The following is a 288,358-nucleotide window of genomic DNA, read 5'->3' as shown; positions in this document are numbered from 1 at the left end:
GAATCTGCTATATTTCTTGGCATAACTCTAGATTCCAAATTACAATGGGGCCCCCATGTTGAAGGATTGGCGAACAGACTTAGTTCTGCAGCATACGCGGTTAAAAAGATTAGACAATTAACTGACATAGATACGGCGCGACTTGTATACTTTAGTTATTTCCATAGTATTATGTCCTATGGTATAATGCTATGGGGCAACGCTGCCGATATTAATACAATATTTGTGCTGCAGAAGAGGGCTATTCGCGCTATTTATAACCTAGGTCCTAGAGAATCATTGAGAGCAAAATTCAAAGAAATTAACATCTTGACTGTTGCTTCTCAATATATTCTTGATAATGTAATGTATATAGGCACATAAGTGAATTTGCCAGAAACTGTCATAACCATAATGTTAACACCAGGAACAGACATAAACTGATGATGCCTACTACTCGGCTAAGTCGAGTTAGTAAGTCTTTTGTGGGGCGATGTATATGCTTTACAACAAGATCTCAGAAAATGTTCAAAACAAAAGTATTACGTTATTCAAAAGAATTGTTAAAAAACGTTTGTGTGGTAAAGGTTACTATAACATAAATGACTTTCTTAATGATACCACAGATTGGGAATGGAGCGACCTAGACATAGCGATCAGGCTATTAAATAATAAGTTTAATTGTACAATGTTACTTTGTAAATGTACCTTTAATTGTAAAACATATTTTTGATGAAAAAAAAAGTCCGCTGAGTTTGTTGCGCCCATTCTTCTCAGGCCTGAGGCATTCATTATGGTATGGGTGGTAGTTTTTTGACTATCAATAAGTGATTTCACATCCTATTTTGAATAAAAATATTTGAATTTGAATATTGTTCAATCAATAATTTGTATCGTATGTCTATGCTAAATTACTGTCTGCTAAAATATAATGTGGATATATATCGAATCTTTTAAAGATTAGATATATATCCACTTACCTACTGATTTTAGTGTTAACAAATGATAATAATCATTATGGATCTTCTTTTGAATTATTACTGTATTACTGATTTGAGTAGGTATAGAGTTTGATGTCGGAACATCCACATAAAAAATGACTGTCATGTCAAAAAAATGTCAATTTCAAATGTCAATAGCGCAAAACGTTCGGATAGTGCAAGATGTTCAGTCTCTAAGACTGAGCGTTTGGCGATTAAATAAAACAACTGCTTGACTGTGTGGAATACGTGGAAGATATGATTTATTAAAAGGTTACACGATATATATACAAAATTCTTAAAACTAGTTACCCAATTACAATCGTTACTTAAAAAATATTTACAAGTTCAGAAAATACACACCAATACTAAAGCTTACATTTTAACCAATAGTAAAACGTTTCATTCAATAAGAATTGCGAATAATATTATGTGTTCTATCTCGCTCTAAAACTAATGCTATCGCAGTTTGTGTAAACTCGCGTCGAACCTCGATCATACGATGTCAATGAGCATTCCGCACCTACGTTGTTGCTCATTGATTAAAATTGCATGAATAGCGATCGAGTCCCGACGCTTCACTCGTCAGTCGAGTCCGCTCGGCCTTGCTGTGCGGTTGTGTAACGCGGAGCATATGACTGATCACGTGAGTATATCTGCGGTCGTCAAGAGAAAGTACGATGCTTGAAACTTCACTGAGATGACTACTGGTGATCTGTATGATTCTATGAGTTGATGTACAGCATTATGAAATGGTTCTTATCAGAGCTAATATTACGTTATATAAAATAAAATGTTCTTGTCAGAACGAATCTTTCGGCATACGCTTATTACAGTTATTATGCACGATTACTACTTCTACGATCTATAATGCTACGTTACAAGTTAGATATTCGACATTTGTGTTAATTGATATTATTGGTTGTAGGTACAGCTACAAAGTCTTATTTTTTAATAAATTATAATTATTTATTTCTTTTGACCTTCATATCTTAGCGCGTTAATATTTTTTGTGTAAACATCGTATAAACTTAAGTTTGCAATTAATATAAACTTGTACGATGCTTCCTTAATTTTTAAATTATGTCCATTCTGGTACCATGTACACATATACATCGGTACTCCAGTTCATAATCATAATAATAATAAATTCTTTATTGCCATACAAAACATTACAAATATAAAATGAATAATTAGGCTACGCGATGAAACAATAGGCAAAAGGAAAAGGCTCAGCTTCACCTGACATGGAATCATGGATTTATGTTTCCATGCAGCGCTGTTTTTCAGCCATCCCCTTCTCCCTAAGGTGTTGAGTGGGAGTGGATGTACTTGTATTGTGGCTCCCCGATTACCTACTTAAGCTATATTTTTTTTATAAAATGTAATATTAAAAGTGTTCCGATTACCCTTGCCAGTGTATGTAAGTGTGTGTGTGTGTTTGCGTGTGTGCGTGACTGTGAGCGTGTGTTTATGTCTCTACACAAAAAAAAAACTTTTAGAGAAAGGAATTTCCAGTGGAGGTGGTTCAATTTCTCCGCAGCAAGTTGCTTTTTAGTAGAGCAAAACGGTATTTTTTTTAAAGCACCCGATACTTATTTGTTTCTTTAGAGGTACCTGCTCCTCTACTAGTCATTCCATATTTTTGCTGCAGAGAATCTGAACGATCCCCTAAACCGAGCTGTTTTGTGCTTAGGGATTATCAGGCCGAGTTGGCTGTTTGCACGCAAGATGTGTTGTACGATGAAATCTTTAACCCAACGGAGCTCTTCAAATAAATATTCAGGCTTCTTGTTCCAAATAACCTTTTGAGTTAAACAAGCATAGTGAAGCTGTCTTCTTGCACTCATGTTCAGGATGCCCTTGCAATTACTTATTTCAAGTAGGGAGTTATATATGCTTTCCTGGGTATGTTGAAACAAAAGCGTACATATGGGTTTGCACTCTCTGCGCTAGCGGTCAACATCAACCCATAGACGGAGCTACACTGCCGTCTTAACGAAAAAGGGCACAACTAACATTCTCCTCGAAATTGAGTTATATACATATTTGGAATCAGGAAAAAAAGGCCTATCTGCCAATATTTTTTTTATAATTTTACAGACACAGTAAACAAAAATACCATAAGCTCAAAGGGCACAACTGAGCTATTTTTGCTATGGTACGGAAAAAGAGCACATCTAACTTACAGTACGTCAAAAGGTCACAAATGAATAGATGTGGCTTTTATCTTTTCTTATAATTTCTGATTTAATTCATTGAAAAGGCATATTTGACATACTTCAAATAGTAAAGGCTTATGTGTCAATTGTGCCCTTTAATGCAATAATTTACCGATAAAGATTTCATCGTACAACACATCTTGCGTGCAAACAGCCAACTCGGCCTGATAATCCCTAAGCACAAAACAGCTCGGTTTAGGGGATCTTTCAGATTCTCTGCAGAAAAAATATGGAATGACTAGTAGAGGAGCAGGTACCTCTAAAGAAACAAATGAGTATCGGGTGCTTTAAAAAAAATACCGTTTTGCTCTACTAAAAAGCAACTTGCATCTTATCATTTCATTTAAAAGAAAGGTCATAACTGGCAATTATGCCTTTGCTACCAAACATCTTTGAATAGAGGTGAGGTGACAGGGTTGAGGTACCAAGCGAGTCACGTTAGTTGTGCCTCACGTATCTGCGTTCCGCTGGTAACAATAATTGTTTTTTTTTACTTATTTGCATGCCGTTATTATAATTTGTGATACAGTTAATTATTATTAATGTATTTTGTTGGCTTTTATTTATATTTTTTGACTTTTATTTGAGGGGTTGTTGTTAGTACTATTACATACCCTAGTGACGATACCTGTTGTAGATTTTGATATCGTCAGCAAAGCACAATATACAACGAACAATAGAGGGCCAAGCAAGGAACCCTGAGGAGCGCCACTCGATATGGGTACCCACCCTGAGATATAATTACTGACAACAACAGCTTGAGAACGATTATGAATATAGGAGGAAAACCATCTTAACAAATCACCGCTGATACCAATATTATAGAGCTTAATGAGAAGGATGTCATGACGTATTCGGTCGAATGCCTTACTGAGTAGGTGTAAATTACATCAGCTTAGACACCTTGGTGCATTGTTACAGTTAGATAATTATTAAGAGTGCAAGATTAGAGACAGACGAGCGACCTCTAAGCCATGGTGACTGGGGCTAAAGGCTTGCTTTAGTCCAGGATAAATCTGAATATAATTGATTTTCTCAAAAACCTTACATGTAATGCAAAGCTTAGAAATTGGACGGTAATTTGATATATTAGTCTAAGCCCCCTTTTATGCACTGGAGTAATAATATCCATTATCCATATCTGGTATTACACCCATTTGTTGAATAAAATTGTAATGGGTACACTATATATGGAATCAGAACATTTCACTGAAAATATTCCAGGTAGGTAGATGATCCGGACCATCAGATTTTGATGTATCAATACCATGGAGTAGTTTCTTTACATCAATAACATCTACATGTATTTGCTAAATATCACACACTGGTTATGATGATATAGAGATGACATTTTTATTGACCGGGGGATCTTCAAAATTATTACGAAAAAATCAGAAAAGGCATTACAAATAGTGGTGCCAGTATTGAAGGTTTTGTCAGCAAGGTGTATGCAACTAGGCATAGAGTTCAGATTTTGTTTAGACTTCATATATGACCAAAAGTAGGTATTTTGGATTCAGTTTTTTAAGAATTTTCAACAGTCCGTAAGTATATAATTATCGTAACACGATTTTTCAAGATTGCTTATTCTTGCACGTATCCTTTTATAAGAAACCATATACAGTTTTGTACTTATGTATACATACACGTATATGTACATTTTGCTTTAATAGCTTTTTTAAGATGGATAGAACACCACACTGGTTGTACCTAATATCGGTTGTCCTTTTTATTAGTAATGAAGTTACCAACGCTACTTCAGCTGTAGTGTTAATATTCTAAGCCTGTAGCCCTATGTTCGTAACAAAACGAGAATATGATCGAAGCGATCTAATATCAAAAAGTAAAATATTGTAAAAAAAAAAAATAAACGGAAAAGGGCACACCAAAACAATTTATTATTATTTTCACATTAAGTACTTACATATTTAGGAATATTTACAGTATATGCAATGATGTTTGGTAGAACAACATTTTAAGTGTAAGAACCTTAATCGTTTATGATAACCCACAAAAAGGGTTCAAATAATAAAACCTAGAAGTTACTTCTTGCTACATACATGAAAATAATCATATTAATTGAGGACGTTCAGCTGATGGTAATTGATACGCCCTGCCCATTACAATTAAGTGCCCCTCAGGATTCTTGAAAAACCCAAAAATTCAGAGCGGCACTACAATAATTGCGCTCGTCACCTTGAGACATACGATGTTAAGTCTCATTTGCCCAATAATTTCACTTGCTACGGCGCCCTTCAGACCGAAACATAATAATATTGACACGTTACTGCTTCACGGCAGAAATAGGCGCTGAATTATTTTTCCCGTTTACGTTTCCGGTAAGGGTTACAAAAAATAAGTTTTCATGTCTGTATATTATATACCTATTACATACATTGCGAAATAAGATTATAAACACCCAATTGTATTAAATTACAAATTCATTTATACAGTATGTACGAAAACCACACTGACATAGGTACTTTTAAACAAATTATCTTATCCCAAACTAGGCATAGCCTGTGCCATAGTACACTATGGTGCAAGACAACGATATATTTAGTACAATACCTATACTTACTTTAACATACATAAATACTCATAAACATCCATGACTCCGGAACAAACATACAAATTAATCATAATATGTTTGCACCTACAGGGATTACAATCCGGGAGCACTATGTCAGTAGGTATGGTCACTAACCACAGGGCTATATGCATATTATAATCTAATCCGTTAAATCGATCAATCAATCAAAAATATTTTATTTCCTAGGTAAATTGCATTACACTTGAAATATGTAATTTTTTTAAACAGTTTATTGTTTGGAAGGCAGATTTCCTTGGAGAAGAACGAGCGAGAAACTCTAAGGTTACTCTCTTTTTAAAACAGAAAGATATTTTCTTATATTCAATAAAATTTTTCAAATGGTTCAATAGCAAGCAAAGTGATGCAACGAAATACGCAAACATCAATTACTAAATGCCTTAAATAAAGGCATTATGCGAGCATTTTACTAGCTATATATAGCGTTATGGTAGATACTCCTTTTCTAGATTATCATCTCACATTATTTAATTCATCGATATTAAAATGCGTTCAAGGTATTTATTGAGAGAAAAGTTTAATGAAATTAATATTATGACAGTACACTGCTAGTACATATACGAAAAGTAAAGACTACGATTGTTGGTGGAAAAGGTCTTGCGGAATTTGGCTAAGGAATCAGCAAATATGTCAATATCTACACTATAAGAATTTAAATTTTCACATAACCGTGGGACTGAGGAATTGGCACCTAGTATTGTTCTACGAAGTAAAGGACAAAGTGGCTAATCAGTGTAAAACCAACTTCAAAAACACTATTCCAAAACAATAGATATAATATGCACTAAAAAGTCTATTTAATTTTTTCAATCAATTTTAATTCAATCTAATTAATAAGTCTAATCGAGTCAGTTGTTTTTTGTTAAAAAGTTTTTTAAAGGCCTAGTAAACAATGATTAGCAATAATGTATTTTGTGTAATGTAAATGGCTTACAATACGTGAACAATTACATACTAGTGCTATTCACATGTTATCACAGAAGCATCGTTTACCTGTGATAATTGATAGATGCTTATTTACATTGCAAATATGTAAAAGCTAATATTTTTCAGCTTCCCCATACACCAGATAATGATAGAGAATTGGCACCAGTTGGTAGCAAGAGAGAGATGTGTAGAAATTTAAAAACCAAATAAGCATATTTATATTTTACCACTAAAGGATTTGAGTGTTTTTGGATTTAACCAAATTTAAAATTTGACAAAAGCTGTCATACAAAATATATATGTTGATATCCACTTACACTACATAATACATCAAAAAAGATACCCTGAAAAAGATGTCTAAGTTTAAAAGAGAAATTTTATTTAATTCAAGGAAATAAACATTTAAATAACCAGTTTAACTAATTATTTTATGTAAATAAAAATATTATATTTGAGTGTTAGTTTTCTCATTAAAGGTTACTTTAATTTATTAAAGCCAAATTCCTTTAGAACGTAAAGAGGTAACAGATATAAACATACAATAAATAAACATACAAACTTTCACCTGTATAATATAACTGTGATTTTTGATTAAAATCATCTATAACCTCCGACTGAACAGATCTTGATCGGAAAATAGGGACAGACTGATGAATGTAAAACTTATAGCAACCCTCTTTTTCGACTGGGTTTGAAAAAATACCTAACTGCTACTCCATTGATGTCATTGTCCAAATCGAGTTCTAAATTGAAAATACACAACTGAAACTGAAATAGTGTTTACATTGCTGCCTATTGACCAATAAAATTTTATAAACTGGAGTAAACACAGAAATGTATAGACATAGCAGTTGAAGTTGATTATGGTGTCATTTGTGGCATGTGCCATATCATGTGTCGGCTCTGATTTTGTATCAGGTGCATCGTCTGTATGTATAGAACATCATTGCTTCCCCTATTTAAAAAAGAATTCAGCACTGGGATTGAAAAATAAAATTAATTATCATACCTTCAACTTGCAGAACACCATTGTCTGCTGATTTGCTAAACACCTGAACTTTATATTTTGTAGTTTCAGACAAGGTTTTCTTATCAGCACTTGTTGGCAAAATGCCCCTGTAACCCACACTTAAAGCATGTAATTTCTTAACAAGACAGTTGTCTCACAGCAGCATCAGGTACTGTTTCACTTTCCTTAAGTTTAAATGAGATAATAGGCTCAAAATAGTCTTGCATTAACAATGGCTTTGAAAGTTTAGCAATCAATAGTGATTTCACAATTTCCCAAGTGAAATGATCAGAAAAGATTTGTCTTAGGCAAGAAGCAGCTCGCCCGCGTAATGCTTGTGTTAAGGATGACAGTAAATCGGTACCTTTGAGATCCCTATCCTTTACTATATTATCGACGATCTTACACCAGCTCTCGATATCGGTGTGGGTTTCATCTGGGTCATATTTCACAAGTGCCGTTTGGTGTTGAACATTGTCATAAACACTATTTCTGTCGTCACTTGGTTTATCACTCGCCGATTGTGCCAACGGCTGCTCTTCGTTTGAGTTTTCAATTCCTATGTGGTTGTGATATTCTATTGGCACGTCTAATGTATGAGAATAACCTAGGGAATCTTCTTTTAGATCAGACATTTTAAATTTATTAAGTGATCAAGTGATAATACAAATTTACAACAAGACTGAAAAATAAACTATTTATCAGATTAATACAAAATGCAAAATTAATAGTCATAGAATAATAGTATAACTTCATTTACACCGACACGAAAATAGAAATTTGTAAACACTAAGCACCAAAGGGAATTTAAGCACTACGCTCCTAGCGGCATGCTATGATGGCCGTTTTGACATATAATAGTGATGTGAAATGTAAATTTATTCTCGATAAAAATATTATCAAATCTATTAGTTTTTGTTGCAAGTAGTACCTGATAAAAAGGTTTAATAAAGCAAAAATAAAAATGTTTACTTATTATATTTGAACGAACTGAATATTGGAATGAAAATGATTATATATACTTTATATGCACATAAGAAACATATGAATACAAAAAGAGACCAAAAAAAGGTGTAACAAAAGGCTAGATTTAATCAGATTCGTCCATACTGCTATTTTCACTGTCGTCACTGCTATCATCACCTGCATTAATTATTAGTTCGTTTTCTAAAATATTATCTATTTTCACATCTCTTTCATAATCTTCCCTTATTAATTTAACAGTACTATTCACAACCTTTTCCCAGTCTCCTTTAGTCACATTTTCACAAGCTTCTTCTAATATTTTTACCATTTTTGTTGTGGTAAATGGGGATTATGTATTGCGTCTTGCAGAATATTTATTAATTTGAGCCCACATCAACTCAATTGCATTATATTCACAATGGTAAGGCGGTAACCGTATAACTTTGTGCCCATGTTCTAACGCTACTTCGTCAAAGACGGTATCGGATCATGGTTGGTTTGTTGTTTTTTTTTGTTCTTTCAAAAGACGTACCTACTAATTCCGCTTTTAACATATTTATGTTTAAATCTACGGCATTTTTTGAAGCCATGCGACGATGTTTTGTGTGACAGCTTTCTATTGGGATTGGACAGGTGGCCTGTCAATTTGCATCGAATGGTATAGGGCGTTGTCCATTATTATAATAGATGGATAGATTCAGGGAGATTGAGGTAAATAATACTTCCTTTATTAACGAGCAAGGGTCAACAGTGATGCAGTATCAATATCCGAAATCCAAAGACAGGTCAAAACTATATCACAATCGCAGTGCACTCACAATTTGTACTTTTCGAAGAAATATCAAGTCGAAACTGCTTTGTTTTGCATTGAGCATTGACGCAAGTTTGCCGGAGGATGTAGTTGTGCTGGCCAGCGATTCTATGTGACGATCGTAATAGATTTCATTTTTAAAAATTTTGAATTTCGAATAACAACTGCCGTGTTTTGTCGTAAATAAGTAACCAATAATTAGAATCTTATAAATTTCGCACCATTGAACCCAACGGTTACTGTCGCTAGGCTGGAGTTAAATGCAATTGCACTGCTTGCTCGGTTAGTAAATTCAGTGTAGGTACTACACGTTATCTTCCCGAATAAAAATAAACAAAGTTGTGTCACTCACTTAAAAATCTATTTTGATTTGGAGGAAAACACTGAACCAACGTTTAATAACGCATAAATACAGTCCACTTGAAATATTATCAGAATATGGTAATTAAAAACATCAAATTATTAATAAATAAATAAAAAAAAATTAATCACCAAAGACACATCAAATTATTGATAAAAAGATTCTTATTGAATTAAAAATAATATTCTTAACCGGAAATTTATATTTGCTATTCAAACGCGACACTTTTGCGCGGGGTTCCTGTGACGTCAGAGTCTATATCAAGAATCTATATTGTATATTGTACTTATACATGTATGGCGGGTTTTTTCTTTCGCTTATAATGCGAAAACTAGTGAACCGATCGCAATATTTCTTATATTAGATGCAGCGTGTTTCGGAGAACGTTTTAGTAGATATATGATATGTGGATGATTACTTATCTGAAACCTATATTTTTTTGACTTCGAAATATTTATAATACATGTATATTCGCAATACATCTAATTCAGTCAATGACATTTCATTACATAATATTACGATAATTCATACAAAAAGCGGGCGCGGTGTATTGCCGGGTCAGCACTTGTCTTGTATTAAAACAAAATAACTATTCTGGTGAACTGTATTCAATTTAATTACATTTTGTGATTTATAAAATAATTGACCAAAAGCAAAAACTTACTTAAAAGTATTTTCTGGTGCCAATAATACTTCGATAATTGCACTAGATAAAGTATTTTTTCTAGTTTCAAGAGAATCAATGATCCGAGCAAAGTGGTGTACACAGCAACCATTTCACCGCGTGCAACGCAGAGCTGCTCGAATTGTCGAGGACCCGGTGCTCTGTGAACCGCTAGATAACTTGGCGTTGCGTAGGGACGTCGCTTAATTGTTCCGAAGAGCTGTTTGATTGTGGCACATTCGTGTGGCATTACTCCACAGTTTGGTTTTCAAGGAACTTCCTTCCACGTACAACAAAGCTTTGGAATGAACTTATTTCACGGACGATACGACATGGGTACCTTCAAAAAATGCGCGTACACTTTTTTAAAGGGCCGGCAACGCTCTTGCGATTCCTCTGGTATTGTAGGAGAATGCGGGTGACCTTGATCACATAAACGTATTATTACTGTAATATAATCAGTTGGTCATTTTAAATGCCAGTTAAGGCGCGGACTGACTAGGATTGTCAACGCTACAACCAACCCTACATTATTTGTGTTGGTCATGTGGCTAAGCTAAGCAATTGGGCATTTATTTTACTGGTTTTATTTTGTTTATTCAAAAGTTACATAATAAATTGAAAAATTGTTGGGTTTAAGTTTTAGGAAAGTACTAATACTATTCAATTCTTTAAAAAAAGAATATTGTTATCGCTTAAAATTCGGAGATTTTTGACTCCAAAGTTTATTTTTGGGAAGCAACTTCCATATTTTTTATTGGATATTTCAAATTATATATAAATATTCTATTCGGTTAAAAATTATCATTAAATCCTTCTTTGTGCACTGTATTTTTTGCGTCGGAATATTTTCATTGCGTTATGTTGTAATCGACTCCCTAAGAAACCAATTTTTGTTGATATTGAGGTATGACCGCGCCTTAATATTAATTTTGACTCTTCTGTAGAGTGATAGTGTTCAGGCTTTCCGGGAAAATACGCTTCTAAAATTATTGCATCACTTCCTACGAACTCTTTCCTTTTCTAGATCTTGTATAATTATTTTCCAGTCTTGCAACACAAGTCTTAACAAAGACAGTAGTGGGTGCTTCGAGCAATAGATACAGTGGTAGAGCCATTGCGAACGATACCGTTAATATTCCCAAGGTGTACGTCATCTGAAAATAAGGTGCTATGTTAGAATAAGATCATGTTATATGTGGAGGAAATACTAGGGATAACCTGTGCACAAAAATACCTAACTACGTCACCTGTAAAAGAAAACATATTAAATTTCTATTCTGACTGTACCTAACTTATTCATACTCCCTCATCATACGCTTACTTGTGTACAATTTATTTAGAATATTTACTAGGTAGGTATATATATCTTATATCTTTAAACGAGCAATTATTGTATATACATGTATGTCGGAGAATTAAAATATAAAAGTAATATGGCCTGTATGATTATATTCTACTCTGTGTATTGGGCTTAACTGATGGCGAACGTCATCTTTCAAAGTGTGTTTGAAGTTGTCACTGTGTACGTCACTGTCGGTGACGTGATTGAAGTTAGTTATTATTGTCCACCAGTAGAGCGCTCATTGAGAAGTCGCAGTCGTCTTCAAGCTAGCGCCCGCGCCGGTTGTGCGCACTGATCGACTTAAAACAACATGGAGGATACCAACACCGTGCCGAACGATCTTAAATCCAAATAAATCTCCGAGAGCAGCGGTGGGATCGCCTTCGCAAACATTCGACTTGTTTTCTGGGACGTCTGCTATACGATACCAGGGATATTTGACGTCCGGGAACACATTTACAACCATGCTGAAGTTGCGTGATTTTGAAGATGGGAAGGTTTTCACGTGAGGCCTTGAGCAGTATTCTCATGACACAGCGATGCTTATGTCGTGATGGACAGTGGACAGTGTCTGTGCAGTGGGAATGTGTGTTGGAGACGTATTATTTTCATGTGTAATGGATCCTAGATATCTGTGTGTCACTGGCTAGTGCTGCCACTAACTGCTACCTGCATTATTAGCTTTACCAAGTGTTACGTGCAACAGTTACGGAAAAGTGTGGTGCGTCGCCGTGAGCTGATATTTCCATGCACGGTTTTACTCACGTTTTATCGGTGTGGGCACCGAATAGTTTCGGACCATTCGGAGGTCTTTCATCAGAGTGAGTGTAGTGGGTTCGCGATAATCGATATATATAATGATAACTTCCATTATTATATTATATAATAATAATAATATATATAATATAATAATGGAAGTTTGATCATTGATCATACGGTCAGGATAAGTTCGTGCTCAGATGGTAAGTATGCCGTAGTTGACGGATGCTCTTCCAAGTGACGGAGGGTTCCCTAGAAATACGTAATTGATAATTTCATAGAATTCTGCTATTTAACAGCTGCTAAGGACTTAACTACGCGATCCGCTAGCATTACGAATTTTCGATTACATATTCGGTACACACAAGCACATTATCTCTGACCAAGGAACTTCTTTCACGAGTCGAGAGTTCCAATTTCCGAGTTGTACGGAGTGGTACATTGAATTCCATGAAATAGCTAGTGGAGCCTGTCGGGGTACCGATCCTGCCCGTCAGAACGGATAATGCCGGTTTTAACTTGTAATCTGTTCTAGTTGAGGTTCAACTTGCCTTAAATTGCAAAATGTCCACAAGTACTGGTAAGAGATCGATCCAGTTGCTAATTGGCTGTAATAGGAGTCCACCTAGATAAAACTGATCCTACTCACTAGCAACTTCGTAAAGATTTGTATCTAAAATTATACGGCGCCTCTATCGGTCAACTGGAGAATTCATTTTGGTAGTATGAGTCATAACGTAAAAGACCTATCGAAATTTTATTTCAAGCGAATAATGTTCTGCAGCGGTTTTTATAGAAAATTGATACCATGAGTAACTTATTATGCCAGATGCTCTCGAGAAATACTGTTTCAAAATAATATCGGGCAGAAGTTATTTAGCTTGGAATATGTTAACGGTGGAAACAAATGAAGACGAAAAGCGTCAGCAAGGAAGGTTCCAAGGTTTACTTGTCATCGACTGCAGTAAGTGAACGCACGATTCGATTGCTAGCTCATGGTAGAGCAAGAGGATTTAATAGAAATGTGACGAGAATTAAAACATAGTATGGACGAGCTGGTAAAAAGAGATAAAGTACGATACGATGCCGATAAGGCCTTAATACATCCGTTGCGGTAGGCAACTTAGTTAGTACTTACTTAGTACAAAGTTATCCTCGCATAATTAATAAATATGGTTTTCTTTATTGATAATTTTGTAGCATTGGAGATTGAAAGCTTCTACGCTTTGTCATATTAGGATTGAAAGCTTCTACGCTTTGTCATATTACGATTGAAAGCTTCTACGCTTTGTCATATTAGGATTGAAAGCCTGTCGCTTTGTCCAAGTTTACTTCTTAGAGCTCCACGTTTGTGGTGGGGTGAAGGATTGAAAGCCTGTCGCTTTGTCCAAGTTTACTTCTAAGAGTGCTACACCTATGGTGGGATGAAGGATTGAAAGCCTCTCGCTTTGTCCACGTTTACTTCTAAGAGCGCTACACCTATGGTGGCGTGTAGGATTGAAAGCCTGTCGCTTTGTCCAAGTTAACTTCTAAGAGCGTCACGCTTGTGGTGGGGTGTGGATTGAAAGCCTTATTGCTTTGTCCTAATGTCCTGCTGAAAGCTTTGCAGTAATGTTGGGCTCATCTGTCTTGACCCAAGGTTGATGCTGAAAGCTGCAACGCTTTGCAGCGTGTTTTAAGTGCTGCCTCTGAGCAATGCTGAAAGCCCCAACGCTTTGCTATACGCCAGGGCTATGACGTGCTGAAAGCTTTAACACTTTGCTTTGTGGGAGGTTGAAAGCTGTTTGTAAACGCTTTACTTGTGTGCTATGCGCTGTGGCGTCTAGGCTGGACTTGACATCGATAAATCAACGCGAGAGCGCGTTGGCTTGCAGAATGGCCGTGTCGGAGAATTAAAATATAAAAGTAATATGGCCTGTATGATTATATTCTACTCTGTGTATTGGGCTTAACTGATGGCGAACGTCATCTTTCAAGGTGTGTTTGAAGTTGTCACTGTGTACGTCACTGTCGGTGACGTGATTGAAGTTAGTTATTATTGTCCATCAGTAGAGCGCTCATTGAGAAGTCGCAGTCAGGGGGGTGCAACTTTCCTACATTGGCACATGAAAACAATTTTCATTGAAAGTGCTGCCACCTATTCTATTAGGTACGCTGCTACTTCACCACGATGGCGATAATTTAACATACATGATAGATGGATAGATGGAGTTAGTAATAGCAAAAAACTCACTTAACTTACTTATTAAAGACTTGACTATGGTGTTGTATTCATTGAATGGCTTTCCTTTTTTTAAGGTGACTGCTGAACTTAATAAATGAATAATAATTTCCACCAACACAAAACAAACATCAATATGCATTCAATACGGTCTACTACAATAGTAAAAACTATAAACATAATTAGCGCCATCTAGCGACGGTAGTAGTACGCTAACAGCGTAAAAATAACGCACCGCCATCTCTTGGCTTGGGTACACTGATTTTACAAAATAAAAACATGAGTTGCACATCTATCTCTAGCATATAGTGTATTATCTATGGTCGCAGTCAAAGAGTATAATAATATATAGGGAAAAGAGAGCCCTCTCTACGCATTATGAGCTGTCTATTTGAAAACTAGCGTCATCCCGAAAATAACTATATATATTATAAGCTCGAAATTATAAATGTCATTTTTAATGTCGTGACGCAATTAAATAACTAACTCTACTTTTTAATGTAGATATTGCAATTTTTTATCATGTTGAAATTGTGCGTAGAGTTAGTTATTTAATTTTGCCACAACATAGAACATAAAGGTTAGATTTAATAGTGTAAATATGCAAAATGGAACACGAGAGCTACATACATGCGTAAACGCTAGAAGTAGCTGCCATTTTATGACCAGTGGGCAGTGACACAAATGAAGAAAAGTTGAAAGGTTTCAAAGCGAGTGACAGCTGACAAAGCTTTCATTTTTGGGCCAACTAACAGATGGCACTACAGTCTTTTGAAAACGTCACTTTAAGGCGTCTGTCACACCCCTGGTTGCAGTCGTCTTCAAGCTAGCGCCCGCGCCGGTTGTGCCCACTGATCGGCTTAAAACAACATGGAGGATACCAACACCGATTTTAAATCCAAATTAATCTTCGAGATGTATATTCTGAAACTTTACTACGTTTAACTTAAGTAAAATGTTTAAATTAAGTACAGCTACAAGAAATAATAAAGAAACTGGGATCACATATCATCAGTAAGTATTTTGTATTCTATTTATTTTAATGTAAAATAACACGAAGCGTACCTATGTTACAAAATTTGAAAGATGCCATTGAGCGTCAAGTGCACACAAGCAAAAAAAAGCTATTGTTCTTAGGTAGTGCGGTATCTAGTTGGAGCGCAGCGGAGACCAATCCTTGATCTAAGAGATAGGTATTACATTCACAATACTGACCCTAATATTATGATATTGACATAGTCTATACTTACACCAAGTAGGTGAGGTGGCTCAAAACCAGCCAGCCATCCTACTCTACAATAACACACTAACAGAATATACACATTCTGATGCCGAGTAGATTGTGTGATATTGATATGTAAACTATACTATGAATGCCATGAAAATTAGGCGGCTCAGAAAAAGCAAGCTCTTCTACTCCGCAGTGAACTCTTTATTTTACAGAAAAAATGTATCCGTGTGCTTGCAAATATTAAACAAAGAGAAAGCTGCAAACCTCATTTTCAAAAACTAAATATTCTTACATTACCGTGCACATATTTATTCGAAATATGTAAGTTTGTAAAAAAACACCCAAATCTATACACTAAAATCATAGACATGCCCCGGCACAACACACCTCGCTATAAAAATAATCTTATGCAAACTAGCTCTAAAATAACATTACACAGTTCCGGTCCCTACCCAATGTCAGTTAAAATTTATAATAAGTTACCAGAACACTTAAAAGGCGAAACCAATATTAAAAATTTCATAAGCTGTTTCAAAAAGTTACTTTTGGAAAAATGTTACTATTCTATTAATGAATACCTAGAGGAAAAATATATTTGAATGTCTGCCCCTCTGTCGTTCATTGCTATGCCTTATTACGAGGTGCATGTGATAATTATTTAGTACTACAATTTTGAATGACCAGGCGGCGCAATACTCACGTTCTTAAAGAGTGACCCATGTTCGAGCTGAGTTTTGATGCCAAGCAGATACTGTGTGATGCTAACATGGACTATGTACACCATGAAGGTGAGGCGGCTCGGAACCAGCCAGCCGCTCCATTCCATGATTCTGCTAAAAGTGTCTGAAAAAGTTCAATCAGTTCAAGCAAACTACTTCAGCAGTCTTTTTTACTTATTTGTCATTGTTATTCAAAGACCGCTTTATTCGTCTAATCTATTTAGTATGGATAAAATAAAATGGCATTGTCAAATCATACAAATTATTTAAGTTTTCTTTAGTGTTCATTCCGCCAATATTTGTTTTTAAAACAATTCGATACGTGTTTTGCCTCTACACGAGGCATCCTCAGGACGTGTTGTCTCGCCAAAATCTGGCACGAGACTGTCTCGTCTCTAATATTGGCGGAATTAACACTAAAGAAAACTTAAATAATTTGTAAAATTATGGATTTCCGCAAAGTAACGCCTAATTCAACAATATGTCAAATCATCTCATGTGAAGTGATCACTGCCGCCCATATTTCAACACCAGATGAATCACAGGAGCGTTGCCAGCGTTTTAGAAAGGTGTACGCACTTTTTTTGAAGGTACCCATGTCGTGTCCTGGACACACTGCACAAGAAAGCTTATTCCACAGCTTGGTAATACGTGGAAGAAAGTTTCTTGAAAACCGCAATATTTAAAAAACAACTAAATTCAAATAACGTACATTCATTCAGGTAATGGACAGAAAGCCTTCTTTAATCCAATAATAAATAAGTTTAATATCTTTTCATTTTTCATACTCGGAAAGTTTTGTTGTTCTGATTATTGGGTAGAAAATGTTGCTCCCCCCAACGAAAAGGGAAAACTCATAAAAATTACTGCCCATCCCAAGGGCCGGAATGAACTTTAAAAATAGAACTGCTAGATAGAACAAAATAGAAAACTAATAAAAAAAAATGCTGCGGCCATGTGACTTTCTAAACAGCCAGTGTGAACTTAGCACAAACTTGTTTGAGCGGAATAAGCCGCAACAATTACGCGGTGAGTTCCATATTTAAAATTAAAAAAGTCGACATAAATTGTCCTAATTTGACAATTAATTTTAAATAGGTACCTACTACTAATATTATTACATATTATTTATGAATAGGTTAGACTTTAGATAAGCAAATAGTTTTATTTTCCTCATATTCGAAATGAAAAGTAGAGTGTTTAACACGGGTAAAAAAATCAATTCCTACTCGGGCTAAAACCTCGGGAATTGATTCTTTCGATCCTCGGTTAACAATCTACTATTCATTGCACTAGAGCTAGAAATTTGACTTTTCATGCACATTTACAGCAATGTTAGATCGGAGGCTGGTGATGAGTTAAATGAGTTTATCGTGAAAGTCTATCAGCTAGCTATGTCTGACATGTACCCCGAGCAATTGGATATAATAATTAATTAAGTATTTAATAATACTAAATTTTCGTTGTTTACACACCGTCCTCCGGCCTCTAGCGCGCCCCAGGTAATAACATAAATGAAATGGGTACACGCCCATGGGCGGGGAAAAATGAAAATGGCCGCAGGGAGGGATGTCCAAACTTTTATAATTGGGTACGTTATTACTTTTAATAAATATTGTTTTCCTGATCGATATTTAAGTATTTGTACTTACTAAATAGTGAGTTATCAAGTGATAAAAAAGATTTAGTACAGGATTTTTTTAACACAGTCACATAATCATTTCCATAATAATAATTTACTACACACCAAACAGCTTGGTTTTACACAGGGGCGATCATCAACAGAATATTGAATGTGATGTTGACTTTAATTTATAATATATTTGTGAACTGAGAAGACCCTCCAGGATTTAGCCAAGGCTTTTGATTATGTTGGACACGACACATGAGCCCGAAAACTTGACCGTTACGGAATGAAAGATAACCTTAAACCTTCAACATTATGATTTCTGAAACTATCGGCTATAAAAGATATAGGTAAAAGGAAAGTGGTCTTTTGGATCAAATATTTTAATGGGAGTTCCGCAGGGTACTAAAATCGCCTCATCATTGGAAGTGGTTGTAGTGCAGCTGGCACCGGCAGTGTGCTCAATGCTGACACCACCAGGTACGTATATCGGCAGCAAACACCCAAGACAGTATTATTTTGTGAAATAAATACAAGAAGCGAGTCAATATGAAGGAAATATACGTTCACAGAGTAAGTAGTAGATGTAGTAGCAGAAAAAAGGGTTTAAAACTTACTTAACTGTGGTAAGATACACGTGTTTTATATAATATTATACGTGATAACCTATTTCAAATAATATGATTACTTGCCATTTAGTTTAAAAACAAGACTGAGCAGCAGAAATCCGAAAACTACTGCAAGCAGAGGTCGCTGTGTACTTGCGAACAGGAGTCGTATTAGCAGGGAAGTGCTCTCTGTGCCCTCGAAAAAGTATTTGCCAGACAAGTTAAATATCAATACCAAAATTGGTGGTGACATCCACGTCAATGCTGATAAAATCTGAAAAGAAATTGCTATTGTTGAAATAAAATATTAAAAAAGATTACATAATAATGATAGAACAATCTCGGACGTTTATACTTCTCCCGGTTGCTGTGGACTGGCCGGCACTGCTTAGAGGGCGTCACTTGGATAAGTTTAACAGGGTAATTTAGGAACATGAGACAATATACTCAAGACTTACAACTATTATATTAAGGCTGCAGCACCATTTATAAAATGGATGTGAGACCATTTGATCAAGGAAGATAAGCTATATGTAGCTTTACGGCTTATGAGCGGCGTGGGATAACGGCAGGAGTAGTAGTAACGTCACAGAGATCAGCAATCCCGCTCCGCAGACCTAGCTAATAAAACTTAATACTTCTGGAAACTAAAAGTCGTGTCCAGATCATTTTTACCTATTTATTTTGAATATATAATTTATAATAGAGCTTACTGTATAGTAAAAGAGAAATAGCGATAAAAAGTGGGATTATCCTTTGCCTAGGATGCCGGCTAGATTATCGGTATCGGCGCCAATTTCTGCCGTGATACAGTAATGTGTACCTAAGTATTAGGCAAGTAAGTATGTCTTTATTTGGAACAAACACTACAAATACACGTGAACATTTACAAAATATAATAACAAATAATATGAAAAAACTTATGTAAAAATTACTATAATATGTCTAATCTAATTAAATCTAACATACATTAAGGACTAAAGAAAAAACTAAAGTAAGGCTTATTCTATATCAACATAATAAGGTGGTGTTTGCAGTGTTTTGTCCCAAAAAGGTTTGCTACTCAGCATATTAGTTGGGTATCACCCAACACTGATTTTCAGTAGCTACCTTCAATAAGGCGGCCGTCGCGATTACAGCCACAAGTGCTTCATTATTAAATACAATATTTATGTAAAAAATAATTAATAAATAAATGATAGTACTCAAAACATAAGGTAAAAAATAATATTATAGTAGACGGCTAGGTCGTAACAATTATTAATTAGATATATATTGATTATATAATATAAAAAATTCTCGTGTCCCGGTGTTTGTTACCAACTTCCTCCGAAACGGCTGCGCCAATTTGTATGAAATTTTGTGTGCATATCGGTTTTTTTAAAATATTTTTTTTTTACTTTATATGCCAAAATAAAGTTTGTGGGGTCAGTTAATAGATATATACATATACAAATAAATGAATAATTAACAGAATTTTTATTGTGTTTCGGTCTGAACGGCGCCTTAGCTAGTGAAAATTCTGGGCAAATGAGACCTAACATTTTATGTGTCAAGGTGACGAGCGCAATTGTTAGAATTTTTGGGAGTTTCAAGAATCCCGAGCGGCACTACATTGTAATTTGCAGGGCGTATTGCAGTGAGAAAGATTTGCAGTCATCTGTACCTTGCTCTTGCGAAGTTTGTGGGCAGCGGGAGGAGCGTAGTAGATGTATTCCCCGAGGAATATGCCCGTTACAAACGGCACCAGGTAATTGTGGGTGTACAGATGTAAGATGCGGAAATCGGGGCTGTCTAACGTGCGAAATAATCTGGAACGTGATAAACAAGACACAAAAAGTATTTAATATGCGTTTATTTGTTTTCACACAGTTACTTGAACTCGTTATGATACTTAGGTATAAACCATTAAACAACCCAAATAACCGAACCTGAACTCTATTGGTAAAATACAAATTTCTACCACGTTATAATAAGATTCTTGGTGTTCTTTGTAATTTTATCTACATTTTACACCCATGCTTTAAATACTCTATTAAAGATTCTGAAACCGTTAGCTTATTGCCAATATTAAAACACCCAATGTCCTAATAACCATTACATCATCCAAACGAGTGTTGTAATGTTGTACTGAATTTCATAACAACACTCCTTTGATTTAATCGATCCCTTCATGCCCTAAGAGTTTCAACAGACACCACAAGCATTTCCAAAAAAGAACATTTTCGTTTGAGCGCGTTTCACACTACCAGAACGTCGCGCGCTGTGATAAAAAGTAAGTTATTCGAATCCCCGACATTTTTTTTTTGATATTTTTATTGTTTTCTTAAAAAAAATGAGTGATTCAAGTTTTGATTTAAGTTTTATTTGTATTAAATCAGTAATGGATGATATTAGGTTGCTACTAGGACTGGCTGTTTTAATAGCACAGTAAGCTAACTGTTTCAGAATCTTTTAGAGGATTCACATTATGGGTGTAGATGAAGTCTTGTATTCAACTGTTGGTAATTAGGTATTAAAACACTCATGTGATACTATTATCACACTCGGCTTCGCCACGTGTTAACCCACGTTCGTGTTTTAATACCCCTTATTACACAACAGTTGCATAAGTAACTATCAAGGGTAGTTGGGTGCAAGGGTGACTCCTTAAACAATTCTACCAAATACCATACTTATTTTGGTAGACAATATATTTGTTGCTTATTTCAATTTGCAATACATAGCAATTAACTAAGACTATAACTGCCAAGTTCCCTTGCTTTTCATTCATTTCCATTCGTCTTAACTCGGGTGTAATTGGAGGTGCGAGTGCGGTCGCCACTCGCCAGTCACCAAGCCCTCACTCCTCACTTCCTCAGGCATTCAGGGAAGAATCTCGCTCGATGGCGGTTGTGTCGCTCGTGAATGTCGGGAACACCGGTTGTTTGCGTTAAGTGAAACGTTTCTTACTGATTATTATACCGTGTGTTTGTAAGACTGTGTTTTACTTGCTGTCGCGTTCAACGCCCACGACAATGGACAACTACGAAGATCTCCAGGACCTCGCCCCGTCATCTAAATTGTTAAGCATTTGTATATCGTCTTTTTCTGGAATCTCAACAGCTGCTACTCACTCCGGAGAGAGCAGGAGGATGCCATCTAGGTCCTGCAGCCACACGTGCAGTGCGGGGGCTACCAGCCCCACCACCAGCATACCAACAAAGGCCACAGTCCGGCCGCACCGCCGCGTGCTCAAGTAGACCAGTAAGGCGACCACGAACATTTGTATTTCAGCCGTGACGTGCCTGCGAGGAAAAACCCACATAAATAATAATGATACTTACAAGAATATTTGTGGCAGTGTCATGGCGCAGGTCATAGTATCTCTTCTCTTACGGTGAGGGGAGCGATGGCTTGTCCATGCGTCATCCTGTTTTCGCCAACTATTGTTGGTAATAAAGTTTTATCTTATATGTATTATTTTTACTGTAATATCTTATGATTTATTTATTTTCTTGTTTTTTTACTTGTGTTGCATCAGCAGAGGTAGTATAAATATGTTGTAAAGTGTAAATGTTATCCCATTCAATCTCATAAGGCTAGCTTCCGCGAGTCTTATATCTACGGCGTATATAAAAGGCATAAAAGGCATTTATTTTCTCAAAATTGATTCCTTTAGAATTCTTTTTGATGTCATATCTAATATACTAGATACAACTAACGATTCAGAAACAAATGGCGCTCTGAGAGAGAAGAAGCGGCGCAAGAAACTATGTTTGCATTATTTTTTTGCGCTCTTTTTAATAAAAATATGCAATATTGTACTGTCATTGCTATTGCTATAAAATCATTATCTAGTCCCAGGCTGTCTGATCACTTAAATATTCAGTGGAGTAATAGGATTTACTACAGAGCCATTTTTTTAATAAGACATTTGAATTTATGGTTTCTTCAGTGACAATGGCTGGGACCTTATTAAAACATTTACCCTTACAGCTATTATGTATCTTATGAAGCCTACTAGAATTAGTTACAAGCAATCCCTTATCTCTAGTGTGATAAATAATGGAAATCACTATTAAGAGCAAAAAGGTGACGATTTTTGTGAACGTATATTAAGTTATCATAAATGTACTGACAGTTCATAACAGTCATAATATTTATTTCTTTAAAATTTTCTTTGAGAGACTGTCTATAATCAAGCTGATATGTAGCACGAACAGCTCTCTTTTAGCAAACACTATATCAATGTCAGCAGCATGACCCCACACTGAAATACCGTACATGTTATGATGCTGTGAAGTACTCTAATCTAGCTGTCGCATCATTCGTGTACTCTCTAATCTTCCTAACGGCATATGCCGCAGAGCTGAGTCTATATGCTAGTTGGGATATATAAAACAATATCCTGAATTATTTAAATCATATCTATCTTATCGAAACTTGAAAGTCTTAAATGGATATCGATTTGATTTGACTTAAATAGTCAGGTTCCTCAGAGTATCCCTCAGGGTTCACATCTAGGTCCAAACCTTTTCATAGTGATAATTCAAGCTATTGATTGGACTATTAACTGCACAATGAACTAAACAACCTAATTTATTGGTAAAGTTATTTTGATCTTGGCGAATAACGACATTAATGAATATCAATTGTAAAATAAAAATTATGAAATGTTCTTTTTACTGTAGCATTTAATCTAAGGGGTTTTGATTTTTTATTTTATTTTAGTGGTAGTTCTCCGCATTCTTCATATCCATGTCAATTATCGTACAGTGTTTTTTTAACATTGTGTATAGATGCGCCCAATGTAATCGTAGTCTTCTGTGTCTTCGAAAGTAGTAGTAAGCCACAATAGTGTTTTTTTTTTTTATGAAAGGAGGACAAGCAAGCGGGTTATCTGGCTGTTAAATGATCACCGCCGCCCATATTTTCTTGCAACACCAGATGTGGAAGGAAAGGAGTGTTGCCGGCCTTTAAGGAAGGTGTACGCCCTTTTTTTTTAAGGTACCCATGCCATATCTACCCGGAAGCACCGCACAAAGACGCTCATTCCACAACTTGGTTGTACTGGAAGAAAGATCCTTGAAAACCGCACTGTGAAGGAACGGCACACATCCAGATGTTCAGTGCAGAACCAGTTGGACAGAATATCTAAGCCAATAAAATACTCGTATTATTTTACATTTATTAATAGATTGCTTACAACTTTGATGATTTGAGTGAATGTATAAGAAAGCTATTGAAACAAGCTATAAGACCATACAAAATAAACTATCATATAAACCAAATAAGGGTCAGAACTTGGTCAGGGCGTAGTGTGCCGTAAGGCACTTCTGATTTTGGTGTATCTGAAAAATCTAGTGACATATGGAACTTCCCATACCTCGACATTGTAGTTCTGTTGAAACTCACCAGGTTTGAACAGCACAAGCTTTATTTGCCGATAAGTAGTTGTTGAAGAAGAACAGGTGCGACCACCAGTAGCGGCGACAGTCGCTGATCACGCGCCCCACGTGGTAGGGCCAAAGCGGCCCGCCGCCCACGTGCCGGAACCAAGTGCCCGTGAACCAGACCAGCATTATAACCGCCGGCAGTATTCTGGAAAGGATAGCGCCATCACACTTCAAGTTGTTATATCATGTGTCAGTAGTAACCTACCTAACCGCATCTACGTCGTGTACCTTTTGGATATATTTAACAATATCCATATCAGTACAAAATTGTAGTTTCATACTTTTTTTATAACAATAAAGGAAGACTCGGGCAGGACGTTCAGCTGATGGTAATTGATACACCCTGCCCATTACTATGCAGCGCTGCTCAGAATTGTTGAAAAATCCAAAAATTCTGACCGGCGTTACAATTGCGCTCGTCACCTTGAAACATAAGATGTTAAGTCTCATTTGCCCAGTAATTTCACTAACTACGGCGCCCATCAGACACCAATAATGCTTGCACATTCCTGCTTCAAGGTAGAAAAAGGCGTCGTTGTTATACACATAATCTAGCCGGCTTCCTGTGCAAAGAGAGGCTCCAAGATGTTAAGTCTCATTTGCCCAGTAATTTCACAAACTACGGCGCCCTTCACACCGAAACACAATAATGATTGCACATTATTGCTTCACGGCAGAAAAAGGCCCGTTGTGGTATCCATAATCAAGCCGGCATCCTGTGGAAAGGAGCCTCTCTTTTCTGGTAAAACACTAAGCACTGCTGCTCCTGGGACACCTCAACAGTCTAGCTGGTAGACAACAGATAGTAGAAGCACTGAAGCTGCTGGATCATCTCACCTGCCCAGCCGGGAGACCACCGCGGACGGGAACATCATCCACGACACGGCCTGTTGTTCCGCTTCTACTTTGAGGGTGTACATTAGCAGACATCCAGATATTACGAAGTGTAATTGTATGAAGGCCATACCGCTGTATAAAGTTTGGAAAAACGGTCTATCAAATGTCTGAAACAATTCAACTAGCATTATTAAGTGGTCGAGCTAAGCAATCAAAATTCATTATAAATTCTTAAGACGCATTCTGACGCAATACTTTATACAAATTAAATTTTGTAACCAAAGTTTATGAACGATGCTTGGCGATTATGGCGATGTTTTGTCCCAGCGCTCTAACCAACTGAGCCAACCGTTCGAGTGACGCATGGTTCGTAAATCTCGGTTTGTCTTGTTCAACTCTCAGGTTGTGGCTCTATCCACAGGATCTATTTTACAGTTGATAACCTACTCAACCCCAATATTTGAATATTAGGAAATTGACTTCAGATGTCGCCTTTCCAAATCTAAACAATTTGTTATTTTTATATGACGGAACGTGGGAGGTCACGGGTTCGAGTCCCGCATCGGTCATAAATTTTGGTACATAATTTTTTTCTTGTTCAAGATAGTAGGTATGGGCCGCAGCGATCATATACCATCAGATGACCCGAATGTTGCTCGTTTGTCACCTTCTATGAAAAAATGGTATATGTCATCTAACATATAATCTATAAAACTATTCGACCGATCTCAATGAAACCTTTTGTAATAGATTCGTTGAAGCTCAAGGAATTTGTACATATATAGTTTGTCGTGTCACGATCCCACGCACTCACCCACGCATTTACCATATCTCTCGAACCGTTTATTGACAGAACGTCTGTCGGGTCAGCTAGTCTTCTAATATATAAAATTCTTGTGTCCCGGTGTTTGTTACCAAACTCCTCCAAAACTGCCGAATCGATTTGTATGAAATTTTGTGTGCATACGGGGTAGGTCTTAGAATCGGCCATCATCTATTTTTCATACCCCTAAATGATAAGGGTGACCGACCCACCCCTAAATACATTTGTTTTATTTTTTTAACAATTTGTTTTATTTTTATTTTATTATCATTCAGCAGTAAAAAATCCACATATCTTCAAATTTTCACCCCTCTACGATGAACCTCTGTTTTTTAATCGTCATTTTTACATTATTCTGTTACATCCATAGATCCGCAATAGGGTTGCAAGATGGCAATCGAATACAATAAATTTAGTACGATATATTTGGTAGGTCTGAGAATCGATCGTCATCTATTTTTTTAAAAACACGTTTTGCTGGGTCAGCTGGTATATTATAGATATCACAGATATATATGTATATCATATTAAAGTCTATTTAACAGTTCTCTTTTATGTTATCCTGAAGGTCAGCATGTATTTAGTTTTTATTGTATTTACTTAGCTTCACACCTTGAGACTCAAGATTTAATGTCTTATGTGAGTAATTACTACTGCAGATGATAATTTCTTATGCAAAACCTCAGACTAAATTATCGCTTAGCACGCGAACTAGCGCTAACTACACTGCGCGTATTGGACACGCGCAGCGTAGTTGAATTTCCTTTGTCCTCGTGTAAGAGTGAGCGATGAGGCCCGGTATCCACCAAAGCGGAGAGGAGAGAGAGGAGATGTATTTTGATAACCAGTCAGATTTCGTTATTTCCACATCTCTCCGCTTAGCTTCGGTGGAAACGGATCAAGCAGAGAGGAGAGGAGATATCTCATTGTTGTACAGAATTTTGTATCGTGTTGAGCGATCAAGCGACGCGGCAGAGTGGATATGTAGGCGGGCTACCGGATGACGCCTGCGCTCGTGTGTATTTAATATGATTTCTTTCCAGAATCTAAGTTTCCCTCGATAGTTTAATTATTGAAGAATTAATTGTGTTTCTTAAACCTCTATTTCCCCTTACTTAAGTAGTTAATTTAAAATATAACTTTTGTAACGACATGACTAATTTCGAGCTCTCACAGCTCATATCTCCGCTATACACAGCTCACATCTCCTCCCCGCTTTGGTGGAAATAACCTGACTGATCACCGCTTATCTCCTCTCGTATCCTCTCCGCTTTGGTGGATATCGGGCCTGAGTATGGGCAGCTGGCTGTGGTGGGAGAGCTCACCAGTTCGAAGTCTCTCGTGTTGTCGATGAAGGCACAGCCCGTCAGCCAGAGAGCGTGTTGTAGCACCGTGAAGAATATTGCAATTGTTCTGTGAACATCACGACATAGCGTCATTATTAAGTATAATGTTATAGTTATAGTTAATTGTATTTGTTAGATACGATTAAGAATTGTGACAGTAATCACGACCATCATGCTTACAAAGCATCCTTACATAAACAATGAATTCAAGCTCTAAAGGTTGATGCATCCAATATACGATAACTTATATTTATACAGTTTATTCTTTATTACTTTTTATGAAATATTCGATATTATTTAAACACGATTCATATATTAGAGGACTTGTTATGCCTACTACTCGGTTGGGTCGTGTTAGTAAGTCTTTTGTTTGGCGATGCAATGCTTCTACAAAATGATCCCAGAAAATGTACAAAACAAATGTGTTACGAAATTTAAAAGAATTGTTAAAAAACGTTTGTGTGGGAAAGGTTACTAATAGCATAAACGATTTTCTTAATGACACCACGGACTGGGAATACAGCGAACACCTTCAGGCTCATTAATTATAAATATTTATTGTACGATATCACATTGTTATCATTATTTTTAAATATAAAAAAAGCCCGCTGAGTTTCTTGCTCCCCTTCTTCTCAGGTCTGAGGCTTTTGAATGGGTGGTAGTTTTGACGTTCAATGAGTGTTTTTGAATCCTATTTTGAATTTGAATTTTGAATTGGATGCAGTACCTTATAAACTAATTTGTTATGTATATTTAATTGTAAAATACTCTATTTGATTGAAAAGAGTGGCCGTTGAGTTTCTTGTTTGTTCTTCTTACGAGCTCTACTTTTTCCGAAGGTTTTGGTAGCTTTTGGTAGATTCAGTAATTTAGAAGAAGCATTTATAATGCCGATTCAAAAGCGCTTAGTTTAAACCTAATAAAGTTTTTTTGACTTTGACTTTGAATAAAGTATCACTCACGTTGGTACCACAGCCGAGCGGTAGCAAGAAGGTATTCTTCAAGCAGCCCCAAAGAACCACAAAAAACCATCACCAACTGTCACCGACCCTCACCAAGCTGTATACAGGTGAACAAGCGTTCTCTCCTTTTCTTTAGAATTATTTTCTCCTTTCCCGTTATGCCATTGTTCTAAATGATCCTATAAATAAATGCATATAACCTTATTGCATGCACTGCTTTAAACTTGGTAAATCTGCTGTCCTTATGTTCGCTTACTGTCAGCCTGTTCCAACTTTGGAAAATCGAGAAACTGAGTATGTAAGGATTACCTAAAAAACATTATCAGAATAAATGATTCAAATATATATAAATGGCACAAGACTGAAGGACCTGATTTTGGCGAGACAACACGTCCTGAGGATGGCTCGTGTAGAGGCGAAACTAATAATGGATTTCCGCAAAATAACGCCTACTTCAGTAATTTTTTTTTTAGACGCTGTCCTCCCAATAGTTAATGATAAGGATTAATATTGTATTTCTGCAAACGGCTTTTACATTACCGCTATATAATTGCCAATTTTGAAAATATTAAAATGGATATAGAATGTTATCTTTAAGAGATAGACATATGCCTTCCCAGACTTCTATAGCCCTATATAAGATACACAATTCCACCATACATTATTTTGTTATGTCTCAAAGGGTTTTAAGAACAGCGTTTTCGCTCAAAGCTCCCAGACGGCTTATTCTTTTCGACATGTCCAACAAATATCGTTAGTAAAAAAATGAAAACAAAAACTTAACAAATGAAATACTTAAGACTTTCCTCAAGATCCACGCTATTGATTGGAGAAATAACGTGAAGATAGACAGACAGACAGACGCGACGGTGGATATTGTTTTATAATATGTAGTGATGAAGTAGTTGTGACTTTAGTTGCCTGAACGCTTTTTATAGAAAACCGAACTAAAAACTATAGATGAAAATTATATAAATTAGAAAAAATATTTTGTTGCGTCTTGTCTCTTGCCAGATTTTGGCGAGATGTCTTGAGGATGCCTCGTGTAGAGGCGAAACACGTGTCGAATTGTTTAAAGACAAATATTGGCGGAATTAACACTAAATAAAACTCAAGTCATTTGGATAGCAAAAATATTATTTTGCAAATTGAAAAATGGAATAATTTTATCAAATTAATGTATTGTCATCGGACCTCGTTAAATCTACGAAGTTTGTACGAAAACTGGCCGTTTAAAGTGGGTCAAAATCGCGCCCAAATGAGTCGGTTACAAACATACATACAGGTGAAGCTAATAAAACTCGTGTAAAAAGCATAAAAAACACTTAAACTTAAACCAGGTGACCACACTTAACACCAGGTATGCTCGTTTGCCCTCCTTTTTCCATAAAAAAAAATACAGAACAAACTATAATTTTCTAATTTATTGGTTTTAATTTATAAGGCTGTTGTTTTGCACACGATTGCGACGGCACATGTTTGCGTGTGCACATTGTTTTTTTTTTTAAATATGAAAATAAGGGACAAGACGAGCAGGATGTTCAGCTGATTGTTATTGATTCGCCCTGCCTATTCCAATGCAGTGCCGCTCAGGCTTTTTGAAAAACCTAAAATTTCTGAGCGGCACTACAATTGCGCTCGTCACCTTAAGATATAAGAAGTTAAGTCTCATTGACCCAGTAATTTCACTAGCTACGGCGCCCTTCAGACCGAAACACAATAATGTTTACACATTAGTGCTTCAAGGCAGAAAAAGGCGCCGTTTTGGTGCCTATAATCTAGCCGGCCTTCTGTGCAAAGGAGCCTCCCACGGTATTGTTAGAACTTGTCAGCTTATAAATGTATAGAAAAATAATAAAATATCTTACCGATGGCTTTTGTTTTTGATTGCAAATTGAAATCGTAAAATGTTCCAAAAGCATTTAATAGAATTATAAGGAATACTGCGCCTCCAAACAGCCAATCGTCGACGTCCACCTCCACCTCGGTAGTTATGTCCGAACTATGACAGTAATAGACGTTCGTAACTTTTATCTGGACTCCATATTCATGGTGTATTGTTTGGTTGAGGCACGCCTCAAGTACCGCTACAACCGACATCTCGTTGATGTGTCTCTTGCAAGTTCTCGTCACACATAATCCTCGTTCTATGCGTGAGTGGTTAAATTGTATCATTCTGTTTCGTGAAGATTCCTGAAAATAAAAATTAATTCAAAAGGTAGTTGTGTCATTATTAAATTAAGATAAAGCATAAAATGTCGGCGGACAGATGGCCGTTGGGGCAGTAAATTCCTCGAATGGCGACCACGTACCGGAAGACGAAGTGTTGGTAGGCACCAACCCACAAGATGGACCGACGATCTGGTCAAGATCACCGGAATACGTTGGATTAGGGCAGTGCAGGACCGATCGTTGTGGAAATCTTTGGCGGAGGCCTTTGTCCAGCAGTGGACGTCTTCCAGCTGATGATGATGAAAGCATAATATTGGAGTGCGCCATCTGGCTACCTCATCACCCACTATCGTGTCATTTCGCTAATCCTACTCCTTCACTACCATCAGACAAACACGTGACCTGATTATCTGGTCACCACGCCACCAAACCATCCAGCCTCATCACCATCTAACTGCTCGACCACCGGGCCTTCTAGTCACCGAATTCATGACCCCTTCATCAACCAGCTACCTGATCACACAGCCATCTCGCCTATCGCCCCTCCACCATCTGACCACCACCAAATAACTTCCACAGAGCCGAATTACCAACCAACTTCCTCCAAGCCATCCAACTTCCCGACCATCAAGCTTCCAGCCAACACATTACCAACCGGCTTCCTAACCATCCCTCTTGCCCCCGACTATATGCTCACCTACCCAGAGTTCATCCAGTTCCAACCAGTTGATCACCAGACCACCCGTCCAGCATAGTACCAGCCGGCCCCCTAACCATCCATCTTGGTTTTTTTTTAAGGAATAGGAGGACAAGCGAGCGTACCGGTCACCTGTTGTTAAGTGAACACCGCCACCCACAATCTCTTGCAACACCAGAGCGTTGCCGGCCTTTAAGGAAGGTATACGCGCTTTTTTTGAAGGTACCCATGTCGTATCGTCCCGGAAACACCGCACAAGGAAGTTCATTCCACAGCTTTGTAGTACGTGGAAGAAAGCTCCTTGTCAACCGCACTGTGGAGGACCGCCACACATCCAGATGGTGAGGATGATATCCTAACTGACCTAGACAACCCGCCACCCGTTATCCTCTCACCGTTATCAAATCGATGACGTCATTGCCCGGTTCGGGGATGATTTCCGCAGCGAAGACACAGTACTGGCCGGACTCATGTGCCAGGCACTCCTCGTAGTTGTCCATAGCGTACAGTGGGGGCATTCTGTAGTACTCTGTAACTGTAAATCAATTTTGGTTTTAGAGCAGGGAATTTAGACTATAGAAGTCATCGATCCACAAACGATTGAAGGACAGTTCTTATTGCGTTAAGAAGTTTGGACAGAACGCAAGTTACAGCGTGTTGATAGCATAGCAGCGTGTGTTGGTGATGTCATGATTGGCAATGAAAGAAATAATCGTACATGTCGATGATATGAGAAAATTTTGTACTGATGCACTCTGCAACCATGACCATAAGACGAGATAGCATCCCTGAGCAGTGCTGGAATTTTCTTGAACGGTCTTAGCGAGTAATTAGAACGCACGAATTCCTGACAGAAAATGTGCAAGTCTCACGTCGTTCTGCCAATCAACTACAGAGTCAGCAGCGGCATCTGAATCTTCCTGAGAAAAGCAAATCTGTCAAGTGGGATGTAAAACATGATGTCATTCACGACAGAAACATAAAGAGCAGGGCTGTGAACAAGCGTGAAATTTCGGTGATCCGGATCGGGCAGTGGACCGACAACCCTAAAGAAAAGTAAACGAGAGGCCAAACAAGGTGTATCATATATTGCTTCTCTGACTCTTAGTAGATCCGGAGGTAAAACTCTTTGTGAACCGCTGTCATATTTTCTGGAAAGGGGGGGGGGGGAAGGGCTCCGGTCCTCGACACTAACCTATGCGAAACATAGCGACACTAGGCCGCTACGTCACGCCGGTATTCTGTGCGAATGTGGTAATTAACACGGACGAGTCTTACCCGATTATGCTGACGTCATAAGACTGCAGCGTGACTCTCCCACTTCTAAAAAACCCTTTTCATGTTAATTTTTACTTAATAAGTATTTTCATATTAATAAAGATAAAAATTATATTGTTGACTTTCATTGAGAACATATTTTTTTGTGTACAGTAACAAAAATCTTTTATTTATATTCATTTGTGTACTTTATCATACATATATATATATATATATATATATATATATATATATATATATATATATATATATATAACTATTAAATACTGTCATTAAATCGTGGAATCAGAATTTAACAAAATAATATTAAGTACCTTTATTCTTTTTTCTATTTCTTTATTCTTTTTTCTTTTTCTACAAAAATATTATGTTTAATGCCATATTATCATTCTATGAAAAAAATTCTAGTCTGATCCATATTTTTTATACAAATTTGTTAATTACTTATAACACCATTAATAGACACCATTTTCTCAAAATTAAGTCCGTGCAGCTCGTCACTGTTATGCTTATCAGCGTGTTTTCACTCTCTTTTGCTTTTTTTCTTTAAGTCTTTACTTAAATTTTCATTTCATTCAACAATTATTTTATATTATACTAGCTGTTACACGTGACATCACCCGCATTTAATTAGTTTTCCAATGCAAAACAATCGTACCTATATGTCTCTCATCGTTAAAGCAGCGTTCGAAAGTAAACGTCCGACCGTTTTTCTCCGCCGTAAATCCGACTGCTAACAAAAAGTTTTTTTCATATTTCGGGTTAATATATAGCAAATGACAAAAATAAATAATATGGCTTTCTATCGGTAACAGAATTTTCGAAATCTGTTTTCTAGATCCAGAGATTACAACCTCACAATACCTCATTAAAATGTTAGTAAAGTTAGGCAAAATAGCAAAAAACTTTTAATTTCATAACCTGCTTGAAGTAAAGCAGGAAAATTATGTTTACTTCTGTGTGTGTGTTTAGGGAATATAAAAACGTTAGTTTTTTCCCACTAATATCCTTACTAATATTATAAACGTGAATGTAAGTTTGTTTGTTACGCTGTCACGCCTATACCACTCAAACGATTTTTATGAAATTTAGTTTAGAGATACACAAGAGCTTACGCAAGGACATAAGTTACCTTTTATCGTGGATAAAAGGTTTGGCGGGGTTGAAATAGGGGGTGGAAATTTGTATGAAAGTTCGTCATTATCGAAGAAAACATCATGAAAATTTGTATTTAGGAACTTGATAAGAAATAAATAAAGATTTCTTCTAGCATTTTTAAAATTAGACCTGTGTGGGGACGACAAAAGGGGATGAAATTCCTATAGTTGGTAGCTTATAAAATGTATTAACCACAGCAGTTTCTAGTCTTATTTTCAAATTGAGTATATTAAAAAATTAAAATTGTTGCCCAAAGTAACTTTTGTACGCCCAAGAAGTCGCGGGATTAAGCTAGTAAGTAATAAAGTAAGACCTTGCTTACTTTTTTTCTAAGATTTAATAGATTAATTAATATAATTAGAACCCTTGACCGGTTCGTAATTCGCCCTCGATGTTCTAATGACTTGCTTTCCGTTTTAGAATTCATATGAACATTCATAAATTATGAATTCGACGCTTTGTAAGGTCGGCACCCAGAGTACATTTTATTATACGTTATGGTCGGCAACGCTATTGTGATTTGCTCGATTGTGAGCCGAATGTCAGCTCATTTGACCTCTTTTTCCTTAAAAAAAACGATCTTAAGCCTTATTTTTTTTTTAGTATACCTACATATTAAAAAAAATAGTACAGTGAAAACTTAAGACTAAGATGCACCACAGAAACCTGTGTAGGTTTATGCGTGGTTTATTAATTATATTATTTATATATTAATTATAACATCAGTTAACCAACCTTATTAATTCATAAAACATAACGCCCGTCATAATATTCTGGGTAACATTTTATATGACTCTATTCTGAGATTGAGGTTTGGTCTCCGCTGCGTGCCAAATAGATACCGCATTCGTAATCGCAAAGTGCGGCAACTAATACAACGCCCAAGGAGTACTCGAGCCAGTCTCGAACAAAATGTGACGTTGACGTGCCACATGTTCTGTTAAACTTTGCTGATAATTGACACGAAAATGCCGGGTTGCGTAGTAAAACTTTGTAGAATAATACTACAAGAAATAAGAAAGACACTGAGATCACATCATCAGCAATTATTTTGTATTTTATTAATAACAATGAAAAATAACACGAAGCTTAAGTTACAAAATTTGAAAGATGCTATTGTGTGTCAAGATGCCACGCACAAAAGTATCTAATAGCTGCCGTAATAAAAAAGCTATTGTTCTTAGTTAGTGCGGTAACTAGTTGGAGCGCAGCGGAGACCAATCCTTAATCTTAGATTCTATTATTAACTGGACCTTTGTTAAAATGGCCCTCTTATTGCTTTTTGACAAACAAGTTTTGCTTAGACGTTTAATGTAAGTTGTTTTAAAACAGGTTGATATATTTCTGTTTAAAGCTGTTTCCTCTTAAAAATTTATCATCTTTAAGCTTGTCTATTAAAAAATCTTGTTTACTGCAATGATTATAATTATTAATTTATGTAATAGAAAATGTTTTATTGCTTATCTTTTCTAAGAACTTATTTTTTATGAGGATATAAAAAAATATTACTGATTCAGACATACTCCAACGGTATCTGTTCTCGCTTTACCTCAAGATATTAAAAATATAAATGCACATGAAAAGATACCTGCTTAAACCTTCTATTTTTTCATAATATATGTCTACATAGAAAAAATATGTGTGTGTACTTATGTATGCACGCAAGAAGTCATACTTCTTTAGCCTAACGAAGCAAAAATTATTAAAATGATTTCTCGTGCGTAGAATAGCACGTATTCTACGTTTTTAGAAAGAACAATTATTTTTAAAATTTTGCAAAGATGGCATTGACAATTAATTATTAAATAACGAAAACGGCTGTATGGGCTTGAACCCTTTGCCTGTCCTAATCATTATTAGTACAGGCAAAGGGTTAACAACGAAGAAACCAAGAAACAAACGATGAAACCAAAAAAAAAAAAATAACGAATGACGGAAACGTCAGAAAATTTTAGGAACCAACTTCAACTTCAAATTTCATACTCATAATTTTTTCAAAACAACCAAGTTTTCAAATTAAATTCGTCACAAGTTACATATTTCTGTATTTTTATTTCAGAAAAATAAGGTACAAATTAATAAGGTCAAGGTACAATAAGAACCTACATGAGTATTTTATAATTAAATTACTTAAAAATAAAAATCACAATAACACTTGCATACATAGTTTTTTATATTTGCTCACAAAATAATCACTGAGAAGGCGCTATATTAGACAAGTCAAATAAACTTTATTATCATCTATATATATATAAATGAATTGCTGTTCGTTAGTCTCGCTAAAACTCGATAGAGGCTGGACCGATTTGGCTAATTTTGGTCTTGAATTATTTGTGGAAGTCCAGAGAAGGTTTAAAAGGTGAATAAATATGAAAATGTTCGGAATTAAATAAAAACAAAAGTATTGTTATTCCTTTGATGTGTCCCCCGTCGTTCAGAAATCGAATTGAATGAATAGTTTAAAATGAATAACTTATTAGAATCTTTGTATCTTTCTTTCTCAGGAGCTAAAAACCAAACTTAATTTTAGTTACCTATAGTTGGTAGATTAACTACAGTTGTTAACTATGATGGCAATACAACGTTTGCTGGGTCAGCTAGTATTTAATATAAACTATTGAATTACTGTACTTTAAATGTACTGAACAGTACAGTAGAACTCGTGAGAAGAACATACAAGAAACTTAACGGTCACTCTATTTTATGAATAATTATTTTATAATAGCTGTAATACTTAATAACAAATTAGTTTGTAAGTTGCTGCATTCAAATTTAATTTTTTTTTGTTGGTTATTGATAGTGATATTGATTGTGATTTGAAATTAACCTTGTGAGGAAGGTCAAATGGCTATGCTGGGAGTTTCCCAGCGAGATCGAATCAGAAATGAGGAGATCCGCAGGAGAACCAAAGTCACTGACATAGCCCGGTTGCGAAACTGAAGTGGCAGTAGACAAGGCACATAGCTCGACGGACAGCCGTAGGTGCAGTAAGGTCCTCGAATTTCGACCACGTACCAGAAGACGAAGTGTTGGCAGGGCTCCCCACAAGATGGACGATTTGGTCAAGATCGCCAAAATAGGTTGGATGAGGGCAGCGCAGGACCGATCTTCATGGCGATCATTGGGGAGGCCTTTGTCCAGCAGTGGACGTCAGACAACAGAAAGCTGCAAACCTCCTTTTCAAAAAAAATTGAGGATATTGAACCTAACATAACCGTGTTTATATATACCAAAAATAGGTTTGTAGGAAAACACCTAAAGCAGTTCTTTCAGAATACTAGGGGCCCCGGGCCACGTTCTTGTTTTTTTTTCTATGTAAGAGGCTTACGGAATGGCGTGTCGTGTGGCAACCGCCCATGGAAATCCTCAACAACAGGTGTCAAAAGATGCGTTGCCGGACTTTACGGTGGGAGTATGCTCTTTTCTTGAAGGTTCCTCCTATATAGAATAGAATAGAATAAAAATTTATTGATAACAAAAACCACCACCACACAATTATTAAAATGATACAAACCAAAATAAGTAATAATTTCTTGAAACAAATTAAATAATATAATTTATAGCTTAAAACGAAAAAGGTACTGTGCGGCAGTGAATGTCACCAAATGGAGCTAACTCAGTAAAAAGCTGCAATGGCGTGGTGCCAATGTAGCACTGGTTTTCAGTAGCCCCAACATTATTGAGTCTGGGAGTAGCAGCGACTAGTAATTATTAAATTATAATTATGAATATAAGTCTATGAATATAAATTAATAAATGCAGTATAGATCTAATTTTTGAATTTAACTCTTAAAAAAAATACATATATAAATAAAAAAAAAATTGAACGTTAAAAGAAGATCATTTAAATCTTAACGACGGAAAAATCATAAAAAATGAGGTTATTAATAATAAATAAGTTTTAATATATATTATGGTTACTATAAATGTTAATATTATAATATTAAATTTAAAAGAGGTACAAGCAGTTAAACAGGTTTATAAATATCATTAAGTAGGTAATTTTTAGTTTTTATTTTGAAATTTTGAATTGTATTACTTAGTTGAAGTGGAGGTGGCAAATCATTCCAGCACTTGGTGGCTTGATATCTTAAACTTCCCCGAAACGCAGCAGTGGCTAGGAATAGCTAATATACGAAAAGCTGACCTCGTATCCATATTCAAAGCTTTATGCTGTCCAAGCCATTCTAACTTTTGATATAAGTATGCTGGTGTTTTCCAAGCATGCCAAAGAGTAACACAGCAAGGTGTAAATGCCTTCTTCCGTCCATCTTGAGTACTTTTGCCTCTTTGAGATATGGTGTAACGTGACTACGGGGAGGAATATTTCAACAAACTCTAGCGCACGCATTCTGCACTCGCTGTATGGCATTTTTAGTTTTACTCAGTAGTCGTGGGCCATAAACGGTGTCCATATAATTAAATTTAGAAAGGACGAGAGCATCACACATACGTATGCGTGTTTCTAAATTTAAGTATTGTCTTAATTTATAAAACACTTTAAGACGATAAAAACAAATTGAAATTTTCAAGTTTATATATTTTTCGAATCGCAGACTTTCATCCATTATCAGTCCTAAATTTCTTGCTTCATGCACACGTTAAATTTTATAATTATTTATTTTTATATCAAGATTGTATCGCTCAATTGTATTTATACCATTCTGTGTACCGAAAATCATATATTTTGTTTTAGCTGGGTTGAGAATTAATGAGTTTTTCTCTGACCATTTGTAAATTTCGTTTAAATCTGAATTAATTAAATTGATTGCATCAACTATGTCGTGAGGATTGAAAGATAAAAATAGTTGAATGTCATCTGCATACATTTGATACTTTCAGTGCTTTATATTTTGCAATATGTCCGCACTATACAAAATAAATAAAAGAGGGCCTAATATAGAGCCCTGTGGAACTCCTCTTTTCATGTTACTACACTCTGAATAGCGAACTTTACCATCTTCTTCTGCGGTTACAACTTTCTGAGCTCTATGACTGAGGTAACTATGAAACCATTGTATAGCATTTTCACTGAGTCCATAGTAGGCTAATTTTGATAGTAATAGAGTTAAATTTAAGGTGTCAAAAGCACGAGATTAATCAAGCAATACTAAAATGGTTACTTTACCCACATCCTGAGCTGCTAGAATGTTGTCAACTACGTCTAAGAGTGCAGTCATGGTACCTCTTTTCTTTCTGAACCCGGATTGATGTTCTGGTAAAATTTTATAAGTTTCTAAATAATATATTAATTGCTTATAAACAATTTTTTCAATTATTTTAGAAGGACAAGGAAGAACACTAACGGGTCGGAGGTCTTTAAAGTCATCGGGGTTGTCTTTTTTTGGCACAGGACGGATAATAGCATGACGCCATAAGTTTGGAAATGAGTTAGTTTGGAAAGAGACATTTATTCTTATTATATCGTATCGGTTCGAGAAAACAGCAGCCGGTAATTGATTCCACGCAAAACGCGTGGTTGTGGAATGCCAGACGTCACGCCGAGACGCAAAGACGTCATTTGTAGGCCGGGCGTTGGAAAGACCAGCTTATAATTGAATATAAATCACTCGAAATTCCACTAAAATAAACAGTGTTACTTTTTTTTTGAAATATTGTAATAAATAATAAATCAAGGCGACATTTGCAGTGATTTAAATATGGCGTTAATCATGTGTATGACATTTTTTCGTGTCACGTCTAACCGGTATGAGGCTGACAATTGACATATCTATATAACTATTACGTAGTATTTACATCCTCTTTGTATGTATAATATTGTTGTACAACAGCTGTATTGCCAACAACAATTATTCAATGATTGAACTTGAACACGACAAAGTACAGGATAAATATCAAACAAATAGTAGTCGAAGTTTTTTTGCGTAATCTGATGCTATGTCTGGTAAGCTTACAAAGACATGGATTTGATGGCCTATTTTGGAACAACTCCTTTGTAAGCCAATCTACCAATCTAAGCTATATCCTACGTAATCGTAGGTATATAACGAAATTATTATTCATTATTCACGATTACCGATTATCTTCTTACTTCTCTGGAAGCTGGTTATTAGGTGGACGCTGTGTACGACGGACGGAAGGACGCAGGTGTCGACTTCTCTTATGCATTTGATAAAATAAGCCATGAGAGGCTTATTAACAAGCTATTAGAATTCTGTATACACAGCGATCTAGTTCGATATTTGTGTTCTTATGTGGCCAACCGTAGTCAAGCCGTGGCTCTAAAAGGTTATACCTCCAAATTTATTGAAGTGTCTTCCCGCATTCCTGGGTCACACCTCGGTCTTTCTTTATTTACTGTTTATACCTAGGTAACACTGAAAATGTTTAGAAAATGAAAAATGGCTTAATGTAGAAAGTTGCCAACACTTTTATTGTTTCTCGAAGTAATCTTTGTTCCACTCTACACATCGTCGCATTCGATCGAACCACTGCGAAAAGCAGTGGGCTTATTCTTCCTTAGGTGTCTCTACTATGGCATTTTCGTACGCTTTCACCGCATCTTCAGGGCTCGTAAAGCGAATACCTCGAATTTAATCTTTAGTTCTTGGGAATAAATAAAAGTCTCAGGGCGCCAGGTCAGGACTGTATTTCGGATGACTCATATCTCGACACCTGCCGTAGTCAAATATTCAACAGTCCGTTTTGCGGAGTTCGCTGAAGCATTGTCGCGGTGAAGGAGGATCCTGCTTCGAGGGCGCTGCTGTCGAATTTTTTCCAAGACAACAGGCAAACAGTGATTGACATACCAATCTGCAGTAACTGTCCTTCAATCTTCTAGCACAACTGTCGCGAAATTTCTTCCTCTCTTTACCTTAGTTGGCCGATCCTCGAAAGGAAACACCCACTGAGCTGTTTCTCTTTTGGTTTCGGGTTCGTAGCAATATATTCTGCTTTCATCACCTGTGACGATGTCAAATACAGCATTTGAGTTACCGCCGTTGAACATATCTAACATTTGGCGACACCAGTCCATGCGAAGGTGTTTCTGGTCGTCGGTTAAAGTATGGGGAATCCATCTGGTACAAAGCTTCCTGACGCCTAATGTTCGTGTAATATTTTTTGAACTTGGCTCATACCAATGCCTAGGCTTGCCCGTATCTGCTGATAGGTCACTCTCTTATCTTCCTCTATCACGCGTCGCACAGCGCTGATGTTATCTTCAGTAGTCGCTGTTAAAGGACGTCCCTCACGCGGATCATCATTGAGATTGCTACATCCACGCTTAAACTCGTTAAACCGATTGTAAATAGAGGGACGAGATGGGGCTTCATTAAAAATCGCAGCCTATGATAGCTTTGTTGTTGAGTAAGCCCACAACGAAAGTCTAAGTGACTAATGAATGCAATATACTACATTAGGTTACAAAAGAGTTCTAAAATTGAAATTCAAAAAAAGTTTTCATTAGCAATGTTTCTAACTGGCCAGTTCTACACATTTTCAGTGTTACCAATCCATTAAATGCGTCGTTGAACAAACTATTAGCCTTGACGAACGTTAAGTAGCAACGCTTACGGTAACCGATGTCTACACCAGTCAACGTCATTTTCTCTTAACATGATATTATAATAGATCATATTATTGCAGTTTATTTCTGAATGTTTCAAATACTTTGCAGTATGTGTGAACTTGATAGATATTTATTCATTCTTAAAAATATAATATTATTTATTTTAAAAAACTGATTTTATTATTTATGTATTTCTGTTTTTTTATTTAAACAAAGCACTTTTTCTATAAGGGTTTGAAAACGAACTTTCTTGTAGCTTGTAAAGCTAAGAGCTGTTCCATGTTTTAAGTACCTCTTGAAATAAACTACTACTTCATTAGGAAAAAGGAGAATACTTTTACAAATAATATAATATTAACATGATGAGTACATTCCACTGTTTCTCATGTCATATAGAGCCGCAATACACGAGACGACTACGGTGACTCCTGCGTACGTCAATTTTGGAAGGGAATTGAGATTGCCAGCTGATTTACTCTCAGCCTGTCCACTGGATACTCCGAAAAGTATAACGGAATATGTGGATCTTATTTCGTATAAGATGGTTGACATCTATGAGGAAATTAGAAGAACTGGGCTTAAGGTAAGTGAACGGATGAAGACCCGTAAAAGTAGGTACATAGGTAGGCATGATAAACGAAATGTCAATTATCAAAAATAAGAAAATAATATTAATAAAAATAAGTTGACGCAATGGCAGCTATCTCGGTCAACGGATCAGCCAGCTATCCAACGCGGAAATGCTGCCAGTATTCTTGGTATCCTTCCACGTAATGATAGTTTTAATTTTATGTAGTCATAGTATTGTAAATATAGTTATAAGATTTGTTTTGTTTGAATAAATAATCATATTTTATTTAATCGTTTTTTCTTGTCAATTTTGCTGTTAATGGCTCGGCCAAACCACAGTTTTACAATCCATAAATCGATTGTAAAACTGTCACCAAACTATGAATTTGAATCTAAACAAAGTATTGGTTTGTGTTTAAGCTAAATATTCAGCTTCACTTATAATGTTTTTAATTATTTATCGAAATACAACACAAGTATATGATAATCTTATTAATATCTGAAAATGTAATTAATAAAGATTAAGTGTTGATGACATAGCTAATAATATACAAATTTATACATAACATACCGCTAACAACGTTTCGTGCGCCAGCGCAGCAAAGTAGCAGGTTAGACACTAACACTATCACACAGCTCTGAAGAATCATCGTGCTGACTCCTGGGTGTGCAGTCCGCGGCGGCACACTGCTCAAGAGGTAATGGTGGCGTCGGCTCCGCACTGCCTACCTGCCATGACACGTCCTTGTGACGTCAGCCGTCGCAGTCTTCACCTCGCTGACATTTAACATCATTAGTTCCCACGAACCACGCGCGGCTAAGTTATAGTCGTAGCGGTAGCGCGCACATGGACTTCGGAAGGTTTAAGATTTCATGGCCAAAAAAGAAAATAAATAAGTAACAAGATCAAGGCGAGCCGGTCAAACTACACACAGCTGATAGCCCTACGTACTAACACTGTATTTTGTAGCCCATATGCGAGACCCTCATAAACTGTAATTTATCAAAACACGTGAACATGTGCACTTGAGGCTTCTGCAACTACGTAGGTATTTTTTTTTATGAAACGAGACGAGCAGGACGTTCAGTTGATGGTAACCGATACGACTTGCCCATTACAATGCAGAGCTACTCCTGATTCTTGAAAAACCTAAATATTCTGAGCAGCACTACAAATATTGTGTTCGTAGCCTTGAGGCAAGATGTTAAGTCTCATTTGCCCAGTACGGCGCCCTTCAGACCGAAACACAATAATGTTTACACATTACTGCTTCACGGCAGAAATAGGCGCCATACACTTGTTTTGCTGTTCGAGCTTGGAACTTAAATCAAAGATCGAGTTGCCTCTCAATAGCTTTTACAGTGTGACCGGCTGTAAAACGCAATGCGCATGTGTGTGAAGTACATGCAGATTTCGTCCTGTGGTCCTCCTTGATCTAGGGATGCAGTGGGAGGCTCCTTTGCACCGGCTATATTATGGGTACCACAAAGGCGGCTATTTCTGCCATGATGAGGTAATGTGTAAGCATTACTGTCTTTCGGTCTGAAGGGCACCGTAGCTAGTGAAATTACTGTGCAAATGAGACTTGACATCTTATGTCTCAAGGAGACAAGCGCAGTTGAAGTGCTTCTCAGAATTTTTATGTTTTTCAATAATCCTGAGCGGCACTGCATTATAATGGACAAGGCGTATCAATTACCAACAGCTGAAGGTCCTGCTCGTCTCGTCCCTGATTTTCATTAAAAAAAAAGCTATATGAAATGAGTAAGGTACAGTTATGGATCCACTGCCACACATTGTAACGAGTGCCAGCAGTTGGAAATAAGGACAGGAGAGCATGTTTCTAGCTTTGAAATAATAAAATATAATAAAACTATTCGTAATAATAAAATAAATAATCTTTTGGGCTTATATGTTCAGCTGACCTAGCTAGACCTATTATATTAGACTATTGTGAAATTTCTGGTTAAAACTAGTTAGGTACTTGGGTGTAACTTAGCTTAACTTAACTTTACTTAACTTAGGTGTCCTTTAAGTTTCTGAATTCTTATAAATAATGCCAGATATTATTCTTCAAATTCAAATAGTTTATCTCTTAAAATAAGATAACTGCATCACTTTTTGAAGTCACAAGAAAATATACAAATAATAGTTATACTTACTACATACCTACTGCTTATAAATTAAAATAGTAAGCAGACTTTAAAATTATTTACATTGGGATTAACCCATGCACTTTTATCTGTTATTTAATTTTTAATTGTATAATAAGTTTTTTTTTAAAGTTTCTGTTTAACAAATATTTTTAATTGTAGATTGCAAATTTCTTCAGGGTTTTTATTATAAAGACGGACACGTTGTCCACTGAATGATTTGTATATTTTCGTTAGCCTTGTGTGAATCAGAGCATAATCATGTGTATTTCTAGTGTTGCAGTTATGAATGTCACAGTTGTTTTTAAAACGATCTATATTTTTATGCACAAATATTAGGTTTTCAAATATGTATTGACAAGGTACTGTTAATATGTTGATCTCTCTCAATTTATCTCTTAATGAATGGCAACTGGATTGATTGTAGATTGCTCGAACAGCTCTTTTCTACAGCACAAAAATCGTTTGAATATCAGCAACGTGTTCTCCCAGAAATATAGCGTAGGACATAACAGTTTGGAAATAACTAAAATATACGACGCTTATGGATTTGTGTCCGAAAAGAAGAAGCAATCGTTTTGTTAGTAATCTTTTCTTAACTTTCTTCAAAAACAAGAAACCATTCCGCCAACTGGCTTTTTCTTTCAGGTTCAAAGGCCAGTTTTCATCACCAGCGATAATATTATATACAGCCAGTGAATGTTTTCCGTAATATTTTTTATAATTTTCCAGCACCATATTACAAGCAGCGGTTTCTGCTGCTAGCTACTTCATACCTAATACAATACGAATTTACTGACATGAAATTTTTAAATCAGTCTTAATGTTGTAGATACATTATAGAGATCCCGGGTTCGATTCGGAGTTTCATCATCATAATATACCGTCTCTGGAAACATCATAATATATAACACGAATATTTGCTCAAGTTACATTGATTGCACAGCCGCTGCACAATTTTCAAAATGACGGCATAAAAACAAATGACAATCTGACTTAATTTACCCAAAACGTCACAACGCCACAAGAAGATCTACACGACGTTACTCGTAGGTCCTGCGCTACTCTCCTCCAACACATGTTAGAATGGCAATGAGTTCCGTAGCCGAATGGCAAAAACGGAACCCTTATAGATTCGTCATGTCTGTCTGTGTGTCCGTCCGCGGTCATAGCCACTTTTCTCCAAAACTCAAAGAACTGTCGCGTAGCAACGCTTCGACGTACATGGCGAGAGTTGTCAAACTTCAACACATTGATAATTTCAACAGCACCGTCAGCGGTACTGAAAAGTGTTTACTTTAGACGCTGTAGACCCGGGTTCGATACACCTACCAGTGTATGGAATTTCTTGGGTTTAGTAAAGTTCATGGAAATTTCTAGTAAGTTCAAGAGCAAATCGAACAGAGTAAACAGGATGGAAAATGTGTAAGCAGGATAAAAATAGTTAAAAGAAATTTCCAGTACAATTTTGATTTAAAGTTGGGAGAATCATTTTGAAAATAGAACAGATCCGAAGGTATATTATCCGTACTAAGCGTGGCCAACGGCAGTTCTAGTTCTGACTCGAAACTGTAAAGGAAGAAGAAGATAGAAGAGACTTAGTGTTCGGTGCGGTGTGACGCGTTAAAGGTACCGCCGCCCACAAGAGGAATAGCGGCAGACCGGCGAAGTGCAAGTTCAGAAAAGTGAACGAGAGTAAAGACTCGTTCCTTTAAGCGGAGTATTATTTCCAATCCCTGACCCACTCTCGTGTCAGTACTATACTGTTGAAACTTGGTAAGAAGATGTATTCTGTGAATCGCATTAAGATTTTCATACAAAAATAGAAAACGAAAAATAAATTTTCGAAGTTCCCCATTCGTAGAACTGAAACTCAAAAATCTATGGATAGGTCTTCAAAAATGATATTAAGGTTTCTTATATAATTTTTTTCTAATCTTAATAGTTTGCACGAGAGACACTTCCAAAGTGGTAAAATGTGTCCCCCCACTGTAACTTCTAAAATAAGCGAATTATAAAAAAAATATGTGATGTACATTACGATGCCACGAGATCTAGTAGGTTTTTTTTTTCTAATACGTCATAAATCGTATTATTGGAAGAAACTGAAGAACTTTTATACTATGTATCTTTCTGCTACGGAATCCTTCATGGGCTAGTCCAACTCGCACTTGGCAGCTTTTTTTTTCATTTTCGAATTCCAAAATTATTTTTTAAATATTGTATTACAATTTGCCAGTACAGAAACATTAAGAATAGCCCACGCAGCGATATAAACGTCTCATTATTTACGCTTTGCTGCGAAAAATAATAACATTTTATGTTTGACCAAGAACTTAAGGTGCACTATCGCATAAAGTAGAAAGCTAAGCTCAAACTAATTCCTACTTGAATTATTTATGACTAAATTGTTTACTTAAGAGACTAGAGTGAGCCTTTTTGAGTGCTTGCAGAGCTGTAGCACTTACGGAGCTACGATATGGGTATGGATACTAATATTATAAAGAGGAAATAGTTGATTGTTTGTTTGTTTGCATTGAATAGGCTCCGAAACTACTGAACCGATTTAAAAAAATCTTTCACTGTTGGGAAGCTACACTATTGCCTGGTGACATAGGCAATATTATATTTTCAAAAAATTAGGAATCCTTACTTACTTAAAACTCCATTAATGTAACCCAAGGTGTAAAACAATACCTAAAATATTCATTACATCGCGCGCGCTGCGAAAAATATTGATGAGAGAATTAATTAATTTACTTACGACTTTGCAGAACATATTAGTATCTACAAAAAGTGTCGTAACAGCAGAATCATTCAGAAGTGTTCTTTGTTACGTGTTCTATGTTAAGGCGCGGTCATACCTCAATATCCACAAAATTTGGTTTCTTAGAGAGTCGATTACAAGACGCAATGAAAATATTCGGACACAAAAAATACAATTCAAAAAGAAGGACTTTAAGAAAAATTTGAACCGAATAAAATATTTATATATAATTTGAAATATCCAATAAAAAAATTGGAAGTTACTTCCCAAAAATAAACTTTGGAGTTAAAAATCTTTGAATTTTGAGCGATAACAACATTCTTTTTTTAAAGAATATATTAGAATTAGTATTTTTCTAAAACTTAAATCGAACAATTATTCAATTTAATATGTTTATTTTGAATAAACAAAAGAAAACCAGTGAAATAAATGCCCATTTGTAGCTTAGCCCCATGATTAACACAAATATAGTACTATTGGTTGTAGCGTTTACAATTCTAGTCAGTCCGCGCCTTAAAAATTTAAGTGAAATTGCACTACTACGTGGTCGGACCTGTGTGTACGCGGACGAAGTCGCGGGGTATCAGCTAGTTATTATACATAAGAGTCGGATATTGACACTTATGTCAGAAAAACTTAAACTGCGCCAAGAAGAATATTGACGACATCGTCAGTATTAAATTCCCATGAACCATATGTTACTGTATGATTCTCTCGGAGAATTTCAGGATAAAATGTATTATGTGCGAGGGGAACGATAGCTGGTGCGTCAACTCGTGAACGGGTGCTGCTTGTGGTACCAGGTCGACCTGTTAAGTTAATAAATCATTTGTATGTTGGATGTAATTACTAATTGTGACAGTAACCACGACCATCATATTCACGAAGCATCCTTACACAAGCAATGAATTCAATCTTTAACGATTGATGCATCCAATATACGATAATTTATATATAAACAGTTAGTTCTTTAATACTTTCAATGAAATAATTTATATTATTTAAACATGACTCATATATTGGATACAGCACCTTACAAACTAATTTGTTATGTATATTACAGCCATTGTAAAATACTCTTTTTGATTGAAGAGAGTGGCCGTTGAGAATCTTGTGTGTTCTTCTTATGAGCTCAACTTATTACGAACATATGGTAGATTCAGTAATTTAAAAGAAATATTTGTATTGACGATTCAAAAGCGATTAGTTGAATCCTAATTAAATAAAGTTTATTTGACTTATGTATGTCCCATACAGACAATACTATACTCTTTTTAACCCACTTCAAAAAAGGAGAACGTTCTTAATTCGTTGGTATTTTTTTTATGTTTGTTACCTCAGAAGTTTCGACTGGGTGAACCGATTTTGATAATTCTTTTTTTATTTGAAAACTGGTGCTACCCGTGTGGTCCCATTGCAATTTCTAAAATAGTGATGTTTCCAGATCTGACAATGGCATCCATGAGATATCCATAAAAGTCTTAAAAAGTAAAAAAATTAACATAAAAACAACAACAATATAATTAATTAATATAATTCTAGTTACAATTATTGCTTTTCTGGAGTCGGTGTCATCCAAGATAGGTTTGTTACTACATACATAGTTATAGCTGAGATGTGCTTGAGCCGCACGCGTGACGTGTAGACAATAGTGCCTTACAATAATAGATTTGGTCTGGCGGCAGGAAGGCTTTTTGGAGTAATAAATCAAGCCACATCTCCACGCAACTGCAAGCAGTGCACTTCTTCACAGAGTTCGAGCAAATCTGCGTTGCACCCGGTCAAATCGTTACAAACGAGCGTACGGGTGTTAAGTGATCACCGCCGCCCACATTCTCTTGCAACACCAGAGGAATCACAAAAGCGTTGCCGGCCTTTAAGGAAGGTGTACGCGCTTTTTTTGAAGGTACCCATGTCGTATGTACAACACCACACAAGGAAGCTCATTCCACAGCTTTGTAGTACGTGAAAGAAAGCTCCTTGAAAAGCGCACAGTGGAGGACCGCCACACATCCAGATGGTGGGGATGATATCCAAATTTGTGGCGTGTCGTGCGAAGGTGGAATTCGGCGGCAGGAATCAGGTAAAATAGCTCTTCGGAACACTCCCCGTGATAAATGCGGTAGAAGACGCACAATGAAGCGACGTCTCTACGCAACGCCAAGTGAACCAGCCGTTCACAGAGCACTGGGTCCTCAAAATTCGAGCTGCTCTGCGCTGTTGTACGCGGTCAAATGGATCAACATGATACTGGGTTGCACCAGATCAGAAATGACAGCAATACTCTTAACGTGGGCTGGCTTGAAGTATTGCCGTGCTCTATTTATGACGCCCAGCTTCTTCGAAGCTATTGGCTTCGCTATCCAGATGACCACGTAACTGGCAATCGCTCGAGAATTCGAGACCCAGTTTTCCGATACTAGGCGAGGCTTTAGGGAAAGTGTTGTCGAAGAGTGGGATACGACAAATGGGGTTTTGAGGGGTGCGCAAACTTGGGTCTTCTGGGGGTTAAATTGGACGAGGTTCAATTTACCCCGTTTCGTAACCTTCTCAAGAGAGGACTCGATAGAAGACACAAGTTTCTCTCGGCACTGGTCGACGATTTCCTGACAGAGACCTGAATGGCCCGTGTATACGGCATCACTTGTGCTGTCGTCTGCATAGCAATGTATGTTAGAGGTGTCCAACATTTCATTGATATGCAGAAGAAAAAGTGTTGGAGATAGCACACAGCCTTGGGGCACCCCAGCGTTCACGGGCTTCGGGTTCGAGCAATAACCATCGATAACGACTTGTATGCTGCGCCCAGTGAGGAAGCAGGAGTTCCACTTGCGTAAGGTCTCGGGAAGCCCAAATGATGGAAGCTTTGAGAGAAGCGCCTTATGCCATACACGATCAAAGGCCTTCACTATATCCAGGCCAACTGCCAAGCCTTCCCCCTTGCTTTCGATTGCTGCCACCCATCTTCCAACTGATGATGATGAAAACGTTCAAGCATTGATATTTTATGCACAAAATATAAACAGCAAATATATTATGATAATATAATTTAATAAATCAATTTAACTATAAGCAAACATTTGGCCACTTAGCATTTTAATTAAAGTTTTTGAATAATTTATCTTTTCTGTTATAATTTACTGGTCTAATTATAATATTACGCATGTGAAGGATAGAAACGATTGTAAGTAAACATTTGTATCAATTACGCAATTCATTTTTATGTTGGTACGTATCCCTACTAATATTATAAATGTGAATGTAAATTTGTTTGTAAAGCTTTTACGCCGGAGCTATTGAACCGAATTGGATGAAATTTGGTACAGCGATAGACTAGAGCTTGGGAAAGAACATAGGCTACATTTTATCCCGGAAAAATCCATGGTTCCCGCGGGATTAGTGAAAAACTGAAATTCACGTCGATGAGCTATAACTGTACCAATTAGTAGGTTTAGTTTTCCATAGCAATCTTCCTCGAAATAAGATAATTCATATAATATGTTGGGAACGGGAGCGAAAACGAGGACATGAGATAATCTTCAATCCCAAACTTGCTTATTATTTTTAAAAACCTACCTACGCGGCTGAAGTCGCGGGCATCAGATTGTAATAATATAAAGCTGTTGTGGTCTTTACTCGTAAATGTAGAATTGTAGATCAAATTAATAATTTCGGTATTTTATGTACATACTACAAAAGTTTTAGAATCATTGTAAATGGGCATAGATGCAAGCAGGTTGGTCGTAAACTTTAAGTAAGCTGTTGTTACATATTGTAACGATGCAGTTTAGGTAGAGTTTATAGGAGAGACCCAGTTATGTGTAAGCAGCATAATCTTGAACCATTAACATTGAAAAATGATGTGAAAGCGATGTTAAGTAGTGAAGGCGCAACAGAAATTGAGAAATTAATAGTTGAATTAATTATTTCGGAGTGGGTTGTTGGGGCTTATAAGATTATTAATTTTGATTGTGATATTTTCGCATTTTGATGGCTAAGTACAAAAAATATACGGGTTGTACTCCGGGAGTGCATGCAACGTTGTTCATGTTAATTCAAAAATATTTGAAATTAAAAAAAAAAAAATTAAAATAATGAAATTAAATTAAAATTATTTATTGGTCCATAATTTTAACGACTGTCTTACAAATTTACGATCAGGCTATGTGTCCTAACGCGAGTTTAACATTTTATACCTATCCCAAGAAAAGTGCGCGGTAAAGAAGTTTTCATGTCAAGCAACTGGACAAGTGCGAATCGGGCTAGCCCACCGAGGGTCCGTATATATTTTGAGATACCTAACTATACGTTAAAAGGGAAAAGGATTTTTTCATTCTTCGTCCTAAATCGAAAAATTATACATCATAAAAAAAATTAAACTTATGCCAATGAAGCCCTTTCATACGATACCCACATGACATGGTTGACTAATTCAAAATTTGAAGCACCGTTCCTTGGATAAAGACCCTGTTTTTATGATTTAATTACAAATGTATAGTTTCTTCACTTGTTCTATAAGACATTAAAGCATATAAAATTTCATGTTTTAGGTCAACGGCAAATAAATACCTCATAAATTTTTATTCTCTTGAGAGTGTCGAAATGTACGTTTTTTGCGGGATAGACGGCCATACCTTTTTTTACGCTATCTAAGAAGTTTGATATTTACACAGCATCAAAAGACTGTAGAGTTGAATATATCGTTTTAATTTCAATACCTCCACGCGTTCTCGAGATAAGATCTTGACAGACAGACAGACGGACGGACGCACAAAACATTGATCCTATAAGGGTTGCATTTTTCGTTTTGACGTAAGATGGTAAGGTATGCTAAAAAGGATAAATTGAGTATAAAGTTAATATAGTGCGATACCCTCTGCATTCCAATTGGGTCTCATGAGCCGAGTGCAACGAGTATAAGGGAGTGGGTGTAAATGGGATTCTGTCAGTCTTTGCAGTTTGATATGTTTGCGTATAAGCACAACCTCTATTGGTAATTTTTAGTAAATGTCTTTCCGCTGGTTTATTTCTGTCTGCTTTAAAAGAGTCTCATGTTTTACCATTGCTTCAGAGCGTTAACTTATAAAGCTATTTAGTATTTGAGGTTTTGGTTTTTCCATTTCTTCAGGTCACTTAAGGCAAATTATTTATTCTATTCCAAGGGGTTCCTGACGAGATGCTAGAATTAGAGCAGAGTGTGCAGTGGAAGAAAGGTGATCGGAAAGGACGGATTATGTGAGGAAGTATGAAGATCAAACTAGACTTCCCCTCGCATTTATACTATCACGACTTAAAGATAAAGGTTACTCATATTGCTTTACTTTCGGCTCTCAGGTAGTTAATAAGACAAAATATCATTATATTGTTCATTCAGTTTTCTCATTTTGGCGCCAATACATTGTACAATATTTTGCGATATTAAAATGTAGTGGGGTGATAAAGAGAACCGAATCGCTGTGATTGCGTTACAAAAAGTAGGTTTGCCAAATGCAATTTTTAAAACTCTTCATACGCTTGGTATAAGTAAACAGTTTGTGTGTAAAATGTATCGGGCTATTAATACTCGTAGGTACAATGAAACCTCCTCTGTTTGTGACTGAAAAAGATCTGGCCGTCCAAAAAGGTTCTCAAAGCAGTAAGGGAAAGAATTCGAAGAAATCCTGTCCTAAAGCAAAAGATTTTATCTCGGAAGATGAACTTTACCGCCGACCTAAAACCATGTCACGTATTATATATATACTTAGGACTTGCAGCTTGTAAGAGACGGACTGGTCATTTCTTAACTGATAATTTAAAAAGAATAGGGTGGTAAAATCTAAACATCTACTAAAGCAAAGAAAGGGAGGTCATAGAATAATTTTGTTTACGGATGAGATTTTTTTTTTAAATTGAGCAACATTAAAAAAAAACAAAATGACCGTATTTGTGCTCAAAGCTCTAAGGAAGCTTCCCAATTAGGCGACAGAGTGCAACGTGGTCACTATCCGATTTCCGTGATGCTTTTGTGGGGTATTAGCTATGAAGGAGTGACTGAGCCATACTTTTGTGAAAAAGTTATCAAAACATCGGCACAAGTGTATCAAGATACCATTATTGGGAAGGTATTGTTAAGGACAATACCATGTTCAATGACCAAGAATGGTCCTTCCAGCAAGACTCGGCGCCGGGTCATAAAGCTCGGTCTACGCAGTTTTGGTTCATCAGAGCTGAAGACTGGCCATGGCCGCCATGATAATTTGGAGTCGCTAAAACAATCGGTACGATTGGCAGTGAAGAATTTTCCCATGGAAAGAGGGCGTGCTTCTTTTTATAACTGGCCTCAACGTTTAAAGGACTGTATTGCTTTAATATTTTAGATGGTTTTATATTTATGTATTAAACTAACACACTGTAAGAGTAAGAAATGTTATTAACAATATAATTTTTTTTCAATGTTTCAGTATTTATGGTAAGACTAGGTATATTAATTTTTAACACAATCTGAATTAACTTTTATTATTTCCAAAAACTACTTGGGATGACATAACATCATAAAAAATAAATCTATTTTATTAATTGTAACCGATTGTATGGTTAGTCTAGGTATTGTAGTTATACATATAATTAAGTGTGAAAGACATTTATTGTACGTATTTTAAATATAAAAAGAAAATACTTTTAATTAATTATTAAAATTTATATTTTATATACAGCCTTTATTTCTTTTATTACAATATTATACCTACATGGGGAACACTAAGAGTTTTGCACTTCTAAAGTTCTAGCTAATCGGAACTATTTGAATTTCGAATGTTATATTTTTTGAAACGTTGCAACCTTCTTAGTAATAAAAAAACAATTGGCGAGAAATCTTTTGTCGTGTGTTTTTTACCACACATCAACGTACGCAACGAAAATGAAATTAAGTCGAAAAGATTTTAGAATGTTGAATTTTATGATATTAAAATTCACTCTCTCCGCAAGACTGTGCCGCTCGTCTTCAAAAGGTTTTTGGAAGAAAAGCACCTTGCTTGAGCACCGTGAGAAGAATTTCGTGAAGGGCGGTCTTCAACTGCCGTCAACGAAAATAATGTGGCTACTGTTAAGCGGCTTAATGAAGAAAACTCGCGGATTACCTATGAGGCAATTCGAGGACTATTCGGGATTGGTATGAGTCAAATTCAGAAAATTTTACACGAAGAATTGAAAGTTCGGAAACTTTGTTGTCGTTGGATCCCTCATGAACTGACAGCGGAGCAGAAGAGGGCTCGCGTGGAATGGTGCTCACAGGTGCTAATGAAATACGACCACGGACGTTAATGCTATTTATGACATTGTCACAGGAGACGAAACGTGGATTTATTATTTTGAACCCGAAAAAAAACTTCAATCTTGTGAACGGGTGTTTGAAAATGAGAACAGGCCAACAAAAGTGAGGCAGGCGACAAAAGTTGCTTAAAATATGATCGAATTCTTTTTCTCAGCTAAAGCTTTCCCATCTGCACAATTCTACTTGACAATCAAAAGAGTGTTAATGCTTAGTGTATTCTACCATTTGTTTACCCAGAGTGCTAATAAGTTCGCGAAAGTCGACCAAAAAGCCGCGTTCTGCTACATCATGACAACGCTTCTTTTCACACACGGCTAACAAAAGTAAGCCATTTTTAGCTTCCGAAAAAGTACAACTCCTCACCCATCCTGCACTTAGCCCCGACCTAGCAGCCTGTGATTTCTGTATTTTCTATTTTTTGTGAATAAAACCAAAGATTTGATGAGAGGTTCCACTTTAACTAATTCCGAAGAGGCAGTGATAGCGTTCAATCAGCACGTAGAAAACATGCCTTCAGATCTGTGGTCCTCCTGTTTTAAAAAATGGTTCGATCGTATGAAAAAAATTAAGGGGATTATTTAAAATGTAAAGCAATTAACATTATATTTAGGTTATAACATGTTGTTTTTTTAAGTTACGCAAAACTTATAGTGTGACCTACGTACAGTCATTCTGTAGGTATTTACTCTGTGGTATTATTTTTTACTTACGTACCTAACTATAGTCTTTTATATTACTATGCTAAGATGTATTTATCTCAATCTTACTTTATTTTTGAACTCCTAAATTTAATTTTTACTTGGACATCAATAACATTGCCCTGTGGAAAGTGCAGGCAGACAATATTTTCTATTTGGCTTTTCTTTGCTTCATAAATTGATGGATTTCTGAAAGTGAATCAATTTACGAGAAAATATCATTTTTACCTTTTTGATGTTATAATCTATGTATATAAAAGAGAATGTATGTTTGTATGTTCCCTAATAACTCCTAAACTATTCGACCGATCTCAATGAAATCTTTTGTAATAGATTCGTTGAAGCTCAAGGAAGGTTAACATAAATAATTTATATGGCAAAACAACGTTTGCCAGGTCAGCTAGTAAATAAATAAAATGAATATTTTAACCGAATTCTTTGTTTTTTTTTTAGGATGGTTGTTGCTCTTAAATCTATTACATTATCTAATGAAATGTTTAACCTTTGAGATCCAACGAGCGAATATGATAGTAAGTGATAACCTATTATTGGGCGACGCTTTTCTTGAAGGTACCCATGTCGTGTCGTCCAGGAGACACTCTGCAAGGAATTGTCATGATTCACTTAGCATTTTCTATTATTTTTGGGTGATTTTAATGAAATATACATCCTCGATTAATCACGAAATAGGGTAAGCAATCGCTATTCGCTCTTGTGGATTTATATAAGATCCATTTCTGAATGTGGTATCTGAGAGCTTGCACCATTTATTAAGCGTTTGCAGTTTACCGTAATAAAAATCGAAGACTAGTTTTAGTCTAGGCGATAAGTGCCCAATCAGTAATTTATATGAACGATAAGGGTATTTTTGCATAACGATATTTCTGCAGCATAGAATATCATGGACACAATATAAAATTTTATAACTATATGTGTAATTTTATAACAACATGTACGTATTGCCGAGTGATCTCGTTATTTAAGTATCAAAATCACAAGCCACATTGATCTATATTTTTTATGTGCAATGTTTTTAAGATACTTAATTGGATAAGGATTAATGCTGTATTGCTTAAAATCACTTCGTAAATAAGCCATTATTTCTCGTAAAAGGATAAAATATGGTTGTTGTGAGTTATCCCTAACAAAAAGTCATATTTCATCCTGTAGACCTTTTTAAGCTGTACAATACTGTATTACATTATTTTGATCTATCTCGTAGGGTTCAGGCAGCGTTTGCAATGTAAGCGCAAAAAAAATGTGCACATTATCAACATCACCTTACAAACCTCTAAAATTATCAGTGTTTCCCTACTATTTTATACATATGTGTATAAACCTTCCTTTTGAATCACTCTATCTCTAAAAATCCGTATCAAAATCCATTTCGTAGCTTTAAAGATCTAAGCATACACAGGGATAGACAGCGGCAAGCGACTTTGTTTTATACTATGTAGTCAAGAAGAACGTTCAAAACTTTTTAGGCGCTCTATTTCGTAAGGTATAAAGCTAAGCTCATACTAATTCCTCCTTGAATTGATCCCTAAAGTGTACTTCAGACACTAGAGTCAGCCTTTTCGAGTGCTTGCTGAGATCGAGGACTTTGGCAGCTATTATCTGGGTATTGACACCTTAGTGCACACTTTTAAAAATTCTATGGAATGACGTTATCTTGGAATCACATCTTTTATTAATTTAGCTCTAAATTGGGTGTTCTTTATTAAGTTAAGATCCAAGTTAATATAAAACATCTACAAAATAAAGTGCTTAAAGAAGTGAACTATTTCAAAAACAAGTAACTGATATTGATTAATATTAGGAGCATTAAACTATTTTATCATTCAACTTATTAAAATTATACTAGGTTAATCAAATTAAACGTTAATAAGAAGAAGTGGCAGGAAACCGAGTGCCACTCTTTTAAATTAAAATCACAACTAGTAGTATTTTATTTCATATTTATGCATCTTTAAAAGGTGGGGCAACAGAAATACAAAAATGCTTTATTATATTAGAAAAAGTATATAACTAATAAAAACATTAAACAAGTAATTAGAACATTTTGCCGTGTCGGTTAGCAAATATATTATTAAACCTTCGTGAGACAATATTAACTTTATTTATATAAATCGGATTTACACAAGACTCAACGGTGTTGGTACCGACTAGTTTCAGACCATTCAGAGGTCCTTCGTCAGGGTGAGTCTAGTGAGTCCCGTCTTACACTCAGAGAGAGAGTACCATCCAATAGTGATAACATGATCATAAGTAGCGTCCGTTCAAGAGCATTGCTCATGGATTGTATTTGAATTTGACCAGCCATCGTTATCTCTACCATATTACTACTAGAGACAGTAACGATCTTCCCCACGAAGTTCCACTAGAACTCTCAAAATACTCTACGTGCCCACAATTACCCACCATTTTGTTTTAATTCTTCTATATCTAAATATATATTGATTAGTTTTACTCGTAATATGTTTTTTTTCATACAGCTGAATCGGAAGTCAGATTTCCTTTGAGAAAAACGAGCAAGAATCTCTAAGCTCTTTTCAAAACAGTTTAGTTATTACACGTTCTCATTTTCAATGCAATTTAAAAATCATTTCAATTATACAAAGTGATGCAACACAGCTACTCAAACTCAAACGTAAATACTAACAAATAAACTTGATATAAAGTTACAACTGATGATATACGAATAAAATGCAAAATGTTTACAATATCGTTGACAACACTGACAATACAATGATAATCCTGATGTTTTTCTAATGACAAGCTGCCTAGAAAATAAACGCGGGAAACGTTATACGTCAGAAGAAACCATTCGTAAGCAAAATGTCAATTTGTAAACATTTTACATATTCTTGGTTTATGCTTAGTTATAACTTTATGCCAATTTTATTTGTAAGGCCGTAAATGTCTTATACGAGTAAGTAAAAAAAAGTAAATTAATAATTAAAAACCCAAGAGTTATTGAGTAAAGTAGGTGCATCAATCCACACATACCGTAAATAAATAGAGACAAAGCATAAGCGAGCATTTTATTAAATAAAATATATTATAACTTAAATTTTAAAATAATTAAATAACACTTACGTCGTATAATATAATATCTTTAAATTTAAATTTTATAAATATGTATAAATGATTTGAATAGAATTGTGAAATCCGACATGTTTGAGTGTAACAGTACTGTGTTGGTATTTAGACAATTTTATAACATACTAGCTGATCCAGCAAACGTTGTATTGCCGATATTAAAATCGGGATACAAAAGTAACTGTTGATCGTAGATGGGTGAAAATTTGAAGATGTATGTATTTTTTAATGCTGACTCATAATCAAACAATTTAAAAAAAAAATGTCAAAAAAATGAAAAAAAAATGTCAAAAAAATTAAAAAAAAAAAGTCAAAAAAATTAAAAAAAAAACAATTTCGTGTGGACCACCTGAGGGTGAAACTTTTTTTTAGGGAAATTTAGGGGGATGAAAAATAGATGTTGTCCGATTCTCAGACCTACCCAATATGCACTCAAATTTCATGAGTCGGTCAAGCCGTTTCGGAGGAGTTCAATGTTTTTCACACCATGACACGTGAATTTTATATATTAGATTTTGCATGTAAATTGACGAAACGTATTGGATTATCAATAATATTATATTAATATCTTATGTACAATGTTTCTTACAAATAAAATTTCATTTCATTTCAATAGAAATAAAAAAAATATAAAGCAGACCGCAGTCCGGTAACAGGACCATCCAGCCACCACAAGTAGAGCCCGTTCACGAGCATAACGCATTGAGCAGTCATCGCCTCCCTCGACCATATTGTAGGGAAGGGGACGACCCGTCCCACTTCGCCGCCACAAGCAGTGGCATGACGATGCCTCTCACGAGAAATCTACTAATAGTGTATAGGGTTATTCATAACTATGTTTTCTGGCCATTTAAATAATATTTTATACCTATTGGTTCAGAATTTTCTATAAGTTTCCGTTTTATACAAGCTCAAAATTTGTTGAGAGACATCAACTATATGCTTTAGAAAGCTTACTATAAAATTATAATCATAATCAATCACATCTCACCAGTGGGAGGCTCCTCTGCACAGGTTGCCGGCTAGATTATGGGTACCACAACGGCATCTATTTCTGCCGTGAAGCAGTAATGTCTTAGACATTCCTGTGATAATGATTAATGTGTAATGCTTAGGCATTACTGTGTTTCGGTCCGAAGGGCGCCGTAGCTAGTGAAATTACTGGGCAAATGAGACAACATCTTGTCTCAAGGTGACGAGCGCAGTTGTAATGCCGTTCAGAATTTTTGGAGTTTTTCAAGAATCCTGAGCGGCACTGCATTATAATGGGCAGAGCGTATCAATTACCATCAGCTAAACGTCCTGCTCGTCTCGTCTCTTATTTTCACAAAAAATATATCTTTATATATATATTTCTTGTATGCGTGTGTATGTCACTGAACTCCTCCTAGACGGCTGGACCGATTTGGATGAAATTTTTTGTGTGAGTTCAAGGGGATTCGAGGATGGTTTAGATTCACAATTGAACTACCTCCTAAACGGCTGGACCGATTTTGATGATTTTTTTGTTTGTTTCAGTGAATTTGAGATTGGTTTAGATTCTCAATTCCGTCCATATAATATAATTCTCTCCGTCCATATAAATAAGAACTCCTCTTAACGGCTGGACAGATTTTGCAAATTTAAGACGTGTGTACAGGACAACGTCTGTTGGGTCCACTAGTATATGTATAAAATCATACGCAATCACCGATAAATGAACAATCGATTTTATTGTGCCTAAATGTGTTTCAAATATTTTGTTTCTGTCATTAATTGCTGCTTTCTTTCTAGCTTAGGCTGAAGGAGATATTTTTGCACATTTGCGACTCGTTGTCCACAAGTTTGTAACACCAGTGTGACTACGAATATTTTTTACCTCGTCGTCACACCACGGGTTTTACTACATGCTATCATTAATATTAGTGATATTATATCAATTATCAGCATCTCGGCATTCTCGATAGTTTAGATAATTAATGATTATGGACGGAATTTTGGCTCTCCCTTCTAGCGCTGAGATCAGAGGGGCAGGACTTATACTATGTTTCTATCCTTACTAGTCCAACAAAGTTCCGAAGTTAAATTTCCGCTTTCGACCATTCCGTGCACTATCTATATATATCCCTTATAAACTAAATGACGACTAGAGCAGAGCAGCTCGAGCAAATCAGCTCGAACTGTCGGGGACCCAGTGCTCTGTGAACGGCTGGATCACTTGGCGTTGCGTAGAGACGTCGCTTCATTGTGTGTCTTCTACCGCATTTATTACGGGCGTGTTCTGAAGAGTTGTTTTACCTTATTCCTGCCACCGAATTCCACCTTCGCACGACATGCTACAAGTTAGGATGTCATCCCCACCATCTGGATGTGTGGCGGTCCTCCACAGTGCGGTTTTCAAGGAGCTTTCTTCCACGTACTACAAAGCTGTAGAATGAGCTTCCTTGTCCGGTGTTTCCGGGACGATACGACATGGGTACCTTCAAAAAAAGCGCGTACACCTTCTTTAAAGGTAGATAACACTAGAAATAAGGGATTGCTTGTATAGTAGGCTTCAAAAGATACATAATATCTTGCAGGGTAAATGTATACACTTTTATAAAAAAAAGTCCCAGCCACTGTTCAAGCATTATCTATAAATAAGTTTAAATGTTTTATTAAAAATGGCTCTGCCGTAAATATTATTACTCCACAGCTGAATATCTAAGTGATCGGACAGCCTGGGACTTGATTATGATTATTTTATAGCAATAGTAATGACAGTACAATTACAGTATTATTTTTATTAAAAAGAGCGCAAAAAAAGAAAACTGGGAGAGTTTCTTGCGCCGCTTCTTCTCTCTCAGAGTGCCATTTGTTTCGAAGTGGTAGTAGTATCTAGTATATTAGAAATAACATCAAAAATAATTCTAAAGGAATTTTGAGAAAATAAGTGCCTTTTATGCCTTTTAACGCTCCTGTGATTCCTCTGGTGTTGCAAGAGAATATGGGCGGCGGTGATCACTTAACACCAGGTGACCCGAATACTCGTTTGTCCTCCTATTCCATAAAAAAAAAACTGGTGTGAAAAAACCACGGGTCGGGGATGTTTTTGCGTTGTCTTTTCTTGGAATATGAGCAAAGGGAACGATGGCTGGTCCATTCGTAAACGGGTTCTGCTTCTGGTGCCATGTCAAGTTAATATCATTGTATTTGTTGGATGCGATTACTAATTATGACAGTTCTCACGACCATCATGTTTCACGCGCAGCCTTACACTTATTTAAGCTTAATTCTGTAAAATTTTCCATTTGATTTAAAAGAGTAGCCGTTGAGTTTCTTATATGTTCTTCTCACGAGCTCTACTTTTTCCAAACATATAGTAGATCAGTAATTTGAAAGAAATAATCATAGTGACCATTTAAAAGTGCTTAGTTTAAGCCTAATTGAATAAAGTTTAATAATAATAATAATATAAGCCTTTATTCAGATAGTATCATTTACATGTATACTTACAAACTATCCTTAACTAAGTATCTATCACTATCTGGTTGTCTATTGACAAAGGCCTCTTCCAACTTCTTCCACTCTTTTCTATATTTAGCTAACCTATACCATGTTTTGCCTGCTATCGTCCTAAGTTCGTCTGACCATCTCCTGTATTGTCCCCCCGGTTTCCTTTTTAAGTATCTGGGATACCAGACTGTGATACATTTGCTCCATTTGTCTATACCCCGAAGGGTGTGTCCCGTCCAGCGCTATTTAAATTTTCTTATAGCATAAGTGACATTAGTGATTTTTGTTTAAGTCTGTGTTTCGAACTTTATGTGTTTCATTAATATTCAGCATACTCGTCTCCATGGCTCTTTGGCAAGTCTCTAGTTTTTTAATCTGTCTTTGAATTTCAAGAGATGGAGTTTGTCACTACTGGAAGTCCGTACATCTTGCTTTTTCTACAAAATTACGTGTTTAGTTGTTTTGGAAATAAAAGAAAATCCATTAGAGTATTTCTATTGCATCTAGATACTTTTTTTTTCGAGCTGAGGAAAATACACTTACGAAATATTTTGACCCCGAAACGGGCCCAATACGTTGGGCTCACCCACTTTCGTGGACACCCCTATCGACTAAAAAACTCCTCTGTGCTGGTAGCTCGAAAGCTTTTCCGGTCGGTGACTTTAATTCTCCTACGGATCTCCTCATTTCTGATGCTGATTCAATCTTGCAGACAAACTCCGAGCATAGCCAGAGGGCTAGTTTCTCTGCAACGGAGAGCCATTGCCCTCTGAGCGACCATAAGCTTTCTCGTCTTTCTCTGATGAGAAAGTAGACCATCAATTTATGATAATTCATCAGATAATTCGGATAGAGATTAAAAAATGAAATGCTAAGGCTGAACTAGGATGAATCCACCACTGTTTCTTTTTTCTCTTAAAATTTCTTTTCCTTCTTACATACAGCATTAGTGCTATCTCTTCGAGGTCCATCAATACTGTCTCAATGTGGTGTCATGTCTGTATGATATCTAGTTTTGTAGCTTACACGTGGTGTAAAAAAACACCACGGTGGGGCAACCAGTCACCACCATGGTGTTTTTTCAAGACACCAGGGGACAAGACGAGCAGACGTTCAGCTGATGGCATTGAGACGCCCTGCCCATTACAATGCAGTGCCACTCAGGATTCTTGAAAAACCAAAAAATACTGGCACTACAATTGCACTCGTCTCCTTGAGACAGAATGTTAAGTCTCATTTGCCCAGTAATGCCACTAGCTAAAGGCACCGTTGCGGTACATATCTATCCGGCATCCTGTGCAAAGGAGCTTCCCACTGATGAAGTATAATTGCAACCTCCACGGGCCACGTCCTATGTCGTTGGAAAAGCTTTCGAGCTAGCAGCATAAAAGATGTTTTAAGTTGGTACGTGGTGTCTACGAAAGCGGTTGAGCCCGACGTATTGGGCCCGTTTCGGATTCTAAATATTTCGTAAGTGTATTTTCCTCCGCTCGAAAAAAATAAACATCTAGATGCAATAGAAATTGTCGACGCCAGATTTCCTATCGGCGACTGGATTAAATTTGATTTTATTATTATATCGAGCCATACACCTAAACCTATCAAACAATTACTCTAATATTACTCCATTTACCTACTCTGTCAATCATACTTCATCCTTCATCTATCTGTCAAATACAACATTCATTCATTCACTCTTCTACTTCAGCTACTTGCACACGACACCTCAACTACACAAGAACTATTTTATCTAATCCTGTTAAGAAAGACGAAATATAAATCTTTAAGAAGATATCAATCTTTCTTTTGTTCATCGCGAACAGAAATACTTAAACAAAGAGTGGAAAAACTAAGTAAATTTGATTGTACACACTTCGAGATGTTATAAATTCTGCGCTAATTTTAAATTATCACGGTTTATCGTAGACCATTGAAGGGAAAGCAATTATTACTTATTAGTTGCTTTATGGGGCTTTGATTTGATTAGCAGCTTTTATGTACGCTGTTGTGAAATTCCGTATATACTTGAGAATAGAAATGTTCGCTTTAAATTATGACGGTATTTCGAAGGAAAACACAACTTATGGACTTGATATCGTTGGTACCTAATTCCTTCGTCAAAGACCAAGACCAATTCTAATCGTTTTCGTTGTTCAAAATTGTTAAAGCTACACGGCGTCGATTACAGCTTTCCAAATAAATTGCGCACTACCTGAGAACAATAACTTTTTTATTAAGGCAACTAATAGATGCTTGTGTGCGTGCCATCTTAACAATCAATGACATCTTTTAAATTTTGTAACATACGTTTCGTTTACAAGAGACGGAAGATATGAAGGTGATATTGAAAGGAGAGTGACTTCGGGAAACTGTGTAAATGGAGCGCTGTATGCCTTTATAAACGGTCAGACTGTGCCAATAGAAGCGCGAATGGCTGTACATAATGGAGTGCTTGTCGCCACGTTAATGTATGGAAGTGAGAGTTGCGTATGGCAGAAGAACCATAAAAGCAGAATTAACGCAGTTGAGATGCGATCACTGCGTAGTATGTGTGGGGTAAGACTGGCTGATAGAATTCCGAATGCGGTAATACGAGCGCGCTGTGGTTTGAAAGAGGATGTGGTGACTAGGACTGAAAAAGGAACGCTGAAATGGTTTGGACACGTGGAGCGAAAGAGTGAAGAAAGAATGACGCATCAAATATATAAGGCAAGTGTGTGTTGGCAAGACGGTCGCGGGGGCCCTCGTAGAACATTCGTCGACCAAATTGGGGATGTTTTGAGAAAAGGAGAGCTCCGAAGCACCCGCAACCGGCGAACATGTATGAAAAGAATAATGAATGTAGAGGAAGAGTGTGAGGTTTGTAAGGATAGAAGCAAATGGCATTATATTGTCTCTGCCTACCCCGACGGGAACAAGGCGTGAGTGTGTTTGTATGTATGTACGTTTCGTGCTATTTTACATTGAAATTAATAAAATACAAAAAAAAATTGTTATGTGATCCTAGTGTCTTTCTTATTTCTTGTAGTTTTTTATATTATGTATTATTTAAACAAAGTTTTAGAACGCAACCCGGCATTTTAGTTTCAATTATTAACACAGTTTAACAGAACATTTAGCACGTCACCGTCACACATTGTTCGTGACTGGCTCGAGTACGCTAACTTGGGCGTAGTATTAGTTGCCGCACATTGCGACTACGCCTGCGGTATCTAGTTGGACCGCAGTGTTTACCAATCCTTAAACCTTGCAGCTTTCTTTAAAAACAACTTTTACATACCAAAAACTATTTTCGATCAATTTTTTAGTTTTTGTTCTTACGTAAATAATTATAGAAAAACTTACACAGGGGTACTGATTAGTTTTAGTACTAGTTAGATTATTAAGGGTATGTTACACCATCATGACACTAACAGAAGCAGAATAATATTATTACAATTAATAATAAATTCCAAGTGTTGTCTTAATTATAGGTGTTACACACATTTCAAAAACATAGACACAAATAACAAGTATTAAAATGTATAAATTATTGGTATATCATACAAATTATACGTAGATTGAATAAGAAATCAATAATATTTTATAAATATTAAAACATACATCATTTCCCTATTATATAATTAAATTTTAAATTTTTTTGCCCATTATAAAACCGACTTACTTAGCAATATTTATTTATTTCAAAAGAATATACTCATTGCCTATAAATTACAATTATTTTTTATGTTATATGTAAATTAAATAAATTACGTTTTAATAACGAAAGATTATCTGAGAAAATATCAATATCAACGTTTTAGTAGATTGCCTCACGATGTCCATCATCGTAAGAGTGTCGAATAAACGAACATCTGAGTTCGGAAAAACGAAAACACATTGATGCGTGCTTGACGGGGATCGAACCGGCGCCTCTCAGATGAGAGGCAACCACACAACCATTGGTAGCACCGATTTTATAAAAAAATATTTTATGTTTATCTATTGGATACAGAAGAAAAACTGAATGGTATACTGTACAACGATTAGCAAAGATAGCGGAATTTAATATGTGTAAATTAAATAAAATTTTATAATTCATTCATACATCTTTAATATAAAAAAAAACAAAATTATTTACATGAAATTTCGTAAATTTAGGAAATTTTTTTGAAGTGTAACTTCTTTGCGCGCATGAGGGTAAAATTTTTACGGATGAAACGGAATAAAGTCACACAGAAAGTGTGGGATGTTTTTGTCCAAGAAGAGGAAGAGAGCGATTGAGACTGATTGAGAGAGAGTGAGAAAGGGCGAACGTAGCATGAAACACATAGCGCCGCTAGTAAGTAGGACACTTCCAGTAGCTAGGAACCGCTAGCGGTCCAGCGCTAAACTTGCACGATACAACGCTTGTAGTGAAGATGTTATACTTGAAATGAAAACTTAATTACAACGAATAAATTTTTATTAAAAAATTTCTTATATTAACCAAAATATTAGACTTAGAGAACATATTAGTATATTCTTAATAGCTGACCCAACGAAAAATTCAATAATTAAAATTTATGGAGTAAACAAAATGGATGACGACCGATACTCAGACCTACCAAATATATCGTAAAGAAATTTAACGTACAATTATTAATATATTTTATTGCCATCTTGCAACTCTATTGCGGATCTGTGGATGGAACAGAGTAATGTAAAAATCGAGATACAAAAATAGGTGTTGATAGTAGACGGTTGAAAATTTGAAGTTGTATGTAATTTTTAATGCTATTTTAATCATAAAAAAAATTGTCAAAAAATAAAAATAATATCTAGGGGATCTACCCTTTTCATTTAGGGGTATAAAAAATAGATGTTGGCTTGTTCTCAGACCTACCCGATATGCACACAAAATTTTATATAAATCTGTGTATTGGAGGAGTTTGGTAACAAACACCACGACAGATTAGTACCTATATAGTTTGCTAAAGATGTCTCTCTTCTGACAAGAGTACTTTGTGCGCACACAATTTTTTTCAAAATAATTCTCTTTATAAATAAATAGCCTACAGACCACGCATTTTCAATCACAATAAATAAAAAACCGAATGATTTATTAAACTTCACATTTGTACATAGAAGGGCTAGCTAGCAGCATGAATAATGCGATAATACAATTGTAATTTACTACAAAAGAAGTAAACGAGCTCGCTATTGGGCCATACATCAAGATCTTATCGTTACAAATAATCGTGCTGTAAATTTAAAGGTTTAAATAAATTCTTAAGGAGCGTCACATGTTAACAACACAACACGGTAAAACGCGGATTTTATTCGCTATATATAAAGCTGTTTACTCACCGAACGTTCTTCAAATTCGAAGGGTTTTAAATTTAAGTAAAAAAAAATATTATATGTATATTCATATAGCATGTATACATGTCAAATATATATTCATTTAGCTTTTATAATTTTACCAGTGGGAGTTTTCTTAGTAAAGTTTGCCTGCCAGCTGGTCAGAGGTCAGAAAGCAGTGTTTGTGTTTCGATTAGACTGCCACTAGTTATATAATTGGGTTTTAGTTTTGAGTTTTTTAAGAGTTTTGAGCGGCACTGCAATGCCTATTAGAGCAGGGCATATCACTTATCACGGACGACTATCACTACAAAAACAATGCTACCCTTTGGGAAAAGTTGAGTTTTAATGAGAAGAAGTGGCGAGACACTCATTGCCTACTTTCATAGCTCCTGTGACTCACGTGTTATAATTAAAATTCAAAAAAGTCATTATAAATCAAAAGGTGTTGCGTCAATTTATATATCAATGTATCAATAAGAATTTTATTAACATATGAAATCAATTTGTTATTTTTTAAAGTGATATGATATGACCCTCACTTCTGGGATTAAATACACAAATCAAATTTAAATACATAATTAATAAACGATGCGGGACTCGAACCCGCGTTGATATGTCTTTGTTTAACTCTCAGGTTGTGGCTTTATCTACAGGATCTACTTTACAGTTGATAAACTGCTCCACCCCAATATTTGCATATTAGGAAATTGACTTGAGATGTCGCTCTTTCAAATCCAAACAATTCAATTCAATATGAAATCATTTTACTATGTGATAACCTCCCACACTTGTGTCATTTTGAGTGCACAACGAGTTCAAATAATTTAATCTAAAATAAATCGCGGCGTGAGTAGACACCCTAACGAGGACAATAATTCCGTGTAAGTTATTCTTTGTTTAAAAAACGTGCAAATAGAAGTCAAAAGAAATAAAAATTTAAGTTTTATTGCAGGTCATTTTGTATGTTATTTTAGATAGCTTTGTTATTTTCACAGCGTTATGAAGTACTTGCCTCCGGTTCAACAGAATTATAATTGCTATAAGATATCTTATCATAGTAATTTTAATAATTTTACTTCAATGTATAAACGGTACAGCGGTTACAATACACGGCTAGTAGATGAAGCTTTGAAAATGATAAAAAGTGAAAAAAAAAAAATAGTAGGATGAAACCCATTTGAAAAGGAAGAGAATATAACAAAAATGAAAGAAAATATTAATTACGTGTGATCTAAGGTAGGGAAGTAGAAATTTTTCACATCAAAATTATTTGAAAAATTCAAATAACCAAGTTTTTGGTTTCTTATTTTTATCTATAAATTTGTTTTAATCTATAAATCTATAAATTTTGTAAAATTTATCTAAATATGTGTAAAAACAGGTTGTAGATCTTTTTATTATCTACAACTTTGCTATTCAAGTTTTTTCTATAGGATTCGTAGTTTCGCCGGAACTCGATATTAACCGTTTTTACCCTCAAAAACCCCCCTTTTCGACTTCCGAACCTTAGATCACCCGCAATTAATTTTCCTTGCATTTTTGTCATATTCTCTTCCTTTTGCAATGGGTTTCACCTTACTATTATTTTTTTTGATTTCAAAAATATACCCTGGTCTAAAGAGCTCCTTAACCGTAATCTTAAAAAAATAATTGAAAAGTAAATAAACATAACAAACCAAAATAAATCAATTTTCTATAATAATATCATTTCGGAACATCCTGTAAATGTAATAGCCGCGCGCCAACGTAGGCACTGACACCTACTTACCACGTAATGTTGATAAATTTTTTGATGTTATTTCCTAAATATATAATTTGTTTGTTTGAATATTTATTTTTTAATAAATTATGTTAAGTATTTCTTCCCTTGTGTTCATTTACTGTCGCTATTGTACCACGCTGTATGCCCGTTTATGAATATGTTGTTATGGTACACAAAATCACCTTTTTGCAGAGACTGTATTTTAATCGACCTTAACTGCCCTGGCTTATTCCACTCGTATCTATCTCCTTGCTAGGTAACTCTTTACTATATGCTTTAACTTTCTGTTCCGGTAATCTCTGATCTCACGGTATGCTTCAGATCGGCGCGGTTTGGCGCGCGCGCAGCGTTCTGCCAATGTGTATTATTTTACGTGTATTAATAGATTGTTTATAGTTAAGATGATTTGGGTGAATGTATCAGAAAGCCATTGAAAAAAGCTATAAGACCATGTTAAATAAACCATCTTATAAGCATAATAAGGATCACAACTTGGTGAGGGAGTATGGTGCCGTACGGCACACTCGGTTTTGGTGTATCTGTAAAATGTAGTGCCCTGGTGCACTGCCGATTTGCTTTGTTTTTATTTTTTTTATTCACGACAACAAACAATGATACAAACAATGTTACTTGGGAAGGTTTAAACATTTGGGAAGGTTAATATTAAATAGAAGAAACTTCTTAAGTTTTACTTGTATCCATCTGTTGCCTGTAAGAAAAGTTTGTTACGGAATCTATGATAGTGACTTTCACTCACTTCAAGATGTTTGATTCAGTTGAAAATTTGCACGCACATCAAGGACTGATATGATAATACAATAATTTCATTACCTTGGCCTAATATCATAATCAGTATGTTCTGGATAATAAAAAAATATGAACACATACACGACATAAGGAGAAATCGTTTTTTTAATTATAAGTAAGTACGTTTGTTGCTTTTGTAAAAGAAGAAAATAAGTAGTCAAAAAATAATTAATATCATATATGGGGTGACCTGTTATGGTTATACGCCTGGATAACTCTGATGTGAGTTTTTGTGCCGAGGAACCCCAAGGACCCATCGTCTCAACCATAAAGCGAACAAATATGTATCGATCACCGAGTGATGCATATTTCCTTCGCTTTAGATTTTCGGCAATTTCCGCCGCTGCACCCGCCGCCCTAGATGTGTGTTAAATATTATGATAGTGCGCTAGCTAGCTATATTATATTATTTAATCTTTTATATGGAAAAGGAGGACGAACGAGCGTACGACCACCTGGTGTTACGTGATCACTGCCACCCACATTCTCTTGCAACACCAGAGGAAACACAGGAGTGTTGCCGGCCTTTAAGGAAGGTGTTCGGCGGCAGGAATCAGGTGAAACAGCTCTCCGGAACACTCCCCGTGATAAATGCGAAAAAAAAAAATAAAGCGACGTCTCTACGCAACGCCAATTGATCCAGCCGTTCACAGAGCACTGGGTCCCCGACAATTCGAACTGCTCTGCGTATCATGCTGTTAAATGGATCAAATTAATTATTAGAACAGCTTACGTATATTATTTTTAAGCTCTTTTAGGAGCAGTACTATTCTTATCGTGTTTTAAGCCCGCTTCAGTCTGTAAGCCTGTACACACGAATGAATTTTCAAAATTAATCAACTGTTAAATATTTAACCAAGATCAAACGTGATATAATTAGGCCAGTGGTTTTACGACCTTAGCTTATTAAAACAACATGTACTAAGTAATATAGACTGTAGTACTTCATGTTAACTATAAGGTCACTGCGTGCGGTTTTGTTTAGATATAATATTGCAGTACTAAACAAGTAATATCTTATATAACCATTATATACACTAGTGGGAGGCTACTTTGCACAAGATGCCGGCTAGATAAAGGGTACCACAACGGCGCCTATTTCTGCCGTGAAGCAGTAATGTGTAAGCATTACTGTGTTTCGGTCTGAAGGGCGGCGTAGTAGTGAAATTATTAGGCAAATGAGACTTATCATCTTATGTCTCAAGGAGACGAGCGCAATTGTAGTACCGTTCAGAATTTTAGGGTTTTTCAAGAATCCTGAGGGGCACTGCATTATAATGGGCAGGGCGTATCAATTAACATCAGCTGAACGTCCTATTTGTCTCATCCCTAATTGTCAAAAAAAAATATAAGCAATCCTTGTGCAGTTTTATCTCTAAATTTATGAAAATTAAATTTCTCCCCTTATGGGCTTCTCCCTAAACTGTTATCAGTGAAACTGTAAATAGTTTCGTAACTCATCACAAAAGACTTCGATCATCGATTAGAACTGCTATACAGTACCTGCCCCAATGAGACAATCGAGTGTCTTCGAGTAATAACCGCCATATCTACAATCTGTTTTCACTATGCGCCACATCTATCACGAATGCTCGAAGACTCGACTAATGTCAACCTCCGTAACAGGCAGTGACAGAGTTAGAGATTCAAGCTTGAAATAAGAAGAACAATTTTACCAGTGGGGGGCTCCTTTGCACAGGAAGCTGGCTAGATCATGGGTATCACATATAACGGAGCCTATTTCTGCCGTAAAGCAGTAATGTGTAAACATTACTCTTTGGTCTGAAATTACTGGGCGAATAAGACTTAAAATTTTATGTGTCAAGGTGACTAGCGCAATTGTAGTGCCGCTCAGAATTTTTGGGTTTTTCAAGAATCCTGAGCGGCACTGCATTGTAAAGGGTAGGGCGTATCATTTACTATTAGCTAAAGGTCCTGCTTGTCTCGTCCCTTATTTTCATTTTAAAAAAACTTGTATATTCTTGTGAAATGAGTTTAGTTGAAATTCACAATTTGTCTGGAAATATATAGTTTGACCGTCAACCTATTGTTTTCTCTTTCTTCGCGTGCCTTTTCCTTTACTGAAATTTCAGCCTTCTTAAAATGTTTTTTTCTTATTGAATGGAAGGACAGGCAAACGTACGGGATACCGGATAATAGTAACAGGTAATCACCACCGCCAACATTCTTCTGCAATGAGGAATGACACGAGGGTTAACGGTCTTTTAGGGAGTTGCACGCACTTAGTTGAACGTCGATATATAAATTATTATACAAAATAGGATGTGACATCACTTATTGAAAGTAGTGAAAAACTACCACCCATTCCAACGAATGCCTCAGACCTGAGAAGAATGGGCGCAAAAAACTCAGCGGCTTTTTTTCATCAAAAAATATGTTTTGAATGTAATATTAGTAATTATAACGTCAGTTAAACTTAATATTAGAAAAACTTTTTATTATAAAAAAATCAAAGGATGTGAATTCCAGCGAACTTAAAAAACACTTCAATCATGCCTCCAGGTCCTTCAAAAGAGTTATTGAAGTCGAAGCACATTGGCAGAATTGGCGAGAGACTTGCACGTCTTCCCTCGGGAACTCGTGCGTTCTGGTCGCTCGCCAAGGCTGTCCAAGGAAACTTCTGCCAGCCAGCCATTCCGCCACTGCACGGGGATGATGACTCGCTGACCCATGACGCGAAAGAGAAAGCTGATCTCCTGGGCTCTCTCTTCGCGTCCAACTCTACTCTGGATGACCAAGGTGCACCACCACCGCATATTCCGCGGTGCGAGACATACATGCTGGAGGTAAAAATCCGGCATGGCGCCGTGCTTAAGGCGCTTCTCACCTTGGACATTCACAAATCGAGCGGGCCCGATGGCATTCCCCCGATAGTGCTGCGGACATGTGCTCCGGAACTGGCGCCGGTCCTTACCCGTCTTTTCCGGCTCTCCTACTCATCAGGCGTAGTCCCGAAATTATGGAAGGCGGCTTTAGTGCACCCCATCCCTAAGAAAGGTGTACGCTCAGATCCGTCCAACTACCGCCCCATTGCCATTACCCCCCTTTTCTCCAAAGTAATGGAGTCGATCATCAACCGCCAGCTCGTGGGATACCTAGAGGGGCACCAGCGACTGCCAGTACGGTTTCCGTCAGGGTCGCTCAGCTGGTGATCTTCTTGCATACCTAAATGCGGTTGAGTCGAAGGGAGAGGCGTTGGCGGTGAGTTTGGACGTAGCGAAGGCCTTCGATCGGGTGTGGCATAAAGCGCTTATAGCGAAACTGCCATCCTATGGGCTTCCCGAGAAGTTGTACAAATGGGTAACTAGCTTTTTGGCTGATCGGAGCATCAAGGTTGTTATCAACGGTGCATGCTCCGACTTAAAACCCATAAACGCTGTTGTCCCGCAAGGCTGCGTGCTATCTCCTACGCTGTTTCTTCTGCATATCAATGATATGCTGCAAATCAACAATATTCATTGCTATGCAGACGACAGCACAGGGTATGCTTCTTACACCGGCCGTGCCAACATGTCCCGGGATAGCGTCGACGAGAACCGGAACAAACTTGTGTCTGAAATTGAGACTATGCTTTGCAAAGTCTCGGAATGGGGCCGACAAAATTTAGTCCAATTCAACCCCAAGAAGACACAAGTTTGTGCGTTCACCACTAAAAATTCTCCCTTTGTCGTATCCCCTCGATTCGAGATCACTCCTCTACCTGCCACAGCCTGTATTGGCATACTTGGCGTCGATGTATCGAGCGACGTTCGGTTCCGTTGTCACTTGGAAGAGAAGGCCATACAAAAAGCTTGGTGTACTCAGTAAGGCGAGACAGTATTTCATATTTAATAGGCGTGGAATACTATCTACCGCATTTATCACGGGGAGTGCTCAGAGGAGCTGTTCGGGTTGATTCCAGCGGCCGAATTCCACCACCGGACATTACGTGCAAAGTACCATCCGCATCACGTAGACGTCTGGCATTCCACAACCGCGCGTTTTGTTCGAAATGTCTTGCCTCGCACAGCCACTTTGTGGAATCAACTACCGGCAGCGGTCTTCCCGAACAGATACGACTTAGGGACCTTCAAGAAAAAAGCATACTCCTTAAAAGCCGGCAACGCATTTCTTAACACACCTGTTGTTGCGGATGTCCATGGGCGGTTGCCTCATCTCTCCCCATCCCGTGAGCCTCTTGCCCGTTTTCCCCCTCTCATATAAAGAAAAAAAAAACTACGTCCATATTCTTTCGAGAAACGACGTGGTGGTAAGTTGTTGAATATATACATCTATTAATGATTAGTGGTCAGTTATTCCTCGTTAATTATCAAGGAAACATACAGCAAAGTAAACAAAATCATTAATTGGTAAAAATAATTAAAACAACAAAGAACTTTTAATTAATTATTTATTAATATCAACTGCCAGATATCTTAAACGATATTTACAATACATGACCTAAATGCACAGGAATGTTAGCTCAGATAAACATCTAGACACACAAGGTAAGCTATTCGTAAATAATATTTTATACATTCTTATAAATATAGTATCTGAAATCTCACCTCATCTAAATCTGTTTTAGGCTATCTAGGATCGAGTGTTGAATTAGTTCTTTAATCTCACAAGAGGTAGCCAGTTACTCCTTCAAATAAATTACTTTAAACAAAATCTAAGCCAATTAATATCACTCATAAGTTAAATGATCGATTAGTAGAAGCGTGAATTTCAGATTGCCTAGTTAGCCAGGTTTTCCGAAATATTTAATTTAAAGCAATACATTTTAGAATTAGCACAGGATCAGAAATATGTCTTCTGTATTTTATCAGTCATGTGCTCATTTATTTTAAGTTCTTTTTTAATTAAATTAAAACCAGTTATATCTTAACAACCAAGATTATAGTGAAAAACATTCAGTACTTTTACCACAGGGTTTAAAAATATTATTTGTAAGTAAATATAATTTGTGAGAAAATGGCGAGATTTGAGGTTACTTTCTACAGAATAATACAATATTTTTATGCATTATTATTATTGCATGATTTTGAAATAAGTAGTAAATGCGTACTGCGTTGGTATATAAAGAGTATATATGTATAGTAATCAATACATAATATAGAGTGGGTACAACTTGGCCACACTAGACAGAACAGGATTTAGTAAGACCCACAATCTTTCTCTTTTTCTTTCATTATCTGTCCTTCGATATCGTTCGTTATATTATGTGAACCTTTCATGATCTGAGAGTTTCGTGTTTATATTTTGTCGATTCGTCATTTGTTTCACCGCTATGCTATGAGCCTTATATAATCTATACATCTAGATAGACTGTGACAGCCGTAAATACGTAAAAAAATAAATAGGGGGCAACTGTTAGCCTCTATTTTCAGAAATCGCACTAAAACAAAGTGACTCTTTCTAGACGTATAAATTTTGGGAAGCAAAAGATTTTTGAGCAGTCAGACGATTAATTTAAGATTTAATTCAATCATTTATTGTGATGAAATTAGACCCAAACTAACGCAAATTAGATTTACGAAGTTATTACTCAGTACTGCCACCTATTATTGCATTAGTAAGAGATATTACTGTATTTTAATATTCGGATACAACCTCAAAATGAATTACCTATTCCCTTATTAATCCATGTTCTGTCAAATCATAAAAATACATTTTTAGCCTTATATCTAGATTACCTACAATTACAATATTAAAACTACTCACCAAATCTATTTCATAACACAAAATAGGTGGGTAAGCTATTGTTAAAATAAATATATTTACACTTAGATAACTTACGACTAGACAGGTACTACATAGTAAATACTTTCGTTGGCTCACTAATATTATAATATTCATTATCAAAGAGGATGTAAATACTACCTAAGTAAAAATTAAAATTTAGTTTAGTAAGAAACGTGCAGTGATATTTGACATAAGTTTGAGATAGTAATTACAATATGGCGACGACGTATAATCCGGCTAAGTTTGAAAGCGGACAGTTGCTTAAAACGTTGTGGATTTTGGCTATCTCCGTTTTTTACTAGATTATTGCTTCAAAAATGGTGAATTACTATCACAAAACAAAAAAACAAATCGCGATTAAAGTGACTTATCGTTTATGGAACAATTTCTCATACTAATCTCAAACTTACTGGATTTGAAATAGGAGTTTATATTATTTAAAGTGTGCGGATTGGCTTAATTTTTGACGTTTAATAACGGTTGTTAACAAAATATTTAACTGGGGTAAACACACGCTGTCTTCTCTTTTCTTATAGTTTAATCACATCATCCTATAAACATCTTTTTTACGTGTCAAATACATATTATCATAATATCTATACAATAATATTATTGATATTTGAGTTAGTACGACTTGTGACGTCATCCAAACAAAAGCATCTAGTTAACTTATACTTTATACACTTTATAAGCTAAGTACAATGACGTTCTATACATACTTTTAGACAAATTGCGTCGTATAAGAACAAAACCGAAATATGCAACATTTTTTTTATTGCCCTGCCCATTACAATGCAGTGCCGCTCAGGATTCTTGAAAGACCCAAAAATTCTGAGCGGCACTGCAACTGCGCTCTTCACCTTGAGACATAAGATGTTAAGTCTCATTCTCACTCATCCCTTCAGACCGAAACACAGAAATGCTTACACATGCTTCACGGCAGAAATAGGCGCCGTTGTGGTACCCATAATCTAGCCGGGATCCTGTGCAAAGAAGTAACACTGGTAAACATGCCACAAATTACACTATAATAAGCTTCGACTGCTATAACTATACATTGCCGCATTTACTCCAGTCGTTTAAAATATTCTTGGTCAATAAGGAGCAATGTAAAACATTTATTCGCATCAGATTTGATACGGACAAGGTGTTTTTAGACAAGTTTTGAGGTGAAAATATAGGATTTCGAGCTATGAACACTACTTTATCCTGATACACATACCCTTAAGTCTTACTTGTAGATTGCTATTGCTTATTGTTGGTTAAAGTTAGCACTCCAGAGCTATTATGAACTACCAGTTTTCTTTGCAGTTAAACAAGTTTTTTCTCGGCATCATGCATTTGTTTAGTATACTACTATCATAAAAGTTGTTCTTATAGATTTTACTTTTTTATGTAGGTACATTTATTCAGATTAGTAATCAATAATGAGGATTGTAAGCAATTAAGCAGTTTGCACCTGTTACAAAGGTACATTTTCGACCCAAGAATTTTGAAAATATTGGCTTTATTACAAAGGAGCTGTGAACTCATATCGCTCAAGGTCGCCGGCATTTAGTGTCGCCTTAAGCGCACTTTTGCCGTTCCACTGTCAGACTGCGAATGATATGTCCTTATATATGTATAGAACGTCATTGGTTAAATTTAATAACTTTGCCTACAATATGGTGATTTATTAGATTCTAGAACTTATTTGAACGGAAAATAGGCACAAACAAACTTAGACGTGGCAGCGGACACTTTAATACTGTTAAGTGATCGAAACGTCGGAATGTTCACTATTTTAAAATAATTTCCTCCGCCAAAAGTAGTTTTACTTCAACATAGATAATAATTATTTATTTTAAGTGTAATAGCAACAAGATATTTAAAAAAAACTCCGATCGGGAATATATTGTACACATAAAAAACTGCACTGGATCTAATTAAAGTAACATATTTAATAACTTATTCAGAAAATTACAAATTATAATAACAGCCAACACATTTTATATTTACAAAAAGCTGTTTTTGATTTAATAATTTATTTCTAAGTAGGTATTTAATTATATACTATTCAACTCATATTTAGATCACTAATAAAATTTATAAAGCATGTTGGCTTGTGTCACAGAATAAAAAATAAGTTGATTAGCAGTTTTAGGTTATTTGATCATATAATTTCAAATTATATTACAACAGATTTATAACTCTTTTGGGCAGAAAAGTCTCCGAATGGCGACCACGTATTAGAGTGCAGTGTTGGTAGGCACTTACAAGATGGACTGATGATCTGGTCAAGTTTGCCGGAATTGGTTTGATGAGACCGCAAGACCGATCATTGTGGAGAACTTGATCAGTGGACGTCTTCCGGCTGTAGTGATGATGGTGAAGAGATTTTTTATCGAAGATTAGGATGAGTGTACATACAGGTAGATAGTATGGAACCACAGTTACATAGTTCAACGGACAGATGGCCGTTGGGGCAGTAAAGTCGGTACCGGAAGACGCAGTGTTGGTAGGCTTCCCAAAGATGAACCGACGATCTGGTCAAGATCGCCGGAATACGTTGAATGAGCACCGATCGTCGTGGAATCTTTGGGGGGAGGCCTTTGTCCAGCAGTGGACGTCTTCCGTTTGTTTATGATGATGATGAAGACAGGGACCCATACTTTGTTGTAACACCAACCAACTTATTAAGGGTAAAACTGCACATTTGTATTTGATAACACATTGGCACGTGGCGGGTGTAACATATTGTGCCACCAAAACTTAAACAGTTCTTCCACCTTCGCACGACACGCCACAAATTAGGATATCATCCCCACCATCTGGATGTGTGGCGGGCCTCCACAGTGCGGTTTTCAAGGAGCTTTCTTCCTCGTACTACTAAGCTGTGGAATGAGCTTCCTTGTGCGGTGTTTCCGGGACGATACGACATGGGTACCTTCAAGAAAAGCGCATACACCTTCCTTAAAGGCGGCAACGCTCTTGTGATTCCTCTGGTGTTGCAAGAGAATGTGGGCGGCGGTGATCTCTTAACACCAGGTGACCCGTACGCTCTTTTGTCCTCCTATTCCATAAAAAAAAAAGAAGTTCTTACCTTAATAACAACAAAGCATTATGTTGAAAATAAAAATAATTCTTAAAAAAGTATATCTAAAACACGTACACGTAATTTTTGTATCTGTTTAAGATTGAAACTAAATTATCTTAACTTATGAAACTATACACACTAATGCGAATAGACAGATAATCTCTACAATTGACACGCTCTCAAACGGGTCTATATGGAAGATTGACGCCATATAAATAGTTTTTATCTCTGTCATATTGTTTGTCCTCGACTAAGCATCTATGTAAGACATATTCTCTAATTGATTTACCGCATCATCCTACAAAACACATCTATATAAACAGTAAAAGTGCATACAGAAAATGCCTTTATAATTCAGCCTATTATCAAAACAGGTTTTTTTTCTAAAAAGAAACAAAAAGTCCAATGTATACAAATATCTCAAAGCTCAAAATAATCATTTTTTATAAGTAGTTCATCCTTTCACAGGATTTGTTGAAGCAAAAATTGTCTCAATATCATAAATTATTCTAAGAGTAATATTAATATCTCGAAATAACTCTCATTTACACTCAGCTGTGTCCAAATAGTTCTGATTTAAATCAAACGTGTCAAAATGGCGTGTGTGTTAGACTGCACAGAGTCTACACAGCTTGTGGCTAGGGAACGGCCACCCTGGGTTCGTGCGAGAGGAGCCTTCGCACGGCCTGGTGGTTGTTGCTGTCACTGCTGGAGATATCGCTCGTACTCACTACTGAGGGTTGGGAGAAGTTCTTACAGAGGACTAGTACCTGAAACAACAATTAACATACAATTTTGGCTTTCATTTCAGACTGACGAATGAAATAAGAGTTACAGGTTAAACATTTACCAGTGGGAGGCATCTTTGCACAGGCATGCCGGCTAGATTATGGGTACCACAACGGCGCCTATTTCTGCCATAAAGCAGTAATGTGGAAGCATTACTGTGTTGCCGTCTGAAGGGCACCGAAGCTAATGAAATTACTGGGAAAATGAGACGAGCGCAACGTAGTGCCGCTCATAATTTTAGGGTTTTCCAAGAATCCTAAGCGGCACTGCATTTTAATGGGCAGGACGTATCAATTGCCATCAGCTGAACGTCCTGCTCGTCTCGTCTCTTATTGTAAAAAAAAAACATAAATATAGAAACAGAACTAGTGCAATCAGATTTTCTTTTTTCAGAACTAAGACAAAAGAAAATCATAAGATCTATTTACGAAAACTGCCACCATTGTATATATTACTATATAAATTCTGTAGCCTCTGTTTGTAATTACATTCTTTTGGCTGACTGATATCTAATCTAGGATTTTTGACATTTTAACCTGTCTGCCTCTTTGGACTTTTGTGTGGAAATTTGTCAGCGACTTCGACCGTATACATTGCGTAATCGCGCTTCTTCGAGAAAATTTTAAATTTCGGGATAAAACGCACCCTATATCCATTTCTTTCCATGGCCGAATAAACAAAATCAAGTAATATTCAATATTTTGAGTACGGATTTGTAATGTTATCGTTTGTAAGTGTATAACAATAAATTTAAAAGATAACTGTGCCCACTACTCGCAATCCTAAGTAATAAATAAATTCCAATATTTTGGAAAACAAGAGTTAAATTTAGAAATATAAAAAAATAGGGATAAGGTAGATAAAAATATTTTATATAATTTATATTTGTTATACGTACAGTATACAGAACACTGCAGAATCCCATGAAGGCTCCAACAAGAACATCCCACCAATGGTGTCGGTGGTCAGTTATCCTGGTGAGAGGGCAGGTCACCGCGTAGATGATGCACAGGATCTGAACCAGCGGCACGATGAGTACGGAGCGGTTGTGCCAACTGAATGCTCGCCGTTGGAGATACCACTGCGAGGAAAGAGAAATATCGCAAATAATTATTGGTAATTTCAATATGATATGTAAACTCACAAATCTATCGATATGAATGTTGCAAGCAGAATAGAGAGTCCATAGATGGTGCGATACATTGATGATGATAATTTTTTTTATTCGCCCATTAAGGGCAGGCTTATAGTCTATAGACCATTGGCCATTTTTCAATATTCTGAATGTACAATAGTCTCAACTTGAATTTAACCACATTTTGTGTAAGTAATAACATTACTAGTTACATAATGGGTAGTACTAAACTATACATTATAATTTGACAAATAAAATACTTAAATCTAGTAGGTATATTTTCAATACTCTAAGCTGAGCTATAAATAGATGATGATAAAGTAATTTGCCACTTGCGCGTAACGTCACTGTCAAAATTGGTCCTAATTAGGACGTTTTGGTGCACTCGCTTACAACATAATATCTTCTCGTTTTGATTTATTTTACATTGGGTCAAATGGACATTTGCTTTGTTAAGGATTGAGGAAAACTCGCCCCTGTTCACCGCTTAATTAATTCAATATCGCCGCTGACGTATTATGATACGTATATTATTAAAAATGGCAACAGTAGCTAAATTTTCCATTAGTTCGACTGTTGTTTAACTCCTGTTGTGTTTAAAGAAAATTTCTGATAGCGGAACAATTGGGCGAGTGTTTTAGACTGGGTGAAATGTCTCTTTAAGGGCCTATAAGGAAGTAATTTATTTGGAAATTATTTTTTAAATGGAATATCACATAAGTTTATGACATAAAAGCATGCCGGATTCTTATGGGAAGTGATCATCGCCGCCCCAGCTCTTTTGTAACATTATATGAATTACAGTGTTGTCGATGTTTGAGGTGTGTATAAATATTGTTTCTTTTTTATATATCATGTTATTCACAGAGTTACCAGGGTATAAAAGTTCATTTTACAGGTACCCTCATTTTTAAATCATAAATTGTAGGTATTTCATATTAGAGTAAGAAAGTAGTTTTCGGGTTGGGTGTAATCCATATTCTTAATACATTACAAACGTAAAATTGAAACCCTACGTTAAAAAATAACAGTCGTCACATCAGCATAGAATAAAGAGTAGTTACAGACGGTTCACTTAGTAACTCTTAGGTCATAATCAGTTCGCAGCTACGGTGTACTGACAATACATTGACATATTAGGTTATACTTATGACAGTTGTCTCTTGCGCCGCATAATAATGTAACCAAATTGTCACCGAGCAACGCATATTATAATTTAATAGTAAATTGATACTAAATCAGTGGTCATCGACTTAATCGCAATAAGTTCTCGGCTTAACGCAACGAAAAACTTTTTTCCTTCACATGCCGAGAGGGATTAGCACGCATATTAGCACCAGGAATTCCGAGAGGACTATCGGGGCCCCCAGCTGCAGACCATCGCGCCTCGGAATCTCAGGTACGTCGGCCTATTATTTAGCCATAACTTATTGCAATTTTTTATAATATCATATGTTTACCTACGCACGCGCTAATAGGTACAGTAACTAGTACAAAAAGCATTTACTGGTACTATTTTTATTGCCATATAAGTATTGCATAACAGGTAACAAGTAATTGAGTAAATAGTCACTCACCGCCAAGAACAGCCCGCAGTAGATTGAGAGTGACGTGTGTGCCGAGGGGAAACTCCTGCTCGCGTCAATCTGCAGGTAGCGGGAGTACCGGCTCGAAGTACATGTGTAGCTCATTACGTACTCCGACCTGTTGACAAACACATTATGGTAGAATGTTAATATTTTAAATTAAACGGAAGTTGAAGTGAGAACTTCTCTAATAGTCTAGTCCACAAATGAATTTTTGTTCAACTTCTTTCAGCAGTCTCGGAAAAATATGAATGAGGTGACATTTGATTCGGAAACTATACTAAACATTTTTTGACATGAATGTAACATTGTAAGTGTGATAACTGCTAAGCTATTATTTAACTGCTCTTGCCGATTACGGGAACGCGATCAGTTAGTGCAAAATTTACCAGATTTTTTCACAACAAAAGTCGGGAGGTCTTCGGCACATTAAAGTCGAAAGAAGGCTTCATCCAAGTACTTTTGGGTGACATATAGAGTATCTGCCCCCTAAACTACCGCTTTTATGAAGCATATAATATCCCTTGCTAATAATATTAATAACTTCTTGTCTTGCACAGCCGCTTTGTGGAATCAGTGCAGTTTTCCCGAGCCGATATTACCTTTTAGGGATACTTTAGTATACTCTCAACTATTAAAGATCAACAACGCGTCCCTTCACTGCTGGTGTTGAGGTGTCAATGGGCGGTTGCCTAACCACTTCCTATCACGTAAGCCTATTGTCCGTTTGTCCATTTCTTATTTTTATATATATAATGAAAATGGTCTTTGTTTGAGGCTCATTCACGCCTAAACCACTGATCGTATCGACATGAAACTACCACCGTGCGATGCGTAAATTATTCTAGATGGTTTATGGCTTCGTTTTTTTTATTGTTTAATTTATTTTCTTTTAAAATTCACCGTGAACGGCTACCATCTCACCACGATTTGAAATTGCTTTGAGTAACTTACTCATTACATGTAGCTGCTTTATCAGGCTCGCATAAATCGAAGAATGTGGGTCGAGGAGAGCCGACAACACATTTGGTGACTTCCAGCACCGCCAGGTTGACAATTGCTCCGTAGATGTAGTCACGGTAGATAAGGCTAGCGTCTCTCGCGCTGGCTAACAACTTGTTCTTCTTAATGGTGTACTCATCGTCTCTATGCAACGCTGCTTCTATGGCCCAAATCTGTAAAGAGAACTATGCTGTAAAAGGCTCTCTATAGAACTAGGAAGTTTTCAATAAAAGGCTGTCCAAAGAAAATTAATACAATTTAATAGATGCAAAATGTTGCTACAAGAAAATTAACAGGTTACTACAAACAGAATAAACACGAGGAAAGAATAAGTAAACAAAGTGCAGGCTCTGACAAGATGCGGAGGAAATAGCAATGCATATTTTTTATTAGTACGCAATTGACCTAGATTCTCCTTTAGGTACTTGAAGTCACACAACTTATGGATTAAAAGTTAAATTAAGACCAACTATGGAATATGTTAGCAATTATATTTAAAAGTTTAAATCTTCGCTATCGGCCGAGCCGTCTTCAACTACCTAATTGATAAAAATATATTTACAAAAGTATGCATCGCTCCTACCTTCTTTCGTATGTACCTTATCAATGGCATATTAATATGCTAATGGTCCTACTAGTAAAACTATACGAGGGCTGCACTAAAAGTATCGTGAATGGAATATTTCCACTGTTCCTGTCATATTAAAATCTTTTTAATTGAAAACTCCTTGGTTTTAAAAATCGAATACCATTTATTTATTTAAAAAAAGATTCTCGGTCTTGTCACAAGGTCTTCTCAAACTTGTTTAGTCGTACATGTAACTAAGTAGGAGATTAGATTAAAAATATTGTTATCTTAATTGCCTAAAGAGCAGTGAACTGGTCATCATAGCTTATTTATCTATAAAACATTAATTAATATTGATTGATGTCCTTTTCAAAGTTTATTTTTTTATCTAATGCCACATAAACGTCGTAATACTACAATATAGATCAAAAAGATATAGATAGTCTCTATCCATTAAAAAAAAAAATTACGTTGAACTAAGCCATTTTTTTTTACTTATACGCTTGTTAGTTAAAATAGTTTTCATTACGTTTATACAAAATAGGAACCTTCGGAAGTCAACCTTCAGAATTAGTGGGAATTAAAAAAAAAGCTTTTAAATTTACTTCACGAGGGTACTCACTATTCACTTCTAGATAGACGTAGCTGTGAAAACGTCGAAAAAAAAATTGGTTCAGAGTTAACCTTTATTTTGAGCAATGCACGCATACTAATACAACGCTCGAACGGTTGGCTTAGTGGAAGAACGCGAGAAGTCGCGGGTTCGAGTCCCGCATCGTTCATAAATTTTGTTTGTAAATTTAATTTGTGTTATTAATCTAAAAGAAGATCTCTCTCATTTCTGGGATTTCACTTTAAAAAAATACCAAATTTTGTATATGTGCATTTTACTATATTATGTTCTTTAACTTTAGAGTTGAACTTTAGAGTGAACTAAGACTTTGCTCAGACTTTACTCAAGTAAAACTTAGCTGAGTGTGATAAAACGCGAACTTGCCTTTTGCTGTTATACTGAGCTTGTGATAAGACAGCCCAATGTCTTAGCTTAAGCTCAGTATAATTTCGTATGTAAAGTAACCAAAGATTACGCTTAAAATCAACTTAGTTTCACTTAAGTAAAGTCTGAGTAAAGTTATTATTCAATATTTTTACTTACAATTATCAAGGGTACGACTACAGTAACAGCAGCCACAAGTGAGATAGATATAGTGTCTCCGGTGTGCGGGAACGAGAGGTCAGGATCATTGCATCGAAACCCACTTCTTCTACTCGGTATGGCGCCAACTTCAAGCAGAATGCACACAGCGGCAACTGTTGACAAATATAATGTTTAGAGCAGTGTAAATTAAATTCAAATTAAAATGTGCTTATATTCTCTAATTAGGCCACAAAAATATCACTTTTAGAAGTCTTAGATTAAGATATGAAAGAGGATGTGAGAACTACGTAATAAGAGGCAGGACTCTATTATAAAAATTGAAAAAAAATTTACTATAAAACGTGCAGTGATTGGATATAAGTTTGAAATTGTAGTAATTACATTATGGAGATTGGCTACAAAGTATACTCCGGCTAAGTTTGAAAGCGTACAGTTGCTTAAAACGTAGTGGATTTCGGCTATCTCCGTTTTTTACAAGATTATAGCCGTCATCTGTCAATCTATCAATGACTGCACGTTTGATACAGTCGAGTGAATCACTTTTTTCTTAGAGACTTTCGCCAGGCTCATAATAATTAAATAATTTTTAAAATACATATTTTTAATACATCGTCATTTATTGTATATAACACGGCATTATACTTTAGGCTAACTGAAGTTGAGCAGCTTTGATCGCAAGCCTGTTGTCATCCGAATAATCTGATATTTTGTTATACCCTGTAGAGATTATAAAGATTGTGCAAAGTACAAAACAAAACATGTGCTATGGCATATATCAGATTCAATAGCGAAACAAAAAAAAATTAATTTTATACAACTTTAGTAGTCATATCTGTAGGTAATAAATGATGCACTTTCTATTTTAATTTTAATCATTCTCCAAGACGGCATAGCATAAATCTTTTTACATAGGTACGTGAAGCTTATGTGAGTTGTGTAAAACTTTACAATCACAATAATTAACCAACAAGCCATATAATTAAAAAAGACGTGTGGCACTCGGGGACTGCCACGGTGAAGTTATTGCATAGCATTTTTTATCAACTTATGCAATTATAAATATTTATTTATTTTATTTATGCAGTATTTTTTTTAATAAAATTAATTTTAAAAAAAGCAAACGGTAACTGAGTAAAATTTAACTTGCAAGATTTGATTACAGACAGACAACGAGACAGGTGAAACTAAATAAAAATGCTTGTCATAATAATAAAATTTAAAAAAACGTGATAAAAAGGCTCGAACCTGGGACCTTCTGCACAACGAGCATATTATGTGATAACCGCTGTTCTACGGCAACTGTAAAAAGCGTGCCGAAATATCTGTATACATCTAGTAAGTAAGTGTTAGGTTATTTTCGTTGCGGAATTTCTGGATTCCCACTCTCAAGGCCCGCGATAGAAGCTATGCAATAGCTTAAAAAATTCAAGCATTCTAAGTAAAACTCCTTCACTGGTAAGTATCCTAAATTATTTTGACTGTTGACCTATTTAAACTTAACTTCTAAGTAAAACTCCTTCACTGGTAAGTATCCTAAATTATTTTGACTGTTGACCTATTTAAACTTAACTATCTCATTAAAATATCATCACCGTATCAACACTTCAAGTCGTTATAATTCCTTTTCCTCGTTAAAAGATCATTAAAGTAGGTATCTTTATGATAAGTAGGTGTATCAGGTGTGTTCGGATAATAAATTGTTTAACAAGGGGATGCTGTTAGCGATTCCTACTAGGTTGTAATTTGTAGGCATGAGGCGAAGCCGAGAGCTACATACCCGACTAGTAGACTCGCGACAGATATAACAGACCTTTATAAAACTTGAGATATGGTTAGTTTAACCTGTGACAGTAATATTTAATCTAGTATTAATATTTAATTTGTGGAAATCATATGTCTAAGATTTTATTTTATTTATTTATTTATTTATTTATGCATTTATAATTATGCTAATTTACAAGGGTCTTATTTCTAAATGCATTACCTTTTAAGGTGAATACCGCATGCTAAATTATGTGTGAAATAGTTATAAACAACCATTCAATGTTGTAATGAAATTAAGAAATTACAAAATCTACCAAATAAGTCAAGATAAACGTATTAAACAAATCAAGAATAGTTTTGCTAATCAACTTGAAATAAATAATGTTTAAAAGTAAAAATAAGTTTATTTCATGAATGCAATTTTTTATTGTCACCGACAATACAGCTTAATACCGCAACATAACTAAAAGTAACATATGGATCCCGAAAAGGAACAGAAAAGGCTTTCCTTACTATGCCATGTATTAGATCGTAAGACTGTTAATTAACAGTCTGACAGTTCTCAGCCAATTGAATTATAATAATCATTGCTAATTATAATGTTATATAATTATGATAATTAGGACGCACGTTATATAACGAATGTTAATTAGTTTATATCTTGTAATTAACAGTTAATAATTTCAGTAAGTAAGTATAAATCAGATGAATATCTTAAATTATATACCTTGTAAATATATACAAGTACTTCTTTCTATATAAATCTATAGGTGTTGTCAAAATTAATGGTTAATTTAAAAAAATATTATGTTGAATAAAATGCTATATTATGCATATAAAACGGAATAGTATTCGTTGGTATAATATGTTTTCTTTGGATAAATAAATTCAATTATTATTATCAGTGCACCGAAGCCTTGTTCTTCTAGTAACTGCTCCAGTATTTGCCTTCATTGGAATACAACCATATTATTTAATTATTTTCTCTTTCTCTATCGTTCGACACATAGTTCGACGGACAGATGTCCGTTGGGGTAGTAAAGTCCTCGAACGGCGACCACGTACCGGAAGACGCAGTGTTAGTAGGACACATACCCACAAGATGGACCGACGATCTGGTCAAGATCGCCGGAATACGTTGGAAATCTTTGGGGAGGCCTTTGTCCAGCAGTGGACGTTTTCCGGCTTATGATGATGATGAGTCTATCGTTCGGAAATCTGAGCTAAACTTAAGCAGTTACTAAAACGAGTAGGTACAGCCGCGGTATTTGTATGTGCGATGCGGTTATCCAACTATCGGTTTATTAGTCGTGTTCGCGCGTTGCATAACACCGGACGCCGTGTCGCAGCGCCACCGACATCCATTGCGATGGGAACTCACTTCGACAGGGCCGTATTCACAAAGCTGTATTACGAGAAGGACCTAAACTTAACCTAAACCTATACCTTACTAAAACGTAATTCGAGAAAAACGTTCCAAACCACAATCATGTCGAAATTGAGTTAAGAACACAAAACTGGTCACGTGATTTATATCATATTAATGGACTGACAAAAAACGGCAGCCCTACTGCCACTTTTTAAATGACATCATGACTTAGTAGCCCAACCCACATGTATGGATGCACTAATATTTATTAAACACGAATTTCTTAAAATGTGTAGTTTGTGGCTTTGAACGTTTTTCAGGAACTACGGCCACTTAGGAATGCTTAGTACATTTGAAAGGGGAAAGCATTTAAGGTCGCATTACTGTCATATGACTATTAATATAAAATATCTATCGACGTATGTGTAGACGACTTGCTGATTCGTTTGGTATACTGTCTACCTCTCGGACACGACATGTATGTTGTGCAAGTATATTATGAATAAATAGTAAGAGTGGCAACTGGTAAGATTAAAACTTAGACTCAATCAATACTAAATAAAGTGTAAAATATAAAAATTACTTTTTCTTATTTTTTTTTTGAATAATTCTTTTGTATGCATTGTCCCATATACTCAAAAATTGAACGCCAGCAAGGTTTCTTTGAAGTTTGACCGGATTTAGTTTGTTTTTTATTTTTACACTGCTTAGTTAAACATAAACACACTAAGTTTGTGTACCGATCAAAAGAAAATTAGAACTAAGATTAAATGTAAGAAGGATTGAATCACCTTATTAAATTAAATAAAAAGGCTTGTATCTATGAGACTATTTTATATTTTAGTAATTAACTCATATAAGTTATATACAAGAGTTATATATAAATTGTGTGTTTAGACACATTGACAGTTAGACAGACACAACGCAGACTAGCCCATAATGTTGGGACGCAACCATAGTGATGTGACATATATTATAAATATTTCTCGGGGGCCCCACATTATTAAAATACGCCTAATACGTCCCTGCACCTCGCAGTACTAATTTGATAACGATTCCTAATCACAATGTTCGTTGCTCGGTTTAACACTGTTATGTAAGCAACGACCACTAATACACACTAATTTTAAACAAAGATCTATGACTTTTAACACATCAAAAGATGTTTGAATTTTAGTGACACATTATGTTCTGGAACAAATTCTTATTACGAAAGGATTATTAAGATATACCGTAAGTATCTACTCTGTGTCAATACTAAGAATAAATATATGTCGAACTGATTTTGTTTAATTTAGCTTTTTTGGAGTCGAAAAACCGATCAATTGAAAACGTGTTCTGACGGGTTTTCACACCGAATCGGTTTCGATAGCCCAGATCCGAGTACTATATTATTATGAAGGCCTTCCAAATTCTGCTCGAATAAAAAGCTATCTAAATAAACTCTTCCTTGATGTACGATTGGAATCTTGTAGAAGGACACAGGAAAAAATAAATTTTGGCTATTGTACTGTCAGGTTATAATAATTTATGCATCATATAATAATGATAAGCAGTAGACAGGGCAGGAGTTGTAACGTGGGAATTTTACAATATAAAACGTTTTGGAAAGCTGTTTCTATTTAAGATAATTCTAAAGAGAGATAAAGATTTGTCACAAGTTAAGAAAACAAATCTTTCCGTTTAATTAATTTATTTTAATCGAAGTAGTAATTCGTAGTTATTAATAAGATATATCCTGTTATACATACATTTAATTTAATTGGCGTCGAATATGACGCTGTAAGATGATTTAAGTGAAAAATAATAGAACAAATATCTTCTAAGTATCAACCTTCAGATGTTGCATAAGAACTTTTGACTTTGACATCTAGATGTTATATTTTTTCTTTTTTAATCATTTCGACTTTACTGTATCACTTAGATGCCTACATCTGTTCGGACATTCTCTCCGTTCGATTTCCATTTAACAAGACATAGTACAATTAGACACACCAGAAAATATTTTAATCTGTTGTACCCGTCACAACATAGATGAGCCAATTGCTCCCAAAATGGAGAGAAAGCATACTTGAGTGAACAAAAACGTTGATGCGTGGGCGTTGGATTATTATTAAATATTACTTTAAGATAAGCTAACCGTTTCTCACAAGATTCTTTGTAGAATATTCTAACGTAGAACTTGCATTTATCTTTCTGTTATTTGCATGACAAATAGAATAGAATATCTGAAGTGGAATAGCAATGTTTTTACAAACAGGAATACATCTTAAATTAATACAAATACCAATGCAATACGTTATACTTAAAGCCATGGTACACTAGCACGGTGCTGACTCCATATTGCATATTTTCGCCCTCTCAAAAGGGCTGAAAAGAAGTTTAATTTTTTTTAATAATGTAACAGAAAAATAAGTGACTAATAAACTTAGTAGGTTTTCAAGTGTATAATAATGTAACAGTAAACCGAGCAAGTAGTACGCTTAGTAGGTTTTTAAGTGTATAATAATGTAACAGAAGTAGTAACTAGTAAACTTAATAGGTAACTCAAGTGTACAATAATGTAACAGTAAACTGAGTGACTAGTAAATTTTATAGGATTTTTCAAGTGTAAAATAATGTAATAGATAAACTGAGTGACTAGTAAACATAGTAGGTTTTCGAGCGTATAATAATTTAAAAGGTAAACTGAGTGACTAGTAAACTTTATAGGTTTTTTCAAGTGTGTAATTATGTAATAGTTACCTGAGTAACTAGAAAACTTAGTAGGTTTTTCAAGTGTATAATATTGTAGCAAAAGTAGTAACTAATAAACTTAGTAGGTTTTTTCGAGTGTGTAATAATGAAACAGGAAACTAAGTGACTAGTAAACTTTATAGGTTTTTTCGAGTGTATAATAATGTAACAGTAAACTGAGTAACTAGTAAACTTAGTAGGTTTTTCATGTGTATAATAATGTAACAGTAAACTCAGTGACTAGTAAATTTAATAGGTTTTTTCGAGTGTATAATAATGTAACAGTAAACTGAGTAACTAGTAAACTTAGTAGGTTTTTCAAGTGTATAACAATGTAACAGTAAACTAAGTAAGAAGTAAACTTAGTAGGTTTTTCAAGTGTACAATAATGTAACAGTAAACTGAGTAACTAGTAATCTTAGTAGGTTTTTCATGTGTATAATAATGTAACAGTAAACTAAGTGACTAGTAAACTTTATAGGTTTTTTCGAGTGTATAATAATGTAACAGAAAAGTGAGTAAGGAGTAACCTAAGTAGATTTTTCATGTGTAAATGTAACAGTAAACTGAGTAACTTGTAAACTTAGTTTAGCGTTATGGCGTTAGTTTATGAAACTGCTCAGCACTTAAGAGGAAAAATTATCTTACATTTTAGTTACATTTAACAATTATAAATCAACATTTAACTAATTTCACAATTCCAGCTTTTATACGATTAGGACAACTGCACATCCGACTTAAAATATTGGGCAAAAATATCAAAATTTGTTTCTCCACAATTTCTTCCAAAACTTAAAGATTCCTAACGAATTTTTAAAAACTGAATGGGATGAAATATGCTACGTTTATGTTACGATAATGTTTATATTATTGAAATTGATATAAGATTGGGCAAACGGGCAAAGGACGTGATGGAAAGTGGTGAAGCAACCCCTCAGGAACATTCACAACTCTCGCAGTCAAGCGAAGCCTTTAAGTTGGGAGTATGTTCTAAGCTTAAATGCTGATGCTGCAACTGCAGCTGGTAATGAATTCCACAAAGTGTCAGGCAAAAAGTTTCTGGCCAAAATGACAGACGGCAACATGATGCGGACGGAATTTTGCTTTATGACGTTTTTCTCAGAGGCCAATATGGTATTTCCTTCCAAGTGACCATGGAACTGAACGTCGCTCGATATATCGACGCCGAGTTGGCATACTCGCCATAAAAGCTTTGGCAGTTTGAGGAGTGATCTAGAATCGAGGGACAGTATTAGCGGTGAATGAACAAACTTGCTTCTTATAGTAATTAATAATTTGGCGATATATATGCTTTTACCACATGATCCCAGAAAATGTGTAAAATAAATGTGTTACGAAATTTAAAAGAATTGTTAAAAAGCGTTTGTGTGGTAAAGGTTATAAGTTTATACACACTGGGAAAGCAGCAAACACCCTCAGGCTCTTAAATTATAAATGTTTATTGGACGATATTACATTGTAATCCATATTTCTATTTTAAAAACCCGCTGAGTTTCTTGCGCCCGTTTTTCTCAGGTCTGAGGCAGTCTATTTCGAATGGGACAGTTTTTGATTTTATATCTTGTTTTGAATAAAAAGATTTGAATTCTTAAGGATGTCTGTTCCCTTACACAAAACTGCATTATAAACGTTCCGTCTGCAAGATCTATTTAAAGACGCAAGTTCAACCAATTATAATAATTAACAAATTATGGCGATGTGGTCAAGTTACGTGGCACTGTGACCTGGTTACCAGAGCCCGCGCCAGACGGATGAGTCTGTAGTTAAGAATTTTTATAGCCGCAGTTATGGTTCCGTGGTGAGAGAGATTACTGTATTTGGTAAACTGGCGGATATTCTGAATAAATAAATGATTTTATATATTTCCGACGAGCGACCGCCCGCTTGTAATCTATATATGTATATTTACAGGGTAGGCCATCTAGTGTTTTATATTTGAAGTACCGATAACTTTGACTTTGAAAGGTGACATTAATATTTTGACAGGAGGTTAGTTTTATGTTTGACATTTGCAAAATGAGACAATATATGCTCGAAAAAAATTGGGAAATATTAAAAACTTACTTCACTTTTTCTAATGGGTAGTTTTGACTTCCTATAAGTGATATTAATGAGCTCGGGGTTGTGATTTGAGCGAGGCCTTTGGATAATTTTCTGTGGGGAACCATTGACGATAAATGTTACGCAAACTAGCCAGAGATAATTGAAGTGTTGAAACGTGAAAGATTTATTAGAAATGTCCACCTATGTATTGACTTATCTCGATATCTCTGGAACCATAAGGCGTAGAGACTTGAAATTTGGTAGGATTATTCCTTTCCCCGAGTACAGGTCAGCTAAGAAAGGAATTTACAAATTCCACCCGCAAGAGTTTTTTTTTTATTATGAACAGAACAACGTCTGTCGGTATTATTGTATTTTTTTTTTCAAAGTGTATGTATGTGTTATTATAATAAAAGCAAAACATACACTGTGTTATTAATAAACGCGAAGAAAAGTTATTCCTAATTTAAAACTTTTTATGTTACCAGTGTCACTATAGAATTAGGTATATAACAGGGAGAAGGTGCTGGAAAATTTTTAAACTTGGAGTATTTTTTCATTGCATTTATTTACCAGACAGACAGTGTTTACTATTGTTAGCTTAAGTCTTATAATAAAACTATTCACCACTCAAACGTTTCCACTTAAGGACATCTAAACTCCACCACCAATTACCAGTGGGAGGCTGCTTTGCACAGGATACCGGCTAGATTATGGGTACCACAATTGCGCCTTTTTCTACCGTGAAACAGTAATGTGTTAGCAGTATAGTGTTTCGGTCTGAAGGGCGCCGTAGCTAGTGAAATTACTGGTTAAATGAGACTTAACATCTTATGTCTCAAGGTGACGAGCGCAGTTGTAGTGCCGCTCAGAATTTTTGGGTTTTTCAAGAAACCTGAGTGGCACTGCATTGTAATGGGCAGGGCGTATCAATTACCATCAACTGAACGTCCTGCTCGTCTCGTCCCTTATTTTCATTAAAAAAACACAGAAAGTATAAATAATAATCTCACAAAAGTAGAAACGATATAAAAATGCATAAAATTTATATGTTACTATAATAAATTTGACGACCTGTATAGCCGAGTGGTTAGCGATCCTACCTACTAAGCTAGAGGTCCCGGGTTCGAATCCCGGTAGGTGCAAGCATTTATATGATGAATATGGATGTTTGTTTCCGAGTCATGGATGTTTAAATGTATTTATGTATGTTTATATGAATTTATCTATGTTTAAGTAAGTATATTGTATTAAATATATCATTGTCTTGTAACCCATAACACAGGCTATATATGCTTAACTTGGGGCAAGATAATTTGTGTGAAAAGTGTGTCAATATTATTAATATTTATTAATATAATAATGTATATAATATTATGTTATTACAATTTTTTCTTATAAATGAGGAGGGCAAGTGAGCGTACGGGTCGGGTCACCTGCTGTTGCATGATATTAAATTGTTTGTGTCCGAACTGATCTTCAGGACCAAGTAGACATGATCATTTAACAATGAAATATCTTGTAAGTAGAACGGATCTGTATCATTGTAAACGTATAATCTATCTATTCAGGGCAGTAGGCCTGCCTTGCCCGCTACCGCCGCCAATTGTTGCAAGTGCACTCAAGTCACTTGGAAACACACGGAGCCTAAGTAGACGCGTGACCGTCGCGTTTACACTTGAAATAAATTTCAATTTATAAAAGTATTTATTTGGATTTGGAAGATAATAATAGTAATATTGACATATTCTTATCTTTCCCCAAACTAGGCATAGCCTGTACTATGTGTGCAAGACTACGATATATTTAATACAAATATTAAACATACATAAATATATATATAAACATCCATGAATCGAAAAGAAACATTCATATTCATCGTATAAATGATTGCACCTACCGGGATTCGAACCCGGGACCTCATGCTCAGTAGGCAGGGTCATTAACCACTAGGCTACAGGGGTCGTTATAATATATATAAATACTAGCTGACCCGGCAAACGTTGTTTTGCCATATAAAGTATAATTCACGCGATAGTTTTATAAGTAATAAAATATTGCCTATATTATAGCCTGTACATCATTTTGTTCTATTGTCAATAGTTTTTGCAGCGCACGCAAAAATAGGTTTTCGATTTTACACCTTGTGTTACAAAATAGCAATTTTATTACGGATCCCTAATTTTGAAAAAAAAAACAATAAGCAAAAAGCCTTCCTCGATAAATGGACTACCCAACACTGAAAGAATCATTCAAATCGGACCAGTAGTACCAGAGATTAGCGCGTTCAAACAAACAAACACTGCAGCTTTATAATATTAGTATAGATTATCACATAATTTTTTTTCATGGATTATAATAACAAGCAAGCGTGCGGCTCATAGATAGTGTTGTGTTCAAACCATAACTTCGTTGTGGAATGGTAGATTTCTCATGTTACTTCGAAACCCCACTATGGAATAACGCCATAGATTCAGTAGGTGAGGATGATCTATATTATATATAGAACAATAACTTATTTTTTTAATCAACACGTCTTTTTAAATTTAAAAAAAAATAACATTTTCTGTTTAATCAGCTTTCTTTTTACGAACAGTTGATCAAATAATTTTGCCAAATAAATGTTGCATATGTAGCTATTGAAGTGAAAGGTTTGCGAACATTTAATTTTGTAGGTATTACATTAGTCTGAGGTATCAGGCTCGGCTATGTAACGCTCATTCAGCCCGAGTCGAATAAGGGAGTGCAGACTGCCTGAGCCAAATTTTTTTAAATTGATTCATCATTAGTAAGTGATAGGAAGAACAAATTATTAAATTGACATTAATCTGCGCCATATTCTGCACAGTGGCACATCAAATCATACTGCGCCCGTTGCACTTAGACTTGAGATGTATCATGCCTCTGTAATTATACTAAAACAGAATTTAATTTTGAACCGACCTCTCGCATTCTTTGTGAGCACTCTTTGCACTGAGCCAAACGTCCGAGTGACGTATCGATAAATCCTGTATGTCATGTTCAACTCTGTGTGTGGCTCATCAGCAGGATCTACTTTACAGTTGATAACCTGCTGAACCCTAATATTTGCATATTAGGAAATTGACTTGAGATGTCACTCTTTCAAATCTAAACAATTTGTTATTTTTTAAAGTGATAACCCCCACTTCTGGGATTTGACCGAAACAGAAGTTTGCCTATCCAAAATTATAACACATCTAACTTTCAGCCTTAAATATAATATAAACTTTCTCGCACTACATAAGTATCTGGCATTCCAAAACTGGGTGATTATCAAGAAGTTTTTCGCCTTACCGGCTACAGAACAACCGGCAGAAAAAGGCCGTACTTCACACTATCTCAACTTGTTATCTTTTCCAAAAGGTGAGTCAATAATTGCTTATTCGACCCTATATCATACATACAAGAGAAGAATAATGTGCAGAAATAGTGTTATATTTATTTTAAGGAACAGAATTATAATTATTCTTTAAACATTTTTATAGGATATGATTAATTCAGTAGCTATTTCATAGTAAAAATGTGTGACTTTGTTCATATTACACAATTATTGTTGATACTTATAGCCAGTTCACCGTTAAACGGTAAATACAATACGTGTTTGTCAAATCACAGTATTGTTTATGCCGGAAATGACACTCTGTATATAAAACCTCGACATCGTGCGAACGAAACCTGTCTTTGTATTTGCCTGGGGTTCTAAACGATTCGTAGTAACTAAATATTTACAGGTAACTCAAACAGCTATAGATATCGTTTCACGCCTATAACAATAATGGATTTATTCACAAAAAGGTTCGTTGATATTTCTAACACTTAAGATGATTGTACACTTATATTATTGCAGCATTTTTAACCTTTTTGTAATAATTTTACAAGAACTCACAACTTTATAGTATTATGATTTTATATTATTATAATGTGAATTCTTAAAAATAACTCTGAAAGAAATGTAACATAATAAATCATTGATATTTTAATAATATTAGGAGCCAATAAATTCAATCGTACCGAAATATTAATATTATTTGCAGATAATAATGCTTATAGAAGTATTTTTATGGCAACATATAATTATAACTATCATACAAAATAAAAAACTGATTATCAACATGATGTTATACATAAATGAGCTTAGAATGTCTGTCAGTCTATCAAATTTTAATTAGTTAGATATCACTCAAAAGCTTTAGAATTTCAAAGGCTCGGATAGCCGATAGGAAGGTTAAAGAGTTTGAAATTATAATTTTATAAATTTATTTGGTATAGCTATTTTCACGACGCTTAGAACGTGCGTAGTCGTACGTTATGTATTTCTGTATATTTTAAAGAAGTAATACGCATATTTGGGCAAGAGTTTTCGATCTCTAAAGTAATGGATAGTTAGGTAATCATTAAAATCAATACATGCAGTCCTTTTCTCTTTTTTCTAAATATCTTGTACCGTTGGATATTAACAGCTATGTTAGATAGTAAGTCACAAACTAATCTGGCCCGGTCGCCAAAATTATTTATGGGGTATAAAAAATAGGTGAGGACCGATTCTCCATCATATTAAATTTACATATAAATTTTCATAATGTGCGACACGAGAAATATATTATAAATACTAGCTGACCCGGCAAACGTTGCATTGCCATATTAATTAATAAAATAAATGAATTAATAACTTTTTGGGGTAAAGAAGAAAATTGATTAGGGCCGATTCTCAGTCCTTCCAAATGTACAAATAAAATTTCATAAAATCGATCAAGCCCTTTCGGAGGAGTATGGCAACTAACATTGTGACAAGTGAATTTTATAAATATAGATGGCGCCTCGGTTAATTAATTTTATACAGGTTTGATCTCTTTCATCTGGTCCTGAGGTGAAAGGAGTTAAACCATTCCAACATAGTTTCAATGTATTGAATGGCCCTATCTCCATTTTAATCCTTTTCTTGAAATAACACGCTCTACGGGTCATTATTAATGATATAATTGGCCGTTATAATCTACCTTTAAGTGAAGCCCATGCTCGTCAGGCTAATTCTGATGTTTTTACATGCTTTTTATTAGCTTCACCTGTATGTATGTTTGTCCGACTCATTTGGGCATGATTTTGATCCATTTTAAACGGCCAGATTTCGTTCAAACTTCGTAGATTTATCGAGGACCGATGACAATACATTAATTTGATAAAATTATTCCATTTTTCAATTTGCAACATAAGATTTTTGTTAATTTAGATAATTTTTTCATCTGTCGTCGATAAGGCAGGAATTGATATTCATATTAAATTTCAACTATTATCTTTACAACCAAAGCGTGTTTGCTAGATTTTGTTTAATCTATTTTTAAATATTGTATTGAGTATTTGTATTTTGAACAGAAAAGTGTTTACCTTAGATAATTTATATTTAGATAGAGCCTTTTGCTGCTAGACAACCGATGAAATCAGGCCAGGTTTATCACTTTAGTGTGCGTGACAAGATACGTCTTACACTACGCGATTTGTATGTCTCTTTGTGTTAGTGTGTGCATTGCTCAAAATAGAGTTTAACTGTTAATCTCATTTTTTTGACGGTTTCAAAGCTGTCACAGTCTATCTAGACGTATAAATGATCTTACGTACTTATAATGACAAATATTTACAGATCTGTCAGCTTATCTAATCGTTGTATTGAACTTGACTGATCCAAGATCAATGTCAGGAGTTTGTCGCGATAAAGTTTTATCATTATAGATTTTTGTAAGTAAATGATAGCTAAATATTTGTTAGTGTAATAGTAAGTATAGAAGGTGTGGTTTATGGTTCGTTTCCTGGTACTTCTTAGTGTGAATAGTATTTTATTCTGCTCCGATTCGTAATTTACTCGCCAAACTCTCAAACCATAAGCCAAACCTATTTGTTTTTCACCAGTGGGAGGCTCTATTGCACAGGATGCCGGTTAGATTATGGGTACCTCTACGGCGCCTATTTCTATTGTGAAGCGGTAATGTGTAAACAATACTGTATTTCAGTCTGAAGGGCGCCGTAGCTAGTGAAATTACTGGGCAAAAGTGACTTATTAAAACTTGAAACATCTTATATATCAAGGTGACGAGCGTAATTGTAGTGCCGCTCAGAATTTTTGGGCTTTTCAAGAATCCAGAGCGGCACTGCATTGTACTGGGGAGGGCGTATCAATTACCATCAACTGAACGTCTTGCTCATCTCGTCCCGTATTATCATTTAAAAAAAAATCGTTTCTACAGTTAATTATCCTTTCCAAATGAGTCAACTTTACTTGATTGATTGACTTAAAATAGTTATACTGTTTGGTATTTTACTGTAAAATTTAATACCAAGACCTATGAAGGAGCCCTTCACACTACAATTGCGTTTTATGGGATACAGTTCACTGACAGACACACACACGGATGGACAGACAGCGTTGTCTTAGCAATATACTTGCTTACCCTTAAATAATTAACTTCCAAAAGCAAATCTTATTTCGACCTCCTAAGCATCTTTTAAAACGATAAAAATATCAATAAAATTCACACAATATGCGAGTATTTTTTATCTATTTATATTTTACTAGCTGAACCAGCAAACGTTGTATTGTCATCTAAAGTAATAAAAATAAATAAAAAATAAAAATTTTTGGGGTATAACAAAATAGATGACTACCGATTCTCAGATCTACCAAATATTTATATCGTACATAAAATTTATCATACTACAATTATTATTACATTCGACTGCTATCTTGCGGATTTGTGAATGAAACAGAATAATATAAAAATCGCGATACAAAAATAGGTGTTGATCGTAGACGGGTGAAAATTTGAAGCTGTATGTATTTTTAATGCTGAATCATAATAAAATAAAAATAAAAAAATATTGCCAAAAAAAAATTGGGGTCGCTGACCGTTATCATTTAGGGGTATGAAAAATAGATGTTGGCCGATTCTCAGACCTACCCGATATACACACGAATTTTCAAACAAATTTGTTTAGCCGTTTTGGAGGAGTTTGGTAACAAACACCGCGACACGAGAATTTTATATTTAAGATTTAGCTTACAAATCTAAGCTGCTAGTGAGAGGTTAAGCCTTGGCGATACCCATCGTAGTAAATCAATAAGGCTGTGACTACTAACTACAGTTAAACTAAACCTATTCTTGAAACATTGGATTGAAACCAGTACTGAATCGGCTCCGTAAATAACCCATATGATGGCACGTAGACCCATAACTACTATAAATCATGATTCATCTGATTTATAATTCAATTACGAAGTACTTTATTATTGTTATTATAATTATATAACCACATCAATGTAGATGTGACGTTTATGTAGATTGTAGATGCTCTTGGGTGTCACGGGTTATCCTGCCTAAAATTTGCTCTTAATAGTGATTATTAAGGGTAAATGTATACACTTCTATAATAAAGTCCCAGCAACTGTTCAGGCATTATCTATAAATAAATTTAAATGTTTTATAAAAAAATGGCTCTGTCGTAAATCCTATTACTCCACTGCTGAATATCTAAACGATCGGACAGCCTGGGACTAGATTATGATTATTTTATAGCGATAGAAATGACTGTACAATATTGTATATTTTTATTGAAAAGCGCGCAAAAAAAGAATGCTGGGAGAGTTTCTTGCGCCTCTACTTCTCTCTCAGAGCGCCATTTGTTTCCGAAGCGGTAGTAGCATCTAGTAGTTATTAGAAATGACATCAAAAAGAATTCTAAGGGAATCGATTTTGAGAAAATAAATGCCTTTTTATACCTTTTATCGGCAGGCCGTAGCCCGTATCAGTCGTCACGCCAGCATTAATAAAGTCATCCTCAGGGAATTTGCCGCTATTAATATACCAGCTGTTTTAGAGCCAAATGGTTATTACGCGCCGCGATGGTAAGCGTTCTGACGGAATGACTCTGGTTGCTTGGGCACGCGGAAGGGCGCTGGTCTGGGACTTGACTTGCGTCGACTCTCTGGCTCCTTCTCATGTCCAAGTTACGTCAGTTGGTGCTGCTTCGACAGCCGAAGACAACAAACGTTGCAACTATGTCGGTCTCAGTGAGCCTTATATCATACTTACATTAGCAAAGTTTAATAGAACATGTAACACAACGTCACACATTCAAAATTCAATTTAAATTCAAATATTTTTATTCAATGAAAGATAGGATGTGACATCACTTATTGAAAGTCAAAAACTATCCATTCCAAAGAGAATGTTTTAGACCTGAGAAGAATGGGCGCAACCAACTCATTGTTCAAGACTGCCTCGAGTACGCCCACTTGGACGTAGTATGAGTTGCCGCACTTTGGCACTACGCCTGCGGTATCTAGTAGGAGCGCAGTGGAGACCAATCCTTAGTCTAAGTACCTACCTGTATACATTAAAGAAACATTTAAAGCCTACATAACTGGAAATTATGAAGAGAGAGTTAATGTATAGCGCAGTTGAGCTGCATTAAGTATTTACAGTGTTGTAAAGAGTAGTAAGTCCGTTTATAGCCGCCATTTTGCTGGGCATTAATAGGAAATATGAATCCAGTTACAATGTGCTATGTATCGCTGAAAATTCGAGATCAGATGTATCGATTGAGTAGTGGAATTAACTTACCTTGTGGTTTAGAAACGGTTATTATTGGACAAAAATGGCGCGTTTGTTTGGAAATTTGGTTTATTCATATGCATAATTTTTGGTTTAAAGTGCCCAATCGTCTTATTAAAAGTTTTGTGTTCACTCTAAAAATAACCTCTAATGGGATTATTTTACCATTATACCAGTGGGTGGCTCATTGCATATGATGCCGGCTAGATTATGGGTACCACAACGGCGCCTATTTCTGCCTGAAGCAGTAATGTGTAAACATTACTGTGTTTAATGAAATTACTGGACAAATGAGACTTAACATCTTATGTCTCAACTCTCAAAATGACGAGAGCAATTGTAGTGCCGTTCAGATTTTTTGGGTCTTTCAAGAATCCTGAGCGGCACTGAATATAATGGGCATGGCGCATCAATTACCATCAGCTGAATGTCCTGCTCGTCTCGCCCCTTAGTTTCATAAAAAAAAATGTAATACACTCTAGATGATTGAAAAAAATTCTTAAAAGGAGAGCGTTGTACCAAAGAGTACCTACAATACTTATAGATATAGATTTTCGCTGCCACACGTATTAAATTCTAACGGTAAAATTGCATAAAACAACGGGAAGAAAATAATGGTGGTTTGAAATAATATTTGGTAGCGGAAGTTGTTTAGTAGACGTGACAATTACCCGTAGTTCCAATTACAGTTACAAGCATTTTATTATGTCTATCTATTTAAAAAAATATGATTTATATATAAATAATATTAAATAATATATTAATTGTTCATTTTCCAAATTGACTATGTCAATTAGATATTTTCGCTAAGCAATCACTACTAATAGTATAAAAGTGAATGTAAGTTTTGATGAAATTTAGTTCCGAGATAGACAAGAGCTTTGGAAAGGACTTAGCCTTTTATTGCGAATAAAAGGCTTGGCGGGGTTCAAATAGGGAGTGGAAGTTTGCATGAAAGTTCGTTATTATCGAAGATAACACCATGAAAATTTGTATTTAGGCACTTGGTGAGAAATAAATAAATATTTTTTCTAGCGTTATTAAAATTAAGACTTGTGTGGGGATGAAAGTTGTATAGTTGGTAGCATATAAAATATATTAACCAAAGCAGTTTGTTGTGTATTATAGGCAAAGTGAGTATATTAAAGAATAAAAATTGCTGCCCAAAAGAACTATTGCATGCGCACGAAGTCGCGGGCAAAAGCTAGTATAATATAAATATCCGATAACAAAAGCCAATAGGATATTTAATTTCGACTTATGGAAGAAAGTATTAATCTATAGCTGATTGAAGTAAACGTAAGACGATTAACATTTCTTTATTTTAAATAATCATCCGACCTTGCAACAACAAGAAATTATTTATGCCTTTTTTAAACTACGCTACAGGTTTTAATTAATTAATCGTTTGCTTGATCTTGATTTTGGCTTTAGTTTTTCATATCGGTGCAATAGTCGTGTTTATTTATTTATTTACGATTACCTACAGAAACTACAACATACTTAAAAAAAGACATGAAAAATAATTTAATGACTAATGAAAAAAAAAATTATAAAATATATTGTACAACTACTTCTACACAAATAAAAAGGAAAATATATAAGAACAAATTTAAATTAAAATTATTGATAAAAAAATATTTGTTTTCTGTCGGCTAAATAGTAATAGCGTATTATATAAATCTTAAACATATTCTACAACTATTTCTACACAAATTAAAAGAAAAATACATTTAAAGAACAAATTTAACTTAATGAGATAAGACAACAAACAAACAAACACAACAATATAGTCGAAACATGAATTAAAAACTTCCTTCTATATTAGTAACCCCAGTCAAATAAACATTATTTAAATTTGAAACACAATAATGCACTGTTTATTTTCTCGAAAATAACAGAATTATCATTGTTTACAGCTGATATGAAAATTTGCAACAAATTTTCGGAAGGATGCGATAATTTGTATAAAACATTGTTTGCTAGCAATGGTGACAATACAAACGTAACTAGACTGTATATTGAAAGCGATAAGGTAGTTTTTACTTAATCCGGTTACCATAGAGAATTTACTGTCAGCCAGTGTCATTGCAATAAGATTGTAATGTTTATTTAGTCGACCGACATACCGCGGCACATTTTGCGTTGTTCCATACAAACTTCATAAGATACATAATAGCTTTAAGGGTAAATGTATACACTTCTATAATAAAGTCCCAGCCACTGTTCAGGCATTATCTATAAATAAATTTAAATGTTTTATAAAAAAAATGGCTCTGTCGTAAATCCTATTACTCCACTGCTGAATATCTAAATGATCGGACAGCCTGGGACTAGATTATGATTTCTTTATAGCGATAGAAATGACTGTACAATATTGTATATTTTTATTGAAAAGAGCGCAAAAAAAGAATGCTGGAAAAGTTTCTTGCGCCGCTTCTTCTCTCTAAGAGCGCCATTTGTTTCCGAAGCGGTAGTAATATATAGTAGTAATTAGAAATGACATCAAAAGGAATTTTAAAGGAATCAATTTTGAGAAAATAAATGCATTTTTATGCCTTTTACGTATTCCCCTTTTTTCTCCCTGGATAATGCTTCTAGAGAGGAGATTTTTTGTCAAAAAATCAAGACATGCTAAAGCTATGTCTGTACGTTTCGTTTTTTTCAATCAACTATCGACACAAGAAAATATAACTCTTCAAATATCGTAGAAAATGACATTTTTATACCGCCCGACGAATACGTAACAATTTTGAAAGGGTATATATACACTTTAGGGTTGTACAAACAAACAATGTAAAACTATAACTAATATAATCCATTTTTTGATGAAATTTATGCACTCTACTCATGTGGGTGACACAATTGGTTGAACCGTTGACTCTCACCACGAAGTCCCCGGTTCGATCCTCGCACGTCACGCACCAATGTGTTTTCGTTTTTTCAATTCATTAGTACGTTTATTCGACACTTTGTAAGGTGACGCTCTTGTGATTCCTCTGGTTTGGGCTTCGGTGATCACATAAGTAAGCGCTGTATTTATCTTTATCTTTCATATGAAATAAACTTATATCGAAAATCTTTGGGGGATGATTGTATGGTTCTTAGGCATAAAAGAAATGTATTACGAAATTCAAATGAATTATTAAAAAACACCTTTGGAATTCATAGGGAAATATTTTTATTCAAAATAGGGTTCAAAATCACTAAGAACGACCGCAAGAAACTCAGCAGGCCTTTTTTTTATAAAAGTATGGAGTACAATGTGATATCGTACAATAAACATTTATATTTCTTCTTCTTCTCATTTATATTGCTTCATTCCCAGTCTAGTATCATTAAGAAAATCGTTTATGTTATAGTAACCTTTCCCACACAAATGTTTTTTAACAATTATTTTAAATTTCGTAACACATTTTTTTTGCACATTTTCTGGGATCATATTGTAAAAGCATATACATCACCCAATAAAAGACTAACTCAACTGAACCGAGTAGTAGGCATTACAAGTTTGTTTCTGGTGTAAACATTATGATTGTCACAGTTTCTAGCAAATTTCTCAATGTGCTTATGAAAATATAGAACATTATCAAGAATATACTGAGAAGCAACAGGCAAAATATTTATTTCTTTAAATTTTTCTCTTAATGATTCTTTAGGATATAGGTTATGAATAGCGCGAAAAGCCCACTTCTGCAGCACAAAGATGGTTTAAACATCGGCTGCACTGCCCCATACACCATAGGATATAATTTTATGAAAATAACTAAAGTATACTAGTCGCGCCGTATCTATATCAGTTAACTGTCTATTTTTTTTAACCGCGTATGCTGCAGAACTAAGCCTATTCGCCAATCCTTCAATATGAGGGCCCTATTGCAATTTGGAATCAAGAGTAAAGCCAAGAAATATAGCAGATTCCACTGGTTTTACCACCTCTTCGTTTAATGAAATATTCATATCTACATTTTTGACATTTGGCGCGGTAAATTTAATATATTTAGTTTTATGACTTTAGCTTCATATAAAACTAGGCTTCTTTTCACTTTGAACGTGAGTGAAGTGTCATCCGCAAACAATACTACCTTGTTTTTTTTTCTACAAGGTTAGGTAGATCATTTATATAAATTAGGAAGAGGAAGGGTCCAAGAATAGACCCTTGTGGTGCCCCCCTACTGAGAGGAGTCCCAGGAGTTCTCCTGTTATTCGCATGGACCCTCTGAATCCAATTATTTGAATATGATATCAGAAGATCGAGCGCAGATCCTCTTATACCATATTATTAGAAATGTAACTTTCACGCAAAAACCGATTTAATGTAAAACTACAGTTACAGATGCGTCTTAATCCTTTAAAAAGTATTTTATTAAAATATTTCTATTTGAATGTTGAATTTAAAAATCGGCCACAATGTATTTTGTCATCCGAGACTGTCACCTCATTTGCCACACCCCCGAACAAGATAGGCACGTTATGAGGTGCTTGATGCTAATGCATTGTCAACAACGGAGTGTCGAATTTCCACAGTTTGTACAAGCGGGCCACACATGCTGTGAAACTGATACTAAATAGAAAATTAAAGAGCGTTACAGGTAATTGATACTTTTAAATTTTGTGCCGTGAAGTGCTATCACGGACAAAAGCTATTCAACAAGGTGTAAAACATAGTGAAATTGTAGCCCACTAACGGCCGATTTCAATATCAGATCTCGAGTTTAAAATAATTTAGAATTCAGATTTCTTTGTTATCCGTCAATCGATCTTGGTTTTGCATTATTATATATTTTGATATTATGTTAATAATAATTTCCAAATCCATTTAGTATGGATAGCAAGAAATCATCAAGTGACGCTGATTCCAGACCATTGAAGACTGTTATGATAAAAAATATATTGGAAAAATTTTGTCAAAAATACTTCTATGTTTGGCAATTGATTTGGAGTGATCAACTGATTGTAAATGATACGCCCTGCCCATTACAATGCAGTGCCCTCAGGATTCTTGAAAAACCCAAAAATTCTGAGCGGCACTACAATTATTGCGCTCGTCACCTTGAGACATAAGATGTTAAGTCTCATTTGCCCAGTTATTTCACTAGCTATGCGCACCCTTCAGACCGAGACACGACAATGGTTACACATTACTGCTTCACGGTAGAAATAGGCGCCGTTGTGTTACCCATAATCTAGCCGGCCTCATGTGCAAGGGTGCGTCCTACTGTTTTATTATAAGTTGTTATCTTTAAGGGTTCCGTACGTCAAAACCAAAAAAACAGAACCCAAGATTACTTTAACTCTAACTGTTGCCCTTCCGTCCGTCCAACAAGACATCTCGAGAGCGCGTGGAGGTAGCAAGTTTAAATTAAAACAATATACTTAAGTCTATAAGAAGTCTTTTGAAGCAGACAAAAAATTATACTTCTAAGTAAGCGTAAAATCGGCTGTCTATGCCGCAAAATATGATTATTTCGACATTCTCAAGGGAATCACAATTTATTGGGTATTTTCCAATGTCCTAGAACTATGAAATTTGGCAAGTAATTCCGTCTTATACTACAAGTTATATTGGTAGGTTGTTGGTAGACCCCCCCACAAGATGGACCGACGATCTCATCAAGATCGCCGGATTACGTTGGACGAGGACAGCGCAGGACCGATCGTCGTGAAAATCTTTGGGAGGCTTTTCTCCAGTGGACTTTTCCGGCTGATGATGATAATACTACAAGCTTAGGGAAAAGTCTGAAAACTATTATACTTTTGTAATTAATTAAAAGAACAGGGTTTTTATGCTAGGAAGCCGATCCAAATTTTGAATTAAGTTCACCGTGTCATGTGGGTTATCGTATGGAATAGCTTCTTAATTAAAAAAAAATATTGAATTAGGCGTTACTCTTCGGAAATACATTATTACACAAATGATTTAAGTCCTCTTTAGTGTTAATTCCGCGAATATTTGTTTTTAAAACAATTCGACACGTGTTTTGCCTCTACACGAGGCATCCTCAGGACGTGTTGTCTCGTGCCAGCACTAAAGAGGACTTAAATCATTTGTGTAGGGTTTTAATTATTTTTTATTCATATTTTTTGATTTATAACCATGAATTAAAATAAAAACCTTTTCCTTTTTTGTAAGTGTAAGTAGATACGTAACAATATGTACACAACTCTAGAGTCCATCTAGATGGACTAGTCCGATTCGCACTCTTTATGTTTTTATTCATGTGAAAATGTTTGCGCAAGTATTTATTTATTTATTTATTATAAGTACCATAATGTACACTGTCCTTACAGGGGAGTCCTAATGCGACAGTGTACTCTTATACCTAATACTAATTATATACTAGTTGACCCGACAGACGTTGTTCTGTATATAATAAATAAAATAATGTTTATTATGAATTTGTCAATAATATATCATAACATCAAGAATTATTTCGTAAAATATGCTCCCTGTTGTTGTATTGAAATTGTTTTACAGCAGAACTGTCAAACCGTGCGTCAATAAATTCTCTCATAGAAAATATGTCCATACAAAACAAATATCGGACGACGGGGGACACATCAAAGGAAAAACAAAATTGTTGGTTTTATTTAATTCCGAACTCTTTCATATTTATTCACCTTTTAAACCTTCCCTGGACTTCCACAAATAATTTAAGACCAAAATTAGCCAATTCGGTCCAGCCGTTCTTGAGTTTTAGCGAGACTAACGAACACCAATTCAATTTTATATATATAGATTACAACAATTATACTTAAAAAATAAATGATTTACAACTATAATAAACTATTTAACAATTATTTATGTGTAACTTATCAACCAAGTTATTATTGTGAACTCACTCAGACAGCAACAAAAAATAATATAAATAGCAGACAACTAAGTGAATGCAACGCATGCACATACACTGTTGAATTAGGATACTTTAACCACAAAACCGACGTAAGCAATGTATTGTGGTGAAACATAATACAATCTATACTACTCATTGTACCTTTTTAACACATGCCGGTGATATGTCTCAGTTATGAAACATTCAAGATTCGAATTGTTTTTGTGACTGACGTTGTCAAGAACTGTCAGCTGTCAGTGGTTGCTGTCAAAAATCGAAGGCACCGTGACAGATTAGTAAAACAGTGGCGTGACTAAGTTATTGTTCCTTATTTGTAAGGATTTTGGACTTTATTCTTATGAAAATTTATTGAATTAGCGTTATATTGCCACAATTAGTAATTATCAAAATAGTTTGTTATTTGAAGTGATATGCCTCACTTCGGGGATTTAATATACAAACTGAATTTGTACCATTGCCACAACCTGAGAGTTGAACAAGACATACCAACTTTACGGTCGATGTGTCACTCGGTCGTTTGGCTCAATTAGTAAGATATAGGACGGAACCCGAGATGCGGGTTGTCAAGTCCCGCATCATCCAAAAATGGCGCAAAATATTAAATTTGTATAATTATCTAAATTTATGAATCAATAATGCACCTAAATCCCAACCGCACGCACGGCAGTTAGGGGTTATATCAGTCTTCGACTCAAGTATCGGCCTGTGCTGAACATACAACCGAAACAACCAAGCCAATTGGCAACGGAAAACTCGGCCTTACAAATAAACTTGGTATAAAGCTATAACTGAGAATAAACCAAGATTAAGCAAAATGTTTACAAATAGAAATATTGCTTATATAAGATTGGTTTATTCGGACGTACAACGTTTCCCGCGTTTATTTGCAAGGCTGCCTGACAATCGGAAAACTTCAGTATTGACAGTGTTGTCAGCGATATACTCAACATTTTGTATGTTCTTGGTTTATTCACAGGTATAACTTTAAACCAATTTTATTTGTAAGGCCGCTAGACTTCATTCTTTTTTTTTCATATAAATAACGGACGAGACGAACAGGACGTTCAGGTATATGATACCGCTCAGGATTTTTGAAAAACCCCAAAAATTCTACGCGGCACTAATGTTGCGCTCGTCACCTTGAGACACAAGATGTTAAGTCTCATTTGCCCAGTAATTTCACTAGCTACGACGCCCTTCAGACCGAATCATAGTAATGTTTACACATTACTGCTTCACGGCAGAAATAGGCGCCGTTGTGATACCCATAAGCGAGCCGTCATCCTGGATGTCAAAGGATGGATTCCCACTGGTAGTTTATTATTATGTATTGAATATGAATATCCATATTAAATATTGGAGTTAGTTTCTAGGTCGCTACGAAATGTTGCAGTTTCCAAGTTCAAATAATTATTTAGTGTTGTTAGAGAATATGCTATATTACTAACCATTACATGAACATTTTTCATAACTATATAAGAAATTGTTATTAAGAAAATATGTTAATCTTCACTTTGCCCTGTTTGTCATTGTTTGATTATCATCACTAACACTTTTCACTTTATGTGTACTGAATGATTTAACATAAAATCAAAAAAGCGGCCAAGTGAGAGTCGGACTGTCCCATGAAGGGTTCCGTAGCAGTAAGTAACATAGTTTAAAAGTTCTTTAATATCAATAATATTTGAGTTGATTGAATGAAAGGTTGCGGTCTACGATTTAAGACGTATTAAAAAAAAACTTCTTATTTGATCTCGCTCAAACCAATTTTCGGTGGAAGTTTGCATGGTAATGAACAGCTTTTTTTTTTGTTTTATATTTTTTTAGTTTAGAAAAAATGATATTAGAAAGCTCAGTATAGAATGTGTATTGCACACAAATTTTACCACTTTGGAAGTGTCTCTCGCGCAAACTATTCAGTTTAGAGATAATGATATTAGAAACCTCAATACAATATCATTTTTGAAAACGTATATATAGATAAAATAAAGATTTAGCTACAACCTCTAAATGTCATTGGATTGTTACTATCTTGCTATCGCCGCGATGTTACTTTCAATTTAAGTTTTGCACCTTCAAACCGTTCTTCAAACTATGGTCGAAAAGCTTGTGAAACACAAATTGGTGTGTGAACTGTCAAATTGGACAATTTGAACAATTTAAGACAATGACAAAATAATTGCACTATACGCTTCCATATTTGACAGGTGATAATTAAAATACAGCACTGTACTGCAGTGGGAATCATACATCTCTCTGTAGGAGCGCCATAAATGTCGAGGATTGGAAAAATTTGAAGCGGTAAAACAGAACTAATACAGAATCACTCTTAAAACTAAATTTAACTTCAGATATTGCATTTTTCAGTTGCATTTCGTGCAAAGATGCACTAAGTTATGATCGAGAAAATTACAATCATGTTTCGCCTGTCTAATGTCTAATATTTCGATAATACAATCAAAAATGATGCATCATAAAGTAAGTCCTGCCAATGTAGAAGGAAATCACGGTTTTATTTTGAAGGTAAACTCTTTATTTATAATGTTCTTAATTACGGCGAAACGCTGAGACCTACTCTTTACGATTTTAGTATCTGTGCAAAAAAAGATAATTTTTTACTCCGAGGGATCTCTTCTTTTGAAGGAACTTCTATTCGACTCGAGTTTATTCACAGAGCGATACTCAATTAACTTTCTTCAGCGGCAAATATGTAGTTTGTAAAAAATAGAACAAAGGCTTTGTTTCATTCAAATCGGAAAGCAAGAAACAATATTATCGTCTATTAAAAATAATTCCAATTTACTCTTAAACTTTGGAATGATGTAGCGTATATAATTATATTTAACTAGAAGGCGAAAGGAATATTTCTACCAAATTTCAAGTCTCTACGCCTTACGGTTCCAGAGATATCGTGATGAGTGACTATATACGTGGAAATCTCTTATATATATAGATAAAGATGTGATATATCATATTTAATATGTTTCACATTTCTCAATCCCAAATCGCGGGCACACAATTTGTCGTTATTTAATCGTCTTAAACATCTTATTTGATTACATCACGTACTATCTAAAACCTTTTTCCCGATACATTGTTAAGCCAACCTATTGTTAAACTTATTTTTCTTTCATTCTCCACAAAGCTTCTAAATGCCATAGCTTTTTTATATTCTTGTGTAATGGTAATAGTTGTACTTCCGCTCGATTGCACATTGGTATTATTTATGCTACCATTTTTCTTTAATATAAAGGTGAATGCCCACTGGCTTGCGTTCTAATTACTGTTCAATCCCAATGGTTCAAGTTCAAACTGTTCAATTAGTAGCCTAATATTATAACGACCTTACAAATAAACTTGGTATAAAGTTATACCTTCGAATAAACCAAGAATATACAAAATATTTACAAATAGACATTTTGCATATTGCTTTATTCAGACGTATAACGCCTCCCGTATTTATGTGCAAGGCTGCCTTCGGAAAACTTCAGAATTATCATTGTTTGACAGTGTTGTCAGCGATATAGTCAACATTTTGCATGTTCTTGGTTTATTCTCTGTTAAAATTTTATACCAAGTTTATTTGTAAGGCTCTCTTGTATTATGAATTTCAATTACAAAACATGAGATTGAAAATATAATATGATATTGACAAGTGTCAATTTTGAGTTGGCAACGTTGCGTTAGATTGTAATTTTCCTTTGTGCGCCTTATAATTTGTTCGTTAATAGCTTCTCTAGTACGTAGTAATATTTACTATATTACTTCGATTCCCGTGTCAGACTGTCAGATCAAATGACTTCACACTGCATAATATTGACATAATTTTAAACATTACTTGAATTATAATAATCAAGAAATGTATGTTCGGTTTTTCAGTTTAGTCTGATATAATTGTTTTTGTCAAAAGGTGCGTATTTTGTTTTGTGTTTGTTACTTATTAAGACATTATCATTTCAAGAGTGTACTTTTGTCTTGGCAAAATAGAAAGTGATAATTATTATTAACGACCAATATATTTCACATTCGGTTTAAAGACATTTATTCTCATAAAATTTAACATAAAATCACTTACATGAGAATTTTACATAAATATACAATAAAATATTACCTTAGGTTTCTATGACTAAGCATGCAAAACAAACAAAGTGAAGAATTACAAAAAATGAAGGTACATAAAAATTTCTCAACAAAACAACATCAACATATTTTATATTTATCCGGAATAAGAAGGACTGGATGTGGCTAACGACTTTTAAGATTAAACATTAGTATTTGAATATACTAAGATTTTTTTCGTTGTAATATTTAAGGCTGGGGACCGAGCCAATGGCCTTGAGGAATCGAGCGGAGCTAGGTTATTTCTTTTGCACAAGATCGTTAGTAGTTTTAATTCTGAATTAGAAGAATTTTAATTTATTACAAACGTAAAAAAATTTTCTTTACAAAACTAACAAAACTATGTCATGTTAAATAGTATTGGTGTACAATTAATAAATTTTCGCATAATTTTTATGAAGATTGAATGATTAGCATGGCTCTAACTGTAAAAGTTAGGGGTGTTTTCGTGATTTTTTCGCACTGTCTATAAAAAATTTATATTACGTAAATAAAAAAAAAATATTTTGTTCTCATATTCTGTAGATATATAATTATTACTTGGAAAAAAAGTCAGGAAATAGTTTCAATAATGCGCTATTTTGGCGATTTCTTCACATAATTATTTTAGACTTCATGTTGTACCGATTTTTTAATGAAAAACTTGACAAGCGTGTCACTCCGACTTATTTATATGTTATATTTTTTATCTTCGCAATTATATTATCCTCGCTATGTTGGGATAGATTTTAGATTGGATATATTTTGTTCGGAATAGCTTCTCTAGAACTAAATATTTACTGAATGCCCGCGAAAAGTAATTTTTATCCGGCCCTTCAAGTAACTTAGCGATATGCGTTTTACATTGTGAGTGTTGCTCGCTGTAATTATTTTCCCATATATCAAGTAGGCGCACGTGATAGGCACGTGTATTGCACTGAGTGTAAGACTATCGGATCAAATGACTTCACATTGAATGAGATTTATTTGATTTTAAGTATTATAGTATAAATAATAATAATTAATAAAATCAATGTTCAACTTTTCAATTAAATAATTTTTTTTCGTCGTTATATTTATATTTAACTATGAACCGACTTCAGTAACATACTGAATGTATAACTTCAGGGATTTTTTTTACATTTTAAAGGTAGAGTTAATATTTTTTAATATAACAAAATAAAATATATTACATATAATAATTCTATGTTAATTGTGTGAAATAGAGAGATTTATAAATATTAATAGGTATTTTAAATAAAACATATTGACAAAGTGAAGTATTAAAATATAACTGATAATAATTAATAAGTAATTTTAAAAACCTTAAATTATTAGATGCTGACAATGAGATGCTTGCTGACTTGACAAAAAATATTCTTTGGCAATCAAAATAGAGATTAAATTGTAGTGACCAATATATCTAATTTTACGACCTGTATAGCCGAGTGGTTAGCGATCCTACCTACTAAGCTAGAGGTCCCGGGTTCGAATCCCGGTAGGTGCAAGCATTTATATGATGAATATGGATATTTGTTTCCGAGTCATGGATGTTAAAATGTAGTTATGTATGTTTATATGAATTTATGTATGTTTAAGTAAGTATATTGTATTAAATATATCATTGTCTTGTAACCCATAACGCAGGCTATATATGCTTAACTTGGGGCAAGATAATTTGTGTAAAAAGTGTGTAAAAAAAAATATCTAATTTTACGTTAGATACATACACATCTTACGATTTTTTGCCCATGAACAGTGCTAGTTTTTGTTCTAATCAAATATATTGCAAAACGATTTAATTATTCTTCATTTATTCTATAAGGTCTCGTAATATATTTATATATAAGGCCTCAACGGGAGGAGGAGGGAACGGGTGACTTGACCAACCTTCGTAGCAGAAAAGAAGGTAATATAAATACTACAAACCTAACTTACAAGTAAGCTTTAGACATTACTTAATACTGTAACAATGAGTTCTTATCCGCAGATAAGAACTTATTGTTCTATGGTTGGCCGTCAACTTAAAAAATAATATTTTATACTAAGTTCGAATATTGACGCGGATGAGAAAGTAATTGAATGACAAGTCAGAATAGATCATGAAGTAAAGCAACAACGGTCGGCTTTAGGCCTAATATTTAATATTTATAATTAATACTAGTGGACCCAACAGACGTTGTCCTGTACACATGTTTTAAATTTGAAAAATCGGTGCAGCCGTTAGGAGCAGTTCACTAACATACACATGAGCAGGAGAATTATATTATATGGGCGGAATTGAGAATCTAAACCAATCTCAAATTCACTGAAACAAACAAAAAAGTCATCAAAATCAGTCCAGCCGTTTAGGAGGTAGTTTAATTGTGAATGTAAACCATTTTCGAATCCACCTCAAGACACACAACAATCTCAAATTCACTGGAACACACAAAAATATCATCAAAATCGGTCCAGCCGTTTAGGAGGTAGTTCAATTGTGAATCTAAACCATTCTCGAATCCACCTGAATACACACAGAAAGTTTCATTACAATCGGTCCAGCCGTCTAGGAGGAGTTCAGTGACATACACACGCACACAAGAATAATATATATAAAGATGTTTTATAGATAGTGAAAGAATAAGAATATAGAGTACATAAGATTGTTTTATTCTTTAAGGATCGCGCGTGTGAGGGAGGATCCACGCGTTACACTACCACTATACTAATTAACTTACCTAATAATAATATTGGAAGGTCAATGAGCAAATGCCACAGTAGGTTATGTCTCGCCTGCATCTCTATTGGAGGTGGAATCTGCTCAGCTACGCTCTGTAACAAAATAATATATTTTTCACTTCTCATGTTCTGAAATTGCTAATTTGTGCACGATATAGGCTGCACAGATTTTTGTGCACAAGTGCATTAACGTATCTACTCATAAATGAATCTATATTAAGGCAAAGAAAGTGAGCCATACAGCCAAACACAATAAAAAGTTCAGAGATAGAATTTATTATAAAATAATATTTACTTTTATTTATTTGCCTCATGTGTTTATTAAGACATAAAAGATATTAAAATTTAATAATGCGGTAGGTTATTTAATTAATTAAATATATATATTACTAAATTAATTTAATAGTAGGCTGTATAGGTCTGGAGCCCAAGCCTGATATCAATTTCGTAAGATTAAAAAAAAGCGGCGGGAAACAGGTCTTGTTTTTCGTGCGTTTATTAATTTCGTCGAATTTGCTAATACTGTTAAAAATGTCCATGTCATACTACTGTTTTATTTCCTCGCAATCGAAATGAAAAGCAGAGTTTATAACTCGTCCACAAAACCATTTTATCGAGGGCATTACTATCAGCTAGATATGCTAAAAGTCTCGGATAAAAATGGTTCATTTTGTGCGAGTCGTTGTAAAATCTACTATTTCACTACAGTTGTTAAGCATAACGTTATTTCAGAGGCTATTATTATGATTCCAACACGTATCTTACAACAGAAAACACTTTTATTGAAGCAGGCGTTACTTTGAGGAAATCCATAATTATCCAAATGTTTTGAGTTTTCCTTAGCGTTAATTCCGCCAATATTTGTCAAGAACAACTTTCGAGAACAACTTTGAGTCTCGTGCCAAAGTTTGGCTAGTCAACGTGTCCTGAGGATGCCTCGTGTAGAGGCGAAACAAGTGTCTAATTGATTAGAGAAAGAACTAAGCGGAATTTACACTCAAATAAAATCATAACATTTGGATAGATCAATGATTATGATGGTTAAAATATGTTTGAAATTGATAAAACGTTCTTTTGCAGTCTTTCATTGCATTGTTAAATATGTGATTTAATTTCTTCTGACTTTTTTAATTTCAACTTTTACGAGATTTTTATGGTTAAATACGTCCCACGTCTGGCACGGGACTAAAACACGTGAAAAATTAACAGCATTTTGTTAGTTATGGAATTCCGCAAAATAACGTCTTATTCAATAAAATTTCATAATTTGTCTGTTTAATCTGTAGATATAAAGCATATAAAGGAAAAGTTTAAGCTTTTCCTTTATTTTCAAATACAACATTTTGAAATTCAAGAGTAACACTCCTGTGATTCCTCAGGTGTTATAAGAAATTGCGTGCATCAGTGATCACTTAGCACCAGTTGTGTATTGGTCACCTTGTTATCCCTAAAATTAAATAACGCAAAAAAATTATATATCAAATTTGTAATACTACATGATGTTATGTTACTGAGAAGTTCAAGGATATGATGTTTGTATCTCTATTTTACATGAATCTCCTTTTTTGATGTACCTACACCTGGTCATGCATAGTATCTTTTGGATTGACTTGAACCACAGACTTCCAATAAACTAGCGTATGGACAAACAAAGCATGCGAGAGAGAAAAAATGTCAAAATGTCAGTATTCAAATTTATGTGACATCACTTATTGAAAGCCAAAAACTACCACTCTTTCCATAACGAATGGCTCAGACCTGAGAAGAATGGGCGCAACAAACTGAGTGGGTTTTTATTTTCATCGAAAAAATATGTTCACAAAGTACTAATATTGTACAATTAAACTTATTATTTAATAGCCTGAGGGCGGTCGCTGCATTCCCAGTCTGTGGTATCATATGTGGTTAAGAAAGTCATTTATGTTATAGTAACCTTTACAACACGAACGATTTTTAACAATACTTTTATTTTGAACATTTTCTAGGATCTTGTTGTAAAAGCATATACATCGCTACACAAAAGACTTACTAACTCGACTTAGCCGAGTAATAGGCATCATAAGCTTATGTCTGTTCCTGGTGTTAACATTGTGGTAATGACAGTTTCTAGCAAATTCACTTATGTGCCTATGAACATACATTACATTATCAAGAATCCCTTTGAATTTTGCTCTCAATGATTCTTTAGGACCTAGGTTATAAATAGCGCGAATAGCCCTCTTATATAGCCGATAAAACCGATTAGTTATAACCGATTTTTATTGACAAGTCGTAAACAATCAGCCATGGTTGGCATAAGCTCCTTAGTATTTTGAACATTCATTCATTCATTCAAGCCCACACATTACAAATCAAAATTGGTCACGATTTATCGATCTGTAAGGGTTAAGTCTATGATTTTAACATCATATTTATAAAACAACGATTTGACCAAAGAGAAGGCTTAACGTAGGTAAATTCCTAACAATTCGACATAAAATATTGTAGCCCCTCGGGCTTTTGTCAATTAAATTATAATGTCATATTTTATGTGTAACATAAAAGCGTCCATATAGTTTACTATCGATAATTAACTAAACGTTTGTTCTATTTTTGGCTTTTTGAGGCGCAACATACAAACACAAAATATACAGGCTGTTGTTTTATACTATAGCACCTGGGTGATCGAGTTCTGTTTGTTCTTTTTACTTCCTTATGCAATTTCATCTAAAATCGTTTACTACTGGGCTAATGAGACTTAAAATCTTATTTTTTTTTTTATTTATTTATTTACTTATAATCCAACAGCTTTATATACCATTACAATAGACTTACTAATAATTTTACAAATATGCCAATTTAGGATTAAGAATAATAGTTACAAAACTTTAATAGGTATACATCTGTTATTTAATGCTAATATTATTACATACGTTAATAATAATATTATTTAAGAGGTGTGTGTGTGTGTGTATAGTGTAGGTGAGTGAGGGTGTGGGTGATTGAGTGTTTTCGTGTTTATGTTATACAATTTTATTTTCGTGTGTTTTAGTGTGTAGATTTCGTGTAAAAAGCGTTGCTTAGACGTCGCAAAAATGTCAGTACCTGCGTACTCGGTATTATATAAGTATGTTATACGTTTTAAAATATTGTTCTGGGCATAATTTGTAGTTACTTGGGGGACGTGAAACAAGGAAGTGTGACGGGTTATGCCTCAAAGTGAAGAGCGCAGGGGCCAAGCCGTTCAATATTTAGAGTCTTTCAAGAATCCTGAGCGGCACTGCAATGTAATGGCCAGGGCGTATTACTTGTTATGAACATCATTCTAGTCAAATCAAAGCTCAAAATACTTTATTGACATAAAATCAAACAGATTGCTCGTCAACGTCAATCACTAAGTATACAATTTAAATACATACATGCAAATGTCACAAAAGTTTATTCAAAAAAGATGTGTATGAATATTTAAGACAATATGTAGACAATACACTACAATACAGCTCAGTAAGAGAACTGTGGATGCTCATAGCACATCATATCATTTAGTAAGGAATGGTTAAATCATTCAAATCAAAATCAAATCAAAATCAGTTTATTCACGTAGGTCACGGAAATGACACTTATGATTGTCAAAAAAATACAATATTTTTCTTATTGAATCTACCGCTACTTCGTAAAGGGTTGAGCTAATGAGAAGAAGTAGCAAGAAGCTCATTGCCACTCTTTTATATCAAGATTTACATTTCCATCGATTTACAAATCATTTCAGTTACAATATAATATGTAAAATGATGCAACAAACATACTCAAACGTCATATAGTGAATGTCTTACACGAGTAAGTCAAAAAAGTAAATGTAAATTAATACAAAAGTTATTGAGTACAGTAGCTGCATCATCCACATACACCATAAATAAATAAAGTTATTCTGTGAGCATTTTATAAGTGATTATAAATAAATAAATATATATATCCATACATATAAATACTCACAATAAATTTTAAGATTCTGAAAACGAGTCTCCGGCAACAGGATCATCCTGCCACCACAAGCAGCGCCCGTTCACGAGCATTTAATTCAAATTCTAATATTTTAATTCAAAATAGGATATAAAATCACTTATTTAAAGTCAAAAACTATCACCCATTCCAATAGGTATGCCACAGACCTGAGTAGAACGGGTGCAACTAACTCAGCGGGCTTCTATTTTTTTTTAATTTTATATATATGGTTACAATGTAAGATCGTACAGTAAAATTTATTATTTGATAGCCTGTGGGCGGTCGCTCTATTCCCAATCAGTGGTATCATTAAGAAATCGTTTATATTATAGTAACCTTTACCACACAAACGTTTTTTTTTAATTCTTTTGAATTTCGTAATACATTTGCTTTGAACATTATCCGGGATCTTGTTGTAAAAGCATATACAACGCCCCACTAAAGACGAATAAACTTTGATTTAAAATATTTATGTATCATTTCGCATACCGACTACGCACTACTTTCCGTCTCGTAAAATTTCATAGTCTGAGTACACCAAGCGTCTCTCAGCGGCTAATTACTACACTTTACGACAGATGGCACCACATGGTTGTCAAATACAAGTGGACTAGAGTTTGATTAAAGGGAGAGTATAGCTTCGACGTTTTCATAGTCTGACTCTTTTGTTGTTGATGTTTTCATAAGAGTCATGGATTTAAAAGCCATCTGTCACAATTTTTGTTAATTTCTTGAATGTCGCTTTCACATAATTTTCGCGATTAGCGATTGTATGAAACGTGCAGTCATTGACAGATTGACAGATGACGGCTTGTAAAAAATGGAGATAGCCGAAATCCACTACGTTTAACCAACTGTTGGCTTTCAAACTTACCTGGATTATACCTCGTCGCCATAATATTGTATTTACTATTTCAAACTTATGTCAAATCAATGCTACTTAACAAAATTTCATCTTTACTCAGGCAGTCCCGCCCTCTTGTATTAATAATGGGTAACATGAGACCTCATTATATTCATTTAGTTTCCCAAAATAGATTCCTTCAAAATTATTTTAGTGGATAATCCATTGTAATCACTGCTCTGGTAGCAAGGAACAAAAAACTGTACAATTAACAAGTCCTGTATTATTATACTACTATTAACATTTGTAATTCATTTATTATTATGACTGTTACTATATTTTTTCTATGGAATAGGAGTGCAAACGAGCGTACGGGTCACCTGTTGTTAAGTGATCACCGCCGCCCACAATCTCTTGCAACATCAGAGGAATAAGGTGTACGCGATTTTTTTGAAAGTACCCATGTCGTATCGTCCCGGAAACACCGCACAAGGAAGTTCATTCCACAGTATGTATTTGCTTAATATTTACAAGTGTTTTTTATGATTTATCTTTCTTTATTGTCAGCACAACTAGCTGTTGAGTTTCTTAGAAATATTAAATAATAGTTTAATAAAATATTGTATTAAAAGATCCAAATTGAGAAACCATCTTAAATACATTTGCATGAGATCGAAGCTAAATAAATATGACACTTATTCAAAACGGAACATGCTGTATAATAAATGTTAAAGATCGGACACTGACACAGTTTGAGATACAACGGTTACGGACTGAAATGCATTCTAGTTTACAAAGCATTTTATACCTTATCCTATCTACACAGTTCTACATCTAGATATCAATATGTTTTATAGCATTTCGTATATATAAGTAACTAGCTGACCCGACAGACGTTGTTCTATGTAATATATCACAATATCAAAAATTACTTCGTAAAATATGCTGTTGTAATGAAATTGTTTCACAGCAGAACTGTCAAACCGTGCGTCATTAAATTCTCTCATAGAAATTATGTATGGACACATCAAAGGAAAAACAAATTTTTTGTTTTTATTTAATTTAACAGCATTTTCATATGTGTTCACCTTTTATACCTTCTCTGGACTTCCACGAATAATTCAAGACCAAAATTAGCCAAATCGGTCTAGCTGTTCTCGAGTTGTAGCGAGACTAACGAACAGCAATTCATTTATATATATATAGATTATCTTAATATTATCACGTTAAATTAATATACAACTACGCAGAGAATGACAAAATCAATATAATAAAATCGCTTACCATAGAAACTTTTTATAAAAAAATAACGACCACACAGAAATGTCTTATGTACAAAAAAATGTTGTCAAACGCACAACAAAATGCAGAAGTGCCTTATTGTCTAGGCGAGGTTAATTATATCAAATCAAATCAAAATCATAGGTAAATCATATTGCACTTGAAATATTGTCATTTGTTTTATCATTGGAAGGCAGATTTCCTTAGAGAGGAACGAGCAAGAAACTCTAAGGTTGCTCTTTTCAAAATAGATTAGATATTTCAAGTTCATATTTATAATGCAATTTACAAATCATTTCAATTACAATGTATGCAAAAGGATGCAACAAAAATACTCAAACTTCAAATACTAAATGGCTTACATGAGTAAGTAAAAAAAAATTAAATTAATAATTAGAAACACAAGAGTTATTGAGTACAGTAGATGCATCAATCCCATTCAGTCGACTCTATGCGACCGAGCGATACATGGCTATAGTCTATGCGAAAAAAGAACCGACATAAGATTTGAGGGTGCAGCTTCATTTAACTACCATATTTGTAATGTTCACAAAACTATATTACGACTATGACATCTTGATACTTGTTAATTATTTTAGAATATAATACTTTCATATTCCGTCTTAATAAATATTTTATAGGATGAGCCATATAAAAGTCATAATATCAGTTCCATCTTATGCCACGAAGGTTCTCTTTCCGTACAGACTTTTAATCGTGACGGCTCAGTCAAATAAAATATAGGGCCTAGCGCTCTTAAAGAAGATTTCCCTTTACGTAATTTTAAATTAAAAACAAAGTGTTTATAGTAATCATAATCTAGTCCCAGGATGTGCGATCACTAGATATTCAGCTGTGGAGTAGAAGGATTTACGGAGGAGCCATTTTTAAATAAAACATTGAAATTTTTTAGTAATGGAATTCACGCGATGATAACTCAAGTATATACTATATATATATATATATAAATCTGATCATTTGTATAGGCTATAACAATTGACATTCAAAGTTCGCACTTGGATCCATGCCTAGTTTCGTTAGTAGGCGCTAGGAACTCCTTACGCGAAATCCTAGCAAGCCACTCATATACTTACATTCCTACGCAAATTTGATACAAATTCAATGACAACATTTCTTATTTGCTGTCGGTACTACATCCCACGTGGCCTAGATTCCTAAATACTACCTCTCATAATTATTTGAATTGCCTTTACTAAATACTGGAACTAAAATGCATATTTCCTATAGTAGTTACTTTACGAGTAATAAATAGAACAACTATACTATACGAGTAATAAATAACTGTTTATCCATACAACGTATGTACATACGCAATGAAACAATTATGTTTATGCGTTTCTTCTCTCTCTTTGAGCAGAAGCGAAGGCGGTTCATAAAATAAGCCTCGTAAGAAAAATGGGACAGACTATATAAATTATTAAATTGAAACCAATCCTTGACCAATGTGCAAAGTTTAAAATTAATTCCAGGTTTTGAAGGGATCGAAAGTGACGGATAAAGATTCCGTTAATACAAACAGAACAGACATACATACCAAGCTAATGAAAGTGGAACAGACTGTTTAAATTATTGTATCTTCATCGGTCCTTGATAACGGTGCAAAATTTCAATTCAATTCAACATTTTAAAGTGGGTGAAAATCATATTCGAAGTTTCCTTTACATACCTAGATACTACCTTACATATGAAGCTAAAAAGTGTGTTAAAAACGACATGATTTTCAAATAAATAATTTAATCTAGCGCCTAAATAATGTGCTAGCAAATTAAATATTATACTTTTTATATAATTTTTCTATAAGGTCATTAAATAGTAAGTATTATTTATTCGTTGTTTTTGGTATTTCAACAGCAGTGAGCCCTCCGTTAGGACCGACTGTCAACTGTTTTTTTTTTTAATTTTCCATCGACAGCCAGCACAGCCGTAATGAATAATGTATTCTTATATTTAAATAACTGTTACTTCTCGATCCTCATTATAATTATTGTGTATATTAATTAGTTCTGTACATCGTTTGCACAAGTGATGAATGAATGAATTGCTTATTCACGTGCATTTAATCTGAATTAAGTGTTAAGCCAGACTATTTACATTATATTTTTGAACGATAGTGTGTAACTAAATATGGCCGAATTAAGACTATCAATACAGCTGGAATATATGTAGTTTAATAATAATTCAAGATGGCTGTCATATAGGAGAATACTTTTACATGCTTCTGAAAATCTATATACATAGGTACAGCAATATTACGAGCACGCCGTGTATACAGATGTCCCAAAGTTATGGGACATGAAGGGAAAGTACCTTAAATATCGTAGATAGGGATATTGAATAAATTTTTCACAGATTTATAGTAGCGAAGTCTCCATTAGATTTAGTTATTCGTTCACTTCAATCGGTTCATAATAAATGTACTTCAATTTTAATAACACGCCGTATCGTTTTTTATTTATACATTCATTTATAATAAATTATATTAACAATATCACAGTTCTTGTACAAACCATAAACTCATTCGAGTTTTACCGTGTACAAGCGTCGTCAAAATAAACAATTTTATTTAAATTTAAAGTAAAGTTATATTTAAAATATCAAAGAAAAAAAAATACAACCTAAAAGTACATAATAATTTTAATTATGTGATAAACACAAAAATTTACGCGGGTGAAGCTAGTACTATATATGGTACATATTAATTTTTTTTTTAATATCACATACATGTAATTCCTTTTTAATTAAATCCGAGCTTCCGGATCTACAATAAAAACACATTTTTTTCTGGAGTAGAAAGGCAAATGAGCCTATGAATCAAGTGACAATAAGTGTCTTAACTCTAAGTGATCCGCGCTGCTGCATAAGTGATTTCCTGAAAAACAAGAGAGAAATCGAACTGAAAAACCGTGAGAGTTCGTTGAACAGTTTGGCTGCACGTGAAAGAAAGTTTCTTAGACCTTTTTTCTCTTAATACTGATTTTCATTATTATAACACTAGAAATAAGGGATTGCTTGTAACTAATTCTAGTAGGCTTTATAAGATACATAATAGCTTTAAGGGTAAATGTATACACTTCTATAATAAAGTCCCAGCCACTGTTCAGGCATTATCTATAAATAAATTTAAATGTTTTATAAAAAAATGGCTCTGTCGTAAATCCTATTACTCCACCGACTGAATATCTAAATGATCGGACAGCCTGGGACTAGATTGTGATTATTTTATGGGGATAGAAATGACTGTACAATATTGTATATTTTTATTGAAAAGAGCGCAAAAAAAGAATGCTGGAAAAGTTTCTTGCGCCGCTTCTTCTCTCTAAGAGCGCCATTTGTTTCCGAAGCGGTAGTAGTATCTAGTAGTTATTAGAAATGACATCAAAAAGAATTCTAAATTTATCAATTTTGAGAAAATAAATGCCTTTTATGCCTTTTTAAAAGCTAAACTGTGGAAGGAACGCCGAATTTCCTGAAGACGAACGTCGTATCGTATCAATTCCTTTATTACAATTATTTATTACTTTGTCTTTCGACATAATATGTCTCCTTCATTTACTTATGATACAAACTACAATTTGCCATGATTGTTTTCGCATTGTAAGAATATATTTTCCAATAATCCACAGGCATTTAAACGTAACCTACGAAAAGCATCTCAATTAAGTAATAAGAACCAACAGGCATTTATTTTTTATCTTTTATTCCTTTTTTTAATCGAATAATTGTAGTATCATATAACTAAAAGTCCATAATTAACTTTAAATTGTTATTTTATCTTAGTTTATATTATGTTATTAGTTAATAGTTATAATAAGTTTGTAAGTAGTAAGTAGTTAATTGTCACAGCAGCAACTATGAATGTTGTGTACATCTGTTATTGGTACTCACATCAGTAATTTAATTTCTTGTAATACGATATTATGTAATTGTAATATGTGTGTACTGTTGATGTATCATAAATAATAAATAAATAAATTAAGAATGTGTTATTACGTTCAAACATCTTCAAAATTGGCTCCCTGGTCGTGGTATTAATACTTTTTTTTTTATGAGAGGGGGCAAACGGGCAAGAGGCTCACGGGATGGGGAGAGGTGAGGCAACCGCCCATGGACATCCGCAACAACAGGTGTGTCAAGAAATGCGTTGCCGGCCTTTAAGGTGGGAGTATGCTTTTTTCTTGAAGGTCCCCAAGTCGTATCTGTTCGGGAAGACCGCTGCCGGAAGTTGATTCCACAAACTGGCTGTGCAAGGCAAGAAATTTCGAAGAAAACGCGCGGTTGTGGAATGCCAGACGTCTACGTGATGTGGATGGTACTTTGCACGTAATGTCCGATGGTGGAATTCGGCCGCTGGAATCAACCCGAACAGCTCCTCTGAGCACTCCCCGTGATAAATGCGGTAGAAGATGCAGAGAGAACCCACATCTCTACGCAATGCTAGAGAATCAAGCCGATCGGAGATGACTTGATCGACGATGATTCGAGCCGCTCTTCGTTGTATGCGGTCAAATGGAAGAAGCTGGTACTGGGGAGCACCCGCCCAGAGGTGAGAACAGTACTCCATGTGAGGCCGAATTTGCGCCTTATAAAGTTGCAGGCGGTGGCTTTTAGTGAAGTACTGTCTCGAAAATGCTGACAAATTCAGTCCATAATATAACTTATCATTTAATCATCATTACAGTCAAACTATATTAATCCTTTTGAACAGCCGTGACTCACTCTCTTGTGTGTTAAAATTATTTAAAGTAGCTTAAACATAATGACTGTATAGTAAAACTTTGAAACATACTAACACGTATAGCAATGTTGCCAACGTGAACGAGATTAATATTAACAACATGACAAATCCGCTTTGGCACAACCCGTACTCAACAACACAGATTACCTCAATCATTGTCAGTTGCTCTATAATTTATGGCCACGAGTTAACGCGATTTTAAAACCGATAAGTGGTATGTTTTGTTAATCTATTAACTACATCAGTTTTAATTTAGGTTAATGCTTTATGTCAAAACGTGATTTACAGTATAAATAAAAAAATATTTTTACTAATAATAATTGTATTAAGTACACAATATGATCTAAGGCATTAAGTTACTTCCAAGTTTTATGAATACATTTTTATGTTTTATGCAAATTGTAGAATTTTATTAAATAGCTACTTCGTGATATGAAATACTAAAATTTACACAAAATATGATACGTTGCAAGTTATTTAGTGTTATTTAGCATGCCATGAATAATATTTAGAATTTGAGAGAGCGCAACTTATTAGGTAGGTAGAAAATATGTTAAACAGAACACATTATATTTAAGGTTATTTCATCAAATAAATACCTTAGATATAAATTGTATTCTATCTAAAAAAGTTGAATCAATGAAACGTAAATTCAAATTCAAATATTTTTATTCAAAATGGATGTGACATCACTTATTGAAAGTCTAAAAACTACCACTCATTCCAAAACGAATGTCTCAGACCTGAGAAGTTAGGGCGCAACAAACTCAGCGGGCTTTTTTTTTCATCGAATAAATATGTTTACAAAGTAATATTGTACAATTAAACTTATCATTTAATCATCATTAAACATCTAAACTAATCTTCTTTCTAATATTCTAAACAGTACGTTTCCAATATAAATAATATACTTAAACATAAGTATTTTGCTATTAGATCGTAGATTCTAGTTTATAAATTAGCTCATCATTCAAATAAATACAGACCATCTATTTTAAGAACGGCACAAAAGCGCTTATGTACGCAATTAGCATTTCTCGCGCATCTGACAGTTGACAGATAACCTAAAAAGGTTTGACAGTGTCGCCATATTAGATTCGCAATACGCAATTCAACACACGACGCACCCGGGACATCCATAGACTTGTTGTTATAATACAGAGTATTGTTTAAATACATATTTGATAAGGTTTAAGTTGACCGTTAAGTTGAACAATGCATTATCATAGGAATAGCCCTATTAGATCGCCACGGTATTGGGTCATGAATAATCAAATATTCAGTTGTTGTTTCTATAACGTAGATATTGAAAGGAATCCGCCATAAAATATATTCATATGCATTCTTAATAGACTATTTGTAGCAGCATCAAATTATATTATCGCATTTTAGATTTAATAGAAGCGAGCTTAGATTATTTACACGTGTAGATAGACTATGACAGCTGTGAAAACATCGATAAAATTTTTATGTAGAACTAACCTGTATTTTGAGCAATTTGCGCACACTAACACAAAGTGTCATACAAATCGCGAGTGTAAGACGTAGCTTGTCACGCACACTAAACTAATATTCCTGTCCTGATTTTATTGGTTGTCTAACAGCAAGAGACTATCTAGACGTATAAATTATCTAAGGAAGCGAAATCTTCACCTGAATAACTCTTAGCATTTCCCGTTATAAATGCGGTAGATGATGCAAAGAGACCCCAACCTTATCTATGGACTCCAAAACAGCTGAACTGTGGATAAAATTTTTAAGCTTTCTTCAAATTAGGCCTGCGAACGACTCTGTAATTTTTGGTAATAACTAAGAAGTTTTGTTGGTGTTTTGAGATTTCAATGAGTTCCCGAGGGAGACACATCCGATTTCAACGCGGACAATATTACTAAATCACAAAGACAGTATGCACTTATCGTTTATCTCTCTCATACATCGCAAATGAATCACCGAATCACATAATAGACAGTAATTAACCATAATAACAGCCGGCCAGTTAATTATATTACTATTAAATTAAGTTATTTTGTTATTTATTGCGTGTCGAGATAAATTTAAGTTGCGTCAATAAATCTAATGATCATAATGTAACTAATTTGAACGGCTGTCTATTCAATATTCCTAGTTAATTATTTTAAATAATTATAAGTTATAAATTTAACACTAGGCATGTGGAGGAATAGTCGGGTACTGAATCTAAAAGAAAAAAGATGAATGAAGAAATATCGGTAAATAAAATGTACACTAAAATAATATATGAAAGAAAAAGTGGAAAGTGGAAAACACGCGAGCATTTTGATAAAATATTGGAGGATTGGGAAATGAAATAGGAAAGTGTAATATTTATATTCAAGTAGATTTATGGTTAAACTCTTTTGATTTTTTTTTCTATGGAACAAGTGTTAAGTGATCACCGCCTCACACATTCTCTTGCAACACCAGAGGAATCACAGGAGCATTGCCGGCCTTTAAGAAAGGTGTACGCGCTTTTTCTGAAGGTACCCATATTTTTATCGTCCAGGAACCACCGCAAAAGGAAGCCCCACAGCTTTGTAGTACGTGGAAGAAAGCACCTTGAAAACCGCACTGTGGAGGACCGCCACACCCAGATGGTGGGGATGATATCCTTAATTGAGTACAAATCTTCAATTAAATATACTACTACCGATTAGTAAAGTTACTATTGTTGAGAACAATCGGAAAGAAACTCAATAATTTCTCTATAGAATAATTTATACATATTTAAAAAAAAGGATTGTGTGGTTTTATGAAACCACGGTAAAAGTGAAACTTTTTTTTACATTATAGACATTTAACTAAAAATATTTGGAATAATATTCTATTAAGGGTATAAAAATCGCTTTATCAATCTTAATTTTATACTTGGTAAATTGGAATGATAATGGGAAATAATAAAAATAAACAAAATAGCGCACTGCCACAAATGAGTAATAGTCTATACACTACACGGTCAGCTGCTGCGAACTATAGGCGCCGCCCGACCGTCACGCGACATGCAACACACAGATGGAAAAGTTTGTGACGATATAATAAAAGTTTCACTTTAAAATAAATAATTTTAAAACTAATAAGTTATAATACTAGTAAACTCCTGGTTCTAATCTACGGACGTACATAAATCAATGTTGACTAAGATACGATATTCATTAGATCCATCAACAGTCAAAGTATGAGGTATGGTTTAGTTGTTTTGTAAATAATTCATCGTACGTGTTACCCGTGCATTATTCACCGACCTTGTACTAAGATATGGTATCAAGAGGTTAAAGAGATGTGGCATTGTAATACAATGTCGTTGTAGAGTTGTTATTAAAAAAAAAGCAGGCAGTCAAGCCGATAAAAGTGAAAACACAAAACTTTAAAATAGGAACAAATAGTTAGTTTGAATTTGTAAATTTTTGGCATGGCGTTGAGTTGATGGTAATTGATACGCCCTACCCATTACAATGCAGTACCATTATTGAAACATGCTGAGCGGTACTACAATTGCGCTCGTCACCTTGAGACATAAGATCTTAATAAGAAACAGAATGCTTACACATTACTGCTTTACGGCACAAATAGGCGCCGTTGTGGTTCCCATAATCTAGCTGGCATTCTGTGCAAAGGGAGGAGGTGCAGGTGGGAGGCTCCCACTGGTTAGAAATGAAATAGTACTAAATTAAATACTTTCATTGCTTCCCAAGGGAACGCCTATTGCTCATTGCTATAGCTCTTCGGTTATTGATAGATCTATGTCGTGCTACCCTAAAAATAAAAAAAAGTTAACTCTTAAAAATTTCTATGCACATCGCCTAATTCCAGCAACTACGTGCATCCGACAACTTAATAGTGCAATGATTGTAACTAAAAGTGCATGTAACACTGGCTCGGCTACGCCAACTGCGGCGTAGTCTCTAGTCGGAGCAAACAAACAAGTCTATGACTTAAGAGGTAACATTGGCTGAGGCTTTTCTCAGATTTATGAATTCTAAAACATTACACCGTTACAATACGTCGTTATTTATTAAAACGGCTGTACTCGCGTCCTATCGGTGTGGGTACCGACTAGTTTCGGACCATTCGGATGTTCTACATCAGGGTGAGTGTAGTGTGATCGCGTCCCTCGACCTGTCAAGCCGCACACTACGTGCACAAATCCGCAGTATGGAAGGACGTTATGTTCCACGTAAAACGAAGCTGTGAAATGAGCAGTGTTTTCAGTTCGATACGACGTGGATACCTTACGAAAATGGCGTATACTTTTCTAAACTGTGATGCCTCTCGTTTTTCCTCTACATTATTATTATATATATTATAATATTAAAACAAGTCCATCTTATACGATGGTACGGAACCATTTGAGCGTGTACCCAAATCACACTTTACTTCTATTTTAACTTTGGGATACAACTCAGATATTTAATTTTAGATCCGAAAGCTATGATTGAAACGTGAAAAATAAAAAAAAACAGTCCCACCAAATATATCTCGGTACTGAATCTCGGAGAGAAACACTCCGGCGAACAGATGCCTCCTCATACCCTCATCTGGTGGGAATTGCCCCATTAACCCCACATGAAGAGGGTAGAGGAAAAATGAAGGCGTATTTAAGGGACTTCATAATTATTGAAGACGAGAATGACAACAGCTCTACAAGACCCCGAAAACGAAGAAAACTGACAGACTAAAAGACTACGCTACAAGCTAGGTACAACGGAAAAAAAGTACACAAAAAAAAATCGTTGTGACCCGAGCAAGTGGCGACGACCCCAATAACACCCAAAGACTCTCCCAACGTTTTGGGAGAAGAAGAGCCAGGGTATAGGGCTCAGCCCTGACACCCTCCTTCCGCCCTCACACGGAGGGTGAGAAGAAATCTCGTCGTCGTCGGAGAGAAACACGAGCAGTAATGGTTCTATGAATGTCTCACAAGGCTCGAACACTGTTCGGAGTTGCTTGTACTGCCACAAGATGGAACCAGATTTGATTTGATATCAAATCAAATCAAATCAAAATCACTTTATTCATATCAGTCACGGAAATGACACTTATGTATGTCAAACATTTTTTTTTCTTATTGAATCTACTGCTACTTCGTAAAGGGTTGAGCTAATGAAAAGAAGTAAGTAGCATGAAATTCATTGCCATTATTTTTAATCAAGATTTACATTTTGTATGATGTTTTTCATATACTTTTTGAAATTTATTGCCATTTTTATATACACATACTAAATTTTCATATATATATTGGTTAGAAACAGTTATGATATAAAATATCAGCAGCATATTACCCCATAATAATATACCATATAACATAATGCTGTGAAAGTAACTAAAATAAATCAATCTTACAGTTTTAATGACTGTTATGGAACGAATATTTTTTACTGTATGCAGCAGAACTAAGTCTACTCGATAAGTTTTCTATATGAGGGCTAAACCATGGAATGGAATCCAATACCATGGAATGCTTAAATATTCCAGAAGCTATATGCGTAATTCATGATGAAGCTTGTTTTGTCACCGTCTCTAAATGTCAAAAAGAGACAAAAAAAGGACTGTGTGGTTTTATGAAACCACGGTAAATGTGAAACTATTTTCACATTATAGACATTTAACTAACTACTTTTGGAATAATATTCCATTAATTTTATACTTGGAATATTGCAATGATAATGGGAAATAATAAAAGTAGACTAAGTCGCCAACTTATATTTTTACTGAACTCTGTGTCTTAGAGAGTACGACGGTCCACCGTCACGCGACATGCAACACACAGACGAAAAAGTTTGGGACGATGTAATAAAAGTTTCAATTTAACCCCCTTATTCATAATGGTCCGCTAACTTTAAACAGCCGCTAAGGCGTGTTTTTTCTCATTCTGACTTAGATCAATAGAAGAAGACAGAGCGAGAATTATTAATGCTTTAAGTTAGCAGACTATTATGAATAAGGGGGTAAATATCTACATTTAATCACAGTTTACTTTTTGACACGATTCTTGGAATACGGGACTAAGCAGTTCGACTCTGTCGTCTTTTGATCTATGCTATTAAGTTTATTCATGTGTTAGTGAAATACTTATTTACGAGTCATAATATAATAAACGTGCTCTATCGACTGTTTGGTAGTATCAACCATTGTAAAGTGTGTTATTTAACTTATTTACGTCAATTCTTATCTTAATGTCCATTTGTAGCATAAGGGTCATTATTTGAAAATTTAATATTGATAATAAGACTTTTTTTAGTAATCTTTTCCATTATGAATAAAAAAGTTACCATCCTTAGATTAATGATTGATCTCCGCAGCGCTCCAACTAGATACCGTACTACCTCAGAACAATATCTTTTTTATTACGGCAACTTTATAGTGTAGTGTCTATTGGCTATTTGTAAAGATGCATTTTGTATGCATTTTGACCCTCAATGGCATCTTTAAAATTTTGTAACTTATAGACGCTTCGTGTTATTTTACATTGAAATTAATAACATACGAAATACTTACTGATGATATGCGACCCCCAGTGTCTTTCCTCTTTCTTGTAGTATTATTTTTACAAAGTTTTACTACGCAACCCGGCATTTATTTTCAATTATTAGCAAAGTATAACAGAACATGTGGCACGTCGATGTCAGACATTCATCGAGACTGGCTCGTGTACGCCCATTTGAGCGGAGTATTAGTTGCCGCACTTTGCGACTACTTAATCTAAGTAGCCTCCTTTTATTCTTTGTATTGCAATTCCTCGTATTTTGTAGCTAATACTATTTTTGAATCTTATCTTTGAAAACCCAAATGGTATCACCATATTTTATCACAAATCATTAATCTAAAATGTTATTATGTAAAATTTACTTTGACAATAATCTTTTTTTTATGGAAGTGAATACGGCCGGTTACCTTGTGACTTGTAGATATAATGAGTGATTTTTCTGTCCCACTCCAAAATATTATCCTCGCCATTTGGATCTGTAGCTTCCTGGAAAGTGTGGTTTTCAAGGAACTTTCTTCCGCGCACAACTGAACTTAGCGAGTGTTAGACCTCATGTCATTTCTCTAGTGCAGTCTCTTGCAAAAGATAGAATTATAATGGGCGATGGTAATTTCTTATCATCAGGTAACGTATTTGTCCCAATACTCGCAAAAATTTACTATACTATATAATATTTATCTAAACACAATCGTGTCAAATTTGATTAGACCAATCAAATACTTATATGCTTAGAATTGTGAAGGCAAAGCACTAACCACTTAATCAAATTATCATAAAGAATAGCTTAGCCCTATTCCGAGCGTGTTGCCACTTCAGCCATTTGTACGGTTTCTAAGCGTGATAACTGACTTATCAATAATCCCTCGATCCGGACGCAGTTCCGCTTTCTACCTTCATTCATCACTGTCATTGCACGGACTGTGTACAATGGGGGCATATTAGGCTCGAAGTGGTTTTGCATCGTGAAAATGCGCCTAGTTTTCACACAAAACATTTGAATGGGAAAGGAATTCTCATGGCATGAAGTTATACCAAAAGGGATTTTTATGGAATAGGAGGATAAGCGAGTGACCTGACTGATGGTGATCACTTCCGTTCATAATATTCTGCAACACCAGAGCGTTGTAACCAGTAAGGTAGGTGTTTTATTTTGAAGGGAGGTACTATGTCGTAACGTCGTGAAAACACTTCCCCATGAAGTGCAGGAATCAGGGATGAAGTATTACTGTAATATATTATGTATAAAGTAAATAACAATATGTTAACAGATTCTGCTTGCTGATTTCTTCAGCACTGACCAAAAGACCTTTTTTCGGCGTTTAAATAAAATAACATTTAAATAACAGAGGTATAGTTCCGGGTGTCGGGACTTTTTTATTGGAGCCACTTTAAGGATCTTTTTTTCGAAACTTCTTAAGCATCAATAGTTTTTGTATTTTTCATATTTGTTAATAATAAATGCACTTTTTATGTGCATTTATTATAAACAAAGATGATACTACTCGAGATACATTGTTTTAGAAGTAATTCCGAAACAAATGAGCTAATATATTTTTGATACCTTTGTCAAGAATTTTTGAACCTCCTAAGGCTGAGATCTGTAGAGCGCACTTAGAATATACTCAGACTTTACTTACATAAAACTAAGCGCAATCTTTGATTTAATATTTTATAATCATTTGACAGCTGAAATTATACTGAGCTTAAGCTAGGACAGTCCAATGCAAAATTCAAGTTCGCTTTTTATCACACTCATAAGTTTTAAAAGATGGACCGACGATTTGGTCAAGATCTGGAATACCCAGTACGAGGGCAGCGCAGGACCGATCGTCGTGGAAATCTTTGGGGGAGGCCTTTGTCCAGAAGTGAACGTCTTTCGGCTGATGATGATAGTCCAAAGTACGCTCTATAGATCTTATTCTGAGACTGATAGACAGTAGCTAGGCAAGGTACCTACTGATAGAATTAAGATGATTTCGGAAGTATTAAAAAAAAACCTAAATTAGGGGGTAAATATACAAATAGAAAGATTTGTAGGTTTGTGACTTCACTATGTGTATAATCGATAGAATTCCATGCGCACTTTAGGAAGCTGACATGAAAAAAACATTATATGTTCAAGAGACTACAGCTCAGCTTTAGCTGGTCCCTTTGCCACTAGATATCCATATTATAACTTAGAAGTCTTTGTTATATGATCAAGTTATGTCCCCTTTTTAAATAACCTTTATTCGCTGCATGGAAAGGTCAAAGTTCAATAGGGTTATAAAAGTGTTAAGCTGAAACTTAAGTTTAATGAAAACGAATTAATTATTTTATGAAGCCTAGTCTTCGGCAATTTATGTCTATTCAATTTTTTTTTATTTAAAATGTGACGGGTGCTTTTTTTATAGGAAATTTACTTCTTTATTTTTATGTAACACTCAGAACATGTTTAATATATACTGAAATATACCATATTTACAAGTTATTTTTTGTTATTTACACATAGTCGAACAGATGGCCGTTGGGGCAGTAAAGTTCTCGAATGGCGACCACCTACCGGAAGAGGTACTGTTGGTTGGGGGGCCTCCCCACAAGATGGACCGACGATCTGGTCAAGATCGCCGGAATACTTTGGATGAGGGCAGCGCGGGACCGATGGTCGTGAAAATCTTTGGGGTAGGCTTTTGCCCAGCAGTGGACGTCTTCCGGCTGATGATGATAATGAAACGTTTTTTCTGGTGGTCTATAAGTCATCTATGAGGAGACATGTTTAACTTGCCCATGTCTCTTCTAGGACTTCACATTTAGATTTCTATGATTAAGACCTATAGTCAAAGCTGACTTAATAACATATATATGTAATGCATTACATAATAATTATTGTAGAGAGACATCAAAGAGTCTTATCTCTGTACATGTTGTAAATAACTTGGGGTTAAAAGGTGAATGATCTTTTACTAAATGTTTAATGTTAGATTAATTAATCGAGTTTGCATTTACTTGATATTTCCTATATGTAGTGATTATAATATTGAATCTTAATAATAAAATCTTATTACTGCGCATTACTGCATCATACATTGAATTCATAAAACGTACAATCACGCATGTCTCCCTGGTGGATATGATTGTATAACTTATTTGAATAAAACATTTTTTAAAGGAATAAAGCACATGTAATTGTAACTGTGATTTGACATTAGTTTTAGCGTTAAAGTTACATTTTATTATTATTTAGTTAACCCGTGACCTTTCCAGATCACGCTTTCAGGGGGCTCATTAAAATGTAACTTTTATGCAAATTGTAATGGAAGCACAGTTACAATTTACACGCGTTTAAAATACTTTAAAAAATGTTTTATTTCAATGTGTTACACTCGCGTTATCAAAGAAAATAATATATTGACTGACTGTTAGGTAAAACAATTCTACCAAAATCTTGAATAACAACTGAAGTTATTGCAAAATTTCCTCGTCAATATTCTTTAATAAACAGTTACTTGTTTTTTACATTCTATGTAGACATAATAGTTATTACTGCATCTAGCGGTACGTCTCGTTAGCTAAAGTTCACAGCGCCAATTAATTCTAATGCTTGAACAAATGGCGACGGTTCGTTTGAGTTTCTACTTTCACACGTCGACACTCCACCGCACCTGACCACGCCAGGAAATCAATTATCTATGCATTGTGTGAGCTCATGATTAACTACACGAGGACTACTATCGAAATTATCTTCATCCAATCAATATAATCGTTTTAATATTTAGAGGTTACGTTAACAATTAACATTTGTAACACTAAAAAGCTATAAACTGCAAAATATCTTAGTTCGGCGTGGGGATTGGCAAAGGCCTCCTCCAACGATTTCCACTGTTGTCTGTTTTGTACATCAATTCTTCAGTTAGGTCTTGCTGTCGATTTTATTACATCTTCTCTGTGTGCTGTCTTCCTCGTCTACTTTTGCCTTCTCTTACCATTCTGATACTGTCTTGATCCATATCCCTACTTTATCTGACATATCGTCTCTCTTTCATGTGTGCTGCCCATTTCTTTGGTCTATTTGTTTGTTTGTCGGTCACTTCAGCTGTTTGACGTCCACTGCTGGACTTTATGGTAAGCATTCTGGCAACCCAGACGGCGGTAACTAAGGGTTTGCGTAAAATATTATCTTAGTTTCTTTATCTATAAAACTAACTGTTACATAAAAATTTGCTAAAAGAATTGTTTTAACTATTTTAACCATTTCATCACTACCATGGTTGGGCGAGCCCAGAGAAGATCATCTTTGGTATAGAGGATCATCATATCAGCCGGAAGATACCCACCGCTGGACAGAGGCCTCCCCCAAAGATCTCTACGACGATCGGTCCTGCGCTGCTCTCATCCATACTATCCCTGCGATCTTGACCAAGTCGTCAGTCCATCATTCATCCTACCAACACTACATCCAATATGTTCGCCATTCGAAGACTTTACTGCCCCAATGGCCATCTGTCCGTCGAGCTATGGCCTATGTGCCCTACCCATATTCATTATACTTCTCTTCATTACTCCCTGTCTTACTGCAAGTTTTTCTCTCAATGCTGTTCAAGTTACGCAGCCAAAATTTAATAAATTAAAACCAGTGCGGAAGAAGCTCAGTTGAATTCATTTTGACATAAAAAGTTAATAGGACAGGAAATGCCAGATGATAACTTAATCAAGTAATGTTGGAGGGCTGGGACACGGTCAGTCGGCGGCGCCTTATGTGGGGTCAGCCAGGGCACAAGGTCAAATTCTATTATACTCGATACTCGGCGTTTGGTATTTTATAAATATTGCACAAACTATACGTAATTTAACATAATATATTGATAAACTACTACATATAAACATATTAATATCTAACATTGTTTTATACTTTTACGGTCATTACTTTATTTACACAAATGATCACAGAAAAAAAATACTATCATTTGGTCCATAAATGAGATAGGATTGCAGGTCATTATTATGCTAAGTGATATTACTAAGAACAAAGCGATTATGTTCGTATGACAGAAGGCGTCTAAACGTAATCCATCAAGTGTATATTGCTGTCTCTTTTATACATATAAAGATAGTGACAATAATTCGCTTGAACATGGATTAAGTGGAGCAAGCAGTTTCTGGAATACATGCCTCAGTGTCAACAGTTCAGTCATTTTACTAGTTTCGACGCCCTTGACCAAAACGCTAATAAATAATAGTGATTGTACACTAATCCTTAACATACACTATGTTCCCACTATAATCCCCACCATAAAGTTTGAAAACTGTCCTATAATTCCTCTGATAATCCCGGAAGGCATGGGCAGCAGTTATCACGTATCACACGGAAATGTTCGAACTTGAATAGCTCGACGCGACCACCTAGAAACCTTAACTCAGACGATTTTAAGCTTTTATTACCAAGACCTTTCCAACGATATATTCTAGGGCTCTTACCAACTAAGATAAACCAAACGTCTGGGACGTAGCCCGACAGGCGCGAGTTTGAATCCCGCATCGTCCATAAATTTTGGTAAGAATTTAATTTATACAATTAAAATTGTACCAAAAGCCACCAAGGTATTAGCGAGGCGGGGTGGGGGGTACCCATACAGGTACCGCGCACGGATTATGTGCCGTTGATGAGAAGAAATGGCAAGAAAATCTCAATTACTAGGTACTCTTAAAAATCTGTATTTATATCATCAACATTAAATTATTAAATTATGCAGGACTTCCAAATGGTCTAAAACTTATTAGACTCGATAGATAATAATAAAGCCGATTAGACAGTATAATATAATTCTTCTGTACGTTTGTTGACAGTGAACTCCTCCTAAACGGATGGACCGATTTGAATGAATTTTTCTTTTGTCTTCAGGTGGATTTAAGAATAGTTTAGATTCACAATTGAACTACCTCCTAAATGGCTGGAGTAATTTTAATGATTTTTTGAGTCTTCCAGTGAATTTGAGATTGGTTTAGATTCTCAATTCAGTCCATATATAATTCTCCTGCCTATGTGTATGTTATTGAAGTCCTCCTAACGGCTGGACCGATTTTTCAAATTTAAGGCATGTGTACAGGACAACGTCTGTCCGCTATTTAATTATAAGACCAATGGATTGACGAAACAAAAATATCCATATATTTCAATGTACTTGATAAAGTTAAACAAATTATGAATGAATTCAAAACAGTTACGAGAATTTGGGATTATTATATATGGGCAGGAGAATTATATATGGACTGAATTGAGAATCTAAACCAATCTCAAATTCATTAAATTTCCAACGGGGTAATGCTGCCAGTATTCTTGGTACGCTTCCACGTAATGATAGTTTTAATTTTATGTAGTCGTAGTATTGTAAATATAGTTATAAGATTTGTTTTGATTAAATAAACATTTAAAAGTTACAAGAACAGTTAATAAATACACTGTTAGCTTATAATAAAAAAAGGTATTATGGGAGCTTTTTATCACCATGTGAAATAAGTTTTCATCAATATTATAATATAAAGTTGAGATCGAAAACAATTATTAAGATATCCTCAACGGGCAACGTCGTATCTTGAATCGAAACTGTTGAGCATTTTCATATAAATGTTTCTTCACAGTATTTATACGATATGCAAATATTGCGATAACAATGGAATGCCAGGGGTCACTTGATGGCATTAAGTGATCACTTCAGACACTTCATCGAGATTAATGCTAGCTATATTCGTATTGTAAAAGATTCCACGCGCTTTATATTCCGGTTAAGACGTTAAGTTTACCACAGGAGCGTTGCCAGCCTTTAATGATAGTATACGCGTATTTACGCGTGAGCTACTCATGTCGAATCGTCTGGTCTTTAAAATACCACGCAAAGAAGCTTATTCTATATTTTGGTTGAATACGCGCAATATAATTCAGCGGGAGAACACTCCCCGTGATAAATGCAGTAGAGGTCACACACTAATAGAAAAACTATTATTAAAAAGAATAAGATACATAAAATATAACTTATCTTGTCATTAATCGACTGTAACTTTTCACTAACATCATTATTTATGGTGGATATAAAGTGAAAATGTAGTGAAAGAGTGATAAGAATTAGCCACGGAGAAATCGTTTCAATTAAGATTATAGTTTTCTAAATGCGTTGATACAAGTTCACACACGCTGTTTTATTATCACGTCACTGAATAATATTAGTAAGACTCACTAACAACTCAGTCAAGCAGGATTTAATCATTTTCAAAAAGTTAATTAGCTTGTATTATTGATCAAATATCTTGTGAAGTGCGAGACTATCTCCTATATGATAACCAGGTTCCATATATAAAACTAGTCTGGCCATAAAGTTGTTAACCTAAAACATCTTTTATTTGCTACCAGTGGGAGGCTCCTTTGCACGGGATGCCGGCTAGATTATGGGTACCACAACGGCGCCTATTTCTGCCGTGAAGCAGTAATGTGTAAGCATTACTGTGTTTCGGTCTGAAGGGCGCCGTAGCTAGTGTAATTACTGGGCAAATGAGACTTAACATCTTATGTCTCAAGGTGACGAGCGCAATTGTAGTGCCGCTCAGTTTTTGGGGTTTTCAAGAATCCTGAAAGGCACTGCATTGTAATGGGCAGGGCGTATCAATTACCATCAGTTGAGCGTCCTGCTCGTCTCGTTCCGTATTGGCATAAAAAAAAAAAAAAATTCTTAAACATGATCAAATTTGGAATGCTTTTGTTAAATCATATTAATGGAATGGGGTGTTAAAAAAAAACAGAATTGGAGCAATTTCCTAGCACAGAGCGGGTATAGAGTTATCGGAAATTTCCAAGACAAACTAGGTATCAGTTCAGAAATACGAACACATATTCTGTTGTAGAATGCTAGAACTAAAAAGGGTATTAATACTGCTAAAGCCAGAATTCACCGAAATCCTATACAGAAACAAAAAAAGGTGAGAAATGAAGATTCGTGAATGCGGTTTTGGCTTTATGAATAAAGTTATAAGCATGTTATAAGTATGTTGGGCTCTACTCGCGTACCCCGGTCCCCCCTAATAAATAAGTGATCACCTATTATAAAATTTGTCTTATTCTGTTTAGAACTTCTTAGCTTTTAAAGTTATAGCATTGCACACATAACTTGTATTATATAAAAGAAACGATTCAAGAAACTAGAATTAAACACACGCCGACATAAATCTGTCGGTGTGAGGTGTGAATGTACAAAGAGCATCGACAGGATTGCAGATTTATAAACGTTGATTGTTTTTTTTGAATCAACTTGCAATATGACCTGATCTAAAGAGTATAACTGATTGTACACACATTGCAATAAATGTCGTGAAAGTTCTTTCCCTTTTAGTTACTGAGCTTAGTTGTCTGTTTGGCAACAATTACAGATATTATTAAGATCTAGTGCATTATAATAATTTAAACAAACAAACAACCGACTTCAAAAACACTATTCCAAAACATTTTTTTTTGTTAATTTACCTTTTATTTTATGAGATTTAGTGAATCTGAAGTTACTACTCATAATTTGTCTAAATATGAGTAAGATCTCATATTTAGACAAATTATGAATTAGAGATCTACAAAATTTCCCAATGTAGCGATGAACGTAAACACATTTCAATTTGATTACAGACAGTTAGAAATTCTGCCACAGATCGCACCCTCACTGTAAAGTGTGTGTGTACAAACATAAAGAAACATACCGACGAATTGAAAACCTCCTCCTTTTTTGAAGTCGGTTAAAAAGATAATCAAGTTTCACATCCGTTTGATCGGCCGCGTTATCAGGTAAGATGCAATTAATTGCAATCGCGATGGTATAAGTGGATGCAACTGTATCTTGTGTTATCAAAGGCGGACGTTACAGAGGAACGCTTACGACTAGTTTGATAGATAACGAACAGTCAAACTTAGTGGGTGCAAACGGGACTAAGAATTGCTATCCTTTACTTCTGTTTCCTCCTGTCTGTTTGTGAGCAGGCTGCATCTTATAAGCCGTGATAGCCTATAAAATTATTAATTATCATACATTGTGATTTATTTTCAAATCAAATCAAAATCAATTTATTAATGTAGGTCATTGGGGTACTCAAAATCTATCCGGCATCCTGTGTAAAGGCCTCTCACTGGGAATATAAACATAATATAAGGTTACATATGGATTCAAAAACTGAAAACACATTGGTACCTACCTACGTGGCGGGCAAGGATTGAAACGAGCTCCTTGGTGAGAATCAATTACTGTTTTATAAGTCTGTTAACTTCAATGTAAGACCAAATACAACATTGAGTTACTAAGGAGGTATTATCGGCAGTACGTTTGAAAACATTGCTCAAAAGCTTACGAATTGTTATTCAAAGAAACCAATGAAACGGTTAGCTTATGCATCTAACCGGTTGAAATTCGATATTTCAAAATGCATTCGAATATAGGTAGGTTACTTACCGCGTAAATAACAGTACTTTAATAATAATTTTTTTCAGCCGGAAGACGTCCACTGCTGGACAAGGGCCTCCCCCAAAGATAGCCATGACGATCGGTCCTTCGTTGCCCTCATCGAACGTGTTCCAGAGATCTTGACCTGATCTTCGGTCCATCTTGTGGGGATCCTACCAACACTACGTCTTCCGGTACGTGGTCGCCATTCGAGAACATTACTACCCCAACGGCCACTTGTCCGTCGAGCTATGTGCCCTGCCCACTGCCACTTCAGTTTCGCAATCAGTTGGGCTATGTTGGTAGCTTTGGTTCTCCTACGGATCTCCTAATTTCTGATTCGATCTCTTAGGGAAACTCCGAGCATAGCCCTTTCCATTAGAGTACTATAATATTTCCGGTAAATTAATAAATATTAAAGCGTATGTTTGTATATATAATAATGAAGCTAAAACGAGTAAAATTATAATAAATAAATAATTAAAAATATATTAAATGGCAAAATCAAAGCTCCTATCCAATTGCGTTTCGGATTATTGCGCCAGATTGGGAGAGCTTTCCGTTGATGCGACTGGAAGAAGGGAGGGCGAGTAGAAAGGAGTAGAGTCAGGTAAGTGGATGCATGTGATATCTGCCTACTATCTCCCTCTCTCGACTCCTCTGGGAGACACGTATGATAAATTTACCCATTTATTATACAATCAAGTGAATTTGAGAGATTCCAAATCAAAGAAGTTTATCAGTCGGAACTCGGCGTACAGTTCAGCCTGGTTTTATAAATTACTTTATTAGTTACGGCACAGTAGACATGTGTACTGTGGTTACGGTATTTAATTATCGATAGTTGTCAACTTTCGTCGCCGGTTTTCAAACTTAAAACTACCAGTCCGTGTTGGGTAGGCAATCTGGAAATCATACGAAAAAATCGGTTAAGAGTAGGACACACTCTCAAACGTTTTAGATAATCACCCCGTAAGAGTAGACGATTAGCGTCAAGTAGTTAACCTTATTTAACCAGTGGGAGGCTCCTTTGCATAGGTAGCTAGCATAGCTAGATAATGGGTACTACAACAGCGCCTATTTATGCCGTGAAGCAGTAATGTGCAAGCATTATTGTGTTTCGGCCAGAAGGGCGCCTTAGCAAGTGCTATTACTGGCCAAACGAGGTTTAACATCTTATCAAGGAGACGAGCGCAATTGTAGTGCCATCAGCTGAACGTACTTCTCGTCTCGTCCCTCATTGTCATAAAAAAGTTGCAAAAGACAGAGAGAGTATTTTGTCTCTTTTATACACATTCCTGAAGACGAAAGTGACAAAACACAATTGATTATGTCTTACGAATTGAATCACCATTTGTAGTGAACCTTAGACACCAAGATATACTTATCATTGCTGAGTCACCGAATGCAAATAATAATTAAATAACTACGCCCTCATAAATAAGAAATCTTTGATTAATAATATATTTTTAATCTTTAACGAAGACGTTTAATATTCATTAATAAATTAATCTGATTAATGAAAGCCATCGACAAAACAGGACATTTACTATGAATATTCATTCGACAAGTACGCATATTGCACAAGATCAATTTAACATCTAGAATCATGACCTGTTCATAGCCTAATTTATTTGCACCATTAATTCACTTTAATAGTATCTATTTAATATTGTGAAACAGCTGAAATAAATTATAATCTGTGATTTAAAACAATGTATATAATGTTGCACCGGCACGCTATGAATGAATTAAGTACAAGTTTTTTATTGCAAATGTAACGTTAAAATAAAATTGCAATATGAGGGTAGTTTTTATAAGTGCTGCCCTTCACGGGCATAGCAAGATTTTAGAGTCTTTTGTACACAAAATATTATATAAAAAAAATATACAAATAACAAAAAAAAATAAACGAGATATAATACGGTATCAAAATCATTATTGTTAAAAAATCCGTAACTTTGTCGAACGAAATATTTAAAGGTAACATTTAAATAAGGAAAGTTTCTCTTTATTATTATTATAAATATAGTTATAAGATTTGTTTTGTTTGAATAAATAAGTATATTAATTAGTATATGATTAAAAAACTTCTCATGTGCTGTGTCTGTCAACTAGTGCCGTTTAAAAGATACAGCCCGCTGACAGACTGTCGGACTGACAGATAGATAAAAAGGTGAACAGCGAAGTCTTAGTAATAGGGTTGGGTACTGAACCCGAATAAGTAATAAGTAATAGGGTCTCTAGTATTTTTTATTTTTATTTTGTTTTTAATGGAAGAGGGAGACGAACAGAACATCTTAAATGATCACCGCCACCACATTTTCCTGCTACACCATCTTTTCTTTAATTTTACATTTACCACGACTTCGGGAAAGGTTGAGCTTTAATGAAAAGAAGTGGCAAGAAACTCATTGCCACCCTTTTATACCAACATTTACAGCTTCATCGTTCTACGAATCATTTTAATTTGGTACAATATATGCAGAGTGATGCAACAGAAATATCCAAACGTATTGTCTTGGTAAAACCGCGCAGGGATATATAACATCGATAAAATATAGTATTTTGTTTGTAGGTGCAATAAAATATACTACCGGTGGGAGGCTCCTTTGCACAGGATGCCGGCTAGATTATGGGTACCACAACGGCGCCTATTTCTGCCGTGAAGCAGTAATGTATAAGCATTACTGTGTTTCGGTCGGAAGGGTGCCGTAGCTAGTGAAATTACTGGGCAAATGAGACTTAACATGTTATGTCTCAAGGTGTCGAGCGCAGTTGCAGTGCCATTCAGAATTTTTTGGGTTTTTCAAGAATCTTGAGCGGCACTGCATTGTAATGGGCAGGGCGTATAAATTACCATCAGCTGAACGTCCTGCTCGTCTTTTCCCTTATTTTCATAAAAAAAATACTTTTAATAGAAGATATTAGCTGTAGGAACCAGTCATGTTCTGCATAATAATATGAAAGTTATTACTCTAGAAATCTCGGCTAAAGGTTCGCTTACAAATTTATTGGCAAGTTTTGTTTTGTTATTTTATTGCAGATGTTTTTTAAACCTCAGTAAGTGCATTAAATCTACTTTAACATCCATACAGCTTTCTTTACGTCTCTTGTCTCTGTCATGATACAGGATACATGATCAGACAAATGATAGTCAAAACACGATTCAAACTTCCGACACCATAATATAAAGAACGTTCCTGCCAAAGAATTCTATGGTTCTAGAAGTTTCGAATAACAGTTTTTTAAATAATAATATTGTCTTACTTTTACACAAATTATCTTGCCCCAAACTAGGCATAGCCTGTGCTATGGGTACAAGACAACGACATATTTAATACAATAAACATACTTAAACTTACATAAATACAAATAAACATGCATGACTCGGAAACAAGCATTGATATTCATCATATAAATGATTGAACCTGCCGGGACTCGAACCCGGAACCTCGAGCTTAGTAGTCAGGTTCACTAACCATTCGGCTATTGTGTCGCAATTTTGAATCGCGTGGGCGATTATGTCTTGCAAACGCAGATATAATAATAATGAGTATGTTTTATTGGTCACTTTTAGCAAAATCGATATTAGTTTATTGAAAACAACGTTCACGGCTAACAAAATAGTGCACTGGTCTTCTCGCTTGCTCGCAGTGGACTAAATGAGTTGCGGCGTCGAAACCGAAACTCAGTGAGCGATTATTTAAGACCACAGAGCTTGTCTAGTAGTATCACTGACCTCTATATTCCACTGGACTGGCGGCTGTCAAAGTACTTTTGTGCCTGTTTGATATTCGCCATTTTGGGGCTGTTGGCCATGTAGCGAGTGTCTGCAGTACTAAAACTAGTTATGACAATCCAGTGGACAACATAGATGAAGGGAAACTAAAAAAAAATGTGTACTTTATGCCGTTGATTATTGAAGTAACACGGAAAATTAACGAAATTCTAAACGCTAAAATACTTCAAAGTACTGTACGCTTCTCTCGCAGCCATTTGTATTATACGTCAAAATTAGTTCTCTGGACGCTCGCAAGTGGCGCTTCAAATAGGCCCAAAAAGTTGCTGCAAACATATGGAACAGCTTGTCCGGCCGTTGGTTCCAGCTTACTATTTCGATATTCGTATAGAGGTACGCCAATTATTTATGATAAACCTCTACTTATTTAAGTCGTCAATTACTTGGGTGCATGAATTGCGCATAAAATTTATAATAACAACGAAGACATAATTTATTATAGACAAGTAATGATGTGTTTGGCGTGAATAATTCTTAATGAAAAATTAAGAATTATTCACGCAAATTATTTGCAAATTTCCGTTCATGTGTCTTCCATTTGTGTAACTATAACTTACTATAAACGATAATATTGTGTAATAAATTAAAAAAAAAATTAAAAGTTTCTAAAGCATTTTCAAGCATCTTTGAAAATCCTATTTGTTATTGGAAATGGGAAAGTTATACCTATTGTTAGAAATAAATTATGTGGGTGTATTTGTCATGTTATCAGAGGATAATATAGAAATAATTTTATGCATTTAACGCGGACGACGGACGGACGGAGAGATCAAAAGTTAGTAGTGAACAAGTCAGATTACTTTATGATCTGTGTGCGATTAAATACACAAGGAGCGCTTGTATGGTTTGGTATTGCTAATGTTATTGTACATACAAGTATGAATAAATGTACAATGTATGATTTATGGACTTGAATCATTAGTCATGTGCTGAGTTTATAAAGTAAAGGTTAAATGTAGTTCAAAATTGTTAGACTCTCAAAATTCCAAATTTCACGCTTCGACCTCAGTTCTTGAACCTCCTCTGGACCAGTGGGAGGCTCCATTGCACCGGATGCCAGCTAGATTATTTGTACCACAACAGCGCACTTTTTCTGCCTTGAAGCAGTAATGTGTAAGCACGGCGTGAAGTAGCGGCCTAGTGCCGCTATGTTTCGCATAGGTTAGTGTCGAGGAGCGGAGGCCATCCCTTCCCCCCCCCCCCCACAAATTATGAGAGCGGTCCGTAAAAAGATATTACCCCAGGAGGGTACCGGCTCTACCAGAGCCGGAGAATCCCTCCCCGAGCACTCTCGCTCGGGCCCTTCGTATTCTGGGGTGGGCACAGAACCGCGCATGACCGAGGACAAACGAGGCAGTAACACCACGGCACCCCGCTCCACGCTCAACGTGGACTTTTGCAATATCAGGGGAATTCACTCCAATTTAATCGCCGTCCACCACCACCTTGAGACGGCGCAGCCGGCCTTGTGTTTCCTTACGGAGACGCAGATATCTCGACCTAGCGATACGTCATATTTAACGTACCCCGGGTACAAAATTGAGCACAACTTTTTGCCTCATGCCGGGGTATGTGTGTACGTTAGGGAGGATATCTGCTGTCGCCGTCTCGGCAATTTTGAGGGTAGGGACCTGTCTACTCTCTAGCTCCGCGTAGATTTAGACGACCGCGTCCGTATCTATGCGTGTGTCTACAGGTCCCATAGTGGTAACGCAGAAACCGATCATCTCATGGGCTGCGTTCAAGCGGCAATTGACGTCGTGCTTGCACAGATCCCCTCCGCTGAAATCGTGGTCTTGGGTGATTTCAACGGGCACAATGCCGAATGGCTTGGATCACGTACCACAGACTACGCAGGGCGATCTGTGCATAATTTTGCATTGGCGTATGATCTGTCCCAATTGGTTGAGTCGCCAACGCGGCTCCCGGATGTGGATAGCCACATGCCATCCTTATTAGATCTTCTGCTGACTACACATCCCGATGGTTACCAGGTCTTTGTCGACTCTCCTCTCGGAACGTCCGACCATTGCCTGGTCAGGAGTGTAGTGCCTATCCGACGCCAACGTCGCAGACCACCAGCGACCCGCCGCGTTTGGCTCTACAAGTCAGCAGATAGGGATAGGATGCGTTCCTTTTTTGCATCCTACCCTTGGGGCAAGGTTTGTTTCCCTTCGGATTATCCTAGTGCCTGCGCCATTGCAGTAGGCGATGTGATACTGCAGGGCATGGATATTTTTATACTAAGCTCTGTAGTACCGATTGGTGGCAGATCACAGCCCTGGTTCGATGCGTCAGTTAAAGCAGCATCTGACTGCAAAAAACAGGCACTGGGCACAAAGGATCCGAACTGCAAAGTTCTTAAGAGGAAATATAACCGTGCCTCCAGATTTTTTAAGCGGCAAATCGCCCGTGCGAAGTCTAAGCACGTCGTCAAAACCGGCGAGCAGCTTTCCAGTTACCCGACCGGAACACGCAAGTTCTGGTCGTTGTCGAAAGCTGCTCTTGGTAACTTCAACCAACCGTCCATGCCGCCGTTGCACATGAGGAATGACACCCTGGCCCATACGGCAAAAGAGAAAGCCGAGCTCCTGTGCGCTCTTTTCGCCTCCAACTCGACTCTTGACGACAACGGAAAAACACCGCCGACCATCCCGCGGTGTCAGAGCTCTATGCCTGAAGTACAGTTCAGACAGAAAACTATTAGGCGAGCTCTGTTTTCGTTGGACGTCAGGAAGTCGAGCGGGCCGGATGGCATTTCTCCAATCGTGCTTAGAACGTGTGCCCCTGAGTTGACGCCGGTGCTAACGCGTTTATTCCGGCACTCTTATTCCAAAGGCGTAGTCCCTGACTCATGGAAGTCAGCCCTTGTCCATCCGATCCAAAAAAAAGGAGACAGTTCGGATCCGGCGAACTACAGGCCTATTGCTATCACCTCCCTGCTCTCCAAAATCATGGAGAGCATAATTAGCCACCAGCTTTTAGTATACCTAGAGGGTCACCAGTTGATCAACGACCGACAGTACGGCTTTCACCATGGACGGTCGGCAAGTGATCTTCTGGTATACCTAACACATAGATGGGCGGCGGCTATTGAAAGCAAGGGGGAAGGCCTGGCAGTTAGCCTGGATATAGCGAAGGCCTTTGATCGTGTATGGCACAAGGCGCTCCTCTCAAAACTTCCATCGTTTGGCCTTCCCGAGAGCTTGTGCAAGTGGACCTCCAGCTTCCTCACTGGGCGAAGCATACAGGTCGTTGTCGACGGATATTGCTCAAACCCGAAGCCCGTGAATGCTGGAGTGCCCCAAGGCTGTGTGCTATCTCCTACGCTGTTTCTTCTGCATATCAATGATATGTTGGACACCTACAACATAGCAATCTATGCAGATGACAGCACTGGTGATGCCGTATACACGGGCCATGCAGGTCTCTCTCGGGAAATTGTCGGCCAGTGCCGGGAGAAACTTGTGTCTTCTATCGAGTCCTCTCTCGAGAAGGTCGCGGAATGGGGTAAATTGAACCTTGTCCAATTTAACCCCCAGAAGACTCAAGTTTGCGCGTTTACCAATAAAAAAACCCCATTTGTCGTATCACCGCTCTTCGAGAACACTTCTCTTAAAGCCGCGCCTAGTATCAGAATACTGGGTCTCAAAATCTCGAGTGATTGCCAATTCCGTGGCCATCTGAAGGGCAAAGCCAAATTAGCTTCGAAGAAGCTGGGCGTCATCAATAGAGCACGGCAATACTTCAAGCCGGCCCACATTCTAGCGCTCTACAAAGCGCAGGTCCGGCCACACATGGAGTATTGCTGTCATCTCTGGTCTGGTGCACCCCAGTATCTGCTCGATCCATTTGACCGCGTGCAACGTAGAGCAGCTCGAATTGTCGGGGACTCAGTGCTCTGTGAACGGCTGGATCACTTGGCGTTGCGTAGAGACGTCGCTTCATTGTGTGTCTTCTACCGCATTTATCACGGGGAGTGTTCCGAAGAGCTGTTCAACCTGATTCCTGCCGCCGAATTTCACCATCGCACGACACGCCACAAGTTAGGATATCATCCCCACCATCTGCATGTGTGGCGGTCCTCCACAGTGCGGTTTTCAAGAAGCTTTCTCCCTCGTACTACAAAGCTGTGGAATGAGCTTCCTTGTGCGGTGTTTCCGGGACGATACGACATGGGTACTTTCAAAAAAAGCGCGTACACCTTCCTTAAAGGCCGGCAACGCTCTTGTGATTCCTCTGGTGTTGCAAGAGAATGTGGGCGGCGGTGATCACTTAACACCGGGTGACCCGTACGCTCGTTTGTCCTCCTATTCCATAAAAAAAAAAATTGAAATTACTGAGGAAGTGAGTCTTGACATCTTATGTCTCAAGGTGACGAGCGCAGTTGTATTGCCGCTCAGAATTTTTGGGTTTATTGGGTCTTAATCCTTATTTTCGTAAAAAAACCCAGTTATACAACAGTTGAAAAAGTTACGCTGTATAATGGAGTAAATAAATGTATGTGTCACTGTTGTAAATTCTGTTATTATCATACACATGATTAGGTAGTTATGTGGTAAAATCATAATTGGCAAAACAGCAAAACCATTGTTAAACGTTGATCGTTATGTGATATTAAGATAAAATAAAAACTTTAGTTTTTTTATTTCTATAAAATCCAATATAATTATCTATAAAATGTAATAAAGTAATATATTTACTTAAGTTAATGCATTCATTGGCTCTCAAAAAGAATCTCTTAGGTTTGGGCGTACTATTTCAATTATAATCTTACGGGAAGCTTTCCACAAAACAACAGTAAAAGCCCTATTGAAACAATGTATTCATTTGAATACATCCGATATGGTTATTTTGATTTCAATATAACCGTATCGGAGAATAATAATAATAATATTGACACACTTTTCACACAAATTATCTTGCCCCAAGTTAAGCATATATAGCCTGCGTTATGGGTTACAAGACAATGATATATTTAATACAATATACTTACTTAAACATACATAAATTCATATAAACATACATAAATACATTTAAACATCCATGACTCGGAAACAAACATCTTCATCATATAAATGCTTGCAACTACCGGGATTCGAACTCGGGACCTCTAGCTTAGTAGGTAGGATCACTACCCACTCGGCTATACAGAATAGAAGCACAATCAAACCGATAAACCGACAAACAGATAATTCAAAATGACAAACTGAAATTTCAGAGAGATATTTTATTACGTAATCGGCAAAATTTTGATTGGATTAATACATTATCGCCTGTCATTCTATCTTCTTGGTCAGGCTAATCTCCGAAACGGATAGACCGATTTTTATTAGGATTTATTTACCTTACAGGCTTAGATTAAGGATTGGTCTCCGCCGCGCTCCAGATTTTTTATTACGGCAACTTTTAGATGCTTGTGTGCGTGGCATCTTGACACTCAATGGCATCTTTCAAATTTTGTAACATACGCTTCGTGTTATTTTACATTGAAATACAAAATACTTACTGATGATTTGTGATCCCAGTGTCTTTCTTATATCTTGTAGTATTATTTTTACACAGTTTTACTACGCAACCCGGCATTTTATTTTCAATTATTAGCATAGTTTAACAGAACATGTGGCACGTCAACGTCACACATTGTTCGAGACTGGCTCGAGTACGCCCAATTGGGCGTTGTATTCGTTGTCGCATTTAGCGACTACGCCTGTATCTATTTGTAGAGCAGCGAAAACCAATCCTTAATCTAAGCTTAAAGGTAACTTATCACGGTAAGGAGTAATTTTTTGATATTATAAAAACTATACAAATGATTAAAGTTTTCTTTAGTGTTAATTCCGCCAATATTTGTTTTTAAAACATTCCGTTCTGCAATAATAACGTGTCCTTCCATAACCCTATCCATAGAATTTGTCGTCAATACAATGCACTACTACTCGAAATCAGTGAAGTACCTGACATTCACAGTTCATCTGTTTGTAAATGGAAATCTAGTTTATATAAATTCCTTAATTAGTTTATTTTTTTTTAATCTTAATATTATTACCATAATTATTCACTTCTATTTGTCCAAATATATATTTTCTCTGTCTGTATCTTTTATAATACTACATTACCTAAAGCTAGTTTTAAAATCGCTATTATTGTTGTATTTTCATAGTTATTAATTTATGCTAAACATGCTGAGTACACACCCTCGTGGAGTTGCAGCCTATCTTGTATTCAGCTGATAGTTTTTTTTGTTTATTATGTATTTGTTGTAATTCTGTTGTGTGTACCTATTACATAAATAAATAAATAAATTCGACACGTGTTTCGCCTCTACACGAGGCATCCTCAGGACGTATTGTCTCGCCAAAATCTGGCACGAGCCAGTCAATATGTCTCGTGCCAGATTTTGATATTGGCGGATTTAACACTAAAGAAAACTTTAATCATTTGTATAATTATGGATTTCCGTAAAGTAACGCCTAATTCAATAAATTGTATTATAAACACTATTAAATTAACTTTTAAGTTAGATATAACCGATCCTTTCTAAGTAAAGTGTAGATAGTGAATCTTTCACAAATTCTGAAAAACTATTTTATAACTGAGCTGGCGTTATTATGTTACTACAGTTAAAACAAAACAAAGTAATTCCAAGTAAGATGTTTAGCAAAATAATTTCAAGAATGCAAGCTCGCAAAATTACTGATGTAAACAATTGGGTTTATTTAAACTAAACTTAAACAATAACTAATTGAGTAAGTTATTGCTTAGACTAACTTAATAAGTTACACAATGTTATTTAATTATGTGGGTATTTTAGTTGAACGCGATTGAGATCTTTTAGAATTGAAGGGAAATGTCTTACTACGGAAATTTATCATAGCTTTTTGTTCTGTTTTATTATTATTCTTTTCCGTTTGGTCTATCATATTTTCAGTTGTGATTTTTGAAGTGAAATCTTCTATAGCCACGTCGGGAAATTTTTGGTAGAGGAAAATCTTATGGGTTTGCGTCACCGGCATGCTCATGACACAATCAATAAGTAATTTAAAAAAAATGAATATATATGTTATTGTTATTAAACCTTAACGCTTTTGTTAGGTACATCGCTCCACATTTTTTCGTCCACGTGTCGCATGTTGCATTACAGGCGGCCGCGGAGTAGTGGTGAAGTTCAATCATTAATTTCAACTACTGCTTTGATGTCATGTTGGCCTAGTAATTTAAGGCGCCATATTTAAGCTATGGTTCTCAAGAAGGACCGTGGGTTCGAACCCCTTACAAAGGTTTTTTTATTACATAATTTCTTCTTTCATTTTCATTTTTCTGTTTCATTTTCAGGAAAGCTTGTTTCTGCAACATAATGAGCCCGTTGGTTCATTGGAATGATACTGCACGGGTTTGATTTTCAGAAAATAATATATTTATGTTATTATTAAAGTAATATTCGAGTTATTTCTTTATTGATATACTGTGTATATGTAGCCTTATGAGGAAGCGCATTGTCGCTCAGAGGACAATAGATAGGGCTATGCCCTGCGAGATTGAATCAGAAATGTTGAGATCCGCTGAAGAACCAAAGTCACCGACATAGCCCAAATGATTGCGAAACTGAAGTGACAGTGGACAGGGCAAATAGTTCGACGGATAGATGGCCGGAGGGGCAGAAAAGTCCTTGAATGGCGACTACGTACCGGAAGACGTAGTGTTGGTAGGCCCTCCACAAGATGGACCAACGATCTGGTCAAGATCGCTGGAATACGTTGGATTAGGGCAGTGCAGGACCGGTCATCGTGGAGATCTTTGGGGGAGGCCTTTGTCCAGCAGTGGACGTCTTCCGGCTGATGATGATGATGAGCCGTACAATATATATACTGTCATACGAAGGATAGCAGTAAATGTACATAAACAGAGTTGGCAACATGTTTAAGTATAGCATTGAATGAACTAACTATAAAACACTACAAAGGCCTTTAAAAATCAAAATGTTACCGAATAAAATACATTCAGTGCAGTGCAACAAACTTTACTTATACTAGGCGCCGTAATAAATCGTTAATTACAATTGCAAGGCTCATGAAATACCCCTATTTCCAATTACATTAAGTTCAAAATGCCCTAAAACAAACGCACAAACCATTAGCGAACATAACCATTCGTGCAGCAATAACTTAACAGGAAACTGTATTCTAAAGCAATTATAATAAAGTTCGGATTTGTTTAATTATGCTGGTAAGACGTTACAGTCATTTTAACGAGCGGGTAATAAAATTAAGCATCGGTTGCCATGGTAACTACAGTTTGTTACATAGAGGCGAAGGTAATGCAATAGAAATAAGACTAGACCTGTTGTATACAATATGGCCCACATTCACAGATAACTGGAATTTTTGAAAATGTGAAGTTGGTTAGGTGATGTTAGTGCTTCAATGTTCATCTATCTTTATATATATAATTCTTGTGTGCGTGTGTATGTCACTGAACTCCTCCTAGACGGCTGGACTGATTTTGATGAAATTTTTTATGTGAGTTCAAGGGGAATCGAGGATGGTTTAGATTCACAATTGAACTACCCCCTAAACGGCTGGACCGATTTTGATGATATTTTTGTGTGTTCCAGTGAATTTGAGATTGGTGTGTGTCTTCAGGTGGATTCGAAAATGGTTTAGATTCACAATTAAACTACCTCCTAAACGGCTGGACTGATTTTGATGACTTTTTTGTTTGTTTCAGTGAATTTGAGATTGGTTTAGATTCTCAATTCCGTCCATATAATATAATTCTCCTGCTCATGTGTATGTTAGTGAACTCCTCCTAGCGGCTGGACCGATTTTTCAAATTTAAGACGTGTGTACAGGACAACGTCTGTTGGGTCCACTAGTCTATATATATAAAAATGAATTGCTGTTCGTTAGTCTCGCTAATACTCGAGAACGGCTGGACTAATTTGGCTAATTTTGGTCTTGAATTATTTGTGGCAGTGCAGGGAAGGTTTAAAAGGTAAATAAATAGGAAAATGCTGCAAAATTAAATAAAAACAACAAATTTGTTTTTCCTTTGATGTGTCCATACATAATTTCTATGAGAGAATTTATTGACGCACGGTTTGACAGTTCTGCTGTGAAACAATTTCATTACGACAGCAGGGTGCATATTTTACGAAGTAATTTTTGATGTTATGATATATTATTGACAAATTCATATAAAAACATTATTTTATTTATTATATACAGAACAACGTCTGTCGGGTCAGCTAGTTCTACGATATAATATACAACTGCCCATATTACTGGGGATTTTTTAATCTATTTACGCTTTGATCCGTTGAAAGCTTAGATCATTTAAAGATTAACGGCCGTTCCCAATATTCAGTCTATCTCTTTCTTGAGATAAAAATCGTAACTATCGTTGACTTTTCTGTCCCAATAAACCTATCGATGGTAACTCACCTTATCCGCGCTCCTTACACACTGTCTGTCAATGGGACGACGAATAGCTTACCAGCGATAGAAGTTTGTGTGGAAATTTCAATTCACGCGTCCCAATATAAGGGGATAAGAATGACTTATCGGGTATATTGGGACAGCTTCAGATTATTGACAGCTAATTACTGACAATAGAAGGTAGTAAATTATCTCTAGATAGTATATTGGGAACGGCCATAAGACAGCTGTGAAAACATCGATAAATTGAGTATAGAACTGACCTCTATTTTGAGCAATTCAAACACAAAGTCTCATACAAATTACGAGTGAAAGACATAGCTTGTCACTCACACTAAACTAATATTCCTGGCCTGTTTTTATCGGTTCTTTATCTGCAAGAGACTCTATATAGACGTATAAATTACCTAAACAATATACAACTTACCATATTGCCGGAGATTCTTTATACGCTTTCATCCGTTAAAATTCTCAAAAATTAATTAAATTAAAAAAGGACGCTTTAAAAATAAAATTAATAGTATAATTGAATAATATGAAGAATTCGTTCTAAGAAGCTCTGTGATTATTTCAAATGATTGTAGAGCGCTATATTTAGTTATGTTTATATATTATGTTGTTATGGATGTTTAAGTAGGTATGTATACATATAGTATTAAATATATCGTTGTCTGACCCCTTACCGCAGTATATAGTATGCCTAGTATTGGTCTAGATATTTTGTAAAAGAGTGCGTTAATTATTCTTACTAAAAACAATAATATTAATTTTAATTTTGTGTTTTTTTTCATTATCAGCATCAATAACGACGTAAACCAAATTTAAATATTGTTATTCAAAATAGGATATGAACCACTTATTGAAAGTCAAAAACTCATTCGGAAATGAATGCCTTAGACCTGATAGAACGGGCACAAGAAACTTTGTTTTAATAAAAATTCGATATGTGATATGTCGGCCATTTAATACGATGTACTTACTCAAATATCCATAAATACAAATAAACATCACATAAATGTTTGCACCTACCGGGATTCGAACCCAGAATCTAGCTTGGTAACAGTTACCACTAACAGCCACTGGTCCATATGGGTCTTCAAATGCATACAGGTAAAGCTAGTATTATGAGTATATAAATTATTATTGAATAGAAATTAGCTGCATCAAGTTATGACATAACTCCTCACAGTCATCCGACCTTGAATCGCATCCGTAAAAAAAAGTGAAATTAAAAGAATCAATTTCAAATTTAATGTCAAAACTGTGTCATAATGTAACTATAATACTCACATGAGCCATAAAACCCAAAGGGTTACGAAAAAATTGTGACGAAATTGGTGCATCTGTATGGAGAAAACAAAACCGGTGTAGTTCAAGTCGTACGCACTTTTTCATTTTCATTATTTACAGCTATGGCGCCATTAATAGTTTCATCATTTAAAACTTTTTTTTTATGACAATAAGGAACGAGACGAGCAGGACGTTCAGCTGATGGTAATTGATCCGCCCTACCCAATACAATGCAGTGCTCAGGATTCTTGAAATCCCCAAAAATTCTTAGCGCCACTACAATAGCGCTCGTCTCCTTGAGATATAAGAGGTTATGTCTCATTTGACCAGTAGTTTTTCTAGCTGCGGCACTCTTCAGACTGAAACATAATAATGGAATGGAGTGGAAATTTCTAGAAAATATCTAGAAGAGCGCCTTGTCCCATACATGATCGACGGACTTCGCTGTATGCAAACGAACTGCCGAGTAGTTTCAATAACCGCCGCCATCTTTGTTTTAGGGAATGCAATCTTATTTTTTTATAAAAGAAGGGGCAAACGGGCAAGAGGCTCATGGGATTGGGAGTAGTGAGGCAATTGCCCATGGACATCCGCAACAAAAAGTGTCAAATGTCAATAAATGCGTAGCCGGCCTTTAAGGTGGGAGTATGCTCTTTCCTTGAAGGTCCCTAAGTCGTATTGGTTCGGGAAAACAGCAGTCGGTAATTGTTTCCACAAAGTGGCTGAGCGAGGCAAGAAATTCAAAGGAAACCAGTCCGCCAGCCGATTAAGCCAAGAGCTGCCGGTTAATTATGCTTTCAATGATTTTGGAAATTAGAGAGTTAAGACATTAATAAGTATTATTTTTTTACTTTAATAAAAAAAATACGTTTGAATTTGATACAGGCAGATGTACAGCGGAGTCTCTGTTATATTTTTTTTTTTTATAATATTGACACACTTTTTACACAAATTATCTTGCCCCAAGTTAAGCATATATAGCCTGTGTTATGGGTTACAAGACAATGATATATTTAATACAATATACTTACTTAAACATACATATATTCATATAAACATCCATGACTCGGAAACAAACATCTATATTCATCATATAAATGCTTGCACCTACAGGGATTCGAACCCGGGACCTCTAGCTTAGTAGGTAGGATCGCTAACCACTCGGCTATACAGGTTGTCGAATATTATTATTATTATTGATGTCCTAAAAAGGACAGTTTCAACGTTTTAAATAAAATCATTAACTATTTATGAGTTGCGTACACTATGTACTAAGTAATAAAAGAAATTTAAAGTATTCACTAATTATTTCTGTTATCAGTAATGTTTTTAAGGAATTGCATAATTATAAAATCATCCTCATTAGATAAACAATAATCCCTTTTGTACAAAACTTCAAAGAAATTAAGTTAACAATTCTATAATTTGAATTTATTAATTGCGTTTGTAACAATTTAATTACACACCTATTAACGAGTGTCAGTTGCTTTCAAATCCGTTCTAAGAAATAGAAAAATGTCACATATATAATAAATGGATCTCTTCTAGCAAAAAAAAAAAGTAAATCTTTATGAAATGGACATATTAGGAGATTCACCTTAAAATAAATAAACTTACATGACTATACTAGCATTAAACACAGAGCTGTATTACAGAAGGGCCTAGCCCTTCAATTAGGGACAATAATGCCATGGTCCTGACTCCTAACATAGTTTCTACCATCCGCATCAAAACTACTCCCATATTCTCGGTACTGTTACCAGTGGGAGGCTCCTTTGCACAGGATGCCGGCTAGATTATGGGTACCACAACGGCGCCTATTTCTGCCGTGAAGCAGTAATATGTAAGCATTACTGTGTTTCGGTCTGAAGGGCGCCGTAGCCAGTGAAATCACTGGGCAAATGAGACTTAACATCTTGTGTCTCAAGGTGACGAGCGCAGTTGTAGTGCCGCTCAGAATTTTTGGGGGTTTTAAAATCCTGAGAGGCACTGCATTGTACTGGGCAGGGTGTATCAATTACCATCAGCTGAACTTCCTGCTCGTCTCGTCCCGTATTTTCATTAAAAAAAAACTGTTGAACTTGCCGCTCATCAATACATCTCCGAATTCGAATGTGCGTCCAATCCATATTTTTCCCATATTTCCATCCACATGATCTTTATAAGTTTGTATTGTCAACTATGACCATTATCTACGTTATCAGCGACCCCAAGATTTCTTAGCAAAAAATAAGAGTTACTGACTCTTCCTTTACTGGAGTAACCTTTCATTCATAATTTCTCTCACTCAAAACATCTCCGAATTTAAATGTTTAGGTAGGTCATGCTTTTCCATATTAGCTTTATAAATTTACGCAGTTAGTACCATTAGCCAGTGGGAGGCTCGTTTGCACAGGATGCCGGCTAGATTATGGGTACCACAACGGCGCCTATTTCTGGTGTGAAGCAGTGCTGTGTAAGCATTATTGTGTTTAGGTCTCAAGGTGACGAGCGCAAATTTTTAGGTTTTTTTAATAATCCTGAGCGGCACTGCATTGTAATAGGGAGTGCGTATCAATCACCATCAGTAGAACGTCATGCTCGTCTCGTCCCTTATTTTCATAAGGGACGAGACGAGCATGAAGCGGCACTACAATTGTGCTCGTCACCTTGAGACATAAGATGTTAAATCTCATTTGCCCAGTAATTACACTAGCTACGGCGCCCTTCGGACCGAAACACAGTAATGCCTACACATTACTGATTCACGGCAGAAATAGGCGCCGTTGTGGTACCCATAATCTAGCCGGCATCCTGTGCAAAGGAGCCTTCCACTGGTAAATATAGACTAAAAAAATATATAGTGGAATTACCAAATACAAACTTTATTACCAAGAGGATTTAATTAGAAGTACACCAGTATGAAAGCTTAGCGTAGATTCGTGAACGCAGGAAATGTGCCTTATCAAAAACTCCGATCATTCACGGGGGAGACACAATAGAATCAAAGGAAAGCATAAACCTCTGTTTATTTAAGATTTCTTTGTTGTATTTTTAAACCAGATTGAATGCGACGATGATGTTGAATAAATGTGTTTGAAGATAAAGATTACAAGATTATTTTTAACTCCCACGACAGGGTTATTAACTTTTACTTCATATAGAATTGATAACAGAATATATCCACTGGTGCCAGGAATTTTATGTAATGATCATAAATAGTAAGAATACTGAGGTTTGTAATTATTTAATTTTAGTTTAAGGATTGGTCTCCGCTGCGCTTCAACTAGATACCGCACTACCTAAGAACAATAGCTTTTTTGTTACGAAAACTATTAGATGCTTGTGTGCGTGGCATCTTGACACTCAATGGAATCTTTCACATTTTGTATACGAAGCGTATGTTACGCTTCGTTTTATTTTATATTGAAATCTAAAAATAATAAGCATGTTTCGAATTGAAGATGTCCTATTCTTATTTCAAGGAAGATTGCTTTAAGAAACTAAACCTACTATTGGTTTAGTTATAGCTCATCAACGTGAATTTCAGTTGTTCACAATACCGCGGGAACCATGGATTTTTCGGGGATAAAATATAGCCTATGTCCCCAAGCTATAGTCTATCGCTGTACCGAATTTCATCAAAATTGGTACAGTAGCTGAAAAGGCTTAAAAGCGTAACAAACAAACTTACAATCACATTTATAATATTAGTAGGGATGTGCTACGAAAGCGCTTACCTCGAGGGATCATAAGATGCAAAAATATTACTGGCACTCATTAAAAACACAAAACCGTTGAATAGTTAAAAAGATTATCTGATCGAAAGCAAAACTAATCCTCGCCTTGTTTCAAACTTAAAGCGTACGAATACTGTTCAAGTTTGCCTAAAATTGTACCACAATGAATTATGTGGGTTGTAGCCGCTTATCTGACTTTGCGATATCTTTGGTCATATTACGGAAAATCTTAACAAGAAATAGAAATTTCTTCTACAATGATGCAATCCAGTTATTGCGACGGTTAATACATACAGGGTAGGCAGAGACCACTTCTTTCCACTTGCTACGATCCTTACATACTCGTTTTGCTTCGTCCACTTTCATTATTCCTTTCATACATGCTCTCCGGTTTAGGGTACTCTTGACCTGGCCTTTTTTCAAGACGTCCCTGATTTGATTTTGAAGCGTCCGCCTAGGTCTACCCCTTCCAACACTTTCATTCACACTGGCCTTTATACACTTTCTTTGTCAATCGTTCTTCATTCATTCTCTCGACATATCCAAACAATCTCAGCATACCTTTCTCAATTTTAAACGGTTAATACATACATTGAACAATTCCAATTACAACAATTCTTTGTTCTCACGGCAATGTATAAAATTTTGTAAATCGATCAACGCATTGAGATATAATTTTGCAATATTATCATATCATATTCTTATCATTGCGAGCAGATGTTAGGTATGATGTTGAAATAACAATATTTGTCAAGTTTGAATAAAATGTGAGCTGAATTAAATTATATGTATGAAGGAATGGCTCGTGAAAATTGCGAGTATAATATCAGATCCATTGATTAAATATACTTATGTTTTGGGCTTTTAAAGTCGGGTAATAGTTATTTATGCAACTGTTGTGTAATAAGGGGTATTAAAACATGAATGTGGATTTAACTACGTATTAATGAAACAATTATTTATTTTAGTAGTAATTTACATTTTGTATAGTGCAATATTTAAAATTCACTCGAATATAATGTTCTTTTGCAGCGTTTAAAATGAATCGGTCATTTTTTGTAAACAAAACAATAAAAATATCGAAGAAAAATGGCGGGGATTCGCATAACCTACTTTTTTTATGGCGCGCGACGTTCTGGGAGTGTGGAGCGCGAGTAAACGAAAATGTTCTTTTTTTGAAATTCATACAGATACCACGCATCGAGCAATAAGAATGTGGCTGTTTGTTGAAATTCTTTGCGCATGAAGGAATCGAAAAAAAAAACAAGGAGTGTTGTTATGAAATTCAGTACAACATTACAACACTCGTTTGGATGATGTAATGGTTATTACGACATTGGGTGTTTTAATGTTGGTAATAATCTAACTGTTTCAGCATCTTTAATAGAGGATTTAAAGCATGGGTGTAGACAAACTAATTAAAAGATATCATCCACATGTCGAATGTCCCAGAAAAGAGCGGGATTTCTCGTGACAATAGCAGGGCAGGCTTATCGATATAGGGTTTAATATGGGTTTATTCCTATAAGAGTCGTGGGATGTTAGTTTGGGGTGCAAATTGTACAGGCACGCTTGCGCCCCCTCATCTTTAAAGGAAGCAGGTGTAAAATCAAATACTACTTAATTTCAAAGTTATTTAATGTTATCATTTTATTAAGCGACTTCGAAGAGGAGTAGGTTCTCAATTCGACTGGTATTATTTTTATATATGTACACCGATTACGCTGAGATTTACGATACGATTTTCTTGATTCTTGTTTAGTTTGATGCAGAATGTTTCATAGGTAGCACATGCAAATAATAGTATTTTATTAATATTATAAGATTTGCATTAGAGGTGTATTAATTTAAATCTCTATTAAGTTATTTTATAGTTTTGAGTTTTTGAAGTCGTTTTTTTTAACATAGTTTTTTATTGCTCTCCAATTAGATTTATTTGGCTTATAATTATAGAAGTTATCAAACGATATCTTTATATATTTAATGTCATTCGTAGCAGCTGATCGGTTTACGACAAAGCTACGGATGTCCGCTGCAGGTGAAATGGTTCGGGATTGGAATGCCTTGCCTGATAGAGTTGAATTCAATTCGAGGCTAAACTCATTCCGAGCGAGTTATTGACGTTTTTATTGAAATAAGGAAAAATAAAATACGTTGTTCTGAACATATAAAATAAAATACAATTTTTAAAGAATTTGTCAATATTATTTAATAACATTAACATTAAGAATTATTACGTAAAATATGCTCCCTGTTGTTCTAATGATTGTTTGTTGTTGTTTCACAGCAGAACTGTCAAACTGTGTTTCAACAAATCGCGAGTGTAAGACATAGCTTGTCACGCACACTAAACTAATATTCCTGGCCTGTTTTTATCGGTTGTCTAGAGACTCTATCTAGACGTATAAATTATCTAAGGTTGTGGGTATGGTTTATGAATTCTTTGAAGCTTTAGCAATTTTAATTTATTAAACTTTAAACAGGTTAACTAAAGTGTGTGGGCTAGTCCACATGCCACAATTAAAAATACTATTAAGGCGAGGTTAATAATAACACTAACTACAAACTATATTTTTTGTTGTTTTTTTTTATGACATAGGAGGACAAACGAGCGTACGGGTCACCTGGTGTTAAGTGATCACCGCCGCCCACACTCTCCTGCAACACCAGAGGAATCACAAGAGCGTTACCGGCCTTTAAGGAAGGTGTACGCGCTTTTCTTGAAGGTACCCATGTCGTATCGTCCCGGAAACACCGCAGAAGGAAGCTCATTCCACAGCTTCGTGGTACGAGGAAGAAAGCTCCTTGTAAACCGCACTGTGGAGGACCGCCACACATCCAGATGGTGGGGATGATATCGTAACTTGTGGCGTGTCGTGCGAAGGTGAAATTCGGCGGCAGGAATCAGGTTGAACAGCTCTTCGGAACACTCCCCGTGATAAATGCGGTAGAAGACACACAATGAAGCGACATCTCTACGCAACGCCAAGAGATCCAGCCGTTCACAGAGCACTGAGTGCCCGACAATTCGAGCTGCTCTACGTTGCACGCGGTTAAATGGATCGAGCAGATACTGGGGTGCGCCAGACCAGAGATGACAGCAATACTCCATGTGTGGCCGGACCTACGCTTTGTAGAGCGCTAGAATGTGGGCCGGCTTGAAGTATTGCTGTGCTCTATTGATGACGCCCAGCTTCTTCGAAGCCAATTTGGCTTTGCCCTCCATGGCCACGGAATTGGCAATCGCTCGAGATTTCGAGACCCAGTATTCCGATACTAGGCGCGGCTTTAAGAGAAGTGTTCTCGAAGAGCGGTGGTACGACAAATGGGGTTTTTTTAGTGGTAAACGCGCAAACTTGAATCTTCTGGGGGTAAAATGGACAAGGTTCAATTTACCCCATTCCGCGACCTTCTCGAGAGAGGACTCGATAGAAGACACAAGTTTCTCCCGGCAATGGTCCTGGACCTGCATGGCCCGTGTATACGGCATCACCAGTGCTGTCGTCCGCATAGCAGTGTATGTTGGAGGTGTCCAACATATCATTGATATGCAGAAGAAACAGCGTAGGAGATAGCACACAGCCTTGGGGCACAGCATTCACGGGCTTCGGGTTCGAGCAATATCCATCGACAACGACCTGTATGCTACGCCCAGTGAGGAAGCTGGAGGTCCACTTGCACAAGCTCTCGGGAAGCCCAAATGATGGAAGTTTTGAGAGGAACGCCTTGTGCCATACACGATCAAAGGGCTTCGCTATATCCAGGCTAAATGCCAGGCCTTCCCCCTTGCTTTCAATAGCTGCCACCCATCTATGTGTTAGGTATACCAGAAGATCACCTGCCGACCGTCCATGGCGAAAGCCGTACTGTCGGTCGTTGATCAACTGGTGACCCTCTAGGTATACTAAAAGCTGGCGGCTTATTATGCTCTCCATGATTTTAGAGAGCAGGGAGGTGATAGCAATAGGCCTGTAGTTCGCCGGATCCGAACTGTCTCCATTTTTTTTGGATCGGATGGACAAGGGCTGACTTCCATGAGTCAGGGACTACGCCTTTGGAATAAGAGTGCCGGAATAAACGCGTTAGCACCGGCGTCAACTCAGGGGCACACGTTCTAAGCACGATTGGAGATATGCCATCCGGCCCGCTCGACTACCTGACATCCAACGAAAACAGAGCTCGCCTAAAAGTTTTCTGTCTGAACTGTACTTCAGGCATAGAGCTCTGACACCGCGGGATGGTCGGCGGTGTTTTTCCTTTGTCGAGTTGGAGGCAAAAAGAGCGCACAGGAGCTCGGCTTTCTCTTTTGCCGTATGGGCCAGGGTGTCATTCCTCATGTGCAACGGCGGCATGGACGGCTGGTTGAAGTTACCAAGAGCAGCTTCCGACAACGACCAGAACTTGCGTGTTCCGGTCGGGTAATTGGAAAGCTGCTCGCCGATTTTGACGACGTGCTTCGACTTCGCACGGGCGATTTGCCGCTTAAAAATGTATAAATAACTTCAACAACATATTTTATAGAATTATAATTGAGTATAATCAGTCAATTTATTTACTAGCTAGGTACATTTCTGTTTAATAAATTCCAGAAATGTGTATGAGTATATTTTCAAATTTATAATCCAAATCAAATCAATACACCGTATGGTGTCAAGGAAATGACGCAAACGATTGTCAAAAGTTCTATTTTCTTTTTACATTTACCACCACTTCGGAAAGGGTTGAGCGTTCATGCATTACTTTTGAGCTATCGTCCCCAAGAACAAACATTGGGTTTCGCGCGCCATTTTGATTTACACAGAATGTGTAAATCTTGCAACAGTAGTTTTCTTGACATCGACATATTTTCGTGCTCCCCTGCTGTGTTCAGATACAGTTTAGAATTAAAATTAAAATCGTTGTTATCGTTGCCCCAAGTTTAATTAATTTCATATGTCTACATCTTTTGTATCAATGCGCATAATCAAATTAGTTACTTCTGTGAATGTTTGCGTTTGTGACTGTATACCTCTGATTTTCTTTTTGTTATTATTGTATCTGTGAAACATGTGTTAGGACGCATCTATATTTATATTTTGTATCTCTTTCCTATATTGTTCAGTTCTTGTGATGTGTTTGTTATGTTTCCTTGTAATAATAAATAAATAAATAAGAAGTGGGAAGAAACTCATTACTACTCTTTTAAATCAATATTAACACCTTCGTCGTTTTACAGATCATTTTAATGAATGACACTATATGTAGTGATGATAGTATAATATTATGTGGTGATGCATGCAACAATAATACGCAAACGTCAAATACTCAATGAACTTACACGAGTAAGTCAAAAAAAAAATTAATACGTAAAAAAAAACAAGAGTTATTAAGTACCGTAGATACAAATGATTTAAGTTTTCTTTAGTGTTAATTCCACCAATATTTGTTCTTAAAACAATTCGACACGTGTTTCGCCTCTACACGAGGCATCCTCAGAGTCTCGTGCCAGATTTTGGCGAGACAACACGCCCTGAGGATGCCTCGTGTAGAGGCGAAACACGTGTCCAATTGTTTTAAGAACAAATTTTGGCGGAATGAACACTAAAGAAAACTTAAATCATTTGTATAATTATGGATTTCCGCAAAGTAACGCCTAATTCAATATAAGTACCGTAGATGCATCAATCCACACACACCGTAAATAAATGAAGGTATCCTGAGAATATTTCATTAGCGATTATAAAAAAATATAATACTTAACTAATTATAACAATATGACTTAATTAATAATTTTTGTTGTTCGACTTCCATCTAAGATATTTTTGTACAACCATTGTTCTAAACACAAATGCAGTGTGAATAATTAATACAATTGTGCCATGAATGGCGCCTAGATTAGTGTTAATTAATATTTTGGCGGAGTCGTTAACCCTAAGCTTAGTAATTCGAGTTTTTAGACCTTGATACTCTGTAGCAAAGATTAAACAACTTAACTTTAGCAATACCGAACATGTTAAATTACCGGTTAAGCAAAAGAATTTGTTGCACCAATTGACAATTTTTCGATGACGTTTTAACTTTAACTGTTAACCGTCCAATCTTCGTCGGTGAAAGTTATTGTTAATGTTAAGTAGCTAAATAGCGACTTGTCAAAAGCTTTGCTAAGGAATACGATGATGCAACACATTACGCAGTCTACGTTACTGTTAACGTTAAGTTTGTTATAAACCTTAACTATAACAGCTAATGTGATGCAATCCATTCTTTCCCTATTGTATTAATATAATTAATAATTTAACGTGGGCCAAACTGGCACCCGCGATTTTACCGGCTTTTATTTCGGCGTTTTTTTCAATAAACCCTTATTAGAACTGGTCAGTCATGAAACAGTTACTAAATATTACTAGCAGTTGCCGTATACAATTGAAACCATATTCAAATCAGTTAAACAATTTCAGAGATTATAGAGTCTACAAAGAAGACATACCAAGAAATTGGCATTATCTTGCAACACCAGAGGAATCACAGGAGCGTTGCCGGCCTTTAAGAAAGGTGTACGTGCTTTTTTTGAAGGTACCCATGTCGTATCTTCCCGGAATCACCGCACAAGGAAGCTCATACCACAGCTTTGTAGTACGTAGAAGAAAGCTCATTGAAAACCGTATACCTCGTACCTCATAGGATAGATTTTATTTAGATTTGAGACCCATAGTTATTTTTAATTCCAATATTTGTTTTGTATGGACATAGTTTCTATGAGAGAATTTATTGACGCACGGTTTGACAGTTCTGCTGTGAAACAATTTCATTATAGTTAACAACAGGGAGCAATCACGTTTCTGTACATAATATAGAACGTCATTCACATGGAGCATATTTTACAAAATAATTCTTGGTGTTATGAAATACTATTGACAAATTCATAAACAAACAGTATTTTATTTATTATGCACAGAACGACTGTCGGGTCAGCTAGTATATATATATAAGTGTAAACGAGTGAGGGTGTGGGTGATTGAGTGTTTTTATGTTTGTGTAATACAATTTTATTTTCGTATGTTTTAAGTATTGAGATTTCGTGTAAAAAGTGTTTTATAGCCATCGCAAAAAATTCAGTACCTGCGTACTTAGTATTATATAAGTATGGTATATCGTTTTCTAAATACTGTTCGACGTGAAACAAGGCAGTGTGATGGGTTCTATAGTCTGGTACGCTTAGATATATACGGCCTTACAAATAAAATTGGCATAAAGTTATAACTAAGCATAAACCAAGAATATGTAAAATGATTACTAGACATTTTGCTTACGAATGGTTTCTTCTGACGTATAACGTTTCCCGCGTTTATTTGCAAGGCAGCTTGTCATTCGGAAAACTTCAGAATTACCATTTTTTATTTATTTAGTGGCACGGGATGCAAGTCCATAGGCAAAATAGAATTACCATTGTATTGACAGTGTTGTCAACGATATTGTAAACATTTTGCATTTTCTTTGTTTATCATCAGTTATAACTTTATACCAAGTTTATTTGTAAGGCCGATAGATTTCAATAATTACGAACGGTCTATAAGGTTATTCCATAACATATGGAGTAACAGTTATATCTAAGATTTTAATTAACGATTAAACTCGATGAACCAGAAGTAATACGTGATGAATACCAGACTCAGCTTCGCGCATTGAACAGTAATTGGTTCGATATTGTGTCGTGGGAATAAACTTATTCCGGGTTAGGTTCTTTTTTGTAGAATACTGTCCCTTTTTTATATCAGTCATTAACGGCTTATAGGGCTAACTTAATAGGAACGTGATTTATTTTGTTTCTTTGTTTGACAAAGATATTTATTAAGAACTAGATGACCCGGCAAACGTTGTTTTGCCATATAAATTATATTTAGAGTTAAACCGTTTCTTGGACATTGCAACATTATTATATTTGTTTTAAATTAAAGAAATTCTCTAAAATAAATGTAGCGTAAGTTACTCCTTATTACATCAGCTACCTGCCAATAAAAGTCTCGTCAAAATCGGTCCAGCCATTTCAGAGATTAGCCGGAACAAACATATAGACAGACAAAAATTGTAAAGCAAAATATTTTGGTGCATGGTATATAAATTTATATGAGAATTAATGTAGTAAAAACCGGTTATTTCAATATTACAAACAGACACTCCAATTTTATTTATATGTATAGATGTGTCGCTCACATAAATTTCTGAAAGATGCCATTGAGTGTCAAGATGCCACGCACACAAACTATCTAATAGTTGCCGTAATAAAAAAGCTATTGGTCTTAGGTAGTGCTCTATCTAGTAGGAGCGCAGCGGAGACCAATTCTTAATCTAAGCTTATATGTTTTTGATTCAAGAGTTTCGTTATTTTTTAATAAACTAAGTAAAACAATTAAGTAGATTAGGAATTTTGTAGGTTATATACAGATTTTAAAATCTTATTTAAGATGTGCGATCCTGTAGGATTGCAATAAGATTTAAATGTAAATTAAAAACTTAAGGTTAGAAAATATTGTAATCTGTTTGAATTGCCATAATAAATAAATATTATATTGTTTTTCCAGGGAATTGAAAATACTAGAGCTAGGTAGGGAGATACGCATTATATTCGACTAGGGTAGTTTATGATGTTCAATTAGTGATTTTAAATCCCTTATTGTATTTTAAAATTTGTGCTAGGCTTTATGATAGGTGATCACTTGCGATAATAGCTTTTATCATGCGGCAGTTCTTATCATTTCAAGGGTTATTGTCCCAGGTGCACTACGAATCAGAAAATTTAATTTTAGCCGGTATAGTTCTAATTTCACTGTCGTCTTAAAATGTATTTAATTATCGGGGGATTATTGGGGTACAATTATTATTCAAATTAGTCAAAATTATATATTTAAAATTATTAAGTCAAAATAATATTTTTAGTTTCAGTATTATTGTGGTTTTAGATCAGTTATTTTTTTTTACAATTTTAGATGGGTATGTCGCGGCCCGCCCATATTGAACATATTTTATAACAATATTGTCATTAAATCTAAAACTGTGATTTTTAATTAAATGAAAATTACTTAAGGTTACTTTTTAAATGCTGTTTTATATCGAAACGATAAAAATATTCCCCGCTATATTGGAAAACAAATAAGTTACCTACTAGGAAAATAAGAAAAAAAGCTATTTTATTTATTCGAATATCAAAAAATATTATAAAAAAATCTTTTAATTAATTGTACTAAGTAATAAGAAATAATCTTATTAAAACATTTTAGTGTACATTATAATTTTTAAATAATAAGGAATTTGTTTTCTTGTTATTTTACAGGTATTGTTAAAATAATGTAGTCGGTACCTAAAAATAAATATTATTCATTTTTTTTATGCTCATACTTTAAAATAAAACTAGTAAACATGTGCAGTAGATGCATAATATAATATTATATTTGCCGCTCAAACCATATTCAGTTGAATAAAATATATAAATTAGAAAATTTTAAAATAATATGCTTACCAGAAATAAAAAATCCCCGCTACGCGCCGGCTAATAACATTTTCGTAAACACAACACTCGTAAATAAAAAATAAATTGTATCACAAAATACACAATTTAAGCCTATGCCTAACCACAAAAACTTTAAACTGGCTAAAGCGAATTGCGGTGAGCCTAGAAACGTAAAAAACAAAACTTAGAAAAACGAAATTATATACGCGCGCTCGAAGTTACGCTCCGAATGCGAGTTGGCGCCAAAACATGCATTCGTATCAACACCCAGAGACTAACTGAAGCAGTGAAGCTATGACGAAGGAACTACGGAATACTGTTGCGATGTTAAGTGACCGAGTAGTTAGTTGACTACCTATTATATAAAAAATAAAAATGCACAGACAAGCAGCTAATAATCGTATTAAGTTGCGCCTCTGTACTAAATAGAAGAGAAATATTGCAATATGGCTGTAGGTCACACACTAGCTGTTGTCTCTGGTATCTATTGGATGTTGTTTTAGACACCATCAAAACTCCAATTCATAGCTTCTTCAAGTTACCAAATACCAATAAGAAAATTCTAATTGTATTATAGATTCGTAATAACTTAGTTCTATACAACATATTTTTTTCTTTAATTTTATAAATACGTAGTAGGATGGAAGCGATTATGCCAATTATAAACCATTATAAATGCTTAGACCTATTCAGAGATTCGTTGCCAAGGTTTCGCAAAAATGTAAACAAATATATTGTAAGTAAGTAGGTAATTAATTAATGTGCATTCTTGATTTGTTTAGTAAGTACCTATATCTTGACTTTTTTGGTAGATTTTGTCGATTTCCTAATTTCATTACATAATAGAATAGTTGTTTTATAACTTATACTTATTTTATATGACTATTTCACACATATTTTAGCATGCGGTATTCACCGCAAAAGGTAATGCATTTAGTAATAAGTCCGTTGTAACTTAGCATAATTATAAATGTAATATTGTAATTACCACTGATGAATCTAAAAAAATAAAAAAATAAATAGGCATTTAAATATTGTTGCAATGCAAATGTTTTTAAATACATACCTCGCACTCTCAGAAATTCTTATTTTCTAATAATTATTTTATTAGAATGTAACTATGTGGTAAGTATGTTAAAATACAAAATGATAAAAATATTTTCATCGAATTTAAATTACAAAAAAAATAATTGTGCATTATGCTTCTATTACGAAACAGTTAAAAAAAATGATGATAATAAATTATCCTACAAAAATAAGAAATAGCTGACATAATATTTCGTTTCGATTCATAAATCGTTATTTTCATATTTTAATAATGAAATTAGTTTGAGTCCTGGCTATATTTTAATAACCCGCAATATAATTTTAGTATTTAATAAAGAGAATTATTATAATCAATATTGATAGGTATTAACTATACTGAAATATACCTACCTATTAAAACTATTCCAATGTTCGTACAGATATTGAATTGTACAAAAATGTAAATGTTATGTTATTTAAATGTTAAAACACGCTATTTTTCATACACAATAAATTTTATTTTTCATATTAACTACTTACTTCCAATATAACACAATAAGCTTATTAAGCGTGGCTTAATCATTAAATTTACAGAAACATTTTCAAACATTCATAATATTATTAATATTTAAATGTATTTTAATTTTAACGTTAACTGTTATACAGTTCAAGTTTGAAAATTTAAATCGTGTTTGTAAACCACAGATTAACAAAATATATTAATTAAGTTGTAAATTAACTTAAGTTTAAGAAATCCGCGATACCTACAGGTTGACCTAGTGCGGGGTCCATAATATATAGATTAGTTTGTAATTTTTCTTTTTGTGAATAAAGATTTGTTTATTATTTATAAATAATGTACTGTCACGAATTCTTGCTTCAATAAATAAGTTAACAAAGAATCTCCAAGCCTGACTCAACGCTATTCTCTTTAAAATACGATGACAGACAGAAACCTGAGATCCTGTTAGACATTTGTAAACATTACACAAAATTAGGTGTTTACACTTCATTCATTCAACAAACTGTTTGATGGTAGTTCTGTAATTAACTTATCAATTCTATGCTAAGAAAAAGGAAGTTAAGAAAGTTAAAAAGTATTTTTAAAGCGTGCAAAGGTACATTTAATTAGAATTGTAATCGTAACAAAGAATATTATTTAGCACCAAAGTTAAAATATCTTAACTCAAGTTGATTTTTAAAAATATCTAGGATAGTCAAATCTAATTTTTCTCACTATTAACAATTCGGAAACCTGAACATGTGTGTTTGCGGGGCGAAACAGGAACAAATCGTTGAGAAGAATCAGCAAGAAATTAGCCATTACTTGATATTAATGTGTAAATATTTTGTTTGTATTTAAAACACAATAATTTGCAGTTATTGACATTGTGGAGTAATATATAAAATATGGTAAATATAATAAAATAATTCACAAAGTAGAAAAAATATTAATTCTTAGTTTTGCTACTCAACACTAGATGGCGGTACATGTTGATGCTAATCGTCAAGAGATGGCGTGGCATAATGAATTACATGACTCAAATAATTAAGCAACTAGGAAATCTTAAATCACATAAACAATAAATTGTTATTGCATTGTAATTAATTGCGAATGTTAAACCTCGAGGTTATCATCTATGAAGAGGGCAACAGTTATCGAAAATGTCAACGATAGATATTCTTTCTTAACTCTCTCTTCGCTTTCAAATTCAAAATATAATATAAAAAAGCTATTATTACGGTTGAATCACAGGCAATAACCGAGTTAGACTCAGTAAAATAGTAAGAAACTTATCAGACTGTGATCACAGTGCTTGTAACTAAAATCAAAATATCGAGAAATTCAAAACTGTTGGAATATTTAGCTAGGTGCGTGGCAAATTTCAAATTCAAATATTTTTATTAAAAATTGGATATGAAATCACTTAGTTAAAGTCATAAACCGATTAGATATCGGAAATTTATGCCTGGCAATCCCTTAAGATTTTGTGATACAGCATTCTATACGAGGTCAGGTTCTAAAGGGAATATGATAGAATAGTGATAATTCGAGACACATAGATTTTTTGGGGGGTGCAAAGTTGAGAGGTTAAATTGAAGAACGTTCATTTTGCCCATTCCGCGACCTTTTCAAGAAAGGACTCGATAGAAGATACAAGTTTCCTCCGGAACTGGTTGAGAATTTCCGAGAACTATGTTTCCTCTGCATGACCAGTATATACGGCTATTCCAGTATTCTTATCCTCTTAGCATAAAGCCCTTTGGAGTACACATTTTGTTTTTTTTTTTCTATTTGTTATTATAGCGGCATTACCATTAGTAACACTTTCTAATCTATCAAAATTTCAGCTATCTATCTACTGCTGTTTAAGACACATAGCCTTTTTTTATGAAAATAAGTGACGAGATGAGCAGGACGTTCAGATGATGGTTACTGATACGCCATTACAATGCAGTGACGCTCAGGATTAATTGAATTATATAGTTGATATTGATAATTGAAAAACCCCAAAAATTCTGAGCGGCACTACAACTGCGCTCGTCACCTTGAGACGCAATAATGCTTACACATTACTGCTTCACCGCCGAAATAGGCGCCGTTGTGGTACCCATAATCTAGCCAGCATCCGATGCAAAGGAGCCTGTCACTGGTAAAGCCTGCTGACAGACGAACGGACGGACAGATGCAGAGAGAGTTTTAGTAATTGGGTTCCCATTTGTTATATCTATCAATTTGTACTACAAAGCTACTGCTATAAGATAATCTAGTCCATTCTCCCACAGTCATATTATTAATAATTTCATAATGAAATCAAATCGTCAAATTTTAAAGTTTTTCTCCATAACATTTGTGTCAAACACGTGAGCTAAAACGTGATCTCATTTCCGTCGTTATCGTACGGTGTGTTTCCAAACGTGAATCTAGGATTTCAAAATGAAAGTGTTATTCATTACACAATTGTTTAAGTACTGTCAAAGAAGGAATGTGTAGCCCGCGGTATAGTACGAGGCTATATTATGGGATTTCAGCTAATTAAAATAATAAAAATATTATTTTCTATCCATTGTAATGGATTATCTTAGAATGATTATAAAAACGGCTTAGTTATCCAAATGTTTTAAGTTTTCTTTAGTGTTAAGTCTCGTGCCAGAGTTTGGCGAGTTAACATGTCCTAAGGATGCCTCGTGTAGAGGCGCAATTAACACTAAAGAAAACTTAAAAAAAAATGGATAGTTATGGATTTCCGCAAAGTAACGCCTACTTCAATATAAGCGGCTTAATTAATTTTAAAAGTTCTTTCACCTAAAAGTAGTTGTAATTAAATGTGTGTAATCTTTACAAAATTGCCTTGAGTTTTCATTTAAGATTAGGTGCTTTATGTAAAATAATTAATAAAATATTTGCGTTTTACTAAAAAGACAAATATGAGATTACATGTACAGTTAAATTAATGTTTTTTAAAAACTATAAGAATTATTAAACGTGTTAAATTGTCTATCAAATAAGCATACATAGAACTCGGTGTGACCAGAAGTTTTATTAAATTAATACTAAAATAGTTCTTAAGTAATTTTTAAGGCGGTTTCATGTTAAGGCAATATAATTTGTAAAATATTTTAACTCAAGTGAACATTAAATCATCATGTTAAGTCAAATACTTCTGAACAATAATAGCTAACTAATTTTAAGCGAACAGTGGAACTCAACCGTGACGAATTAGAGCATGTTCACACCGAACAGCGGCATGTAGTTAAGCGGCGAATTGTTCAATTTCGTATTATATTTTTACTTAGTAATATTATCCTTTCAATCAGGATAATTGGAATGGAATTAACAACGGCTACTCAGCGGTCTTCTGTCGTAAGTGTATACCATATTATTAAAAAAAGTATGATTTTAATAATACAATTAGATTTAAAATCTATGAATTATTAAAGAAAAAAATATCTGCCTTATTTGTTACATTCAACGATAGGGCTTTTTAACCCAAAATATATATGAAATCAAATCAAAATCACTTTATTTATATAGGTCAATGAAATGACACTTATGAATGTCAAAAATTTTTTATTCTTCTACATAATATTACATCATTTAAAATCACGTATCAGAAATTGGGAATTCTATTATTTGAATCTTTTGATGGATGCGATAGAAGATGCCCACTAGTCCACTATTTATACTTAGATTGGTTAAAAAAAAAATTATGTTATGTTATAAAGGTATGTTGCAATATGATCTATATATAATCTTCATATTATCCTCATAATAGGGATTCCGATAAATTAAGCAGATTCTTTTTATTTTATATCAATTAAAATTAAAATTAAGGCTACAGATTTGATGAGCGTCCAACACAAAATGATAAAAATTTTGTAATAACCAATCTATTATTATTACTATTATCCTGTTTTTTCTTCAATATGTGCTTTAAAACTTTGCTAACGCAGTTGCTGCGTCAAATTTAATAAAAAATAATTTCTACAACGCATTGGTGGTTTAATTCAAATCCGATACTCAATTAACCATAAAATTAAATCATTTAAATTTAATTTAAATTATTTTAATTCAAAAAATAATATTTCAACTAAAAAAATTTAGTGTTTGTCAGCCTGACTCTTTCTGTTTGTAAGACAGTGATAAACATAATGTGGTCTATTGTAATTCATGTCGGTATCGGTGTGAAGTCACCTTTACAGTACGAGGTTATTGGATCACAGGATGTTACGTACATAGTCGGTGCTGCATTATTGTAGCTTGCTACCTGACCAATCATAGCGTGTTACATTCTTATTGTTCGTTTTTTAAAATTTGTTTTCTGTAATGAATTTCCATATCGTTCGTTATTTTTACAAAATTGGAGGACAAATACTCATGCAACACCAGAGGAATTATGGGAGCGTTACTGGCGTCAAGTTACAAATACTTCACGTTTTTTATAAGTTGTGCATGTCGTATTGCTTTGGAAAATTTCATTAAACAGTTCATTTATTAACCAGGGGGTCTACTCTCTTTGTCCGAATCGAAACTTCGTAAACGAACGAAATTAAAACGAAGCTTCAGTAGTAACCCTACTCTATTTTGTTTTCGGACACATCGACGAAGTTCGGAACAGTAGACAATATTCATGAACGAATGGTGAACGATTGAAATGAACATTATTTTAATCCAACTAATTTGAAGAGTTCTATTTCGTTCCAAGGTAGGTAGTAACTTATGACAACCAAAAATATCTGTATTACAGACGCAATGTAAACATGTCAAATTAGTACTTATTATTATGGTTTTTTATTTGCATTCTTTAAAAAGTTTGCTAAAAAGAGTTTTCAATTATGGTGCTAATAAATGATCTTTTATAGTGCTTTTTAACACACCTTACAATGGCGATACCTACTAATTCTATCTGAATGTTTCAAGTAAAAATCATTTATATATTTATTTGTTTTTTTTTTTTTCACTAAAAATATCGCCTCTACATATTACCATCCTTTATAGGTACATCTTTTGCATCTGCACATATGATGATGAAGCTGTACTTTTTATTTTATATGTCTGAGTAGGTACTCTTTATTAGGTGTAAGTTTTCCTGTTATAGTAAAAAAAATGTTCTTTTATTAATAACAAAAATTAAATATATTTTAAAGATAGGAATACTACTACTGCTAGAAAGGAATAAGTAAGATAAAGTTCTACCTTTATCCTTTCTAACAGTTGCACGAATGCAGTTCATAGCCTTCGACCTGCCTGTAGAGCTTGAGGTGAAGACGCAGCTGATTAAGGCGAAGAGTAGGCAGAAAACACGCAAACATGGTGTTTTTAGACAAATTTTGTGGTGAAAATATAGCATTTCGAACTATGATCATTACATAATCCTGTTACACATATCCTTAAGTCTTGTTTGTAGGTTGCTAATGCCTGCTGTTGGTTATCGTTCACACTCCCGAGTCTTTTTGAACTACCACTTTTCTTAGCAGTTAAACAAGTTTTTTGGCATGGCAGGACGTATTTTTTTAGTACTTCTCTCAGAAAAGTTATTCTTATAGCTTGTACTTTTTTGTGTAGGTACATTTATTCAGATAAGTAGTGAATAACGGGGATTGTTAGCAAATAAACTATTTTCCACGCAAGAATTTTGAAAATATTGGCTTTGTTACATAGATGGCGAGCCGGCAGCCGTGAATTCATATCGCTCAAGATGGCTAGCATTTAGTGTCGCCTTAAGAGGGAACCCGCCTGCTTCATTCACATTGGAATTCATCCTCTGTGAACTCGGGAATTGTAATATCACCCTTGATACATAACTTATGTAAAACACAGCATACTATAATAATACAATTATTAATTATTAATCATAATTTCCTTTTAATTTCTAAGTCGGGAATTTCGCTAATATTAAATTGAATTCATAAGCGGCGTCGGTTTCTTCTCCGTTCTCAATGTTCTTCACGTAGAGCAGCCTCGATTAATAGCATTCTTGAAATCATTTCAAGTGAATTTGCAACAAAATACTTACAAACGAAAATCAAAAGGTAACATATTTGGTTTCGTCAAATTGACGTTAAAATTCCGAACAAACAGCTGTGATCTTCATATTTTCGTTCAGAACGTAAATGAATTAGAGTAGGTTTAGAAATTAGAAATGTCAAGCAATGACGTTCGGGACGAAACTTCGAAACGAATGGAACCGTAGTAGGAAACATCCGAAACTTCAATCGAAACTTCGTTTTTCGTTGAATTAGAGTAGACGTACAGTAACCATATTTTTTAATTTTTTTTTTATTTAATAATTTTTCTTAAAATATTGAAAAAACAAAAGCCCGCTGAGTTTGTTGCGTCCGTTCTTCACAGGTCTGAGGCTTTTTGAATGGGCGGTAGTTTTTGACTTTCAACAAGTGATGTCGCATCCTATTAAAAATTAAAAAAATGATGTGGTGTCGTGGGACACCAGGTAGAAACGAAGTTCCTTCGGCTAATGTAGAATCGACACAAATTGCAAAAAAAATCGTTCTAATATTGCTATAATCGTTATCATATATTAATATAATAATATTGATAATATATACACTACTCGCTTGTGTATGCGACAATCGCGCCTGCGCACGTCTCATTTAACGGTTTTATTCCACGCACTTTTTTCCACGGATTTTTTCTTACGGTTTTACTATCACATTTTTTTCAGTTCGGTCGCGCAGCAAAATCCCTATCCCCTCCAAGCCTGCCGTAAGGAATTTCGTTCCAATATTTGTATTTGAGGAACGTTCAGCGGCTATTTAGATGCTAGAAACTTCGTTTATAAATCCGAACGTGGAGGAACGCCAAGAGTCAAAATTATATCACACTGGAACTCTACCATAGTATTACTGTTCTATGACCGGCCTATGATTTACTTAAGCTATGCGTGGCTGTTATTGCTTTCGAATTGCGCAGTGATCAGCAGGTACTCACTAATAATTGCACCATTACCTCACAAGTCGTGATCAATAGCTTCGTCGACTCGTCTTTAACGCATATAGCCTTCTGAGCACAAATAGAGATCAATATGTTCGCATTCACCCTTCACTGTAAATAATGCTAACTAAAACACGCCATTTAAGCAGGTAGGTACGTTACCTTTTTTGTAAAAAGAACTACATAATTCCCTACCTGCCAATGATTTAAACAAAACTAAACTTTAACTTTGCAACTGTAAGGTTTAAATTGGTCTCTCTCAAAGGTTTTGTAGAAAATAGCTTGAATCACCTCGTAGGGAATTCCTTTGTTAGCATGCTTTAGGTGCCAACCATATAAATGCGTCTAAGTTCTAAGTTATTTAGGTTATGTTAGAAGTCCCAGGAATGCTTTACGTTATTATTATTATTTATACTTAACTAATAATAAATTTAATTATTAATGAAATGGTAAATATTTTTCTTTGACGGAAAACATTTCTAAGCTAAAAATGAATAGTTTTGTTTAGAAATGAGAGTCTTTTGTTTCAGTTTGTTGAAGCTTTGTGTCAAAAATTGATAAAATTTAATTTTAGTACGAAACTATGTAGTTAATTAAGATTTACCGGATACTAAAAGTCCTAATACTCCATCGTATTCTTAATGGCCACCGGTCCTCGACACTAACCTATGCGAAACATAGCGGCACCAGGCCGCTACTCTGTATTCTGTGCAAGTGTGGTAATTAACCCGGACGAGTCTGGCCCGATTGTGCTGACGTCAAGAGACGGCAGCGTGACTCTCCCACTTCTAAAAAAATATAAAACAAGGTGAAGAATAAACGTAATAGTAGATTTTATAATGAAATGTTATACTTTCATTACACAGAAAATTACTATACTACTTTGAGAACAACATCTTGAGGCCAGTTCTCGCACATGACCCTGTAGACAAAAGACAGATAGATAAGTGTATCATTGCAAACACCTAATAAAATACAATAAAATATTGCCCATTATTTCTCACTAGTCGACACACCAGCTATTTTAAGACTCAAGCACATTAAATGGCGCTAAATATTCATAACTTATGAACGCGATTGTTTATTATGTGCGCGGAACTTGTGACGGAGCACTTTGAGTGTGTAACTAGACGAAGACGGTAACAACTCTTTCTTATTGTCAGAAAATTAGAAGCAGAAAATACTTGTTCAACCAGAACATCAATACACCACGCATATTTCTGCTGCAAAATGACGGTGCAATTGTACTTTAGTATTCCGGTTTGAAGGGAGTAGTAGTAGGTATTATAACACATTAGTTATTAATTAAACTGTTGTGTTAGAACACGAATGTGGATGATAATAGAATGACATGAGTGTTTTAATACCTAATTATCAACAATTGCACACAAGACTTTATCTACACACATACTATGAATCCTCTATAAAAGATTCTGAAACTGAGCTTACTGCTAATATTAAAAACGCCAATCCTAGTAACCATTATATCATCCAAAGGAGTGTTATTATGAAAATGGATGATATAATGTTGTCTTGAATTTCATTACAACACTCGATGATGTAATGGTTACGAAGGCGGCACTGAAAATTTCGGGAATCAAGGAAATGACACAACATTACTATTTAAAAATGTATTTATTGCTTTTCGACGTATTCTCCCCGAAATTTGCCACATTTTTCCATACGATGGAACCAATCATTCCATTCGGAAGTTGGGGTCTCCAAAATGGCCGTTTTGTAGGCGTCCGCAGCTTCTTCAGGTGATGAAAATCTATGACCACGCAATTTATTCTTTATTTCAGGGAAAATATAGAAATCTTTAGGGCTTAGGTCGGGGCTGTACGGCGGATGGTCGAATAATTCTATGTTTTCTTGCTCTAAAAACTCTTTTGTACTGTGCGTGGTGTGAGAACTCGCATTGTCGTGATGGAGGATGATGTGGCGGTTGCAGTTTTCTTTACGGAGTTCAGAAACGACCTGTGGCAAACAAATGCTAGCATGCCATTCTGCATTAACCGTTCTGTGTCCCTCAAGTCGCAACATGGCCAGTTTTGGAGACAAACGTGGCCACCATTTTTTTTGGAACACTCCGTGAACGAACAATTTTTGTTGGCTTTAACTAATTTTCGAACACCTAAACTCATGACTGGTTTTTTGTTTCGGGTTCGTACGCGTATATCCAGTATTCTTCACCTGATACGATGTTGTATACAGCATTTGAGGATCCTGCGTGGAATCTTTCGAGAGTTCTGACGCACCAAGTAACGCGAGCCGCTTTTTGCTCTTCACAGAGCAAATGCGGTATGCATCGCGAAAACAACTTTTTTACACCTAATTCATGCAAGATTATTTCTATTTGACTCATGCCAATGTCTAAAGTTGCCTGAATTTCGCGGTATGTCACATGTCGATCTTCCTCAATCAGTTTATGCACAGCATCAACGTTTTCTTTGGTGACTGCAGTTTTTGGACGACCTTGACGGGGATCATCACTGAGTTTGAAACGTTGAAATTCAGCAAACCAGCGATAAATTGTGGTTTTGGATGGGGATTGTTCACCAAATGCAGAAATCATCCGGTCAACACACTGTTTTTGTGTTAAGCTACTTCGAAAGTCATAATAAATCATCGCTTTAGAATTTTCTCGAATCAATTCCATTTTCTCAACGACTAAACAAGTTTGACAAGACCGAGAATATTTTTTTAAATAAATAAATGGTATTCGATTTTTAAACCAAGGAGTTTTCCATTAAAAAGATTTTAATATGACAGGAACAATGGAAATATTCCATACCCGATACTTTTAGTGCAGCCTATGTATTAGGACATTGGGTGTTTTAATGTTGGCAATAAGCTGTTTTAGAATCTTTAACAAAAGATTTAAAACATGGCTGTAGATAAAACATCAAAGTCTCAGTGTGATGTGATCGGGGTTGCGCTACGATTTAGGTTGTTTTTGATCTTACAGTGAGTTTAAATTATCTCTGGAGTTCGCAGATAATAAAAGTCCAATATCTTTACTCAAGTAGATTTACCACACTTTTGAATCATCACTATAATTTATTATGCTACCGCCGATTTATAAAGTTGCTTTTGTTGAAAATAATCAGGTAGAAGCTCAACAGTTTTTTTATTGTTATGTCATCAACTTTTATAATAATAGATTTATGCTTATACCGTGACTCACTACCATAAAAATAAAATATTTAAATAAACAATAAATGCAAGTGCAAATTGTTAAACCTAAGATATTGATGTCCAGATGTTTGGTGTCGAAAAGTGAATGAGTGATGAAAGTTTGATGTCAATCTAAACAATTATTATTGACATTTGTCGATATGAGGATCGGCAGTATGTATATGCTGTGTTTTAAGTATGTATTGGTATACCTGCCCTTTTTTATGCGCGCATGCCGTTTCCCTTTTATTTAATACTCCGTGAGGCCTTGTAATAAGTTATAGGATAGAGTAAAATAATATTATATAATAGTTTAAAAAAATCTAAAGAGCACAAATTTCTCTTTGGTGTTCGAAAATTTCCTAATATTATATAAATCGATTAAAGATTATGGTTGAAATTTTAAAATAACATCTATTCCTGCCTTATAGACGATAGATGAAAATTATGTAAAATAACAAAAACATTAGTTTGCAAATTGATAAATAGAATAATTTTATCAAATTAATGTAGTGTCATCGGTCCACGATAAGTCTACAAAGTTTAAACGAAATCTGGCCGTTCGAAGTGGGTCAAAATCACGTTCAAATGGGTCGGTTACAAACATGAGTATATATATGTATATTACATACAGGTGAAGCTAATAAAAAGCGTATAAAAACAAAAAACAAATATTGAGAATATAGAAAGAAGTGTATTTTTTTTTATTCGTTATAGTTACTCATTTAATTTAAATACAATTTACAAATTACATTGATTTAATGTGAGGTTATTAAAGTACGTCTGTGCTGAATACAACATTACTCACTACGCGTTTTATCACCGAGTTGATAAACTAACGTATGTCACCATAATATTTAATCAAGTGCAGTATGTCAATGTTTAATTACTTCTGCCACAGTTCTACAATTATTAACAAACATTGCTAATGGAAATATTTTTTTTAAAGTTGACTTGATGGCATTCTATCACATTTTTAGATCATCAATTCAGATTCTGTAATACCGATTTTTTCTGTACCGTGCGTAGGTACGAATTTCCTTAATGACTGGTACTTTCAATAGATTTTTGAGTGCACATTGATTCGTGCTTGGATAGCTAGGCTGATCCGTTGACCGAAATAGCTGCCAGCGCTTGGGTTGCCAGTAGCCTTATTGAGGCGCGAAGATAGTGTTTTGAACATTCTCCGCGCCTCTGGGCCCCACGGGCCTTTCGGATCAGCCTTGCTATCCAACGCGGTAATGCTGCCAGTATTCTTGGTACGCTTCCACGTAATGATAGTTTTAATTTTATGTAGTCGTAGTATTGTAAATATAGTTATGAGATTTGTTTTGTTTGAATAATAAATATAATCTTCGTGCTTGTCTGTTAATGATACTAATGCCACCATTTCAGTTTGTCGTCTCTGACTTATTACGCTTACACTATGACGCCTTGGAGACTTGTTTTGCAGATGAAATTTTGATGATGAATGATTGTCGTGGTATCAGATCTTACAACAATTGTTTTATGCAGGCATGCAAGGCATGCAATTTCCTTAATTAGGAAAATAATATCAAGCATGATGTTTTACCAAAATATTATAATAAAAAACTTTGTCACGTAATCTCCTGTAAGTTTAATTCAACAAAAGACGAAACACTCATAACTTTAAAACTATATAACATCCGTTTATAAGAGTGATTAGGTTAGGTCTAGGTGTATCTACATTTGAGCATTTTTTTTTATATAAGGGACGAGACGAGCAGGACGCTCAGCTTATGATAATTAATACGCCCTTCCCATTACAATCCGCTCAGGATTCTTGAAAAACCCCAAAAATTCTGAGCGGCACTACAATTGCGCTCGTCACCTTGGGACATAAGATGTTAAGTCTCATTTGCCCAGTAATTTCACTAACTACGGCGTCCTGCAGATCGAAACACAGTAATGTTTACACATTACTACTTCACGACAGAAATAGACGCCGTTGTGGTACCCATAATCTAGCCGACTTCCTGTGCAAAGAAGCCTCCCCCTCGTAAGCATCAGCTTGCCTCCACATTTTGGCACAGCATGTATATCTCAGGTCTTTTTCAAAGCAAAAAAACTTGGAGCCTTTGACCATTATCGTGCCATGGGATTCAATTATTAAGTAGAAATAGTAGGTCTGTCACAACAATGGGGGCCAATATTTGAGAAGATTAAAAGAAGAATTATTAAAAACTCACCACAAATGAAATTTTGAAAGTAATGAATTATCACAAATCCTATCGTACCGTTGAGGGTTGTGTCCGCTTTAGGAACTTAATACTATAGCTTTTATTGTGTGTGGACGGAAATTTCTTGAAAACCACACTGTTGAGCATGTTACTCATCCGAATGAAGAGAAAGATATTAAAGTTGTGACTTTTGAAGAAATCGGCGACAGAGACCAGATCAATGACCAATCAAAACTCCCCGTACGAAGCGACACACGTCTCTACTCAACGCCAAGCAATCTAGCACACGCACAGTGGGTTGCTCGTTTGCACAGGATACCGGCTAGATTATGGGTACCACAACGGCGCCTTTTTCTGCCGTGAAGCAGTACTGTGTAAGCATCACTGTGTTTCGGTCTGATGGGCATCGTATCTAGTAAAATTACTGAGCAAATGAGACTTAACATCTCACAAATCAGCACGTTACGATCATCACTGAATAATATAGGTGTCACTACACCTTTACAATTTCAGGAGTTTAAAAATAAATATAAAAACACTATACCGGTAAGGTGGCCAGAACACTTGACGGTGATAATTAAAGATGTATGAAATTTTAAATATTTGCGTGTCTGATAATGCATACTTTTATTCTATTTGCATGTCACTGATAAATGCAATATTTGGCGTCTTCCTGTGTTGACAAGGACTGAAAATAAGCCGTCGTGAATTTTATTGAGTTTTGCTCAAAGACATATTAAAGTCGTTTTTTTTATGGAATAGGAGGACAAACGAGCGTACGAGTCACCTGGTGTTAAGTGATCACCGCCGCCCACATTCTCTTGCAACACCAGAGGAATCACAAGAGCATTGCCGGCCTTTAAGGAAGGTGTACGCGCTTTTTTTGAAGGTACCCGTGTCGTATCGTCCCGGAAACACCGCACAAGGAAGTTCATTCCACAGCTTTGTAGTGAGAAATCTCCTTGAAAACCGCACTGTGTAGGACCGCCACACATCCATATGATGGGGATGATATCCTAACTTGTGGCGTGTCGTGCGAAGGTGTAATTCGGCGGCAGGAATCAGGTTAAATGTTTGGCGTCTTCCTATGTTGCCAAGGACTGAAAATAAGCCGTCGTGAATTTTATTGAGTTTTGGTCAAAGACATATTAAAGTCGTTGCATTTGCTTTGCGTATTGAATTATCTCATCTTATATTTTAAATTAATTTTGAAACAATGTCTGGTACATAGACTTAAAATATACTAGCATATAGACGATCTGACAGCACGTTAATATATTGAATAAAAATGAGCCGCCACGCTCGGCTATTTAACGCGCGTTCGAGTATAGTCGGCTCGAGGCGACTTAGCCTCCTTCCTCTTTTTTATAACTTATTATTAAATATTTGATATTTAAAACGCATTTTTATATTAGTGCTATTTTAATATGATTCATATATTGGATGCAGCATCCTAGAAAATATTTTGTTAAGTTACATTACAGCTATTGTAAGATACTCTATTTAATTTATTTAAAAAGAGTGGCCGTTGAGTTTCTTGTATGTTCTTCTCACGAGCTCTACTTTTTCCCGAACATATAGTAGATAAACGATAGACTCTTGGCAATTTCCGTTTAGTAGGTATAATCTAATATATAAAATTCTCGTGTCATGGTGTTAAACATTGAACTCCTCCGAAACGGCTTGACCGCTTCTGAGAATCGGACAACATCTAGTTTTCATCCCCCTAAATGTTAAGGGTGGTCCACACGAATATTTATTTTTTATTTTTCGACATTTTTTTTGTTAATTTGTTTGATTATGAGTCAGCATTAAAAAATACATACAACTTCAAATTTTCACCCATCTACGATCAACAGTTACTTTTGTATCGCGATTTTAATATCGGCAATACAACGTTTTCTGGGTTAGCTAGTTACTTTTTACTATTATATTACTTTTTTTTAGATATACACATACTTTTTATTTTTATTAGATATATATTTTTATTAGGTATATGAATGAATGAAGCCTTTATTGCAAGCAAACTAAAAAGGTATATTTTTCACTTATGCTACAACTTAATATTCTAAATGATTATAATTAAATTTCACCTAATATATTTTATATCTTATAATACTCGCTTTTCCGCCGACATAAGCCTCCTCCAGATCTTTCCACATTTTCCTGTCGTAAGTTGTTCTTCTCCATTTTGGTCCAGCAATCTTTTTGAAATCATCTTTTTAGTATATATTCATTAGGTATATACTAATATATAAAATAATGTATCTATAAAGATAAAAGAATTTTAATGTTCCAATATTATTGGACAACAAGGTACCTGGTCAAAGTTCATTATAAAATTATATCATAATTTCAACGAAAAATTTACGATTTAGTATATAAATGATTTGAGTTTACTTTAGTGTTAATTCCGCCAATATTTGTCTTCAAACAATTCGACACGTGTTTCGCCTCTACACGAGGCATCCTCAGGACGTGTTGTCTCGCCAAAATATGGCACGAGACTCGTGAATTAACACTAAGGAAAACTCAAATCATTTATATTATTATGGATTTCCGCAAAGTAACGCCTACCTCAAAAAAATTTCTATAATTTAGTAAGTTTCAGAATAAAACTAGAAAACATGTTAACTATATTTCACGATGGTAAATAAATAATAATTGTAATGCAGTAATAAATAGAACGAGAAATTATTTCTACGTTTTCTAGTTATGTAAGTGAGCAGTAAGCACAAGTTATTTAATAGATCTGGATCAAGTTTCATTTAAGTGAGAGTGTTGATACTGATAGTAATAACAGTAAATTAAGGTAAGTTAGATCATTATGTCAAATCATGTTAAAAACTATAATTATGTTATTATTTAGGAACTATATTCATATCACCGTCATAATCCTTTATTATTAAACGAACTACATTGATTTGAAAGAAAGAAAGAAAGAAAAATATTTATTTATAAACACACACACACAAATAACATAAATGAAACAATTTAAGAATATAAAAAATATATATATATAAAAACGTGTGGTGTTTAAAAAAGGAGCCACTCAGCATGTGTTGCAACACAAATGCGATGCAACGCTGATCTTCTGTGGCCCCCGCGTGACATATGACTTCAAGGGGGACACCTCGCCTTGACTTTACTAATTCACATAAAAAACAGTTACTACTAAACTTAAGAACTAGAACAAAACATACAGATCATAAAAGTAATTACAAATTAGAACAAAATCGTTGTCATAACAAATAATGTAATAAATCAAAATTAAAAGCTCCTAGTCTATTTGAATGCAACTAAGGCTGGAATACTGACTTTGATATTCATTTAAGATTTGGCCTTTTAACACAAGTAGCTAGTGAAATTACTGGGCAAATGATACTTAGCATCTTGTCTCAATGTAACCAGCGCAATTATAGTGCGGCTTAGAATTTTTGTGCTTTTCAAGAATCCTGAGCGGCAGTGCATTGTAATGGACAGGGCGTACCAATTACCATCAACTGAATGTCCTGCTCGTCTCGTCCTTTATTTTCATTAAAAAAAACACTGCGTTTTCCGGTACGTTTTCGCCATTCGATTACTTTACCGCCTCTACTTTGAGCATGTGGTGTTGCACCAGAATAGCACCACAGTGGTTAAACAAGAGCGGTATCTCTCCGTCAAACGTTATAGTTTAGAGTACAATTTTGTTAATCTTAAACTTTATATACTGTTTAATTAAATAAAAACAATCAAACATTACATATATTGTAACTTAAATTATTTGTAAAAAGATGACGCTGTAAATGTTGATTTAAAAGTGTGGCAATGAGTTGCTTGCCACTTCTTCTCGTCTCTCAAAGCTTAACCCTTTTCGAAGTGACGGTAATAAAAAAATAAAAGAAAACTTTTGACATTAATAAGTTTCATTTCTTTGACCAACATGAATAAAGTGATTTTGGTTTGATTTGAGTAAATATCCTGTGGTCTGACCTGTATAAATACCACTGGACGTTGGCTGTTCCATATAAACATATGACAGCAATTTTTTTGTGCCTATTTGAAGCGCCACTCGCGAGCGTCCAGAGAAATAATTTTGACGCATCCTACAATGGCTGCGAAGGAACGTACAATACTCTGAAGTAATTTTGCATTTTTAATAAATTTCGTTCGTTTTCCGTGTTATTTATAGATACATCAAGAATCGACGTAATAAAGTATACTTTTTTTTTAATATAGTTTTCCACCATCTATCGATGTTTTCTGAGGTTGTTATCACTAGTTTTAGTATCGCAGACTCTCGCTACAAGGCCAACAGCGCCAAAATGGCGAATATCAAACAGGCACAAAAGCACTTTGACAGCCGCCTGTCCAGTGGTTTAAGGTAGAGGTCGGTGCCTGTTGTAAATAAAATGTGACATAAAGTTATTATGTCATTCGATAAGTTAGCTGTGTATAATATGCAGTAGTAGTACTTCATGTTGTGTGATAGCAATATTGCGTGACTGTGCCTTTGTCGAGTCATGGGAAACTTATACAGTCAACTGAGCAGTTTATTGTAAATCAATACGTGGGCAAAATAAACTGCAGAGTTATTAGCAATATACACGTCGTCGTCGCAAAGCTAAGTGTACTTTTTTTTCACGAAAACAGACTAACTTGCGGCTTACAGAAGGTTAAAAAAATAATACTTTGTACAATGTATACTTAAAAGGAGTTAGTTAGTAGTTAAAATATGTTACTAACATTATTCTAATCACACGTAAAACTTTTTGAAGTGGAATTTCTCTAGCCTCGTTGGACACTTTTTTTGTATGATGGTCGTAGTGTATGGGTTCACGTCAACGACATTCTCAAGACTGGTGTACGCGATAATTAAATAATTAAAAATAAAAATATATATGTAGTTCGACACTTTTTGGATGGGTGAAATCTCGTGAGTTCGCGTCACCGAAATGCTTATAGCAGTACTAGCTGCCCCGATAGACGTTGTTCTGTAGATAATAAAAAAATACTGTTTTATAGGAATTTACCAATAAAATTTCTAAACATCAAGAAATATTTCGTAAAGAATGCTCCCTGTTGTTAGAATGAAATTGTTTCACAGTGGAACTGTCAAACCGTGCGTCACTAAATTCTCTCATAGAAAATATGTCCATACAAAACAAATATTGAAAATAAAAATATTTATGGGTCCCAAATCGAAATAAAAACTACCCTATCTCTCAAGTTGAACCAAACTGCACTCCATGAAGTAATCACCATTAAAATCCGTTCATTAGTTTAGGAGTCCATTGAGGACAAACATTGTGACACGAGATTTATATATATTAAGATATCTGTAGCTATACAGCTGACGTATTGTCTTAACATTTGTGCTGTGTATATCTTATAAGTGAAATTTAATGGATTTAGTGAAAAGTTCAATTTGTGTATATATACTGTGCATTGTTGAAATAGTATTTTTGTTTGAATAATATATTATTAAAACTAAGTTTGAAAAATAAATTGAAATTAATAACTTGTTTTAAAACATTAGGAAATTTCAAATTTTAATAATAGTTCTAAGTTTTCACTGCTATCGGCAGTCTCTACAACTGAATTTTTTTTAGGTTGAATTTATGCAACATTCATACTTTTTTGCTGTTTTTCTGAGTATTTTGAAGGTGTCCTTCCCCATAATAATTCTTAAACTTGGGCTGAAATAATTTACTTCTTCTTACACTTTTTGTTTTGTTTACATTTTATACACTTTTTATATTGTAATCCTGTTAAATGGTTTAACTTCTTATCTATCGATAGATCATAATTTATATCGCACATTTAAAACAGCTTTTCAATAGATGATTTTTATTTTTATTTTTTAAGAATTATATCACTTTTACGTGTCACTATAATACCTTCAAAAGCTGGAACGATGGTGTTGCAATATGCAATCGAATGTGTACGGCGTTGATCACTTAATAAAAGGTGGCGTATACGACATTCTTCATTGATAACATGGTCTACTTTCAACTAGGGGACGGGTAAGACGGGGTAGCTAGGTAAGATTTAATGTACCAAAATAGGTAATGAAATACCCCGTCTTACCCCACTATCCCCTATCCTAAATTAATTAAAGACTTTGAAATACTAAATAAAGTCTAGTTCAAATATCAACAAACACAACAATTATCTAAGTAGTCCCAGCGTTAGCACCAAAAAATAATATCGAGACCAGTGAAAATTCAACATATTCGAATAAGAAAAACGGGATCAATGCACTTAAGTATGTAACTTAGTACGGTAATGCTAAAGAACTCATAAGGAAAGCAATTAAGCGTGAATAAGTGCCTAATAAATAGTAAGTGCGGTAACATAGGTGAAAATTACTAGTTACGGCCGTGAGCTTGCCATATACGAGGGGAAACAGACGTATCACTGATCTTTCTGGAAGACGATGGTTAAAAATTAGTACCAAAATGGATCACGATGGTTCCATCTAGGGAACTCATACAAAATAGATTTTCACTTAATGAGCGTCGGTTAACTGCATTTTCTTTACATCTCAATCCCTGCTTATATTAATAAACGAGTAAGTTTGTTTGTTACGCTTTTACGCCGGAGCTACTGAACCGATTTTGATGAAATTTGGTACAGTGACAGACTAGAGCTCGGGAAGGGAAGGCTACCGGCTACGGTTTTATCCCGGAAAAAGTTCCCGCGGGATTTGTGAAAAACGGAAATTCACGTGGATGAGCTATAACTATACCAATATAGTAGGGTTAAGTTTGCTATAGCAATCTTCCTCGAAATAAGATTCGTATATTATGTTGGGAACGGGAGCGAAAACCGGAAATGGAGTGGGGACATGAGATAATCTTAAATTATTCTAAACTTGCTTTTATTATTTTTAAAAAGACTTTATCTACGCTGACTAAGCGGGCATCAGCTAGTACGATATAAAAGAGACAGTAACTGCGCAAAACGGGTCAAACGCCATACTATATCATTATGTTTTTTTTAAATATTAAAAAAAAGTATTTCCAAAAAAAACATTCATGAAATGTTTTTTTAAATATTTCAAAAACAACTACAGCACTTCCGTTATATGTTTTTGTTACGGTTTTATTCTCACATTTTTTTTAGTTTGGTCGCACAGCAAAATCATTATCTCCTCCAAGCATGCCGTAAGGAACTTCGTTACAAGTAATAATGCAACCCTTTATTCAGATAGTAGATTTTACATATATATTAACAAACTATCCTTAACTAAGTCACTATCACTATCTGTTTTTCTATTGACAATGGCCTCTTAAAACTTATTCCACTCTTTTCTATCTTTAGCAATCCTAGACCATTTCTTGCCTGCTATCGTCCCTATTTCATCTGACCGTCTCCTGTATTATCCCCCCGTGTCCTTTTTAGGTTTCTGGGATACCAGTCGCGGAAAAAAGCGCGTACACCTTCCTTAAACGCCGACGACGCTCCTCCTCTCGTGTTGCAAGAGAATGTGGGCGGCGGTGATCACTTAACACCAGGTTTTTTCCTTTCCCATAAAAAAAGTCTGTGATACATATGCTCCATTTGCACCTTATATACCTGAAGGGTGTGACCCGTCCAAGACCATTTAAGTTTTCTTATAGCATAAGTGACATTACTTATTTTTGTTTTCTCTCTTAAATCTATGTTTTAAACTTTTATACTGAACATACTCCTCTCGATGGCTCTTTGGCAAATCTCTAGTTTTTTAACCTGTTTTGCGTATGCGCTCAATTCTAACAACCGTAGGTCAATACAGGAAGCACATCTTTTTAATACTTGTGTATTAAAAAGATTTATTTTTATGTTTATTTTAATATCTTTGCTTTTCATTACTTCTTTGAGTCGCCAGTATTTTTTCCAAGCATGTCCGTTTCTTGTATCAACTTCACTAATGTACAAATAATTAATACCACTAATTGAATGAAGACATTTATCACCTACGGCTGTAGTTAGGAAACAAGGTAATGGATCTAGCATGTTGTATAAGTAAAGGTCATGCGATACAACGGATAAAGACAGATGACATGAACGAACAGATGGAAATGTAAAGGTTATATATTATGACTTATGCATGTCTATATTTATATTAACACACACATATTCACATTCCATGCATATATTATTATCACTCAACAAACACACTACTAATATCCGGAATTCACGTTACATTTGCAATAAGATAATTATTTTTTTACAACATATCTTAATATTTTTATAATCTTTAAACAGTGGGGGGCTACTTTGCACAGGATTGCGGCTAGATTATGGATACCACAACGGCATCAATTTCTGCCGTGAAGCAGTAATGTGTTAACATTATTGTGTTTCGATCTGAAAGGCGCCGTAGCTAGTGAAATTACTGGGCAAATGAGACTTAACATCTTATGTCTCAAGGTGACGAGCGCAATTGTAGTGCCGCTCAGAATTTTGGAGGTTTTTTATGAATCCTGAGCGGTACAGTATTGTAATAGGCAGCGCGTATCAATTACCATCAGATGAACGTGCTGCTCGTCTCGTCCATTCAACTTCACATCAGTAATATATATATATATATATATATATGACTGAACAAAGAAACTCTTAATATCAGGGCCTTATAATTGGAAAACTCTATGAAAATATTATACTATTGCTGACCGCGACGTCCGCGTGGATGCTATAATACTATGTAGTAAAAATACTATGTATGCATCTAGAGTGACAGTATGTAGCTTATAACATAATATTATCACGAGCTATTGTTGATATTCACGAAAAGTTTTAATTAAATCAATTCAGTAGATTTTGCATTTCGCCCGGCCATACATCGTCACATCGTACACATAGACAAACGGATAAACAGAAAAAAAATCTACAAAATACTTTTATTGATTCGATATCTCTTGTAGAATTCGCAGTTAGTGTTCTTTTAAACAATATCCAACATACTGTTTTACTTTGTTAAGATATTATTACATAATATACTATGTATATATAGATTAATTGATAAAAATAAATTAAGATTATCTTCTCGTAAGAAACACACCAGACATTATTTCTCAAAGCCATTCCATAACATACGAGGAATGCGTTACCAATAATGACAGATCGTATGAAATAACCTTGAACTCAAAATCGAAACAAGTTCTTGTTTAAAATACCACGCCGTAGAGTCTTCAAGCTGTGTATAGTATTGTAGAGTATAACTCAGTAGTAACAATTTCTACTAAATACTTAATGATGAATGATAGATTGACTTCAAAAAAACTCCTTTCATTAGTCATCATCAAACTTAATGTTTAGCTCTTAAAATAAATATTCATTAATAATTAAGTATGGCATAATTAAAAACCAATTTAAATGTAATTAGAATTACAATAGTCATCCAAAATGAATAACTTATGGTTTACATGAATAATAATTCCTCGATAGATAGATGATGGAGTTTATTAGATCAAATTTGACTTACGTTGACATCCAGTGTTGATGATGACGACAGGTTGATAGTAAACACCCCCTCCCTGGAGGGGGCGGGCATTACCTTCGACCTCCTCACATTAAAACACGTAATTTTTCGCACCATTTTCACTCACAATCACTAGCCGCTTGCGTGCGCAAGCGCTGGCTTTGGTAATACAAATGACAGGTTTTAGTTATGCGAATAGATGACTCACTGCAGGTAGCTTTTATTGTGCATTGCTGGGTATTAACATGGTTTTAACGCTAGGCCTTTTTATGTTTAAGGCAAAGATAGTCTGTAATTTTTTAACATGGAGCAGTTTGAGATTTGTAATAAATAAAGATTTCTTGTTTGAAACCAAATTGTTTGAAAATTTGTGTGTATGTAGGTTTTAGAATCGCGCAACACCTATTTTTCATTCCCCTAAATGATAAGTGTCACCAACCCCTAAATATTTTTTTGACAATTTTTTTATTTTTATTTTATTATGATTCAGCATTAAAAATACATACAATTTCAACATCGACAACACGTAACAGATATTTGTATCGCGATTTTAATATAATTCTATTCTATCAACAGATACGCAATAGAGTTACAAGATGGCAATCGAATATAATGATTACAGTAGTACGATAAATTTCATGTACGATATAATATTTGGTAGGTCTGAGAATCGTTCGTCATCTATTTTTTATACCCCAAAAATTTTAATAATTGAGTTTTTTTTATTACCTTAATTGGCAATACAACGTTTGCTGGGTCTGCTAGTAATATATAAAATTCTCGTGTCGCGGTGCTTGTTACCAATCTCCTCCGAAACGGCTAAGCCGATTTATATGAAATTTTGTGTGCATATCGGATAGGTCTTAAAATTGGCCAACATCTATTTTTCATACCCCAAATGATGAGGATGACCCCACCCCTAAATATTTTATTTCATTTAATTAATTTTTTGTATTTTATTATGATTTAGCATTAAAATACATACCACTTCGAATTTTCACCCTTCTACGATCAATCCCTATTTTTAAATTTTTTTTAATATTATTCTGTTCCATCCACAGATCCGCAATAGGGTTGCAAGATGGCAATCGAATACAATAAGGTCAATTAGATCAGTACCTCATCTATTTTTTATATCCCAAAAATTTTAATTTTATTACTTTATTTGGCAATACATCGTTTGCTGGGTCAGTAGCCATACTCCTCTAAAACGGCTTCATCGATTTTATGGATGTTTTTGTGTATATTCGGATGGTCTGAGTCTGACTCCATTCTCGCGGTTTGGTATCATTTAGAAAGCCATTTATGTTATAGTTACCACTTAACCGATATCCTATTGTTTGCCAAAATAGGTTAAATAATGACACATAAAAAAGCAAAATGGTTATAACACTCCGATTTGTTATGAAAATTAGTAATCGGTTATCGTTGTAGTTGTTATATTACTGACTGTTCTTTGTTTATATTAAACAAGTGAAAGAAAAACTTATCTACTTAGTCAAATTTATGAACCTTGTGAAACGCGACTCATGGTACCACGCTATGTTTTCTTTTGAATAATGCCATTTCTGTTTTTGAAGTAAAACAACATATATATTTTTTAAGACTTTTATGAAGTGAAATTTCTTGAGAATCACGATGAAACGTTAAAGCGAGCCGATAGACACGCAAACAGATTCGCGAGTATACCTTGATGTATTCTGAAGTCATGTGCACTACGTATTACTACATAGACACCAAGAGAAAATAAATATGGTAGCGGTGATAGTAATACCTTCATATTGGTTGAAATCATGTATCATCCCAGGAACATGTACCAGGACCTCATATGCGTTGAGAGGTTGATGCACAATGCACATCTTAAAAATATTATACAAGTGCTGACCCGTTGTTTTTCTTGTTCTTTGGTGTTCGTGGTTCTCTTTGTGCTCTGCTTCTTACCCCCTCTACTCATTTTTCACATAAACTTTTACAATCCCAACCTATTGAAAACCACAATGATTCTAATATAAAAATTAATTTAAAAACAAATCTTATTGTCGTTTCCGCTGTGATATAAATAATCATCCTAATCTTATAGAGAAAAAACATGAGGTAGTATTGTTTGCGGACGACACTTCACTGGTTTTGTTAAACGGAGAGGTGATAGAACCGGTGCAATCTGCTATATTTCTTGGCATAATTCTAGATTCCAAATTACAATGGGCCCCCATATTGAAGGATTGGCGAACAGACTTAGTTCTGCAGCATACGCGGTTAAAAAGATTAGACAATTAACTGACATAGATACGGCGCGACTAGTATACTTAAGTTATTTTCATAGTATTATGTCCTATGGTATATATTGCTATGGGGCAACGCTGCCGATATTAATACAATATTTGTGCTGCAGTAGAGGGCTATTCGCGCTATTTATAACCTGGGTCCTAAAGAATTATTGAGAGCAAAATTTAAATAAATTAACATCTTGATTGTTACTTTTCAATTTATTCTTGATAATGTAATGTATGTTCATAGGCATATAAGTGAATTTGCTAGAAACTATCATAACCATAATGTTAACAACAGGAACAGACATAAACTTATAATGCCTACTACTCGGCCAAGTCGAGTTTGTAGACCGTAAGTCTTTTGTGAGGTAATGTATATGCTGTTATAACAAGATCCCACAAAATGTTCAAAACAAAAGTATTACGTTATTCAAAAGAATTGTTAAAAAACGTTTGTGTGGTAAAGGTACTATAACATAAATGACTTTCTTAATGATACCACAGATTGGGAATGGAGTGACCGCCCACAGACTATTAAATAATAAGTTTAATTGTAGAATATTACTTTGAAAACATATTTTTTCGATGTAAAAAAAGCCCGCTGAGTTTGTTGCGCCCGTTCTTCTCAGGTCTGAGGCATTCATTTTGGAATGGGTGGTAGTTTTTGCCTTTCAATAAGTCATGTCACATCCGATTTTGAATGAAAATATTTGAATTTGTGTATTGTAGTTTTCTACATCTGTGTCGTGTATGTAATTAATTTCCAGATGAATAACAGTTGCCAGCCTTAAGGCACACACTGTTTTTGAAGTAATCTATGTCATATCGTGTTAAAAACTTTAAAAATATTTTTAAGTTATATAAAATGGATAATAATGAATCATAAACGTTTGGTAGTCGGTGATATTTTTTAAATTGTTTAACTCTTGTCGAGGTTAGAGCCCGCATTGTTTGAAAGTGTGATAAAGTTCTGTTAATTCTCATAAATCTGTCAAACCTGTGGCGTTTATAATAAATGCATTTTTTACACTCTGGGGTGTTTGTAGAGTTCCGATGGTTTCGTTTCATCTCCTAGTGATTATGGTTTCTGAATGGGGTTGGGCGGTCAGCATAGTCCAAGCCGTAACCTTAAAATATATGACATTTGTGTCTAGCTTTGCCAGAGGTTTTTACCGACAACCGGCACGAGGAATGTCGTGCTGTCTACGTATTTAAAAAAGAAAATGGAAAAATTGATGTTCTTAAATTTGCTAAGGCCGTAAGGGTGATGTGACCAATAAAAGTATTAAAGTAAAATTTAAGGTTTTGTAAAGTCGATAATTTTTAATGCTTTTCAACCTTAGATTAAGGATTGATCTCTGCTGCACTCCAACTAGATTCCGCAGGCGTAGTCGCAAAGTGCGACAACTAATACTGCGCCCAAGTGGCGTACTCGAGCCAGTCTTGAACAATGTGTGACGTTGACGTGCCACATGTTTTCACACAGCTTTGTAAAAGTCATACTACAAGAAATAAGAAAGACATTTGGATCACATATCATCAGTAAGTATTTTGTACTTTATTTATTATATATATATATATATATATATATATATATATATATATATATATATATATATATATATATAAGACTTAGATAATTTATCCATTTATTTATAAGTTCTTGGGTAGTGCGGTAATCTAGAAGGAGCGCAGCGGAGATCAATCCTTAATCTAAGTTTTTAACTATCAAGGTTAGAGCCTGTTAATACTCGTAAATCAATGAAACCGTTGCAACATTGTACACTATCAATAAAATAACGTTGAAATTTTTTTTTAATGAAAATAAGGGAAGAGACGAGCAGGACGTTCAGCTGATGGTTATTGATACGCCCTGCCCATTACATAGCAGTGCCGCTCAGGATTCTTAAAAAACGTAAAAATTATGTGCGGCACTACAACTGCGCTCGTCACCTTGAGACATAAGATGTTAAGTTAATAATTATCCAAATGTTTTAAGGTTTCTTGGGTGTTAATTCAATATTTGTCATCAAACAATCCAATTTTGTCGCCTCTACACGAGGCATCCTCAGGAGATGTTGACTCGCCAAACTCGCCAAGCACGAGACTTAAGCTACAAAAATATTTACTCAATATGTTATAATTATATTTCTATTTATTGTATATAAGAAACATGCTAAGGCTTTGCCAAGCAGGTGCTGGGTCCATCTTGTGGCAAAGTGAGAAACTTCAATAAGTATCCCATATTGGAAGAAAGTAACCCTTAAAATGCACATCAGCACTCGCATAAGCTGCCGTAACCCGCCTAACCAAATTACGAAGTATTTCAATAACCCGTTAATCCACCTATGTATGTTTGTACCAGCCAGGGATCTGAGTAAAGTTAATGCAGAACTCAGCAGGCCAAGGTTGTAGCCGTTAGGTTCCTGTCACTGGTTGTAGCCGTTTCTAATTAAGTCGTTTGTTGGGTAATAGATATTTATTTGCTTTCAATGTGTGGTCCTTTGGTATGTTTGCTTCAGAAAGAACCGTGAGTTTTACGGGCACTATACATTTGTCTTTTGAATAGAATATTTCCGGTCTGAATGAAGGAGCACCCAAAAATATCTGCGATCATTATCGTTTTTAATACGTCCATCATTGGACAATACTTTCTACCTTCTTCTCTTCTCTTCCACCTTACTTCTCATCTACTTTCCTTCTCTTCCCTTCTTGATTTTCAATCCTAGCTGTGGCACCATTTGGTGTGTTTTTTCACAATTTACGATGAAGTCTTTTTTAATAAAGTTAAGGTGTCGTTTATTTGTTGTCATTTCTTTTTTGGCTCTAGCTACTAAAATACTTCATTCAAGATATCAATTACTGTATAATGGTGACGTGAGTAACGATCTTTACCAAGTAGCACCTTACATCCCACTAATAAGTGCCTGAAAATACCATTTGACTCTCCAGACGTACTATAGCAAGTTTTCCGAAGCTATACACCATCTTACTAAGTTACCACACACACACACAGAAGTTCGTTTGGTAGACATTGAAACATTTTAATAAGGTAGGGGACCAATCATATAGTAAGTATGTTTATAAAGAAAATAGGTCGTGAATCGAGCTCTAAAGTACGTTTGTCTTTTGTAAGTGATTCATTGTTTCAAGTTGGGTTTCCCAAACATGCATTTATTATACTCTAATGGTTTTATAGAGTTGCGATGATTTTTTCCGTTTCTTCTTAAAGTTGATGTGATTGTTGAATAAAAAACAAATCAAAAATATTTTATTTCATATTTAAATCATATTACACTTGAAATATGTCTTTTTTTTTCATACAGCTCATTCGGAAAGCAGATTTCCTTAGAGAAGAACGTGCAAGAAACTCTAAGGTTGCTCTTTTCAAAAGAGATAAGGTATTACAAGTTCTTATTTTCAATTCAATTTATAAATGATTTAAATTACAATTTAAGCAAAGTGATGCAACAAAAATACTCAAACGTCAAATACTAAATGAATTACACGAGTAAATCAAAAAAAAAATAGTAATAATTTTAATTTTAAACTAGTTAAAAAGGAATAAATAAAATAACATGAAGCAGACCTCCCGGTAACAAGACCATCCAGCCTACCATAGCTTCAATATTTTCATGGCGTTTGTGTCTAACTTTGTTAGAAGGCTTTCACTGGATTAAGGTAAGTTAAAGATAAAAAGGGAGATAGCCGAAATCCACTATGTTTTAAGCAATTCTTTGCTTTCAAACTTATCCGGATTATACATCGTCGCCAATCGCCATTCTGTAATTACTTCTATTTCAAATTTATGTCAAATGTTTCATATTAAACTAAATTTCAATTTTTACTTAGGCAGTACCGCCTCTTATTTCGTAGTATTTACATCCTCTTTGGATGTGAAACAAACGCTTAGGCTAATAATTAATAAAACGTATTTTTTATGGAGTTTTGGAGTTTATGTGTCTGATTGTTAAGAAACGAATCAAGGAGGATCGATGCTTACTTTTAAAATATGCTAAGGCTATCATCGCTATTGTGTTTCAAAGATTAAAAATTACGAAAATAACTGTTTACTCAGAGATCAAATAATAACACAAATGATTGTCAAAATGATAAGTTTTATCGTTTACCATCACTACAAAAAGTTGAGTTTTAGTGAGAAGAAGTGGCAAGAAGCTCAATACCACTCATAAAAAACAGTGACATTATTTTATAATATTTATAAATCTGGGAAAAGTGATGCAGAAAAATCTCCAACGGCTTCATCATCAACATAATATGATATAATTCTGAAGAAACAAAAAAATACTTAAATAAAACTATACTACCAAAGAAAGCAGAGTTCAACTAGGTTATTGTATCATGGTTATAGTAATCAATAATCGTGATTTATGATAGGTTCGTGAGCACGAATGAACGAAGCCGCTCTTTCAGAGTTGTCCGAGAAATTAACTATTTTGCTAAACGCGTCAATATCAAAATATTGCCATTGAATTCTTTGTATTATTAAAAGTATAGTGGACACGTTATAAAAATATGATCTTATGATTTCTTTCAAAAAAATATTTTTTTTTCTAAAAAAAAATTTCTGAGAATAATGTTCCCGTTGAATGCTAAACAAAAATGGCCGCCAATAGCTAAAGCCAAATAAATACTTATATATATTGTCTTCAAAAGCGTTGCGCTTTATTTTATGGCTTAGAACCAAGAGCAATTAATATAATAAAATAATATACCCGCTTAAAAATTCTTTCTGGTGTTTTTGTCTAAGGATACGTAGATATTGGCAGTTTTTTGGAGGCTGTCTTACCGTGTCCACGGGGACACGGTAGCATAGGACCATAGAAACGGTTGCCATGTCAGCATGTGCACTAGAGCGTATGGGAGCTCATTGGCCTGTATAAATACCACTGGACAGGCTGTTCCATATGTTTGACAGCAATTTTTTTTGCCTATTTGAAGCGCCACTCGCGAGAGTACAGAGAACTAATTTTGATATATAATACAAATGCCTGCGAGAGAAACGTATAATACTCTGAAGTATTTTTGTATTTTGAATAAATTTCGTTCGTTTTCCTTATTATTTATACTTCTAGAATAAATGTAATAAAGTACACAATTCTTTTTTTTGAATCGATTCCCGCCATCTATCGATGTTTGCTGAGGTTGTCATCACTAGTTTTAGTACCGCAGACTCTCGCTACATGGCCAACAGCGCCAAAATGGCGAATATCAAACAGGCACAAAATCACTTTGACAGCCGCCAGTCCAGTGGTATATAGTAGAGTTCAGTGGAGGAGCTTATTAAGATCTTAAAAATATAGGAACTTTGGCTATTCCAAAAAAACCCATAAAATCAATGCTAAATTTTATATTAATTTAAATTTATCGCGTTCCAAACAAAAGCCTTAGCGTCATATTGAATAACGTCTCTGGGATACAAAGAAATAATTAAAATTCAAGGATCTTAAGTGATTTGCATACATTAAGATTCGTTTTTTAAGATGTTTCTGAGAACAGCATCAAAGAGATCACATAGCAAGATGAAACCGTTTCAGATAAGCGCGTAATGAGCCCCTTTGACGAACGGTATAGTTGCTATATCCAACAATGTATAATGAGTTTGATCTTGGAAAGAATTGCTGTATTTTCAGAGATGTAGAAATGTTGAATTATTAATCTCCAATGGCAGAACTAACCACTGTATAGATATAATTTGAGTCAATAGATAAAATAATCTAAAATGGCGTTGCTTATCATTCTTTCTCACTCACACCATATTGCTATCTGTACTCACGCGCAGTACTGCGGGAAAATAAATCACTACACCACTATATATTATATAAACAAGCTGTGCCCGCGTCTTCATCCGCTTGGATGTGTTCACGCTGTAGTGAACGTTGTAGAAGGTGTGATTTCAGAAAAGACTTTTTGCCAAGGAACTTTTGCACATTGAAAGAGCCTTCGATGAAACAATTCTTCACTGCTACATTCTTCCACCGCGACCCGCCCTCGCCTCTCGCCTCCTCACGACTCAAGCACATCTCACCTATAAGTATGTATGTAGTTACAAACTTATCTTGGCTGACACCGACTCCAAAAATTACAATGATCGTAACTAGAATTAGTTTAATTAATTAGATTGTATAAAAATCCATGTACACAAATAAAAGAAGCCCTACAAAATCCTTACGAAAACAATGAATTCAAGCTCTAAATTTTTTAATTAAATTGATGCATTCAATATAAGATTTATAATTATAAGCAATGACGTTCTATAGAACGTTGTTTATAAGATTTATTTTTTATGTTCTCTTATGAAATATTTGAGACTTAAAATGCTTTTTTAATTCGATCACGATTCATAATATATTATTTGATGCATCACCTTACAAAATAATTTGTTTTGTAAGCATATTACAACAGGCTCGTCTATGTAACGTTAGTTCGGGAGAAGTCAAAGTCAATCTACTTGCACAAATAAATGTTTTAAAACAAAATTTATGAACGATGCGGGACTCGAACCCGCAACCACTCCGTTCCGTGCGAGTGCTCTTCCAACTGAGCCAACCGTTCGAGTGAAGTAGGTATCTTTTATAAAATCTTGTATGCTTTGTTGAACTCTCAGGTTGTGGCTTCATCTACATGATCTACTTTACAGTTGATAACCTGGTCAACCCCAATATTTGCATATTAGGAAATTGACTTGAGATGTCGCTTTTGCAAATCTAAACAAACTGTTATGTTTTTAATGTGCCAACCCTTACTTCTGGGATTAATTACACAAATAAAATTTGAAAACAAAATTTATGAATGCTACGTGATATGAACCCACAAACTCTCGCGTTCCGTGCAAGGGCTCTTCCAACTGAGCCAACCGTTCGAGTGACGTATCGTTGATAAATTTTGTAAGCTTTGTTCAACTGTCAAGTTGTGCCTGCAATCTACTTTCCTTCATCCTCTATACATGAACAAACCTCTAAGTCTATGAATAATAAATAAAGTTACTGAACCAACAGTGATGTATAGAGAGTTCTAGCCATTTATGGAACCGATACGGTATCGATTTCATATACGGGATCCGAGTCAGTGAATCGATTTTTCCATGTAATTATATCGTTGTTCCTCGCTTGAAATAGTACATTACGATACAAATGCGCAAAGAAGGCCGTTCAGGATGACCTACGTGCGCACGAGAATCGTATATTTTTTAATGCTCAAAAAGTGGCGTATAGCAGGGACGTATAGCGTTCGGGATGTGGTCTATTACATACTCGTGCTTTTTCTTTACATTTTCCGAACTCGTGCGTTCTCTTTCCCAACTGTCAAAATAATGTCGACTTGTTCCGACTGTCAACCCTCACTTTCGGCTGCGCCTCGCCTCGGGTAGACATTTGTCGGAACTCTTTGCAATGACAGGCCTCCCGCACTCGTGATGAAATATACTATTTCCTTACCTGCGCAAAGTTCGACCACTACAATTATTTTCAAACATTCCCGCACGCTCTTGTCAACGTGTGGAAAAGTAGTACTTTGCGAACGCAAATGCATGCGCAAAATCGAACTTTGCGCACGATAATTGGAAAATTATTATATTTTATGTTCATTTTCGAACCATTTTTCCACCCAATTGTAGAACAGTAATTGACTCTCACCACGGGGTCCGCTTTTCCATACTCGGCCGCCACGTACCAATGTGTTTTGGGATTTTTAATTCATATTCTTTTTGCTGTTAATAGTGAATTTCATAATTATAACACTAGAAATAAGGTATTGCTTGTAACTAATTCTAGTAGGCTTCATAAGATACATAATAGCTTTATGGGTAAATGTACACTTTTATAATAAAGTTCCAGCCACTGTTCAGGCTATATCTGTAAATAAATTCAAAAGTTTTATTAAAAAATGGCTATGTCTTAAATCCTACTACTCCACAGCTGAATAACTGAGTGATTCGACAGCCTGGGACTAGATTATGATTAATTTATAGCAATAGCAATGGCAGTACAATATTGTATATTTCATTAAAAAGAGCGCATAAAAAGAAAGCTGGGAGAGTTTCTTGCGCCGCTTCTCCTCTCTCAGAGCGCTATTTTTTTCCGAAGCGGTAGCAGTATCTAGTATATTAGAAATGACATCAAAAAGAATTGTAAAGGAATAAATTTTGAGAAAATAAATACCTTTTATCCCTTTTTTAAGCTTTTATATTTGTTGATTAGCAGCAGCAGCTCTTAGTATTTTGAATATTAATCCACAGGCACACATTGACAAAGCCAAATTGAACACACGTTAACATTAACCGTCAGGTCCTCTATACGTTAGTATATTCAAAGTCTATGGATGTAGGTAACATCTGCAATATCAACTTTTTACAACTTGGTTTCCCGATGAGTCCAAGAAGGTCAACTAGTATTAGGCAAATGATTGAAAGTATCACTATACCGCACTGTATGTAGATACCTTGCACTTTGAATCGTATGAAGTAATTTCTTTACACATAAAAATAAAATAATTTTAAATGGATTTAAACGAGTGTTTATTTTTATACTTATAATTATTATATTTAACACGACGTCAGGCTGTCCGACTGAAAGCGATAATAGAAATGTAACTTTGACGCAAAAACATGTATACAGTTACGATTACACGACGTGTTTTAATTTTTAACTTTATGGACCGCATTAGAAAAAGCTGTAATTTAATAATTGGAACGAAGTTCCTTACGGCAGGCTTGGAGGGGATAGGGATTTTGCTGCGCGACCGAAATGAAAAAAATGTCATAGTAAAACCGTAAGAAAGAAACCGTGGAAAAAAGTGCGTGGAAAAGTGCGTGGAATAAAACCGTTAAATGAGACGTGCGCAGGCGCGACCAATAGTTTCAGCAATAGAATTTGATGACGAGACTGATTAATAAGAATTACTTATAATAATAATATTAATAATAATAATAAACTTTTTTTGTAATTATTTTTATTTCTATTTTTTTATTTCTATGTAATTTTATGTTGTCAAACAAAAATAAAGAGACATATTTTGTTATTTTAGTTGATAATTTGAATTACGATGTTTTTTTATTTTTAGTAATTTATTATTTCCTAAAATACTGAATTTCCTAAATACTTTCTTGTACTTAAATAAAATCTAATCAGCAAAATTTAAGAGAAAAATTAAGAAAACCTACATAAAATTGAGCACGATTTTTTTTGCAATTTGTGTCGATTCTACATTAGCCGAAGGAACTTCGTTCCTACCTAGTGTCCCACGACACCACATTTGTTTTTAATTCTCTCTATGACTGTTGTAAATATGATATTTGTGACGTGTGACAATTTATTTATATTATATATGTGACATAATATATTTTTTTTAATAATGTAAGAACTGAAATTAAATTAAACATCATTGAATTGTATTAGACTATATTAATTTTCTAATTTTTATTTCTATAATTTAATTATTTTCTTTTTAATTGTAATTATGACATAATATATTAATTTTTTCTTTTTATCTGTAATTTAATTAAAATCAAAGTATAATGTAATTTAAGATTGTTTGTAGATTTATGGGTAAAATGCCTGAAAATAAATGATTTATTTATTATTATTTATTTATTTAATATTTTTAAAAGTATTTTACTTAACTTTTCTATAGTCAAGGAGGAAATCAACACTGATATTGTCGTCAGCAACAAATAATTCAATGCGTCTAGTCTAATGCGACAGTGGCAAACTTCTTAAAATTCAAATTCAAATATTTTTATTCAAAATAGGATTTAAAATCACTTATTGAACGTCAAAAACTACCACCCATTCAAAAGAGACTGCCTCAGACCTGAGAAGAATGGGCGCAAGAAACTCAGCGGGCTTTTTTTTTTAAATATAAAATTATTACTATTAGTATTCCATCTATTGAGCATGCATCCTTAGTATTCAATTCTATTCAGCATGCGTCTTATAATATCTTCATGTCATTTGTGTCTTCTTTCATCAGTTCCAGGGGGTTTTAACGATGCCCTATACAAGAAAAGACCGAAAGAAGAAGAAAGATTGTTGGATATTGAAAAACACTGAAAGAATTCTCATGCGTTCTCTAGCAATCTTCAAAGGATCGCTCTAAAAATGTCATAAAAATGTATTCTACCGTTTTGAATGCCATAAGGAACAGATGAAATGTCGTTTTTTATATACCAAAAACAAAACCACTTGGAAAAAGCGTCGAAACTTAATAAAATTTCGAAATATATATGATATATGAAAACACATTTGCAGTAAATTATATAATTTTTATTAATATTTAACATAAAAAACCCATTTAAAACAGTCCTATTTCTTCAACTCTTGAAAACAATTTGGCCTTCATCTTGAGAACTCCCAGTATCCAATCAGGTGACAGACGTATAAAACGAACATCGTGGTCCCGATAGTGACCTTCGATTCGAAATGTCATCTGAAAACGCAAAATCAAAAATCTTAGTTTTTGGTAAAATAAGGCATAACTTGTAACAAATCAGGTAACCTTAGAGTAATTAATTGAATGATGATGAAGATTGGTCTCCTCTTCGCTCTAACTAGATACCGTACTACCTTAGAACAATAGCTTTCTTATTACGGCAACTATTAGATACTTGTATGCGTGGCATCTTGATACTCAATGGCATCTTTCAAATTTTTTTACATTAAAATTGATAAAATACAAAATACTCACTGATGATATGTGATCCCAATGTCTTATTTCTTGTAGCAGGTATAATTATTTTTAGAAAAGTTTTACTATGCAACCCTATGCACGTCAACGTCACACATTGTTCAAGACTGGCTCGAGTACGCCCACGGGCGTACTATTAGTTGCCGTACTTTGCGACTACACCTGCGTTATCTAGTTGGAGGGCAGCGGAGACCAATCCTTAATCGCAGCAGGTAACGTTTATTGCTAGATTTTGCACACTAGCTCTTAATTTTTATTTTATCTGGTGTTCGAAAGAGATGGCTTCAATAGACCGCCCATTGTGTAGATACCATTTTTGACACAATCTTAAGATCTTTCTAATTTTCTATATATTATCTTTACAACTTATCAATGATTGATAAATAATATTACTGCTTATATTACTGCTACGTAATATAACTATTATATATCTTTTATTGTGGTGGCGGGTGGTGGGTAACCACCAAAAATACTGGAATAGGTCCAGTAATTATTGTGTGGTAAAATGATTAAAAAATCATTAAACAATTTGTTATTTTTTTAAAGTGATAACCCCCATTTCTGGAATTACATACACAAATTACATTTGAAAACAAAAATTTATGAACGATGCGGGACTCAAATCCGCGAAATCTCGCGTTCCATTCTATCTTCCACCGAGCAAACCGTTCGAGTGACGTTAAGATCATAAATCCACAACCTGAGAGTTGAAGATATGTCACGATTTATGAACTTTACGTCACTGTAACGGTTCGCTCAGTGGAAGAGCGCTCGCACGGAACGTGAGTAGACAATTTGTTATTTTTTAAAGTGATAACCCCCTCACTTCGGGGATTAATTACACAAATTAAATTTAAAATCAAAATTTATTAACTCGCACGGAACGCGAAAGATCGCGGGTTCGAGTCTCGCATCGCAAGAAACAATCCTGAAGTAACTCACCAAAGGCGTTGGTCTTGTTTGATGCGGTTCGATAAGTTTGTCTTCCACTCTGAAGAATACGGAGGCAGTTTCCTGAGGTATCGGGTAAGCTGCCGTCGGTTGACTAAATACTGCCTATAACAATAGTTCAAAGTTGAGTCTAGTATGAATTTTAACATTACTGTACTAAACTATTTGGAAAAACCAGAAAAGCTTGACTAAAAACTTACAAAATCGAGAGAGTGACGCGTTCATTTGAAATCATACACACACACACACATCAAATCACACAAAATCGCGATACAAAAGTAACTGTTGATCGTAGATGGGTGAAAATTTGAAGTTGTTGACTCATAATCAAACAAATTTGAAAAAAATTGTCAAAAAAATTAAAAAAAAAAAATTCGTATGTAATATGTATTAATAACCCTTAACATTTAGGGGAATGAAAAATAGATGTTGTCCGATTCTCAGACCTACCCAATATGCACTCAAAATTTCATGAGAATCGGTCAAGCCGTTTCGGAGGAGTTCAAAGTTTGACACCATGACACGAGAATTTTATATATTAGATATCTCTATTCATAATATTTTAATATAACATGATAAACGCTTAGATATCTTGTACAGTTGAGTTTGTACACTTCAAAAATACATCCCACTCTGCCTACATCCATCTCAGTGGGCGTTGAAAGAAATGAATTGGGTAATTTTTACGCACCTTTTTATAAGACGAGATGAGCAGGACATCTATTTTTCATCCCCCTAAATGTTAAGGGTGGTCCACACGAAATTTTTATTTTTTATTTTTTTGACATTTTTTTTAAATTTACGACCCATCTACGATCAACAGTTACTTTTGTATCGCGATTTTAATATCGGCAATACAACGTTTGCTGGGTCAGCTAGTAAAGATATAATAATACAGGTCTTATGCAAACCTTTAATATTAATTAAATACTACCTATTGATAAGGTTTTAACCGGTGCCTGCCCGCATGGGTTGTTTTGTTCTAGACGAAGCTATCCCGCTCAAAGTCACGCGTGGCGAATGTAGGTACTTTCCTGCTTTTACATTTGGCTTGGCACCGACTTCAAACCTATCAAAAGGTAGTATTTTAATAATCTTAAAGGTATTAAGATTGCATAAGAGGTGTATTTAAATAACTTTATAACTAAATATTTATTAACTTATTTTTTAACTTTTTAGTGTCTGTTATAGGTTGTTCTGTAATTTACAGTAGGATTTTTCTAGATTACATCAGGTAAACTATAAGATTTGTTTGCTTTTTACTGTCATAAGTAATTTGAATAGATTTTTTTAAAGTAAATAAATCTACGAAAAGTGCCCGCGCGCCTTTAGCAATTAGATCCCAAGAAAAGGGAACGAAAAGAAGGAATCGACGCCGAAAAAATGTTGTTCGAAACTCTATTTCACCTTCTTGTGAGACACTGAAATATCGTTCACGATAGACTTTCACGATAGAGTTCAGACCTTCTTCAGAAGGTTTGTTAGCTATGATTGACAGGTAGGCTAAGACTCACTTATCGGGACACGGGTTAATACATAATCTTAATATATATAAATAACGTGACACGTTGTTTGTCCGCGATGGACTCCTAAACTAATGAACGGTTTTAAATAGGGATTACATCATGGAGTGCAGTTAGGTCCAACTTGAGAGATAGGATACTTTTTATTTCGATTTGGGACCCATAATTATTTTTATTTTCAATATTTAGTTTGTATGGACATATTTTCTGTGAGAGAATTTACTGACGCACGGTTGACAGTTCTGCTGTGAAACAATTTCATTATAACAACAAGGAGCATACGTTAAGAAAAAATTCTAGATGTTATGAAAAATTATTGACAAATTCATAAAAAACAATATTTTGTTTATTATTATGTACAGAACAACGTCTGTAGGGTCAGCTAGTAATAATATATAATTAACCTACATGAAAACTCCAAAAAAAGGCGTACAGAAACTATAATTAGGTATATCATCCACGTAAGCAATTTAAATTAATAATCATAAAAAATGTTCATAAAATATAAAGTACTGGGGCACACCATGTCAAATTTTTATGGGACTAACGGCCGTTTTCAATAATCTGTCTATCCTTAGTTAAACTTACTAGAGGTAGACAAATCTATCCTTTTACGCTTACTTACATTTCAATAACCTATTGACAGATAGCATTGGACTATAACTATATTGGACATATCTATGGATAGATAAGATCTTATCATTGAACGGTGCAGCAATAGTACAAGTAGTAACAGCAATGTATCCGTAAGTCAAACTATAGATAGGTTATTGAAAACGGCCGTTAATGGCAACGATTCCGCATCAAGCTAAAGTAGAATCAACATGATTCTCGGATCGAATCTCGAATCGGATCATAAATCTCAGCGTAAGCATACATAAAAAAAATACCGATTGAATTGAGAACCTCCTTCTTTTTGAAGTCGGTTATGAAACATGTTTTTGTAATAGTCTCATGGAAGCTCATTATATTTGATACCCACCTCAAAATAATAATACTTCGACGTCTCATCCTGCGATTTTCCCTTATAATTAAGCGTATATAGAAGAGTTTCAGTCAGTAACCAGTTCTTCTCTATCGCATTCATGATAAGCATTTCACTATTTTTGATGAGAGGACATTTGAGTGTTGAGCTGCCAATCTTAGCACGAGGTGAGAGGAAGTCACGGCTTTCTGAAATTTAAGATTTTGAGAAAGCATTTATGTCATTGATATAAATATTGTATTGCACAAAAACGTAACAGTGATTATTCTAAATTAGATCTATTTTATTTGTCTATATTGAAGCTAAAATCTGAAATAAGAAAAATGCACAGAATAAAATAGACAAACACACGCACGCACACACTCACCCAACACATACAGACACACAACACAACACAGCACAGGAACAATTTGACCCTCTATTGTAATTTTAAATATTATACTATCCACTTTAACAAATGAATATTATAAATGTTTTTATAATTAATCCAACTGTAGGTATTATTACCAAATAAAAAAGTGTGTGTTTACTTATGTATGCACGCAAGAAGTTATACTTCCTTGGCATAACAAAGCAAATATCCTAAAAATTATTTATTCCTCGTGCTAACCTACGTTTGACTTTGATAATTAATTATTTAAATAACGATTACGGCTGTACGGGCTTGAACCCTTTGCCTATCCTAATAATGGACGAAAAAAACCAAAAAAAGAAATAACGAATGTCGCAAACGTCAGAAAATCTTAGGAACCAACTTCACCCTGTTAGTTAGAGTGATAGGCGCGCATCTTAAAATTACACTCCCATCATTTTTTCATAACGCGCCTAAAGAAGTATATCTTCAATAAAGAAAAACTCCAAGTAACGTGCAAATTCAAGTACATTAGACTAAAGATGAGATCATTACTTTATAACATAATCCTATCCAGCGCTTTAAAGAGCGCGGAAACGAAGTCAATCGTGAAGATTGTCTTGCCAGGCGGATTACACTCAGCTTCTTGGAAGAAACCATAATCCTTAATCTTTGTTAAACAAAATTGTTTGTCAAAAAAACTAAAAAAGTAAAATTAAAGTACTAACTCGCGAGTTCTTTGAGCGTTTGTCTAATACCTAGCAGTTCTTTGGCTCGATTGATTACAGACACAACAGTATCCACTGCCTCCTCTTCGTATGACTTTATCTCCGGTAAATTCATTTTTGATTCAGTTTTAAACTTAGTTTAAAATTTTATTTTAGTTGTAAAATTTCTATTAAATGTTTACTGATGACTGTCATCATTGATACAATACTTTTTTTTTTAAATAAGTCAATTGTAATTTATGATTTATATAAAACCTTCTTTGATGCCCCAATGATGTGTGAATAAGGGTGAATCGTATTTGTGCAAACAGCTCTTAAATAACCGCTTTAGAATGGATATAGTATGTTCCCCTTAAGAGATAGATATATGCCATCACGGACTTTTCTCTAGACCTATATAAGATAGACAATTCCTCCATACATCATTTTGTTATATCTCAATGGGTTTTAGACAGCGTTTTAGTATTTTTTATGGAATAGGAGGACAAACGAGCGTACGGGTCACCTGGTGGATCACTGCCGCCCACATTCTCTTGCAATACCAGAGGAGTCACAGGAGCGTTTCCTGCCGTTAAGGAGGGTGTACGCGCTTTTTTTGATGGTACCCATGTCGTATCGTCCCGAAACACCGCACAAGGAACTCATTCCACAGTTTTATAGTACGTAGAAGAAAGCTCCTTGAAAATCGCACTGTGGAGGACCGCCACACATCCAGATGGTGGGGATGATAACTTGTGGCGTGTCGTGCGAAGGTGGAATCGGCCGCAGGAATCAGGTTAAACAGCTCTTCGGAACACTACCCGTGATAAATGCAGTAGAAGACGCACAATGAACCGAGACGTCTCTACGCAACGCCAAGTAATCCAGCCGTTCTCAGAGCACTGGGTCCTCGACAATTTGGCTGCTCTGCGTTGCACGCGGTTACCCAGTAACTGGAAAGCTCCTCGCCGATTTTGACAACGTGCTTCGATTTCGCGCATAAAGAATCTGGAGGCAGGGATATATTTCCTCTTTAGAACTTTACAGTTCGGATCCTTTGAGCCCAGCGCCGTAACCCAAGTTTGATACACTAGTATTTTGCAGTCAGATGCTGCTTTGTCTGACGCATCGAAGCAGGGCTGTGATGTACCACCGATCGGTACTACAGAGCTTGGTATAAGCATATCCATGCCCTATAGTATAACATCGGCTACTGCAACGGCGCAGGCACTGAGATCATCCGAAGGGAAACAAACCTTGCCCCAATGCAAAAAAGGAACGCATTCTATCCCAATCTGTAGTAGTGCTAAAAGCATGAGAGTTCACAAATAAGTATTTGAGGTATTACTACAGAAGAATCATTGCTTTAATTTGCCGACATGACATTAGGTACTTATTCTATCAAATCAAATAGAAATTGACACATTATTATTCTGTACTTACTAAATCATATTTTCTACGGTTATAAATAATATGTAAACATCTAGCATAATAATTTTGAGCATAATAAAGAACGGGAATTAGTAATGATTTAATATCTTCTATATCAGCTAAAATTTTATTACTAGTATGCTATGTATATAAGTGTTGAAGACATTGCAAAGTGGTTTTATAAGAACAATTTGTTATGTTTCTCATATTTTAAAATGGCCTGTGTTTCTTTCAAAAAGCCAGAAAGTGCGTTTAGATGTAATAGAATACATTCATTACACTGTATGTCCTTTAAAGATAACGTTAGCACTTCATCTAGTTCTACTGTTGAGCTGAAGCAGAGCCATTTCCAAAGAGAAACGCAAAGAAATCAGCTACCACAAGCCCATCGCCCTTCAATGCTCCACACCTTGAAGCAGTCAAAGGTAAGCTCTTGTTTGTATTCTAGAAGATATCTCGAAATGTAATTTAAGAACTTAATATATTCTGTAAGTAGAATGGCAATAAAATTTTTTGTAAGTATGTTGTAGTTAGTAATTCCATTATAACTCATAATAATATACGCATTTACATTTACAATTACCAGTGGCCCCTTTGCACAGGTACCATAACGGCGCCTATTTCTGCCGTGAAGCAGTAAAGTGTAAGCACTACTGTGTTTCGTATCCGCTCAGTATTTTTGGGTTTTACAAGAATCCTGAGTGGTACTGCATTATAATGGGCAAGGAGTATCAATTACCATCAGCCGAACGTGCTGCTCGTCTCGTCTCTTATTTTCATAAAAAAATCTAATTACAATCCAAATAAAACCGATGTTTATATTTATTTCTTAGAATATAATTGAAACTCTTTATAACCTACCCGTTTGAGCGCGATACTCAAAGCTGATAAAGTAGCGAGCAGAAGCTAGAATACTATATAACTACTAACTAGATACATCAATAGCCGAGTACTGACTGAGCAAGCAATCTCCCGAGGAAGCGTCGCACGTTTGCCACGGGAATCCGCCTTTGACTCAAGACTGTCGGGCGCGGCAAGGCCGAGCCACGGACAGGCTGAGCCTGAGCATCGAGCTCTCAGCTTAACGTGGAGTCGGACAGAGACCGCGCGTGCCCGCAGGTTATATCGTAAATATAAATACATAAAATTTGTTGGGAAAGCTATACCAACCACTGCTTTAATTTTAATTCTTCGACTTGTACAAAAACGAATTACAGGCTGCCCAGAGCAAGAAGAGTTGTGGAGAACGCCGTTAGAATTTTAAGGCCTGTGTTCAGAATATTGACGAAACCCTTACTATCAGAACCAGAGAAACGATCCCATCGTTTCTTCAAACAAGCACGGCTAAACACAACCGTCTTGAGTACGCGCGGCAAAGCTTCGGGCGCGGCACACAGTAGTAGCACGTACATTTGCCTCGGACTTGGCACGTCTTGAACGACCGACGATTTGCCTCGCGCGGCTGGCCGCTCAGGCAGTAAGCAGCTAATGAAACATTCGAAGGCACTCCAATGTGAAATGAGTCACAAGGTGAAAGGCATTGTTAGCAACTAGGAGATATATACGTGTACTGTGACCTATGTTACATAAAGGTACTTACAGACTGATCTAGATAGTTGTTGAGTCTATAATATACACTTCTCACTATTATTATAAGTTTAAAAGTTACTCGTCAGCGTGTTACTCTTTTATGAACTGATTTGATAGCAGCATGGGCCTAGTCTAGGCTTTGAATGGAAATTTAAATGATACATTAGCAGCAATTTTTCCATATAAACGTTCTCGCCTGTTTTCCCTTTGATTTTCTTATGATTTGTAGTCGGAGCTGCAGTTGTTCTTAAGGCACTGACTTTTGTAGCGCCCGCGATAGCGCAACAGAAATATTGATTTAGATTTCTTAAGTCTCTGACCGCATCACCATTCACACTATAAATACTACGTTGCAAAAAAAATAAAATCTTTTTAATTAATATAACTTCCTCTTGTGCCAACAATGGTCCCTTATAAAACGTGAATACATCTTTAAAATTGTTTTGTCAATATTGAGGCAGTTTGAAGAGGTTTGGTTGAAGGTTCATATCTATAATCAACATCTGGCTAATGTTAGCTAATGTTACCAACATTAGCCAACTTATTTAACCAACAACTTAAATGCCGCAATAAAATAGTTTCCTTAGTAGTTCGAAAATAGGATTGTTGGGATACTTTGCCTTTGAAGGGTTTTTTTGCTTAGATAATTTATACGTCTAGATAGACTGTGTAAACACATCAAAAAAAATAGCGGCGTACATTTAACCTCTATTTTCAAACGCAACGCACGCACACTAAAGTACGCGCACAAAGTAGCATAGGTATCGCGAGTGTAAAACGTAACTTGTCAAGCATACTAAACTAATAAATATGGCCTATTGTCATGCGTTGCCTAACAAGAATAACATCTACATAGAGAGATGTATAAATAATCTAAGGTTTTTTGGTTGCGTACCCGAAAGCTAACATTTTGAACCCGATTACTGAAACCCCGTTAGTCCGTCCGTTCGTCTGTAAAACATTTTTTTTATTTGCAGCCTTTTTATAATTCGCCATCTTGTTTTTTTTTTAATATTTGTTGATACAGCGGACTTAATATAATTAAAACTCTGTGTAAATTTTAATTTGTTAAACTACACTGGCGTATGCGATACTGGGTAATTATTATTCGGATCTTGAACCTTAAAAAGTACATAGGCTGAGACCTCTATACAGGATACTTAGACTTTGCTCAGACTTTACTTATGTAAAACTTAGCTGAGTGTAAGCATAGCATAATCTTTTTTTTTAATGAAAATTTGGGACGAAATGAGCAAGGAGTTTAGCTGACCGTAATTGATACGCCCTGCCGGAATATTACAGTGCCGCTCGGGATTCTTGAAAAATCCTTAAATTCTGAGCGGCACTGCAATTGCGCTCGTCACCTTGAGACATAAGATGTTGTCTCATTACTGCTTCACGGCAGAAATAGGCACCCTTGTGGTACCCATAATCTAGCCGGCATCTTAAGCGAAGGAGCCACTGTTGTTAGTTACGTAAAACTTAGCATAATCTTTGATTTCGTTGTTATAGTCATTTGACAGCTGAATTTTTTTTATGGAAAAGGAGGATAAGCGAGCGTACAGGTCACCTGGTGTTAAGTCATCACTGCCGCTGATATTCACTTGCAACACCAGAGGAATCACAGGAGCGGTGCTGGCGTTTAAGGAAGGTGTACGCGCTTTATACCGAGTTTAAGCTAAAATAGCCCAATGAAAAGTTTCATTTTATCACACTCAGCTAAGTCTTACGCAAGTAAAGTCTTAGTATAGTCTTTTACTTTACCGGCTTTTAATTGTTGTCGTTACATATTATTGTTTTGGAGGCCGAAATATCCAAAAAATATCGTGATGTTATTTTACTCAAAAATACATATATTATATCGGGTAAACCACGGACTAGTAAAAAAATAAGGACTCCGTTTCACCTTACATAACAGTGTAGCACCAACGTTATTATTATGATTAACGTTTAAATACATAGCCCCACGCACACACTAACACTACTACAGGCCGATAGGCGGCCATTATGAGGATTGTCAGCGTCTGTGACAGTCCGTGCGGGTAAACATATATTTGTAATCTGTTGACATGTAACTGATAGTTTTTATCAGTATAAGTGTCGATTATAAAACAAAAATAAATGAAGGATTAATATTTACATGCTATAAATAGACATGTAGATTGCAATGTTTTAAACTTAGATAATTAAAACGTCTAGATAGAGTCTCTTACTGCTTAACAACCGATGAAAACAGGCCGGGTTTATATACTTTAGTGTGCGTGACAAGCTACGTCTTACACTCGCGATTTGTATATGTCACTTTGTGTAAGTGTACGTGATTTGCTTAAAATAGAGGTTAACTGTCTACCTCAATTTTTTCGATGCTTTCGCAGCTGTCAATCCCTAGACGTATAAATGATCGAAGATTTTAAACTGTGAGATTAAAACAATGATAATCATTGAATCAACGCGAATGGCTGTCCATAATGGAGTGCTTGTCGCCACGTTAATGTACGGTAGTGGGAGTTGGGTATGGCAGAAGAAGCATAGAAGCAGAATTAACACATTTGAGATGCGATCACTGCGTAGTATGTGTGGGGTGAAACTGATTGATAGAAAACCAAATCCGGTAATACTAGCGTGCTGTGGTCTGAAAGAAGATGGTCTGACAAGGACTGAGAAAGGAATGCTGAAATGGTTTGGACACGTGGAGCGAATGAGTGAAGAAAGAATGACACATTAAATATATAAGACAAGTGTGTGTGGGCAAGTCCGTCGCAGAGACCTCGTAGAACATTCGTCGACCAAATTGGGGACGTTCTCAGAATAGGAAAGGTCCGAAGCACCCGAAACCGGCGAGCATCTATGAATAGAGTAATGAATGTAGAGGAAGCTCGTGAGGTTTGTAAGGATAGAAACAAATGGCATTCTATTGTCTCTGCCTAGCCAGATGGGAACAAGGCGTGAACGAACGTGTGTGTGGGTGCAAGGGAGATCATTGCAATGAATGTACGGTAATGTCGTTATTCCTAAGTCGGTCGTTGCTTAGAGTGATTTTATATTGAATAAAATCACTTATTGAAAGTAAAAAACTACCACCCATTCAAAAAGGTATGCCTCAGACCTGAGAAGAACGGGCGCACCAAACTCGGCGGGCTTCTTTTTTTAACACTCTATTCCCAATCAGTGTTATCATTAAGAAAGTAATTTATGTTATACTAACCTTTACCACACAAACGTTTTTAACAATTCTTTTGATATTTGTAATACATTTGTTTTGAACATTATCTGGGATCTTGTTGTAAAAACATATACAACGCCCCACAAAAGACTTACTGAACTACTAAGCCGAGTAGTAGGCACTATAAGTTTATGTTAACATTATGGTTATTACAATTTCTAGCAAATTAACTTCTGTGCCTTTGTATACATAACATTATCAAGAATATATGGAGAGGTAACAGTCAAGATGTTAATGAGATTTAAAGTTAAAACATAATGCATTACCAATTGAAATGTGTGCGTTAGTTAGTCATTTAATATTTAAAATACTTAGGAGTTAATGTCAAGCATGGCAGACTGTTCACGACTTGTCAATCAAAATCGGTTACAGTAACAAGGTATTAATTTTTTATATCTTAATCTATCCATTACAGATGCTCTTCTATCACGCACGATATTTTCAGCAAATGCAATTTTTTAATGAGAAACTAGCTGACCCGACAGACGTTGTTGTGTACATAACAAAAAATATTTCATATACTTAAAAATATTTTTCAATAATATTTCATAATATTAGGGTATTTTTGGGTAGGTATTTGAGGCAAGTTGAAAACTTGTTCCATACCTCTCCTATACCCCAACTTGGAGGTGCAGACCTGGCTGATGAGTAGCGGGGCTAAATGAACTCCTAAAGTTTTAATAATATTATTTATTTTCTTCCAAAAATATGTTAGAGGCAGTATGCAATTATTATACGTTGTAGTTTTATGTTTAAATAATAAAAGAAAGAAAACTGTGTGTGTACTTATGTATGCACGCAAGAAGTTATACTTCTTTGGACTAACAAAGCAAATATCCTTAAAATTATTAATTCCTCGTGCTATTCTACGTTTGTAGAAAGAACAATATTGTAAAAATCTTGCAACGATGGCTTTGACAATTAATTATCAAATAACGAATACAGCTGTATATAATGGATGAAGAAACAAAAAAAAAAAGATTGTCGCAAACGTCCGAAAATTTTAGGAACTAACTTCACCCTGTTACTTTTGTGTTACTATATGTATAACTTCAAAAATAAGCCAGTCGATTAAGTCGGGGTCATAACATTGCCAGGCGCGCGCAAATACATTTTGCAAAAATATAAATTTTATACCTATGCTCAGGTTCTTATACAAATAACTTAATTATATTTACTAAGAAGAAAAATGAATATACTATTAATCCGTTAAATTTATTATATAAGTCAACCAACACAGCATGCACTCACAATATTAAGTAGATAATATAAATGTCTTAAAAATATCTTATCATGTTTTATCTCAAGTGCATAGATATTGTCAAAGTAGATAATTAAGGATCTCAGTTTAGAGTAGTGCCTTGCATTTGTATATAAATGATTCTCAATGTCAATCACAATACACAAAAGAAGCAAGCACTGGCAAGTCCTGATGGAATGACGCTGGTGGCTTGGGCACGGGGAAGGGCGCTGGTGTGGGACGTGACTTGCGTCGCCACTCTGGCTCCTTCTCATGTCCAAGTTACGTCAGTTGGTGCTGGGGCTGCTGCTTCGACTGCTGAAGACGGCAAGCGTCGCAAATATGTTGGTCTCAGTGAGTCATACATCTTTGTGCCGTTTGGTGTCGAGACACTTGGCCCGTGGGGCTCAGAGGCGCGGAGAATGTTCAAAATACTATCTTCGCGCCTCAATAAGGCTACTGAAAACCCAAGCGCTGGCAGCTATCACGGTCAACGGATCAGCCTAGCTATCCAGCGCGGAAATGCTGCCAGTATTCTTGGTACACTTCCACATAGTTTTAATTTTATCTATTCATACTATTGTAAATATAGTTATATGATATGTTTTGTTTGAATAAATTGATTAATTGCAAGAGAAGTGTATTTGAAGTTAGCTACCAGTATATTTGTAAGATCTGCATTGAATTCCGTGCAGTAGATTTTGCGTGATGCAAGTGCAAACAAACAGATAGACATATATATTCTAAACATTGTTGTTCTATCTTCTGTTGTTCTCTAATAAATCCCGTATAATTAATATTTTGATATAAATTGCAACTAAGTAAGTATATGTTTTTTTAATAAATTTTACTAAAATTAACTACAGTTAATTGCGATTTTTATAGACAACCTATTGCTGATAAATTGTTTACTCGCTCAACGTTCATTTAAAATTACTTTAATAAAAAAAACATGTACCTGCAGATTTGAGCAGCAGGATCTTATACTATGATATGTCACTTTTAACTTTAACTTTAACAATGCCAAGGAATATGATGGTGCAACACATTCCGCAGTCAATGTTAAAGTCAGAGCTACCGTTAACGTTAAATTTCACTTAAACCGGGATATTGTATTTTATGGAATTTTTGAAACTTATCTTTTTGGAGTGTAAAATCGACTTCGTTGAAACTTTGCTTAGTTTATAATCGGAATTCCTATACGTATATTGGGGCCTTTTGATTTTACAACCAATAGATAGTGCATCAAATCATTGGTCCAAATCTGAAGGGGGTTGATTAGGGGACAAAAAACGCGAACCTAGATTGAAACTGCCGAAGTGACCCCAATGATGTAAAAGTATTGTGAAGTTACAAGTTACCTATTAAGCTCAGAGTTCGAATACCCCATTGTTATATGTATACGGAAGCGAAGCCTGGACCTTAAAATAAAATATACAGCAGTTTAAAGAAGTGTTCGAGATTTCGTTCGAATGTAACCCATCAGTGGACTCAGAAAGTTTTGAATTTTGAGGTACTCTAGCGCGTCGGAAGAAACTGCTACAGTCCATCAAACCAAGCGAATTAGTATTCATGGGTCACACGTCACGAGAGATACGACCTATTACAACTTCTTATGGTGGGCAAAATAGAAGGCAAGAAGCAGGAAGTGATGGTCGAAGACAGAAATCATGGCTCCGAAACGTTCGGGAGTGGACAAATATCAATAGAGTTTAAGATCTGTTTCGCAAGTTATAAAACAGGACGAAGTCCGGTAAGCCGACGGCTTGCCTCCCGTAGTGGAGAGCCACAAGGAAAGAGAGTTTTAAATTTGAATGTTAATGCTGTCTTTTATCGCATTTATCACGGGGAGTGTTCCAAAGAGCTGTTATATATGATATCATCTCCACCATCTGGATGTGTGGCGGTCCTCCACAGTGCGGTTTTCAAGGAGCTTTCTTCCACGTTCTGTAGATTGCTTCGAATGAATAGAAGCTTCCTTTTGCGTTGTTTCCGCGACGATACGACATGGTTACCTTTAAAAATAACCGCGTACATCTTCCTTAAAGACTGGAAACGCTCCTGTGATTCCTCTGGTATTGCAAGAGAATGCGGGCTGTTGTGAACACTTAACACCAGGTGAACCCGTACGCTCGTTTGTCCTAATTTTCCATAAAAAAAATTCACACTTTGCTTAAACAAAGTATTCAACAATCACCTTTAGAATAACAATGTATAAAAGTATCAGATTTTATTTGAAGTTAAAGAAAGCAACATATTGGTCAAATAGATTATCACAGGAATCTTTAATATGGATATATTAAAACTGTCGTTAGTAGGGGGTTTCGTGTCGTAGCTGATACAACTTTTGAACCGTTTTTAAGCACTCTTTTCTTAATTTCTTAAAAGCCGACCCACATACAACTTTTCGTAACAGATATTTCGTGTTTCGTATACGCTTAACTTGAATGACTCACACAACCAGCTTTACAAACATAAATACATGGAAGAGGCTTTCGTTAATTGGCCGGCCAGTAATTTAATAAACGATTTGATAAAGGTAATGTAATTTTTTATTCGTTGACTATTAAGTGTATATCAGTTAAGTGTTTTATAAACTGTTAACTTATTATTTACTTTTAATTTTTGGTGCGATGGCAGTGAGTTAGTTAAGACATCTCTCTTTTTTTATTTAAATTTTCAAAATTTGTGATAGTTGAGAGACGGCCGTTTTCAATAACGTATCTCTAGTCACCGTTTAATGACACGATCTTATCTATCTATGTGTAGTCATGTCCAATATTAGTTATAGTCCAATGCTATCTGTCGATAGATTATTGAAATGTCAGTAAGCGTAAAAGGATATTTTTGTCTACCTCTAGTAAGTTAAACTAAGGATAGATAGGTTATTAAAAACGGCCGAGAATGATGTCACTTTGATTTAGGTAACCATCTATTATCTGAGATGAAAAAAATATTTTTATTACCTACAGTTATTTAATGTGATTATAATCATCAAACGTTGACACTATATTCGATGACTCATCGCACACACATTCATCTATTTTCCTATTCCGTGTGTACAACTGTGACTAATAGGTGTGTTGTTAATAGATATTACTTTATAAGTGAAGGTACCATTTACTCTCATAATATAAAATGCCTAAAAAGAACAATAATTGATATATAATTACAATATTTTTTCAAATTCGTCTAAAGATTACATTCATTTCAAATTCTTACTCAGTTGTTATTAAAGTAAACTAATGGATAAATATTTGTGTTCATAATTTATTTGAAATTGAACATTAAAAAAAATATATGTGTGTATTTTTCATTTAACGCATTTATCAACAGAAAGAAACATAAAAAAAACTATAATGTTGCCTCAAAGAGCTTGAGAAAAATATATATTATTATGTGCATGCACTGACGGCAATTAAATTTTAAATTAATAATGACAATATAACGAAATATTTATGCTAATAACCAGTTATAATTACCATCATTGTTTATTAAAAATAATGTGCACAAAAGTCACATCTAGTGAAACTTATTCATTAACCATGCGCACACGCAAGAATCGCTCGTGTCAGTCACTCGACATTATCATGAGTAGAAACACTACTTTATATTCAATTCCAAACATGCTATAACTATAATAGAAACATTAGCTATAAGACGCTGTTAATACACGGACGTGACGGAGTTGTGTTCTCTTTGTGTAAAAAAAACGTGTGTTTAGTGAATCTGTGGTCATATGTTATCTGTGCAATGAGATCCTTGGATTGTGTGGCCAATAAGGTGACGGGAAGTACAGAAGTGTTCGCAGTTAATATGAATTCGCAGAGTTCCCTCAATGTCCATGTAAGTTCGTATTGTTTTGATACTCAAGTGGATCGCAGTGTTTTGAAACTTTCACAGGAACTTACCACGGTTCACTTTTTATTTTTAATTAATGGATGTGGCAAAATTTATTGTTTATTGTCATGAGAAATAGATTAAACTTGATTAGGAATCTTTTAGTTTCTCTTGGTTGTTTAATTCACGGATTATAGTTTATTTATTTGAATTAATACATCATAATTATATAGCAAATATGTACTTTTAGCGTCGGATACTTTCAAAGTATGAATATTGCTTATCTCGACTCAATTTTACGAGCTTATTGATGAGAGCCTATTAAGTGATATCAAAGTATGGTTTGCGAGTTCAACCCCCGCTAGATCGTTACTTGAAAATATTCTCTCTTTCGTTGCTTCTCAATATATTACTACTCGATAATGTAATGTATGCACATCGGCACATAAGTGAAATTGCAACAAACTGTAATAATTAACACCAGGAACAGACATAAATAAACTTATAATGGCTAAGTTGTATTTGTAAGTCTTTGTTGGGCGACGTATGGATATGCTTTTAGAGCAAGATCCCAGAAAATGTTCAAAACAAATGTATTACGAAATTCAAAAGAATTGTTTAAATACGTTTCTCTCTGAGTTTGTTGCACCCGTTCATCTCTGGTCTGAGGCATACTTTTTAGAATGCGTGGTAGTTTTGGCCTTTTATCCATACCATTATGCTGTTTTGATTAAAAATATTTGAATTTGAATTATCTTAGGACGATATTCGAAAAGGCCTATCAATAATTAATAAACCGTGATGAAGTCCATTTTGTCTCTTTTTTGCACAGTTTCAATACTGAAATAGTAGACAGTGACAAAACACACTTCGCCAGATAAAGTAGACATTTTTTGGAATGCGGACCTTAAACGTCCTGTTCACGAGGGTGACTTTGGCAATCTTGCAAAGACCATTGCGATTACAAAAGTCTGTATTTAACTGTTTTGAATTAGGGACAATGTGTAGGAAATAAAGAATTACAGAACCGGATACTCGTATCTGTGTCATAATAGTTGTTTTTGATATCAGTAGTATAAGAAATAAGATACTATGACAGCTAGTGCTGATTACATTTTACAGTTACGATTAACTTTAACCAAACGTCACTGTCAAATTGCGTCCTTTTTAGGTCGCTCTCAAATCATGCCATGTAATCGATAGGCTGGCGAAAATTGCTCTGGAAAAAGGCGGCAAATAAGAATTGGTTTCCGCTGCGCTCCAACTAGATACCACAGGCGTAGTCGCAACGGGCGCCCACAAATGCTACATTATTCATTTTTAGAAAAGATGGCAAGCCCGAAATTAAAATTACAAAAAGGAACCTCACCGGAACCAAAATAATCGCCATTTTGTTTCTCATATCATTGACGTTGCATTACAGCTGCCATTAAAAAAATTGCAAATTATTTCAATACCAACTGTCATCGGCCAGACTTTATCTGCTGGGATTAACCGACCCGGGATAGACCTACCAACCTTCTAACAGTGGGAGGCTAATATGCACAGGATGCCGGCTAGATTATGAGTACCACAACGTTGCCTATTCCTATCGTGAAGCAGTAATGTGTAAGCATTCTAGGGTTCGATCTGAAGGGCACCGTTGCTACTGAAATTACTGGGCAAATGAGACTTGACATCTTATGTCTCAATGTGACGAGCGCAATTGTAGTGCCGCTAAGGATATTTGGGTTTCTCAAGAATCCTGAGTGGCACTGCATTGTCAAAGGCAGGGCGTATCAATTACCATCAGCTGAAATTCATCTACCGAGAAACGCTAGTAGAAACCCTCGAGTCGTTATTTGCGTTAATTACGCAATATTTTTAGCACTCAAATCCTGTCGTATATTATTTTTTATTTGATTTTTATACTTCGCATTATTCTTATCCTTCAGCATAAAATTATTTTGTGTACAGTTTATTATAATATTTTATTAATCTACTAGTTGACCCAGCAAACGTTGTTTTGCCGATATTACAATCGCGATACAAAAGTACCTGTTGATTGTAGATAGGTGAAAATTTGAAGTTAACATTACTCTGGTTGTGAAGAGGTGCTTCTTAAGTGGTGTGACGATACAAGGTGCTCACTATTATAAAGATACTAGCTGTCCCAGCAAACGTCGTATTGCCATATAACATATAAAAAAAATCAATTATTCAAATTTTGATGCAACCGATTCTCACACCTACCAAATATGTCGTACTACAATTATTGTATTCGATTGCCATCTTGCAACCCTATATCAGTTTGGTGGATGGAACAGAATAATATAAAAATTGTGATACAAAAATAGTTGTAGATCGTAGAAGGGCGAAAATTTAAATTTGTATGTATTTTTAATGCTAAATCATAATAAAATAAAAAAAAAATAAAAAAAAAAAATTTGGGGTGGACTCTTAACATTTAGGGAGATGAAAAATAGATAGTAGCCGTATCTCAGACCTACTGAATATGCATATAAAATTTGGGAAAAAACAGTAAAGCCGTTTCGGAGGAGTAAGGTAACTAACAATATAACATAACAAAAATAAATAAATAAACATTGTGACACAAGAATTTTATGTATAAGACTAGCTGGCCCAGCAAACGTTGTATTGCCGATATTAAAATCGCGATACAAAAGTAACTGTTTATCGTAGATGGGTGAAAATTTGAAGTTGTATTTATTTTTTAATGTTTCATAATCAAATAAATTAAAAAAAAAGTCAAAAATATTAAAAAAAAAATTGTCGTGGACCACCCTTAACATTTAGGGGGATGAAAAATAGATGTTGTCCGATTCTCAGACCTACTCAATATGCACTCAAAATTTCATGAGAATCGGTCAAGCCGATTCGGAGGAGTAAGGTAACTAACATTGTGACACGAGAATTTTATATAAGATAATATGTGTTTATCCGCTGCATTAATGATGCTGGGAGAGTTTCTTGCGCCACTTCATCTCTATTAGAGCGCCATTTGTTTCCGAAGTGGTAGTAGTATGTAGTATATTAGAAATGACATCAAAAAGAATTCTAAAGGAATCAATTATGAGAAAATAAATGCCTTTTATGCCAATGAACCATTATGTCCCGTAATCCTTTGTAGAGTCACCCCGTTGTCAGATCCAATTTGTTCCAGGAGTGACATATTGCAAATCTTATCCCAATATTTTCAAAATAGTTTAAGAACTATGGGTGCTTGAAATTCAGAAAGAATTTCTTTCTCCCTCTCTCTCTCTCTCTTTGTCTCTCTTAGCCAAGAATGTCACAAATAAATACGTCAATATTATGACGTATTTATTTTAATAGTAATAACATCCTTATGACCTCTATTCACTTAGTAATAAATAAGATGTAACGAATACGTAACTAAAGAAATTACTCATAATAATTAACAATGGGTTTTTGTTATATACATTTCTTGTAACACCGGAGAATTTGATGATTCGTTCAATCAAAAGACAAATTAAACGACATCTCTCACTTACTAGATAATAGATGGATTTTTCGTGCTTTGAATAGGTATGAAAAGTGAAAGTATAACATTGATCAGTTCTGAAAATCGCTTTTACGATCGAGGATGTGCAGAAATCAGGCCTAGGAGGACTTTTCTTAGTTGAGCGTTCAAATTTAAAGATGAGTCGGTATTCCACGATGACTGAAACGTTAGAAAATTTGTGCGCTTCTGAAAAATAGATAGCTATACATCACACAGCTGAATATCTAAGTGATCGGCAGCCTGGCACTAGATTAGATTATTTTATAGCAATAACAATGACAGCACAATATTGTATATTTTATTAAAAAGAGCGCAATAAAAGGATGCTAGGAGAGTTTCTTGGCCGCTTCTTCTCTCTCAGAGTGCCATTTCACCAGTGGGAAGATCCTTTGCACAGGATGCCGGCTAGATTATGGGTACCATCACGGCGCCTATTTCTGCCGTGAAGCAGAAATTTATAAGCATTACTGTGCTTCGGTCTGAAAGGCACCGTAACTAGTAAAATTACCGGGCAAATGAGACTTAACATCTTATGTCTCAAGATGACGAGCACAGTTGTGCCGCTCAGAATTTTTGGGGTTTTTCAAGAATCCTGATCGGCACTGCATTGGAATGGAGCGGGGCTTATCAATTACCATCAGTTGAACGTCCTACTCGTCTCGTCCCTTATTTTCATAAAAAAACATTGTTTCCGAAGCGGTGGTATTGTTAGAAATGACGTCAAAAAGAATTCTAAGGGAATCAATTAAGAGAAAATAAAGGCCCTATATGCCTTTTATGCCTATTACGTAAAGGTTTAAAGTGTTTAAGTTAAAAGTGCAATTTGTTGACAGTAACAGTTGATTAATTTGTTGTATTGTTAAATTAAGAAAATAACCCCAATGCGTGATAAATTTTGATTTGTCAATGTGTGCATTGGTTAGTTTTTTCGTTAAGCTGATGGTAATTGATACGTCCTACCCATTACAATGCAGTGCCGCTCAAAATTCTTGAGAAACCCAAAAATTCTGAGCGGCACTACAATTGCCCTCGTCACCTTGAGACATAGGATGTTAAGTATTATTTGCCCAGTAATTTCACTAGCTACGGCGCCCTCCAGACTGAAACACCGTAATGCTTACACATTACTGCTTCACAGTAGATATAGGTGCCGTTGTGGTGCCCATAATCTAGCCGGCATCCCATACAAAGGAGACTCCCACTGGTAAAGTGGTTAAATATTTAAAATACTAAGGAACTAATGAAAAAAGTGGCTGACTGCTTACGATTTTCCTATCAAAATCGGTGCCAGAAACAATTTGCCTACCTTTTTCTTTCTTGCTGTATCTTCTTTAGACGTGTTTTTCCCTCTCACACGCTTTGTTTATCTATACGATAGTATATTGTATTAGACCTCAGGAAACGTATAGAAGCTTTCGAAATGTGGGTATATAGACGTATGTTGGCAATTAGTTGAACTCCAAGTTCACGAATGTGGAAGTTCTGCGCCGCTTCAATCAAAAACGCGAACTCATGCAAACCATCGAGAGGAGAGTCGCATATTTGGGGCACCTGTTTAGGCACGAGAGGTACAAACTCCTACAACTAATCATGATAGGAAAATGTGCCGGAAGAAGAGACGTAGGAAAGTCTTCGCTGCGCAACATCCGAGAGTGAACAGGAATCGCGAGTGCGGCAGAACTATTTCGCCTTGCGAAGAACAAAAAGTTGAATTTACAAAGTTGACTGCCTCTTCGCTAGTCGGAGAGACACGGGAAGAAGAAGTATATTGAAAGTCTATAAAAATTAGACAAATTAAAGAGATAATTTAATGAATTTTTTTGATGGATTTGTTACATTATTGGCCAATATGCTTGTTTCAATATGATCGAACGTTGAAAGCGCCCTATAATATTTTATAATTAAAAAAATAATGTTTTATTAATATCCTAATAATAAATTCGCTCGACACGCCACAAGTTAGGATATCATCCTCACCATCTGGATGTGTGGCGGTTCTCCACAGTGCGGTTTTCAAGGAGCTTTCTTCCACGTACTACAAAGCTGTGGAATAAGCTTCCTTGTGCGGTGTTTCCGGGACGATACGACATGGGTACCTTCAAAAAAGCGCGTACACCTTTCTTAAAGGCCGGCAACGCTCCAGTGATTCCTCTGGTGTTGCAAGAGATTGTGGGCGGCGGTGGTCACTTAACAACAGGTGACCCGTACGCTCGTTTGTCCTCCTATTCCATATAAAAAAAACAGTTTCGATTATAAGGCTAATAGTGTAAGTATAAAGCTATAACATAATCATCTGTTACTTAATTAGTATGCCATAACTTTATTCATTAGCTAATAGCATATTACTAATCTTTCGTTTTTAATTACATTAGAACCTTTCCGTTCCCGGAAACTCTGATCGCTTCAGATCGGCGTGATTTTGGCGCTCACGCAGCGTTCTCTCAATACGTATTATTTTACGTGTTTTAATAGATTGCTTATAATTATGATGATTTGAGTGAATGTATCTGAAAGATATTGAAACAAGCTATAAGACCATGCTAAGTAAACCATCTTATAAACAAAATAAGGATCAGAACTTGGTGAGGGAATACTGCCCTGGAGCACTGCCGTTTTTGGAAGATGAATAATATTACTTGTTGTTCCATTGTGTAAGGCATAAATGATTATTTTTTTTTATGAAAATATATGGACGACCAGGACGTTCAGCTGATAGGAATTGATACGCCCTACCCATTTCAATGCAGTGCCGCTCAGGATTCTTGAAAAACCCAACAACTCTGAGCGGCACTACAATTGCGCTCGTCACCTTGAGACATAAGATTCATTTGCCCAATAATTTCACTAGCTATGGCGCCCTACAGAGCGAAACTCAGTAATGTTCAGACATTACTGCTTCACAGCAGAAATAGGCACCGCTATAGCCGGTGCAATGGAGCCCCCCACTCGTACTGTAACTGTTGTATTTGAAAATAATTACTTCAGTTTGGAGACTCAACTCAACTCAGAGAAGTTTAATCAGCAGTCGAGTTTCACCACCGGATATTACGTCAAAGTGCGAAATGCAACACAGCCGCGTGTTTCACTAGAAATTGTTTCCTCCGCACAGCCACTCTGGTATCACATGACTGCTACGGTAGTCCCCAGCCCATACCACTAAGCAGCCAAGCGAAACTCTCTAAGAAAAAAGCGATTCACTCTAAATTCAAATTCAAATTCAAATATTTTTATTCAAAATAGGATTTAAAAACTACCACCCATTCAAAAGAGACTGCCTCAGACCTGAGAAGAATGGGCGCAAGAAACTCAGCGGGCTTTTTTTTAAATATAAAATATGGATTACAATGTGATATCTTACAATAAACATGTATAATTAAAGAGCCTGAGGGTGTTCGCTTTATTCCCAGTCCGTTGTGTCAGTAAGAAAATCGTTTATGCTATAATAACCTCTCCCACACAAACGTTTTTAACAATTCTTTTAAATTTCGTAACACATTTGTTTTGTACATTTTCTGGGATCATATTGTAGAAGCATTGCCCAACAAAAGACTTACTAACTCGACCCAACCGAGTAGTAGGCATAACAAGTTTATGTTTGTTCCTCGTGTTAGCATTATTAATGTCACAGTTTTCTATTGTATGAAACGTGCAGTCATTGATCGACTGACAGATGACGGCTATAATCTTGCACAAAACGGAGATAGCCGAATTCCACTATGTTTTAAGCATCTGTACGCTTTCAAACTTAGACGGATTATTCTTCATCGCCATATTGTAATTACTATTTCAGACCTATGTCAAATTTCAATGCACGTTTCATACTAAACTGAATTTCAATTTTTACTTAGTCAGTACCGCCTCTTATTACGTAATATTTAGTATTTACATCCTCTTCGCCACTAAGGTACTTAAGTCTAGAACATTATCCTTCATTTCTCCTGTCTATCTTTTGACATCTGGTATAGCGGATGTCAGCTTGGCTCTATCTAATAAAAGCAAAAAACGGTCCTTATGCAACGAACGGCTGTCCTAATTTGAAATTGAGTCAACCGTGTCATGTAGAGTATCATAGGGCAACACTGGTACCAATTCAAACAGATTTTTAATTTTTTTTATGATAATATAATGTATAAAATTTCGAATTATAACGTTGAAAAGTTTTCGAATTATAACGAAGAATGAAGAAAACCTTTTCCATTTTTTTAAGTATAGGGTGGTACCTAATAACAGGACGAACAGGACGTTCAGCTTATGGTAATTGATACGACCTGTACCATCTTATAAATAAAATAAGGATCAGAACTTGGTGAGGAAATACTGCCCTAGAGCACTGCCGATTTTGGAAGGTGAATAATATTACTTATTGTTCCATTGTGTAAGACATAAATGATTATTTTTTTTATGAAAATAAGGGATGGACGAGCAGGACGTTAAGCTGACAGGAATTGATACGCCCTACCCATTTCAATGCAATGCCACTCAGGATTCTTGAAAAACCCAAAAATACTGAGCGGCACTACAATTCCGCTCGTCACCTTGAGACATTAAATGTTAAGTCTCATTTGCCCAGTAATTTCACTACCCTTCAGACCGTAACACAGTAATTCTTACACATTACTGCTTCAAAGGCAGAAATAGGCGTCGTTGTGATACCCATAATCTAGCCGGCATTCTGTGCAAAGGAGCCTCTCAATAGTAAAAATATTGAAATTATATTTCTATAACAACATATGTAAGCATTGATAATGATTCTTTTTGCCGGTTCTATTTCAATGGAAAGGTAAAATGGCTGTTCGTATCAAAACAGAGCGGATTCACAAACAAACTATAATGCGAGCGACATTTTTTACATTCTTACCCTCACGGGTGTTGCAAACACTCGAGGTCATGCAGTCCTTGAATGTTAATATCAAACCTGTTTTCGTGGCATACTTTGAACCGCTTCAAAATCGTGTGAATATAAAAAAAAATGAATTCTTACTTTTAGATTGTACAATGCGCGCGTGGAGGGTGAGCTTCATTGTAATTGTTGTTTTTTTTTCGGTTATCTCTAATTCAGGGTAATATACAAGCTGGTTATTAATTAATCTGTATATTCAAAGACCATATATAGGTTGGAGCATATTTGAAATTAAAGGGAATAATAGTTAAAGGTTATCAGGTTACAGCAGTAAATATTTTTACACTTCGAATTTTATCTCATTCTAAACCTAGTCTTGCCATAAATACTGAAACTAAGAAAAAAAAAACTTTTACAGTGTGTTAGTTTAATACATAAATATAAAACAATTTAAACTATAAAAATCTTTTCCAAAGTGGTATCCATTGGCTGTAATACAGTCCTTTAAACGTTGAGGCCAGTTATCAATAGAACCACGGACTCTTTGCATGGGAAAATTCTTCACTGCCAATCGTACGGATTGTTTTAGGGACTCCAAATTATCACGGCGTTTAGGGCAAGCCGTACTCTCTAAGCCTGACCATAAATCAAGATCCAGCGGATTAAAATCGTGACCAGACGACGGCCAGTCTTCAGCTCTGATGAAGTCCGAAACGTTCGTTTCTAACCAACACTGCGTTGACCGAGCTTTATGACCCGGCGCCGAGTCTTGCTGGAAGGACCATTCTTGGTTATTGATCATGGTGTTGTTAAGGGGCTTCACTACCTACAAGATTGCTATCTTGACACACTTGTGCCGATGTTTAAACCTTTTTCACAAAAGCATAACTCAGTCATTCCCTCATATCTAATACCGCACCAAACCATCACTGAAGTCGAATAGTGGCCACATTGCACTATGTCGACTAATTGGGAGGCTACTTTAGAGCTTTGAGCATAAATACGGTCATTTTGTTTGTTATAATGTTGCTCAATTGTAAAAATTTTCTTATGCATGAACAAAATTTTTCTGTTAGCGATACGCAAAGGGACGCCCTTTTGCGTATCGCTTCAGTAGTTGGTTCGATTTTACTACCCTATTCTTTTTTAAATTATCAGTAAAGAAATGACCAATACGTCTCTTATAGGCTGCAAGTCCTAAGTCATCTTTTAAAACACGTGACATTGTTCTAGGTGCTATCTTCATTTCCCTAGATAAAATCTTTTGCTTTCGGACTTTCGATTTCTTTCCCTTACTGCTTTGACCACCTTTTACGTAAGAACACTACGTGGACGGCCAGATCTTTTTCTGTCACAAATAGAGGAGGTCTCATTGTACCTATTAAGCCCGGTTCACAAATATTATACTAATACCAAGCGTTTGTAGAGTTTAAACAATTGCATTTGGCTCCATACCTACTTTGTGTCATCCAATCACAGCGATTCGGTTCTCTTTATCACCCCACTCCATTTTAATATCGCAAAATATTGTACAATGGATTGGCGCCAAAACGAGAAAACTGACAGAACTGAAAAAAAATGACAGATTCCAAATTCAAATGTAATATGTTGATTATTTTTAATTGTGACAGTCTTTATGGCCATATATAGGTATAGTAGAGGACTCCCACGGATGGGTGGAGGTCTTTCCCTACTCACAACAACAGTTGTTATTCTCATTAATAGTTGTTATGCTATCAGTACGTTCGGTATTGCGTTTTCATAACATCCTGGAGGTAAATAATCGGTGCCATCCTTGAGTACCTACTGCTATTAATCAATTGAAAATAAATGAACATAATTGAGATGTACAATACTTGAATTAAAGTACATTTATTTTATCACAATAAGCGAATTAGTGCCCCTCGTTAGCTACAAGGGCAAAAAGTTCACCAGGGAAACATAAAATCTAAGGTGCCTTGTTACAATTTTATTATAATAAATGTGAACAAAGGATTTTAACTATTTTTAAACACGTCATTATAATACAAAATGTAAAAATAGATAGATAATTTAGTTAATAGTGGACACGTCAGCGTGCTCTTGCCATCAATACAAGGAAAAGGTCGTCTTTTTCTTTTGCATAAAATATTTTTACCTGTAGTGTCTGTTAGTTTATACATAAATACTGCATTAATTGCGTTATGCATTAAAATTTTGGATCTCATTCAAAATGATCTGCCGTATTACTTAAATGTTTTTAACGTGGTATCCTCCATGGAGAAATTCTTCATTGTCAATGTTTTATGTATAGATTACATTATGTATAGAGTACATTATGTACCTATAGAGTACATTGACAATGACGTTTATGTATAGAATGTCATTGCTAAATTAATTAAAACTTACTATAATCTATAATCCAGTTGAAATGTTCGTTTCCGACAAAGTCTTCTTTTTTTGGGCTCAGACAAAGGAGAATGGGCCACATGCATTTGATAATAGAATCTACAGCCGTTTCTCCCGAGGCAATCACTCATATAGTTCTACGAAGGCGTTAAACTTTAACTAGAATAGTGCCATGTGCGTATGTAATCGCGTAGGTCATGGCTAGTGACGTCATAAATGATGAATCGTCTCTCAAACAGGCGCCACGCGTGTCGATGCGGATGTGGTGAGATTTTTATTTACACTTACCACTTACATTCTTACATGACTGAGTTGGTGTAAGTTTATGAAGAAAACTTATATTTTTAATATTACAGGAGCAAATGGTCAGGTAGGTGGCTTACCTTATGGAAATGACAGCCGCCCATGAACATCAATAACAAATACCAGATGTCATCACAATATCCCGAAGATAGATGCCCACTTCTGGACAAAGACCTCCCCCAAAGATCTCCACGACGATCACTCTTGCGTTGCCCTCATCCAACCTATTCCGGCGATCCCGACCAGATTATCGGTCCATCTTGTGGTAGGCCTACCAACACGGCGTCTTCCCGTACGTGGTCGCCATTCGAGGACTTTGCAGCCCCAACGGCCATCTGTCCGTCGAGCTATGTGCGCTGCCCACTGCCACTTTGTTTCTCCTATGGTTCTCCTCATTTTTGATTCGTTCTCTCATTGAAATTCCTTGCATAGCCCTCTCCTTTGCTCTCTGAGCGACCATGAGCTTTTACATAAGTCGTTTCTGTTCTGAAATCAGCAGGCGGTAGATGATATCATATTCAAGTATTTTTATTCAAAATAGAATTTAATATCACTTATTTAACATCGAAAACTACCACACATTCGAGAATTACCAAAATTACGACCCATGTGTACTCAAACGGTTGGCTCAGTTAGTCAGCAGAGCGCTCGGACGGAATCCAAGAGGTCGCAGGCTCTAGTCCCGCATTGTTTATAAATTTTGGTTTCAAATTTAATTTGTGTAATTAAACCCAGAAGTGAGGGTTATTACTTTAAAATAACAAATTATATAAGTTGGATCCTTTGTGGCGTTCTTGTTTATATGTGTCTGCCTATGTTGATGAATCTTCGAATCATAATCTATCGAATTGTTTTACGGTCGTGTTATTTCTATATTCAGCTCGTCTAGTCCTTAAATGGCGGTCAATGATTATAATTTTAAACCATTTTATACCTTTGGCATTTTATAATAAAAATATAATATTATGTACATCTAAATCCTATTGAAATTAATATTGAAATATTATATTCAAATCAGATTCAGAATGAAGAACTAAATACCTAGATCTATAGACTATCATAATAAATCATATTTCTGTTCGCATGTTTCATGTTCGCATGTTCGCTGTTGAATCTGATTTTTTAATTTTCCAGATATTCTATTTTTATATCGTCCTTGTAGAATTGTTGTATACAAGATACTGAGTGAACTGACAAAGGATATTATTAATGTTTGTTGTTCCGGTTCAACACGTGTCTTCTTGAACTAATTACAGATGAAAACATTGTAAATTATTGTTTAACTCTGTTTAATTAAAATTAATTGCTGATTGTAATGTCGTAAAGTGATATACTGCATTATAATTAAATCTTATTGGGGACAAGCAATTCATGCTCGCTACTCGGCGCTAGATGGCGCTGGCCGAGAATAATAATTTTCTTACGCTACAACTTTTTAGCTATACTATACTATACTATACTAAAAATAGTAGAATAATTTTGGTTTCATGCCGTGCGAGGCTACTTTGCTCAGGATGCCGGCTAGATTATGAGTACCAGAACGGCGTCCTTTTGCAACGGCGTGTTTCGGTCTGAAGGGCGCCGTTACTGAGCAAATGAGACTTAACATCTTATGCCTCAAGGTGACGAGCGCAATTATAGTGCCGCTGAGATTTTTTGGGTGTTTCAAGAATCCTGAGCGGCACTGCATTGTAATGGGCAGGGCGTATCAATTACCATCAGCTGAACGTCCATCTCTTCCCGTCCCTTAACGTCATAAAAATAATTATTACTTACTTGAAATACGTTCATTTTTTGCACTTATAAAAGTTCACTGGCAAATGTCAGAGACAATATGCAGAGGTCGGTGGCGAAAATATGTAGAACCAGTAATCCTCACCACGGTGCCCCGGTTCGATCCTCGTCTGCAACGTAAGGGTTTTCGGTTTTCAAATTAATATGTTATTCGACTCTTTATAATAAGGTCGGCAACGCTCCTGTGATTCGTCTCGTGTCGCAAGAGAGATCTTCCATAAAAGATATATTTCTTTTATACCAGCTCTCTTATTCTCATTTCCTGACCTCTTTTCCTACATATGATCATGAAATGTACCTGTGTTTATCCAGCTGTGAGTAAAGATTTCTGATATTAGGTATCGATCCTTAGAGCAGATTAACATTCTATTATTTGAGGTTATTCTATTATCAAACATTAGAGGTATGGATGTTTGTTTCCGAGTCATGGATGCTTATAAATATTTATGTATGTTTAAGTAAGTGTATTGTATTAAATATATCGTTTTCTTGCAGCTCATAGCACAGGCTATGCCTAGTTTGGGGTAAGATAATTTGTGTCATAGTGTGTCAATATTATAATATTCCAAGACTTAGATTTTAATTTTTAGCCCTCAAAATCCCTATTTATTTTCTCCGCATGATATAGAAACAAAAACAATTTTCGTTTTGAGCACCTAATTCCCTAAAAAAAACGTTATCATTCAAGGTTTAAAAAACTCAGTTGACAACCCAAAACTATGTATTGCGTAAAGGTGATCATCGACTATCAAATTATCCTTTTCATCATCATATCCATTCTAAACATCACAGACCGAAACGCGATATTAATAAATTAGGATTATTGTGTGTTAAAACCACTTACATAATTAGATTATATATTACGCACATTGTGGTATATAGATAGGCATGTATATACGTTACATGACCATAACATACTTGCATAAAAGACAGCCATTTTCCTTAATCTAACTTAGTACCTAATAATATTGTAACATAAATGATCAGTCTTGCCAAGGAATACAATTGTGCCAATATTTGGTTATTAATTTTGAATAATCCCATTGTTTAAAATAGTTAATGGTTATGTTTGTTTGAAAAAGCATCATAATATAATTAAATTAAATTTAAATGAAAAACTTTACTCACAAAAGTTATAAATTTTATTTACTTCTAATACCGATTTTTGTTAATTATAAATAATCGTTCCTGGAAGTTGTCAGTAACATAAAATATAGTATATTGATTTTTAAATATTTAGATCGGGACGGATTTAATAAACTAAAATGTGTCGAATGGTGAGGCTTAAAGAGTTTTCTTCAGAAGAAGAATGGAAGAGAGTGTATTTGCAACATTGCAAATGTGACAAACAGGTAAATGTAGTGTTTATTAATATAATACATAAAAAATAATCAATGCGTGTTTCAATACGTTCCCATGCCAATTGAAAAACGGCTGAACTGGTTATTTTGATAAAATTTAGTAACGACCGATTTTTAACCGACTTCAAGAAGGAGGAGGTTCTCAAATCGGTCGGTATTTTTTTTTGTGTACGTACACAATCCGATTTACGTAATTTTTCTCTAGTTCGATGTGAGAAGATGCCATCATCACCATGAACTCTTATTGCGATTCAATTCCACGACGTGATTAGAGCTATCTAATTTAGGTTGACGTCAAACCAACTGATTAAATCGCAATGATGTCAATATAATGTCAAAAATGATATCAATTTAATCGCAAACCTAAACTGGATAGCTTATGTGTCAAAGTGAGCGATTCGAAAAAAGTTGCTACTTCCTTAGAGGAAAGTGAATCGTGTTGTTAATAACTTTTAAAAAATAGTGAAAACATACAACAAAAGAAAAATTTTATTGATGAAAGATGAGATGAGAACACATTATTGGACTTTTTTGTAAAACAAAATGATGAAAATTGAACGAAAAATGAAAATACTAAAGACGAGGCAGTAAGGGCCTGGGCTATAGCCTGTTCGCAAGAACGAATTAAAAAGAATGTCCTATCAAATCAAACATCAATGGAGGTGCGTTCATAACTCGTTATTTTTACGAAAACACCTAAGCAAACATTTAATTTGTAATTTAAAGAACTATATTTATTTATATTACTATTATTTAATAAGTACAAAAAAGGGCTTAATAGTTTATAATTTGACGCTATAGAGCGCAATTTTGAAATGTATTTTTAGTATTTTCTACGCAAAAAAAAAAACCGCTAAAATCATATCATTCGAGGTTTCGAAACGCAAAGAATATGGTTCGAGTAAGAGAGACAAACTTATGCAACGACCATAGAAATCTCAATAACAAGGCAAGGTGCCTGCAACTGCAACGACTGTAGAGCGTCGTCTCTTTCTCACACCGCGGACCACATACAAATTTATTTCGTTCATTCTTCATAGGCGATCCAAACGCCATTCAGTAATCGCATCGCTTATTAAAAGTTGATGGTAGGCCCTCTGGTCCGATAAAAATTTAACATAGTTTGGCCCGGTAGTTTTCATTTTATGAACATATTTTACGAAATTTTTTCTAAGCTGTTTATAATATGAAGTTTTATTTTGTGTAGGGCTTGGCACCGACTTAAAACGTATCAATAGGTACCACATATAAATAATAGTATTTTATTATTATTAGTTGGGTAGAGGTTGGCATAAGATGTGTATTAAATTAAATTTTTATTAAGTTATTTTATACCTTTCAGTTTTTGGAGTCCGTTATTTAAACGTAGTTTTTTTTTATATTTTCTTTGTTTCTTAGCACGGTTGTCAATCAAAAATGATTATGGTCCTTTTTATAGTGTTGCGATTCTCCTTAGTAGTAATTTTTAGGTAATCTTTTAGAATAGCAACAGTTCTAGTATATATATTGTAATCAGCCACGCTTAGAATTCTTCTTAGTATTTTGAATATTAAATAAGCTAACCACTAGCTAACGGACACATTGACATATCAAAATTGGCCACATTTTATCGTATCAGGTCGTATATACGCTAATAATAGTATTTCTACAATAATCAAACGTCTAAATATAATGTGATTATGACCAGATTCTGAAATAAAAAAAAAATAGTTTAAAAGACTCTTTTTTATCAATCTTTACTCTTTATTTACCTTCTTTGTAATGAGACATACTCTATTTCTAGAAATAGTTGGCAACCGTCTGGTCAAATATGAATTTCCAATAAATTCAACGTATTTCATGATAAGATTACTTTTATCTAATTGCTCACCATTTAATACAGTGATTGTGATTATAGAAGTCTGACACATGCGTGAAATTATTGCGAACTTATTTTTTGTTCCTTTGTTTTATTTACACCAAAATGCAATCGTATACATACGGCACTGTCAGGGTGAGTTGTCGTTGAATTAATCACAAGATGTTATTACAAATTTTAAATCTTTTTGGACATCAGTAGTGAATTAATTGCAAAATACATTTATCTACTTATATATTTATGCACATTAATTATGTTTAATAAAATCGCTGCGTTAGGTCATAATAGTGCAACCATTTCGCGTGGTTTTATGAAGCTTAGTCTCTGTATCGTTTTATTTACTCATGTATTTTACAAAAAATATTTTTTTTTTAATTGAATAAACTGTGTGAAATTTAGCTTTTAATTCATTATAAACTACCAAAAGAATCGTTTTATTTTTTCGTACCTCAAAAGGAAAAAGAAAACCCTTATCAGACCACTTTGGTGTCCATTCGTCCGAGGTATCGAAATTAGAACGGTATACTGAAGTCTACAGTCTCTTGAAGCAGTGTAATTCAAATTCAAATATTTTTATTCAAAATAGGATGTGTTATCACTTATTGAAATTCACAAAAAACTACCACCCATTCCAAAATGAATGCCTCAGGCCTGAGAAGAATGGGCGCAACAAACTCAGCGGGCTTTTTTTTTCATCAAAACAATATTATGTTTACAAAGTAATATTGTACAATTAAACTTATTATTTAATAGCATGAGGGCGGTCGCTCCATTCCCAATCTGTGGCATCATTAAGAAAGTCATATATGTTATAGTAACAATCCTTTTGAATAACGTTATATTTTATTTAACGTTTTGAACATTTACTAGGATCTTGTTGTAAAAGCATATTCATCGCCCCAGAACAGACTTACTAACTCGACTTAGCCGAGTAGTAGGCATTATTATATATTATTGTAAATCAAAATTTAATTGGACGTCTTGAAGTCGGTGAAATCCTGTTCAAAGATACCGTTAATATTACGAAGCGAATAAAAGTTGAGCATTATAATATTGTTATACAACACCAGTGTTTATATAAGTTGAGTCCGCAGTCTGTAGTTGTTATGAAAGCGTCGGTGTCAAGTTCATTCGTCAGGAGTTCGGAGTATCGATCCGGGCTTCAAGGTCGCGTCGTAGACGGGCCTTCACGACCCCGGGCGCGCGTGGTGACCGCTGACCTTTACGACAGCCACTTTTATGTGTACTTTACGGCGTGTTTCTTTACGCGATTTTTTAATTATAAATAATATTACTATCAATATGTATAAAAATGAATTGCTGTTCGTTAGTCTCGCTAAAACTCGAGAACGGCAGGACCGATTTGGCTAATTTTGGTCTTGGATTATTTGTGGAAGTCCAGGGAAGGTTTAAAAGGTTTGAATGAACATGAAAATCCTCGGATTTAAATAAAAACAACAAATTTGTTTTTCCTTTGATGTGTCCATACATAATTTCTATGAGAGAATTTATTGACGCACGGTTTGACAGTTCTGCTGTGAAACATTTTCATTGCGACAGCAGGGTGCATATTTTACGAAGTAATTTTTGATGTTATGATATATTATTGATAAATTCATATAAGACCTTATTTTATTTATTATATACAGAACAACGTCTGTCGGGTCAGCTAGTATTATAATAATAATGATTATTAGCTTACACTTTAGATTTTTAGACTGATTTAGAGACATCGCTACATTTATCACGGGGAGTGTTCCGAAGAGCTTTTTCACGTGATTCCTGCCGCCAAATTCCACCTTCGCATGACACGCCACAAGTTAGGATATTATCATCCCCACCATCTGGATGTGTGGCTTGTCCTCCATTTCCATAAAAAAAAAGATTCTTTTTAATTATTTATTAACAGAAACAATGCAATAATTATAGTGTTAGATAGATATAGTACTTTTACAACATATAGTTAACTTTTCTTGAAACTTTTATGTAGGTAAAACTATTCAATATACTTTAACTATTGAGTTTCTCATAAAATCTTATAATAATTAGAGACTTTCTTTAATAATTAATAGCAGTTTTTTTATTATTAACACATAAGTACAAATTATCTTGCCTCAAAATGTAGGTACTATAGGTACTATTGGTGTAAAAAAACGATTTATTTAATACGATATACATATTTCAACATATATATTAACATCAATGACTTGGAAACAAACAAGAATATTATGAATATTATATACATACAGGATTTGAACCACTTTAAACGGGACCTTAATTAGTTCAGTTAGTTCGGCTCGAATCTATGGAGGGTTAAAATAATAATCATGTATTTTCAAATGTATTTTTAAATGAAACAAAAGCTGCTGTACAATTAGGATCAATAATCGAGGGGAAGGGACGAGACAAGCACGACGTTCAGCTGATGGTAATTGATACGCCCTGCCCATTACATTGCAGTTCCGCTCAGGATAATTGAAAACTTCAAACATTCTGAACGGCACTACAATAAAATTGTGCTCGCCACCTTGAAACATAAGAATTGTTAAATCTCATTTGCCCAGTAATTTCACTAGCTACGGCGCCTTTCAGACCGAAACACACTAATCCTTCCACATTACTGCTTCACGGCAGAAATAGGCGCCGTTGTGGTACCCATAATCTGGCCGGCGAGCTGTGCAAAAAAGCCTCCCACAAGTTAAGTACTTTAAACTGTAGCTTTTCATAAATATTGTTGCAGCAAAAAGATCCTGAAGCCCAGAACGAGAGCAGCTGTCTCAAGACGAGCAATAAATGGCTATGGAGATTAGCCATTGATATTCCACTCCTGACACTTGGTAAGAGTTAATTCACTCCTCTTTTATTCAAACAAAATTTGAAATCAAAATTTAATGAATGATGCGGGACTTCAACCCGCGATGTAACTTGCTCAACGAACGTCACTCGAACGGTTGGCTCAGTTGGTAAGCTCGCACGGAACGCGAGATGTCTCGGGTTTGAGTCCCGCATCGTTCATAAAATTTTATTTGTGCAATTAATCGCAGAACTGAGGGTTATCACTTTAAAACATAACAAATTTTTCTCTTTAATGTCAAACTTGTTGCGCAGCAGTTTTGTCTGAGAGATTTTTTTTATGAAAATAAGGGATGAGACGAACAGGTCGTTCAGCTGAGGGTAATTGATACACCCTACCCATTACAATACAGTGCCGCTCAGGATTCTTGAAAAACCCAATTATTCTGAGCGGCACTACGATTGCGCTCGTCACCTTGAGACATAAGATGTTCAGACTCATTTGCCCAGTAATTTCACTTGCTGCGGCGCCCTTCAGACCGAAACACAGTAATGCTTAGACATTACTGCTTCACGGCAGAAATATGCGCCGTTGTGGTACCCATAATCTAGCCGGCTTCCTGTGCAAAGGAGCTTCCCACTTGTAAAATTATTTGTGATCTACTTATCATATTAGTTAGACAAACGTAAAGCTCACATCTTGCTTTTTTCAATTTATTTTCGCGACTTCGTCCGCGTGGATATAACGATAATTGGGGCGGCACTGAAAATTGTGGTTTTGGATGGGGCTTCATCACCAAATGCAATAATCATCCGGTCAACACACGTTTTGTGTTAAACCACTTCGAAAGTCATAATAAATAATCGCTCTAGAATTTTCTCGAGTCAATTTCATTTTCTCAACGACTAAACAAGTTTGACAAGACCTTGTGACAAGACTGAGAATAATTTTTTAAATAAATAAATGGTATTCGGTTTTTAAAACCAAGGAGTTTTCAATTAAAAAGATTTTAATATGACAGGAACAGTGGAAATATTCCATTCCCGATACTTTTAGTGCAGCCTATGTATATGGGACATTTAAATAATATATGGCCTACGGCTGGATCACCTGCCGCTGCGTAGCAACGTCGCTTCATTGTGTGTCTTCTACCGCATTTATCACGGGAAGTGTTCCGAAGAGCTGTTTCACCTGATTTCTGCCGCTGAATTCCACCTTCGCATGACACGCCCAAGTTAGGATATCATCCCCACCATCTGGATGGGTGGCTATTCTTCACAGTGCAGTTTCCAAGGAGCTTTCTTCCACGCACGACATAGCTGTGGAATGAGCTTCCTTATGCGGTGTTTCTGGGACGATACGACATGGGTACCTTCTAAAAAAGCGCATACACCTTCCTTAAAGGCCGACAACGCTCTTGTGATTCCTCTGGTGTTGCAAGAGAATGTGGGCGGCGGTGATCACTTAACACCAGGTGACCGTACGCTCGTTTGTCCTACTTTTCCATAAAAAAATATGATGTCCCCATGTCATTTTTTTAACTTATTCAAACAAAATAAGAAAAAATCTATTTAATTGTTTTTTACGTATACCGGACATATATATTTTTTTAATTATCTTGCCCCAAACAAGACATAGCCTGTACGATACAAGGATATAAGATACAGTTCACCCGTTTCGGAGGAGTTTGGTAACAAAGCGACACGAGAGTTTTACACATTAGATGTATCATAGGAAAATTGTACAATTCGTAGACAACAACAAACAATAACAATCATTCTATTATAATATTAACGTAAAAAACAGGGAAATAAATTATTTATCATTCATTCATTCATTAATCTTATTTTCAATCTCTTCAAAATGTACGAATACGCATCTTAAGAGTAAAATTGATTGATGATAAATCGATTTCTCGAACTCTAGAAACTTCCAATCGAGATAATTTAAAATATATTACAATCCAGTCTGTTTCATGAACAACATGTTATAATAATCTCTAAAGTTATAGTTTCCTAAATCTTGTAAGTAATTTAATAGTAGATATCGGAAGTATGGCCAAGTTAAACCATCTTATTATTATACATGTTCAGACCCGGCAAACGTTGTTTTGCCATATAAATTAAGAAAATTTTGTTGAAGGAGGCGTTACTTTGCGGAAATCCATAATTATCCAAATGATCTGAGTTTTCTTTAGTGTTAATTCTGCCAATATTTGTCTTTAAACAATTCGACACGAGACTCAAACTTGAGACTACTGAGTCTCGTGCCAGATTTTGGCGAGTCAACACGTCCTGAGGTCCTCTACACGAGGCATCCTCGTGTAGAGGCGAAACACGTCGAATTGTTTAAAGACAAATACTGACGGAATTAACACTAAGAAAACTCAATTCATTTGGATATAAATTAAGTCCCCCGCACCTGCTCTTTGTGTGAATTGTTATATGTAAGGAAATATCGAATTATCTATATAGATACTAACTGACCCAGCAAACGTTGTATTGGCGATATTAAAATCGCGATACAAAAGTAACTGTTGATTGTAGATGGGTGAAAATTTGAAGTTGTATGTATTTTTAATGCTGACTCATAATCAAACAAATTTAAAAAAAATGCCAAAAAAAATAAAAAATAAATTTCGTGTGGGCCTTAACATTTAGGGGGATGAAAAATAGATATTGTCCGATTCTCAGACCTACCCAATATGCACTCAAAATTTCATGAGAATCGGTCAAGCCGTTTCGGAGGAGTGAATTTTATATATTAGAAGATTTGTAAGTCAAAAAACATAGATTCCCGATAAATCAACAGCTTAACATCATAATACACTAAAACCTTCTTCGAAACACGTTGCATCTTATGGTACATATAATATGTATTATTCCCATCGATTCAGTAATATTCGGAAAATAGCCGATGGAAAAAACGAATATTTTACTGTAATACTACTATATACTTTACCATATTTACCAGTGGGAGGCTCCTTTGCACAGGATGCCGACTAGTATATGGGTACCACGACGGCGCCTATTTCTACTGTGAAGCAATAATGTGTAAACATTACTGTGTTTCGGTCTGAAGGGCGCCGTAGCTAGTGAAATTACTGGGCAAATGAGAATTAACATCTTGTGTCTCATGATGACGAGCGCAAGGTGACGAGCGTGCCGCTCAGAATTTTTGGGTTTTTCAAGAATCCTGAGTGGCACTGCATTGTAATGGGCAAGGCGTATCAATTTCCATAGGCTGATCGTCCTGCTCGTCTCATCCCTTATTTTCATTTAAAAAATATACCTACCTACATATATACATATAATACATATATATATATAATACCTGTTGCCTCACCACTTTTCTTCGCGCGAGCCTTTGCCCGTTTGCCCCCTTAATATAAAAAAACATTATATGCACATACCATACATTAAGTATTACTCTCCACTGCGCTCCAACTACATAGATACCGCACTACCTAAGAACAATAGCTTTCTTATTACGACAATTATTAGTGTTACTTACTTGTGTGCTAGTTACTTGTGTGCGTGGCATCTTGATACTCAATGGCATCTTACAAATTTAGTAACATACGCTTCGTGTTATTTTACATTGAAATTAATAAAATACAAAATACTTACTGATGATATGGGATCCCAGTGTCTTATTTATTGCCTGTAGTATTATTTTTTCAAAGTCTTACTACGCAACACGGAATTTATAGTTTCAATTATTAGCAAAGTTTAACAGAACATGTGGCCCGTCAACGTGACACATTGTTCGAGACTAGCTCGATCACGCCCGCTTGGGTGTAGTATCAGTTCTTTTTTTATGGAATAGGAGGACAAACAAAAGCGTACGGGTCACCTGGTGTTAAGTGATCACCGCCGCCCACATTCTCTTGCAACACCAGAGGAATCACAAGAGCGTTGCCGGCCTTTAAGGAAGGTGTACGCGCTTTTTTTGAAGGTACCCATGTCGTATCGTCCTGGAAATACCGCACAAGGAAGCTCATTCCACAGCTTAGTAGAACGAGGAAGAAAGCTCCTTGAAAACCGCACTGAGGAGGACCGCCACACATACAGATGGTGGGGATGATATCCTAACTTGTGGCGTGTCGTACGAAGGTGGAATTCGGCGGCAAGAATCAGGTTAAACAGCTCTTCAGAACACTCCCCGTGATAAATGCGATAGAAGACACACAATGAAGCGACGTCTCTACGCAACGCCAAGTGATCCAGCCGTTCACAGAGCACTGGGTCCTCTACAATTTGGCTGCTCTGCGTTGCACGTGGTCCAATGGATCGAGCTGATACTGGGGTGCGCCAGACCAGAGATAACAGCAATACTGCATGTGTGGCCGGACCTGCGCTTTGTAGAGCGCTAGAATGCGGACAAATGGGGGTAAATTTAACCAAGTGGGTTAAATTGGACAAGGTTTATTCCGCGACCTTCTCAAGAGAGAACTCGATAGAAGACACAAGTTTCTCCCGGCACTGGTGGACGATTTCCCGAGAGAGACCTGCAAGGCCCGTGTATAGGGCATCAGCAGGGCTGCAGTTTGCGACTACGCCTGCGGTATCTAGTTGGAGCGCAGCACAACACAATAATATTTTGATCATAACTTCTCAGAATATATTAATAACTTTCTAAATAATTTGTAACTAAGACATTCAATTACAGCTTCAATTGTAAATCAATTTAAACACCCATACACTCGACAGTCTATAATTAAAGTTTTAATAATAAAAAACTTCGAAGCAGTAAAACATGTCGACGAGCGTAGTTTAAAAATAGCCGGGGTGATTTACTGGCTTATATGATTAGTTAACAGGCTTAACTAAGCTTACGATTAGTTTGGGATTCAGCCAAATACAGTATCGTTGCCCATCTGACAGTTCTGACATATGACAATCAAGTGTCAATGTCAATAATGTGTTCGATGCTTTTTTTTTTACTGCCGTTCCCAATATTCAGTCTATCTCTTACTTGATATAAAAATCATAACTATCGTTGACTTTTCTGTCTCAATAAACTTATCGACGGTAGCTCACCTTATCCCGCTGTCTGTCAATGGGACGACGTATAGCTATATATACCAGCGATAGAAGTTTGTATGGAAATTGCAATTCACGCGTCCCAATATAAGGCGATAATAATGACTTATCGGGTATATTCGGACAGCTTCAGATTATTGACAGCTAATTACTGTCAGTAGAAGTAGTAATTTATCTCTATCTGTAGATAGTATATTGTGAATAAATAAATTTTTGAGTTATAAAAAATAGATGACCTATTCTCAGACCTACCAAATATATCGTACTACAATAATTTAATATTCGATTGCCATCTTGCAAACCTATTGCGGATCTGTGGATGAAACAGAATCATATAAAAATCGCGATACAAAAAAAAATTTAACAATAAACAACCGACTTCAAAAACACTATCCCAAAACAATAGATATAATATGCACTAAAAAGTATAAAAATAATTGCGTATTTTTATACAATCTAATTCTAGTTACGATTATTGTAATTTTTGGAATCGGTGTCCTTTCGCCGCGACCCGCTCTCGCCTCTCACCTCCTCACGACTCAAGCACATCTCACCTATAACTATGTATGTAGTTACAAGCCTATCTTGGATGACACCGACTCCAAAAATTATAATAATCGTGTCAAGTGGGTCATAATCGTGCCCAAATGAGTCGGTTACAAACATACATACATACAGGTGAAGCTTATAAAAGTGTGTTAAAATATGTCAGATTAATATAAAAAATTACTTTTATATCAACAGCAGCATAAATTAATCAATTTTGATTAGCTTTTCAAAATAAAACGTAATTTTAAAATCAATCGTATCTTCCCAATTCAAGTGAAATCAACATCATAATAAACAACAAATTTTTTAAAGTAAACTTCGCGTTGCAAAGCAAAATAAACAAGACACAAGTTGACAATGTGTTTTAACATCTGTAGCCCACGACGGGGATAAAAAATAGTGATTTTTTTACGTAATCGTCCCATGTGTGAACCCCACCTCGACGGGGTCTGTTGATGGCAGAACATATCGTTATTTATGGTTACGTTGACGTGCGATGAGGTTCACATGATTACCGTTTTCCTAAATAAGTGCATAATATAATATTATAATATAATATTGAGAAGAATGCTTACGATATGATTTCTAGAATTTGGGCTTGAAGTATTTCCGTGCTCTATTGATGACGCTTCTGCAGAGCCAATTTGGCTTTGCCTTCCAGATGACCGCGGAATTATAATCGAGATTTTGAGACCCAGTATCGGAATACTAAAAGAGCCATTAAGTGAAGTGTTATCGAAGAGCGGTTATAAGACAAATGAAGTTTTTTAGTGATAAACACGCTGGTGTCTTTTGGAGGTTAAACTGGACAAGGTTCAACTTGCCCTATTCCGCGACCTTTTCACAATAAAATACGCAAGTTTCTTCCGGCCCTGGTAGACAATTTTCCGAGAGTGTATAATACTGTCCAAGCTTGCATTCTCACATTCTTCGAGCAAGTTTCACGACCTAGAAAGATGTCCATCGAAAGGCTTGAGCTGCAGGGCAGGATTGAGCTCAGGACATGAGGTAGATCGCGTATAAGACGGGCTGTCCAAATAAAAAAAAACACGAACCACTAGCAAAACTACGTCTGTACTAGGAGAGCAGCGGTACGCAACTAGTGTCGAAGAACTCAAGCAAGCCACAGCATAGGAAGTTACACAACGACCACTCTTTCAAGAGTGTACGATTAAGAGGAGTAACAGTTTATTGTTTCATTGTTTCGTGAGGCGTGTTAAGTTTTTTATTAATATTCTTTAAAATAAACTCCAAATTATCTTATACCTAATCAAGTTAGAGACTTAGCGGTTTTGAATCTTTAATAAGATATATTAATGAACCATTCTTATACTACCAGTGGGAGGCTTCTTTGCTTATGCAAATGCCGGCTAGAATATGGGTACCACAACGGCGCCTATTTCTGCCGTGAATCAGTAATGTGCAAGCATTATTGTGTTTCGGTCTGAAGGCCGCCGTAGCTAGTGAAATTACTGGGCAAATAAGACTTTTGTCTCTAGGTAGCGACATTGTAGTGCCGCTCAGAGTTTCAGGGTCTTTCAAGTATCCTGAAGGGCACTGCATTGTAGTGGGCAGGGCGAATAAGTTACCAACAGCTGAACCTGTCCCTTACTATCATATAAAAATATGTTTTATTTTATTAAAAATATAAAGATTACCAAGTTCATGCAAAGTAATCAATATAGAAGCAGGCCCTACTGGGAAGAATATTTAGAATCTCATTTTACATTATATTGTCAGCTAAAAAGCTGACAAAATTCCGATTCAACCGACAATTCCGATAAAAATCGGAATTTACACAAATATTGTAATGTATTCTGGAATACATTACAATATTTGTGTAAATTGGCAATGACGTTCTATACATATATAGAACGTCATTGCCAGAAGTCAAAGTTCTTATTTTGCCAGAAACATTCACAAGTAAAGTTGTTCCAAATTTAAGAGTAGGCACATGTTTCGTCTTGACAGACATGCAAATATTTTAGTGGTTTCGTTTTATAATATTGTTACTTAACACAATCAATAATTACTGCTACATTTAAATTAACAAACGTAAAGCTATACCTTAAAGACGCTACAATATACAAGGAAATGTTAAGAGATAATGTAATAAATACAATAAAAGTAAAAATAATATGTAATCACAAAAATTTATAATATTAAAAATAGTATTAGTGCCAGTTTGTCCATAGGCATGCGTAAATTCAGTCATTTTGTATTACATGCTCAAAATATTAAATTGAACATGTATGTTACACAACAATAAATGCATATATTAAAATATTGGACGCACTCTTGTTCACCTATTAAAAATTAACTAAAAAGCAATCTTTATTATTAATGAGCCGAGTTCTTCCATACCATAATTGTACCCAAGAATATTAAGTATAAAATCGAATATAATTACACAATTCTCGATATAATCAACGTTACAGCCCGCTGGGCAACAACTTAATATAATGTATCTATGTATAAGGCGTTATAATTATGACGATGTATCGATCTAATACCCGTTACTAAGTTATCATAATATTATGATGTATCGGTAATCGATTCTGCGTGGCTATAATGGCTTAGAGCATTTTATCTTGCTTTTTTAAGTGTTGTCTACCAAATATTTAATTTTGGCGTTGCGTAGAGACGTCGCTTCATTGTGTGTCTTCTACTGCATTTACACGGGGAGTGTTCCGAAGAGCTGTTTAACCTGATTCCTGCCGCCGAATTCCACCTTCGCACGACACGCCACAAGTTAGGATTTCATCCCCACCATCTGGATGTGTGGCGGTCCTCTACAGCGGTTTTCAAGGAGCTTTCTCCCTCGTACTACAAAGCTATGAAATGAGCTTCCTTGTGCGGTGTTTCTGGGACAATACGACATGGGTACCTTCAAAAATATATTGTGATACCTCTGGTGTTGCAAGTGAATGTGGGCGGCGGTGATCACTTAACACCAGGTGACCCGGACGCTCGTTTGTCCTCCTATTCCATAAAAAAAAAATATAACAATGTATATGGTAAAAGAACCTGTAACTATGTATTACCTAGGATATTAAATACATTACCTAATGATCTAACGGATATATATCTGCAAAAGAAAAAATTCAACCGCTCGCACATAAACCTTAGAGGTTTTGCGAATATTTCTTTGTTATTATATATATTAAGATAATTTTGTTCATTGAATAAATAAATAACTCCTAAGACGTTATTTTAAATATGTTATACCTTTCTTGTCATTTAAAATGGAAGATGAGAATGTAGTGAGTTAACTTATTTACGAAATATTTTGGTCTCTGTCTGTTTTTGAAGGAATAGACATTTTAATTACTATATTTTATTAGTAAACACTCCAAAAGTGTACTTCTATAAAATATCTAGTAGCACTGTGATAGTTTAGCATTCTATTATATTATACTAGCTGACCCGACAGACGTTGTTCTGTTCATAATTAAAAAAAAATGCGGTTGAAATTTCGTAAAATCCGTTCTTAGCTGACCTCTACTCGGCGAAAGGAATATTCCTACCAAATTTCAAGACTCTACGGCTTATGGTTCCAGAGATATCGTGATGAGGGACTATATACGTGGAAATCTCTTAAATATACATATATAGATTCTTTGATAAAACGTAAAAACGGCGAACCGATGCCTACAAGCCTCTTGCCGTGTGCCCCCTCTTATATAAAAAAAAAAGTGTGTGTGTACTTGTGTATACACGCAAGAAGTTATACTTCTTTGGCCTAACGAAGCAAAAATCCTTAAAATTATTTATTTCTCGTGCTATTCTACGTTTAAGGCTTTGACAATTAATTATTAAATAACGAATACGGCTGTACGGGCTTGAACACTTTGCCTATCCTAATAATGGACGAAGAATCCAAAAAAAATAAAATAACGAATGTCGCAAACGTCAGAAAGTTTTAGGAACCAACTTCAACCTGTTACTTTTGTGTTACAGCGATGCGCGCGCATTTTAAAATTTCACTCTCATCATTTTTTCATAACGCGCCTAAAGAAGTATAACTACAAAAAACAAATATACCCGCCAAAGGATACATAGCAGGATTATAATTACATAAGATCATTTATACGTCTAGATAGACTATGACAGCTGTGTCCAAAAAATTGAGAGTTTCTCACAAAATGTCATACAAATCGCGAGTGTAAGACGTATATTGTCACGCACACTAAACTAATATTCCTGGCCTGTATATATCAGTTGTCTAACAGCAAGAGACTCTATCTAGATGTATAAATTATCTAAGATAATACAAATATACGTAGATTAAGGAAAATAATAATAAAAATAGAGTTGTAAAAGCAATTAGGCCTGATACCTGTCGCCAGATTTCCGGAATTCCTCCTTCGATATGACATGGGCACCTTCTAAAAGCCGTGCTCTGCGTCTTATGAAAATAAGGGACGAGACGAGTAGGACGTTGATCTGATGGTAATTGATTCGGCCTGCCCATTACAATGCAGTGCCACTCAAGATAATTGAAAAACCCAAAAATTCTGAGCGGCACTGCAACTGCGCTCTTGCAACCCTTGAGATATAAGATGTAGAGTCTCATTTGCCCAGTAATTTCACTAGCTGTGATACCCTTCAGACTGAAACACAGTAATGCTTACACATTACTGCTTCACGGCAGAAACTGTGAACCTGAACTGAACCAATAAAGGTTCCTGTGTGATCGTTTGTCCTTGTCAGACAAGTTATAAGTACCTCCTCTTCACATTATTGTCTGTTATTGGGCGGTAGTTTTGAGGAAAACGGTAGTTATTGATGATTCGGTGTTAGTGTTCCCAGTTCGCGTCACCAAATATTTGGAATTCCTAATCGATTTGCCGACAAGCGAGAATTATTTATGCTCAAATTTGAAATGCTTTTTTGATTAAAATTTCTGGACAATTTTTTGAAGATTACTTAACATTTATAGAGCAGTTAAAACGTGCAACCAAAACTAATCACCTGTAATCGATTAAAATTTATTTTACACGCATTTACCACACCTTGGCTTGTAATTGCGCAATGATCTAGCTACAACTAGCGCCATCTGTTGTCGAGTAGAAGTATTAAATTTAAAAGAGATCCTTGTTTTTTTCAAAACAAAATAAAGTTTTCGCTGTTTGCAAAACATTAGAATATCTAAATATTACGACATTAAAATTGTAAAACATAAGAAAGATAAGTTTGTAAAAAAGTTAAGGTTTTTTATGTTTTTGTTACTACGGTTTTTGAGTTAGACAATTTGATATCACAATATATTAATAAAAGTATATTTTTGTAAAACATAGAACACAGTTTTACAGAATTTGATAATTCTACTCTATTAAATACAATTATCTACGGGAAAAATACTAGTAAAATATAGCAAATTGTGTTGACTGTGTATATTTCCTTATGTCTAGTCATTATAACAATAACATGCCATCAAAAACATAACTTGTAAAAAAATACCAAGTATCGCAACTCAGTTCTTCTACAATAAAAAGTTGTGAGATCCATGTAATACCGAGTTGGTCAATTTATGTAGTCCCTACTTAAGGGAAGTGTCTTAAGTTATTATGTAATTAGCTAACCTAACAATATCTTATAGTGACAATATCAATATTGTCTATATTTAATGTTTTAAATAAATAGATTAACACGACCAGAGCTGCTCGATCAACCAATCAATTCGTCAGTGCTCGCCGGTAAATAGGCTCTTCAACTTAAATTAACTGACACATAATTGATGTAAATAAATATTTAAATATAAACCTGACACATTATTTAGAAAATAAAGCCTAGATGTGCGACCCTGACTACTAAGTTAGAGGTCCCGGGTTCGAATTCGAGTGGTGCAATCATTTATATGATGTTTGTTTCCGAGTCATGGATGATTATATTTATATTATGTATGTTTAAGTAAGTATATGGTATTAAATATATCTTTGTATTGTACCCATACTACAACCTATGCCTAGTTTGAGGCAAGAAAATTTGTGTGTGTCAATATCTATTATATAGATTTTGTTGGTGAAATAATATTTAAATTTGTTCAGGAGTTCCGGACAACACCATTACCATATTATAAACAATAAACCCATAAAGATTCATCATATTTGTGTATCATCATCAGAAGTAAATTATTAAAATGACCATCGAAATATGTTGATATTATTTATTGACCGTTTAGCGCGACTTTTGAATCATTTATCGCCAAATCGAGTCGACATTGACTTTGAACTTCACGGATGCGCGGGCTTGCCGAAATAAATTGGATAATCGCAGTGTGAATGGCCAATTTAATGGCGAACGCGAACCGTTATATTCACACGTTTTTCTTACATAAAATAATGATATCGTTCTATAACAACTTAGTCAAATGAACATTGAAATGAAATGCTTAGTTGATAGGTTTAAATACAATTGCATTTAGAATTACTCACTCATTGACATTGAGAAGAACGGGCGCAAGAAAATTAACGGATTTTTTTTATATTCCAACAAACTATTCCAGTATATGCGTGTTTTGGTTCGAAGTTCGTAGATATATTACTGAGCTTAACATCTTATGGACTATCCATAAATTACGTTCCAAAAAATTTATAGAAATTTCTTTTTTTTTATAAGTAATTAAATGAATATAGCTACTTTTCAAATTTTTCTATAAATTAGACTGCAGGCTGTGACTTACCGACGATTAAAACCTGCATACGCCTTATAAAAAAAGGTTCCAGTTAGTACTATTCCTTCAAATTTACATATTCATCATCATCAGCCGGAAGACGTCCATTGGTGGAAAAAAGCCTCCCCCAATGATTTACCTACGACGACCGGTCCTGCGCTGCCCTCATCCAACGTATTCCGGCGATCTTGACCAGATCGTCGGTCTATCTTGTGGGGGCCATACAAACACTGCGTCTTCCGGTACGTGGTCGCCATTCGAGGACTTTACTGCACCAATGGCCTGTCCGTCGAACTATGTGCCCTCTGCCACTTCAGTTTCGCAATCATATTACCTTTACATATTACCTTTCGAGTTTGAATTTTGAAGATTTCAGCATGAGAAAGCTTTTCATCCCCTCTGTCCCCTGTTACACTATGTCACATTTGGTTAGCTCCCCTAACCCTTACATGGCTCCTATTATACGTATCAACGTGACGATTGCAATCACTTCATTGAAATGGACAGGATATATCAGTTACCAACAGCTGAACGTCTTGCTATTTCTCAAAATAAATATTTTATAAGCCTGTTGAAAATCGCTCCCAATGTTATGAATCGTTTACAAGCTTATTTTCAACACACTGGCTCGCAAAGTGAGCATTATTATATCGTTTTTAGGGCCATAAACCATAATATATTTCATAACACACCCGTGCATAGAAATATTACACACTAGTGCATAATTAGAATCATCCCTACAAAGTTAAGTTGGCACCTAACTGCAAATTTTACAAGAGTAAACTAAATCAATTGAAGTTTTTGAAGAAGACGCTGAAAATCCATCTACATTTTTGGAATAAATGAATGTGTCCCTAATTATGCCGAAAAAACTAATTATTTATAATGTGTGGTAATTTATCAAATACTCACACACACACACCCAGAGACTCCACACACACACACACACATACACACATACAGAATGCACTTTTTACCTTTCGGTTCATATTGTTAACCATAGAATGTAAATTGGTTGCCTACAGGACAGGCTACGCCTAGTGTAGGGACCAAATATGATGTAATACTATGTGATAAAGTGTCTGTATATAATAAATAAATAAATAAAATTAATAAACAATAAAATAAAATAAATTTTTGACGTTCAATGAGTCATTTTAAATCCTATTTTGAATAAATATATTTGATTTTGAATTTTTTGTTATACCAGCTATAGTTGCACACTCTACTCAAATTTCAATTGCTTAACTCACAATGGTTAAGCCCAGTTCTTTGGCTAATATATTAATGTGTTGATTATCCGACAGTATTGGCTCTGGTGGTTCTGTTTGAGTTGGGTGTGCTGCCCCACCACAAGAATGGTTTCTACTGCAACGACCCGGCTCTCTCACACAAGTTCACCGGCGACTCAGTCTCCATGCAGTTCCTCGTCTTCACCATCTTGATACTTCCTATGGCCCTTGTAAGTATAGCAAATAGAACAGATCTGCAAAAAAGCCTTACTTAGGGACCTTCAACCATAGATAGTAACCTTACTTCTAAGCCACAAAGATCTTAACTTTATTTTATGGAAAATGAGACAAACCTTGGTGTTAAGTGACCACCGCCACCCACATTCTCTTGCAAAACCAGAGTAATCACAGGAGCGTTGCCGGCCTTTAAAGAAGGTGTACGCGCTTTTTTTGAAGGTACACATGTAGTATCCTCCTGGAAACACCGCACAAGGAAGCTCATTCCACAGCTTGGTAGTACGTTATTACTAATTATTATTCTTGTTATTATTACTAACTTTTCATAATGCGGATGCGAAGACAAACCAGCGTACTGATTTTAAGTGATCACCGCCGATCACATTCTCTTGCAACACCAGAGGAATCAGGCGTTGCCGGCCTTTTTGGTGTACGCGCTTTGTTTGTGCTCGTTTGCCTTCTGTAACAAAAGCAGTGGCACTCCAGGAGTGGAAACAGAAGTGAAAACTTGAACAATAATTATATTCGTGGGTATTATTGAATCGTCAGGAAATATTTATAAATGAAGTGTTTTTGGTAACGATAACAATGTGGCAAGTTCAATTTGGTTTATTACTAAATGTCAACATACAATATATTACTTATATACATAGGTGTCGGTAACGGTAACCATGTCGTGAGTTAATGGTGTTTTGCAATTTAGAAGAATGTCCAACGCGCCTAAAAAAGCTTTCATTTCTAAAGCTAAATTAGGCCCCGTATCCACCAAAGCGGAGAGGAGACGAGAGGAGATAAGCCGCAAAGCTGTCAGATTTCCACTAGAGCGGAGAGGTGATGTGAGCTGTGTTTATAGCAACCGGTGAGGCGTGGATCAAAGGCGCGGGGAAAACTCTCCGCTTCGGTGGAAATCGGGCCTTATATGGACACATGGCATGTTCGTTAGCAATTAATTTTCCTCAAAAAAATTGAAGTACAATGGCTAAAAAAGGGAAGAATATCCAATTACAAGTATATTTTGCCAAAACTTTTACCTCCAGTACATTTCACATGTTATGTTTGAGATAAGATATTGAATCTATTATTATTTTTACCAGATCTTCATCGCAGAGTGCATCTTACAAAACTCATTCAGTACAAGATTATTTGAAAGTCCAACTAAGACTATGCTCCACATATACCGGAGCTATATATATGGACTGTTCTTCAACCTTTGTGTCATAGAGGTTATGAAGGGCCTCGTTGGAAACCCGAGACCAACCTTCTTCGATATCTGCGAGCCCGATAAGGCGAAGACTTGCAATGGGTATGATAATTTTGTGTTTTTATAATTTACTAGCTGATACCCGCGACTTCATACGCGTACACATATGACTGAATCTATTATCTATTACACTATTTACAATATATAATATATAACCTTGGTCCTAGAATATAAGAATCATTAAGAGAAAAATTTAAAGAAATAAACATTTTGAATGTTACATCTCAATGTATTGTAGATAATGTTCTATATGCTCATAAGCACATTTAGGAGTTTACTAGAAACTGTGGCAATTATAATGTTAACACGAGGAATAAACATAAACTTGTTATTTCTACTACTGTGGGAAAGGTTATTATAACATAAATGATTTTCTTAATGATACCACAGACTGGGAATAAAGCGGACACCCCCACGCTCTTTAATTATAAATGTTTATAGTATGATATTACATCGTAATTCATATTTTTATTTAAAAAAAAAACTCGCTGAGTTTCTTGCCCCCATTCTTCTCAGTTCTGAGGCCATCTATCTTCAATGGGTGGTAGTTTTTGACGTTCAATAAGTGATCTTGAATCCCATTTTGCATAAAAATACTTTTTGATTTTGAACATGTAGTGCTTGTAAAAGTTCGTTTTCTTAAAACTTTAATATATTTTCAATTCGACGAAGATAATAAAATAAAAAAAAAATCTTAGAAGGAATAAAACTTAGAAGACTTAATTGAAATCTATCTATCTATCCAGTAGCTTTTCCGTGATGCGCACAAATGAAAACCTCTATCTTTTTATGTATATAGATTTGTTATGTGTGGGTATTTTACAATTAGTTTGATTAGTAATCAGTGCTGTAGTCAATCCTACTAATATTATAAATGTGAAAGTTTGTATGTCTGGATGTATGTTTGAACTTCTTTAACGCAAAATCTACTGAATAAATTTTGATGAAACTTTACAATAATATAGCTTACACACCAGAATAACAAATAGGCTATAATTTATAAAACTATAGTGTGAATTATACAAAATATAAAAGAAGTGTGATTGTTACTAATGAATACAACTAGCGCCATCTCTTATCAACTAGCAAGAAAAAGATCAATACAATTTATATGGCAAAACAACGTTTGTCGGGTCAGCTGTTTGTACATAATTTCATCACCAGACACCACGTCAAAACTCGAGATTTCACCCGGGGCTTGTTCTGACATTCCGCGCGATTGACAGGTGAATTCTTGCCTTTTACATCTACTTGGATGTAATAGTACCAGTGGAATCATCTGATATCTTTCTGAATCGATATAAGGTCCTTCCATATATAAAATAAGACCTTTGACAGATAACCTCTATTTTGAGCAATGCACGCATAGTAACGCAAAGTGACATACAAATCGCGAGTGTAAGACGTAGCTTGTCACGCACACTAAACTAATAAACCTGGCATATTTTCATCGGTTGCCTAGCAGGTAGAGGCTCTGTCTAGAAGTACAAATTATCTAATCCTTCAAGTTTAGAGCATTCTCTCACTTCAAGGGCATTGCAGATGTCTATTGCCGGTGGTTTAACACCTCGTAAAATCATAAACCTAACATCACCCCTGATGCATGCATAATGTTATTGTTATTCTTGAGACAGCGAATCAAATTAAGATATTTTAGTGAGAATGGTGAGCCATTTTATAAGAACATACATAATAAACTTTTCTAACAATCAAAGTTTTAGTAGTACATACTACATTTTAGTTCTCAAAGGAGAATAGCAAACATCGGCGAAATTATTGAGTGTTATAATTAATTATATTGTTTCTAGGTCTGAATACGTCAGCAGTTACGAATGCACGTCAACAAGATTCAGCAAATGGTTCCAGAGTGACTCCTACCACAGCTTCCCGTCCGGACACACCTCATTGTCTATCTACGGCGGACTCTTTATGGCTGTAAGTTCTCGATACCATCCAAGCTCTCACATAAAAACTGTAATTAATGGTATTATCTGAAGGGCGCTGGTGTGGGACGCGACTAGCGTCGATACTCTGGCTCCTTCTAATGTCCAAGTTACGTCAGTTGGTGCTGGAGCTGCTGCTTCGACTGCCGAAGATAGCAAGCGTCGCAAATATATCTGACTCAGTGAGTCTTACATCTTTGTGCCGTTTGGTGTCCGAGACACTTGGCCCATGGAGCCCAGAGGCGCAAAGAATATACAAAGTACTAAAAACGCGCTTCGATAGGGCTACTGGAAACCCAAGCGCTGGCGGCTATTTCGGTCAACGGATCAGCCTTGCTATCCAACGCGAAAATGCTACCAGTATTCTTGGTACGCTTCCACGTAATGATAGTTTTAATTGAACGTAACCATAGTATTGTAGATAAAATTCAATATATGTCATAATTACAATTAAAAAACTTTAATATATTATTTTATATGGAAAATGCCCACCTCTTTTTAGTTCTAATATAAGCCCAATATGGACTCCAATTATATTGAACTCCACCCGTCAATGGTTGTTAAGATTTTAAATAGAAGAATAATAACCAAACTAAATAAAGTTATATGGTGGTCGCACACTGCTGTATAAACATTTTCTTACAAACATTGGATCACAATGTTATAAAACGTTTTCATGTTAGTTAACAAATTGTAACAAATAAAACTTGTAACCAGTGGGAGGTTCCTTTGCACAGGGCACCGGCTAGATTATGGGTACCACAACGGCGCTGTAGCTAGTGAAATTACTGGGCAAATGAAACTTAACATCTTGTTTAAGGTGACGAACGCAATTCTAGAGCCACTCAGAATTTTTGGGTTTTTCAAAAATCCTGAGTGGCACTGCATTATAGTATTAATCACCATCAGCTGAACGTCCTGCTGGTCTCGTTCCTTATTTTCATAAACAAAAAACATATTTTATTACAATTTGTTTGTTATATTGTATCCAGGCGACAACAGGATGTGCGGTGAGTGCGAGATCCGTTCTGGCGTGTTCCGCGCTATGCAGTTTCATGATGTTATATTTTCAAATGTTACATTATAATGTTTGTAAAATAATTTCATCAGTGTATGAATACTCAAAACATCTAACAATGTTCTAACATTTGTTAGCAAGTATTCGTGTTTGAAAAATATAGACAGCAGTGTGCGAGCACCCTTACATATTGCTTGCCACAATTTGGTCACACTACAGCATGACGCTCATTACTAGCTTTACCAGCGCTGAACTTCCATTGGAACCAACAAATGACGCCATTCACAGATGTTTTAAGTAGCTCACGGCTTTTTACATGTCTTTCATTTATTATCACATAAATGGTCTGTAGCATGATGTATGTACGGAGCTCTATATATATATATATATTATATAAATCCAATGTCCTAATGTATATTCCCATTGAACTCCTAATCAAATTAAATGGAGATTACTTCATGGAGCGCAGTTTAGTCCAACTTCTCTCAAGTTTTTATAGGATAGTTACATTTCGATTTGGGACCCATAATTATTTTTATTTCCAATATTTGTTTTCTATCGACATATTTTCTATTTGAGAATTTATTAACGCACGGTTTGACAGTTCTGCTGTACAACAATTTCATTGTATCAACAGAGAGCATATTTAACGAAATAATTCGTGATGGTTTGAAATATTATTGACAAATTCATGAAAGCAACGTCTGTCGGGTCAACTAGTCATTGACAAGCGAAGGTTATAATTTAAAAAAACAATTTCCTTATTTTAAGTTGGTGTAATGTTCTTCTTCCCGACAGTGGTATCTGCAGAGGCGAGCATTCGACTGGAATCACCGCACTTACTGCGTGGTGCCAGTTCTGCAGCTGGTGTGTCTCTCGTATGCTGCCGCGTCTTCTCTCACGCGTATCACCGATCACCGTCATCACTGGTGGGATGTCCTCACCGGCGCAGTCATCGGTGTGCTATGTGCGGTTCATGCTGTAAGTGTTACTCTTTCGGGGACGAATTGAGGCACTGCCTAATTTATATTATTTTATTCTCACTTGGGTTTTTTGATTTTATTCTCAAGTTTACTGTACTTGTATGTTATTTGTCATGGCATTAGATCCACCTAGTTGATTTACACAGCTTGCTGGATCTTATAATATCTTATCCCCCTTCTTTTTCGTTTTTTCTTTCGTTCCTTCTAACTAGTATCTCACCAGTGGGAAGCTCCTTTGCACAGGATACTGGCTAGATTATATGTATCACAACGGCGCTATTTCTGCCGTGAAGCAGTAATGTGTAAGCATTACTTACTGTGTTTCGTTCTGAAGGGCGCTGTCTCTAGTGAAATTAGTGGCCGCTCAGAAGTTTTGGGTTTTTCAAGAATCCTCAGCGGCTCTGCATTGTATTAATTACCATCAGCTGAACGTCTTATTCGTCTCTTCCCTTACTGTGAAAAAATAAAAATACACACACTGCATGAATAGTTGTTAGTTCTAGTGCTACCAAAATCTCAAAGATGTTCAATAAAACTAAATTGAAAAAAAAAACCGCCTACGTTATCGGCTACGTTAACTGAAAAAAAATGTTTTATAGAAGTATTTCTTAGTATGTGTTGTATGGTATAATGTAATATTTTTGTTACAGGCCCTCGTACTGTGCGAGAACTTCAAAACAAGTCCACATTTGAAGAACAACTTGATGACGGAAAGTCAACAGACCGTACAATCAGTGGTGTATGATAACACACAAATAAATATATCTTAGGTATACAAGTAGGTTTATTGAATATGTTATAATCATACAAATTAAAATAAGAAGGTAATAGTCGCGTCAAACATATCTCAAAGTGACTATCGACCACGAGTGAGTTAGTAGTGATTTAGTATCAATCAGAATAGCGGACCCGAGGGTTGCCTACTTTTACTAGAACAAATAGAGTATATCTGATTTCCAAGGAGATAAATAAAGAGTACGGATTTCTATTCTATACTATCATTTATTTTGTATTTTCAAAAAGGTATTTTTTGTATTTTTTGCTGCACATATAACAATTTTTCATGGTTTTATAAAAAATTAAGAAATAGAATTTTAAAATACCCTAAATGTTATAGATTATAGAGCCTACATGATATAGAGTACAATATATCTATTTTAGAGTACGTTTGACAACCCTGAGCGGAAGTGAAAGAACGCGTAAATATTGTGTATTCCTTTCATAAACTGCAATTTGATGTTTTTATTAATAAATCATATTATAAGTTGAATTAACCTTCCACCATCGACAAGTGCCCCGCGCCGCGGGATGCCGCCATCTATATGGGCGCCATCTTGCCGCGCGTGCGGCGTCTATTTTAGCGCATTTATTTTACGTGCATCAATTATAATTAAGATGATATGACAGAATATATAACAAAACTATTGAAACAAGCTATACGATCATGCAAAATAAACTATCTTATAAACAAGATGAGAGTCAGAACTTGTTCAGGGCGTAGTGTGCCAAACGGCACTTCCGATTTTGGTGTATATGAAAGATCTGGTGCCAAATGGCACTGGTCGATTTTGTATAGAATGTTTATTATTGTTTGGTTTGAGAGTTGTAATAAATAATAATAATTTATTTTTCAATTTAATATTGATCACTAATAATATACTTATACCACTGATAGTTTTAAATTTACCAAACAGAATTACTGCATCGCGAATATTTTATTGTTCAGCAATATATATTGTTAAAACCATGTAACTAAACACAGCAATGTGAAATCATCCCGTAAGGAATTAGCTTTTATAACATTTATATTGCCTTCTTATTTAAATTTTTATAATAATATTATATTGAAAACTGAGATTATCGGTATGGGTCATGAGTAGAGTAGTGAAACTGTTACAAACGTGCCACAGACTAAAAAATAAGTTTGATGACTTGCCATTCGTTTGATATTCAAAACTGCTTCGGAGTGTACTCTTGTACTTTTTATTACATATTCTTTGATAATACACTAACGGCCGTTCCCAATATTCAGTCTATCTCTTATTTGAGATAAAAATCGTAACTATCGTTGACTTTCCTATTCCAATAAACTTATCAACGGTAACTCACCTTATCCGTGCAGCTTACCAGCGATATAAAGTTTGTATGGAAATTGCAATTCACGCGTACAATATAAGGCGATAAGAATGACTAATCGGGTATATTGGGACAGCTTCAGATTATTGACAGCTAATTACTGACAGTAGAATAGATATTGGGTACGGCCGTAACTAAGGTGAGTATTCCTGAAGATGACTCAGTGCGTAATCTATCCTTACATACACATATTGTTGTCACAGTCTTCTTAATTGTGAATAAAATAGACAACGATACATTTCTTCGTGTATTGTATTGAGATCGTGCCCTCTGGAATGCGAAGCTATGAGGCTTTTGAAGAAATAAGTGGATCCTTCAATAAAAGCAAAAACGCGCATGTGTTAAAAGCAAAAACCTCTTGTGTTTCAAGAGAATGTAGACGGTGATCATTTAACATCATGTCCTTGTAAGATGATAACCTCTTATATCTAGGAACTTAAACATTACAAAAAACCAATAAAAAACGTTTGTGTGGGAAAGGTTATTATAACATACCACAGACTGGGAATGAAGCGGACACCCTCAGGCTCTTTAATTATACATGTTTATTGTACGATTTTACGTTGAAATCATAATTATTAATTTTTATCAAAAAAGCAGCCCGCTGAGTTTCTTGCGCCCGTACTTCTCAGGTCCGAGGCAGTTTATTTTGAATGGGTGGTTTTTGACGTTCAATAAGTGATTTTGAATCCTAATTTGAATTTGACTAATAAGAATAATGGCTTACATTTTGTTCCATAGATAGCACCAACGGTGAGTTAATTAGATTTAAGGTTGCGTGGTCAATTTAAATATGCGGTTTTACATTCGTTTCGTATAACATTTTTTTTTTAATTTTGACCTAACAGGTATTATGTAGCGGCGCAGGCACGTAAGCTCTCCTTACGTTGTCCACCTCTTTAAAAATCTACCTTTCCACTTCAGGCCCAAAATAAGCATGGCTTATTAACGAGTAATTTTTGTTCCTATCAGTATACATATAAAGTTTATAACTAAGTGGGAGGCTCCTTTGCACAGGATGCCGGCTAGATTATGGGTACCACTACGGCGTGGTAATGTAAACACTGTAATGCTTACACATTACTGTGTTTCGGTTTGAAGGGCGCCGTAGCTAGTGAAATTACTGGGCAAACGAACTTAGCATCTTATGTCTCAAGGTGACGAGCGCAGTTGTAGCGCCGCTCAGAATTTTTGGGGTTTTTCAAGAATCCTGAGCGGCAATGCATTGTAATGGGCAGAGCGTATCAATTACCATCAGTTGAACGCCCTGCTCGTCTCGTCCCTTATTTTCATAAAAAAAAATAAGTGGTAGAAGTAGCTTTGGCTTTGTCAATTTCTCTAGTAATTATAAAAATTCCCTCAACTCAAACACACTAAATTATTGAGATTGTTTTTTGCAAAAGCAGACATTACATCGGATAAGTAGGTAATTATAAACAATTTGTTATTTTAAAGTGATAGCCTCACTTCTGGGATAAATTATACAAATTAAATTTGTAAGTTATTTGTAAGTTTAGTAAGGAGATAACCTAATTCAAAATGGCGATTTGTATTTGCAAGAATGCTTTTTTTGTTAACTGTTTTACTTACAGCAGTTCTTGTAATTACAATAGTTACAGTAGGTAAAGTACACACATATTAAATATTGACTCACAAAGTAGTTTTAGTTATATTTTTTCGACTGCGCCTTCGTTTTTCGATTGACGTTAAGGCTGGGCTGCACAAACGAACTGAGCAATAACAAACATGTTAAATTACCGGTAAAACAAAAATGTGTTAACTGTTAACCGTAACCATCCCATCTTTGCCGGTTCAAAGCTATTGTTAACGCTAAATAGATACCTGATGTGTTAGATACATTCCATATTGACTAGATATTTTACTTTTTATCTTTAACTTTAACTATGCCAAGGAATACGATGGGGCAACACATTCCGCAGCCAATGTTAAAGTCAGCGTTTCTGTTAACGTTAAATGTGACTTAACCTTATAACCCAGCCTAAGATATTGTGCTATACTGTCTTCTGCGATAGTCAATGAAATGCTTGACGTACGATATGTACCACATAGTTATTGATATCAAAGGAAACTCTAGGTCTCTGTAGATCTATAGGTCTGTCTGTTATATCTAGCGATACGTTTCATAGTATGTAAAGGCTGTAAATATAGAAGTATTTTAATTTGAATATATAGTTCAACTTTTCTATATTAAATTAAGAAGATATGTTATAGCGCACAGAAATCTTTATTAGATTTCTAGCAATTTTATATACACACACGCATGCTGTTCAATCTAACTCACAGAAATGATAAGGAGGTTTCAGACAACATGCATTAAAGGGTGTGTTCCGATATGCACTGCGAGCACTGCACAGTGCTATGACTGTAGAAAAATTCGTTCCGTTATGGACTACTAGTTTACTACCGCAGTACCATAGGGAAATATATGACGTCATAAATCGCCGCCATATTCTACGGTGAGCACTGGCGTTTTCGAGGTAAGGTACTCGCAGTACTTTTATCACGTGATCAGTCAAAACCACTCGAGTGCCTAACTTTTACGCCTAATATTTGTAGTTTGACAGTACTCCAACAACAGTTTTTTTAATGAACTAGAAAACTTTAATACACTCATTTGAACGTTGCGTTAAAAAAATGCGGCTGATAGTATACGGGATTGCGTTCCGTTTTAAACAGTAACCAGTATAACTGGCTATAAAGGAACGGCTTCACAGTATGCTAAATTGACGTCACACTGTACAGTGGTCGCAGTGCAATCGGAACATAGCCAAAGTATTCTATTATAATTGTTGCTCTATAAGGAGATATCTTTGACTGCTACTTAATAATTATGCATTATGATTAGATAGATACAGATGTAAGTTGTTAAATCATAAATGCTTTTAAAGAGAGATTAAATATAATTCTAAGAACCTGTAGTTAAGAATTGTATATAAAATATGTTGTTTTATACATTACTGTGTATAATATTGTAAATAAATGATTTGTTATACAGTTGTGTTGATTTTCAGTTGATTCCCTATTCGATAAATCTATATAAAATAATAGCAGTTGGATTTTAATCTTAAATGTACACAGTTAAGTGCTCCATAAGTGTTCCGATCGCTTTTTAGGGTTCCGTTGCCAAATAGCAATAAACGGAACCCGTATAGATTCGTCATGTCTGTCTGTCTGTCCGTGTATGTCACAGCCACCTTTTTTGCAAAACTATAAGAACTATACAGTTGAAACTTGGTAAGTAGATGTATTCTGCGAACCGCATTAAAATTTTCATACAAAAATAGAAAAAAAAAACAATAAATTTTGGGGGTTTCCCTACTACTTAGAAGTGTCTCATTTTTTTTCAAACCCTATCTATGGATAGGTCTTCAAATAAGATATTAAGGTTTCTAATATCATTTTTTTCTAAACTAAATAGTTTGCGCTAGAGACACTTCCACAGTGGTAAAATTTGTGTAAGTTAAAATAGATTTGTTCCTGTTTCGCCCCGCAAAGTTTCGCCCCACACAAAAAATTCTTGTTTCGCCCCAGATTTTATTCCTGTTTCGTCTCGAAAATAAGAATAATGAATAATTTATTTTTTATTCTTGTTTCGTCCCACTTTTTGTTCCCTATTCGCCCCGGGTAGTAATTTATCTGTTTTACAACATGTTTTGTACGGACAGCATACAAAATATTTTAAAAATCATAGTTTTGACGATAAATATTATTAATGAACTCAACAAGTTAGTATTCAATACCAGAAATCAATTTATGGAAACAGGAGCCTTTTAACTAATTAAATTTTTACTAATTCAAATTGTTATATAAATTGGTTTAAGAACTCAATATCTCAACTTCATCTTGATGCATGGACTTCGGAATCAAGATAATTTTACTATGTACATGGTCCGTTTATGATATTTTTGTGCCAAGTTTTATCGTTATACTTTTGAGACAACCTAAGACAGCTGTGCCGCAATCTGCAAGAACATAATATCCTGTAATAAGTTTATGAACACCTTTCATGCCATCGTTTGGTTTGGGTAAACTATTGCTCTTATATATATCTAGGATATTGTTGTAATTCACATTTTTTTTCCAGCTGTACAAAAGTAACATTTTAAGAAGTGGGACAAAACAGGAATAAAAATCAACGTGGGACGAAACAGGAATGTGGGACAAAAACCCGGGGCTAAACAGGAACAAATTCTAAAAAATAATAAGAGAATGATAAAACTAAAAAAAATATATGTACTTAATGTACTTATATTACCTTGCAAACTTCCACCGAAATTGGTTTAAACGAGATCTGTATGATTTTGAGCAAAGATGTTTTATCTTTTTCATTTAATAAAAGATATAATAAGAAGGGAATGGGAACTCCGGTCCTCGAGGATGCTGACTCCTTAGTGGTGCACAATGCATGTGCTCAGCATATCATAAGGTGTTTCATCTTAACAATTTGTAATGTTTTAAATTAATAACCCTCTCTTCTGAGATTGATTACACAATTAAAATTTGAGAAAAAAATATCTTCAGAGTTGAATAAAGCATCTCCGACCAAGCGCCCGCCTCCTATTTTTATAGGGGACCGAGGCCGATGGTTAGTCATCAAAAATAGGATTCCGAAGACGCTCTCCTTCCAGGCGAGGGCGTACCAATCTCTCATCAAATTAGAGACCAGAGAGGTAGCGGACCACCGCGCCCTGACATCTCTTCTTAGAGAGCTGAGTGTGGGTTTCCACACGTACGCCCTGCCTGAGGAGAAGCGTCTGAGGGTCGTTATTAGGAACGTCCCCAAAGAGTTAGACGAGGCCGACATTCTGTCGGACCTCAAAGAGCAGGTTTACCCTGCACACGAGGTGCACCGTATGCGCGGAACCACCAACAAACAACCATTTAACATGGTTCTCGTAGTCCTCGGCCTCACGCAAGAGGGAAAGGAAATTTTCAATATTAAATCGGTTTGTTCCCTTCAGGGCATCCGTACCAAAGCTCCTCGCAACCGCGGGGGGCCCGGTCAGTGTCACAGATGCCAATTATACGGGCACTCGGCACGCAATTGCGAACACACCCCGAGGTGTGTGAAGTGCCTCGGGAAACACGGCACGCCAGACTGCCCTCGACCAGCGCAATGCGCGGAGCCCCCGGCCTGCGTCTTGTGCGGGGAGAAGGGGCACCCCGCGAGCTATCGCGGGTGCCCAAGGCACCCAAACACAAGCGTCACCCGGGGCGCCGCCAGCCGCAAGGCAGAGCAGAGAAGGTGGAGTTCACTCCAACCTTCAAACCTGCGCCGCCTCCGAAGGTAAACGCCTGGGCGAGGTCTCCTCCGGCTGCCAACGCTGCCACAGAGGCCACTCTCGCGGCCCCCACGCCCCTCCGGCCTCCGCTAGCGTCCCGCCTCGGTCGCGGGACCGACGCCGCCGGCGCCCGCGTCCGCGGCAACAGGTAACAAAGGCGGCAGCACCTTTGCCTTCATGTTCGAACTGTCAGAGATGTTTGACATTGATGAAATCACAGCCCTGGCCAGCAGGCTCGATGCTGTCCGGGAAGACCCGCCGTCGCTCCTGCAAGTTATGGCAGACAACGGCAAAATATTTCGTGCCCTCACCGATATAGGGCTAAAGTATAAAAATAACATTCGCGATGCCTAATTACGTAAGCGGACGGGTTAAACCACATACGCTCCGTATAGCGTATTTTAACGCCCAAGGCCTTAAGCCTCAACTAGACTTGGTGAAGGAGTTCGCTCACGAACATCAATTAGACCTATTCTTAGTGCAAGAGACATTTCTAAAACCACGTATACGCGATCCGCGTATCGCTAATTATAACTTAGTCAGGAATTATCGCACCACCCGTATGGGCGGCACCCTCATTTATTTTAAAAGGTCTCTACACTGTATACCTATAGATCCTCCAGTCCTCACTAACATCGAGGCCTCTGCCATTCGGGTCAGTATGGCGAATCACCAGCCGATCACTGTTATTTCAGCTTATCTTCCGCCCAACAAAAAAGTATTATACACAGATATAGAAGCATTACTCGGCCACGGGGCTGCAGTCATAGTGGGTGGCGATCTTAATGCCAAACACTCCAGCTGGAACAGTAGAGCCACAAATAGAAACGGAATCTTATTAGATTCGCTGACAGACACGCTGAACTTTTCAGTAATAGCACCCGACGAACCAACACATTATCCGGATAACGTCGCGCACCGACCCGACATTCTAGACGTTGCGTTACTTAAGAACGTAACGCTCAATGTAAATTCAATCGAGGTTTTTCACGAATTAGAGTCAGACCACCGGCCGTCCTAAATCTAGGCCCACCGGTTAACTTTCAACCACCGACGAAAACAGTGATCGACTGGCAACGGCTGGAAAAGGATCTCGAGTCTATCAAGTCCGACGACCTTGACCTTATACCGGACGTCATCGACTCGGTCGACACGGCTCACAGTGCTCTCTCATGTGACGTCACATACACAGAATAGGATCAAGGCCTGCTCCAGGCAGGTTCCGACGATGCAACCGCATCGCCTAAACCTGCTTCCAGAGTTCAGGAACTTACTCACACAGAAGCACAGAGCCACTAGACTTTACGACAGGTATCCGTCGGTCGAGAATAGGCGCCACCTCCGCTACCTACAGCGGGTGGTACGGGAACGTGTCGCGGAACTCCGCGGCGAACGTTGGGACCGCTTGCTCGGCAACCTTAAGCCATCACATGTGGCTTTCTGGAAGCTGCCTCGCGCGTTCAAACAGGAGCCGCCCACTGTCATGCCTCCTTTGGACAGACCGGGACTGCAGCCGGCGCTCGAAGACGATGAGAAGGCTGAATGCCTCGCCGATAGTCTCGAGAGTCAGTGCTCTCCAAATGCAGCAGCCGACCCGACACACGTTGACGAAGTTGATCGTGAAGTTGAACGTCGCTCCGCTCTGAGCCCTTCAGGCGATGTAATAAAACCCACCTCTTACGAAGAGGTGAAGCTAATCATTAAGGAGCTTCACTCCAAGAAGGCCCCGGGGCGCGACACTATAAACAATAGGGTTCTTAAAATCCTACCCTCGACTCTTATTACTTTATTGGTTACCATTTTTAATATTCTATTGTCTAATAGCGCGTTCCCCGAACAATGGAAAGATTCCATTGTTATCGGTATCCCAAAACCCAATAAACCTAAAGCTAATCCGAGTAGCTATAGGCCTATTAGCTTAATTAACTCGATCGGGAAACTTTACGAAAGATTAATTCTCGCGCGTCTTAATCATTACATCGTGGAGCTCAACCTGATACCCGACATACAGTTCGGATTCAGAACCGCTCACTCGTGTCCCCAGCAGGCTCACCGACTCACCGAGTACATTCTCGTACGGCGTCAACTTCACGCCACAGGGTTCAGTCCTCTCTCCCACTCTTTTCTCGCTCTTCACGAGCGACATTCCCAAGTTTCCGAATGTCCAGCTCGCTCAGTGCGCTGACGATACGGCACTCTACTTTGGCTCCGCTCTATTGAACCGCTCAACCTTGAGCAGGAACATTAAAGTGCTTCAAGCCGCCGTCGATGAACTAGGCAACTGGTTCAGAAAATGGCGGATTGAAGTGAACCCCACCAAGAGTGCAGCGGTACTCTTCGGTAACGCGAATAGCATCCGCGCTAAAAAACGACCGACCGACGTCATTAAATTGTATGAAACACCCATACCGTGGGTGAAGGATTACAAATACTTAGGAGTCACGTTCAACAGCAATATGAACTTCAAGAAACATATTGATACGGTATGCAATAGAGCCCGATTTGTCCTCAGTCGCCTTTATCCACTTGTGTGTGGGCGAAGCAAACTTCCGCTCAAACACAAAGTGACGCTGTACAAAACCATCGTACGGCCCATACTGTCATACGCTAGCGTCGTTTTCGCGCACGCCCGACCGAGCTACTTACGTCGTTTGCAAGTAGTTCAAAATAAATTCACGCGCATGGCAACCGGAGCCCCGTGGTTCATCCGAAACGTTGACCTTCACCGCGACCTAGAGCTTCCGACGATAGCTCAACACTTTAAAGAGATCTCGCGACGCTTCTTTGACAAGGCGGTAAACCATCTCAACATCTTGGTTAGGAAGGCATGCGGGTACACCCCCCTTCACCATAGTCTCAACCCAATAAGACGTCCCAGACACGTAACGGTAGACCCGGATGACGACATCACCATCGCGAACGCGACACCCACACAAACACCGACACAGACACGCACACACCGCCTTCGCAGGCGTAGGCGCGGTCAACCACCGCAAACCACTGGCACTCGTCACTCTGACGATGGCCAGCGGCCCGCACCCTAGATACACCACACATTGTTTTGATACCCGACGAGAAGTTAGTCCTCGTCCTGTAATCGTTTCACTACACTCACTAACACACGGACTGACTGACGGATTGACATACACCACTTACACAACCACAAACACACTCAACAAACGGACACAAACACAAACATACATGCACACTAACATTTACACTACTTACACACATATATAAACACATGCATACACACTTACATACATTACACTAAACATCACCACACTCGCCCGGCGAGTGTGTTCTTCTCATCTTTTCATCTTCATTTCATCTTCATTTTCATTTTCATTCTCTCTCCTTCCCACAAGCACACAGCCGGTCTGAGGTTCGAGTCTCCTTAGGAGACGCCCCGCGACTGTTGTTGCGTAGTCTTTGCGGCCTCCACGGCCCACGTCCTACTTCGCTGTGAAAGCCAGGGCTGCTAACAGCACAGAGGAGGTTTTAGTCGGTATGGGGCGTCCGCTTACGCGGACACTCGAGTCCGACATATTACGACCCGTTCCGGGGCGTAAATACGTAACATATTTCCTCCTCTCAAAAAAAAAAAAAAAAAATGATGATGAAAACATAAATTCATTTTTTTTAAATTTATCGACGATACGTCACTCGAACGGTTGGCTCAGTTGGAAGAGCACTTGCGCGGAAAGCGAGAGGTCGCGGGTTCGTGTCCCGCATCGTTCATTTTATCAACCTTTCCCACACAAACGTTTTATAACAATTCTTTTAAATTGCGTAACACATTTGATTTGTATAGTTATTGGTAACTTATTGTAGAAGCATATATACATCGCCCAATAAAATATTTACTAACTCGACTTAACCGAGTAGGAGGCATAACAAGTTTATGTTTGTTCCTCGTGTTAACATTACAGTTTCTAGCAAATACCTCAATGTGCTTATGAAGTTATAGGACATTTTCAAGAATATATTATTGAGAAGCAACAGTCGAAATGTTTATTTCTGTAAACTTTTCTCTTAATGATTCTTTAGGACCTAGGTTATATATCTATTATTAAATGTTTCCGTGACTAACACTGTTGTTATTTATAATGTCACATGCAATGTTTCACCAAACAGGTTTTTCCCGGGGCCGCGTCATATCCATAATAAAACCGCAATAGGAAAGTATATTGATTTAAATTATTTTAAACACAAGTACTGAGCTGGCTAACGTTGTCTTGCCATATATAAATTAAGTACCCCGCGCCCGCTCATTGTATGAATAATTGTCATATGTAATGTAATGTCACTGTCTCAATTATTGCGTTGCAAATATAGAGGTATTTCAAAGTCAAAAAATATACATTCCGAATAAGTAATCACTAAAATATCGTAATATACAGTGGCGTAGCGTGCCTTGGCGGGCCTCGAGTAAAATTTTTTTTTTGGGGGCCCTTATAATAATAATAATAATATTGACACTTTTTACACAAATTATCTTGCCCCAAGTTAAGCATATATAGCCTGTGTTATGGGTTACTAGACAACGATATATTTAATACAATATACTTACTTAAACATACATAAATTCATATAAACATACATAAGTACATTTAAACATCCATCCATCTCGGATACACACATCCATATTCATCATATAAATGATTGCACCTACCGGGATTCGAACCCGGGACCTCTAGCTTAGTAGGTAGGATCTTATGAAGGGTAAAGATTTGTAACAAAAGAGAAAAAAAAGTTTGCATAAAATTAAAAGAAGTATTTATTTTTGCTTACGCACGTCGGGGGCCCCTTGTAATTGATACGGCAGATACAGCGGTAGCTACGCCCCAGATCATTTACCAGTGGGAGGCTCCTTTGCACAGGATGCCGTCTAGATTATGGGTACCACAACGGCACCTATTTCTGCCGTGAAGCAGTAATGTGTAAGCATTACTGTGTTTCGGCCGTAACTAGTGAAATTACTGGGCAAATGAGACTTAACATCTTGTGTCTCAAGGTGACGAGCGCAGTTGATGTGCGCTCAGAATTTTTGGGGTTTTTCAAGAATCCTGAGCGGCACTGCATTGTAATGGACAGGGCACATCAATTACCATCAGCTGAACGTCCTGCTCTCAAAATATACCACAACCTTCTCAGCGGTCCCACTAGGCATTTTGTGTATTTCAAGAAAAAAAAATTTGATTGACAATAAAATTGATGATCAGTACACTAGCTTTTGATTGACAATTGATGTTTATTAAACTTGCTAACACAATGACGAATCAGTATTGGTAACGTATTATCAAGTAGTATATTCTAAGTATATAATTGTGGGGGGCGTATCAGTTATCATCAAGTGAAAGTCTTAAAAGGCATTTATTTTCTCAAAATTGATGACTTTAGAATTCTTTTTGATGTCATTTATAGTATACTAGATACTACTACCGCTTCGGAAACAAATGGCGCTCTGAGAGAGAAGGAGCGGCGGAACCCCTCCCAGAGTTCTTTATTTTGCGCTCTTTTGAAATAAAATATACAATATTGTAGTGTCATTACTATTGCTATAAGATAATCATAATCTAGTCCCAGGTGGTTCGATCACTTAGATATTCACCTTTGGAGTAGTGGATTTACGACAGCCATTTTTTAATAAAACCATAAATTTATTTATAGATAATGCCTGAACAGTGGCTGGGACTTTATTATAGAAGTGTTTACATTTACCCTTAAACCTATTATGTACCTTATGAAGCCTACTACAATTAGTTACAAGCAATCCCTTATTTCCAGTGTTATAAAATGAATATTTAGAGCATCTTGCCTGAGACGATGAGTCTTAAAAATGTTAAACTAAAAAGCATTTTTAATCTGGCCGTGTTATTTTGAGAAGCCCAAATTCAAATCGGAATGTGACGTATACTTGAAACTTGAATGGCAATCGTAAAGCAATGGGTGCGTTTGACTCGATTGGACGTTCATTTGCCCCACGAGCTAATTAATTTGTTGATATTTTTTTAATTTATTAGAACGGGACTGCCGATGCCGCCCGCGATTTACCTTGAATAACCCGCGGCGGCTAAACGGACTAGTTCATTCTAATACCAAAACTAGTAATAATTTAAGATTTCTGGAACCATAACATCTTATGTCTCAAGGTGACGAACGCAGTTGTAGAGCCGCTCAGAATTTTTGGGCTTTTCAAGAATCTTTAGCGGCACTGCATTGTAATAATAATAATAATATTGATACACTTTTTACACAAATTATCTTGCTCCAAGCTAAGCATATATAGCCTGTGTAATGGGTTACAAGACAACGATTTATACTTACTTAAACATACATAAATTCATATAAATATACAAAAATACATTTAAACATCCATGACTCGGAAACGAACATCCATATTCATCATATAAATGCTTGCACCTACCGGGATTCGAACCCGGGACCTCTAGCTTAGTAGGTAGGATCGCTAACCACTCGGCTATACAGGTCGTCGTAATGGACAGAACGTATCAATTACCATCAGCTGAATGTCCTGCTCGTCTCGTCCCTTATTGTCATAAAAAAAATTACGTATTGCACTCCGAGAGTGCTGACAGAAGTGAAAACTTATTTTGGCGCGTTAGACATTTTTAGATGAGTACCTACCCACCTACTAGGGTTAGGTTAGGTTATGAATTGCATTATATTTATGATATTTATTTTATTAATTAGCAGAAACTTTAAAATACATTTAATATTCTTTTATGAATCATCGTTAACAATTTCGACAACTCTTGTATCATCATCTTTATCATTAAAATGATTACAATCTATAATCTACGTCAGTTGGTGCTGGGGCTGCTGCTTCGACTGCCGCAGACAGCAATCGTCGCAAATATGTCGGTCTCAGTGAGTCTCATCTTTGTGCCGTTTGGTGTCAAGACACTTGGCCCGTGGGGCCCAGAGGCTCGGAGAATGTTCAAAATACTATCTTCACGCCTCAATAAGGCTACTGGAAACCCAAGCGCTGGCAGCTATCTCGGTCAACGGATCAGCCTTGCTATCCAACGCGGTAATGCTGCCAGTATTCTTGGTACGCTTCCACGTAATGATAGTTTTAATTTTATGTAGTCGTAGTATTGTAAATATAGTTAAAAGATTTGGTTTGTTTGAATAATAAATCTATAATAGAAACTATAGGTTCGTAGTAATTAAAACAGGAAATAAAAATTTTGATATGAATAATATATAATAATAATATATCTACATTTTATTTATCTAGACGAGTTCGCGGTCTGCTATATGTACATGCATATATTCACACACTACAAATGCATCTCGTAACGGTGTCGCGAGTCCAGAGATTTTATCTCATCTAAAATTTAGTGTACCACGCTAAAAGAAGTATTCTCTTCAAAACACCTGGATGCTCCTATACTAGCCTGCAATACCATTTTTCGAGTATCAAAACAGTGAATTGTCTTGTCAATTGCGCGAGCAATCGGCAGAAGTTCCTTTGATGCTGTCTCAAAAACCGACAGCGAGCGGCCTGCGCACCTTCGAGCTTCGAGCGCGGTAATGTTCCCGATCCCATCTGAATGGTGCGCAGCCACGCGCGCGCCTATGTTCGATGGTTTGTCGCGCGTTTGTTTTATTTTAGATAATAAATAATGGCTATAGGATAGTAGGATACGGTGGACAAAGCTGGTCACTAATTGGTCTGGACCATGAGGCAAGAGAGCCAGAGGACGTCCTACAGAACGGCTGAGGGTATCACCTTCTCAGCATGCTCTCTTATAACACCTGGAGAATCACACAGCCTATACACACATTTTTGTAGGTAGTCAGGCTTCAACAAACAAATCAAAAATAAAAAGGAAAAATATGTGAAAGTCGTTACGTACAATTGATTCCCGTGCAATGCCCCGTAAATTAATAAATAGCCGATTTATTTAAATAAATACATCACCCGAGTGAGATATATGGGTTGAGATAATCTTAAATTGCGTCAGCCGGGAATCGATACATCCTTATTAATTGTGACGGCCAGCAACTACATAGTTGTTGTCAATTTCAACGTGACAACAATCAAAAACAAAGAAAGAAAAACCATTTTCTCAAACATGTTTGGAAATTTGAGCATTGAAAAATCGAAATTGCCGTACTGGCAAAACACTCGAGCAGCGGCCGGCAACAGTTGTATGAAACTCATATCTGTCGTGTAATTTAAAAATGGAACGAATTTTTACTCCAAAAAGTTGGTAACAACGGAGGTAACATATCAGAAGCTTTATTTAAATTTGGAACTGGCTTGCAAATAGAAAGCTGTTTATTGAAAAATAAACAAATGAACGATTTGACGCGGAATAAATTATTGTTGTTCAAAAGTAATTGTAAGTATTTGACAAAATGAGTTAAAGTGAAGATTGTCGTCAAAAAAACAACGGAACACAATGTTGCGGGAAAAAGTTTTGCTGTTGGTTGTTCATGATTGATTTTGAATAGTAACAAAATTTAGTAAATCGAGTTTATGAGTGTGATGAAATTACTTTAACGCTAATTGAAATTCAAGAGGCGGCAAGAGCCGTTTAGTGTTAATTTCCGTGGATTATTTGAGAAAAGTTCACACACAACACACACACACACACACACTCACGCACACAGAGTTCTAGCTAGGTCTGTATAAATGTAAAACCAATATATTGTAAATTGGTTTAGTTATAAGAATAAAATAACGGCGAAAACTGGCCTCCTATTCCCTCTCCCTCCTTCCCTTTCCCAAGATCCCCCCCCCTCCCCACACCCCTCTTATATTTATATATTATATATGTATGTATACATATCTATGTATTTATTTACCTTAGTTTTTAAGTTCTAGTCATTAGTCTTAAGTTAGGTTAAGTGATAGGTTACGATTAATATTACGTTATATCAATAGCAAATAGCCAGGTTTTCCCAGTTTCCTGGATCCCCCCCCCCCCCCCCCACAAACCTCATGTATTAGTTTTTTAAGCATAATAAAGTTTTATCCCTCAATACGTAGATAGGGTTGTAGAAATAAGTTTTCTGATACCTACATATATAAGGCTTAATTGTAAATTGCTTTAATAAGTAGATTTAAGTAATTTTGTATATATACTTTAAGATCAAATATAGAAATTTGGAATTTGATTTTTTTTTTACAAATAGTTTTACGACGGCGCCGGATCGTATTTTCACGGTACGGATCGGACGTAGTGCCAAAGCGCTCTAATGCTTACACATTACTGCTTCACGGCAGAAAAAGGTGCCGTTGTTGTACACATAATCTAGCCCGCACCCTCTTCAAAGTGCTCCCACTGGTGTGTACTGTATCTGGACATACATTTATAATAGTCAAATAAAATTCCTTGCGCGATACTTCTAGGTCGATACGACATTGTCCGCTACCTATTTCAAAGGCGCGTATATCTACCTAAAGGGCCAGAACTCTCCTGTGCTTCAACTGGTATTTCAGACGGGTATGGGCCGCGGTGATTACTTTTCTCAATAGGTATCCAACCCAACATCCTTTGTAAAGGCATCATTTAATTAAAAAAAAATTGCGTGTGTACAAAGTACACATGTCAGAAGTGAAACCTACATTGTGCATGAACTTCTAAACTGCATATGAAGTCCTGGTACATGTTGCTAGGATGACACATGATTTCAACCGCTATGAAAGGCATTACTAACACCGCTACCATATTTATGTTCTCCTGGTGTCTATGCAGCTATAAGTCGTGCGTATGACATAAGAATATATTAAGATATACCTACTCGCGTCATACATACAAATAAAATAGTATGCATATTTCTGTCTTATTCTTTGCCGGCTTCATCCTACACATTTTTGTATTTGTGTCTCTTTCCTGTCGTTTTTTCCGTTGCATCCGGTTTGAAATCACAACGATTCTAAAGAAGTTTCACTTCAAAAAGTAAAATTGACCTCATTGCTACCAGTTGAACAGTTTTAAAAACTGTCAAGCAACAAAAATAAATCAATAACATTGATTTTTTATATATTTGTAGTAGGAATGTATCCCTAATCTATACTAATATATAAAGCTGCAGTGTTTGTTTGTTTGAACGCGCTAATCTCTGGTACTACTGGTCCGATTTGAATGATTATTTCAGTGTTGGGTAGTCCATTTATCGAGGAAGGCTATATGCTATTTTTTTTTTGTTGCAAAATTAGAGATCCGTAATAAAATTGCTATTTTATAACACAAGGTGTAAAATCGAAAACCTATTGACAACAGAACAAAATGATGTACAGGCTATAATATAGGCAATATTTTATTACTTATAAAACTATCGCGTGAATTATACTTTATATGGCAAAACAACGTTTGCCGGGTCAGCTAGTCCCATATACAAATCCATGCGAATTAAATGATTTTACTGCAGTTAAATGTATATCACTTAATAAACATCTGGATTTGAATTTCAATAAAAAAAAACATATTTTCATCTCTTATTACTGAGTACGTACATTAATCGTCCAACCTTTTAAAACAAAACAATTCATATACTTACTCATTTGATCGTAAACAGTTGATACTAAGATGAACAGCACAATATATTCACAAAGTATAAACAAAACCTTCTGAGAAACAAGATAGCAAATAGTTTCACGTAAAAACTGCATTTTATAAACACGCAAAAACAGTTTATACTAAGAAAATATTGCTGCAAAGAAATCCGGTTAGGCGAGAATAACTCATGATTCGATACTAAGAAGTTTTGTTAGTAATTAATTATTTCTTCATAAATTTAGAAGAAACTTATCTACGTTCTTTGAATTTCTTAGATCTCAAATCAGTTTTATTAATATATATCCGTTTTAAGTGATTTCCGTTTAGTTGGAATTTCGGGTGGATGTTTGATGTGTCTTAACGTACTTCTTCTGTTCTCGTGTTTGCATAGAATATAACTTACCTTAGAAAGATAATCTTATTATAGTAATGTAACGCAATAGGTAATCGTACGTTACGTTACATAATAAACGTCAATTTTTTTATATTTAATTTTATTATTTTCATTGCCAATGTTTATGGTAGCAGTAGACTTGGGGGATTGGATATCTATAGTCTATATATAGTGTCTAGAGAAGACCAGCGTTGAGAAATTCTCAACAAAATAATGATTATACACCATTTTGGTTCTTTAAGGACCATATTGTTGTAAGATTTCCGTAAACTTTTTGAACCAAATAAACTTTTTAATGTCGTTTCGACACATGAGCTTTTGGGGACCACTGAGTTGATTGGACAAATTGTTATCGTGTCGCAAGTAAGAAGGATATATTGAAATGGCACTCGAATCAACGTAGATTATCTTTCTAGGGTTAAGAAAAATAGATGGTAAGCGTCTTAAAGGTTTGAGGCTGGTGGTTTGACCACGGGGAAGGTTGCTGTGTAGGATGAACTCAACAGTCAGTCTATCTGTTGTTATGCGTTCAACAATCTTTAGATATTACTTATATTTAACACGAGTTGAAGGTTGTCTAAGGTATGTTTTACGGATAGATCATATAATTCGAATAGATTTACGGCCGTTTTCAATAACCTATCTATCCTTAGTTTAACTCACTAGAAGTAGACAAACCTATCATTTTACGCTTGCTTACATTTCAATAACCTATCGACAGAAAGCATTGAACTATCGGCCGTTTTCAATAACCTATCTATCCTTAGTTTAACTTACTAGACGTAGACAAATCTATCCTTCTATGCTTACTTACATTTCAATAACCTATTGACAAATAGTATTGGACTATAACTATATTGGACATAACTATGGATAGATAAGATCTTGTGACTAAACGGCGATGTCAATGTACCCGTAACAAAAGATACGTTATTGAAAACGGCCGTTAATTATATGATGCCAGGTCAACAAATGACAAAAGTTGCGTTCTGTTGCGTTCCAGTTTATGTTGTGCTTAACGAAATTAAAACTAAAGTTAAACTTATATTCCACCTTCGCACGACACGTCACAAGTTAGGATATCATCCCCATCATCTGGATGTGTGGCGCTCCGCCACAGTGGGGTTTTCAAGGAGCTTTCTCCCTCGTACTACAAACCTGTCGAATGAGCTTCCTTGTGCGGTGTTTCCGGGACGATACGACATGGGTACCTTCAAAAAAAGCGCGTACACCTTCCTTAAAGGCCGGCAACGCTCTTGTGATTCCTCTGGTGTTGCAAGAAAATGTGGGCGGCGGTGATCACTTAACACCAGGTGACCCGTACGCTCGTTTGTCCTCCTATTCCATAAAAAAAACTCAAGCTAAACACTGTTTTGTAATAGAATAAGATAAACTTTATTTTAGACGGCGTTATTGCTAGGTCACTGACTATTGACATAGTCAGTGACCCAGCTAGACAGTGACCTAACTGGTCACTGTTAGGTCACTGTCTAGCAAAGATGTGTCTAAGCCATGTTTAAATATTTTTTTTAATAATACCGTAAATGGATGTCAGTAGATATTACAAATCAGACAGACGCAGGCCCTTCCAAACACAATATTTTATATTTAGGTGAAATAATATGGATATGAAAATGTATTTAAATCATTACTAAGGAGTCGGGCTGGAGATTCATAGACACCTCATAGCCTAGTTTCTACATAGTTTAAGCTCATGCATCACATGTACATCCTCTAGTTTTTTTTATGAAAATAAAGGAGACGAGACGAGCAGGACGCTTAGCTGATAATTGATACGCCCCTCCCAGTACAAGCAGTGCCGCTCAGTATAATTGAAAATCCCATTAATTATGAGCGGCACTACAATAATTGTAGTGCCGCTCATCATTGTTGCGCTCGTCACCTTGAGACATAAGATGTTAAGTCTCATTTGCCCAGTAATTTCACTAGCTTCGGCGCCCTTCAGACCGAAACGCAGTAATGTTTACACAGTACTGCTTCACGGCAGAAATAGGCGCCATTGTGGTACCCATAATCTAGCCGGCTTCCTGTGCAAAGGAGCCCGCCACTGGTTACTTTAACATTTTTGTAAATAATTATTGCTGTACTAGAAGTATAATTAAATAATGCATAGAAATAAACGTATTTTGTATTTAAGACATACATGTGCCACTTTTAGTAAGATTTACATTTGGTTTTGGAGCCCAGAGGCGCGGGGATTACACAAAGAGTCAAATTCAAGAAGGAGAGCCAAGTCGTGGCAGGTATTCCCGAAAACGGGCCTAACGCGGTAATCACGTCCTGATAAATTTTACTGTCGACTGTAAATTATAAAATTGTATGAGAGTTTAAAATAAACATCCCTACTAATATTACGAATGTAAGTTTGTTTGTTACCTACGCATTAGACTAGACTAGAGCTTGGGAAAGGACATAGGCTACATTTTATCCCAGAAAAATCCATGGTTCCCGCGGAATTTATGAAAAACTGAAAGTCACGTCGATGAGCTATAACTTTAGCAATACTTTAGGTTAAGTTTGTCTTAGCGATCTTCCTCGAAATAAGATGCATAATATAATATGTTGGGAACGGGAGCGAAAAGGGAACCGGAACTGGAATAAGCCATGAAATAATCTTCAATTCCAAACTTGGTTATTACATATTTTTAAAATCCTTTATCTACGCGGGTGAAGTCGTGGGCATCAGCCAGTTTCTTCACAAATACAACTGTTCATATATGTCGACCTGTTTTCGCAATCCTCTACTGCTGTGTTTAAGACTAAGTTAAAACAACAATTACTGTCCTTACCTTAAACTTTGTATCTTTATTCATTATTATATCCCTGTCTGTGTCTTGATTTATATAATACTGTGTATTCGCCTAAATATTCTATTGTTTACTTATCTTATCGTTCTGTTGTCATGTCTGTAAAATTGTATTCTTTTGTGTTCTCAGTGAAACTATTCTAGGATATATACAATATTGTAATTTGTATATTTATTTAACTTAATTTTGTACTATAGTGATGTATCTATTTGTTTCCTTAATAAATAAATAAATGGTGTCCATGCTGTACTTATGATTCACCCCTCAGCAATTGTTTCAGTTCTTTTGTCGGTTTGTATCAACGTACATGTTGCCTTTATTATTATTTACATATCTCACAAACGCCACAAGTTAGGATATCATCCCCACCATCCGGATGTGTGGCGGTCCTCCACAGTGCGGTTTTCAAGGAGCTTTCTTCCACGTACTACAAAGCTGTGGAAAGAACTTCCTTGTGCGGTGTTTCCAGGACGATACGACATGGGTACTTTCAAAAAAAGCGCGTACACCTTTTCCTCTGGTGTTGCAAGAGAAGACAAGGTGACCCGTACGCTCGTGTGTCCTCCTATTCCATAAAAAAATGGCAAACAAATGCGATTGAGGCGAACAGACTCAACTACCACATGGTTCGTAAGTATATAATTAAGTGATTCTTTGAGAATAATGTGGAACTTCGCATACACTTGTTATACGTAATAAACAATTTTATTTAACGGCATAAACACGAAGCTACTAGCACTAAAGGTATACAACAATATACCAAACACTTTAAACATTCCCATGCTCTCGACAAGGTAATGGTTGCGTAGGCTGACGTTAACATAAACACACATACACTCATTACATACAACTCAAGACAGGTGATTTGTTGTTCTAAGGATTCTTCGAACATAAATTGCATCAGGTTTTTTATAGTTCCGTCAAAGCGAAACGGGACGATGTAATTAAGCCTCCACTATCCGTCTGTACGTCCTTTTATTATATTAGAGGGGGCAAACGGGAAAGAGGCTTACTTGATGGAAAGTGGTAATTGGGGAGTGGTGGAAATATTCATAAGTTATAATATTATTATTATTTTTTATGAAAATAAGGGACGAGACGTTCAGGTGGTGGTAATTGATACGCCTTGGCCATTACAATTCAGTGCCGCTCAGGATTTTTGAAAAACCCAAAAATTCTGAGCGGCACTACAATTGCGATCGTCACCTTGAGACATAAGGTGTTAAGTCTCATTTGCTAAGTAATTTCACTAGCTACGGATCCTTTCAGACCGAAAAACAGTAATGTTAATACATTACAGCTTCACGGCAGAAATAGCCGCTGTTGTGGTACCCATAATCTAGCCGGCATCCTGTGCAAAGGAGCCTCCCACTGGTAAATATGGTATAGTATATAGTAGTATTACAGTAATTAATATGTATTTATATTGCTGGTATAACGATAACAATAAAAAAAATAAATTATAAAAATATACAAATTTAATTTGTACCCAAAATCATAGACGATGCGCACCTCTCGGGGTTTGTCCGAGCGCTCTTACCACTGAGCCAACCGTACAGTAAGGGACATTACTTAAAAATAAAAAAACTTTTTGTAATAAATACTTAAAGGCGAGGCCCTTCGTGATTTTAAAAGTAGTTAAATCATAATAATATGTAAAATTGACTAGTGTTTGGCGTTAATTTCCTGAATTTCTGATACTATAATAGTAGAATACTATTAATCTCTCTGGATGTGATGCTGGAGGAGAATGCTGGGAGTTTCATGGACCGAGTTTTAGCACCAACGTCTCCATTCTCCAAGACCTTGGCATACAACAACGCCTTTCGGTTTAAGTACAGAGTCCCATTCTTAAGTTCTTCGGACACGTCTCCCGGCGCGAGATTGAGTCCATTGAGCGGCTTGTCGTGGAGGCTAAGTGGAGGTCACCAGAGGGCGAGGAAGGTCGCCCATGCGATGGACCGACCAAATGAAGTTTTTTTTTCGAGAGGAGGAAAATACCTTTAAGTTTTGAAGACCCCTAAGCGGGGCCCATATTATGTCGGGCTCGGGTGTAAGCACCCCCAACCATCTAAAAACCTCTCTCTGTGCTTATAGCCCTAAAGGCTTTTACAGCGAAGCCGGGCGGGGGCCTTGGAGGCCGATCCAAATTATGTTGCTGTGGGCGAGTGTACCAGACTGTCAGCCAGCAGGGAAAAGTGGCAAATGGTCGTGGGGCGAATCACATCTGTCACAAAAGATGTCACTTCGGAAGACTTGTGAAGACCACGGCCGCTCTGCCAAGAGTGTCGCAAAGAAGAAGAAGAGTAATAATAAGATAAGAGTACAGTAAATTAATCTGAAGTGGAGGAATATATAACACTTGATGATAGAAACATATTTCCTGCGTTTAGAGTGGAGATGATGCGATCTAGGGGTACTACGAAGACCCTGATTGATTTGACATTGCGATATCATAATATATAGCTGCGATTTCTTCAAAAAAAACAAATCTTTTAACTATATTTACAATACTGTGGTTACATTAAATTAAAACTATCATAACGGGGGAGGGTACCAAAAATACTGGCAGCATTTCCACGTTGGATAGCTAGGCTGATCCGTTGACCGAGATAGCGGTCAGCGCTTGGGTTGCCACTGTAGCCCTATTGAGGCGCGAAGATATTACCTTCTACACTCTCCGCGCCCCTGAAATGAAATGAAATGAAATGAAATTTATTTGCAGGAAACATTGTACTTAAGGTGTTAACAATATAATGGATAATCCAATATGTTTCGTCAATTGACATGCAAGTGTCTCGGTCCAAGTGTCTCGACACCAAACAGCACAAATATTTATGACTCCCTGACACTGACATATTTGCAACGCTTGTTATCTTCGCCAATCGAAGCAGCAGCCCCAGCTGACATAACTTGGACATGATAATGAAATCGCTGCGATAACAATATAAAATATATTGTAAAGTGCTGCTGTTATATAGTGTTAACTTAATATAACTGTTAATATAGATTTAAAAGAGTGGCAATGAGTTTCTTTCCATTTCTTCTCATTAGCTCAACTGCTCAAGTTGATAAACCCCAATATTTGCATATTTGGAAATTGATTTAAGATGTCACTCTTTCAAATCTAAACAGTTTGTTTTAAAGTGATAACACTCACTTCTGGGATTAATTACACAATTAGTTTTATTTTACTTTCTTTCAATAATCGCGGCCATGGGTGAATGCCGTGCATACACATTATGGTTACTAGAGACCTTTTTTGTGCAATTAACTACCAGCCACAGTGTCTTCGCTTCGAAATTCCATACCACACCTGTGTAAAGTTAAGCTTTGTAATTCTGACTGGTATGATAAACATGAGCAACGGTTTTGCGTATGTCTTTCAATTTATTAACGATAAAGTGCTGCTCGCAAATATTTTTAGAAATAGTCAGGCGTAATCATACGCCACGATCGAAAAGCGTGGTGAAACCTATGGTGTCCCGAAAGTAGCCAGAAGTAGAAAGACGAGCCCGGTCTAAATATTTTTTTGGGTTTCAAGTAAAACCCTCACTAGTACTTTCCAAACATTAAGAGTAAATGAGACACGCACAATAATTGACAGCTTCAATTACATATAGAATTTGTTTTTTTTATAAGATGGCGTGGTAACGAGACTGAAGAATTAGTTACATAAAGGCCATGATGCTGTAAACAGAAGAAAGATTTAATTGAAAACTAATTCGATGCTAAATTCATCATACATTGTAATATTTTTATTGAGTTTTAATTTAAATACTTAACCGACCGCAATTTAGCAATAATTGTTGATTTAATGTCTTATAAATATTTCTTCGAAAAGAAAGTGAGTGGTACATTGAAAATAACTACCAGGCTCTCATAAGAAGAAAGCAAGTTCAAGATACCCACTTGACATGTTCGACTTATCAGGTGCATTGGATTATAAAACTTATCGTGTGGGTTGTAAAGTCCATAATCGTTTATAACATTTAGGAACTTAGAAGCTGTGAATTTCAAGCTCCATTGTTTTTTTAGCGACGACACAGCACCGTGGATGATGCTTAGCATCGCTTACTTCTAATACTTCGTTTGAGTTGAAACTGTTTTCATTGTACTACGTGAAACTTCACCACTAAATTATTATTTTTAAAAAGTCGTGATCTTATTTTGATTATATTTTTCAAATAAAATTGAAGAAATTTGAAAATATTTGAATTAAAGCTTAGATAGAAGCATTTTTTTATTTTTTCGTTTTTGCGCTCTGGACCGCACGAATTTTTACCCAATATTGCCCATGTCGAATTCGTTAGTAGACTACGTATGCAAAGATTATCTGAGGAGTGTATAGACTATAAACTATATGCAGCTAATAATAGTGTAATTAAATCTTAGATTGCGACGCCCCTATACTTATATGGACCATTGTTATCGCGGACGTCAGTCAAGCGATATTAGGTGCCGGTTAAAAGATGTGTCTGTTATTAATATTAAAATGTATACAAAGTAACTACGAGTAGCACGAGTAAGTACCTACCTCACCTTCTTACTCTGACAATATAATGTACATTATACTTATAAAATTTTATTACAAGTAATATCGAATTACAGAACTCATATACAGGGTGGCGCAATAGAACGTGCATATTGCATCATCTTTTTTCGCGGGGTAGAAAGTGCGCAGGCGGGGGGAGTCTGCATCGTTGGGTAGGCGGGCTCATGGAGTTTTAGTCACTATGAGTCACTTCGACGGGAAGCGTCGCGTATTTTGCTTGCGCGCATTTATGAGAACTCTCGTTCATACCTCGTTACTAGGCGTTTATATTGTTCTGAATATGGACTACGGCAAATTAGTGAAGCTCCGAGTGCTAATTTAATTAAAATATGGGTACAGCGTTTTGAAGAGACTGGTTCAACTTTTAAACCACAAGCAAAAGGTCGTCCAAGAACATCTAGGACCGACGACAATATTGAGAGAGTTATGCAGTCTGTACGAGGAGATCTACAAATGTCTACTCGCAAGAGATCGTCTGTCTTACACTTATCGAGACGAAGTTTGCAACGAATTTTAAACTTGGATCTTAAACTGCATCCTTACAAGCTGCAGTTAACACAAGAATTGAAAGAGTCTGACTTCGGAGCAAGGCTCGCATTTGCTAATGAAATGCTTAATCGATTTTCCAATTTTGACAATATCCTTTTCTCAGATGAGGCCCACTTCCATATCAATGGGTTCGTTAACCGTCAAAATTGTCGTTACTGGAACAGTGAGAATCCCAAACTCAAGCACCAGAAACCACTGCATAGTCCTAAAGTGACAGTATGGGCAGCAATCTCTGGTAGAGGAATAATTGGACCGTTTTTCTTTGAAAATGCGCGGGGGCAAAACGTCACTGTTAATACCGAACGCTATGTTGCGATGTTGGAAGGTTTTTTGGCTCCAGAGCTTGAAAATTCAAGAATAGTGAATTCTAGGACTTGGTTTCAACAAGATGGAGCTACCTGTCACACATCAAGTGACTCCATGGCGGTTGTGAAACAGATGTTCCCTGGCAGACTGATTTCGAAAAGAGGTGATATCCCATGGCCCCCACGTAGTCCAGACGTGACGCCTCCTGACTTTTTTTTGTGGGGATACCTCAAGAACAAAGTCTACAATAATAATCCGAAAAACATCGATCAGCTCAAGGAGAATATCCGTGGTGAAATGACAGCAATTACACCAGCATTACTGAAGAAAGTTTTCAATAACTTCCGTTTGCGATTAGAGGAGTGTCGTCGTAGAGAGGGTCATCATTTAGACGATGTTATTTTTAAAAAATAAACTTCAGTTACCTCAGTTTTATTTTAACTATACCTTTTGTATTTATTTTTTAATCAATATTTTAAATATGCACGTTCTATTGCGCCACCCTGTATTACTATATAGTACATACGAATCTCTTTATTCTGTGTCCTAACAATAGAAGTCGGATTTGCGGAATGTTTATTATTTGTCTTAACCATATATCTAAAAACTATATAAAAGATTATTAAATGACAAAATATAATATAGAAGACAATGGAGACAAACTTCAGTTAACAAATGTCTATGACGCTCCTTAGCATGTTGTTGAAAAACACCCACGATGCAAAATTGCTTCATATTAGCTATAATATTTATAACATTTTTAAATATTTCAGTACCTACCTTAGCAAATTGGTATTTGCTACGTTACATGAATTTTTTGTTTATTCAATGCGTTTGGCACATCCAGTTCCTCAATTTCAAAACTCTAAGTCCCAGCATAAGAAAAAACTTTGATGTTGCAGGAAACACCCTTAAGGTTCAAAGTTCTTTGTCAGACAACACGCATTTACAAGGATTATTACCAAAACCAAAACACGCCCAAGCTTGCGCTGCAAATTTCTATGCACCTCTCCTCAGCCTGGCTTCAGACTTACCATACATATCCCATATGATAGTACTTTACAAAAAATACATGCAATACAAAAACTCCTTAACTGGATCATTAATTATGAAAACAAATATTTACCGTTAATATTACATATATAATGAAAAATCATTTTTAAGACTAGCACTCTGGGCAGAATGTCTGACATATCCAACAATTTATTGGAGCTAAATAGTTTGAAGACTTGAAATTCCGCAGGTTGATTAAACATTATTATTATTATTCTGCAAATGTTTTTCTATGTTTTGGCTTTGTTATGGATTTGCAAGGCTTTTTAGTTGACAATGAAACCATAAATATGGCAGCGGTTGAAACCCATATCCACACTTCCTTTAGACCCTTAGCATTGCATGTATTTTGTCATAAGCTAAGCCTCGCGACGATTCACTGCCGCTTGTTGTTTCAAATTTTACAAAGTATTATATTATGTTAGTAAGTATATTATTATAACTCTGTTTTTAAATAAAATATTGGGATGCTTTTACTATGTGAGAAACTTTGACAATTTTCCGCCATTTCACATTTTTTGAGGTTAAATTTAATAACTTTAATAACTTTTATTTGTCACCAACAACCAAAATTACAATATAGCGAAACCTTAAAAATACAGGGGATACATAAGTTTTGGTCGTGGATAGCTGGTGGCTAGCCAAGACCTCCAGAAGTCTCTTCTTGTGTGACAGTAATCTGGCAAAAGGAGCCATTCGTGTGCAGTTGACCGACATTTGTACATGTTTAGACCATACAAACATAATACCTTGTGTAGCTTATTATAAGGGTACGGTCCCAGAAACAGAAAAAATCTGCGCCTAAATGATGTCCTTACCTTCGTAGATACTGCCACAAGATGATTGCGGCGAGTAGACTCTGGCCTAAACTCTGTTAAAGGGTGCTGATAACAATCACCAATATGAAGAGTTGCCTGACTGTCAGAACTTGGCAGTATTCATAAAGTTATGTTGTGGGATACAGGCGTAACTTAAAACAACATACCTTCAAGACAGCCCTCTGTGCACGCTCCACCAAGAGAAAGTGAGATTTTGCAGCACCACCCCATGTCGTAATGCAATAATTCAAAATAGTTTGGCATATCGCTAAATATACCATTTTCGTAATGTTAGGATCGGCAGAATGACGTAATCGCCAGAAAATATAAAAAAAGCTTACGTACTCGGCCTGATAAGTATTCTACATGGGGCTTGAAAGTCAAGTTTTGGTCAAGAACTACCCCCAGATATTTGATGGATGTTACTTTTTCAATGCAGCGAATACCAGCTGAAATTTGACCGTCATTTGGTAAAACAGTGATTTGTAAGGAGTCTTTATGGTTGCGCATAGAGAAATGGATCATTTTAGTTTTGGCTACGTTAAGGTCAGCCGTTTTTCTTTAAGCCATTTATTTGCTGCGTTAAATCCATCTTGAGCAACACTATACGTCCCGGACAGCGTTCCGGAAGAAAATACCAATGCTGTATCATCTGCGTAAGAAAATATTTTTCCATTATATAATTTAAGATTGCATAGGTCGTTTACGTATACTAAGAAAAAGCTTGGGCCAAGAATGCTCCCCTGAGGAACGCCATATTCAATGGTAGTTTCTAAACTTGTATAAGGGCCAATCTTAACACATTGGTATCGACCGGTTAGATAGCTTTGAAACAGGGATAATTGGTTTCCTCTTATACCTAACGAGTCC

The 288,358-nt window shown here is 35.6% G+C and overlaps 4 protein-coding genes across 7 annotated transcripts; 1 reads left to right on the top strand and 3 right to left on the bottom strand.

Moving 5' to 3' along the window:
• Nucleotides 1-19,671: 19,671 nt before the first annotated feature.
• LOC126971989 (nose resistant to fluoxetine protein 6-like) lies at nt 19,672-42,538 on the bottom strand. The gene is made up of 10 exons (XM_050818514.1): nt 42,424-42,538; nt 31,711-31,850; nt 30,315-30,639; nt 28,647-28,755; nt 27,464-27,551; nt 25,316-25,482; nt 24,438-24,623; nt 22,157-22,327; nt 20,655-20,851; nt 19,672-19,715 (listed from the first exon to the last, which is right to left on the bottom strand). The coding sequence occupies exons 1-10, from the start codon at nt 42,500-42,502 to the stop codon at nt 19,672-19,674; spliced, it is 1,506 nt and encodes a 501-aa protein (XP_050674471.1). The 5' UTR covers nt 42,503-42,538.
• A 31,138-nt stretch (nt 42,539-73,676) lies between these two features.
• On the bottom strand, nt 73,677-192,538 carry LOC126972092 (phospholipid phosphatase 2-like). Of its 2 annotated transcripts, none has more exons than XM_050818677.1 (7): nt 192,388-192,538; nt 114,540-114,633; nt 84,311-84,465; nt 82,539-82,759; nt 81,576-81,702; nt 79,762-79,944; nt 73,677-78,844 (listed from the first exon to the last, which is right to left on the bottom strand). In XM_050818677.1, exons 1-7 carry the CDS (start codon nt 192,499-192,501, stop codon nt 78,713-78,715), a joined length of 1,026 nt encoding a protein of 341 aa, XP_050674634.1. In that variant the 5' UTR covers nt 192,502-192,538; the 3' UTR covers nt 73,677-78,712. The 2 variants fall into 2 exon arrangements, with proteins under 2 accessions (XP_050674634.1, XP_050674635.1); XM_050818678.1 differs by lacking the exon at nt 192,388-192,538 and adding an exon at nt 169,086-169,334.
• A 12,384-nt stretch (nt 192,539-204,922) lies between these two features.
• LOC126972121 (uncharacterized) lies at nt 204,923-210,085 on the bottom strand. The gene is made up of 4 exons (XM_050818712.1): nt 209,898-210,085; nt 208,815-209,005; nt 206,301-206,414; nt 204,923-205,100 (listed from the first exon to the last, which is right to left on the bottom strand). Exons 1-4 carry the CDS (start codon nt 210,010-210,012, stop codon nt 204,966-204,968), a joined length of 555 nt encoding a protein of 184 aa, XP_050674669.1. The 5' UTR covers nt 210,013-210,085; the 3' UTR covers nt 204,923-204,965.
• A 10,855-nt stretch (nt 210,086-220,940) lies between these two features.
• On the top strand, nt 220,941-264,156 carry LOC126972095 (putative phosphatidate phosphatase). Of its 3 annotated transcripts, none has more exons than XM_050818682.1 (7): nt 220,941-221,206; nt 240,008-240,104; nt 253,639-253,793; nt 254,895-255,103; nt 256,870-256,996; nt 258,821-259,003; nt 259,656-264,156. In XM_050818682.1, the coding sequence occupies exons 1-7, from the start codon at nt 221,114-221,116 to the stop codon at nt 259,773-259,775; spliced, it is 984 nt and encodes a 327-aa protein (XP_050674639.1). In that variant the 5' UTR covers nt 220,941-221,113; the 3' UTR covers nt 259,776-264,156. The 3 variants fall into 3 exon arrangements, with proteins under 3 accessions (XP_050674639.1, XP_050674640.1, XP_050674641.1); XM_050818683.1 differs by lacking the exon at nt 220,941-221,206 and adding an exon at nt 235,193-235,400; XM_050818684.1 differs by lacking the exon at nt 220,941-221,206 and adding an exon at nt 237,297-237,402.
• Nucleotides 264,157-288,358: the final 24,202 nt, after the last annotated feature.

This window comes from Leptidea sinapis, chromosome 25, assembly GCF_905404315.1.
Source record: "Leptidea sinapis chromosome 25, ilLepSina1.1, whole genome shotgun sequence".
NCBI lineage: Eukaryota > Metazoa > Arthropoda > Insecta > Lepidoptera > Pieridae > Leptidea > Leptidea sinapis.
Note: the sequence above shows the minus strand (reverse complement) of the source record. Positions and strands in the feature narration are given on the sequence as shown.

Excerpts from the sequence above, each read along its gene's own strand:
- LOC126972095 (XM_050818682.1), top strand. The coding sequence starts at position 221,114 with ATGAGATCCTTGGATTGTGTGGCCAATAAGGTGACGGGAAGTACAGAA. Across the intron at positions 240,105-253,638 it reads TATTCCACTCCTGACACTTG|TATTGGCTCTGGTGGTTCTG; the intron begins GTAAGAGTTAAT and ends ATTATCCGACAG. Across the intron at positions 255,104-256,869 it reads AAGGCGAAGACTTGCAATGG|GTCTGAATACGTCAGCAGTT; the intron begins GTATGATAATTT and ends TATTGTTTCTAG.
- LOC126972121 (XM_050818712.1), bottom strand. The coding sequence starts at position 210,012 with ATGAATTTACCGGAGATAAAGTCATACGAAGAGGAGGCAGTGGATACT. Across the intron at positions 209,006-209,897 it reads AACGCTCAAAGAACTCGCGA|AAAGCCGTGACTTCCTCTCA; the intron begins GTTAGTACTTTA and ends CTTAAATTTCAG. Across the intron at positions 205,101-206,300 it reads AAACAAGACCAACGCCTTTG|ATGACATTTCGAATCGAAGG; the intron begins GTGAGTTACTTC and ends TTGCGTTTTCAG.
- LOC126971989 (XM_050818514.1), bottom strand. The coding sequence starts at position 42,502 with ATGATTCTTCAGAGCTGTGTGATAGTGTTAGTGTCTAACCTGCTACTT. Across the intron at positions 30,640-31,710 it reads ACGTCATCGATTTGATAACG|GAATCTTCACGAAACAGAAT; the intron begins GTGAGAGGATAA and ends TTTTATTTTCAG. Across the intron at positions 25,483-27,463 it reads ACACGAGAGACTTCGAACTG|ACATTTGATAGACCGTTTTT; the intron begins GTGAGCTCTCCC and ends GAATTGTTTCAG.
- LOC126972092 (XM_050818677.1), bottom strand. The coding sequence starts at position 192,501 with ATGGTGCGAAAAATTACGTGTTTTAATGTGAGGAGGTCGAAGGTAATG. Across the intron at positions 82,760-84,310 it reads TAGTCGTACCCTTGATAATT|ATTTGGGCCATAGAAGCAGC; the intron begins GTAAGTAAAAAT and ends TTCTCTTTACAG. Across the intron at positions 78,845-79,761 it reads TCTGCAGTGTTCTGTATACT|GTACTAGTCCTCTGTAAGAA; the intron begins GTACGTATAACA and ends TTGTTGTTTCAG.